The 282,237-nt window shown below is 49.1% G+C and overlaps 5 protein-coding genes, 2 long non-coding RNA genes and 2 pseudogenes across 14 annotated transcripts; 5 read left to right on the top strand and 4 right to left on the bottom strand.

Moving 5' to 3' along the window:
• Positions 1-39,312: 39,312 nt before the first annotated feature.
• On the top strand, positions 39,313-60,709 carry ANP32B (acidic nuclear phosphoprotein 32 family member B). The gene is made up of 7 exons (XM_037797338.1): positions 39,313-39,624; positions 47,747-47,896; positions 51,025-51,147; positions 56,077-56,266; positions 58,013-58,137; positions 59,113-59,179; positions 60,251-60,709. Exons 1-7 carry the CDS (start codon positions 39,571-39,573, stop codon positions 60,316-60,318), a joined length of 777 nt encoding a protein of 258 aa, XP_037653266.1. The 5' UTR covers positions 39,313-39,570; the 3' UTR covers positions 60,319-60,709.
• A 15,644-nt stretch (positions 60,710-76,353) lies between these two features.
• On the top strand, positions 76,354-107,681 carry NANS (N-acetylneuraminate synthase). Its single transcript, XM_037797475.1, has 6 exons — positions 76,354-76,485; positions 92,640-92,855; positions 102,125-102,224; positions 103,365-103,519; positions 105,764-106,030; positions 107,445-107,681. The coding sequence occupies exons 1-6, from the start codon at positions 76,354-76,356 to the stop codon at positions 107,652-107,654; spliced, it is 1,080 nt and encodes a 359-aa protein (XP_037653403.1). The 3' UTR covers positions 107,655-107,681.
• A 3,064-nt stretch (positions 107,682-110,745) lies between these two features.
• On the bottom strand, positions 110,746-113,548 carry LOC119504973. The gene is made up of 2 exons (XR_005210659.1): positions 113,499-113,548; positions 110,746-113,037 (listed from the first exon to the last, which is right to left on the bottom strand). It is a non-coding gene; the product is annotated as an uncharacterized LOC119504973 (long non-coding RNA).
• A 976-nt stretch (positions 113,549-114,524) lies between these two features.
• Positions 114,525-153,998, bottom strand: TRIM14 (tripartite motif containing 14). Its single transcript, XM_037797616.1, has 6 exons — positions 153,537-153,998; positions 151,074-151,169; positions 125,875-126,108; positions 123,026-123,188; positions 120,296-120,388; positions 114,525-115,202 (listed from the first exon to the last, which is right to left on the bottom strand). The coding sequence occupies exons 1-6, from the start codon at positions 153,837-153,839 to the stop codon at positions 114,667-114,669; spliced, it is 1,425 nt and encodes a 474-aa protein (XP_037653544.1). The 5' UTR covers positions 153,840-153,998; the 3' UTR covers positions 114,525-114,666.
• LOC119504971 lies at positions 133,494-134,056 on the top strand (annotated as a pseudogene).
• Positions 141,120-141,972, top strand: LOC119504972 (annotated as a pseudogene).
• Positions 153,999-154,409: 411 nt separating the features above from the next.
• On the bottom strand, positions 154,410-212,512 carry CORO2A (coronin 2A). 4 transcript variants are annotated; one of them, XM_037850896.1, is made up of 12 exons: positions 212,388-212,512; positions 180,186-180,386; positions 168,114-168,230; positions 165,638-165,787; positions 164,326-164,505; positions 163,513-163,629; positions 162,297-162,401; positions 161,353-161,449; positions 160,740-160,852; positions 160,357-160,447; positions 159,290-159,564; positions 154,410-157,252 (listed from the first exon to the last, which is right to left on the bottom strand). In XM_037850896.1, exons 2-12 carry the CDS (start codon positions 180,384-180,386, stop codon positions 157,121-157,123), a joined length of 1,578 nt encoding a protein of 525 aa, XP_037706824.1. In that variant the 5' UTR covers positions 212,388-212,512; the 3' UTR covers positions 154,410-157,120. The 4 variants fall into 4 exon arrangements, with proteins under 4 accessions (XP_037706824.1, XP_037706822.1, XP_037706823.1 ...); XM_037850894.1 differs by lacking the exon at positions 212,388-212,512 and adding an exon at positions 208,842-208,964; XM_037850895.1 differs by lacking the exon at positions 212,388-212,512 and adding an exon at positions 208,478-208,552.
• Positions 212,513-213,223: 711 nt separating this feature from the next.
• TBC1D2 (TBC1 domain family member 2) lies at positions 213,224-272,859 on the bottom strand. Of its 5 annotated transcripts, none has more exons than XM_037850890.1 (13): positions 272,418-272,859; positions 269,542-269,671; positions 263,744-263,891; positions 258,180-258,313; positions 250,421-250,617; positions 237,001-237,396; positions 228,138-228,248; positions 226,684-226,871; positions 225,331-225,807; positions 217,470-217,590; positions 214,805-214,990; positions 214,017-214,138; positions 213,224-213,470 (listed from the first exon to the last, which is right to left on the bottom strand). In XM_037850890.1, the coding sequence occupies exons 1-13, from the start codon at positions 272,784-272,786 to the stop codon at positions 213,260-213,262; spliced, it is 2,790 nt and encodes a 929-aa protein (XP_037706818.1). In that variant the 5' UTR covers positions 272,787-272,859; the 3' UTR covers positions 213,224-213,259. The 5 variants fall into 5 exon arrangements, 4 of the variants coding, with proteins under 4 accessions (XP_037706818.1, XP_037706819.1, XP_037706821.1 ...); XR_005219069.1 differs by having other exon boundaries at positions 213,332-213,470; positions 214,821-214,990; XM_037850891.1 differs by lacking the exon at positions 237,001-237,396.
• A 109-nt stretch (positions 272,860-272,968) lies between these two features.
• Positions 272,969-281,175, top strand: LOC119505614. Its single transcript, XR_005210779.1, has 3 exons — positions 272,969-273,094; positions 273,294-273,414; positions 280,691-281,175. It is a non-coding gene; the product is annotated as an uncharacterized LOC119505614 (long non-coding RNA).
• The last annotated feature ends 1,062 nt before the right edge of the window (positions 281,176-282,237 follow it).

Here is a 282,237-nt window from a genome sequence, read left to right as displayed (position 1 = left end):
CTGTCCCATGCCCCTTGGATCTGGAAGCGGAGTATAGAGGGATCATAACAGGTGGGGCCTCAACAGTGACGAGAGGGCAGTACTGGGCGGAGGGGCTGGTGGAGGGACCTCAGGCAGGCTAGATTGGACGTCAGGCAAGGTGTCTCTGGTGTGATAAGTCGGCCAGAGCGGGAACTTGCCTGGGACAGAATTGGCCACACAGTGAAGTTTACAAACCAGGGTTTACAAGTCCCTTCTCTCTGTAGAAAGAGTTATTGGTTATTATCAGAATGTGAAATGTTAAGCATTTAAAGGGTGGATAATTTTAGCAAAGTCTGCCTTGTTCTGGTATTATTTGCAAATACAAGTGAATCCTCCTCCTTCTAGGCCGTGAACTCTAAGAAGACAGTTACTGCTTCTGATTCATCCTCTGTCCCCATAGAATCTAGTGGGAGGTGGCACTCAGTGGCCCGAGCACCCCCACTGTCTAGGTGCTGCCAGCTTCAATTCAGAGGGTTGAAGCTGCTATGATCTAATAATAACATCATCTGCTCTATTCATGCAGGGCCTGGCCACATCCCAGGTCCCACTTTTAAAAGACAAAAGTCTCCGCTTTTATGGAGCTGACATTCTAACAGGGAGAGAGAAACAATAAGCAAATAAAGGATGTAAGCATCAGATGGCAAGAAGTGCTTTGGAGAAAATTAAGCAAGGAGTGATGGGATGGGGAGGAAGGGAGGGCAAGGCTGACAGTGGTTGATGCTTCAGGGTCATCCAGGAAGGGCGACTGGTAAGGAGACAGTTGAGCAGAACCAAAGGAAGTGAGGGTTCAGCCGTGCAGATCCCTGGGAGGGCCTTGCAGGCTGAGGGGCACCAGCACAGCTCCCGAGGAGAGCGAGAGGCCAGCGGGGTGGTCAAACGAGTGGCTTGTTGACCCTTGTAGGGGTTCCTACTCTGAGCGAGATGGATAATGGTGGGATGGTTTCGAACAGAGGCGTGATATGCTCTGACATTCTTTCTAAAGGATTCCTCTAGCTACAGTCTGGAGAATAGACCACTGGGGACAGGCCAAGAGGTGGAGCAGGAAGACCAGTTAGAAGGAAATAGCAGGAATCCGGCTGAGAGATGATCAGGCTGGGACTGTGATGGTGGTGGGGAATAAGCGGTCAGATTCTGGATTATCTGGCAAATTGGGTTTGGGGTGAGACATAAAGAGAGGAGGCAAAAACAATGACAGATGGAAGGATGGAGTTTCATTATCAGATGAGGAAGACTGGGAGGAGGTGGCTAGGGTCCTGCAGAAGGTCAGGAGTCCAGTCTGGGGCATGTGGATAGACTGGGGAGAAGGAAGGAAACGGGAAAGCAGCCCCCAGCAAGGCAGAGGGAAAGCAGAAGGCGCAGTGTCCTGGAGGCCAGGTGAAAAAAATGTTTCAAAGAGGAGGGAAGGATCAGCTGTGCCAAATTTTTTGCTAATAGGTGAAGCAGAGGAAGGACTGAGGATGCTCTAACAGTTTCTTTCCTTTCACTTCAGTTCACTTCAATGAGTTAGAGACTGTGGAGCCCGGAGAGGCTGAGTCAGTTGGCCAAGGGTGTACGGGCAGAACCAGCCATGCAGTTTGTGAGACCCAGTGCAAAATGAAAAGGCAGGACTCCTCGGGCAGAAATTATTAAGAATTTCAAGACAGCTACAGCAAAGCATGAAACCCAGCCCAGGGCCCTGCTTTCACAGGTATGTCATTGGATCCTAGCAGCAAAGTTTTAGAAGTAGCTATGAGTATTCTCATTTTCAGACCAAGGAACTGGCAAAATGAGTGACTTAACTAAGGTCGAGAGATGGATGGGTAGTTTGAGCCTGGAACCAGGAACCTCAGCCTCTAGATCCGGCCCTTTTCCTACTAGACTAAACTAGGGATCAGGGAAAGAATGGCTTTCCTGCCTCCTGACCGGCTTGGGGCAGGCTGATGCTCCGAAGCCTTTCGTGCCCCTCAGAGGCCTGGTTGAACTAGGCAGACGTGGGAGGGAAGGAGGCCCATTGCTAAGAGCTCTAGTACTGGACCTGATTTAGTAAAAAATGTGGTCCGATAAAAGGGCCCTAAAGCTAACGTGGCTTCCAGCTACCCAGGTAGAATTACAGAGGCCCAAAGCCACAGGGCCCAAGTTCTACTATGTGTTGGTTTGTTGCGCTGTGAAGATAGACCGAGTGAGTGGTGTTTGCAAACAGACACTAGAAAGAGCAAGGAGGATGGATTCAGAGAGCTCTACTGTTTCCTAGCTGTGTAGTTTGGGGCAAATCACTTAATCCTTTCTGATCCTCAGTTTCTTCCCTGGTAAAATGGAGATAAGTAGAACTTCCCAGCAATTCTATGAGGACAAGAGATCGTGAGAGCTTTTTCTAAAAGGAAGAGCTCTGTGCAAATATAAGTGCTGTAAACTTGTTCTAATGATGCACATGGGCATTTTCCTAGCACGCATTGAGTGAGAAGCCAAGGAAGGGAAGGCATTGTACACTTGTCCTGCTTAGCAGTCCTTCCTGGCTGAAATGCTTTTACAAGCCTTTTTAATTCTTTTCAAAGTGTGGATCCAACTTCGTTTTGCTAAGTGGGGAAGGAGAGTTTCTCCTTTCCCTCCCTCACAGCCTGTTGATGCACGATAAATGAGCCCTGTCTGCAAAACCAGATGCTGCTGTTTGTGTGCAGATAACACGTTCTGTAGCTTTGGAATGGCTGTGGTCTGGCTTTCAACCCAGTTTGTTTCGAAGTCCCTCCTCTGGCCCCCTCCAACCAATACTGCCTGCTATTTCTGAAAGTCTAGACAAATAAGCATCTCTGGATAAATGCTAGTGAGCGATTATTTATCTAATTTATCTGGGGAAGAATAATTCTGCCCCCCTCCCCAAGCCACCATCCTGTCTTTGTCCTTCATTCCTGAACTTCCTGAACTGATGTTATGCCTCTGTGTCTCTTCTTCTCCACACCACTTCTTCATTCCTTTGCACCTGCAGTGTAGTTCTTTCTTCCCCTTGCTATTCCCTCATAAGTCATCAATGACTTCCTAGTGGCCAAACCCAGTGGTCCCTTCTCAGTTCTCTCTTTGGCCTCATCCTTCCTCTGACCACTTCTGTCCTCCCTGAAACTCACACCTCTCTTGGTTTTCATCCTCCTCCCCCTCCACAGGCTTCTCTTTTACTCCCCTAGATGTGGGAGACATTCTCCCAGGATAAGTCCCTGATCCTTTCTCTCCCCGTCACATTTCACCCTTCTCTGGTAATTGGTCCAGCTGTCTACCTTTAGCAATTCCCCCTATGCAGATGTCTTCTGAATAATTATTTGTCTCAAGCCTTGATCTCTCTTCTGAGTTCTAAGGTCACATTTTCATGTGGTTGTTGGATATCATTCATCACCTGCATGTCCCAGTGGGCCTCAAACTTCACATAGCTAAAAGCAAATCCATCTTCCCTCTCCAGCCAGTCTTGCCTGCTCTTTATTTCTGTTAGACTAGTGTCACCAAGCTCCTAGTCATCCAGTTCTACCCTCCACATTGCCTCCTCCTTACTTTGCTTCTCACGTCCATTTGGTCACTGAGTTCTCCCAGTTCATTCTTCTCGGTGCCCCACAAGCTCATTGCCTCTTTTCCTTTCCGTACCATCATCCCAGAGGGGGACCTCAGCCCACTGGAGGTATTGGAAAAGCTTCTTAAGTAGTTTATCTGCCTCCATCTCCTCTTACCCTCCTTCCCAGTCCATCCTGCCCAAATAGCCGGAACATTCCTCCTACAGCTGGCTCTGAACCAGTCACCACCATGCTTACAATCCTGCAAAGTCTCAGTATTGCCTACAGAATAAAGACTCAAATTCTCAGCCTGGCAGTTAAGGCCAATTTCCTCATCTTCTCTCCTGTGACTTTCCTGAGAACACCCTGGGTTCCATTCCAACAGTGCCCCCGCCCTCCCTGTTCTGCAGTGAATTATCCAAACACCCACGTGCCTTTATGCACACCCTCTGGCTTTTCAGTGCTCTTCCCTTATGTCATCCCATCCGAACAGTGAGCCCTTTGGTGATGAAGTGATGATGGTGGAGCTACTGCTGATTATGATGATGAGCTGGTGGCCTCTCTGCAAGCACGTGATGTGTACCTGACATTTTATAGACTCTAGCTCATTTGATTTCTCAACTACTGTTGTCCCCACTTCACTGATAAGGAAATTATGGCTTAAGTTGGTTAGGATACATCCCTAGGTCACCTAAGCTCGTGAGTGGTACAGTCGGCCCAAAACCAAGGCTGTCGGACTCAAAGTTCTCAGACTCAACCATTAAGTTCTACTGCCTTTTCCCACGTAGAAGTGGACTCTCCTTTCTCAACTATAATCACACTTTGCTTGAGCCTCTTCAAGGGTAAATAGCACGTAACATTTTTATTTCCTTGTTCATGTGTACACATCTTTTCTACTATATTCATTCAGCAAACATTTATGGAGCATTTATTTCTTGCCAGACCCTTTGCTCCAAAATGGAGACAAGAAGAGGAATCAGATTCTTGTTCTTAGAGAACTCAGTCTAACTGAGGGTGATAGATGACGAGTAAACCTGGAGTTAGAATATAATATAGTGGGGTGATTTTAATGCATTTTTTAAATTGCAAACTTTAACATATATACATAACAGTGATAACTTTCAACGTATGATTTAACGAGTAGTTAGAGAGCAAATCTCAAAGAATGTTGTGGGTCATAGCTCCACGACCTCAGTTATTTCTCTTATTATAAAATATAACATATATACCGAAAGATGTTGACTTTCAAAGTACAGCTCAACAAGCAGTTATATAGGTAATTTAAAAAAATGTTATGGGTTACAGTTCCACAGTTTCAGTACTTTCCTTATTGTGAAATATAGGGTTTATACAGAAAGGTGAAATCTTTCAAAGCACAATTCAACAAATAGCTATGGAGAAGCACCTATATTTTTATTCATAAATAATATATTGCTTACTTTTGCATTTTTGACCTTTAGATAAATGGTATGAATTTTTGGTCATTGATTTTTTTCTCTCAAAATTAGATTTCTACAACAGTGGTTATAGTTCACTCATTTTCACTGTTTTATAAGATTTCATGGTGTTGAAGAGCTCACCATTTATTCCAGTGGGGCATTTGGGATAGTATTCTTCTACCTGTCTACTGGAACACGTATGTATCCATTTCCCCAGGGGTGGAATTGCAGAGTTTTAGGAAATGTACATCTTCAACAATTCGGAGATTTGCAAATGGTTATCCAAAGCAAACACATCAATTTATATGACCACAAGCAAAGTGTCAGAGTTCCTGGTATACCACATCATACCCACACTTGGCATTTTCAAAAATGGTCATAATTTTTTATCAAAAAATACCGATTATCAAAAATACTGATAATTAGCAAAAAATTATCAAAACTTTTTGGTATTAAAATAATTTTAATATCAGTATTTCCATATGTTCTGGGAGTAGAGGTGGAGTGCTTAATTCTGCTAGCATGGGAATGGAGACATAAGGATATTATATTGTGCATCCTATGGCTAGAATTCTCTTTTTTCTTAACTGCTTTGGAACCACTCTGGCATCTGTCAACAAATTGAGTTGGGAAAGATGTAGAGGATCTTTATGTATATAATAGTGTTATGTATTTTTTCACTTTATATTTTTTATTTTATGATAGTGTTCATTTTTTTCACTTTTATTTCACAGAAATAATAGTAAGTAATATTTATTGATCACCCTTGCTATGACATCCGAGGCACTGTACCTGCACTGTACATATAATAGCTGCTTTAGTCTTCACGGCATTCTTGAAGCTAAGAACTGTTGATGCCCTTTTTGATAGAAGAGACCAAAGCCCAAGTGTTAAACCTGTGCCCTAAGTCACACACGTGCTAGGGGCAGAGCTGGTGGCTTGGATCTAGAGGCCATGCGCTCAACCACCGTGCTCTCCTACCTCTCAATTCTTCTTTTCATATGTAATAAAATAGGGTAGCAACCTATTTTTTCCTACCTCCTCTCTCTTCTGTCTTCCTCTCTTCCCTCCCTCTCCCCCTTTCTGCAACCCCTTTTGAATGCCTCTTCTGGGCCCAGAACTATGCAGGTGCTGGGGATATGAAAGCAAATATAAAACATGACTTGCAGAGAAAATTAAGGAAGCACAGAGGAGGGACATTGAAACCAACCAGTGTGATGAGGTCAGAGAAGTTTCCCTGGGAGAGACGATGCTTGAGCTCAGTTTTGAGGGGTGACTAGGAATTAACTCCTAGGACCCCTGCAAGGCCGAAGGGACCAACACGGGCACTGGAGCGAGATCTGGGCTCAGGTCAGGTTCTGTGTGACCTTGGGCAATCACTCCAAGTCTTCCCTCCTCCATTCCCTCGTCTCCAGAACAGGCCCCGTGGCACCTGCCTCCCAAGGCCGGGGTGAGAGCGGACAGAGACTCCTCTGGGGAAGTGTCCGGCACAGCGCCTGGCTCGCCGCGGGCCTCTGCACTGTTAAACGCTTGTTCACAGCCTCGACAGAGTGACATGGCATCGCCAGGCAGTAAAGCGAAGCTGGGCATTCACGCTCCTTCCCAGCTAAGGACACAGACATCCAGAGAGAAGCCAAGGGCACTCGGGCCTAGTGGCAGAGCCAGAACTGGAACGCAGATCCCCAGACAATTCCACCTTTCCCGCCCCGTCGCTGGCATCCCAGACTGTCTACAAGTCGAGACACCTCGCCCCTTGGTTTAATGGAGCATTTCCCACGTTTTCCAATTCATGAATTTTTGCCATAGTCTTGTAATAACATCTCCTGGATTCTCATTTGCTTCATATTTTTCTTCAGATAAACTCATATTTTTGCTTAAAAAAAAGTATTTTAAAGGAAATTGTATACCTCCATTGCAAATGAAAGACAAACAGCTCCACCTGTGAAATCACAGGTTTGTAATATAACAAATTATATTTCTTCTAAGTAACATTAAAATAAATACTGAACTATTAAAAGAAGGGCTGTGTCATCTCACATTATCTGTGCTTCCCGAGTGGTATGCCAACCACACCTTGGGAAAATGGCCTGTGTAATTAATCAACAGGTGAATTCTCTCCATTTCACAGAACTTCTAGGTCACGTCCAAATCTCTCCTAAAACCCAGCTACCTTCCACAGGGGCCGCTTTATAATTCAGAAGGGACAGAGCAAAGGACCTGCCCCTGCCCCTCCGTGGTTCCTATCAGCCGCTCCCTGGGGAGTCTCTGGTTGAACACTGACCTCTCCCATTTTAGTCCCAGTTAATGTCTTCACCCCTTGGCTTTTCTTGCCATAGAACATGTACTAGAACCTAACTATGCTTTACCCCCTTTTGTTTGGAAACGTCACTCCCCGGCTTCCAGCAGACTGTTGTCCCCTGGACCTGGAATTTAGACTTGGAATAACCTAGATCAGTCTCTGCCCAAGAGGGACGAGCAAATTGCAGCCCCCCAAGTGATTCAGCCCTGGCTCTTGCCCCGCGAGGGCCTGTATGCGGTATAGACTCCAGAATATTGACTCATTGCCTGAATCAGTTGCGGTAGAGACGCCTGCAGCTAGAACTGCTGCCACGAGGTGGATGTAAATGGCAACTACACGATTCTGATCCGTCAGCTCGGTCGTGAGCTCTGGCCCCAGCACTTCCCCTTGGGGGCACCTGTCTAGCTCTCCAATCCTCCGACACCCTCTTGGACCCCCATCCCTCCAAGACCTCCTCTGGGTGAGTTAGCACTGGGGACGTTTGCATACCAAACGGTCAGCTAATTGATATTCTGTCCCAATCTGCTCAGCAAATGCTAGGCTTTCCTGTATTTCATTTTTAGTGACACTTTGGTTGTATTTTTTAAGAGCCAGCTTGGGGGCAGGAACAGGAGTTACTTTAGCAGGCAGGGATGCATTGTCAGGTCTTTCTCATCTGGCATTCTCCTAAGTGGCTGCGAGCACTTTAACAGATGGAGCTCAGAATTTGATCTGATTTTCTCAGCATGCATCCCGGGCAAATTCAACGTGAGGCTGAAGACTCCGTCTGTGTTGTTACCCTTTATTGCTAGCACTCTCATTTGGACGAGGCCAGCCTTTCTCAGCCATGAGGGACACCTGTGTGGCTATGCCACTGGGGCCCGGCCACAGGCCTGGCCCAGCACTTAGTAAGGAGACCCCCCCATCAGCAAGAAGCACATCTGATTCTTCTTACATTTAAGTGTCAGAATATTCTAGAAAATCAAGAGAGAAATGAAAACAAATGCAGGCAGACTAGGCATCCTCAAAGACTGCAAGCCACACCCAGACTATCCCATAATTCTTCCATGTGAAGGGCCGTGGATTGCTCGGTGAAAACAGAAACAGAATGTTACACATTGTTGACACAGCATTTATCATTAAAATCGGAGAATGTGTTTCCCTTCTCAGCAAAGAGAATGTGTTTTTCTTCTCTTCCTACTTAAAGACAGGGGCCAGCATCCCCCTGAGAAGGGTGTGTGCAGAGGCTGGAGCCCGCGCTCCTGAGTTAGAGGTTGGGTAGGCACCGTTTCCCCGACCTGCTGTTGGCTTCCACGTTCGTCCAGTTCAGGTGGGTGTACGATACTTGGCCTGCACAGAGGCTGGGGGAGAATTGTCAGGCAGAACTTAAATAACTTGGACCATCCAACTAAGGAAGACTATCCTTGCTAGAAAGTCATGCACCTACAGTGACCCGTGGGAAACTCCACTCCCATACCCCACTCCCCAGTATGGTGCCCAAATGGATTTACACAGCTCTCTGAGATGGAAGGAGTAGAGCGAGCTGTGACTAATCCAGTCACTTACCTGCTGCTCTCCTTTGATGGGAATGAAACTAAAATCTCAATAATACACGACAGTTCTACAGTCTAGTCACATACAGAAATGACTCCTCTAGCTCTGAATCCTGATTGCTGCTGACAGAGGAGGTGAGCCGTTCATCAAGTCAGAGGGTGTCTGTATTCTAGGGACTAGGATGGATGGAGAGAGGGGACTGAGGGCCACTGGAAGAGAAGTAAATAGTGGGCTCGAGAATCTTTGGTCAGTCAGACAGGGATGCTGGGCTGGGCAGGAGAGCTATTTATTTCGGAAATGACTTGCAAGCTGATACTTGTTCTTTCTGGAGTTACATGTACCCAGAACACAATAAACACTAAATTCAGTGGAATATCCTCGTTGGAAGAAACCTTTAATGCCATCTAGTCAGACTTCCCAAGAGATGCCTGAAAGCCTTCTATGGACTCAATTTATTAGATTTTTTTAAATTTTTAAACATATGATTAATAAGAAAACCCAGCAAAAATGTTTTCTTAGTAGTGCCCACGTTACAGTTCTGATTAGTACTTCAAGACCCTGGGAAACTCCACTTTTATGGGACTTTACTCATAACATGCCCTTGCGCAAGTCATTTTCCCTCTCTGGATGTTAGTTTCCTTATCTACAAATAATAACGCCAGCCCCTCAGGGTAGATAATTGGTTAAAGAAGAGCATAGAAATGAAAATGACTTGGTAACTTCAAAGTATGGTGTACATTTTAAAATAGAAAAGCTGTTACTATTGAGAAACGGTTTGGTGGTTACTCAAAAAACTTAAACATAGAGTTACCATATGACTAGTAATTCCACTCTTGTGTATCTACCACAAAGAATTAAAACCAGGGTTGCAAACAGATACTTGCATGCCAGTGCTCACAACAGCCAAAGGTTGAAACGATCCAAGTGTCCGCCCGCAGATGAATGGATAAACAAATGTGGTCTAGCCATACAGGGGAATATTATTCCACCGTAAAAATAAATTAAGTTCTGATACACGCTACAACACGGATGACCCTTGAAAACATTCTGCTTAGTGAAATAAGCCAGACACGGAAGGACAAATAAATTATTCCACTTGTATGAAATATTTAGAATAGGCAGATTCATAGGGAGAGAAAATAGATTAGAGGCTGCCAGGGGCTGGGGAAAGGGGCACAGGGCGTTACTGCTTAATGGGGACACGGTTTCTCTTTGAGGTGATGAAAAAGTTTTGGTCATGGATGTTGGTAATTTTAGCACAACACTGTAAATGTAATCAGTGTCACTGAATTGTACCTTTAAAGATGATTAAATGGCAAATTTTATGTTAAATATGTTTGAACACAATGTTTTTTAAATTGTTGCCTTTAGCTCCTCCCCTTCACGGTATCCCTAGGGAACGGTTGCTATCCTCTAGCCGGACACCCCCTGCCATGGGAGGGTAGCAGAGCTCCGTCTCCCTTTCCAGTCTACTGAAAAGTGCGTCCCCCTCGCCCAGAGCCCTTCCCCAGAGAATGACCCCCAGAGGGGCCCCTGCAGGAGCCTTCTCCAAGGGGTCCTGTGTTTTCTCCTGTCCAAAGGATCGGCCTTGTGCTGGTCCCAGCACCTTCCGGGGGCCCGGCCAGCGGACAGTGAGGCTTTCAGTGGAGCAGCTGCGGGCCTCTTGCTGTTCTCCGCATCCTCACCCCCACCCCAGGGCACTGGTCCTCAGGTCCCCATCGGCTGGTGGACGCTGTGGAGCTTGGCGACAGCAGCCCACACAGAGGGTTCTTATGGTCTTCGCTTTCAGTCACAGCAGAACCTCATAAGGGCACAGATGTGTTCCTTCTAACGGCCACTGAGTGTTTGCGATGAATCAGGGCCTGTGCTGGCCTCTGGGGATCGGGGATGAGTCAGGTGGGCCACCTGCCCTTGAGACCTCACAGCTTAGTGGGAGAATCAGACCCTCAGGACGTGTTATTACGAGGCCTGTGCCGTACTTGGGGCCCAGGAGGTGGGTCACTTACATCTGCCCCAGGGAATGAGATTGAAGCGGGACTTTGCTGGGCGTGTGGAAATTCACCAGGGACAAGGAGGGACTTTGGAGACGGGGGAACTGCAAGTGTGAAGGCTTGGAGGTGGGAGCGGCCCTCTTGGTTCTGGGCAGAGTGAGGGAGAGGCTGGAGCCAGAAGGACCTGGATCAGAGAGATTCAGGCCTCTACCCTAAATGGGGAGCCGCTGAGGACTGCAGGGAGGAGAATGTCAAGATCAGGTATGGTTCTTAGAGAATGTGGTGGCATCTGGCAGCTGGGTGAGAAAGGAGAGAGGTGGGAAATTAGCTGACAGCATAGAAGGAAGGACAAATTCTAGAGAGATTTAGAAGCTAGAATTGATAGACCTTACTACTGGGAATTCTAAGAGCTTCTGGAACAGGAAATTAAAAGGGAAGGGAGGCAGACTGGAAATTTAGTGAGGGCCCACAGGTAAGGTGGCAAGAGACCTTGTATCAAGTAAATCAGAACTTGATTTCAACTTCTTGACCACCAGACTGAGATAGCCTAGGTAAAGTTTGTAGGCACTAGGTCAAAAGCGTTCATAACAAATTTTGGTTCAGCGACAGGTGGATTCAGCAGTGTGGGTGGGCTCTGTTCCTTTCTTCCCCTGCTCCTGCCCCACGTCTGAGCTCCAAAGCTAATTGTTAGGGAAGATGCCTTCTCCAGAGAGAGGAAGCCATGCTTTGGTTAAGGATTGACAAATAGCTGCTCTGGGATCTCCAAATTAAGTCCTATCAGATGCATGTATTGCTGCTAAGAACAACGGAATTCGGCAGGCTGTGGTGCCCCGTAGCGTACAAAAACAGACCAAGCATCAGAGTGAATTCCTGGAAGAGTTGAAATTTGAGCTGTGTCTTCAAGGAAGGCAAAGGAAAAATAAGTACATGAAAACAATCTCCTACCTGGTTTCTCCCTTTTCTAGAAGTGTAGCACTGTCCCACGGAACTTTCTGCAATGAAGGAATTATTCTGTGTCTGCACCATCCAATATGGTAGCCACAAGTCACACTGGGCTACTGAGCACATGAAATGCAGCTAATGAGGTCAAGGAACTGAATTTTTAATTTTATTTAATTTTATTTCCTTTAATTTGAATAGCTATGTGTAGCTGGTAGCTACCTGTGACCCTTATCTGTCTCTTCTCTTTCACGTCATCCCTCTGCTTGATGGACTAATTGGCTAGCTGCCGGCTTCCAACTTTGCCTCTGTTTCCTGGTTCTTGATTTCCTCCCTCTCTTGTCACAGCGGAACTCCAGCGTGCCTTTCATTGACTCAGCCTCAGTACCTCCCCGACATGTGCCAGAGGCTGGGCTGGGAAAGGCGGCTCCACAGAACCCAGTCCTGCCACGTCATGCCTTCACCAGGCCTCTTTCGTTCTCTCCTTCCTTCCCACTCGGTTTCTTCTCCAGGCCTCTTTGACCAGCCGGTTGGTAACCGGGAATAGTCTTGATGTTCTCCTCCCTGGCTACTGGAGTTGGAGGATGGAACAGCTGGGATGGAGTTGAGTGTGGGGGTGAGGGCTGGGTTATGAACCACTAAATGCACACTTTCGTTTGAAGTCTCTGGGGGTAGGTGAAGGGCTCCATTCTGAGGCCTTTTCTGTCAGGCATTTTTAACTTTGATTTCTATAAAGATAGAAATATTAATAAATTAATTACATTTGTGGATGGGAAAGATGGATTCAGGATACAAAAACATTGACAGCCCAAGCACTGGACCAAATTCAACATGAGATACTGTAATAATGACAAATTTCAGATCCTGTATTTGGGCCTAAATGGCTGATTGCCTAAATGGCTGATACCAATATATGGGTTAGAAGACGTAGTGGTTCATAGTGGTTCAAGTTGACTGTGAATAACAAAAAAGTTGACGCAACTTGGAAAGCATGCATGGATTCGACCACACCAGAATCATCGTTTCAGGTTCTGGGTGCATCCTTTGAACGGGAGCATCAGCAAGCTGAGGGCAGTGGCTGGGATGGAAACGGGGCTGGTGACCTGTCATAGAAGAGCAGTGCTTGGGGACATGTCCCTCCGGGCTCCAGAGGCCAGAGCAAAAACAAACGAGTGGCGACCTGGGCAGATTGCAGCCTCCAGCTGTCGTCCCGGCCATCTCACCTGGTGCAGGCAGCATTTAGCAGGAACAACATCCAACATGCCCCCAATTACTTGAGAATCGGTGGTCTCCACGGTGACAATGGCTGATTCAAAATGCGTGCGACCCAGACTTGCCCACCCCGGTTCGCTTCTTACAGGTTCTGTATTAAGTGTTAGACTCTTCTCATTCTCGCCCAGCGTTCTAATTAACTAGCCCTGGCTCCTTCCGCGTGGGAAACAGTTTTCACGCACAGAACCTCCAAGCAGAATGGCAGCATAATTTTAGCTCCTGAGCAAAATGGGTCTCACAATAGAGTCAGTACAGTGTGCACATTAACATTTGAATATGTGTATGTGTAATAAGCACGCTAATTACTCTGAGAAGAGTACTTGAAGAATAAAATAAGCTGTGATCATTAGAGGAGAAAGGGGTCAGCAATTTATGTTTATATTATAAATGCCGCCTGACATTTATATTGCATGGCAACTCTCATCGCAGTTAGAAGGTAATGATTGTGATTAGAAAATGTAGTGACAGTGGCGGGTCATGATCAGAATTGTATTGGAAATAAGCTTGTGATACAGTTGTTAGTTTTTTTTTTTTTTTAACCACATTCAGATTTATGACTAATAGAAAATTGTCCCCATTTGGTTCCTTTGAGCAGTTGAAAATGTGAACCAGCTGTTCTATTACTAATCTCAACATTGTAGCAAAACAAGAGTTGTGCGCGGGAGAGGAGAAGCTGGGATGGAGAGGACCCAGGTAGGACGGAGGGACGGGATGATCGCCGTGGGCTGGAGAGAAGCTGTGAAGGGCAGCTGTGCCATGAGCCTCAGACAATGGTTCTCGAAGTTCTCAAAGTCCCGTCTGCAGACCTCTGGGGATCCCTGACACCTTTTCAGGATTCCATGAGATCCAAATTATTTGCATAATAAACATATGGTATTTGTTGTAATTTTTTTGTAAATACTTTTTATTAAATTAAGAAGTTTCCTTATATGTCTACTTTACTAGTCAGGGTAACCAGAGAAATAGAACCAACAGGTTCCATCAGTCAATCAACAATATATTGGTAGACAATTTATTTTAAGGAACTGCGGGTGCAGCTGTGAGGGCTGGCAAGTCCAAGATCCATCGGGCAGAGCTGTAGGCTAGAAATTTTGGCACGAGTCATGGATGGGAGGCTGGCAGGCTGGAGATTCCAAGGGGAGTGGATGTTGCAGTCTGCAGTGGAATTTCTTCTTCCTGGAGCCCTCAGTTCTTTGCTCCTAAGGCCCACAAACGATTGGATGGGGCCCCCCACATTATCGAGGGTTGTCGCTAAAACTCATGTCTTAATATTTTCTTCCAGATTTTTGCGTCTTTTGGCCAGCAAATTCCTCTTCTCTAGTATCTTTGCAAGAAAGAGTTTGGTATCAGGATTATACTGCCTTCATAAAATGAGTTGAGTAGTGTTTTCTCTTTTTCTATACTATGGAAGTATTTGTGTAAGATTGATGTTATTTCTACCTTAAATGTTTGATAAAATCTATTGGTAGAACCATCTGGGTTTGAAATTTGTTTGTGGGAAGATTTATAACTGTGAATTCAATTTATTTCATTATTAAACAATTCATATTTTTTATTCTTGGGTCAATTTTTAAAATTAATAAATAGATTTTAATTTTAGTACAGTTTTGGATTTACAGATTTAAGTAATCTGTAAATCCAAAATTGTACTATAGTACAGATACAGTACAGATACAGTTAGTACAGATAGTTCCATATACCCCCAGCCCCCAGCCCCCCACCCCAACTCACAATTTCTCCTGTTAATAACTGTCTTGCCTTAGCATGGTCAGTTTGTTATAATTAATGAACCAATATTGATATATTATCATTAACTATAGTGGACCGTAGTTTACATTAGGGTTCACTCACTGTACATTTCCATGGGTTTGGGCAAATGCATGCTGACATGTGTCCACTATTACAGTTTCACAGATGACAGTTTAAGTGCCCTAAACTTCTCCTATTATTCATCTCTTCCCTGTCTGCCCCCCAGTCATTGACAATCACGGATTTTTTGCTGTAGCTTTGATTTTGCCTTTTCCAGAATGTCATATATTTGAAATCATACAGTCTATAGCCTTTTCAGACTGGTTCCTTTCAATTGGCAATAGGCATTTAAGGTTCCTCCGTGTCTTTTTATAGCTTAATAGCTCATTTATTTTTATTGCTGAATAATGTTCCCTTATTTGGATGTACCACAGTTTCTCCATTCACCTGTTGAAGGATATCTTGATTGCCTGCAGTTTGGGGTGATTATGAATAAATCCTCTATGAACATTAAAAATTATTTTCATAAAAATATTAAGATGTTAATTGACTATTCTGTGGTGTCGATATTTGCCCTAATTTGTGCAAAAGCAATAGTGGGTGAATCTGCTAGTTCCTTAGCATGAACCAAGGCAGGGGCACCAAACTATACCAGAAGGCAGTACATTCTTCACACTACACACTGGCAGAAAAAAAGGGAAAAGAAAAAGGCCCATTTCATTTAAGAATGTCTTAAAGAAGCAAAGATATTAGTTTTGTTATAACTCAACTTTTGGATACACGACTTTTCAATATTACATGTGACAAAATGAGGGCTTCTCTCTTGTGACTTTTCAGATAATTGTGGATGCTTCCTGAGGAAATTGAGGTGTATTGAGTTGTGACCTGAGCAAACTGCTTTTTTATGAAACAACATTTTTACTTGAAAGAACAACTGACAAACACTATGGTTTTTGAAGTTGGGCATTTGGCAGACATTTTCTCGAAAGGGAACAAGGCGAGGCTGCACTTCAGAGAAGACAACTGACGGTGTTGTTGGTTATAAAAGTCAAGCTTTCAGGTAAACATTAGAATGTTGGAAAAATAATATCTGTCACTGTGAGTTTGACTGTTTCCCTGTATTTAAAAACCTTTCTAATTTTATCAATAATAGGTAATGAAATGTGTCATTGTTTGGAAGATCTGCATAATTCATTGAACCCATGTCTTCCAAATGACCATTGCATAATGTTACAAAATCAAGAATAGGTAAAACATCAATTCAGAGCATAAAAGAGACAAATGGGTTTTAATAAAACAGAGTATAGAAAGTTTATTAGCTGTGGTTTCAGGATCCACAGTGCAGCTGAGCTTTTATGAAGCTAACACTTGACAAGTTTTGGTGTAAAATCAAAGAAGCATCCACAGTTATTGGAAAAGTCTATTTAAATAGTTGCCCCATTTCCAACTACGTATGTATTTAAGGCTACATTTGCCCCATTTACTTCAACTAAAGTAACACATCTCAACAGATTGAATGCGAAAGCAAATATTAGAATCCAGCTTTATTCCATTAAGCCAAGCACTAAAGAAATTTGCAAAAATATAAAACAATCCCACTCTTTTCACTAAATTTTTTGGAGAATATAATTGTTTTCATAAAAATATTTATGTTGACATGTAATGGGTTCATTATTTTAGATAAACAATAACTATTTTAAAATTTTCTTAGTCTCAATTTACAATATAATAAACATAGACAGGTATGAGAAGCATAAACAAAAGTTTTGGGACCTTCAATTATTTTTATCATATCAACCAGCAATGCTACTCTGAGGTATTTACCCCAAAGAATTGAAAGCAGGACGCAAACAGATAAATGCACTCCAATGTTCATTGCAGCATTATTCACAGTAGTGAAAAGGTGGAAACAACACAAGTGTCCATCAACAGATGAATAAACAATACATATATATATATATATATATATACATACACACACACACACACACACACACACACAATGGAATATTATTCAGTCATAAAAATGAATGACATATTGAAACATGCTGCAAAACGAATAAAACTTGAAAACATTTTGTTGCATGAAATAAGCCAGATGCAAAAAGAGACAAATACTGCATGGTTCCACTTCTATGAGGTATCTAGAACAGTCAAATTCATAGAGACAGAAAGTAGATAAGAGGTTACCAGGACTGGGGGAAGCGGGGAGTGGGGAGCGATTACTTAATGAGTTTCTTTTTGGGAAGATGAAAAGGTTCTGGAAATAGAGAGTGGTGATGATTACACAACATTGTGAATGTGCTTAATGCCACTGAATTATAAACATAAAAAGGTCAGAATGGTAAAGTTTACATCTCAGGCAGACCAAAAGTGGAAAGGAGCTCCTCCGAGAGAGGGAGGGGGGTGCTCAGAAGCAAGCGAGGATGTGTTCTGATTGGCTGACATTACTTTTCCATTTTACATAGGGGGGTCTTAACAAAGTGGGGAGCACATATACAGCATTAGTGTGGTATGCTTGTCCATTGGGAAAAACTAACCCTACTGGACTGAAACTGATTTATCACCAGGTTTTTTTATCTGCTGTCCTGTAGGGTGCGTTCCATTGTTCCATTTTCTTGGAAAGCCCCTGCAAGTCAACTATTTCTGTCTTCTGGGAAATCTTTTCTTGGGAAGGGGTCCCTCCTGGCAATGCCCAATGCAGGTAGCCATTTTATTTTACTTCACATATATTGTGTTACCATAGTCATAACCGTAATCAACAGATTGTTTGCCAGGGCCTGGGAGGAGCAGAGAACAGAGGGTGACTGTTTAATGACCACAGGGTTTCCTTTTGGAGGGATGAAGATGTTCTGGAACCAGGTGATGCTGATGGTGGCCCGACACTAGGAATGCACTAAATGCCACTGAAATGTACACTTCAAAATAGTTAAAATGGTGAATTTTGTTTTATGTGAACTTTACCACAATAAAAAATGAAAGGACAAAGAAAAAAAGTACAGATAGCATCTTGTACTGCACGTGAGGTTTAATCCCAGAATTGAAGCTTCTTGAGGGTTTTCTAAAGCTACTATAAGTTCTTCAAAGCCTATATAAGATGACACACCCTTTGTGATATACCCCCACCCCTCTCCCCCACTCCGGGAAGAATTGGTCCCTTCTTCCTCTGGCTTCCTACAGTACTTGGATCATATTCCTTATATTGCATATGATTTTATATATACATATGGCCTTGCCACATAGTATTACACATAGTTTTACAGTGACATCACTTTTTGTTGATATGTCATCTGTCTCCCCTAAGGGTGACCCTTAAAAGCAGGAGTATTTTCTTATCCCTAAAGCTCAGTACACCAAAAAGATACTCCCCAAATGTTATGCTAATTAATCACACATTTTAAATTAAGAATTAATTAATGTGTTTATTAACCAAATAAATAAAGGCTATAGATCTAAAATTTGTAATTATGCTGTCCAGTTCACATTACATTAAATGTGTCCAAAGCTTTTCTAGTTCTGTTTGATTAGGGTATCTTTTTTTTTTTTTTAATAGTCCATAGTTTACATTAGGTGTATTTTTTTCCCATATACCATCCTATTATTAATACCTTGTGTCATTGTTGTACATTTGTTGTAATTCATGAAGGAACATTCTTACGCTTGTACTATTAACCCCAGTCCATTTTCCACAACAGGGTTCACTGTGTTATGCAGTCCCATGTTTTGTCCTCTAGTGTTCATTCTGGTAACATGCACGACCCAGAACTTTCCCTTTCAACCATATTCACCAACATAATTCAGCGTTGTTTATTACACTTACAATAATGCGCTTCTATCACCACCATCCATTTCCAAACCTTCACAATCAACCTAAATAGCAATTCTGTACAAATTAAGCACCAGCTCCCCATTCTCAACTGCCATTCTACTCCTGGTAACCCATACTCTAGATTCTAGTTTGCTTATTATAATTAGTTCATATCAGTGAGATCACACAATATTTGTCCTTTTGAATCACACAAATTGTAACAAATACTTATGCAGCTCTTCTTACACATTTAAATACTTTTGTTTAAAAAGTCTCTACGATTATTGGCTTATTTAATCCTTATAACCTTATCTGTATTTTACAGATGATTAAACTGAAGAAACAAGCAAAAACTTCCAGAGCACAAAGTGATGTTAAAACCACAAAACCATGTGATAACATCTGGTGGATGCTCAATAGATGCTTGTTTCTTCTAACAAAAGGAAAAAAGAAAGGGCCAATAACATTTAGTGAATGAAAGAGGTCCAATCTACTATTTGCTCGGTGATATTTGGAAAGATGTTTCCACATATTTTCTGGACTTCCGAGGTGCAGAGCTGGAAAGGGCTTGGCCATCTCGTGGGCGAGCAGACGGGGCAGGGGTGCCGTGGTGATCCTGGAGGAGAACCGGGGTCTGGGGCTGAGAACAGAACTCAGAGCAGACTCCTGGCAGCTGAGGGAGAGGACTTGGTGATCATAGAGGAAGGGCAGCATATGGAGATTATAGATCACTCAGCCAGCATTCAGGAGGCACCCCAAAGAAAGGCCAGAGATTGGAGGAGACGGGAGAGTCACAGAAGAGCTGGGGCACCCCAGGACCGGCGTCCTCAAGGATCACAGTCAACACTGCAAGGCTGACAACAAAGGCTGGCGGCAGTCCCCGTCCCCACCCCATTTCCATGTAGACATCATCTGTTGACTTCCTACCTATTAGAGGATCAGGAGTTAGCTCTCTGCCACCCCCACCCACAAAAGCCAGGCGGGGACTAGTGAATAGCGCCCCATCTAAAAGAGGGGCAGCATGCTCGGTGGTCATTTGTCAGGGAATGTCGCTCGCATTGGCAGGTCAATTCAGCTAGAATAAGCCACAGAAACAACAAAACAACTGGTGCAACAATAGGAGCCCGCACTAAAAGTCCAGGGGGATTCAGGCTTCAGGAGGGGTTTGATGCAGCAGCTCAACAATGTCATCAAAGCTGACCATGATGTCGTGAGGTGGCTGCCGACAATGTCTAGGGCCACACAGTCCTTTTCCGTAGCCAGAGAGTCTGAAGGGCACTTCTGGAGGCTTCTTTTCCAGAAGCCTGTAGCCAACCTTTGTTTATCTAAATTGGGGCACGTGCCTGTGGTAGATACTGGGGGGCTCCTCTGGATCTCTTCAGGTTGGAGACGCCCATCTCTTAGCTGCAGGGAATACCCCTGGCTCTCAGCCACTGAAATGACTTCACCCAAGGTTTTGCAGCCCCTCTCAGGGGAGTGGCCACTGACTGCCTGAAGTGAGAACACAGGGGCCTGGCCCCTTACCTCAATTTGGAATAACTCAGAAGGGCCATCCCAGCTCACCTCCATCGCTGGTCAGCCTTTTTTGGTTCCCCAGAGGTATATGTTCTGAGAACATGCCTCAGTAAACTTTCTGCATTGAGAGACTGGATATACAAATGGCCAGTGGCCAGGAAACCCCACCCACTATCAGCAATGATCAGGCTAGAAAACTCTGGCCCACAACCTGCAGCAGTTGGTCCAGGAGCTGCCCCTATCTACAGTAAACATCCCAGAAGGTCAAACCACAATCCCTGTAACCATCGACCCCCAAATAGCCAGGACATATCAATATCTGACAGCTTCCCTAATTCTTGACCCTGCTTCCAGTTTAGGACCCATCATAGAAAGCCAGACATGTTCCCCTACCCAGTCCCCTAGGATATTCCACTTCTGGTCAGCCCACCTCCAGCCTCCCTGGGTGCACAGCCTCCTGGCAGGGCACACCTGACATCTTCTCTCTTTCCCACGGTAAAGCTTTCTCACGCCACGGTCTGCCTTCCAGTATCTGCCAAACATAAGTGATGGTAGCTGAGACCTTGCTTCTGCAAGCGCTGAGTAAGTAGCTTTTTTCTCATCTGAGTGTGCTTCCTTTATTTTAACAGCATGTGACCCTCCATCAAAGATTCCAGGGAACCCGATCTAAGACAGTGCCTGTTTCTGAATCAATGAAAATGCAACAAGAGGTGATTGATGAGTTCAGACTAATCCACATGCCCTGTCCTTGAACTAGGGTGGGTCAGCTTCTCCAAGCCAGGAAGGAGAGCGACTGGAAAAAAATTCTGAATTTTAATAAGGGGAGAGGTCAGGGTGTAGGGGTGGGAAATGGGGAGTGAAAGCTTGAGGGGTGCAGAATTTCTATGTGGGGTGATGTTAGCCTCGGTAGTGGATGGTGGTAACGGGAGCACAACACTGTGAATGTAATTTACACCACTGAACCGTACACTGGAAAGTGGTTAAAACGGGAAAGTTTAGGTTGTATATATGTTACCACAGTACAAATTTAAAAAAATAAAAGAAAATTTAAAAGGGGGGTCATGTTGAGGAAGCAACTACAGTCACTATACAGGTCTTTTGATCTTTCAAGAGAAGCCAGAAACTTGATGTTCTGGTTTGCTAATGCTGCCAAAATGCAAAACATCAGAAATGGGTCGGCTTTTATGAAGGGGGTTTTTTTGAAAGTTACAGTCTTAAGGCCATAAAGTGTCCAAGGTAAGGTATCAGCAACAGGGAACCTTCACCCGAGAAAGGCCATTGGCATCTGAAAAACCTCTGTTAGCTGGGAAGGCACGTGGCTGGAGTCTGCTTGCTTCCAGGTTGCATTAGCTTTCAATGGCCGTCTTCCAAAATGTCTGTCTTAGCTGCAGCTCCTCTTCAGAATGTCATTTTCAGTTGCTCTGAGGTCCCTCTGTTTGTGAGCTCCTTTTATAGGACTCCAGGGAACTAATCAAGACCCACCCTGAATGGGTGGGGCCACATTTCCATGGAAACATTCAATCAAGAGGTCACACCCTATCACAGGTGTCACGGTTGGGTGGGTCACATCTCCATGGAAACAGCCTAATCCAAAGATTCCAACCTAATCAACACTAATACATCTGCCCCCACAAAATTGCTTTAAAGAATATGGCTTTTTCTGGGGGACATAATATATACAAACCAGCACACTTGATTTATATAAAAACTCATGATTTTTCAATGCTGAAAACTAAGATTTTTTTATTACTAATTTTTTTGTTACAGAAATTATAGATTTACAGAAATACCATGCATAAAATATAAAATACAGAGTTCTCAAGCCACCCTATTTTTAACATCTTGCATTAGCATGGTACATTTATTATAATTCATGGAAAATATTTTTATAATTATAATATTAACTATAGTCCATCGTTTACACTAAGATGTGTTGTTCAATCCTATGTTTTTTCTTTTAATTTTAATTCTAGTAACATATACATGACCTAACAGTTCCCCTTTGAACAACTTTCACATATATAATTCATTGCTCTTAATTATATTCACGATGTTGTGCTACCATCACCACCATCCATTACCAAAACTTCACAGTCAACTCCAACAGAAACTGCACGATTCAAGCACCACTCCCCATTCCCTTGCCCACCCCACCCCCCACTGCCCCAACCTAGCATATATTCTAGGTTCTGATTCTATGACTTTGCTTATTCTAATTATTTCATGTCAGTGAGATCATATAATACTTATCCATTTGTGTCTGGCTTATTTCACTTAACACGATGTCTTCAAGGTTCATCCATGTTGTCACATGAATCAGAACTTCATTACTTTTTAATGCTAATTAATAGTCCATTGTATATATATACAACATTTTGCTTATGCATTCATCAGTTGATGGGCACTGGGTTGTTTCCATCTTTTTGGCAATTGTGATAATGCTGCTGTGAACATCGGTGAGCAAATATCTTTTCAAGTCCCTGCTTTCAGTTTTTTCGAGTATATACCTAGTAGTAGGGGGACCATCGGGTCATATGGTAATTCTATACTTGGCTTTCTGAGGAACTGCCAAACGGACTTCCACAGCAGCTGCACTATTTGACATACCCACCAGCAATGAATGAGGGTTCCCATTTCTCCATGTCGTTTCTGACCCTTGTAATTTTCTTTTTTTTTTAAGGGTAGCCATTCTAAGTGGGTGTGAGATGGTATCTCATTGTGGTTTTGATTTGAATTTCCCTGATAACTAATGATATTGAAAATCTTTTCATGTGCTTTTTACCATTTGCATATCCTCTCTGAATAAATATCTATTCCCATTTTTTAATTGGAATTTTTGTCTTTTTATTGTTGAGTTGTAAGATTTCTTTATATAGTCTGGATAGTAAACCCTTATGAGATATGTGGTTTCCAAATATTTTCTCCCACTGAGTAGATTGTCTTTTCACTTTTCTGATAAAGTCCTTTGATGCCCAAAATTTTAAATTTTGATGAGGTCCCAATTATCTATTTTTTATTTTGTTGCTTATGCTTTGGGTATAAAGTCTAGGAAACCTTTGCCTAGAAGAAGATCACGAAGATGCTTCCCTACATTTTATTCTATGAGTTCTATAGTCCTAGTCTTATATTTAGGTATCTGATCCATTTTAAATTAATTTTTGTATATGGTGTGAGATAGGGGTCTGCCTTCATTCTTTTCCTTATGGATATCCAGTTCTCCCAGCACTATTAACTGAGCTACTTTTAAATGCTGTGTGGAGCCAACCAGACATGGTCTAGCCGTTTGCAGCCTTGACCAGAGAGAACAAGTATGTGGCTTGTGGCCCTGGAGAGTGGAGCAAGGACTAATGGTTACATGAAGCCAAGATTTCAGCTCAGCCCAAGGACTGGTTTTGTAATGATTTGAGTGATGTGAAAATGGAATGAACCACCTCAGTAGGAAGTGACTTCCTTGGCACCAAAATTCATGTTTGAGCCTAGGCTAGAAACTGAACATTATAGTAGAGGTTGAACTCTATGCTCTTTGAGGTTGTCTTTGTTGATACCCATATAAGGTGCTATATGCTCATAAAATATCATCAATTCTCTCAGATACTGATAAAAGTAGCAAGCCACCTTGGTATTGCACCAACGATGCTGCTGAAAGGCTGCCCAATTTCCCTTTGCCCGGAAGACATACCCCTTCACTTGACTCATCACCTCCAGATATTTGCTTCACAGCAAAGGAAATAATAGACAGAAATATCATGTTATTTGTTGCCCTACACCTGTCTTAGATATAAAAATGCCACTAGCAAATCCTTTACAAATATCACATCATGGTAGCTGAGAAATTAGCTGAGAAATTAGCATTATATTCTAGAACATCAGGGCAGAGGACATGGAAACGGGGCGGGGTCTACCTTCCTCGGACAGTAAAGCCGGGATTAGGAGCCAGACCCCTTCACTCTCAGGGCTCAGTTCTCCCCTCTGTAACCCAAGCGCCCTGCTTTTTCATCCTTAAGCAGACATAGTTTCCCACCATCCAGCTCTCTTGGAGACACAGACCATCCAGCCAGTGGACTTCTGAACACACACAGCTGGACGGTGTCACCTCCGGGCCTAGGATGCCTGGCTGTTTGTAGAGATATTTTCTTTTCTGTTCAGTCTTTAAAAAAATTTTTTTGAACAGATAATATGTTCACATGGTTCAAAAATGTGTTTAAAGTACTAAAAGGTATGCACTAAAAAGTCTCCCTCCCACCTCTTCCCCCATCCTGCCTATCCCTTCCCACAAGTGTTTTCGTTTGTTAGTTTCCCATGAATCATTACAGAGAAATTTGAAGTCAATTCCATTGATCTACAAAACAATCTGGTTGGGTGCGGGTGTTTATTTATCCTCATTTTACCCATGAGACCGAGAGATCCTCAGTGAGTAAAAGAATGAAACACTTGACCGAGTCCAAATTCAGTGTTGTTTCCCCAGTGTTACCAGGCGTTTATAAACAGGTGAATGTGGTGGGAGCTGAGACACCGGGAGCAGGCGCGGGAGGCAGGCTGAGCCGGGGATCAGGGCTCTGTTCCTCCCCTGGCTGAGGACGGAGCCTGCAGGGGACGGACTGGCCCAAGCTGTCAACTTGAAATAGGACTCGACTCATCCCGCGCTGCCACCCTTCCGTGCTCTCCATCACAGGGCCCTGTGGAGTCTTCCTGGGAAATACTTGCCCTGTCTGTCCCTCCCTGTCTATTCTCACAGCAGAGACTTGGACCCCGTCTTGTGTCACTGCCCACGTGGGAAACTGCCACAGGCTTTTTTAATTGCTTTAGTCTAGATGAGCATGTGTTCCACCCAGTTTATATTTGCAGCATGGGTCAAATTATGCTAGTCTCTAAAACACGTGGCTTTTACAGCCTTCAGTTCCACTTAGTGGAAACAGCCGCGTAAGTGCCTTAGGAAAAGGGCCACACAAAGACGACTTGCCCCCGCTCAGAAACAAGGGAGGTACAAGATAGGACTGACTTTCAGAAAATGGGTGAATGTATTGCACTTGTGCACCGGGATACCACTCAGTGAGCGACTGATGCTCAAGCCCAAAGACATCACATTGAGTGAATGAAGCCAGATAGGAGAGTACAGGCAGTATAATTCCATGCAGATGAAGTTCAAGAGCAGGGAGGGTCATCTGGGGGCTCTAATTTAGAATGACGGCTGCCTCTGGCGGATACTGGAAGGGATATAGGGGAATGTGAGAGCAGCGCGCTCTCTCTCTCTTTCTTTTTTACCGCCTGGGCTTGGGATCGAAACTGATAGTCCCACACTGCTTTTCAGTCAACGTGCACACATCCTTTTACATAGCATAACTCCTTCTTTTAAAAATTTTATTGTGGTAACATATATAAAATAAATTTTGCCTTTTAGCCCTTTTTAAGTGTACAATTCAGTGGCATTCATTACATTTACAATCTTATGACACCATCACCAAAATTTTTTCATCACCCCAAACAGACTCTGCACCCATCAAGCAACAGCTCCCCATTCCCCACCCCCTCCCCAGTCCCTGGTAACCTCTAATCTACTTTCCGTCTCTATGAATTTGCTTATTCCAGATATTTCACATGAGTGGGATCATACATTATTTGTCCTTTTGTGTCTGGCTTATTTCACTCACTATGGTGTCTTCAAGGTTCATCCATGTTGTAATACGTACCAGCATTTCATTCATGTTTATGGCTGAATAATATCCCATTGTATGGCTAGACCACATTTGTTTGTCCTTTCATCTGCTGTTGGGCATGTGGGTTGTTCCCGCCTTGTGGCGAGTGTCACTACTACTGCCGTGAACTTGATGTGCATGTGTCTGTGTCCTTGTTTCAGTTCTTTGGGGTGTCTACCAGGACTGGAATGGCCGGGTCTTATGGGAACATGCTCGCTATTTTGATTGGGGTATTGGTTATAAGGGTATAAACATCTGTCAAAACTCATCAACTGTATGCTTAAGATCTGTGCATTTTATTGAATGCAATTATTCCTCAATTTTATATATATATATAGTGAGAGAGAGAGAGAGAGAGAGAGACTGACTAAGGCTGCTATAGAAAGATCTCGGGATGTCTGGTGAAAACCAGTGGCCGCCTACTAGCCCGTCTGCTGTCCTCTCTCCACCTCTCACTAAAACACAATAGAAGAAATGGGAGAATTAAGAAACCTCCCGACACTGTAAAATACCTGGCAGAAACCTGATGCCAGGCTCTCGGCAGCATCTCTGCTCTTTCAGGGCACGGGTTGCTGCTGGGTGAGGAAAACCAGACTCAGTTTTGAGTTTACATCCTACCTGCTCCCATTTCCTGAGCAGAGCACCTGAGAAACCTGAGAAGGGTGGGAAGGCCCTCGGCGTCTCCCACTCATCTGCTCCCTGCACTCTGGGGACATCCCACCCTCTGGGGACGGACTTCTGAAGCAGGCAGGGCAACTTTTCCCAACGTCCACACCCACTGTCACGACCCTTCTCTGCCAGCTTGCTTGCTTTTAAAGTTAAATTTAATTTCTTTCAGAGCAACACATGTACAGTTTTAAATGTCAAGTAGTACTACTGTAAAACTTGTTACTAAAAACAGGGGTCTTCTGTCTTACCACTTCTTTATGTAAGTAATATGATTATATTACTCTTTATTGGTTCTTTTTTATTTTAGACATTTACCATTATCATAAACTGGTGACTTCTTACCATGAAAAATAAGAATTTAGCTCTCTTATACCCCCACTCCCACATACTTTTCCTATCCTTTTAGTATTGGGTAAATCAATATTCAGAATTTATGTTAATGTGATTTTGTAGATAATGTTTACAGATGAGCCATATAATATACCAGTTATATTTCTTTCCTTGTCCTTTTTTTTTTTTCCTGGAGTAAGATACCTCCTTTTTTTCATGTGTTTAATTTTCTATATCTTTCAGAATTCTAAAATCCCTCACCTTTCAGCATGGTTACATAATGGGTAATCTTTATTTTTATTTTCTGACATCCCTCCTGGAGCCCTCTGTCCTCTTGTTTCGATCTGTACTGAAAGCCTGCTGTTCACCTACCATTTGGGGAGTGTATTCTCTAGTAGCTTCCTGAAAATGGGTGCTTGGGAAGTTCAATTTCTTGAACACTTGCATGTCTGAAAAATACCTTCATTATACACTCACTGTTTTTTTTTTTTATTAAGATTTATTCACATACCATACAATCATCCAAAGTATATAATCCATTGATCACATTACTATCATACAGTTGTTCATTCATCACCCTGATCTATTTTTTTAACATTTTCCTTGTACCAGAAGAAGTGAAAGCAAGAATGAAAAAAAAAAGAGTAAAAACAGAACACCCAAATTGTCAACCCCCATTATTCCTTTAGTTTTTTTTTTGTTGTTGTTTTTTTGTTTTGCCCCCATTTTTCTACTCATCCATCCATACACTGGACAAAGGGGAGTATGATCCACATGGGCTTCCCAATCACATTGTCACCCCTCATAAGCTACACCATTACACAATCATCTCCAAGACCCAAGGGTTTCAGGCTGCAGTTTGATCTACACTCACTCTTGAATGATAGTTTGGCTGGGTATTGAATTCTTAGATAAAGATAATTTTTCTTGGGATTTTAAGGCAACAATTGCTCCACTGCCTTCTAGTTTCCAGTGTTCTACTGGGAAGTTTCGTGTGGTTTTGATTTCTGATCTTTTGAATATGACTTGTTTTTTTTCTCTTAGGAAACCCTGGAAAGATGCCTATTAGTCTTTAAGGCCAGAGTACACAGAGCTTCTGGTCACCTTTTTTTACTTCTCTTTTGAATGTAAATGGGCTTTCAAGGATGATCAGATATTTAGGAAAGATTCTAACACAGAGCCAGGGATCTAAGTTAGTAAAAATGAACTTGGAGAAAATGGAGACAATTCGGGGATCAGAATAGATATTTAAAACACACCGAAACTTACACACACATATATATGATGTCATATTTATATAATTAAATATCCTCAAAGATAAAAGATAAGATGTTTCATTAATGAAATAAAAACAGGAGGCCGCTATGAAAAATGAATTATTAGAAAGAACAAGAAAGAGCCCTTGGAAATTAAAAATATAATAGCTAAAATAAAACAAATATGGTTATCTTAGAGATTTTCTCTTAAGTCAGCCACTTTCCCCAAAAAAGGATCTTCTAACCTCTTGCCTTTGGAGATTAGCTACTAGCATTCTGGAACTAAGGAGGGGAGAAGACTTGGGGGAGGGGCGCCATCTCAATATTTGGGATATAAACTTCCATTTAATCCCATCCTTTTTATCTCTTCCCTCTCTCTTGAACTCTGATTAGTCAGTTGTTGGACCTCCTGGACTGATCCTCTAATTTTAGATATATTTTCCCTTTCACATATTTCTTTGTTCTACTTTCTGGGAAAACTTCCTCAACTTGACCTTTAAATCTCTGAAGGGATTTGGAGGGTGTGAAGATAAGCATATGAATTCAACCCATCACATCTAACCAGAAATCCAAGACTGAAAAGTATGCTCTCCACTGTTTCTTTCACCCCCACCCTCTTTGGGGCCAGTGTCCCTGAGTACAGAGCCCCTCTGGGCCCATTTCTCCGAAGAGAAAACTTCCAGTCTTCCGCCATTTGTCCAGTGGCCTTCCGTTTCCTAAACTCCTCTAGAGAGGTAAGGGTAAGGGAGTGGATGGGAAGATTGTGAATATTGAAGGAAGACCAGAAATGGACTTAAAAATATGTAAGAATTTAGGATGTGATAAAGGGCACATTTCATGTTTACTGGTAAAAAAAAAAAAAATGGTTATTTAATGAATGGCATCAAGATCACCAGCTAAATATTTTTTAAAGGGGAAGGGGGTGATGGATTAGATATTTACCTCACACTATATACCTTAAAATACTATTTCAAGTAGATTAAAGATTCCACATAAAAAATGAAACCAGAATTACCAGAAGAAAATGTAGATAAACATTGACATAATCTTGGGATGGGGAAGGCCTTTCTAATAATGGCGTAAGAGCAATAACCATAAAGATGAAGATTGGATTGACCCTAAATAAAAATTTTAAACTTCTCTTCATCCCCTCCAAATATATGTGTGTGTGTGTGTGTGTGTATACACACATATATATATCCATATGTACATATAGATGTACAAATATATATATTCCATAAACAAAATTAAAAAGCCAAACAACAAACTGGGGGAAATAGTTTAATCTTTATGTCAGACTAAGAGTTAATATTCTTAATATATAAAGATCACTTGTTAAAAAATAATTTATAATACCAACAGGACACAAACAGGCAATTTACAAAAGAAGAAATACATATGATTTATAAATATATGAAAAAAAATCCAGCCCTATTAGTTATATAAAGAAGTACAAATTAAAATAACAATGGGACATCATTGTTAACTTACTTAATTTTAAAAGATTTTTTTACAGCTTCATTGGGACATAAGTCACATATCACAAAGCTCACCCTTTAAAAGGGTACAGTTCGTGGTTTTTAGAATATTCACAGAGTTGTGCATCCATTGCCACTATCAAATTCCAGAACATTTCCATTGCCCCAGAAAGAAATCCCATAGCCATTGGCAGTCACCTCCTATTCCTCCCAGTGCCTGGCAACCACTGATCTACTTTCTGTCTCTATGGATTTGCTATTCTGGTCATTTCATATGCATGGAATCATACCATATGTGGTCTTTTGTGTCTGGCTTCTTTAGCGTAATATTTTCAAGTTTCACCCATGCTGTCGCATGCATCAGTAGTTCATTCTTTTTTATGGCCGAACAGTGTTCCATTGTGTGGATGTATTAGTTTCCGAATTGCGGCTGTAACAAACTGCCACAAACTTAATAGCTTAAAATAACACAAATTTATTATCTCACATTTCTGTGGGTCAGAAATCTCACTCATGTATCACTGGGCTAAAACCAAGGTGTTGGCAGGGCCATGTTCCTTTCTGGAGGTTGCAGGGGAGAATCCATTTCCTTGCTTTTTCCACTCTCTAGAGACCATCTGCATTCCTTGGCTTGTGGCCTTCTCTCTCCATCCTCAGAGCCAGCAGTGGTGGGCCAAGTCTTTCTTGCATTACAGCACTCTGACCTCCTCTCTTGCAGTCAAATCTCCCTCTGTCTCTCTCTTCGACTTTTAAGGGCCCTTGTGATTACATGGGCCCATGCAGATAATCCAGGATAATCTCCCCATCTCAAAGTCCTCAATTTAATCACATCTGCACAGTCTCTTTTGCCATGTGAGGTAACATATCCACAGGTTCTGGGGAGTAAGACACGGGCATCTTTGAGGGGCCGTTCTTTGACCTGCCATATGAATATACCACATATTGTTTATGCTTTCATCCACCGATGGACAGTTGAATTGTTTCCACTTTTTGGCTTTCTGGATAATGCTGCTATGAACGGTACAAGTTTTTGCATGGGCATGGGTTTTCAATTCTCTTGGCTATACAGCTAGCAGTGAAAATGCTAGGTCACATAGTAGCACTGTGTTTAACTTTTCTTTCTAAGCGTACACTTCAGTGGTATTTAGTCTATTTACAAAGTTATGCAACAAAACCATCACCATTATCTAATTCCAGAACACAATAATCACCTTAAAAAAGAAACCTCAGACCCACTGGCTGGGTCATATGATAATTCTACATTTAGATTTTGAGGAGTCACCAAAGTAGCTAGCTGCACCTCTTTACATTCTCGCCAGCAACGTATGTGGGTTCCATGTTCTCCACATCCTCACTCTGCCAGTTTGAATGTATTATGTCCCCCCAAATGCCATTATCTTTGATGCAATTTTGTGTGGGCAGACATATTAGTGTTGATTAGATTGTAATTCTTTGAGTGTTTCCATGGGGATGCGCCCCACCCAACTGTAGGTGATGACTCTGATTAATTTCCATGGAGGTGTGGCCCCGCCCATTCAGCATGGGCCTTGATTAGTTCACTGGGGCACTATATAAGCTCAGACAGAAGGAGTGAGCTTGCTACAGCTAAGAGGGACACTTTGAAGAATGCACAGAAGCTGAGAGACAGACATTTTGAAGATGGCCGTTGGGAGCTGATGCAGACATTTTGGAGAATGCCATTTTGAAATGTAACCTGGGAGCAAGCAGATGCCAGCCACATGCCTTCCCAGCTAACAGAGGTTTTCCGGACACCATTGGCCATCCTCCAGTAAAGGTACCAGATTGTTGATGCATTACTTTGAGCACTTTATGGCCTTAAGACTGTAACTGTGTAACCAAATAAATCCCCTTTTATAAAAGCCAATCCATTTCTGGTGTTTTGCATCCCAGCAGCATTAGCAAACTAGAACACTCACCAACACTCATTGTCCATCTTTTTTTATTCTAGCCATCCTAGTGGGTGTGAAGTGGTATCTCATTGTGGTTTTGATGTGCATTTCTCTAATGATGTGCATCTTTTCACATGCTTATTGGCCATTTGTATATCTTCTTTGGAGATATGTCTATTCAGATCTTTTGCCCATTTTTAAAAAGTGGGTGGTTGTTGTATTATTATTGACTTGTAAGTGCTCTTCATATATTCTGGATACTAGACTTTTATCAGATTGATGATTTGCGAATATTTTCTCCCATTCCATAACTCATTTTTTTTCACTTCCTTGTTGGTGTCCTTTGAAATACAGAAGTTTAACATTTTGATGAAGTCCAGTTTATTTTTTCTCTTGTCACTTGTACCTTTGGTGTCATAGCTAAGAAACTGTTGCCTAATCCATTAAGATTTACTGCCATGTTTTCTTCTAAGGTTCCTAAGGGTTTTGTGGTTTTAGCTCTTACATTTATGTCTGTGATCTATTTTTATTAATTAATTTTTGTATATGGTGTGAGGTAGGGGTCCAAGTTCATTGTTTTGCATGTGGTTGTCCAATTTTCCCGGCACCATTTGTTAAACAGACTATTCTTTACCCATTGAATTGTTTTGGCATCCTTGTTGAAATCTAGTTGACAAAGATTTTCTTTAATTAAATTTAATTTTATTGAGATATATTCACATACTATCAATTATCCATGGTGTACAATCAACTGTTCATAGTACCATCATCATATAGTTATGCATTCATCACCCCAATCTATTTCTGAATATTTTTCTTACACCAGAAAGAATAAGAATAAGAATAAGAATAAGAAATAAAAGTAAAAAAGAACACCCAAATCATCCTCCCATCCCACCCTATTTTTCATTTAGTTTTTGTCCCCATTTTTCTACTCATCCATCCATACACTGAATAAAGGGAGTGCAATCCACAAGGTTTTCACAATCATACTGTAATTGACAAAGATTTTTAAAAGATAATACCTAGTTTAGGCAAGGGTGAGGATAAGTCTTACATACTGCTAATAGGAGTATAAAAGTGGCACAACTTTGGAAAGCAATTTGGTCATGTGTTCTAGTTTGCTAATGCTGCCAGAATGCAAAACACCAGATATGGATTGGCTTTTATAAAAGGGGGTTTATTCGGTTACACAGTTACAGTCTTAAAGCCATAAAGTGTCCAAGGTAACACATCCGCAATCAGGTACCTTCACTGGAAGATGGCCAATGGTGTCCGGAAAACCTCTGCTAGCTGGGAAGACATGTGGCTGGCATCTGCTCCAAAGTTCTGATTTCAAAATGGCTTTCTCCCAGGATGTCCCTCTCTAGGCTGCAGTTCCTCAAAAATGTCACTCTTAGTTGCACTTTGGGTATTTGTCCTCTCTTAGCTTCTTCGGAGCAAGAGTCTGCTTTCAACGCTGTCTTCAAACTGTCTCTCATATGCAGCTCCTGTGCTTTCTTCAAAGTGTCCCTCTTGGCTGTAGCTCCTCTTCAAGATGTCACTTACAGCTGCACTAAGTTCCCTCTGCCCATCAGCTCATTTATATGGCTCCACTGATCAAGGCCCACCCTGAATGCGTGGGGCCACACCTCCATGGAAATTATCTCATCAGAGTTATCACTTACAGTTGGGTGGGGCACATTTCCATGCAAACAACCTAATCCAAACATTCCAACTTAATCCCTACTAATATGTCTGCCCCAAAAGATTGCATCAAAGAATATGGCTTTTTCTGGGGGACATAATACATTCAAACAGCACAGTCATGCATATCTGAATTTGAAATGTGTATACTCTTGAGTTAGGAATTGTACTTTGTTCCAACCCAGCTTAGCCCTAAGACTGAAGAACACACAAGTCATGGAAGCCGGCATGGGTTTAACAGAAACTCACTGACAGGAGATGATGGTCTCAGGGTTGTGGCCGACCATGGAAAGTGAACTGCATGAAAAAAAGAGAGGAGTGCCAGGGGGGAGGCTTATAAAGGTTTGTGACAATGGGGACTTGGTTACAACAGTGATTAGGGGAGGGAAGTTCCAATGCTCCCCCCCTGGGTGGGCGGAGGCTGCTGCCTGGTCATGTAGCAGCTGCAACTATCTCATAATGGACCTGGGCCCTGGGTCCTCACAAACTTCTAGGAGTTTAAACTGTTCCCAGCAGCTCACTGATCAGGTGTGCAAAATGTATAGTAGCAAAAAAACTGGAAGTAATGTAATTTTCTATCAATAGGAGACCAGTTGAATAAATTATACTACATCCAAACAATGAAATATAATGCAGCCTTTAAAAATGATGAAGTCGGTCTATGTTTACTGACTTTGAACAATCTCTATGACATTGCTAAATGGGGGAAAAGGCATATTACAAAACACCATTTATAGCTGGATTCATTTATATAAAATGATATATTATACATATATAACCACATTTCTAGAGGGATAGCTCAGAAAATAGTCACAAAAATGTTAACAGTGGTTGCCTCTAGGTAATTGGATTTGGGCTGACTTGTATTTTCTTCTGTATACTTTTCTGCATTGCATGAATTTGCTACATGAATATGTATTGTCTTTATATTCAGAAAAAGAAAAGCTATTTTCAGTTTGTAGAAGCATGTCCTCAAAGAATATAGATTGCAGAAGAGTATGCACTGACATGGAAATATGTTTATAATGTATCAGTAACAGAAAAAAATCAGGTAAGAATATCATCTTTTGCTTAGATTTTTTTATAATGTAAAAATATACAGTTTTTTCTAGGTACAATTGTTTTTTTCCCTCACTTCTTTATCTTTCTGAAATAAGGATGTCTCTGATAATCAAGGTTAATATTTAATACAGTGAGTCCTACCTCTTTGCCTCTTGGAAAAACTACTATTAATGAGAAGAAACTTCTGGCAGTTGGAGCCTTGGGGAAGTGCCCATCTTGGTGTCCAAGGGCTGCTATGAGGAGACTCCGTGACCCACAGACGTTGGCTGACTTGGAGCCCTGGAGCCCAGGCGCCATCAGGGCTGTGCTCCCTGGTGGGCTCCGGGGAGCACCCTCCTGGCTTCTTCCAGCCGTCCTTGGCGTTCCAGGGCTTTAGCTGCTTCACTTGCCTCTCGGCCTCCTCGCCACCCGGCCTTCCTCCCTCCAGTTGTCCCTATCTCTGCATCCAAACCTCCCTCTCCTTTCTCTTATAAAGACACCAGTCACGGAGCTCAGGCCCCATCCTCATCAAATATGACATCATTATAATTTAATTAATTTGACCTATTATTTCCAGATAAGGCCATCTTCACGGGTAAGAGGCTTCGGACTTGAATATATCCTTTGGGAGAACACAACTCAACCCACTACAGGCACCTGCTTAGCCCTGAATGGAGATTTCTTTTTGGTTTAACTAGTTTTCAAGTTTTCTCTGGCAATTGCAGAAATAAACATGAAAAGACTCAGGCGCCTGCTGGCTGCCCTGTTTTTTCAAGGAAGAAGTAGAGGGTAATGGGGACTCTGGGCCTTTATCAAAATAAGGGACAAGCAAATTAGGGCCACATAAACCTGCTCCATTGCTCAACAGAGGCAGAGCCCAGAGGGAGGAGGGCAGGCTGAGCCGCATGCCCACTGAGGGGCCCTGGCCGGGGAGGGGCAGCTGGGGGGCTGCAGGACAGTTGCAGAACTCGGCCAGCAGCAGTGGGTCTCTTGGATCAGGCTTGGCCCCAGGAGAGCAAGGAAGTCCCTCCTGCGGGGTAGGAGACAGCCAGGTGGCAGGGATGCTGGCTCCTTGTGGAGGAGAGGGACATCCCACACTGACAGGCCACTTGGGTATTTTCCAGTTGAGCCCAGGGGCACGTTCCAAGGGTCTCAAGAGAGACCAAGACTGTGAGAAACAGAAAATGAGCTCACCCCTTTTGAGAGCCAAGGGAGTTATATTGGGTGGGGTGGGCCATCGGGCAGGTGGCTCTGGGAGGCGATGGGCGCCGTGTGGGGATGGGGGGCTGTGGAAGGCTGCAGGACTCCAATCCCCTGCCCGTCTTCCTTAGGGTCTGGGAGGGACGCGGCCCAGGGCACAGAGGAGCTTCAGGTGAGAGCTTCACTCCCTGCTTATGTCTGATCCTCCCCAACATCCTGAGAAGATCAGACTGAGGCCCAGAGAGGTTGTGGGGTTTGTCCAAAAGCACACAGCCACCAAGCAATGGGATGGGATTTTCACCTTACCAGAGTCCTCCTCAAAAAGGGGGAAACCACGGAGTAATGTTATAGTAACACAGATTTATCTCCACAGTGGGTGGAAAAAGCAAGCTTTTTAATCTGATCCCAACGTTGTTTTTCACAAAAAATATGCATTGCTATATATATATATACACACACACATATATACATATATATATGTGTGTATATATGTATATATATGCGTGTGTATATATATATACACATGTATATATATATAAAATCTCTAGGTACACATGTTTACATGCCTCAAAGGTGGTTATGTTTCAGTGGTAGGAATTTACATTTAATTTTTCAATTTTACTTTCTGTGTTTTTCTATTTTCCCCTCACCTGAGCTTGCAAAACTTTTTAAAGCAGAAAAGGGAAAATAAAAGTGTTCTCTTGAAGGAGCTGTGAGGACTAGTAGATCAAGGCGATAAGTGTGAATTACACTGATAACTTAATGGCAGGGTAACCCAGGTTCTTACTAGCAAGAACCTGGATGTGTTTCAGCAAGCCCATGTGGCTTCCCTGAGCCTGTTTCCTAAACAACAAAAGGGAGATTATATTTTCGTCCCAGGGAGCTGTTGCTGGGATTGACTGAGATGCAACAGACACGAAAATCCCAAGCACAGAATTTGGCACAGGGCGGTGCTTAATAAACACGAAGGCCACTTCTTGGAGTCGTACTGTCCCCTGCTGCCCAGGAGGGCCTGGCAGCCACGGATGGCTTCGGAGAGGGGAAGGGAACGTGCTTCCCTTGCCAGGGGCACCTCACTGGCCCGGGGGGTGGGGCGCAGTTGCCCTCCCCTGGCTCTCCCCTCCTCCTCCACCCTAGCCCACCCCCAGGCCTCTGCTTTGACCACCTGGGGACTAATAGATCTCGGTCCCTAATCCATTTTCATGTTAACTGCTTGCTTCACCCTTTGTCTCCATCAGCTGCCTAGATAATATTTCTGAGTCCAGGCGGCAGCATTTTCAAAACAACACACATTTGTAGCACCCTCGCTCTGTCAGAAGGAGGGTCCCAGGCTCCTGCTCCACCTTCATTCCACCCAGAAATATTTGCAGGGGCTCAGGCTAGTAGAGAAGGCCGGTCTTTTAACCACCACTTGCCTAAATGCTGTGACACAGGCACACGCACAAGTTTGAGAATGCTCAGAGGGCAGATCCGTTGGCCTCAGTGTCAGCACAGGTGTTTGGGGGAGGAAAGGAAGTAGTTAGCATTTAAAGATTAACGATTTCCTCACCCTATGGTGTGTCTCGGCTTTACTAAACAGCTCCTTACTGAGGAGAAAATGGGGCCATTGCGCTGAGCTGACTTCAAAGCCGGTCGAAGCAGTGCCCAGGTGGGCTGCTTCCTCTCACCTCCAGACTTATTAAAGCGTAGGCACAGCCCGAGTTTGCGGGGCGGCTGGGATCATCTGATAAATAACAGGCCCGGTGCTGCGGCAGGGGACTGGGAGGCAGGTCCAGGGAGTCTCCAACAGGCTCCCAGGGCTTTCCTCGGTCACTTTAGAGCTTATGGGAACACACACACACTCACACGTTCTGATGGACAGGCAGTTTTAAGATGCAAAGGGGTGCAAAATCTGGCTTTATTTGATATTTTATTACTTACTGGGCAAACACGAATATCAGTGGAAGTCAAAAGGAGATGCACTCATAGTTGCGACTTCTGACAAATGAAACCATTTCACTTTTCCTTATTCCCTTCCAGCCCTTGCTCAAATCCACAGATACATGGACGTGACAATAGCAGAGTAGACGCAATGGTAGGTTCTCCTTTCTTGCACGCAGATGCGTACGCAGAACGTGTTCAGTCCAGCAGTACTCACGCTGGGGCACCGTGGGGACCGATGCCCGGCAGCAGGCGTTGGCAGGGCCATGGCCACACCCTGCTCTGCCTCCGGCAGCCAGGCCCCGACAAAGCCACATGTCACTGGAACACACGCTCTTTGTTCCCAGAGGTGCACGCCGGCGCCGGCTGCGTAAGAAGGGACAGTGCTGCGTGTGTTGTCTGTCCCCTTCTGACTCCGGCATTCTTTTTATTTGCGGCACATGGTGGCTCTGTTTATTGATTATTCTGTAGCTTGATCTTATAAAACTGGCATTTATCCTGCAAGCTCTGTGCCCGGGGAAAAGGTCCTTCAGAGCCTGGAGTTGGTCCTACGAGGGGACAGGGTCTCAGGATGGCCTCAGTCCTAAGTATCAATACTCCGGGTTGCCATTCTGCCCGGCACAGAGTTTCCGCCGTTCAAGTCTCCTTCAGCTTCTCCCCTTTCCCTACTCAGTGTGGTAGGAAAGGTGCTTGCCGACTTCTCCCAGCCGACTCGATCAGAGCAGGCTCCCCCACGCTGTCACTTCACTCCAGCCATGGGTGCGTGTTACAGAAAAGATGACAGGCTTTGGAGCCAGACCCATCTGAGTTTAAATCTAGTTCCACCTCTTGTTGGCCGGCAGCCCAAGGCCTCAGTGCCTAACCTGTCAGTTGGAATCCAGTCTACCTCTCAGGGTTGTCTGAGGATTGAATGAGAAAGAATCTAGGAAACTAGATGCTCAATGATTACTTGTTAACCCAGGGAAGGGACGTGCCAGTTTTTTGTAAAAGTCTTCAGTGCATGGCCCCGCGGGTCTCCCAATTTTATAGCCACAGACCTCTTGAGACATCCTGAGACCACCTCCCTCTCCATTTTCCCTTGTCATAGAGGTGTCTGTGAAGGCCAGTATTCTAAATACAGCAGATGTCAGGAAACAACATACTAGAAAGTTTCTCCCTTTTTCCATATCTTTCTTAAACTATCTTTTGCTTTGAAAATTTAATTCATTTACTATTTCAAAAACTGATATTTAAGTGGCTTAAAACTAAGCTTGCACTGTTTGCCGCTAAATGAGTTTAGATAAAATGGGAGGGGAGGGGTCTTGCTCAATTTTCAGAAAACTCCAGGTAAATGGACAGAATTGTGTTTCTCGCATAAAATTTTCTTATTCTATAGTGCCTCCTGTATGGAATAGAATTTTGAGATGGTATCCGATTCGGCACATTATATATTTGCTGATTTTAAACTGAATATAAACGTTACTACTCCCTGGTGGTCCCCGAAGCCAGCACAGCCCCCACCCTCCAACCTGGTGCTCTAACTCTAACCCCCGAGACCCTCTGAGGCAGCCCATTACAAAGGCTGCCTGCCAAGCTTCCCCCAAACGAAGATCATCAAGCATTTACACACCTCACGGGGTGCCCTAGGAATAAATGAGATAAAAGTCGGCGGGAAAACTCGGTGGAACTCAGGCCCCCATTAGAAATGCTAATGGCTTCCAGCGCTCCTTTATATTTAAATGTTACAGAAACCAGGAAGAGCCGCCCGGACTCCTGTCCCCCGTTCCCAGCCGGCCGGCTCCTCCGGGGCCGCGCGACGGGGGTCCCGGGCCGCGCCCCCGACAGCGGGCTCCCTCCGCGTCTCGCGGCCCGACGGCCCCAGCCCTCCCCGGCCAGTCGCCTCCCCACGTGCCGGCCGTGGGAGGGGGAAGTGGCTGCGTCCCGGGCCGCGCCCCCGCCCCGCCCCGGCCCTGGTACGGCCGCGGCCTCTGAGCCGAGCGGCGGCGCGCGGGCCCGAGAGCAGCAGAGCAGCGCCCGCGCCGCGTCGCCGGTTTAAGCGCAGTGCGGGCTGCGGCCGGGGGCGGCGGTAGTGAGAGCCGCGCCGCGCTCCAGCCCCTTTTCCCTCCATGGTTTCTCGCCGCTCCCGCGAGTAACTTGGCTCCGGGGGCTCCGCTCGCTCGCTCGCCCGCCCGCCCGCAGCTGCCGCCCGTCCCCCGGGCCCGCGCCGCCGCCGCCAGCAGCCCTCTCCGACGGCCTCGCCGCGCCGGCCGGGACGCCTCTCCCCCCTCCGCCCCCGCCGCGGAAAGTTAAGTTTGAAGAGGGGGGAAGAGGAAACCATGGACATGAAGAGGAGGATCCACCTGGAGCTGAGGAACCGGACCCCAGCGGCGGTAAGCGGAGCCCCGCGGGCGCCCTTGCTCCGGATGACTTGCACGTAATGGTGGCCACCTGCGGGCCCGGGGCCGCGGGGTCGGAGCCCGGCGCGGGGAAGGGCGCAGCTCGCGGGCGCGGACGGAGGAGCGGGCGGGCGAGCGCGCGGGGCTTAACTCTTTGGCGCCCGCGGGCCCTCGCGGCCGCCCGGGGGAGGCGGCTGGGTAGGGGCCGCCAACTTCGCGCTCCCCGCCCGCGGCGGACGTCTCCCGGCGGGCGCGCGGGTGCGGGTGGCCGGCGGCGAGGGAGGGAGGCGGGGGTTGTGTAACGCTGGGAGCCATGTTTGCAGCCTCCCGGGATGCGCGGCGGGGCCCTCCGCGAGCTCCGGGCTGGCCGGGAAAGCGGCCGGGGGTTCCCGAAGCCGCGGGTGCCGAGGGCCTCCTCCCTGGGGGGGGTTCGGGGGGCGCCGGGGGTCCCGGCGGGCGCGGCCTGTCGCGCGCCGGACGGGGGAGGGGGGGGAGGGCGGCGGAGGTGGCGCAACCGCCGCCCCTCCCGGGCCGAGTTTGAAAAAAGGACGCGCTTCCCGCCATTTTTCAAGCCTAAAAATAAAACTTTCTCCTCGATTTCGCGTGCGCGCCCCCCCCCCGTCCTCCGCGCCGCCCTCCCTCCCGGCCGCCCCGCTCCGGTCACGGTGGTGGCGGCGGTGGCACGTGGTGGCCCTGGCCTCCCACTCCCCACCCCCCGTGCCGCCGCCGGAGCCCGCGGCCCCTGCCCCGGGGGCCGCCCCTCGGTGTGGGCGCGCCGCGGGCGGGCAGCGCCATGTTGGCGATGCCGCCTCCCTCCGCCGGGGGAGGGGGCCTGCGCACTCGGCCATGGCCGCCGCTCCCGGGCCCGGCCGGCGGCTCGTTTCCTGCCCGGGCTCGGCTCGCACTGGCGGGAGCCGCCGTCGCCGCCTCTTCGCCTCCCGGGCGCTCTGCCGCCTCCCCCCCTTCTTAAAAGGGCAACGCCGCGCGGCCGCGCCGCCCCGGGCCGGGCGCGAGGCGGGGGGCGTCCTCCGGGCCGCGCCGCCGCCAGACCCCCCTGGGGTGCGTGGAGCGCCTTCGTCTGGCCGCGGGGAACCCCGCAGAGTCGCCCTCCGCGTCCCGGCGTCGGGCCCGCTGCCCGCAAATTGGGAACTCGTGGGACTCGGCCGGTCTCCACCTGGCTGCGCCAGCCTTGGTCTTCCCGGCCCTGGCCCCCGAGGTCGCCGCAGGAGCGGAGCGGGGCGGCCCGGCTGGTGAGGTCGAGGTTCGACGGCGTCCGCCCCTCGCGCCCGTGCGTCGGACATTTTGTGTGCGCCACGTGCTGGCGCGCGGAGCGCTCACGCGTCCTCGGCCTTGAAGCGCCGTGGGCTCGTCGAGGGGCTTGGCGGCTTCAGACGTGTGCTTTAGTGCCGTGTGCTCGCGAGTCCGCAGAATGCGGGGTTCTCCATTTTGCCAGAATTCCCTTCGGGAAAGCGTGCCGCTTCCGTGCCTCCGGTGGGGTCAGCTACTCTCCCGCAGCCGCCCCTCAAAGTGCTTTTCCACCTGGAATTTTTGAGAATTCAGTGTGTTTCAACTACGTTACTTTTGAAGTGCTCATTAAGAGTGAGTTAATGAAAGTGGGAAATGGAAAATACAACTGGCCTGGTGTCGCCAGTGTCTGATGCTTTTTCATATATAAAACCACTTAAAGTAGTATTTTTAAAAATAAGCCTATATGGTGTGCAGTTGTTAATTTTTCAGATAACCAATTTGGGCCTTACCCTCTTCCAAAAATGGGCCAGAGCCCATGTGGCTATTTAAATTCATTGAAATAAAACTAAAAACTCGGGTGTCATTTGCACCATCCATTTCAAGTGCTTAAAAACCACATGTGACTAGTGGTTCTGGAAGGGCCCAGCAGACCTGGAGAACCCGCTAGTTTATTTTTAAAACGCCTGAATTACCCCAGTGTGCAGCGCTGGGGGAAGCAGCTCCTTCCTGCTGCAGCCCCTGCCCGTGGGGGGCCCAGCGCTGATGCCTGTCCCACCAGGACAGGTGGGGGGTCCCTGGGAGAGTCGTGGGGCCAGCTGAGATTGTGGGGGCTCCGTGGGGGGGGTGGGGGCTGTGCTGAGTTGGGAGAAGAAAACTTTGACCTAAAAGAGAAGAATTTTCAGGAAAAGGTGTGGATAGGGAAGGAAAATTTTGAAAGAGGAGTTAAAAAGTGTTTTGCACAAAGACGTCATCCTTGGGGTATCTGAACAGTTGCAAGATGGCCCTGCCTCCTTGTGTGGGGAGGTCTCGTGACAACCTGACGTCCAGTTGTCACACTCAGGTCAGAGGGTTTCTAGCTTTTTGGTCTCCCCAGACCAGCTTCCGTTCTTAAAACTTTCTGAGGGCCCCGAAGAGCTTGTTTGTGGGGGTAGTACCTAGTCATAGTTTCTGTATTTGAAATTAAAACAAAAGTATAGAGCACAGGCATATACAGCACATTCCTTTCAGCCCTTAGAGTGATGGTGCCACGTGGCTTCTGGAAAACTCTGCCGTCCACAGAGGAGAGGGAGCGAAAAAGAACCTCCTCTGGTTGTGTGTGAAGAAGTTTCGCTGGGGGAACTTCCTGACAGCGTCTTCCCCAGGCCAAGGTGTAAGAACCCCTGCCTGATGAATTCACTTAAGTTGAAAAGAAGGTGTAAATTTTCTGGGGCCAGGTGTTAAGAGTGTGGGCTTGCGTTTTGGCGAAACCGACAAGGCTTCCCGGGGCCCCTGGGTTGCTGCACCCCGTGCGGGGTGCCTCTGGATGCAGGACAGGGTGCCCCTGGGTTAGCTGTAATGGTTTTAATGTTTCAGGTGGGAGGTGGGTGGGGGTTTCACTGTAACTCTTAAGATCAGATGGGCTTTTTTGTGTGTGTATGCCCCCCCCCACACTTTTATTTTACTTTGAGGGCTGCAGAAAATCCCAGTAGATGCTTTTGACTTGTTCTGGCCAGAGCATCTCCAAGGAACATGAAGCCAAATTAATAGGTTCATTTCACCTAATTGCGATGCCCCTATCTGGGACAAATACAGATATGGTTTATTTTCCCAGACCAGGGCCCCTTTCTGTAAAAAAAAAAAAAAAAATGTGTGTATATATATAATTTTTGTCTAAATCCCAAATAGCTCATAGTGGAGACATTGGCCCAGGGTGGCATTTTAATATAATCTCTATAAAGAACGGCGGTCACCATTTTAAAATATTTTATTGGCAAGGATAGGAAATACTTTACATAAACTATTTGTGTCGTCAGTTACTTTGAGAACATGCTGTTCGGTGCTAGAACATACCATGTACACCATAGAAATTGCTGATAGTGTAGGGTGTGGAGCGACAAGGCAGTAGCGAGATAGAAATGGAATTTAGTTGTATTCCCAAGTTGGAAAAGAAGCCTGGTCTTACGTGATGTTCTCATCCTCCCCTTGCCAGGAACATGGCACCCCGTCACCCCAGGCCCTGGGCCGGGTGAGCTGCTTTGACTCTGGCTTGGGGTTTTTGCTGGTTAGAGAGCCCGGCGGCTCCTTCCTTGGATCACGGTTTGTACCCTGGTGCAGCGTGAGTGTGCTGTATACTAGATGGAAACCTTTCTTCTAAAAATCAGAATACTGTTTCCTAGTCCTAATTTCCTGGAAAAAAAATTAGATTTTCCTCGGCCTAAGTCTTCCTTCTTTGATTTTTTCCCTTCAACTTTTGGCATCTGTTGTTCGTCTCTACTATGATGTGATTTTTAGCTCAATTGGATATCTTAATTGGTTGCATGGCAACTAATTGTTGTTTTTTTTCCCCTGGTGTTAGTAGTACGTCTTCATTGAAGAAAAACTAGTAGATACGGATAAGCCCAAAATAGTAGCTGTAGATAGGCAAAAAGAAGAAAATAAAAATCAAAGCTTACCTCCTCCTACCGTTCTCACATTCTGGTATGTGGTCTACCAGACTGTTTAAATTTCTTTTCAAAACTGGGATCATGTTATTAACGTGTATACTATTTGTTTGCTTATACTATATTATTTTTCCATATTATTTTACAGCCTCATTATTAGTGTCTGCGTAGACCATAATTTAGCCTTCCCTTAGGTTTACAGGTTTTCTTCCTGGTTTATTTAGTGCTGAATTGGGCATCTTTTAACATGGATCTTTATCTTCCATCAGATTGCTTTTCAGAATAGTGTCCATCTTTCGCTGCCCACCCGTGGGACATGGCTGCTTCCTTCATGCCAACAGTTCTGCCACCTAAGCTCGTCATATATATATCTGTTCTGTTGTCACTTTGAACACAGTCTTTTAAAATAATAGTAGGGCCAGCAGTTTGCTATTAGCTAACTCAGAAGGATGGAAATTGTTGAGGGAGGCTGGAGTTACTGCTTTTTCTTTCTACATTTTTGGATTATTCCATTTAGCACAGTAATCATGTGCTACTTTTCTAATTAAAAGAATTGATCAATGAAATGCTCTTTAAATTTCTTCCATACCCGCTCGTGGCAGAAACAACAGCTGTGATGGAGGGAGGTCACCCAGCCAGTTTGGTAAAATGGGTTCCCCATCCCACACCCCCCAGCGTGGCTGGTGTGTGTGTGAGAGAGGAGGTGGAGGGGGAGGTGAGAGAAGAGAGATGGCTTCCTCCCCCACGGCAGCCTCCCTCCATCCCCGGGCCTGTCTGCTTGACCCTTACTTAAGAGGCCTGACAGGCATTTAGGAATTGGCTGCTTTGGACTTGAATGTGTTTTAAAGCGTTTGTCTTAAGTTCCAGTTTGAGACAGAGCAGTTCTCATGGAGGATGAGGGATGAAGAGGCTTGAGCTTGGCCCCAGAGGTGAAAGCAGAAGCCAGCAAAGGTGCCTCCCCACCTGCCCTCCCCAGGGGCAATGGGGACCTGAGAAGCGCCCAGGACCCCTTGTTCTCCATCAGAATCTCCAGCTTACCCTGAATGTAGCTGGGATCTCAGTGATATTCAGTGGGGGGGGGGGGGGGGGGGGGCAATTGGGGTCCCCTAACATTCAGAAACGGGATGGTGGGTGTGGTACAGTTTCCTGGGGCTCTGCTGGAGCAGGAGGCCTTTGCACCATGGGCCTGGTTCACCTCCAGACCTGCCCCCCTGCCCCAGCCCCATGCTTCCCCGGGGCACCTCATCCCGGGTCCCCTCAGCTCTGCATGGGCGCAGCACATCCCCTGTGACATGCTCCACCTTCTCTGCCCGGAAATCCCAGTAAATTCTGCTGCCGCCTGCTCGGGGAAATTCGCACCAGCAGGTGCGCACCCCTGAACCCCTCGCTCCCCACTTCAAGCGCGCCTCTGTCCAGACTGGCCTGGCCGCCCCGAGGAGCTCAGGGGAGATCGGCCTCCATCTGCGGTTCCACTGCTGCTTAGTCGGCATCTTTTTTGTTTACTGGTTGTATCTTTTATGACTTATTCTGTTCTTTGTCCGTGTTTCTTTTGGGGTCTTTGTTTTTCTCACTTAAGGTAGAAACAATAAAAGATATCCTCAAGAAAAAGGTAAATGTGAATGCATAGAATTTCCACATATCAAGGAGGTTCACAAAGTTAAAATCAAATAAATTGGAAGACAATTTTGCCTAAGTAATAAAAGAGGGGTTGACAATTTAAATAAAGACTTAGGTAATTATATTCTTGTTTCTGAGAAAACAAACCTAAGTACAGAAGAAACTTCACCTAAAAAAATATTATGGCATTATTTATAATAGGGAAAACTGAAAACAAACATTTAGAGGGAGGGTTGTAAAGCAATTTCTGGTATACCCGTACACTTTATTTTAGCCATTGGAAATATTCGAAGGTTGCTATTTCAAAATAGGCCAAGTAAGATATCTCATCTATATTTAAAATATACAAAGAAAGACTGAAGAAATATGCCATAATTTTAACAGTGACGTTAACAGGTAACTTACCTATTTTTTCTTTTAAACATTAATGTGTTTCACATAGTGTGATTATGCTTTTAGTCAGCACGTTGGTTCTGTGTCTGTTTCATCACCTCGATCCACCACACTCCACACCCCCCGAGGCACTGCTGCCCGTTTTTCCCTCATCCAAGCTAGGGACTTTGGTAGTGACATGAAGCTTCCACCGGGAAGCTTGCCATTCTGGTGGGTAATGTTCCCGCTGTTGACTCTCTTGGCGGGGGATGGTGGTGTCCCCACGCCCCTCAGTGCCCTCCAGTTCCCGAGAATTTCTGCACACAGGGAAGTGTGCATGTACGCAGGCGCTAACACATCACATTTGTTCTGTGTGTTTCTCACTCCACAGTGTATCCTGGGAACGAGCCCCTTACTGGTGGGCGTGTAAGTTTTCTAGTTTTTTCAATCCTTTTCAACAGCGTCATACACCTTGTCTCATTTAGCCTTTCTGGCTTTGCAGGATCCCCAGGGTTGCGTCCAGGGTTCTCCTGGGAAACCCTGGCTTCTGCTCCATCCTCTGCCCTGTGACCCCTCGGTGCCCAGCTGCAGCCCCCCTTGGGCACTTCCACCCCGACACCCCACCTCAGCTGGGTGTCCCTGGGGGGTCCATCACGGCCTCCAGAGCTGTTCCTTCTTATTTCCGTCCTGCCGAGTGGTTCTTAGTTCTCCACAGAGAGCCTCTCCTCCTCGCCACCTTCTAGGCCCAGCGGCTGAGCCTGCAGAGTGCGGCAGCCTTCCCATCATCTTTCAGATTTTTACTTGAGGTTCCTCTCGCCTCCTCCTTGACTGCTGGGTTCAGCACACATGCTGTAAGTTACCTGTGACGGCGTCGCCTGGGTAGGTGACCTCTCTCCATGAGCCAGGTGCCCTCGGCGTGCGGCTGAGTGTGTCACTTGGCACGGCATGTGTTGAAGCCTGTCACGTAGCCAACCCCTGAACCGGAGGAGAGCAATCTAATTGTGGGGTTGCCGCGGACTGCTCGGGTGGGTGGGTGGTCATGGTTGACCTCTTGGGTTTTTTGTGGTGCCGATTCCTTGTCAGTGGAGGGAAGTGGCAAGAGGTAAGGAAGAAGTAAGAGGAATATGCTGCCTGCATCCTGAAGAGGAAGTGGAGGGGTGTGGGGGGCACCGGTTCTCTCTAAATCTCCCTCCCTCTAGATGGGCACACCAGCACTGGGTCCCATGGAGGGAGGAGACTGCTCCCGGGCCTCTGCCCTTCAGAACCACCAGCCCCTTCCCTCCGTGTAAATGTGGGAGGTGCCCTGCCTGGGTGCCCTGTGGGACAGCTGAACTGGAATCTGCGTCTCTAAGCAGACCCAAGCAGGCTGAGGTCTCAGATCAACCCCTGCAAGGATGGCAGTAAGGGGTGGTTGCAGCTGATACTCACACGACCTGCACACTTGAGTGTTTGTGAAAATTATCAGTGTTCAAAATCCAAGTAGTGGGGGAGCTTGCGGAGAGAGAGGGACACTCAGGCTTTGATGGTGGGAATGGACAACGGGGCAGAATTCTTTTGATTCGGGGGGTGGAAAAAGATAGCCCTGGGGTGAATTTGATTTCTGGATTTCAGGACCTCCAAAGAAGGAGATTTTATGGCCTGGAAAAGGGAACCTAATTTAATATCTCACGGTCTTGACCTAGGAAGATCGTTCTCATGTTTAAAAACCCAAATTGGTCTTTGTTTAGAAGGAAGGCCTCTTGCATCTGGATTCCTTCCAGGTGTCGAGATAATCTTGGTAAACACTAATAAAAGGAAGTGAAGTGTGTCAGGTGAAGTGTGTTGGTGCAGAAACCTGCAGCCAGGATCTCCTGGTGACCCGGGCAGGAAGAGGAAAGCTGCTCTCCTGCGCCTCGAGGTCTCTCCTGGGCTTTGAGGTGGATTCAGGTAAAGGAGCATCTTCACACTCTGTGGCGAGGCTTGGGAGAGAGAACTGGGGTGGGGTGGGGGGGTACTTTCTTCACTTTCATCGGATCGGATGAAGCCTTTGCGCCTGCAGTGACCTTCCACCCTTGCCATATGCCAGGATGTTGCCACTAAAGGCTTGATCATTCTTATTTATAAGTGATATGACTCTCAGGAGAGGCTGCCCCTAGATCTGGGTGTTTTGCTGGGTGCCTAAGATGGGAGTTGGGAGTTTGCGGTTTGGTTTTCCATATTTTTTGAAAGCTTGCCCTTTTTCTTTTCTTTGTCATCCACAGGTTCGAGAACTTGTCCTGGACAATTGCAAATCAAATGATGGGAAAATTGAGGGTTTAACAGCTGAATTTGTGAACTTGGAGTTCCTCAGCTTAATAAATGTAGGCTTGATTTCAGTTTCAAATCTCCCCAAACTACCTAAGTTGAAAAAGGTAAGTGCATTTTCTTTAACGGTAGAAGAGAACCATCCTGAGAAGGGAACACGTGTGGCTTTACCTGTAAGGAAGCACTTAGTGTAGCAGAAAGCACGTGGCCTTTGGAACTGGGAGATCTGGGATTGCCTTCCAGCTCCTTCGTTTCCTTGCTGGGTGGTCCTCTGCAGGTTCCTTACGGATGCGCCAAGGCTCAGTAGCCTCACCCTAGACTGGCAAGACTGCTTCCCCTTGCAGAATCGCTGTGGTCTTTCAAAGTAATGCATGTTGGTGTTCAATAAATAGTAGTTATGAGGCTTAACTATTTTGTGAATAATTTTTCAAAAGTTATCAATTTATTGCTATAATGTTAACTAGGTTTGGTTATTAATGTGTCCTGATTCAGGAACCACAGGTGCCTCTGTTCTTCATGTTTTATGTCTGTTGATTAAGGGTGAGTTTAAGTAAAGATGCTTCAGATTCGTAGTTCATGATAATTTGTACCCATTAGGTAATTCTTAATGACCAGGAAATTTGAAAAGTTTGAAATGGAAATGGACTAGAATTCATTGGAACAAAGCTGTGTGTTTCCCTATCCTAGTTGATGGCTGTTTGCTAATGCTTTACTGGCCTAATTATAACCAATTCTCTACTCTCTTCCAACCCCACCCCCCTCAAAAAAAAAACGTGTTTTCTTGTCCTTGCACACTTAGCTGTCAATGGGTCCCACAATGTTCTGAGTTGGGAGAAACTTAACTGATCTTTCAGCCCATCCCCATTTTATGGGCATAGCCAGACCTAGGAAGTTGAGTAATTTATTTAAAGCCACACACAAAAGTGGTTAGTATTAGAGCCAAACTAGAGCCCATCTCCTGTCTCCTAACCCACTACCTTTTCCATTACATGGGAAAGGCATCTGGTTAGATAACCTTGCAGAATCCACTGCTGTTCCAGTGTTCTCTTTATTAGGGAGCCTGAGTTGAACTGTCTAAACAAAGGCACAAATAATCAAATTTAGGCACAGGGCAGGTGGGCCATTCTGTAGCTTGCTTGAGTCCTGAGAGGGACCTGCTTTTTTGTTAAGTACCACAATTATAAGCTGAAAGTGTTCCCTTTTTTTTTTTTTTTTTTCTTTCCTTGCGTAGGCAGCTGCTGCCCAGCTATCCTCATGAGTTTCAGGTGACCTCCATCCCATCAGGGAGTACCTGTTTCAGACACAGGATGGCTTTTTAACATCTGCATAAACTTGATGCACACAGTTCCCTAAAGTGGGACTGTGTTTTTTGTTTGGTTCTGTTTTCCTGAATAACGGTGGTCTCTGTACCATCAGGCTTACTCTGAAAGTCCACTTGCTAGTGACTGTTTATATATGGGCTTTGAGATCCTGCTCAAGTTTTTAATCTTGAATCACCTTATAGGTCTAATGAGGGAGGAGTGGAGAGATCTATAAATCACATTTAAAGGCATATTGAGTGTTCTCACCAGATGATACGGACTTTTTCTTCCTACCCTAGATCACAGATATTTTTAACAAAAAAACAGGCTACAGAAAAAATGTATAAATTTGTACATATGATACGTGTAAATGTCACTGGTTTCCTAAATTTACAAACTTATTTCATTTCAAAATAAATGTGCTGCTCCCTGCTTTGTTGGATTGCCTGGTTGTGCCTGCTTCTTAGGGTAGTCATGTGGAAAGAATGGGAGTGTCACCTGGGTGTGATGCTCCAGTCACCCCAGGAAGGGCCTCTGTTTCAGAACAAGGCCCTCACTCTTGAGCTGACGCCCTCATGCACCAGAGGCCTTGGCATTTGTGGATGGTTTTTATTTTGCTAACTTGGGTCTTTGTTGATTATAGGCTTGTGTTTTTAAATCTCTAGGCCATGATCAGATATTTCACTGGAATATCCCATTGGAAGGAAAAATGTGCATTTTTCTCTTCTGAAATACATAATGTTAGTAAAACCTAAGCAGCTGCTTTGAGTTTTTTAAAACTCATTCATTAACAAATACTTAAATTTTGTAAAGTCCCTCTTCTCTGCATCATATAGTACATTCCTTGCATGCCAAAGACTTCGTCACATGAAGGTTCCATGCTATTTCGGGAACATAGCATGAGGGGTGTGGGGTCTCCATGTCAAAGCCCCACACCACCCCTGTAGCAGGTGTGTGGCCTTGGACGTGGCCCAGAGCCTCAGGTCACCTGTTCTTGCCTGCGATTGGGAGCGATGTCCACCCCTCAGGTTTGTACAGTCAAGTGAGCCAATGCATTTCTGGTTGTAGAATAGCATCACGCACTGGTGCTGTGTGAGGGCCGCAGACATTTTTAGCTGTTGTAGGACTTAAAACAGAGAATTGAAACCAGCTGTGGCCTCTGTTCTCGTCTGTGAAGCAAAGGGTTTGACATAGATGCCGCCCGCAGTGCTTTCCAGCTGCAGGTGCTTGTACCCTCGGGCCCTTGCTCCTTCCTTGGCACACCACCTGTTCTGCCACTTGACCTGCAGCTGAGAAACTAGAGTATGTTCTTGTGGAGGCTGGTGCCAGGCTTATGCAAGAAGTGGCCTCCAGAGAGCTGCTTTCGTCACCCCTGAGGCTGCTGTCCCTTGCCTGTTCCCGAGGTCACAGAGCCTCTTCCAGGGCTCATTTCTGGGGCCGGGCCCACTCCTGCCACCCTTCCGAGCAGCGTTTCCCAGTGGCGTCCAGAGTGGAGCCCACTACGGGTCAGCTCTGCACAGCCAGCTCAGGTCTGTGAGCTCCGCTTGGTTCACAGAACAAGCTGCTCGTGAGGCACAGACCATTTACCCTCCATGGCAGGTACAGAGCAGTACAACCTCTTAGAGGATTCTAATTTGCTCTGCCCCACTTAGGATTAGAAAGTGTATTCACTGCTGCCAGAGGCCAGTTCTCAAGCCAACTTATTAGTAGCTGGTAAAGACAACAGGATGCTCCTCACCCTGTCTCTGTCCCCTACTCTCCCCCCCAAAAGTAGCTGTAAGCCACTTGTTTGGCTTTAATCAAATAAAATGAACGTACATGCCCTAATAGAAATAGGGATGATTTGATCTTGACAAGTATTTCTGTTTGTAATACCTGTGCCATCTGTTTCTCTGTATGATTTGTATGTGTGCTGTGTGCATTTTCTCTTGCAGCTTGAGCTCAGTGACAATAGAATCTTTGGAGGTCTGGACATGTTAGCAGAAAAACTTCCAAATCTCACACATCTAAATTTAAGTGGAAATAAACTGAAAGATATCAGCACCTTGGAACCTTTGGTAAGTAATTGAGAATTTGGAAACCAAGACTTACTGGTCATTTTCATTTTCATATTTCTGTATAGTGGGGAAAATGATTGGGAATAATAATTGATCAAGAAATGTGTTTTTTTAATTACAATGTTTTTATACAGGAGACCTAGTTTTAATGATCATGGCCAAGGGTTGTATGTGTTTCTGCAGCTTTGTTCTCCCTTCCTGACCTGTTAGTGGCTTGCTTCAAAGGGGAATTCTTTTCTTTTTTTTTTTTTTGGTCCTTTTTTCAATTCATATATTGACGATAGCCTTAAAATTTCCCCAGAGCGACCAAGCCGTTTTGTACAGAAGAAGCTGTTTAAAGAGGGTGGGGTGGGGAGGCATGTCTGCTCTGTCGATGGAACAATCCCAGGGCAGCTCCAGTGAGCTTTAGGTCTCCTGGTTCACCACCTTGTGCCTCATCTGGGTCGTGGTTTCCTAAAGTTTTGCCTGGGGACCCCCACACTCCTCCTCAGTCTTACCTATTAGGATAAGCTGGAGAAAGCTTAGGAGTAAGTCCTGTTTAGGGTGTAGACTTGCTGTGTGACCTTGGACAAGTTGCTGCTTCTCTCTGGGCCTTGGTTTGCTCATTTATGAACAGGGAGAATGATAAGCCCTGCCTTAGGCCCCTCTCATGGGGGTAGTAAGTTGGGAGCTGTGCTCACACGTCCAGTCCACGCGCGCATTGTCGTGGCCAGAAAGGGCTTCCTGAGGCTTCGGAGTCAGGGGCAGCCCCTCAGTGTTCTCTGAAATCAGGATCGTTAAATGACAGCCCACAAATGGCATTTTGACCAATTTGGTATAGAAGTCGAATCCATTTTTATAAAGCTGATGGAAATCAAACTTGTTTTATATCAGACAAAGACGTATGGCTGCTTTGTGCATTCTAGTTTTTTTACTGGTTTACATGAGGTCCGTATTTCAGTTTGACTGAACAGGACTTGCAGACAGTAACTGGGAGAGGGCCATGCAGGTGAGGAGAAGAGGGCAGAGGCCACGGGACAAGGCGTCCTCGTCTGCTGTTTCCTGATGTCATGATATACTAACGTTTGGATTTCAGATCATTTTTACAGAATGCTCTGTTGATAGTCCAAGGTAAGATAAAGTTAAATTGGGGCTTCTTTTAATGAAGAGGATTTCCTGCCAGAATTGTGGGGTCTTTTCCCTCTTAATCACTAATTGAGACTGTTCCAGTGTAGATTTAACTGCCTTTTATGGAGTCCCTTTTTTTTTTTTTTTAAACATTTCAGTAAGTGGACTGTTTTGGGAATTCATGTTTCCCACAAATGTGGAGCACTCCTTTCTTCCTCACCCTCACTCCACAAATTTAGCCCCTCCATCTACCTTTTTTTCTTGTTATGAGTGTGCCTGGAATTTCAAGTCCTTCATCTTTACTAGTTCCATTCCTTTCCTCCAAACCAGTCCCTGTTTCCAATGTTGAAGCAAATATTTATTGACTTTTACTGTGTCTGGTGACATTTAACGCTGGCTCATGATATTCTTCTGTGACCTGGAGAGGTGAGGATGCCTGTCCTCATTTTAGATGAGGAAACTGAGGTAATTACTCACAGGTCACAGGATAAACGGCAGGGACTCACATCTAAGCCCATGGTTCTTTCTGCTGCCCTTGGGTTTATGTCACCCCCGATTGCTCTAAGCTGGGAATTGCAGCTGGAGCACGAATTGAGTGCCGCTGGCTCTCAGTCTGGTGGGCCACGCTAAGCCCTTACTATTTGTCTTTTAAGGCAGGCCTCTAAGCTCTGGGTCTGTGAGACAGGAACCCCCTTTTTCTAGAACAGAGTCATAGGCAAAACCCCTCACACTGGATTGCTGGCTCTTCCCAGTCCCTTGGCAGCGGGGTCCTCTTTGGTATTTCATTCAGAAGCCGCCGTCTGTCCCAGCCCAGAGCAGACTTTTCATAGCTGGGAAACCAGCTGTGAAAGTCTCAGTCCCCAGGGAAGGGAGGGAGAGAAACGGTCATCCTTGTTTTTAGTGATTGGGAGAATCTGCATGTACCAAACCCTGGGTGCTTGGACTATTGTTAGTAATTCAGCGGGGACCTCCCTGTAGGGCTGGGGAGGCTGAGGCCCAGGAGGGGCTGAGCCCCTTGTCTAGAGCTTGTGCTGCACACTGGCTCTGTCAGAATAGGCCTGAGCTCACCGTCCTGCCACGCGTGCTGGTCAGGTCTTAGGGCTCCAGCTTGGAATAAAAACCACAGGAGAAGGTGAGGGAGGGGGATGGTGGGTCCATGCTGGCTTCTGAAAGTACCCTTCAGTGGAGAAAGGCGCCATCCTCATCCTCATCCACACGTACGTTGTGAGCACCATCTGCTGTGAACCCAGTTCTTGGGTCAGTGCACTGACTGTGACTGCTCTGCTTGCTACAGGGCCATTAATCGAGAGACACAGAAGGCGTCAATTCAGACTTCCTCGGACACCTTTTTTAAGAGGCCTGGGCCATCCAAACCAAACCCCAAAGCCCTTCTAAATTCTAAGAAGGCAAGCAAAATTATTGTTAATAAAATGTTTACTGTTTATTATGGCTAGCCTATTAGTTTTGGTTCAAATTTCTGATATGATAGATGTAACTTTTTTAAACAATATTTACAGGTTACATTGGAAGCCTCTGAATAGTCTGTGTGGTGTATTTGTGCCTGTTGGGCCTCAATACACAATTTTACTACTTGAAATGATCTAAAGTGTTACAGGTATTTTTTTTTTTTTTTAATTTGATGTTTATTTGCTGCTTTTGTTTTCTGGCATGTTCTTTGGCATGTCCAAAATATTTGGTAATGGGTCCTTTGTCAGGAGGTAGCCAGAATCTCAGCGATGCATATAATATTCAGAACCAGGCAGTGCTCTGTGCGCTGTAAAGCATTAGACGAGTGTCAGGCTGTGTGCGTTCTTGTGCTTCCATTCCTGCAGGGTGATTTTGAGAAGTAAATAGCTCATTCCTTGAAGTGAAGCCTGTCTGGGCTGAACCTCTTTGGGAAAGCTGCCTGGGTTTGCTTGTGGTTGTGTCTTTGCAGGTACAGGGTCAGCCCTTGGCGGTGGGGGAGGAGTTCCCAGTACACCAGCTGGTGGTCCCGGGCGGGCTCCAGCGTCTTTCCCGCTTGGGCAGGAAGTCACACCTGAGCTTCTGGAGGTCGGGTCCTGGGCAGCAGGACACACAGTACAAAAGCTGCCCTCCCTGTGACCAGAAGGGCCGGGACAGCTTTTGACTGACTTGCGCAAGCCCATTATTTGATCTGTAAATGCTTGGCTCGTCGTACATTTGTGTTTGGGGAGGTACGGCGTTTGCCTGTTGCTGTAACCCGTCTCTTCCCGAGGGCTGCTCTGTGAGGATTAAAGAAATGTGGGAACCTCTTCCTTGAGCAGGAAGACAAAGATACCTTATGAGCCAGGGGTTGGCACCCCTTTTCTCTAACGGGTTGGGTGGCAAATATTTCAGGCTGTGTGGGCCCCCCAGGCTGTCACAGCTATTCAGCTCTGAAGCCATGGGGGGGGGGGGGCGGGTACAAAGGTTAAGTGTGACCCATAAACTCACCTTAGGAGAACAGGGGCAACAGGTGGCAGGCCGGAGTTGGCCAATGGCCTTGGTTTGCCAAAGCCTGCTTCAGAGCAAAGATTCTCAAATCACATTGTTGCTCCTCAGAATTACACAGGTATTTCAAGTCCGGAAGGCAGGGTTTTTCGTTTGCATTTCTCCCCAGGTCTTGGGAAGGTTGAAATAAGTCTAGCAAAATGAGTTACTCTGAATAGCTGAGCATTCCCAAGAAAGCATCAAAATCCATTTCTTAGTACCTGCTTAATCAACCTTTTAAAGTTGATTGTTACACTTTCTTTGTGAATACCAAACCTCTCTTGATTCAGAGCTGCCATTAGAAGTTAAATTTATGAAGGCAGGTGCCATCCACACTAGCAGGCACTATATAGTCCGCCACACTTTGTGTTTGCTTTTTGTGGGCTTGCTTCCTGCTCGCCAGGGTGTGTGGTCACCTCTCCTTGCCTGAACTAGGACCTAGTCCCTCTGCCCTCCTCACCTCCTGATGTGCTCTCAGTCAGAAGTTTGAAGAGGCCTGGGACTGAAGTGTTAGCATGCTGAGGAGCTGAGCAAATGCCCGCGACCTTGAGCTGTTCACTTGGGCCACGTTTTCAGGTCTTAGCTGGTTTAGATAATGAAACTGGTGGTTCCAAACCGGTGAGGCACGGCAACAAAATTTCAAGATCTGGTAAAATCAGAAGAATTTTATGGCTGCAAAGTCTGGTAATAGTGTTGTTCTTTGGCACTTATTCCCAGAAAATTCAAAATAGAAGAGTGTAATGTTTCTTTATACTTTGGAAGTTTAAACTCTGGGTCCTCCTCCTCCTCCCCAGCCTGTATTATCTTCCCAGAAAATGTCTGCATTTGTACTTTATGACACTCTGTCCTCCAGTGTCTGTTTCCTGCCTTATGTTTCCGAGTGGAACTGTAAGCACCTGGAGACAAAGGGCCATGTTAGGAACCCCAGAGCACGGACAACAAGGCCGGCACAGCGGGTCCTGGGATTGCGCAAACAGAGACTGGCTTTTGAACCATATTTATGAAAGTATCTGTTTGATTTGTCTCATACTCTAAAAAGATTGTTTTAATAAAAATTATGGTTTTCAGATTCATATTTCTTTAGGCTGCTGGTGCTGCCACCAGAGGACATAGTAGATGCGGGAAGGTAGTTGCTGGCTGAAATCTAGCAGATTACATCCGACAGGGCCTGATGGGAAGGTCAGAGGGGGCCCGACACGTGTCCCTGTGCACAAGGCTGAGCGGTTAGCAGCTGGCTGGACACCCGGCCTGGAATCACCTCTTGAGGCAAGTGGGGCTAGTTGGTTCTGTTCTTTGGTTTAGGAGGGGTATGTGTGTTCTGATTCTTTCCAGAAAAAGCTGGATTGTCTGAAGAGCCTGGACCTGTTCAACTGTGAGGTCACCAACCTGAACGACTACCGCGAGAGCGTCTTCAGGCTCCTGCCCCAGCTGACCTACCTGGACGGCTATGACCGAGAGGACCGGGAAGCCCCCGACTCCGACGCCGAGGTGGATGGTGTGGACGAAGAAGAGGATGACGAAGGTGGGTGGGCTCCACCTCCAGGTGCCTGGCTGCCGCAGATCTCTTGGGGGTCCTGAGAGAGCAGTGAGAAAACCAGTTTACGTCCGTGTGGGTGGGCATGCCGTTAAACATGTAGCTGGGACCCCTGCTCTGAGAACTATGAAGCCTCCTGATGATTCAAAACAAATGGCTGGCGGCTTCCAAGAGCACTGTGTCCTGGCTCTGCTGCTGCCCCCCTGCGCCCCTTCTCGGCTGCTACCTGCCCAGCCTTGTGAGCTCAGCTCTGTCAGCGCTGCCTCCTGAAAGTGCTTCCTGGTGGCTGGGCTGGGCTCCTGGGCATGCCAGGGAGCCCTCATGTACCCCCATGGCACCCGCTGCTCTGCTGGTGGCAGCCCTTCCCCTGGGTGGGGACTGTCCTCAGCCCAGTGTTCCAGGGCCCTGTGCTTAAGAGGCACTTGGTACATACTGGTTATGTCCAAATAGAAATAACACCGGTCTCTTGCTTTTGGTATATGAGCGGAGCGTAAGAAGGTAATAGTTCTGAAGTACTGTGTGTTAGATTCTGCTTTTCATTAGTTAAGGGAAATACTCCTCTGTCCATAACATGGAACTAAAATTAGTTTTCAGTATTTGGGGCATTCGATCAAAGTTTTTACATTCCAGTCATCTTTGAGGCACTTCTTACATTTTCTACCCAAGAAATCCCTCCTGTGAGCTTGTGCTCTCCCTGTACCCAGCTGCTTTACTCTGAGTCACTCTTAGGATGAAAGGAAGTCGAGTGATTAGTTTTCACATCAGTCAGCATATGGAGAACTTGTTCTCCTAGAATGCCTGGAGCTTGGGGTACTTCTTACTTGAAGCATTATTTTAAACGCTAACTTTAAAAAACAAGACAAATAGTCAAGAAAAGTGGGGTGGGGGGCAGGAAACTACTATCAGGCAGCTGGGGTGGAATTAATGGCATATTAATTAATGGCGGCAGATTGAGACGGGAGCGTGAGGTGGGCTGTGAGGTGCTGGTGGACAGAGGGTGAGCCTCGCCCCTGGTTCCCCGTGTGTATGTAGGCCACCCACTCCCTCCCCCGCGGGTTCTTAGTGTTCCCCCAAACCGTGTGTCCGCCCCACTGTCTCTGCATCCCCCGCGAACAGGCTGAGTGACTGCATGCAGGGGCTATGCTGGTGGGCAGCGGGTGCCAGGCACTGTGCACGTAGTGGCTGGGAAAGAGGGGTGCACTTCCCAGCCTCTTGGGGTTGGCTGCCCACGAGGAAGAGAAATGTTCAATAATCATAAACAAATAACACTTGTTACAAGGGGGCAAAGTGTGCTGTCACGGAGAAGCACCCAGTGCTGGGAGAGCTGGCAGCCCTGGGCTGGGGTCTAGGAAGGCTGCCCGGGGGAGTGGTGTTTAACTGGGACTCAGACCTGAGCTGAGGGGTCCACACAGAAGAAAGGAGGTGCACTCAGAGGCCAGGGGCAGGAGGCACACGGCGGGTCCCAGGCTCAGGAGACGAAGGGACTGCTCTTGTTCTATACGTACATGCCCTACCCAGTTCCCTCTTCCTGGATTATTTTGATGGAAATCCCAGAAATTGTGCGTCTACCAAACCAGGCCTCCTGGCCTCCTGACTTCATGGGACTGTTGGACAGGGCTGAGCTGCAGAGCTGGGGGGGAGAAGGGTGGCCCTTCCCGTGGCGCCCGATTCCTGGGCAGTTGTCCCCACGGAACATTGAGAGTTTTACGTGAGCTCCCTTTTGGGCTCCTTCAGAAGGAGAAGATGAGGAGGACGAGGAGGATGAGGATGGTGAGGATGAAGAATTTGACGATGAAGAGGATGAAGATGAAGACGAAGATGCAGAAGGGGAGGAAGATGAAGACGAAGTCAGCGGGGAGGTCAGTATATGTAGTTAAATGTGAAGGGTGGACTTTAAAAAGAACAGAAGCAGGTTGGCTTCTGAAGAGGTGAATGAACTGCTGAGTGGACAGATAACGTGAGGCTGGGTTTGGCCCCTGCCTCTTGGTGGTGAGTACTGAATGGAACGCCGGCTTGGTACCACTGAGACAGGCACTTGCCTCTGCCAGATGTTTCTTGGCCTCCAGCTCTGGGGAGAAGGCAGTGGGCCGCATACTTAGTAGGAAGAAGAAAGTAGAAATGTTGCAATATGATGGTGTCTGTCCCCTCATTGTCTTGAGAGAAGGATATGTTTACCGAGTCTGAGCTCGTTTTTGCATATTCAGCTTGGCTCATTAACTGCACTCTACCTGCTCTGTGTAAAGATTGTGGGGAGCACAGTTAAATAGGAACACGGCGTGCCCTGAAGGAGCAGGGAGTCCAGCTTGTGGGACGTTACCCCTGAAGAACCAGGGCCCCCCGAGGGCAGGGGAAAGAGGGACCTAACCTTGATCCTCAAGAAGATTGGTGTAACGGGCAGAGAAAATCAGGTGTCACCACAAAGCCTGTTTTTTTAATAGTACAAAAGTAATAAAGCTGAGTGTTAGTTTAATCTTGTGGTAACCATGATGTTAATGCCCCCGAAAGAAGCTTTGGGTAAGAATGGGAACATAGAAGGAAATCTTTGTCCAGCCTGCTTTGCAATTCAAGATTTTAAAGTCATTTCTTGAATCATCCATTATAAGTATGCCAATTAATATCTGGCAAATAAGATGCTTACTTCTGCTAAGTGATTTTTAAGAAATTTTGTAAAAATTAAAGTTAATTAAAATCAGCAGCTCTTGGTACATCAAAGTAAATAAAAACATTAGTATTTTCCTTGATGCCCTGTTAGTTTTGTTTGCAAAGCACATATTCCTTTGCTTCAGACCGGCAGAATCATTCTGGTAACGAGTGTGCCGTTTACTGTGCTGTAGGAGGAAGATTTTGGCCACGACAGAGAAGTCGATGAAGACGAAGACGAGGATGAAGATGAAGATGAAGGTGGGTCTCACAGCGATTCAAAGCCCCGAGGAGGACACCTGGTGCCCTGGGCCCTGGTGGTCTCCCGTGCTCTAGGCTGCCCCCCGCTTCAGACACATTCTCAGACCCCAGCCTCGAGTAGCAGCTAGGCAGGAAGTTTCTCTGTCTGGAATTCTTTTCTAAAGGAGGCTTAGTAATTGGGTCACGATTTCTCAGGTTGTATAAATAGCACCTTCCCAGTTCTATCCATGTCATCCCATCCCATCCTAACCAGGACTGTTGGGACATCTGTTATATATTTAATATCCATTGAAAATCTAGATTCTCATGCTTGTTAGGTTTCAGAGTGCCAGGCCATTGGCTCTGCTTTCCATCCGGCATACACTTTCTGCCAGGCCCCGGGCAGAATTCACACCCATTGTAGCGATGGGACAGGATTTAACATAGGTACAGCTAATTCCATCCCAAAATAGCTGTGAAGTTTTACCAATTGAGAAAAGGACTGTTTTTCACAAAGCAACAACTTTATGTCTCAAATACATTAAGTGTGCTAAAGAAATAACTCTTTAGTTAAAGAAATCTCTTTTTAGCTACAGTCTGAGTCTTACCATTTCCCAGGCTGAGTGCTTTTGTGTGTTGACGTCATTCAATTTCAAGTGCAAAAGTCACTGCTGTTGTCCCCATTTAATGAATGAGGAATGGGCTTCTTCTTGTGAGAGAGCAGGGCTCAAAAATAGAAGAGCCAACTCACATCCTTATTGTACATTTTTATAGCTGCCAATGTTTAATTGTAGGAGCCAATAAACACTGGAGCTAGAACAGCTTAAAATTGAGGAGACCGGGTTAACGTGGCCGTGGGAGTTGAGGGGCTGCTGTGCTTTGGCTGCAGCCCTTCTTGGTTCTGTGTTTGCACCTGTTTTTATTGAAGTCCCCTCCATCAGTCACCGGTTGATCCGGTCGAGCTTACATCTTTTTATCCCCCAACCGCCAAAAACATTATTGGTCCAATTTACATGCCGTAGCCTCTGTTAGCACCTAACTTAGGCGAAACGCCTTGCAGTTGTCTCAGTGTGAATTTTTGTAATTGTGCAGAGGAGGAAGAAAGCGGGAAGGGCGAAAAGAGGAAGAGAGAAACAGATGATGAAGGAGAAGACGATTAAGACCCCAAATAACCTGCAGAAAAAGAACTGTTCAGTATTGATTGGACTGCTCCTTTGGATTTGGTAGCTGTTTAAAAAAAAAAAAAAAGTAGCTGTGATACAAACCCCAGGAGACCCACCCACCCGAAGAGCCAAAGAATAGTTCCTGAGACATTCCGCCTTCCTCCGTTTAGTCCCTCTTGGAAATCTACCACCAAGCTTGGGGACCTCACCCCGACAAAATTGTAAGCGTTGTTAGGTTTTTGTGTAAGACTTGCTGTAGCGTGGCTAGCTGTGACTGGTGATTCCTAACCACCTGTGGCTACCAGTTACACCGAGGTTGTAACAGCATTTTTACTTTCTGTACAACAAAGAAGCTTTGTAAATAAAATCTTAACATTTTGGGTCTGTTTTCCATGCTTTTCTTTGCCTTTTTTTTTTTATGAAAATTTTTTTTTTTTTACATTAGGACATTTTATGTGACAACTGCCAAAAAGTATTTTTAAGAAATAAACCCGTTGCTCTTTGGTAAAGCCTAGTTGTATGCTCACATCTTTAAATTAGCCTCTGACTGTAAGCTCTGTGGCAGCACGCTGGAGCGCTGGACCTTCCGTGCTTCTGTCTGGGGCGATGGGATGCTCACGAGTGTGCAAGACCCTGGGGTGAGGACAGGTCCTCACTCTCGATGATTGTGCGAGTACACAAGGCAGACTTGTTAGAAATAAAGTGTTCTAAAGCTCCTGAAAGCCAATCAATTAACCTTAGGTTCAAATAATAGATAAGCGAAGGAAAAGAGGCCAGCACAGAAGAAATGGCCTTGCCCTGGGTCTCCAGGGACCCCAGTTCTGGTGCAGGCTCTGGCTTCCTGCGTGACCTTGGGTGGACCTTCGATGGCCTCCCAGGCCGCAGAATTGAGGGCATGTGACCAGAGGGCCTCTGAAGTCTTGTGGCAGTAACGGCCTGTAACCCTCGTGGACAGAAGGTTCTGAAGGAAGAATGGGCTTTGCACCAAGGTGGAACAGTGAGGATTTGACTGGCGGGTGGACGGAGTGTGGTTCATTATCTGGACAGGCATGGCAAGGAAAAGGTCGCCGGAGGAGCGGGGAGGCACCTGGAGGTCAGCGCAGCTCTTCTAGGAGGTGGGAATTTTCTCCCAGACCGTAAAGGGATTGGGGGGGTGGGGGTGGGGTACTCTGCAGTCCACGAATTGACTGGCTCAACCATTTAATGAAAATAGAGGTGTCAGTGCATCATCAGTAACTGTTTTTGCTAGTAGATTTGGTGACTGTTGTAGTAGATCTCAGCTGTAGCTACTGGAATGAGTGGGATTTTCATGCATGTAAAAGAAAAGTTTGAAACCTAATTCTGGATTTCTAACTAGGAAACATTACATTGTCTCAATGGAGCCCCCAGATGTGTACTTTAAAATTACATGCTCCCATTCCTTTTATAAACTTTCTATTTTGAAATAATTTCAAGCTTACAGGACAGATACCCAGATTTACCACCTTGTCATATTTTGCTACATTTGTTGCATCATTCTGTTTTCTAAACATGAGAGTAGGTTGTATGTACATCATGCTCCTTGAGCACCTAATGTATGTTTCCCAAGAACAAGGATAGCTGTTGGTTTTCAAGTGGAACAATTTTATTCCTGACCACAAGGCCTTATCTGACATTTGGCAAACTTTCACTATGTTCTAAAACCGGTTTCTTCTGTAGCCTAGGAGTCCTACAGTTTTGCACGTCACATATCAGCATAGTAACTGATTTATTTTTCCTGCTTCTCCAAGATTACGGAGCTATTCCAATGTTACCAAGAACCTAGGATATGCCAGGCTGCTCGGCAGGGCAGGGTGGAGAGGAATGGGATACAGCAGCAAGCCGGCCCTTGGGGCAGAGAGCAGATTAGATATTTACTAGGACCCAGAGGTCCAGGTAACTGTTAGGGTCATTCAGAGGCTGGAGATTCGGGGGGATTGGGGACGTTTCCTAGAAAGGAAAGTGAGCAGCAGATGCAAGTACGAGGAGGGTTTATACAGCAATAATGGAGGAAGGAAAGAGGGTCCTAGTAAGCTGAGGTCAGAGGAAGGGAATTGCCAAGTACATTTAGACACAAATAGGCAAGTTTGACTAGGGAGCAAGAAAGGGAGGAATGGAAGGTGAGACTGCAGAAGTAATTTGGGACCTTATCCTAGAGGGCCCTGGAGGTCAATTCTTTCTCATGAATTCACTTAGTAAAATGTCAGCTTGGCCCCCTACATGCAGCCAAGAGAAGATGTGTAGGGAATTAACAAGTCAGGTTTCCATATCTAACATGGTTTTCTTTTTTAAGATAAGGTTTTCTAGAAACCTCGGACAAGATCCTGCCCTCCGGGAGAGACTTGAGGCTCAGCCACTATTGGCCAAAGAACGCTAACGGTTCTCAGGCTTTTTGGTGACGAGGTCACAGAGCAGACCGTATTCTGGAATTCTCTTCCATCTGAAGATTTCACTGAGGGGGTTTGTTACCAAACTTGTATTGGCCATTGCTTTTGCAGCAAGTCTTCGAGTCATAAAACGTCTGAGCTGGACAGCAGCTGTGGTGAGCTGGGTGGTTGCTCCTGACAAGCTCCTGCAGGTTCGGCGGAGGTGTCTTTCCATGCACACACCTGCCCTGCAGAGCAACTGCTCTGCTGATGGGTGATGTGCCAAAGTACTGTAGTTGTGACTGAAGCTATGGTTCTGCTGCTTGAAAAACAGAAAAGTTGAAACCATTGCTCACTTTGGAGATGGGGAAACCGAGGCATAGGAGAGGTCAAGGACTGGCCCAAGCCTTCTTGGTGGAGCAGTGAAGTAACTTTTCTCTTTAGTTCACTACTTTTGCTACAGGAATCTAGGCCCTTGGAGAGGTGGCTGACAGCTTGAAGTGGAAATGCAGCCCATCTTGGCTAAGGTTCTCCTGGCACCACCACCCTGCCTCCCGGGACACTGCAGAGAGGGCAGGAGAGTGACGATTCCATTTCCCAGCCGGAGCCTGTTCGGGCCCCACTACCTACCCTTCCCCAAGAGAAGGGGGTCGTGCCCCATGCGCTGCCCTCCGGTTCTCCAGCCGGATCACGTGCTGACCACCCTGTCAGCAGAGGCTGTGCTGCCGCTGCGTTGACAGTTTGAAAGGAGGCTAGAGTAACCGACGGACTCCAGCTTCAGCAGACAGTTGCCCTGCAGGAAAACCACTGAGACTGCAGCAAGCATGGAGTCCCGCCCAGGGCCAATTGGGTCAGCTTCACAATCTCTGACAAGTGGGTATGTATGACTTGTCCCAGAGGTGTTGGGGAGGACAGGAGGGTTTACAGCAGCAATAAGGGAGGAAGGAGAGAGGGTCCCAGTAAGCTGAGGTCAGAGGAAGGGAATTGCCAAGTACATTTAGACACAAATAGGCAAGTTTTACTAGGGAATGAGAAAGGGAAGAATGGAAGGTGAGACTGCAGAAGTAATTTGGGACCCTAAAGGGCCCTGGAGGCCAAGTCTTTCTCACGAATTCACTTTGTAAAATGTCAGCTTGGCTTGACATTAACCTTGGAGTTACCCAGTGTCTGACCAAAGGAGCTGGGAGTGTGGGGGTGGATGGGTGGGGACCCCGTGGTAGGGGCCAACGTTGGGGAAACCCCAGCCCTGGAGGAGGAGTAGAGGGGTGGTGAGGGATGCCTCCAAAGACGAATCCGGAGCCTGTGCTCTGGCTCCACGCGTCCCTGCTGCGAGCCCCTAGTTCCCCCACTGAAGACGCGGGCCGAGCTGAGTGAGCTGGCCGGGCCACTCCAGCTCCGACGCTGAGCGCGGCGCGCTCCAGGTGCTTGCCCGCGAGGGGGATGCTACACGTTGATCGGGCTGTTCCGGGCGAAGCCCCAGAGCCCCGCTGAGGGGTGGAAGAGGCCTGGGCTGGCGGGAACACGTCAGCGCTGGGCTTTAGGCCGGCGGAGTGGAACGGGGTGGACCAGAGCAGGAGACCCGCGGGGAGGCTGCTGCGACCCGGGGCCGGGCGGGATGAGCGCTGCCCGCCCGGGGCTGGTGCGGCCGAGGCGTCTTCCGCGCCTGCGCGGTCGGCGGGGCGCCGGCCTTACCGCCCGCGGTGACAGGCGCAGACGCGTGTCCGCCACTAGGGGGCGCCCCCGCTGGGCGCCGCAGGGAGCGGGTGGTCGTTTGCTGAGCGGGACTCTGGGTTAATCTTGACTTAGAGGCACACCGCCTTTCTCGGAGCAGAAGCCCCGGCACCCCCAGCACCCCCAGCTCAGCTCCTCCTCCTCCTCCCCAGCCTGGGAGGAAAGTGGACGCGCACCTGCTAACGAGACGCCAGCTACCCTGTTGGCTCCAAGGCCCAGGATGTGCAGAGCAGAGCCAAGGGGCCCTGCGTTGGCGTCTTAAGCACTGAGGGGCGGGGTGCAGGCAAACAGCGCTCTGGCTGACGACCCCCACTCGACTGGGGGAGGCAGCCCTGCCATCCACCACCTTTGTGAACGTGCAGTCTCCCCTTTGCTTCTCTGAACTCAGTTTTCCCATCTGCAAACTGGGAGTGCTCACTCTGGTGAGCTGGACAACCCGCAGGGGTAACTGCTGAGAAGCCTGGGGGACAACTGACGGCAGGGGCCTGGACTGGCTGGAAATCACCGGAGTTAGCAGTTGGCAAGAGGCCGCCGGCACCCGGGGGCTGCAGCAGTGGGTGGGAGAGAAACGGGGAGCTGAGCAGGGTGCGCGGCCTGGCGCTGGGGGTTTCTGGAAGCGAGAGACAGGACCTGGGGGGACGGGACCCCAGGCAGCCCCTGGGGAAAGGAACTCCCGCCCATTCCGGCGGCAGGGACGGTGCCCGCCTGGACCCTGACCCACACTGAGGTTGCCCCTCCTGGTCCATCCGCCAGGATCTCCTGCTCCCCCGACCCCCAGCTCCCGCCACGGCTGCCTGTCCAGACGCTGCCACACTCAGGCTTGCCCCGGCCCGAGTCCCACTTCTGACCAAAAAACCAATGGCTCCTCCTTCTCTCTCTAGCTAAGCCAACTTGGCAGGTGAAATCACTGCCCTCCCCCCTACGTGGGATCTGACACCCAGGGGTGTAAATCTCCCTGGCAACGTGGAATCTGACTCCCGGAGAGGAATCTAGACCCGGCATTGTGGGATGGAGAACATCTTCTTGACCAAAAGAGGATGCAAAATAAAACGAATAAAGTTTCAGTGGTTGAGAGATTGCAAAAGGAGCTGAGAGGTCACTCTGGTGGGCACTCTTATGTACAATATAGACAACCCTTTTTAGGTTCTAATGAACTGGAATAGCTAGCAGTAAATACCTGAGACTATCAAACTACAACCCAGAATCCATGAATCTTGAAGACGATTGTATAAAAATGTAGCTTATGAGGGGTGACAATGGGATTGGGAAAGCCATGTGGACCACACTCCCCTTTGTCCAGTGTATGGATGGATGCGTAGAAAAATGTGTGTGTGGGGGAGGCACCCAGTGTTCTTTTTTACTTTAATTTTTATTCTTATTATTTGCATGTGTGTGGTAATGAAAATGTTCAAAAATTAATTTTGGTGATGAATGCACAACTATGTAATGGTACTGTGAACAACTGAATGTACAATTTGTATGACTGCATGGTGTGTGAATAAATCTCAGTAAAAATGAATCAAAAAAAAAAAAAAAACAAAACCACGGCCCCTGCTTGCGCACTGCACACCATGGTTTTCCACGTCCGTTACCTTGTTCAATAAAGGCAGTGTGAGGCCCTGTCGTACCCCGTCTTCAGACGAGGGGTCGGCTCAGTTGACCACTGCACCTGCCCGAGGGCAGCGCCAGGTGAGGCTCCTTTCCCGCCTCGTGCCCTTCCTAGGGAGGCTGGAGGAGGGGAACTGACGGGGGCACTGCCAGGACCAGGGGCCCCAGGCCTGGGAGAAGCACATCTCTGCGGGTCCCTCGCGCAGGTGGGAATGGGTGCTACGTGCACAGCAGGTGCTACACGAGGCGGGAGACAGAGGCAAGAAGGAACCGGGCTGAGGAATTCCCAGTTGCCTGTGGCACCTTCCCGGGGTCTGCAGGATGGACCTGAGACCCTGAGGACTCGTGTCCCACCCCTGGCCGGCCTGAGCCCCCCGCAGCCTGGTTCTCCTTGCGAAACTCTGCTCAGCAACCACCAATGACTTCCCAGGACCCGGCGCTCACAGCCTCTTTGGAGCCCCACTTCCGGCCGCTTGCCCCAGGCGCTCTCCTGCCAGCTGCATGATGCGGCGGGCTGTACCCCGACCCTGTTCTGGCTGCCTTCCCTGCCTGAGCACTGCTCCCTCCATCTGCACAAGCCATGTCCACCCCCTCCTCAAAGTCAGTCCAGAGACAGGGAGCCCCGGGCGGCCCAGCAGGTGGGGATGGGGGGCCTCCTTCCACGGCTGCCCCAGGACCTTGCCAGCTCCCCGGAGAAGGTGTTCTGGGCAAAATGGTGTCCTCCCCCAAATACATTCAAGTCCTAACCCCTCGCACCCTGAACGTGCTCTTCTTTGGAAATGGGGCCTCCGAAGGGTTCTCAGGTTCAGCTTACTGGGACAGCACTTTTCTTCAAGCATAAATCCAAAACAGTTCAAGCCACGGAGGACCGACTAAGCCATCCAGGCCTGAACTGATGCAGCACTCCCCAGGGAATTAACCTCATTCATTCACTCAACAAGAAGCATCTACTACCCGCACAGCTCCCTGTCAAGAACCTTATTTAGACCAGCAGAAGGGCTCAAATGTCAGCAGACGACGAGACACATGTGGGCATAAAAAGATGCTACAGGATAGAAACATCCCCTTCTCACACAGATCTTACAGGCCAGTGGGCCAGTTACGTCAGTAAGCAATTACGATGCAGGGTGTATGTTCCAGGAAAGACGTGCTGTCATCCGGGGCGGTGCGGGAACGCAGGGGAGGGGCAGGGCAGGGACAAGGTCACCGAGGAGCTGACATCTGGAGCCGAGACCCAAGGGGTGAGGGGGGGCCAGGCAACCGGAAGAGGAGAGAGTTCCAGGCAGGGGAACAGCATGTGCAAAGGGCTGAGGGCAAGAGAGCAGAGAGAGCTCTGCAGGGGCGGCAAGCAGAGCGAGCGGGAGGTGGCAAGAGGTGAGGCTGGAGAAGGGAGAAGAGTCTGGGTTTTAGTCTAGGGGCACACAGGCATCTTGGGAGGGTCTTGAGCAGGGAAGTGAAGTGACAAAGATTTCTGTTTGCGGAGGCTGCATGGAGAGGGACTGGGGAAGGAGCAAGACAGGGAAGCCAGTTGGAAGCGCAGATGCCAGAGTCAGGTTCTGGGCAGGGCTGGTGAGAGGGGAAGGCGAGGGAGACGCTGAGATCTGGCCCAGGCCCCAGCAGGGGAGGAGGACACCCTGAACCGAAGGTCCCGGGGCATCCAGGGCTTGACTGAAGTTACAGGTCCCATCTACTTGTTTCTTCAGGAGACATTGGTGAAGGGCCCCTCTGTGCCAAGGCTGGCCTGGAACGGGTGTAGCCCAAGCAGGGTGAGGAGAGCATCTGCACATGAGGGGAGAGCCCGGCATTGGGTGTTGGAGCTCTAGAAGGATGAGGAGGGCATCCAGTGAGGAGGGAGGCCCAGGGAGGGATGTCAAGCAAGGGGGTGTCCATGCTGGAGAGTGGCCAAACATAGGGTTTCAGAGCAGGGAGAGGGGGACGCCTCTGTGGGGGAAGGCACTGATTGAATCAGCAACTATATTAAGGATAATGGGAGCTGCGTTTCTCACTGTTGAAGGAAGTTACAACTATGGGAAGAGAGAAAACTAGCATGAATCCCATGGTGCTGGATGGGAGTTGGATGGAAGGGTGTGAGCTATGCTTTCCAATATGTAGAGATAGTTATAGAAATAAATATAGATGTAAAAATCTCTCTCCATCTATCAGCTATCATCTACCTGTATATTTATATATCATCTATCATCTATCTTCTCTATATCTAGAAATCATTGATATCTGTCTATATCTATTAATCTATCAAACATCTACCATATCTACCTATCATCTATTTATCTATCTCTGTATCTATTTATCAGTCTGTCGTATCTATATCTATCTCCATCATCTCTATCTCTGTCTATCTACCCACCTATTTACCCACCCTCTCTCTGTCTGCCTGGGTGTGGATTCCTTAGCACTGTCCACTGAGAGGACCTGGGAAAAACACAACCCCATAGCCCTGAGCATTCCCAGCACCCAGAGCTTGGCTTCTAACTGCCATTTCTCTCCAAAAGGACTCAGGCTCCTCAGAGAAACGGCTGATTGCAGGGCTGGGATAGGGAAGGTACAAGGTGAGCTCGGGACATCTTGTTGTGCCAGGAGGCATCAAAAGGGCTCAAAGAAGGATGGGAGCATGTCAAAAACACAGAAGCCACCGCGGGGCTATTAACGCAGGATGTGTCCTGACCGTAACAGTTACAGAATCACTGCAACCCGGTAATGCAGAAAGGATTCAATGCGAATGCACTCCTGTGTGGGGTGAGTCCTGGGGAGCCCAGGGAGAAGACTGAGAATATAGTATAGAGAAGTAGGACTCCAGAGGAATATCCTGGAGGTTACAAACCCCCACATGCTCGGGGGTGCAGGAAACTTCTTTGATCTCAGAGGCAGGTCTTAGCATCCTGGAAATCGTCAGGGATATTTGAGCTAGATGAGGCTACTTCTTCTGGTCTAGCTGCAACCTTCCTTCTGCAAACTCTCCTTTCTCTAGGATTTTCTTTCACACTGGCCTTTTTGCCTGTGCTCCCCTTGTTTGCTGGGTCTCTTCTTATCCTGCATTTCTGAGTTTTCACCGAATAAGGTTTTATTCAGTTGAGTTCCCTCTCCTAGCTGCTCTTCATAAGTGTGATTTTTCTCTGTACATTTCTCTTACTTTGTGGGGTGCCCTGGTTGTCCGTCTTGCTAGCCCAGAGCTGCCAAACATAAAGGTTCTTGGCCAGCGTCCGTAATTACCGTCCCACTCCCCTCCTGCATGGGTTTCCATTACGTGGCCCAGCCGTGGTTGGACAGGTGCGTAAATCCCCAGACTCCTGTTCAGCAGCTCTTCTCTCCCTCAGACCAGGAGATGCACCATCGTGACCCCTGTTATCTCAGGCGGGTCTCCCCACGAGGCTCTCTGCTTTCAAAGGCAATCGAGACACACGTGCTCCAACGTGGGTGAACCTTGAAGATGTCATGTTGAGTGAAATAAGCCAGACACAGGACAGATAGTGTCTGATTCCACTGATATTTAATATTTAGAATAAGCAAATTCATAGAGACAGAGAGTAGATGAGAGGCTACCAGGGGCCGGGGGAGGGGAAATGGTGACTTGTTGCTTAAAAAGAACAGAGTTTCTGTTTGGGTGCTGAGAAAGTTTTGGTAATGGATGGTGTTTGTGAGTACAACATTGTCAATGTAATGAATGCCACTGAATTGCATGCACAAAATGGATAAAATGGCAACTTTTGTGGCATATACACGTTACCACAATAAAAAAATCGTATATGTATATATATATTTTAATACCACCCCTAACTCCTGAAAGGCATCATGATTTTCCTTCTGACCTTGAGGACAACTTTGTAAGCTGTAGGTTTGATGATCATCATTTAACCCCAAGAAACCTGAGGCCCTGAGAGATTTCCTTGACCAAAGGACACATGACAGAATGTGGTAGACCTGGAACTCAAATGCTGGTGGGTCTGACTCCTGCGCTGGGTGGGAGGTGCTGGAGGGCAGACAAACGGGATGGGAGCAGGTAGGGAGGACCTTTTCTCTCCTTTGCAATAACAGGATCTCCCTCTGGCTATTCTAACCACAAAAGGAATGAGTTTGGGGGAAGTTCCCGGGATGAGGCAAGGAATCCAAGGGAGGGCCTCATGAAAGATGGGAACTGAACAGTTTTGGGGACCCCAGGGGCAGAGGTGCCTGGATTTGCCATTTCTGTGACTGTGTTTCTCTGATTTCCAGGCTCTGGAATAGCCAAGACTAGAGAGGAGCTTGAGAGGAGACAATCTGATTGGTCCAGCTTGGGAGGGATAGCCACATGTAGGAAATCTTTGTGCTTCCATGGAAAACTCTGCTTGTCTACATTCAGATCACCTTTTTGGGCTACCTAATAATAGCTTTTCATTGTCTTCAAATCTGGAGTTGTAGATAACCGATAGCAACACAAAGCAATTCTTGTTTATAGACGCCATGGAGATTCAATAGACTTGGAAAAAAGGTTTGCTCCATTTGCACAATCATTTCAATATTTCTGATCTGTAATCACACTGGTCCTTCGGATTCTCTTTGGAACTGGTTAGATATCTGCCTGGTTCCCTCAGTGATTAATGAGTACAAAATATTAATACATGAGGCAGTCTGAATGTTTTATGTCCCCCAAAACGCCATTATCTTTGATGCAGTCTTGTGTGGGCAGACATATTAGTGTTGATTAGACTGTAATTCTTTGAGTGTTTCCATGGAGATGTGACCCACCCAACTGTAGGTGATCACCCTGATGGGAAGATTTCCATGGAGGTGTGGCCCACCCAACTGTGGGTGATAACCCTGATGGGAAGATTTCCATGGAGGTGTGGCCCCACGCATTCAGCACGGGCCTCGATTAGTTTAGTGGAGCGCTATATAAGCTCACACAGAAGGAGCAAGCTTGCTACAGCCAAGAGGGACAGTTTGAAGAATGCACAGGAGATGAGAGAGGAGCTGAAGCTTACAGAGACAGTTCGTAGATGGTCTTTGAAAGCAGACTTTTGCTCCAGAGACTCTAAGAGAGGACAAATGCCCCAAGAGCAACTAAGAGTGACATTTTTGAGGAGCTGAAGCCTAGAGAGGAACGTTCTAGGAGAAAGCCATTTTGAAACCAGAATTCCATAGCAGACGCCAGCCACATGCCTTCCCAGCTAACACAGGTTTTCCGGACACCGTTGGCCATCTCCCAGTGAAGGTACCCAATTGCTGATACATTATCTTGGACAGTTTATGGCCTTAAGACTGTAACTGTGTAACCAAATAGACTCCCTTTATAAAAGCTAATCCATTGCTGGTGTTTTGCCTCCCAGAGGCATTAGCGAACTAGAACAATACATGTTCAGTTTTTTGAGTGTGGGAAACTTGACTCTGCCTGTTAGAAATCTACAGAACAAGTACCCCAAAAATCAGGTATCATCGAGAATCTGAACATCATGATTAACAAGCTTTCGTGAATCGATTTACATAGGCCGAAATATTGGTCCTTTTCAAACAAACATGATAACTTTACAAAGATCGGCCTTGTTTGAAATTAACAGTCTTCTAATTTCCCCTTCTCCCTTTTCTCCCATTCTCATACTTTTCTCTTCTCCTCCCCTTCCCCCTTTTCTCTCCACCTGTAACATCTTCTCTTCCTCCTCCAGGTAATAGTGTTTATTTTTATATCACTATGAGAATCATGACTTTACCTTCTTCAGAGTATTGCTTTTATAACACCTTTGTTGAGATATAATTCACATACCATACAATTTACCCATTTAAAGTGTGCAGCTCAAGTTCAATGGTTTTTAGTATATTCACAGAGTTGTGCAACTATCACCACAGTCATTTGTAGAACATTTTCATCGCCTGAAAAAGAAACTCATACCCATTAGCTGTCACATCCTATGGCCCCCTAACCTGCCCGTCCTCAGCTCTGGGCAACCAGCAATCTACTTTCTGTCTTTATGGCTTTGCCTTTTCTGGACACTTCGTATAAATGGAATCGTTCAATTTGTGGTCCTTTGTGACTGGCTTCTTTTGGTTAGTGAAATGTTTTCAAGGTTCATCCATATTCATGTGGTAGCATGAATCAGTAGTTCATTCCTTTTTGTTACCAAATGATAGTTTATTACCAAATAATAAAACCATAAAGGTTGTATTACATTGTGTTTACCCATTCATCGGTTGATGACCATTTGGGTTGTTTCTGCTTTTTTGGCTCTTGTCAGGAATGCTGCTGTGAACTTCAAGTACAAGTTTTTCATATGTTTTCATTTCTCTTGGGTATTTACCTAAGGGTGGACTTGCTGGATCACGCGGTAACTCCCTGTTTAACCTTTTGGGGCACTGCCAGGCGCTTTTCTGAAGTAGTTGCTCCATTTTACATGCCCTCAGCAGTGGAGGATGTTCCCCGCTTCTCTGCTCCCTTGTTATTGTCTGTCTTTCTGATTGTTGCTGTCCTAGTGGGTGTGCAGTGGCATCTCACTGCGGTTTTGCTTCGCTTTTCCCCAGTGGCTCGTGATGTTGAGCATCCTGTCATGTGCTATTGGCCCGAATATTACCTTTGAACACATGTCCGCGTCAGACTGGCCTGCCTGTGGTTGGGGGGATCGCATGGCTGCATCCTGTGTCCTGGGGTACAAGGGCTTTTCCCAGAGGTGACTGTGGGCCGAGCAGCCACCAGGAGAGCAGTTGGACCAGCTGCGGAGGAAGGTTTGGGAACCACCTGGGAGGGCTCGGACCCTGAAGCCCTGTGACTGGATGCGATTCCCAGACAGTCTGGGGTCTCTTCAAGGGTAAGGTTGAGAAGGGCAGGTGGAAACAAAAACCAGAGACCCACTGTCCTAACTGGGGCATGTGGAGGGGCAGGACCAGCCACCGAGGGATGGGCCAGGACAGGGGCCCCAGGGTACAGGCCAGGGAGCGGGCGCTCGGGAAGGAGACCCCTGCCCTAAGTGCCTGGGCAGATAGCAAGGGCCTTACCCACCTCTTCTCACACAACCCTCACTACTGTCCCCTGGTGACAGCTGCCTTCCCATCTCACAGACAAGGAAGGTGAGAAGTTCCTCAGCAGAAAACAGCCAGCTGGACCCAGGCCTGACTTATTCCAAAGCTTTTTTTGGGGGGGACACTACACTGTTTCACATTCTGAAACCAGTAGGGAAGAGATTATTATCATTTGGAAGGAATTTGGGGAGGGGCCTCAGCTTAAACCCCATCCCTTCAGAAGGTTCTTCTTGACCACCCGAAGGGCCCTTAATACCCAGCACTCAGTCTGTTTTCTTATTGGACTTGTTATTATAATTTGTAATTGCATTCACACACAGTTTACTTTTTTATTGTGAACTGCGTTTATTGTAAAGCACAGTCTATTTAGTAAGGTGTGACTGTTTGTTCTCCATTCTGTTCCCACTGCCTGGCGTGGTGGCTGCACATGGCAGGCTCTCAGGAGCTATTTGTGAATGTGCAACTGAGGTAGCATTTGGAAAACAGAGGTGCATAAGGGGTGTTTTGCGTCTGCCTTCCACAGGGCCCCAGGGTGTGACACCGGGCTTGTTCTCCCAGGGCCGGTATAAAAACAACGTTCACTGGGATGAGGACTGAGCTTGAGGAAGCAGGAAGTAGGTGTGGTGAGGGTGCGACGGCCAGGGTGGCCTGTAAATGGAAAATCAGACTCTTGGGCCACACACCAGGGCAGGTCCTTAGTGAAGCTCAATGCCTCACTTTTTCCTTGAGAAACTTGCCAGAAGGGATACTTCAGTGGCAACTCAGGGAACAGTCATGTTCACCCAAGAGGCTGAACTCGGCCTGAGTTGGAGAAAAACCTCCAGGGTCCCCGGAGGAGTAAACACGTGGAGTCAGTAACACATCGATCTTGCTGCCACCCTTTCTCTCCCACATTTGCACATACAGAAATGTTTATTCTTGGCGCCTACTAGAAGTCCTCTGTTTGGTGGGCGCCAGCCCAGGCCCTGCCCTCACGGAGCTCCTGGCCCTGGAGGACACAGTTATAACACGAGGCCCCAAACAACACAGGGCAGAGGCCCCATCAGTCTTGTTCACCATTGCATCCCCAGGGCTTTGCCTGGCGTTTGCAGGGAGTAGGTGTTCCAGATGGTTCCAGCTCATAGTCTGGAAGGAACCACAGACAGGAGAAGAGGCCATTATCAGAAAGAATAGTCAGTGGACCAAGAAGAGGAGAGTACAGTGGGGGCCTAGAGAAGGCTGTTGGGAGATCAGAGAAGCTTCTGAAAGGAAGTTTCTTCTCTGATGCAGAGGGGGCCAGGGGGCTCAGAATAGTGGAGGTGGAGGAGTGGGAAGTATAGCAGGCAGGGGAAACAGGGTGTGATCCTTTATGGGAACTTGAAATAGTTCGATTTGTTTGGGACACAGAGTGACAAAGACTTAGGCAGGAGTCCCAGTTGGAGGCTGGTCTGGAAGGAGCCAACTTCAGGAAGGGCTTAGCACAGTGGGCCGGCCACTGGGGCCTCAGAGCCTGGGGTCTCTAGTCTGGGGCCTGGGCCCCCATCTCCTGCCTCCACCCCCATGATCCTGCCCCACTGGGTACCCTAATTTCTTCAAAACAAAGTTCTTCCTTGCCCTCTCATGCCAAGAACAGCAAAGAATCCCTCATTGGGTTTTAATTTGTTTTTAAAGACCCACCTACATGCTCTCATCCATTTTGCAGATTGTTTCATTATCCAAGCAGAAAGGCAACAGACACAAACAAACAAACAACAACAAAAAAACCAAAACACTGGAAACTGGCTTGAAGATCAAGAATAAGTAAAGGACTACTTTACTGAAAGTTTTTATTGAATCACAAGTAAAATCAGCCTAATTACTTTCATAGGATGACTGCATAGATATAGGTAATTTCTCCCTTTCTTCCCTTTAAACTTGATTTCCATTTATTCAAAGATTATGCAACACTATAGTGGTTTTCTTTCGACAAAAGTAACTGAGTTGTTTTTGTGCCGCATTTCCTTTTCTCTGGAATCAGTGGCAGTTGTTCAGCCACACCTGGGAGTGTGAAAGACCCTTTAAACTTGAGAGACAGAAAGAAAAGTCCTCTAGTCTAGTGCACCCGTACCGCACATCCTGCGGAGGAATTAATTCTGCTTCCTCCTGGCCTTCAAGCATGCACTTCAAAATCCCTCAATTCTCCCATGCCCTCTAATTTAGGGTCGTTTTTCCATGTGCTTAAAAAACTGAGCTTTTCCAAGAAAGGTCTATTTGCACCCCTTCTATTTCTTCAACCTTCCTTTGCCACCCAAACTGCTGTCTCCAGAGGCCTCCTGTGTGAGCAGGGCACTGATGTCTTGTGCGTTCTCCCGGCCCCGTCTGGGTGTCTGACCCTGGGGCTCTGTCCTCTCCCACAAGCTGGTTCTCAGTCGTCTGCCCCCCACCTCTTTCCTCTCCTCCTTCTCAGGCGGGCGCGGGGCTCATTCCTTCCCGAGGCTTATCCCCCTGCACCGGCGCCTGCGGCCGTCCAGCCCACCCTCCCTCCGGATGGCTCCCAGATCGCTGCAGCCCAGACCCGGCCTGAGCCTCGAGCCGCCTCTCCTCCTGCCTGGCCGGCAGCGTCCTCTTTATACCCTCGGGTCAAACCAACCCTTCTCACCCCCCAGAGGTGCCGCCTCCCCGCCTTCCCTCTAGTGCTGTTCCTTGGCCCACCCGCTCTGGAAAGCTGGCCATCGGTGCTGTTTTTTTCGTCAAACTGGCTCCTATTTCTCAACTCTGGTGTATCGTCAGGGCCCTGGGCCCGGCTCTGCTCTGACTTTCCAGATGGTTTTGGAGAGTCAGTGGCACTTCTTGCAGCTGTCGCCTCTCCTGTAATGGGAAGGGCCAGGCTCGCTGCGAGCCCAGCGCAGGCGGCTGCGGCGGGTAGGGCTTTAAAAGGGAAGCAACGCTCAGAAAGGTCAGAGGTCCTGAACTAGGGCCCTGTTCTTTCCATTACACTCTAGGGCGCGCTCTGCCCAGCCCGGGGAGCAGCAACGAGCCGGAGCCGCCAGCCTCCTTCGGGAACTTTGGTTCCCGGGCCCCAGGGGGTCGCAGCCCAGCTTCCCGGCCGGAGCCGCGCACCCAGCCCGGAGGCTGCCCCGCCAGGCTGGGCGGCCCCGCCCCCTTCCCCGATTGGCTGTCGGGAGCGAGGCGGGGCCCAGGGATTGGCTGCGCGGCGGCCGCTGGCTGACGTGGCGGGGCCCGCGCACAAGCCGGGCCCGGCTGCAGGGCTAGCGGGCCTGAGACAGCGGCGGCGGCCGGAACGAGCGAGAGAGCGCGCGGGCGGTGTGGGGCCGGAGCGCGGGCCGCCGCGATGCCACTGGAGCTGGAGCTGTGCCCCGGGCGCTGGGTGGGCGGGCAGCACCCGTGCTTCATCATTGCCGAGATCGGCCAGAACCACCAGGGCGACCTGGAGGTGGCCAAGCGCATGATCCGCACCGCCAAGGTGAGGGGGAGCTGCGGCGGAGAGGGGCGCCGGGCGGGGGCGGGGCCTGGGGCGAGGGGCGGGGCCCGGGAGGGCCGGACCCCGGGAGCGGGCACCGCGGTCCGCTCCCTCTGCGTCCCCCTGTCCGGCCAGACGTCCAGCTCGCCAGTTCCGGTTTCAGAGTCTTTCGAATTCCTGTTCTTCACGCCCTCCGCCACCCCCCTGGCCTGTCTGCACTAGTTTAGCAGTTGCCTCTTGACCCGATCTCTCGACCCCGCCTCCCTCCCCGCTCGCCCTGTCTGCATCTGGTGCCAGAGGGATCCTTCTAAAACGCACGTTTCATCAGGTGCACGCCTGCCTGGCACCGTCAGTGGCTCCCCACTGTCCGCAGGGGAAGTCGAAAGCCTTTAACGTAGCCTCCGTGACCTTCATGATCTGGCCCCTTCCAGACACCCTCCAGGAACACGGCGACTTTCACTTCCTGGAAGTGGCTATGGTCTCTCTCACCTGCCGTTTGTTCCCTGTGTTTGCAAAATGACGTGGTTAATAGCTGGACTCGGTTCAAATCCTGACCCCACCGCTTACCAGCTGTGTGAACGTGGCCGGGGTTGATAGTCGTAGGCGTTAGCTTATAGGGTTGTTATGAGGATCAAATGGGATAGCTCATGTAAAGCTCTGGGCCCAATGCTTCGCACATAGTTCTTTAAATGTGTGGCATCCACCTGAATGTAGATAGGGTGTTTATGGGTATTCATACCCCCTCTTGGCAGATTTATACTCGTGTTCAGGTCTACTTAGGAGCCTTCTCCACCCTCCACCCCCACTCCCCAGGCTGGGTTAGGGGCTCCTTCAGTTCTCATCAGATTGCATTGTCCTTGCCTGTTTAAGTGTCTTTATCTCCCTTTTTGGACTGAGTCCCCTGCATGGGCCGACTGTCAACGTTCTTCATTGTGATCCCAGCTTCGACCATAAGGTCTGCTTGCTGTGCTTCAGGTATGGTTTCTTGGGTTAGAGATGGTTCACCCTATCTTTTTCCTTTCCCTTCCCTTCTTCTGTGCTCTTTGCCTGACTTCATATCATTCATGGTTAGGTTTGCTCTGACTCTTCTTTTAGGGCTAACTCTGGTTTTCTTGGAAACTAACCACTGAATCATAAAAATACTTTAAAAATCTAACAGTTATTAACATTCCTTGGGTGCTTATTCTACCAGATACTGGGCTAAGTGCTTTAAATGCACAGTCTCATTTGCAAATAGTGAATGTTTACTTCTTCCTTTCTGTTTTGGATGCCTTTTATTTCTTTTTCTTGCCTAATTGCTCTAGATAGAACTTCTAGTACAATGTTGAATGACAGTGGTGACAGTGGACCTCCTTGTCTTGTTCCCGATCTCAGTAGGAAACTTTTCAGTCTTTCATCATTGAGTACAATGTTAGCTGTGGGTATTTCATATATGCCTTTATCATGTTGAGAGAGTTTTCTGTTTTTATCTTTTGAAGTGTTTTTATCAAGAGAGGATGCTGGATTTTGTCAAATAATTTTTTCTGTGTCAATCGAGATGATCATGTGGTTCTTCTCCTTTGACTTGTTAATGTGGTATTTTCCATTAATTGATTTCTTGTGTTGAACCTCCCTTGCATACCTGGAATAAAACCCACTTGGTCATGGTGTATAATTCTTTTAATTGCAGATGGATGTGACTTTAAAGTCTTTTGTTGAGGATTTTTGCATCTATATTCATTAGAGGGATTAGTCTGCAATTTTCCTTTATTGTAGTATCTTTATCTGGTTTTGGTATTAGGGTGAGTTAGGTAGCATCCCCTCTTCAGTTTTTTGAAAGAGTTTGGGCAGGATTGGTGCTAATTCTTTTTGGAATGATTGGTAGTATTCACTTGTGAAGCCATCTGGTCCTGGGCTTCTCTTTGTTGGGAGGTTTTCGTTAACTGTTTCAATCTCTTGACTTGTGATTGATTTGTTGAGATCTTCTGTTTTGGAGTCAGTGTCATTGTTCATGTGTTTCTAGAAAAATGTCCATTTATCCAAGTTGTCTAGTTTGTTGGCATACAGTTGTTCATAGTATCCTCTTGTGATCTTTTTTATTTCTGTGAGATCAGTAGTAATGTCCCCCCGTTCATTTCAGATTTTATTTGCATCTTCTCTCTTTTTTTCTTTGTCAGTTTAGCTAAGGGGGCTTGTCAATTTTGTTGATCTTCTCAAAGAACCAACTTTTGGTGGTGTTGACTTTTTTTTTTTTTCAACTTCATTTAATTCTTCTCCAATCTTTGCTGTTTTTTTCTTTCTCCTTGCTTTGGGATTAGTTTGCTGTGCTTTTTCTAGTTCCTCCAGGTGTGTAGTTATGTGTTTGATTTTAACTCTTTCTTCCTTTTTATATGTAGGCCTTTAGGACAATAAACTTCCCTCTCAACACTGCCTTCACTGTATCCCATAAGCTTTGATATGTTGTGTTCTCGTTTTCATTTGTCTTGAGTTATTTACTGATTTCTCTTGCAATTTCTTCTTTAACCCACTGATTGTTTAAGAGTGTGTTGTTTAACCTCCATAAACTTGTGCATTTTCCAGTCCTTCTCCTGTTGTTGATTCCATCTTCATTCCATTAAGATCAGAGAAAGTGCTTTGTATAATTTCAATCTTTTTAAATTTATTAAGATCTGTTTTGTGACCCATCATGTGGTTTATCATGGAGAATGATCCATGAGCACTTGAGAAAAATGTATGTCCTGCTATCTTGGGGTGCATTGTTCTGTATATGTCTTTTCAGTCTAGTTCATAAAGACTGTTTCCTTATTGATCCTCTTAAGTGTTTTGTATTGATATGAGTGATGCATTGAAGTTTCCAATTATTGTAGAGATGTTTATTTCTACCTTCAGTGTTACTATTGTTTTCCCCATTTATTTTGGGGCACCCTGGTTAGGTGCATATATACTTATGATTGTTATTTCTTCATGGTGGATTGCCCCTTTTATTAATATATAATGTCCTCCTTTGTCTCTGATAACAGCTTTACATGTAAAGTCTATTTTGTCCTATATTAGTGTAGCTACCCCAGATTTTTTTTTTGGATACTATTTGTGTGGAATTTCTGTTTCCAGCCTTTCACTTTCAACCTATTTGTATCCTTGGGTCTGAAATGAGTCTCTTGTAGACAGCATATAGATGGCTCATTTTTTTTTTTTATCCTTTCTGCCAGTTTGTGTCTTTTCTTTGGCAAGTTTAATTCATTAGCATTCAGTGTTATTACCATAAAGGCAGTATTTACTTCAACTGTCTTATCCTTTGGTTTAAATATTTTTGCCTCTCTTTTTACTCCTTTAGTTACCTTTACTGGTAATCTTCATTTCTACACTCTCTTCCAAGCCTCTCTCTCTCCTGTCCTTTCCTTTCAGCCTGCAGGATTTCCTGCAGTATTTAGTATTTCTTATAGGACAGGTCTGTTTTAATTGAACTCTCTCAGCTTCTGCTTATCTGTGACTATCTTAAACTCTCCCTCATTTTTGAAGGACAGTCTTGCTAGGTAGAAAATCCTTGGCTGACAATTGCTCTCCTTCAGTAGATATCTTGTGCATATTATACCACTGCTTTCTCGCCTCCATGGTTTCTGATGAGAAATCTGCACTTAGTCTTATAGAGTGTCCCTCATATGTGACGGATTGCTTTTCTCCGGCTGCTTTGAGAATTCTCTCTTTATCTTTGGCATTCCACATTCTGCTTCGTATGATTCTTGGAGTAGGTCTGTTCCATTTGGCGTACGTTGCACTTCTTGGACGATCTCGCACTGCAGCGTCTTCGTTTCTCTGTCCTGCACTTTCCTGGGTGTTGTCGAGCACTCCCCCGATCTCCAGAGCCCCAAATCCGTAGTTGCGACCGTTTCTGCCTGACCCCCATTTGTTTTTCCGGGAGAGAAGTGAGACCACCCTCTCCCTATTAAGCCACTTGGGATCTGTTGATTGCATTTTGAAGGCTCAGAGAGGGTAAGTGACTTGCCCAAGGGCACCCAGCTAGTAGGTGGTGGATTTTAAAGCCTTGGCCCCCCAGCCACAGGGCTGCGGCCTTTGTCCTGTAATGGTGAACTGTCAAATCCTAGTCTTCATTTTGGGAACAACCTGTTTTTCCAAGGTATGACCTCTTTGAATTCTGAAGTTGTAAAGATACCTAGAGTTACTGAAGTCTTGGAAATGAAACTATCATGGCACCTGTACCCCTTTTAATTTCGGGGAATAGTTGGGCAGGGGGAGGAGAATGGGGAGGTTGGGCTGTGTTATTGTAGAAAGAGCAATGGACTGGGAGCCAAGAGGTCATGTACTAGCTGAATGATCTTGGGCAGGTGACTTTTCCTCTCTTGGCCTTAGTTTCCCTTGCTTTACAATGTGTGTGCTTTTGTTTTTTAATTTTGAGCAGTAGGATTTTTTGAAACCCTTATATATATATATATATTTTTTTACTTTAATTGTTCCTTTTCACTTTAATTTTTATTATTTTTGTGTGTGGTAATGAAAATATTCAAAAATTAATTTTGGTGATGAACACACAACTATATAATGGTACTGTGAACAACTGAATGTACACTTTGTATGACTGCATGGTATGTGAATATATCTCAATAAAATGAATTTAAAAAAAACAAAATCCAAAAAAAATAAAATAAAAAATAAAATAAAATAAAATATACATTCTGCTAATCTCCCTTTTTATGTTTAAAATAATTACTGATAAGGAAGGATTTACTTCTGCCATTTAGCTATTTGTTTTCTGTATGTCTTATATGTTTGTTTCTTAATTACTCCATAGCTACTTTTTAATATTTAGTTGTTATTTTGCAGTGGGCCATTTTGATTCTCTTCTTTCCTTTTGGGTGTATGTTTGTTAAATTTTTTAATGGTTACCTTACTGGCAGTTTTTTATCACTTTAATATGTCATCCCACTGCCTTCTGGGCTCCATGGTTTCTAATGAGAAATCGGCTATTGGTCTTATTGAGGATCTCTTATGCATGATTAGTCACCTCTTGCTTGATGCTTTCAGGATTCTGTCTTTTGTCTTTCAACAATTTGAGTATAATGTATCTCAGTTTAGTTTGAGTATAATGTAACTCAGTTTTGAGTTCATTGAGCTGCTTGGATGTGTAGATTTATGGAGTTTTCAGCTATTGTTTCTTCAAATATTCTTCTCCAATCTCCCATCCCCCCTGCCTCTTCTCCTTTTGGGACTCCCACAATGTGTATGTTGGCTTGCTTGATGGTGTCCCGTCAGTCCCTTAGGCTCTCTTCACTTTTCATTCTTTTTTTTTTCTATTCCTCTAGACTGGATAATTTCAATTGTCCTATCAAGTTTGCTGATTCTTTCTTCTGTCCACTTGCATCTGCTGTTGAATTCTTCTAATGAACTTTTTGCTTCAGATATTGTATTTTTCAAGTCAAGAATTTCTGTTTGTTTCCTTTTAACAATTTATATCCCTTTATTGATTTTCTCATTTTGTTCAAGCATCATTTCCCTAGTTTCCTTTAGTCCTTTGTCCATGATTTCCTTTAGCTCTTTGAACACATTTAAAACAGTTGATTTACAGTCTTTTCCTAGTAAGTCCAATGTCTGGGCTTCCTCAGGGACAATTTTGATTTTTTCCTTTAATTGGGCCATACTTTCCTAATCCTTTGTATGTTTTGTGAATTTCTGTTGTAATCTCATTGAAATATAACAGGGTGACTCGGAAAATGAGATTCTTCACTTTCCACAGGGTTTGCTGTTTGCTTGATTGTGGAAGGCTTAGCTTGTGTTTGGCCAGGGTTTTGACAAGATTTCCTTGAATATCAGGAGCTGGATGCTGACGGTGAGGGTGGATGGCTCCTGGCACAGCGTTGTGGCAGCAGAGGGAACCAAGGAGTGCAGATCCAGGGTGGGCGGCAGCAGGCACGTCACTCACACAGGCCTGGGATGCAGGGGTTCCAGGGTAGGGCCCCAGTCCTGTCAGCTCCATCTCTGCTTCCTTGGGCTGAGCTCTGAGGCTGGGCATGGCCAGGGCCTTATTATGCGGGATTTTGGGTCCACCTCAGGACACTTTTGTGGTAGGCAGAATGCCTCTCCCCCCACGCCCACATCCACATCTTAGTCCCTGGAACCTGGGGATACGTGGCCCTGGACCGAAACCCTTATATTTTAAGACTTGTTTTTGTGTTGGGCACCATCTGTGTATGGGGTCCCATTACCAAGTGTAGTTACCCCAGTGTGTTGCTACAAGCTGACTTGCTCATACAGCTAATCTGTTTACACTAGTAGAGTTTGTTCCATTTGTCATTAGAGGTTTATTCATTGAATATACCTTTTTTTCCAATGCAATTTTATTGAGATATATTCACACACCGTATAATCCATCCTAAGAATGCAGTCATATAGTATCATCATATAGTTGTGCATTCATTGCCAAAATCAATTTTAGAACATTTTCGTCACTCCAAAATAAGGAAAAAAAAATCAAAAAAAGAACACCTGAAACATCCTTATCCCCCCATTATTTATTTATTTTTTGTCTTTATTTTATTACTCATCTGCCCATACACTGGATAAAGGGAGTTCAGTTTCGCAATTACACAGTTACATCGTAAAAGCAATAGAGCTATTCCATCGTCATCAAGAATCAAGCCTACTGGATTACAATTCAGTAGATTCAGGTATTTCCTTCTAGCTGTTTTAATACACTAGAAACTAAAAAGGAATATGTATATAATCCATAAGAATAACTGTCAACTCTATTTGAAATCTTTTAGTACTGAAACTTTATTTTGTTTCATTTCTCTTCCCCCTTTTGGTCCAGAAGTCTTTCTCAATCCTATGATGCCAGGGCCAGGCTCATCCCTGGGAGTCATGTGCCATGTTGTCAGAGAGACTGACACCCCTGGGAGTCATGTGTCACAGAATGGGGAGGGCAGTGAGTTTATTTGCAGAGCTGGCTTACAGAGAAAGGCCACATCTGAGCAACAGAAAAGGTTCTCTGAGGGTGACTCTTAGGCACAATTTTAAGTAGGCTTAGCCTCTCCTTTGCAGTAACAGACTTCATAAGTATGAGCTCCATGATCGAGGGCTTGACTTATGAAACTGAGATTCCCTAATGCTTGCTGGTATGTCAGGAATTCCCCAGGTGGGGAATTTTAATATTTCCACGTTTTCCCCCAGTCTCTCAAGGAGACTTTGCATTTATTTTTTTATTTTCAGCACAAAATACCCTGGGATGTATTGGGGTATTACATTAACCCGTATAGAATAACAAGGTCTCATTCCCTGTTGTAGGTTCCTTGTAGTTATGTTGTTTAAATAAACTGACCATACAGGTTAAATTAGATAGTGTGCTACAGATGAATATACTTGTAACTTTCAAATTTTGCTGCCAGTGGAGTGACCCCTTGGGTCTTCGTGGAGTTCTGCTGCCTGTGAGGAGGGACGCAGTAAAACTTTGAACAAAGAAACCCTCAGCGTTCAAGTAAAACAAAGGTAGTGATTTTGTTTTCTGCACCTAGAGCTCACCAGGGCATTAAACACATAGGAGATCATTCATTTTAAGAAAAGAAGCTGAGAACAGAAGAGGAGGAAGCTACCCTCTCTCCAGACAACTGCTGTCCTGGGGAATGTACCGGAACTCTGTCTAAGCTCTTGTCAGTAGCAGTTTCCACATTTATCATTTTCCTGTAGCAGGAAGGTTTGCCCAGATGGACACAAGCTTTTTACTTCTCTTGGGTGTCTGCTCCTTGAGAGGGAGATGAGAAGTAAAGAGAGCCAGAAGGGACACTGTGTGGGCCTGTCACTGGTTGGTGTGAGGCCTGGCGTGAAGCAGGAGTCCGGGTTGGAGGCCCAGGCCAGGAGGCTCGTGTTCTGCTGCCCTCAGGATGCCGTCAGCTCTGCCAGTGACTCGCTGGGCAACCTTGATGGGGTCACTCTGGGCCTTGGGATCTTCCTCTAGACAATGAGAACTCTGTTGCCCAGGGTCACTTTCAGTTCTAAAGATCTTTGAATTCCTTTCCAGCATCAAGTCCTGACTGTATCATCTTGTGATTTTTCTAGGAGTGAACAGCTCTTTTGGCAGTAACATTTCTTGAGCCAAGAGGTTTTTAGCAGTGTGAACACATCTGTGTCTACTGAAATGGCAGCAAGCGGACACTTGAGAGGGGTCTACTTAATATTTCCATTGAGTAGTTTTTTGAAACAATTCTGGGAGATTGATTGGAGGCTGACTGGTGTCAGAGAAACACTGAATTATAGCTTTTGTAGTCAGGAGTTCCATTCAGTAGAGAGCACCCAGAGCAGGGCATTTCTAAGTTTTGTTTGTTTGCTCTTTGCCTCAGCACCTGTTGTTGAAACAAAATGTCATGTCATGCAAAAACGCACAAGTGCTAAGTAGCTAAAAGCAGAGTTGGTGTTTTTGAAGTCAGAGTAAGGGTTCCCCAGAAGAATTTACAAGTCCTGGAGCTAGCCCAGACCGCTATTTGTTCAGGTGAAGAAACTGAGTCCGGAGATGGGAAGTGACTTATCCAAGGCAACATGGTTGAGTTAGGGCAGAGTTAAAGCCAAAATCTGACTTTCTTTCCTAAATTCTGATCCAGTGCTGAGTTCACTATTCTCTGCTGTTCCGGTTTGCTAATGCTGCCCATTATGCAAAAATACCAGAAATGGATTGGCTTTTATAAAGGGGGTTTATTTGGTTATGAAGTTACAGTCTTAAGGCCGTAAATATACTTCAGGCATCAAGTATACCTTCGCTGAAGGAAGGCCAGTGGCGTCCGGGAAACCTCTGTTAAACTGGGAAGGCAAGTGGCTGGCATCTGCTGATCCCAGGTTGTGTTCCAGCTTCTCTCTCAGCTCCTGTGCATTCTTCAAAGAGTCCCTTTTGGCTGGCTGTCTGCTCCTTCTGTCTGTGAACACTTTTAGATGGCTCCAGTGATTTAGTTCAGACCCACCCTGAATGGGTGTGGTATGGTAACACCTCCATGGAAATTATCCAGTCAGAGGTCTTGCCCACAGTTGACTGAGTCACATCTCCATGGAAACAGTCAACAGGTTTCAACCTAATCAACACTAAACACATCTAACCCAAGAAGATTGCAACAAAGAGCATGGCATTTTGTGGAACATAATACATCCAAACTGGCACATCTGCTGAGTTATGCAGTTTAAAATCTTTCTTAATTGTTTGATTCATTATGCTTCAATATTACAATACAAAACCAAACAAAGCAGAAAAACTCTAGCTGTTTTGCATTTTAAAAGGGAAAGATAGGGGGAGGCCCCATCCTCGGACAGCTGTTTTTCCCTTCCAGGCTTTCTTGCTGCTTCTGTTGGGAGTCCTTATCTCGGTCAATCACATATTGTTGTTTTGAGAAATTCAATTCTGCAGTCACAATAGCCACACTTCATGTGCTCCATAGCCCCGAGGGGCTAGCATACATATTGCTTTCTGGTTATTTATATTCTTTTTGTATTTTGTTTGCTTTTATTCGCTCAACAGTATTTCTTGGGAGATTTTCCATATTCCTAATATGTATCTACACCATTCATTTTAACAGTTACACAACTTTCCATGTGTACTTTAAAAACACCTCCCTATGTGCATCGAGTCTATTTTTGATATGTTGCTATTGCAAGCAAAGAAGCAATGAGCATCATTTTGCATACATCTCTCCGCCCCCCATTTGTGTCAGTATTTCTTTTGGACAGATTTCTAAAGTTGTGTATCCACTTCATCAAAGTATATGTGTTTTTTTTTTTTTTTTTTTTTTTTTTTATTATATGTGTTTTTAAAATTGTGATAGATATTGCCAATCTGCCTTTTAAATTTCTCCCTCCTCTTTGAAATTCCACCTTTATCTCAAACTAAATTTCCATATACAGAGGATCTGTTTCTTGACTTTTTCCCCCAATGATCAATTTTCTATCCCAGCATAAATATTTCTTAGTTAATACCCACTAGGACAAGCCTGACTTTTTATTTTAATTTTGTCTTTGCTATCCCTGCATGCTTCTCTTTCATATGAACTTTGTAATCAATAACTTCTTCAATCTGAGCTCTAAGGCCATGTCCACTCAAATATAAAAACATTTTCAGGAGCATTTGGATATATTTCCCTTGACTTAATTCAAAGTATACTCTGTATTGGAATTTGCAAGGGTTTACTGGATAACCAACCCATTTCACTTGGAAATGGGAAGGCCTTACCTAGAAACATACGTGGCATACACCATTTTATTTATTTTTTTATTTTTGCAGACAAAAAACTCCTGTTTCCTCCCTTTTCCATCTCCTCCTTCTCTGGTAACCTCTAATGCGCTGTCTCTGCAGATTTGCTATTTCTAGTCATCTCTTAACAAGTGATAGCATACAGTTTTTGTCCTTCTGTGTCTTACTTGTTTTCAAGGTTCTTCCATACTGTAGCGTGTCTCATAACTTCATTTGTTCTTATGACTGAATAATATTCCACTGCATGTGTGTACCACATTTTGTTTATCCATTCATTTGTTGATGGACATTTGGGTTGTTTCCAGCTTTTGGCTATTGTGAATAATGCTTCTGTAAACACTGGTGTACAAGTATCCATTTGCAACCATATTTTGACTCTCTTTGGGTATATACCTAGACGTGAGATTGCTCAGTCAAATGGTAATTCTATATTTTAACTTTCCAAGCAACTACCATATTGCTTTCCACAGTGGCTGCGCCATTTTACATTCTCACCAACAATGCACTCATGTTCCGATTTCTCTGCATCTTCTCCGACACTTGTTATTTTCTGCTTTTAAAATGGTAACCATCTTGGTGTGTGTGGGGGAAGTGGTAGTTCATATGTTTTTTTTTTTTTTTCTTTTTTCAAATTGTTTTTTGTTCTTTATTACATACACATATGAATCCATAATCAATACATAGTATTGGTCTGTCTTAATGGTTATTTAAACTTACAAAAATGTAGCATAATAGTTGCATCATTCTGAGTCTTTATTTTTCACTCATATGCTTCTGATAATTTCTTGCATATATATGTATTTGTTTTGTCTTACTTAACTGTTCTACAGTTTTCTGTTGTACAAATACAACATTCTACTCTTTCCCTTCCTGGTGGCTGCTACGTTCATTCTCACGTCTTAATACAAATTGCCATGTCAATTATTGTACAGTATATTCTCCAAAGTGGAATTTTAAGAAATGCTTTCTTACCCCTTACATAATAAAGGCATTCTCCTATATTTCCTTTTAATAGTTTTAGAGTTTTGTTTTTTACATTTTAGTTTTTGATCTCCTTGGGGTCTATTTTTAAGTATAATGGATGGCAGGGATCTAACTGGAGAGCCATTTACCCTGAACTTATTTTTTTGAATAGGTCAGTCACTTCCTTCCTGACTTGTGATGTCACTTCTGTCATATACCAAGTTCCCACAAATTCATGGGCATGTTTCTTGACATTTTCTATTCCACATAACTACTAATGCATTCATACCAAAGAATTTTAATAATTAGAGCTTTATGTAGGGTATCATATTACTTAAACTTGGTAATCTTGTCCCTTCCTTTCTAATTCTTACACCAATTTTCTTCGTGTTCCTGCACTAGTTAGAACTTCCATTCAGGACCATGTTTGGCAGCAGAAGTGTAGCAGGATCTACACTTACTCCTGCCTTTGAATGAGAAGGCTTCTGAAAGTCCAGCAATAATAATGTATGCTATGAGTTTGTGTAGGACATGCTTCCATTTAATTAATCCTCTTTCTCCTCATGAAAATTCTTGGATATAAGTGCTGGGCTTCTTTTTAAGGCTTTCTCACTTTCCGGGTATTTTGTTTTAGAAGGAATTTTCTAACATGCTATGAATCTGCTGAAGGCCTTCTTTATTCTAGGAATTCATAGCATTTTTAATGAGTTAAATTTATTGAATTCAATTTAATGAATTCTCTGATGTCTAATGTGGTGTGACTTCTGGCAAAAAGCCTTTCCACATCCACTACACTGATAAGGCTGTTCACCTTTTGGATTCTTGCATTTAAAGCAAGAAGTGAGATCTGCGAAAAGGCTTTTCCACAATCATCACAACCATGAAGGTTTCTCTCCTGTAAGACTTCTGAGATGCACAGTAAGAGGTGAACTTGGAGGGGATGCTTTCCCGCAGACCTTACATTCAGTGGGTTTATCATCGGTGTGACTTCTCACACATATAAGTGATGTGACTTGAGAAAAGGCTGTTCCACATTCATTACATTCAAATGATTTCTTTCCGATATGAATTTTTTCATGTTCAGTAAGATTTGATTTGCCGTTGAAGGCTTTCCACATTCCTTGCATGTAAAGGGTTTTTCTCCAGTATATCCTCTCTGGTGTGTAATGAGGCTTGATTTCTGAGTGAAGGGTTCCCACGCTCATCACATTCATAAGGTTTCTCTCCAGTATGGCTTCTCTGATGAGTAATGAGGTTTTCCTTCTGGTCGAAGGCTTTTCTATATTCACTGCATATATAGGGTTTTTCTCCAGTATGAATGCTCTGATGTTTAGTGATGTATTGCTTTTGGCCTGAAGGCTTTTGCGCGTTCTTTACACTCATATTTTCTGTCCCCTGTGAGTTTGCTCACGTCCTGTGAGATGTGATATGTGACTAAAGACTTTTTCACATTCCTTACATGCACAGGTTTCTTCCCAGTATGAAATCTCTTGTGTCTGAGACTTGGCATTTGAGTCAAAGCATTCCCACATTTGTATGATTTTTCTCCAGTATGAGTTTTCTGATGAATACAAAGGTTTTCTTTCTGGTTGAAAGCTTTCCCACAATTATTACATTTATATGCTTATTCCCCTCTATGACTTTTTAAATGTGGAGTAAAAAATGACTGTAAAGTACAGACTGACTACATTGAGGACGCTCATCTGGTTTCTCTCGAGTATGACTCTTCTCATACTCCATGAGGTTTTGTTTCAAGATAAAAGCATCCCCATATTCATTACAACACCAATTTATGTATGAATAGTCTCATGCTCAAGGAGATTTAATGTCTGGCTAAAGGATTTCCAATATTCCTTACATACACAGGGCTTTACTCCTGCATGATTTTTTAATGTGAATTTGACTTGCCCACAGTCATTACATCCAAATTGTTTCTCTTGAGTATTAATTCTCAGATATCTCATGAGGTTGAATTTCCAGCAGAAGACTTTCACACTCATTCCACTTAGAGGGGATGACTACCATGTGGGACAAACTGTGGCAAAACTCATTGTATTCATTCTTTCTTCCTTACACAGATTCCCTCGTGCTTAGGTGAGCATGACGCAGATTCTTTCAAAGCAAAGGCACATTCATAGAGGCTGTATTTTTATGAAACCAGGTCTGCGGTCAGAGAAAATATTTTCCCAACTTTCTTACATTCTCTGCCTTATCTTAAGTCTGTGCTGTTGTGGAAGGAGATGTGACTTCACTCACAGGCCTCTCTTTATGCCGTTCTCTCTGCTTCTTGACAATGGCTCCTTCATATTTGTCCCATCTTCCACGGCTTCAGCTGACGATCACATCCGGTTTCTGGCTTGGCAGCCAGTAAATGGGGAAATGATACAGCACCTGAATGTTATCCCGGGGACAAAACAACACCCCATAAATCAACTCTGGAACCTTCTGGCTTCTGAAGGATAAAAAAGGTGCAGCTTCCAGAGATGCATGAGTATGGTGACCCAGCAAGTCTCATTGTGGTTTTCTTTTTTTCCTCATTGTGTTTTTTTGTTTGTTTTTTAAATTTTTTATTAGAAAAGTTGTGGATTTACAGAATAATCCTGCATTAAATACAGGATTCCCATACACCACCCCACCATCAGCACTTAACATTGGTGTGGAAAGTTTGTTGCAATTGATGATAATACTTTTTGGTAATTCTACTATTTTTTAAAACAATGGTTACGTTTGTTACAAGTGATGAAAGATTATTAAAGCAATAGTATAGCTATTGTCCATAGTTTATGTAGGGGTATTCTCCCCCCATATTCCTGACCTACTGTTTTTCTTTTCATGCATGTCTTTATTTTATTATTCATCTACCCGTACACTGGATGAAGGGAGTGTCAGTCACACAGTTTTTACAATCACAGAGTAACATGATAAAAGCTATATACTTATATAAATATTATCAAAGATCAAGGCTGCTAGATTACAGTTCAGCAACTTCAGGTGTTTCCTCCTGGCTATTCTGATACACTAGCAACTAAAAAGAAATATCCATATGAGTCAGTAGCCATAATCATTTGTTAAATCCTAATTTCTCAGTTACACCTCTTCCCTCTCATTTGAGCATTCTCTCAGTCTTCAGGGATATCTGGGCAATGACCATTTTAGCTCCTTTGTGCTGTAAAGGGGTGTCGACTCTATGGGGTAGAGGAATGAAACTGGTTGATGTTCTGGGAGAGACTGGTATCTCTGGGTTTCAGGGCTTATCTGGCATAGGAACAACCTGGAGGCCTTAAGTTTCTGAAAAAATAAACTTCCTAAGTAAAAGATTTATAGAGTCTTAGAGCCCAGGGGATTCTTTAGAGTTTTCAGGAATACTGTTGGTTGGGGCTGGCATACTGTGGCAAATTGCAACATCTGGCTGAAGTTTGCATAAGAGTGAACTCCAGAATGACCTCTTGACTCTATTTGAAATCTCTTAGCCGCTGAAACTTTGTTCATTGTGGTTTTAATTTGCATTTCTCTAATGGCTAATGATGTTGAGCATATTTTCATGTGTTGGCCATTTGTATGTCTTCTTTGGGGAAATGTCTATTCAAGTCCTTTTCCCATTTTTTAATTGGGTTGGTCTCTTGGTGTTGAATTGTAGGAGTGCTTTATGTATTCTGGATAGTAAATCCTTATCCAATATATGGTTTGAAACTATTTTCTCCCATTCTGTAGGTTATCTTTTCACTTTCTTGATAATTTCTTTCCATGCACAAAAGTTTTAAATTTTAATGAAATAAACTTTATCTATTGTTTCTTTTATTGCTCCATGCTTTTGGTATCGTATCTAAGAATCCATTGCTGAATCCCAGGTCATGAAGATTTGCTCCTATTATCTTCTAAGTGTTTTATAGTTTTGGCTCTTATACGTAGGCCCTTGATACATTTGAGTTGATTTTTGTAGATGGTGTGAGGTAGGATCTGACTTCATTTTCCTGCATGTGGATATCCAGTGCTCCCAACACCATATGTTGGGAGCACTACATGTTCTTAGCACTCTGGTCAAAAATCAATTGACCATAGATGTGTGGGTCTATTTCTGGACTTTAAATTCTGATCCACACTGACGTTTGTCTGTCTTTGTGCCAGTTACACACTGTTTTGATTACTGTTGCCTCCAACACCATTTGAAATCTGTATGAATCCTCCAACTCTGTTCTTCTTTTTCAAGATTATTTTGGCTATTTGGGGCCCCTTTCAGTTCCACATGAATTTGAGGATCAGTCTTTCCATTTTTGCAAAAAGGCTGCTGGAATTTTAATAGGGGTTGTATTGAATTTGTGTATGACTTCTGGGTAATGTTAACAATGTTAGCTCTTTCAATTCTTGAACATGGATGTGTTGCCATTTATTTAGGTCTTTAATTTCTTTTTCTTTTCTTTTTTTTTTTAGTTTTTATGCTGTTAGTCTTTTGTATCTTAGTTAAATTTATTCCCTTAGGTGCTAATGTAAATGGAATTGTTTTCTTAATTTCCTCTTAGGATCGTTCATTGGTAGTGTATGGGAACACAATTGTTTCCTCTATGTTGATCTTGTACCCCACTACCTAGCTGAATTCGTTTATTAACTCTATTAGTTTTCTTGTGGATTCCTTTGGATTTTCTATATATGAGATTACACATAGAGATAGTTTTACTTCTTCCTTAATTTGACTACCTTTTATTTCTTTTTCTTGTCTAATTGCTCTGGCAAGAACTTCTAGTACAATAGTGAATGGCAGTGGTGAAAGTGGGCATCTTTGGCTCATTCCTGATCTTAGGGGGAAAGCTTTAAGTCTTTCACCATTGAGTGTGATATTAACTGTGGGTTTTTCACAAGTGCCCTTAATCATGTTGAAAATTGCATGTTGTTTTTAAAGATAATGGTGCGTAGCAGCTGCCCCAGCCTTCCTGTTTTCTCTGAGAATCTATACCAGATCACTGAAAGGAGTCCTAATGTGTTTCAGGAATGCGGGGCTGATTGTGCCAAGTTCCAGAAGAGTGAGCTGGAATATAAGTTTAATCGGAAAGCTTTGGAACGGCCATATCCTTCGAAACATTCCTGGGGGAGAACCTATGGGGAGCACAAACGGCACCTGGAGTTCAGCCACGCGCAGTACAGGGAGCTGCAGAGCTATGCGGCGGAGGTGGGGATCTTCTTCACTGCCTCTGGCATGGATGAGGTGAGCCCTTTCCCCGTTTAGTCGATGGAGCCTAAGAACACCCTTATGGCTCTTGAAACACATGAGATTCTTCTAGTCAGCCAGATAGTTTGAAGCAGACTCCAGTTCTTTCTCTAGCATTGTGACTCTGGGGACAAGGGAACAGGTTTGTTTGTTTGTTTGTTTAGGAAATCCTATCTGAAGAGGATAGCTTAGAGGGACCTGCTCTTCACCTACTTGCTGCCCTGCAGGTTGAGGCAGGACCGCCCTCTGGGTCTAGTTCCAGGTCTGAAAATTAGGTTTGCCCAAAGTCAGTATGAGCTGCTGGCAGGTCAGCGCTCCATTTCAGGTGGGAACAGGTAAGCCATTTGTGTATCAACCATAGAACCGAACAGCCCCCATAAGCCATTTCAGGCTTCTGAACATACTCACAGCCTGGGAGAGCTGTTGAGGTGTGTAGTGTCCTCTAAAAAAATAGGATTGTTTTGTTAACGGACAAATCAGAACATTTGCCTCTGGTTAAATATTGTTCTTTCGAAGTGCTGATCCCTGGAGGGCAGGAAGGTGGACATCCAGCTCCTTGGCCTCAGAGCCAAGACCCTGGTACCTGGTGGTTTTCTGATTCCAGCTTAAAGATATGTCCTCAGGGAACTTGGGGAGACCACGCCCACCTCCCACCACAGGCTCCTGGCCCTCTTTGCTTCTGTGATCCTATGCGAAATACCTCTCTTCCCTTCTCAACTGTTAGCCCCACAGCTTCCCCAGGGAAATATCTGTTGAATGAATAAACAAATGCATGAGCTAAATAAAAGGGAGGGATAGTGTCACACACCAGACTAATAAGTCTATGCAGTGGTTCTCAAAGTGTGGTCCAGGAACCCCAAGATTCCCAAGACTTTTCTGGAGATCCATGATGTCAAACTATTGTTACGGTGATCTTCGGATGTTGTTTGCCCCTTTTACCCTCATTTCCTCACAGCATACAGTAGAGTTTCCCCAAGGACGTGTGATGATGTCATCATTCTGGCAGCCACTCATGGGAGCTGTGTTTGTATGGTTATTATTATTATTATTGCTTTATTGACATACCATACAATTCACCCAGTTAAAGGGTGTAATTCGCTGGTTTTGAATGTACTCACAGAGTTGTACAACCATCGCCACTATCTAATTTTAGAACACTCACATCACGACCAGAAGTAACCCAGTTCCCATCAGCTGTCACTCCCCGGTCCTCCCATACCCCTGGACAACCACTGATCTACTTTCTTTCTCTATAGATTTGCCTATTCTGGATATTTCATATCAATGGAATTGTAATATGTGGCTCTTTGTATCTGACTTCTTTCAAGCAGCATAATGTTTTCAAGGTTCATCCATGTTGTAGCATGTATCAGTACTTTATTCCTTTTCTTGGCCTAATAATATTGCATTGTGTGATGGTTGGGTTCATGTGTCAACTTGGCTAGGTGGCCTAGCTGTCTGGTCAAGCGGGCACTGGCCTGACGATTGCTGTGAGGATATTTGAGGCTGGTTAATAAACCAACGGGCTGGTTTGTCGGATCATCAGTCAATTGACTGCAGCCGACTGATGACTCATCAAGGGGCATGCTTCCACAGTGAGAGAATGCAATTGGCTGGATTTTGTCCGGGTGATCAGTTGGAGGCTTATAAGCCGGACGGTTAGAGAACCTTCACTTCTTCTACAGCTGCTCAGTGAAGCATTTCCTGGGGAGCTTGTCGAAGTTGCCAGTTCGTTTCCTGAGGAGTTCGTCAAAGTTGTCGGTTCGTTTCCTGAGGAGTTCGTCAAAGTTGTCGGTTCGTTTCCTGAGGAGTTCGTCAAAGTTGCCGGTTTGTTTCCTGAGGAGTTCTTCAAAGTTGTCGGTTCGTTTCCCGAGGAGTTCGTCGGACGTCTTCCTTGGAGTTGACAGCTTGTTGACGGCTCTGCAGAATTTGGACTCGTGCGCTCCCGCAGTTGCATGAGTCACTTTTACAATTTGATAATTAGAGACATCTCTCATTGATTCTGTTTCCAAGGAGAACCCTAACTAATACACATTGTATAGGTATACCAGGCCTTATTTATTCATCAGTTGATGGACATTTGGATTGTCTCCACCTCTTGCCTATTACGAATAATGTTGCCTTGAACTTCATGTACAAGTTTTTGTGTAGACTTGTTTTCATTTCTCTTGGGTGTGTACCTAGGAGTGGAACTGCAGGATCATATGGTAACTTTATCTTTAACCTTTTGAGGAACCACCAAACTGTTTCCCAAAGTTGCTGCACCATGTTACATTCCCACCAGCAATGTATGAGGGTTCTGATATCTGCACATCTTGCCAACATTTGTTATTGTCTGTCTTTTTGATTCGAGCTATCCTGGTGAGTGTGAAGTGGAACCTCATTGTGCTTTTGACTTGATGGCTAATGATGTGGAGCATCTTTTTATATTCTTGGCCATTTATGTATCTTCTTTGGAGAAGTGTCCATTCAGATCCTTGCCCATGTTCTATTTGGGCTATTTTTCTGTTTATTATTGAGTTTATATATAATCTAGATTCAAATTCCTTATCACATGTATGATTTGCAAAACTCTTCTCCTAATCTCACTTCCTTGGTGGTGTCCATCGAAGCACAAAAGTTTCTAATTTTGATGATGTCTGCTTTATCTCTTTTTCGTGCTTGTGCATTCTTGAATTTTAACAGTGCCTCAGTTTTAAACCGCAATGTGCTATCACTACTTAGCTATCAGTATGGCCAAAATGAAGAGTGGTGACAAAACCAAATGCTGGTGAGGGGTGGAGAAAACAGATCACCTGTGCCCTGCTGGCAGGAGTGTAGAGTGGTGCCCCACTCAGGGAAATAATATGGCAGCGTTTCTTTCAAACACCTTTATTGAGGTGTAATTCACAGATATTCCCCCACTGAGAGTACACTGGCAGGTTCTCATAAAACTAGACGTGTGCTCACCACACAGCTCAGCAGGTGTGCTCTTGGATGTTCATCCCGGGGGAATGAAAACTTCTGTTCACACAAAACCTGTGCATGAGTGGGACAGTTTTATTTGTGGTTCCTCTCTCAGTTTGCCACAGCTGCTGTCACAAATACCACACAGAGTTGCTTTAAACCACAAGCATTTATTGGCTCATGGTTTGAGGCTAGGAGAAGTACAAAATCAAGGTAGTCACAGCCTGCTTTCTCCTGGAGTCTGGAGATTCTGGCGCTGGCTGCCGGCAGTCCTTGGGGTTTCTTGCTTGTGTCTCTGCCTCCCGTCATGTGGCACTATCTGCTCCTCTGGTTTTCCGCTGAGTTCTGGCTCCTGTCCTATTTCTCTGACTTCTGGCTTCTGGCTTCTTCTCTTTACAAGGTCTCCAGTAGTGTAAGACCCACTCTCATTCAATTGGACCACACGTTAACTAAAAAATATATGTTCAAGCACTCCTGTTTACAATGGGTTCACACCCACAGGAATGCAGATTAAGACTAAGAATATCATGTCTATCATTTTTGGGGGTACATAATTCAATCTACAGCAGTAGCCCTAAAACTGGAAGCAACATTCATGTTCTTCAGTGGTGACTGGTTAAACTGGTGGAATACTACTCAGCAAGGAAAAAGAAGGAACTACTGCTACACACAACAGCTGGAGTGGATCCCACAGGAATTATGCTGAGTAAAAAAAGCCAATCTCAGGAGGTTGCACACAGTGTGCTCCTGTTTATATAACAGTCTTGAAATGACAGAATGACAGAGCTGGAGGATGCATTGGTGGCTGTCAGGGATTGGGGAGGAGGCTGCAGGAGGTGGATGTGGCTGTAAAGGGTGGCACGGGGGATTCTTTTGGGGATGGCACTGTCCTGAACCATGACCGTGGCAGTTGCCGCACAAGTCTGCGGCTGTGGTAAGACGGCATGGCGCTGACACACACACACACACACAAACACACACAAAAACACACACTCCCAAGTGAGCACAAAACTGGTGAGATCTCACTAAGCTTGTGGACTGCATCAGTGCCGGCTCCCAGGTTGTGATGCTGTGCTGTAGTTTTACGAGATGTCCCCACTGGAGGAAACTAGGTGAAGGCGACCTGGGGTCTCTGCGTTACTTCTTACAACATCATGTGAATCTATAATTATCCCAAAATGAAAAGTTTAAAAATGTTAAGAAAACAAAATTCCTCAGTTTTCATTTCTAACTCGGTAAGTAGCAGTAGATGTAACCCCCCTGGATAGCGGCTCTGTGGAGTCCTCCTTCAGAGTGTAAAGGGGCCCTGAGATCAGCACATTGGGGAGCCCCTGCTGTCTGCCCAGTGATTGCACGGCCTCTGGAGCCAGATTTTGGGTTTGACTATGGCCCTGCCCGCCATCTTGGTGTGACCGTGTAGAACTATTTAACCTCTTTGTGCCTCAATTTCTTCTTTTGTAAAGTGGGGATCATACCAGAACCCCTCTCTCGGGGTTGTTATGAGGTTACATGCACTCATTGGCTCATTCGTATAAAGTGTGGCAGGCACCAGTTCCTGTTAAGGAAGGGCTTTGGGTGCTGGCCCTGGCTCTGTGGTCAGCGCGCAATGGCACTTTGCCCAGGCCTTCCCTGCCCAAATTGTATGGTATGTGGATTGTGTCTCAATAAAGATGTTTAAAAAGAAACAAGACTGTATTCTCCGGAGCTGCCCTCTCTGAGTTTAGACCCTGGTGCTCTGTGTGGCCTTGGGCTCGCCACATGACCCTCTGTATTAGTTATGGTTCTCGACGGAAACAGAACCAACAGGGGATATCTGTAAGTGTGAGATTTTATAAAAGTGTCTCATGTGACTGTGGGGGTGCACGAGTCCAAATTCTGTAGGTCAGGCCACAAGCTAGCAAGTCCGATGAAGGTCTTCGATGAACTCCCCAGGAGAGGCTGGCTGAAGAAGAAGAGACAGTTCTCTCTTTTCCTTTAAAAGTCTCCAACTGATTGGATTCAATCTAGCTGATTGGATTCTCTCATTGTGGAAGACACGCCCTTGTTGATGTAATCAGCCACAGATGCAGTCAATTGACTGATGATTTAATAAATTAGCCTTCTGGTTTATTAACCAGCTGCCAATGTCCTTGCAGTAACGGTTAGGCCAGTGCTTGCTTGACCAGACACCTGGGTACCATCCCCTGGCCAAGTTGACACATGAACCCAACCATCATTTGTTCCATCTGTGAAAACAGGATAACTGAGGTGCCTCCCCACAGGCCCCTGAGGGTTGGGTGAGGTGGGCCCTGGGGTGTGAGGGTGGGGCAGGGTCACAGTCCACTGGCTGAGAACCCCTTGCTATTTCTTAGAACCTTCTGGAGTTTTCCTGCTTGAAGCCCCCCAGGCAGGGAGGCTCCTCAGTCCTGGGACACCAGGACCTGGTCTCCTGCTGACCTGGGGCCAAGGTAGGAAGAGGAACCCGTGGGAAGGGCCTTTGCAAACAGGGACTTTCCCCTCCGAGCCAGCGTGTCCTGCCCGGGGGCTGGGAGCCCGGTGGCCCCTGCTCCGCGTTTGCCTACGGGCGGCTCCCGAGGCTTGACCGACTCTGACTTCCTTATAGACAGTGGCGTGTATCCGGGGCCTCTTTCCTCCGCTCTGTGCTGTTTGTTCTAGGGTGTTCTCCGTGTGCTGGGGAAAGGTTAAGGTGTGGCGGAATTTTATTACAGCCGAGCCGACTCCCGGGCACCTGGTGGAAAGGTGCGTGTGGGGGTCAGCTCACCTGGGCACCTGCCTCTGCTCCAGATGGAGAGTTCTGAGAAGGCAAAAGAGGCCGCGGCTGACGGTCGAGGTGCCCCAGGGACGCGCTCCCCTCTGCGCGGCCTTCTCTCCCCTTCCTCTCCCCGCCGCCCTGTGGGCAGTGTTCCCGCCTCTGCCTCAGGCCCCTCCTGGCCCCCCAGTCCTCGCCCGGGGTGCTCTCCAGCCTCCTGCTCCCCCACTCCGCCAGGGGCTTCTCTGTCCTCTCCTCCAGGAGCCTAAAGCTGGGGGGGTGTGGAGCTTTGCACAGAGCCCGGTGCCAGCCCCTCACACCCCCCTTCTCTGTCAGCCCTGAGGTCGGCGGCTCCCCGATTTCCTCACAGGACACGGCATGGGAAGGGGGCTCTGTGGGCACGGGTTGTCGATCCTTATTAATTAATCGATTTAGAAGCAATAAAGTTCCCCCTCCCCAAATAAGTAAGGGTTCTGCATTAAATAAGTGTGGGAACACCTGCTTTAAAAAGTTCAATAACAACCAAAAGATGGAAACAACCCAAGTGCCCATGGACAGATGGGGGATGACAAAATGAGGTTAATCCACGCGAGGGAAGATGATTCCACCGTAAACAGGGAGGAAGCTCCAACCCAAGCCACAGCGTGGACGAGCCTTGAAGACATGTTGCCATCGGAAAGAAGCCAGACACAAAAGGATGGATATCGTATGATTCCACTTTTATGAAATATGTAGAACAGGCAAATTCAGAGACAGAAGGTGGACGGAGGCTACCTCGGGGCTGGGCGTGGGGGTGATGCTGGATGGGTGCAGGGTTTCTGCTTGGGCAGATGAAGAGTTTTGGTAACGGATGGTCGCCAAGGTAGCACAACCTCTGACTATAATGCCACTGAACTGTACGCTTAAAAATGGTTAAAATGGCAAAATGTGCGTTCTATACATGTTACCACCCAAAAGAAGTGAAGTTTACTCATTGGGACCCTCCAAAGGGAGCTTTGCCCAAATGCATTTGTCAACGAGACTCTACTATGCATTTCACCCCGTTTGGTGCCTGAGGGGGCCGGGCCGGCCGAGCTCCTTCCTGATGAACTCTGAAAGGCTCTGCTGCAGGGCGGAAGGGGGGCAGGTCGTGGGGCCGCCCCTCGGCATCTCACCCCCAGGGTGGGCAGCGCTAGGGGAGCCGAGGGGTGCGCCGAGGGAAGGGGGCACCCTGGAAGGAAAGTGGTCCCCTTCGCAGAAGTCGTCCGAAGTGGCAGTTTTCTAAATGGCCACTAGGTGGGGCTGCTTCCCCGGGAGACTGCAGGGCAGCGGCCGGTCCCCTTGGGCCTCACCTGGAAGTGACTTAGTCCTCCCAGCTTGTCCCACCTGTGTGGGTGGGCGCCTGCGGCCCGCCCTGCACCTGGCCCCTCCCTGCCCGCGGCCCCTGCGCTGTCCTGGGGGAGCTCACCCGGCCGGGCCCCGGGGCGCTTGGGCTTTCTCATCACGAACCACTTTCCTACAGGTTGAACATTATCTATAAAAAAACTTAGTGTAGGATTACTTTTTCCTCTTTAAGTAGAAAGCACTCCTTTCATCTTCCGGGTAGAGTGAGAAGGCTGGGAAAATTAGACTTTGTTCAAGAAAATTAGAGTTCAAGAAATATATTAAAATATATTAATATATTAATATATTAAAAATATATTAAAGATGCATGTTTTCAGTTCCGCCTTAGGGCTGGTTAGCTGTAAGAGAGACATACAAGCAGAATAGGGTGAGATAGTAAGAAAAGCAGAAAAATATGGAAGGGAAAAGAGAGAAGAGGAATGTATTAGGGTTCTCCAAGGAAACAAAACTGTCAGGATTGTGTGTGTGTGTGTGTGTGTGTGTGTGTGTGTGTGTAAATATGAGATTTTAAATAAGGATTTACATACACAACTGTGCAGATGGGCGAGTCTGAATTCTGTAGGGCAGCTGCAAGCTACAACCGCGATGAAGGCTCTTGAGAAGCTGGCAGAAGTAGAGATGGGAATTCTCCCTTCTGCCTGCTGAACCCCACAGTTCTCCCTTTCAGGCCTTTGAGTGACTGGATGAGGTCCCTCTCGTTGCTGTTGGTGATCTCCTTTGCTGATTGTAGGTGTCTTCAGCCATAGATGCAATCAACTGACTAAAGATTTAGATCCAAGAAATATCCTCACAGGAACAATCAGGCCAGTGCATGCTTAACCAAATGACTGGACACCGTCACCGAGCCAAGTTGTCACTTGGACTTCACCATCATATGGAAGAACTAAGGCTGGGAGGAGGCGGTGGCTCTCAGGCCACACTGGACAGTGGCTCCTGGACCAAACTGGTGACCCAACCCCTCTACATGGCTCTCCAGCAGCTCTGACTGCAGCTTCTTAGAGGATTTACATCCACGGAAAGTTCTCTGTGTGCAGCTGCGTGGATGGGAACAGCCTACCACCCGGCGGGAAGGCGGAGAGCAGCAGGGGCGGCCGTGGTCGATTCAAGTGCCCATGGGCCGAAGGACCCTCTCCTGCCGCTCCTCACCACCCCCTTGGCCCTGGGCTTCCAGGGAGCTCCTGCCACTCTCTCTGGTCCCCTGACACTCTCTCTGGTCCCCTGACAGCACACCTGCTTTACCTGGGAGTTTCTTGGAGAGGCCGACTCTCAGCCCCAGCCTAGACTGACCGCACGGGAATGTGCATTTCAGTCCCACAAGGGCCCTGGGAGTGCACTTAGTAAAGTGTCAGAAGTTCTAGCCCAGAACAAGTCTTGTAAATTTACTTCTGAAACCCAGGCAGCATTTTGATAGAAATGAGATATTTGGGAACACAGAGATGTTGACTCTCCCCACTTCTGATTTTCATCTTTAGTTTGAAAAATAGTAATAAAAACTAGTCTTTTGGGGTTTTTTGTAACTGGACGGCAAGCTGAGATTTTACTCATACTTTGTGGTCCTCTGACTCCTCTGATTGCTGACATTTACTAACTTCCTGGATCTTACTGATGAATCCCAACAAGGAAGTTTAAGGGAGCTAGATAGGAAACCTCACACAGCGATGTGTGTGTGAAAAAAAGGCGCCTGAGGTTTGCTTTTCCGTGGGCAGTGTGGCCCTGCCGGCTGTGGGTCAGGCCGTGTCAGGGCTGGGCCATGAGATGCTCCGTGTTTCCCGCTTGGGGCACGGATTGAAGGGGCCTCTTTCCCTGGGCCTGTGGCCCTGAGTTAGGGGGAGACCCTCAGAGGGATCTTCACTTTCTCACTGCCTGGGTTTCTGGACCAAGATGAGGTCACCACCCGCTGCTTCCCGTCCCTGGGCTCTGGGCTCTGGGGAAGGAAGGGTCTGGCCAGGGCTCCAATTCTTTCCCAAATCTAGTAGCCAGTGCTTAGGGTTTGTGGTACATCTGAGGGGTGGGCATGAGCGAAGGGATGTTGGAAAATAAATGGAAATGACTGGTGGCGAATCTCTGCCTTTTGAGATGGCGTCTCTGGGCTGGCTTACAGGAGGCTTTGGCTTGCCTGTTCTCGCCTGCCAGGAGGACAGGGTTTGGGGACAGTGGTGTGAAGGAGCTCCCTCTTTGATTCTTCTAGATGGCAGTTGAGTTTCTGCATGAGCTGGATGTTCCGTTTTTCAAAGTTGGATCTGGGGACACTAACAATTTCCCTTATCTGGAAAAGACAGCCAAGAAAGGTGAGTGAGTGTTTACTTTTTGTAATAAAATGTGAGGGAGCCCAAACCTTCAGGTTTTTACTTCTCTAGCAACAGCCCACTTTGAGCTAGAGCTCCTGAAGCCACGCTTTCGAGACTTCTTTTAAATCAGCAGGATACTTTCACTTTTTAATGTGCTAACTTGAAAGGAAAGAAATTAAGGATAGGACAATATTTTTAAAAACTTCTTAGAGGAAGCTTTGACTTGGAGAAATAGTCTTTAGATGTATTGTAACACCCAGTGTCTAGACAGCACCTTATAGTTTGGGAAATGGTTTTATAACGTGACCGACCACACTGGATCCTGGTTGCCACCCTGGGGTTGAGGCAGGTCAGGGCCTACTGTAATTATGCTTCATACTTATTTCCCAGACGAGGCATCGGAGCCCCGGGGAGCAGGCTCTGCCCCAGGCCTGGTGAGGAAGTGACCGCTCTGGGCCTCACAACCACACGCTGGGCCTGGCCCTGGGCTCAGCCTGTCTGTGCAGCCCCTTCATGGGACGGGGTCCCCCTGCCCCCCTCAGTTCACCTTGCTAAACAGCAGTACGAGGGGAAGTCTGCATCCCGGGGTGAGGGAGGGGCCTGCCAAAACCATCTCGGGTCCCCCATGGTGGCTGGTACTGTGCTCAAGAGATGCCCGTGGAGTTCAGCTGCGTTGGCATGAGTCAGAAGCCCCAGAAAGAAAGCGAGGGTCTGTCTGTACATTGCAATGTAACTTAGCCTTAAGGAGGAATGAAGTCCTGGTACCTGCGATGACATGGCTGGAAGACGTCGTGCTGGGTGAAAGAAGCCAGACTCAAAACGACAAATGTATGATTCCACTGACATGAATCTCTAGAATAGGCAAATTTATAGAGACTGGAAGTACGTTAGAGGTCACCAGGGGCTGGGTGGGGAGCGGGAATGGGGCGTGCCTAACGGGGACAGAGGTTGTGTCTGGGAAGATGAAGACATCTTGGCAGTGGATGGAGGCGATGGTTGCGCAGCATGCTGAGTGTAATTGACATCGCTGAACTGTAGGCTTAAAGGGGTTAGAATGGCCGGCCTTATGTTACGTGTATCTCATCGCTGTGACGTCTTGAAAGAGCCGCAGAGGGTAATGGTGTTGGTGTGGCCCCGCAGGCCGCCCCATGGTGATCTCCAGTGGGATGCAGTCCATGGACACCATGAAGCAGGTGTACGGGATCGTGAAACCCCTCAACCCCAACTTCTGCTTCCTCCAGTGCACCAGCGCGTACCCGCTCCAGCCCGAGGACGTCAACCTGCGGGTCATCTCGGTGAGGGCCGAGGCGGGGCTGGGGGCCTGGGGGGTGGTCATCTCATTGGACCCCAGCAAACTGGCTTTCCTGGGGCCACTTACTGTGGGGAAGATGGAGCTGTTTTCCTAAGCAAACGTCTAGCCACCCAAGACTTACTTCCTAATTGTACCATCCTTTGGCCGTCTTGGTGTTCTAGAATCACGAGGCCCACGGGGCAGCCAAGGAGGAAGATGCATCCTAAAGCCCGGGGTTGTAAATTGAATTTTTTAAAGCCAATCTTATGTTCACCTATTATAAAATTTAAGGTGGACCAAGTCAAAACAACCATTTATTCTTGTTCAACTAAGATTAAGCAGCAATCTCCAGAATAGGATATTTATAGCCCATAGTATAAACAGGATAATAGTTTGGGATACACAAAGAAAAGCTGATGAACACTATTTAAATTGTTCATTATATTATGAATATAAAATGTGTATATATCTGTGTGTATTCCTAAGGTATATAACATATTAGTATCGTAAAAAAAAAAATTTAAGGTGGAGCCTCACAGCTGTCTTTGTGTATGTTTCCTTTACTCGGGTGTCCCTCTGCGGGAACTGCAGGCTCTTGGCCTTTCTTAGTGCGTCTGTCTGTATTCACACTGAGCTGTAGGAGACCCTCCTGAAGTGTCTGGCTTTCCCTGCTCCGTGTGATTTGCGGGCCCTGCTATTTTCTGCCTGTAATTATGAGCATCCCCCAGGCTCTAACTGGTTGCAGGGGCAGCCTTGAGGGAGCTGTCTGTCTCCCAGGAGTTGCCGTCTCCTCTATCACTTTACAGATGGTGAAGTCCAGTCCCAAAGGGGAAGGGACATATTTGCTGAGATCCCCCAGCCGCCTCATGGCAGCACTGGGATGAGAATCTCGGTGGTGTCCTTCTGGTCCTTTGTCTCTTAGTGCGAATCCCATCTTGACGTAGCCTCACAGCCACCAGCAGGTCAATGCTTGGCCAAACAGTTGGACTCCATAGCCTACCCAAGCTGACACATGAAACGGACCGTCACACATGTATACCCATGTGTGCATACGTTTGCACATACGTGTGTAACTGTACAGAAACATTGTAGTGACTTTAGAGGGCTTCTAATTAAAAATATATAGAGACATGTATAACCCTGATACCGATATAAAGTTTTGCTTTTATACTTTCCTTTTAGTACAGTATATGAGCCTTCTGGTGTTTTCCATGACAGCGTAAGCATTTTACATTTGCCACACAGCCTTCATACTTAAGTTAAAAAAAAAAAAGTTAACCTTTTTGAAAATGGGAACTGTTATGTTTTTACCCAAACACTCTCCCAGTCCTGATAGTCTTTTCTTCACCTCTAGCTCATCTCTAAATCAAGGGTGGGTTTTTTAAAGTTTAAATATGAATGTGTGTCATAAGAGTTCAAACAACTCTGAAATACACAAGGTAGAAAGTGAGCGTGCCCCGCGACCCTGCCCCTCAGTGATTACCATGGAGTCCAGGCGAGTCCAGATTTTGCCCCTGAGTTTCTTTCACCAAAAGAAAGAAAAAGCACCCCAGGAAAAGGGGCCCTTTTCCTTCTGTCCCACCCGAGGAGTGGTCAGGTCCTCAGGTCCATTCCGGGCCAGCCACCGAGTCACAGCAGCCCGCACCTCTCCCAGCTTGCTCTCCCGTTTCTTCCGTGCACCTGTAGCCTGGCTTTCAGGGCCTTTTCTGCCCACCTGTCCCGGCTTCTGTCACAGCCCCTCGCGTCTGCCTGCTGGACGCACGCTTCCTGGACGCCCTTGCTGACAAGGCTCTCCTGACTTACAAGGTCTCCTGTGGACTTCGGTGGATTCTAGACAACCATTGACTTAATTATTTAGCATTTGCATCAAGCAGTTGTTTTGAGGTTGGGCTCTATCTATTTTTGATGGTTTTTGTGCGTACAGCACGCTTACTTCCAGCAGCTCGGGCTAGTTAGATGGGGCCGATGCTTCGGAAGGGGTTCCAGCATTCGGTTGCAGTTCTGTTGTTACTCCTAATGGTGCGTGCGGTGGGAAGCGTTCTTCAAATGCGTCCCTGAGGATCGCGGGCGCTGTGGTGTTTTGAGCATCTGCTGCGTGCTGAGTGCTTTTCGGGCATTTACAATGACGCTGGACAAGCCAAATGGGAATTCAGACCCAGGTCTGCCCGGCCCTGCAGTCTACGCATAAAGCACCAGGAGCTTAGCCCTCTCTTGTTTTTTGTTTCCCTCGGCTTTTTCTATTTTAAAGGAGTATCAGAAGCTCTTCCCTGACATTCCCATTGGCTATTCCGGGCACGAGACGGGCATAGCGATATCCGTGGCCGCGGTGGCCCTGGGGGCCAAGGTGCTGGAGCGCCACATCACCCTGGACAAGACCTGGAAGGGCAGCGACCACGCAGCCTCTCTGGAGCCTGGGGAGCTGGCGGAGCTGGTGCGGTCGGTGCGCCTCGTGGAGCGGGCCCTGGGCTCCCCTGCCAAGCAGCTGCTGCCCTGCGAGATGGCCTGCAACACAAAGGTGGGTTCCCCCCGGCCCACCAGCCCGGCCCACCCCTGCCTGCGGCCAGGCGGATGAGAGCGTGAAGGGACGTGGCTTTGACCATTTCTTCAGGAGAAACTTAGCAGCAGGAGAAACGTGTTGCTTCAGGGAAACTAGCAGTTTCCCTGGGCCCTGGGATGGTGGTGGAGGCTTCCAAGAAGGGCCCCGGGGCCCCAGGAAATGTGAGGGGGCTTGGGAGGTGGTGTCAGCCCACTTGCGAGGCACTAGGGTAGGCCTAGTCTGGGTCCTGGAGTAGGTAAGCCCATAGGAAGGGACATTCGGACGGGGGTGCCTGGAGGCACCGAGAGGAGGGCCTGAGAGGCGTCAGGCACCCCCTGGGAAGGACGGGGCAGCAGGGCGCCGCCATGGGCTGGTGGGTGAGGGGCAGCTGGGGCTGCGCAGCCACTGACCTTCAGACAGAAGTGGCGAGGTGGACCCATGACCATTTGGGCTTCTCAGGAGCAATGCCCTAGACCTGTCTTGGCCTCTGAGTCACAGGCCAGGCGTCCTGGAGCTGCCAGCATATGGCCACCGCTCCTGTGCTGCGGGCCATCTGGGTCGGGTGGGGACCAAACGGCAGGCGTGCGTGGGGGCTTTCGCCATGTATTCCTGATGGGTGCCCTACCTGCTTCCCCTCGAGTTAAAGATTCTGGGAAATTAAAACAGTCAAAAGATGCCACTGAGAGGAAAAGGGAGAGAAACATACCAGAAATCAGAAAGGAGAGTTAGACTCTGCTGCCCTCCCCGTCCCTGGGTGCCCCTTTCCTGTCCTCCGGGTGACGGAGTCACACTCCCTGGGTGAGACCTCCATGGGCCTGTGTGCCGAGCAGCATGGGGGCAGCTCTGTGTCCCCGCAGAGTGTGGCTGGGGCCTGAGGAATCCCAGGCTGTCCTCTTGGCTCGTGCGGCCTCGGCCAAGCCATGCACCCTTGCCCTCTGTGGGCCTCTCTTTCCCTTGTTTAAAACGAGAAGCTGAACTCGGAGCTGACAGAAGTTATTGCGGTTTTTGTGTATCGAGAGTATTCCATGCTTCAGGCACATTATATTCAAAATTGTTGCGAATCCTTAGTCTGACAAGATAGAGGCCCTGGGACGTCCTATTTTACCAAGAGCCCAGGCCTGGGCCAAGCTGGGATTTGAGCCTGGCTCTGTTTGGCAGCGTAGCCTGAGCCCTTTCCTTTGCACTTGGTGGTCGCAGCCCTTCCTCCGAGCCTCCGAATTCACCCACATGGGCAGCGTCACTGCCGGGCATCAGAGACCCTCACGGCAGCATGGGGGACAAGGGCCCCTGCTCTCCAGGTGCCTTCTGAAGACCGACCAGGGACCTTGGGTCTAGAGCAGGTGGGTGCGGTGACGTCTCTGGGGCTGTTACTGAGTCTTAACTTTGTCTGCAGCTGGGCAAGTCTGTGGTGGCCAAGGTGAAGATTCCGGAAGGCACCGTTCTAACACTGGATATGCTCACTGTGAAGGTGGGTGAGCCCAAAGGCTGTCCCCCTGAAGACATCTTCAGTCTGGTGGGCAAGAAGGTCCTGGTCACTGTAGAGGAAGACGACACCATCATGGAAGAATCGGTAGATAATCATGGGAAAAAAATCAAGTCCTAAAATAAAATGCTCTTCTTTGAACTCTGAGTTGCCTTGCTGGCACCATGGGGCACAGCTGGGTGAGGTGGGGCGGGCTCAGCTGTCACCCACTGCCCCCCTCCTTCCCAGACAGTAGCTGTTTCTGGGCCAGGCCCTGGGCCGCGCCTGTGGGAGGGATATGAAGAGCAAAGGCGGCCATGTCTTCCTCAGGCCGGCCAGCCCAGGGGTAGCCCTGCTCGAAAGCAAACACCCATCAGGCTCGTCCAGTTGCGCAGCTACATGGAGGGGCGAGAGCTGGCTCTGCGGGTCCTTGCCTTGAAGCCTTCATTCTCACCTCAAATCCCAGAGCCCCTGAATCTCCCTTCCGTGCAGACCAGCAGCTGTCTCTTCTTTGCCCCCCACCGCCCTCACCCCCTTGGGTTGTGGCAGCCCTGCACTCAGTGGTCACTCAGTGGTAAAGCAGGGATTGGTTAGAGGGTCTTACAGGCAGAAAAATGCCAGAAACACTCGTGGCTCTGTGAGCACAGAGAGGATATGGACTCTGCCCTTCCTTCAGGAGCTCCGGGGGCCGCCATGTTTGGGGCAGTGCTTTGACCTGGAGGATACTGCAGGTGGTGGACAAATCCCTGTCCCCATGGGGTGTCTGTTCATGGGGGGTGGACACACAATCAGCCATAAGCCCAAGTCCATCGCTCAGCGCGTCAGCAGGAGGTGTGTGCAGTGAGGGGAAGGTGGCGCAGTGGAAGGGGTGGGCCGTGTGGACTTGGGGTTCGCACTTTCCAATAGGGCGGTCAGGCTGAAGTCAGCCCCTCCGTAATCGCGTGTGATGAAGGTTCCCAGCCAACACTCTTCTTCCGTGCACGGAGAGTCAATGTCCTGCTGCCCTTTGTTCTTTTGAACCAGTACTGAGGTGAATTCCTCTTTTCAAGTTCATGTCTGAATCCCTGTGCATGTTTATCTGACCTCATTCTCTCTACCTCCTCGTTTCAAAGTATGTATTTGTGGCTCTTTTCAAATGTATAGAATTAGCCTTTAGAAGTTTGTTTACCTGTGAGTACAGGATCTCCCTCTTCTGTGGATCCCCAAACAATTTCTGGAGCGGGGTGAGTGTGCGTGGAGGTGGGGTGGGAATCTGGGGTGCCTCGTGTGAGAGAACCTGGCCCTGCCCTAGGCTCAGCCCTGCCTGCCTCGTCTCCAGCCCCCCTCATTTCTCCCTGTAAGTAGATCTTGAGTAAGAATCCAGATTTCTGATTCCATGGCCCTTTTGCCTACAGCAGTGGAGAAGTTGACATCTGAGCAAAGACTTGAGGCTTCCGAACTAGAAGAGACAGTGCCAGTAGAGGGTTGTGTCCCAGGGCCCGCAGACAGGACAGGGGTCCTGGAGGCAGGCAGGGCCTGAGCTGGGCTCTGGGTGAGAAAGTGCTGGGTGGTTTCCAGCAGGAAGAGCTGATCCAGGGATGGGGTGGACTGGACGTCTGCAGGGCCCGGCTGCTCCCTGACCCCCCCCCCCCACCCAGGGGAAGAAGCCCTGAGGCTCAGAGTTGGAGGAGCCCTGAGGTCACAGGGCCTCACCCTGTGCCTTTTGTAGGGAAGGCTGCATCTGTGAGGGAGGAGCATGTCTAGAACACACTTTCCACCAGCACAGGAGCAGATGGCTGCTGCCCAAGGAGGCTGCTTGCAGCCTGCAGCAACCGGCATGCCCAGGCCCCACCAGGCCTCCCGAGGGCTGCGGGACTGATGTCTGGGTGATCCTGAAGCACCTGCGGGGCGAGAGTGCAGACAGGGCCTATTGGGGTGCAGGTGCCCCCACAAGCCACCGCCTAGATGTCTCCTAGGAGTTGTGGAAGCCAAGACAGGAGGGGGCGTTGACCAGGGAAGGCCTCCTGGAGGTGGAGAAGTGACCGATTGTGTGACGTGGGGCACTGGCCTGGCCAGGTGGGGGGAAGGAAGGGGCCTGGAGGTGGCGGGGAGACTGTGGGGGGTGCTGGAAGCCGGCCTCAAGGCAATGGGGAGCGCTGGGAGGCGTCTGAGCAGGGCCTGGGCCGGGCCCTCCACTCTCCCGCTGCCTCCCCCGCACGCAGCGTTGCCTCTTGGGCAGGCTGTCCCTTGTCGCGGGAGGACGCCTGCCCACAGGCCCGGGCTGGGTGGGCCACTGCCACGTCCCTTTGATGGCCGGGCCGCCACCAGGCTGATGTAGCTCTTTCCTGCTCCCTGACAGTAGAAATGAAGAAACGGAAGAGATGATCTGATAGGGAAGAGGGGGGAGTGCTGAAATCCCTAAAAATTACTAAATGACCGTTACTGGCTGCAGCATTGCTCAAGGTTGAGCACAAAGGTGCCAAAAGCTACATAATGCTATTTTTTTTTCCCACAAAACATTATTTATAATAGCAAAAAAAGGGAAACAATTTCAAAATCCATCAAGAGCATATATATGAATTACCGGATATTTGTTACATTCAGACGATGGTACATTATTTTCAATGCAAGTGTGAACTCCAGCTCGGGAAGCAACATGGATCATCTTGGAAACATAATATTGAGTGGAAAAAAATGTGCTAGAAAACAACATACAACACCGTTTTTTTATAAGGCTCAAAAGTAAGCAAGATCACACAGCATATTGTTTAAGCTTATGTTCATTTGTGAGTAAACTCTAAAAACCAGGGGCGTGAGGGTGCGTGGTGCTATTTGAAGGGGACGGGAACTGCTGGGAGGAGGTTTGGGTTCCACATACGCCAGGACTTCATGAGTTGTCCTCAGAGATAGTTAGCGCCCCATCACTGGAGATCACTAACCAGGGACCTGCTGACTACTTGGCAAGAACTCTGGAGGGGCTGGGGGCCGAGCGAGGCATCCCCTGGCCCCGGGGCTGTGTACGTGAAGCAATGGTTAAAAGGGTCAGTGTCTGATTTATTAAAACAGGTCACTTGGTACAAAATTGCTGTCATTTAAAAATGCCTGTGAGCAACTTGCCATACCAATAAAGAAATTTCTACAGATTCAGATCTGGAAGAGAATGAAGAAGTGGTTGGTGGTGGTCCTTAGAGTCATGGACCCCCAAGAAGCCATAGGCCTGTGCTGAGAATATTCCTGGCCTGGTACACCACTGTTGTTGTTTTAAATGCAATTTTATTGAGATGTATTCACACACCATACAAACAATACAATGTATATAACACATCATTGCTTTTTAAGGCGAGTTTATAACCTCTAGCTCATTTTGAGCCTCACAGCGTCAGAGCTAGGGCCATTTTACAGGTGACACTCTGAGAAGGAACAAATGGCTAGCCCAAGGTCACACAATTACTTGTGGACCCAGATTGGCTGGCACAGAGTGGGCACTGGATAAAAACTCATTTTTTATAACGTCCTTTATAGTCTGGCTCTGTCTCTGCTACGTGAATCCCAAACTGTCAAGACCAGTCCCTTTCCGGGAATAAGGCCTCATCCCTGAGTCCAGTGAAGGCCAGTTGAAGACAGAACCAAGTCCCCCAGAGTGACCGGGCCAGCCAGAGCCCCCAGGTGCCGCCTGGCCACCACCTACGTTTACCCTGAACATTATGGCCAGAGGACCGTGGGCTCGGGCCCCACGGGCACCACCAGCGCGGTGGCCTTGGGCATGTTAGTCTCTCAGTTTTGCTGGGTGTAGAGCTCTGCTTCCTAGGATGCTGCGAGGGGATCACGAGGCAGCAGTTGTAACAACTGGGCCTGGCCCAACAGGAGATGCTGCTGTCCCTCTGCCCCGTGGCTGTGGGTCGGGAGCAGGTCTGGGTCTCGGGTGGGCAGAGCTGTGGGGCCAAGTGGACCCACCTCGCACCCTGCCGGGAGTCAGCTCTGGGCCAACCCGGTAGAATTAACGTCCCTTCTCTCGGGATTTCCGCAGCACAGTGCTGAGCCCAGCCAGAGCTGTAGGTTATTTGCTTTGAACTAAAGGCACTTTTGAGGTTTCCTCTGGGTTGTATTCTAACTTGTATTAGGTTGGCCCCTTTTGAAAATGCCATTTTTAGATCAGAAACTCAGAAATTGGCAGCTTTATATGTTTTGACCTAATCAAGGTGCCAATAGTCTGTTCAGACCCTGAAGGGGCTTTGGCTTGGCGTCTTCCTCAGCCCACCATGGTCTCCCCCCACACCAGGTGCCCAAGAAGATGCTTCCACACCGAATGGCTTCAAAACACATCTGGGGAATTGGGGGACGTCAGAGTGCTGAACCAGCAAAACAGGGACAGAGTCCCCAGTGAGTTCCTGCTGGTTTGGCCTTCTCTATTTCTGTCTCTTCTAGCAGGAAAACTGGGCCGTCTGGAAAACCCCTGGCACATCTGGATCTGAGGGCTCTGAAGTGCATGGGGTGCCTGGGGCTGCCAAACCCCACTCATAGCTCTTCTCTTTGTCCTAAGCAGTTGGGAAAACTGCCCGTTTCCTAGTAACGGTCTCTTGCTGATTTCTTCCCAACATCCCCTGAGAAATGAATAAGCAGTGGAACCTCCCAGGCTGACAGCTGGGCCCCAAGGGCTGGGCGAAGAGGCAGGTCAGATGTTTGCTTGGGGTGTGGGGAGAGTGGGGCCCAGGCCTGGCCCTGAAGCACCATGGACGGCTTTGGGCAATTCTTTGAGGACCTTTGACTGCACAGATGCACAGAGTCAGGCTGGTGATCCGAGGCCTCCCGGCTCAGCCGTTCTGTGCTTCCATGGCAGCCATTCACCCGCTGCTGGGGAGGGAAGGGACTTTCTGAACGTCCCAGCTGGGAGGATATAGGACCTCGCTGTCCTCAGAAAGCTTACAATCCAGTTGGAAAGCTAGGTCCCAGATCTGGGGCTCTGACAGCCAGAGGTTCCTGGGGGTATTTGAGCCTGGGGAAGACTGGGACAGGAAGAGAGAACAGGTAGGGGTTTTCACGTATGAATGTGCATATATGGGGCATGAAAGGAGGGTGACCGAAAAGGCAAAGGTGCAGAGTGGCCTGCATGGCGCGGAGCTCTGAAGGAGGGGCTCCAGGGAGCAGTAGGCGCTAGACGAGGATACACACTGTGGGGGCACACTAGACAAGCCTTGAATGCCAAGGTAAAGGGCTTGTTTTTCCCCTGGAGGCTGAGGAGCCCCTTGATGACTCTGGGAGGTTGAGTGAGACTTCAGGCAGATCACTGGCTGTGTAAGGGGAGGAAGAGGATGGAAGAGAGCTCAAACCAGAGGGTGTTAAGAGGCTCTGGAGTCGTCTGAAGGGAGGTGACATCGACAGGCAGAGCAGAGGAGGGGGCAGACGCAAGGGACGCTGAGAGATGGAAGAGTTGGGGCTCGGTGAATCTGGTGCTGTGATGTTCACTCATTCACACAAGTCCGGTGTGCAGCTGCCATGTGCCAGGTGTGGTGTAGATGCCACAGGAGGGAGAAAGAAGGTTCAAAGGCTGAAGAAGATGTAGGGAAGCATCTTCAGGATCTTGTGGTAGGCAATGGCTTTTTAGACTTGACACCCAAAGTACAAACAACAGCAACAACAAAATAGATAAATGGGACCTCATCAAAATGAAAAACTTCTGCTTTATCAAAGGGCTTGATCATGAAAGTGAAAAGACAACCCACTCAATGGGAGAAAATATTTGGAAATCCCATATCCAATAAGGATTTAATATCCACGATATACAAAGAACTCTTACAACTCAACAATAAAGAGACTAACAATCCAATTAAAAAAAGGACAAAAGACTTGAATAGACATTTCTCCAAAGAGGATGTACAAATGGCTAAAAAGCACATGGAAGATGTTCAACATCATTGGCTATTAGGGAAATGTAAATTAAAACCGCAGTGAGATGCCTTTTCACACCCACTAGAATGGCTGCTATTAGAAAAACAAACAGAAAATTACCAGTGTTGGAGAGGTTGTGAAGAAACAGGAACATTCATTCATTGCTGGTGGAAATGTAGAGTGGTGCAGCTGCTGTGGAAGTTTGGCAGTTCCTCAGGAAGCTAAGTATAGAATTACCATATGATATGGCAATCCCACTATTAGGTATATATCCACAACTGAAAACAGGGACTCGATCAGATACTTGCACACCAATGTTCTTAGCAGCAGCATTCACAATTTCCAAAAAATGGAAACAACCCAAGTGTCCATCAACCAATGAATGGATAAACAAAATGTGGTATATACGTACAATGGAATATTATTCAGCATTAAAAAGGAATGAAGTTGATTCATGTGACATTGAAGTCTGAAGACATCAGGTTGAGTGAAATAAACCAGACACAAAAGACAAGTATTGTATGATGTCACTGATGTGAAATAGAATAAGCAAACTCATAAGAGTCAGAGCCTAGAATGCAGGTTAGCAGGGGCTGGATTAGGGGTAGGGAGCAGGGAGTTAAATGGTACACAGCTTCTGTTTGGGGTGATGGAAAAATTCTGGTAAAGGATGGTGCTGATGGTAGCATAACACTGTGAATGTAATTGACAGCACAAATTATATATGTGAATGTGGCTAAAGGGGGAAAGTTTAGGTCATATATGTTACTAGACTAAGAATTAAAAGAAAAAAACAGGTGTGTACAACACAGTGAACTGTACTGTGGACAATGGACTACAGTTAATAGTACAATCCAGTGGTGTGCAGCAACTCTATTTTATGTTCAATAGGTCTGTAAACCTACAACTTCTCTAACAAAAAATCATTAATAAAAAAATACCAGATTTAATAACATGAAATAATGCTCATGTTATATGAAAACACAGGAAATAAATTGTGTCTTCAGTGGACTGCAACTACCTACATAAAAGCGTCTGTGAAAGGGAAAATAAAGGCTGAGGACAATGTATTGTGGCGAGTGGGGGCCCTCAAGTGCCCCGCGGGTGTGTCAGCTTCTGGAGCCTGGACTCAAGTAGCGAGCATACGCGTGCTCCACGGGCAGCAGCAGGTGTGCAGTCCGGGCACGTCTGAAGCCACCTGGGAGAGGGGTCGGGGGCGCGGGGGCGCAGGCGTGGGGAGCGGGCGGTGGAGCGCGCGCCGCGGCCGGGCCCGGGGTCGGCAGGGCCCCTAGGGCAGCCGCGCGATGCTGATGGCCCCTTCCCAGAGGCGCAGGGCCGGGAAGAGCGGCTCCTGGAAGGCCGCGCGGAAGGTGTGCAGGTGCCGCATGCCGCCCGCCACGTCGTAGAAGGCCAGGACGCCGGCCTCGTAATCCAGGAAGACGCCGAGCCGGCCGGGGTCGTCGCGGGGCCACAGGCGGCTGCGCTGGCCGTCGTGGAAGGCCCAGTACTCGAGGTCGTAGCGCTTGAGGCACCAGGACTGGCGGTTGCAGCCCAGGCGGGCGGCGGCCGAGGACCCGCGGCGCCGCAGGGACGCGTAGGCCGCGCCCACCCACCAGCCGGCGCCCGCCTCCTGCACGTCCACCTCCCAGTAGTGGCGGCCCGCGGCGAAGCCGTCGCGGCCCAGCACCTGCCACAGCTCGTCGAAGCGCAGCGCGGGCGCCGGGCCCAGGCGGCCCAGGAGGCCGCAGCGCACCGTCAGGCGGTCGGCGGAGAGGCGCAGGCGCGCGTGCATCGTGTCCGGTTCCAGCGTGGGCGTGCGCGCGTCTGCGGAGGGGCGGGGACACGCCTGGTGGGCGGGGACAGCTCTGCGCCCCGCCCCGGGACCCGCCCGCCCGCGCATGCTCACAGTAAAAAACGGAAGAACTAGAAAACGGGAACTCTGAACCCGGATTGCCTAGGGGGAGGTGGTGCGGGAAAAAGAGGGAGGGGTTTCGGGGGAAGGAGAGAAAGTTCTACTGGACATCCTTTATACTATTTGAATATTTCATAAGAATTAATTACCAATTCCTAAAAACTTAATTTTTAAAATAATCCTGTCACGATTCAAACGTGGGTGTATGTCCCGCCCATCTTTTTTTTCTCTACTTGCCGCTTCAGAGTTTTTCTTAAGATTGATGTCATTACCATGCATGCTCTTGAGTAATCCGCCTTCTCAATTTACTGTTGCGTTATGAACATTTACCACATCAGATCATTCTTTTGCCAGAATGGCCACCATAAGATTTTAATGTATGGATACATTATAATTTTACATATTTCCCTATTTGTTGAATATTTAGGGATTATTGTTTTTTAAAAGCTTTTGAAAACACTAATATGATTACTTATGAATCACTCCGATTGTTTCTTTAGGATATTTTCCTAAAAGAGGAATTACTGGGAATTACAGATATGTTGCTTTAAGGCCTTTGAGAAGTGTCGCCAAACCGTCCTCCAGAGAGGACAGTGATTTAAACCCCCACCCACAGTGCTCTTTGCATTTTAGCGTGTATGTAAACCGGCAGTTTAAATTGAAGTCTGGATCACAGAGTACTTGGACATTCAGCTTTACTAGACACTGCCAAGCAGTTTGCAATCTGCTTACACTCTCACCAGCAATGTAAGGGACATTCCTGTTATCCACGAACCTGTCCACCCTTGGAGTTATCTGTTTTTGAAATTTTAACCCTTCTGGTGGATGTACAGTGCTGTTTCATGGAGAGCTTTTTTTTTTTTTTTTACATTGGCTTTTTCAGACTGAGTAGTTTTAAGTTTATAGAAAATTGAGCATATAGTATAGAGAGTTTGTACATCTCCTCACAGTTTCCCCTGTCTTTAACATCTTGCATTAATGTGGAACATTTGTTACAATCAGTGAACCAATATTGATGCATTATTACTAAGTCCGCAGGTTACATTGGGGTTCACTCCTTGGGTTGTACAGTTCTAGGACTTTTGGATCTAACATTGAGGTTTTAATTTGTATTTCCCTGTTGACTAATGTTGCCGAACATCCATTCAGATCTTTATTGGCCATTTAGATATCTTTCTTTGCGAAGTGCCTGTTCAAGTCTTTTGCTGATTTTTAAAAATTAAGTGCCTGCTTTTACTGAGGGATTTATAGAAATTCTGTATAAATTTTGGATGTGCATCATTTGTCAAATGTCTGTTTCTGCAAGCAGGTATCCTCTGCCACTCTGAGATTTTGCTTTTTCACTCTTTTCATTTTGTCTTTGAATGAGCAATTCTTAATTTTATTGAAGTCTAATTTATCAATTTTTAATGGTTAATGTTTTTTGTCTCCTGTTTAAAAAACTCCTGTCTACCCCAAGATCATGATGATTTCTCCTATACTGTGTTCTAGAAGTTCTGTTTCACCTTTCATATCATGATCTCAGTCCACCTGAAACTGATTTCTGTGTATGGAGTGATGTAGGCATCAAGATTCAGTTTTTCCATACGGCTAGATAGTTGGCCTAGTATAATTTATTGAAAAGATTATCCTCCCCACGACACTGTCATGCACTGTTGCTGTAAATCAGGTGACCACCTGTGTGAATATATTTCTAAAGTTTCTACTTTGTTCTTCTTCTAGATAGTCTTTGTTATTTTCATCCCTTTTATTTCAATATACATTTTAGAATCAGCTCATCACCTTAAAAAAATAAAAAAAAACCCTTCTAAGATTCTGAAGAGGGTCACAACGGACTCTGCAGATGATTGAGGAGAACTGATCTTTTTAAGTAGTGAATGTGGTTGGCACAATACTGGCCTGGAAATGTCCATGTCCAATTCCTGGAACCTGTGAATGTGTGGGGTTCCGTGGCAAAGGGGAATTAAGGTTGCTAATCAGCTGACCTTAGGATAGGGAGATGATTTCAGATTAACCAGGTGGACCCAGGTAATCAGAGTCCTTAAAAGCCGAAGAAGGAGGCAACAGAGAGTCTAGAGAGACATGAGGCCAGAAGAATGGGCGGCGAGGTGAACATCCGAACATCCCTGGCTTTGAGATGAAGGAAGGGGGCACCAGCCAAGGAAGGTGGGTGCCCCTGGAAGCTAGAGAAGGACATGGAACTAGATTCTCCTTCAAAGGCTCCAGAAAGAAACGCAGCTGCCGACACCTTAATTTTAGCTCCTGGAAACCATGTTGGACTTCTGTCCTACAGAAGTCTAAGATAATAACTGTTTGTTGTTTTGAGCCTCCAAGTTTGTGCTAATTTGTTACAGTAGCATAAAAGACTGATACAGGGAGTGGTTCATTCCAGGAGCATCACTAGATCTGTCCATTTATTTAGGCCGTCTTTAATTTCACTCAATAATTAACATTTTGGAGTTTTCTGTGACTAGGCTTTGCGCATCTTTCGTTAAAATTATTCCTAGTGGGTTTTTTTTAAATGTTCCTGAAGATAATATATTATTACAATTTTATTTTCTATTTGTTTATTGAGATATGTAGAAGTACGATTGATTTTTGTATATTGGCATTATATCCAGCAACTGTCCTGAATTGACAAAATAATTCTAGTTTCCCTGTAGATTATTTTGCGTGTTCTGTAAATAAGCATGTCATCTATGAATGATAATCACATTCTTTTTTCCTTTCCAAGCCTTACAGCGTTCATTTCTTCCTCTCACCCTGAGGCGGTGTCTAGGACACTAGAGCCAGGTTAAATAGAAGAGACAGTGGACAGCCTTTCCCCTCCTTTTGGTCAAGCCAACAGAAGGGCTTCCATATGTGCATCAAAAGACATGCACGAAAAGGAGAGGCTAAACTTGCATATAATTGTGCCTAAGAGTCTCCCCCTGAGTGCCTCTTTGTTGCTCAGATGTGGCCCTCTCTCTCTCTCTAACTGAGCCACCTCAGCAGGTGAACTCACTGCCCTCCCACCTACGTGGGACCCGACTCCCAGGGGTGTAAATCTCCCTGGCAACGCAGGATATGACTCCTGGGGATGAATCTGGACCTGGGATCGTGGGATTGAGAATATCTTCTTGACCAAAAGGGGGATGCAAAATGAGACGAAATAGTTTCAGTGGCTGAGAGATTTCAAATGGAGTCGAGAGGTCATTCTGGTGGACATTCTCATGCACTATATAGATAACAACTCTTAGGTTTTCATGTATTGGAATAGCTAGAAGTAAATACCTGAAACTACCAAACTCCAACCCAGCAGTCTGGACTCCTGAAGACGATTATATAATAATGTAGATTACAAGAGGTGACAGTGTGATTGTGAAAACCTTGTAGATCACACTCCCTTTATCTAGTGTATGGATGGATGAGTAGAAAAATGGGCATAAAAACTAAATGACAAATAGGGTGGGATGGGGAAGATGGTTTGGGTATTCTTTATTCACTTTTATTTTTTTACTCTTATTCTGATTCTTTCTGATGTAAGGAAAATGTTCAGAAATAGATTGTGCTGATGAATGCATAACTATATGATCGTACTGTGAACAACTGATTGTATACCATGGATGGCTGTATGGTATGTGAATATATTTCAATAAAACTGAATTAAGAAAAAAAAAAAAGACATGCACGAGGCTGGTCACAGAAACATTTTTCACAACAGTGCCAAACCGAAACAGTCTCACTGTCCATCCATAGCACAAATGAAGCGCACTCTATCCATACGATGGAATACCATCTCGCAGGGAAAATGAACAAACTATACGGGTAAGTCTCGCAAATATTGTGTTGAATGAGGCAAGACACAAAAGAGTACTGTCAGAATGATCTAGTTACATAGAGGTCAGAAACAGGCAAAATCTAGGGCTAGAAGTCAGGGGAGTGGGGATCCTGGGGGACAGTGAATGGGAGGGAGCTTGGCGGAGGTCTGAGGGGGTTGTGTGATAATCTCCCTCTCTTGTTCTGGGGGAGATTACAGAAATGTTCACTTTTTAAAAATCATTGCAATACACACCTTTGCCTTGTATACTCTTCTTTCTGTATTTTACATTTCGGTTAAAGCTACTTTAAAACGTGCATGCCCAGTAATTCCACTTTGAGGAATTACTCCTAAAAAAATCATCAGAAAGTGCTCTAAGATGTATTCATTCACTCATTCATTAATTCAGCAAATATGTACAAGAATCTATGTTTATAGCGGCATTGTCCATAGGTAGGAAAATGTAAACCAGCCTAAACGTCCACCTTTATCATACTGCTTACCTAGGACACACCCATTCAACAGAATATTTGTGAATACTTCAAGAATAATAGTAATATTTGTATTTATTGAAAAAGGGAGCTGTGCAAGCTATGCTTTTAAATTAAAAAATTACAGAAGAGTGGCTATAACATGATCCTATTTAAAAAAAAATCTGTATACATATATGCTTTGAAGTGTCTGAAAGAATAGATGCTGAAATATTAACAGCCTTTATGTCTGAGAGGAGCAATTGCTTCCTTTCTGTGTATCTGAAGTTTGGAATTTTCCTACGAGAAGCATGCATTACCCGTATAATTTTTTAAGGGACCAAAGATGTTCACAATTTATCATTAAATGTAACAGAGATTACAAAACAGTATGGAGAGTAGGACACCGTGTTTGTGTGAAAAAAAAAAGTATTTTAAATATATCCTTGTATGTATATATCAATGTGCCAAAGAATGCTAGGAGAACAAAGGATAACAGCAGTTTTCAACAGGGAGAGGATTATGAGTGATTTTCTTTTTGCTTTTCTTTGTTTTCTAATTTTTCCACAGTGAGCATGTACTATTTGTATAATTAAAAAAACCAATAATAAAACTTTAAGAAAAACTGGATCTCTTAACAGATAAAAAAAAGGATCTCCATTTACACACACATGCACACAGGCACACCCCCCCACCCCCACCACCCTGCCCCTCTCACCCCCGAGGTCCTGCTTACATTTTAAGAAGAGGGGCCGCTCGGGAAAGAGGCTCGTTTTCAACAGGGCGCCCTGGCCGGTGCTGGAGGAGCCCGTGAGCTGGCAGGTCACGCCTGCAAAGAATCGTGAGAGATGAGTGCATGGCGTGTCTGCAAGTGGCACAAATGATAAGACAGACTAAAACGATGGCACAACTGGAGATCTGCATTGTCTCTCCCCAGAATCACAGGCAAATCGAAGTAGGACATGCTGACTTACAGCGGACAGAACAACTCCAGGAGGAGGCCCAGACCCAAGGAGAAAAGGACTGGGGGGGAATTCAGCAGGCAGGGCAGGGTGGGCCCGGGGAGGAGACGCCCGTCAGGAAGAGCCTGAGAGCAGGGGTTAGCTCAGCTCTCAGGGATGCGGGCAGCCTAAGGCACAAATGCAAAGTCCAGGAGAAAGACAGAAAGAAGAAATGAGAGCTGAGTCCTCAGAAGGATCTTTTTTTTTTTTTAACATGTATCACAAAATTTCACATTCTAGCCATTTTAAATGTACAATTCAGGGCTGTTAATTACATTCACAATGTGTGCTACCACCACCACCATCCATAACCAAAATTTTTCCATCACCCTAAACAAATACTCAGTACCCATTAAGCAATAGCTCCCCATTCCCCTACCTTCCCAGCCCCTGGCAACCTCGGATCTACTTTCTGTCCCTAAGAATTTGCCTATTCTAGATATCTCACCATCTACAGATTGAAAAGCTGCTTTAACGAGGCAGCTCAGGAGAGCCGCCCCCCGCCCCCATTCAGCCCCCTGCACTCATCAGTGTCCCTCCCTATTCTCTCATCTCAGCTTCAAGTGCCTCTTCCTGTTCTCTTCCACTGTTGAAGGCTCACTGATTTTTCAAGGCCTAGCTCAAGCGCTGCCTCTCTCAGGAAGTCTTCCCTGATTTTCTGTCTGCACTGGCCACCCTTTCCTTTGAGGTCCCTTGCTGTGTCACCTCGAGAAGTCTGCTCCCCTGCAAGGCCAGGAGGGCTCTGCAGCCAGGGCCTGGCCTCGTCTCCCTTCATCTCCTGGTGGGTGCCTGTGACACTCCTCCTCTGGCCTCTTTCCCTCTCCTTCGCTTTCCTTTGCTCCTGATCTTAAGGGCTGGCCCTGCCCTGCCTGTTTGACAAGAGGGCTCCCAACGTCTTCTACCTCCCTAGCTGGGCTCCAGTCCCTCTAACCTCTTCTCTGTGCTGCAAACTCTCTTCCCCCATTTTGGGCCTTTGGCCCCTGCTGTCCCCCTGGCCTGGAGTGCTCCCCTCTGCCCATGCTGCCTCCTTCCCTGCTGTCTGGGCTGGAATTCAGTGCCCCCTCCACAGACACCTTCCCTTGCCCCCTGGTCCTCCTCAAGTCATCCCAGCCTGCTGGGTGCTCTGTGGGACATCCTGCTGGAGGCAAACACCTCTCGAGCCGGGGATCTCCAGCCCTCCTCTCCCCAGGACTCTAGAACAGACCCAGCTGCCTATTTCACCTCATATTCCACATCAAACTTGGCTCCAGACACTTCATGCCCTTCAAGCCTAAAGCCTCACTCCCATCTCAGAAACTGGCAGCTCCCTTCTTCCAGTTCTCAGGCCCAAATCCTCGCAGCCTTCTCAATGCATTTCCCTCTCCCCCTCCCTTTCTCCTCCTCCCTCTCGCCCTCGCCCCACTCTCCCTGCTCTCCCACCTCCATTCCGGTTGACCGCTTTGTGGTTCCTCCAAGGCCGAGCTCGCTCCTGCCCTGCCTCAGGACCTTTGCACCTGCTGAGCCCTCCGGCTAGTGTACGTTTCCCCAGATGCAGCAACAGCGACAGCCGACACTCAGCAGGCCTGAGCTCAGCTCTAGCACTCTACCTGTGCACGGAGCCACTAAACCTAATGAGAGGGGACTGCATGGTCTTCTCCACCTGATGGATGTGCAAACAGAGGCATAGGAAAGTTGCGGCCCTTGCCCAAGCTGGCAGGACCGCGGACAGCCTGGCCACAGGGTCCACGCAGGAGGCCACCAGGCCCTCCGCCCCGGGAGCCCAGGCTGCTCCCCGTCCTCTTCTCAAGGAGGCTCAACGGCCTCCCATGTAAAACAGCTCCTCCTCCTCACTGCTCTGCTCCCCTGACCCTGCTTTCTTTTTTTCCAAAGCTGTTATCACTCAGCCTTTATTTGTTTGTCTGTCTGTCTTGGCTCAAGACAAGGGGCTCATCGAATATTCGGAATGAATCACAACGGCAGAGATGAATGAATGAATGAATGAACAAACGGACACATGTTTCTGAGCACCTGCTTGGTGCCAGGCCATGCAGGGATGTCAGAGCTGGCCTGAACTTGGCTTTCACCCTCCAGGCCTTTCCATGGCGCAGGAGGAAGCTGGGTGCCCAGCTCAGGGACACCCCAGGCAGGTGGTGGGAAGGCCCTGGGGGGGCCTGCCAGGGCAGGGCGTGCTGGGGAGAGGGGCTGCAGGAAGCTTCCCAGTGAGCTCAGCTCAACTGGCCCCGAGGAGCAGCGGGCCCTGGGCAGGCAGCAGCTGGACACGGGGAGGTGACGGCCACTGCAGCCAGGGGACCAGAGTGGGCCGAGGCCCAGAGGCAGAGCAGGTGGCTGGGGGGAGGCAGATGGTCCCAGGAGGGGTAGGAGTGAGGGAGATGGGATGGAGGGGACCATCTCTGCAGCCGTCTCCAGCCTAAAGGGCAGGGGTGTGGGGGGCATTAAGGACACAAGGTGATCACATGGACACTTACTTTCCTTCAGGCGAACATCCAGTGGCGTCTGCAGCGTGCCCTGCACGGCCTCCACGAAGCCTTTAAATAAGCTCTTGACGGGCTCGAAGGACAGAGGCACCGGGTGGCACAGCTCCCCCAGGCTCAGCTGCTGCAGCAGGTGCTTCTCCGTGGCCAAGAACTCCTGGGGAGCACGCGGGGTCAGGTTGGTTCTGGGGCCTCCGCTGCAACCAGGACTGAACCCCCACCCTGCCCGGGCACCTGTGCTCTGACCCCAGGGCGCCCTGGAGCAGAGTCCTGGAGAGCCCCAGGGAAGGGCCCGAAGGCAAGGACATGTGCAGGCCCAAGGTCACTTCTGCTGCTGACCCCTCCCTCCCCTCATTCTCTGTTACTTCCTTCCCCCCTTTCTCCTTCCCTTCCTCCCTCCTCCCTCCCTTCCTCCTTCCCTCCCTGGTCCCTCATCTCTTTCCTGGACACTGTGCTCTCCTCTCGCCTTCCCTTCCAGCCTCCACTCCATGCTCCACACTGTCACCAAGGTGACCCTCTGAAATAGGAACCAGCCCACATCACTCACCTGTTCAAAACACACCCCCGGCTACCATCTCTTTACAGGCCCTTTGCCTCCCGATCCAGCTGCATCTCTAACGTCCCCTCCCTTACTCCCCGACCCCTCCTCCCGCCAGGCTGGACACCAGGGATTCCTGAGTCTGCTGAGCACTCACGCGTCCATGGTTCCTTTCTGTCTGGGATGTCCTCTCTGCTTCCTCCCTTTTATGTACCTGGCAAGCTCCTACTCACCCTCCCACAGCCAGCCCCACTGTCACCTCCTCCAAGAAGTCTTCCCTGACCCCCGGCATGGAGTCAGACATTCTTTGGGACATACTTCTGTTGGCTTCCTTGGGCCAGCTCTTTCCCCACCCAACTGGGAGCTCCTAAGGGCCAGCAGGGCACGTGGCTCAGAACGGGCTGCTCAGTATGGAAGGAAGGACGGATGAATGATAAAAATCAGTAGCTGTCACGCTAGAGAGTTTAAAAAAGGAATGGCAGAGCCCTGAAACTGCGCCAGTGATGTGATGCACGCCTTTGCTTCAGATTGTCTTGGAAGCCAATGGTATTGAAATCCGCCCCTCTGTGCCTCTTGCCCCTCTTAAAGTGCACTCACTACCCACCGTGCCTGGGGGAGCACCTCGCCCAGGGCTCGGCTGGCGTATCCGACACTGAGACCCAGGCTGAACTGACCGAGGCCACAGAAAGGCAGCGAGGTGAAAACATCAGCCAGAACACTGGTCTGACTGGTTTTGTACCGACTCATTTATTTGTCTGATTTTCTGGCCATCACTCATGCTAATCTGTGCTAATAAAATAAAGTGCAGATTTTATTTTGTCCCACAAGCCTTTAATGCTCTTATAAAGGTCATCTGATACCGCAAGATCTTCCTTTACAGTGAGAAAAAAGAAGCAAAAGGACACCCAGGAAAAGAATGGAAGCTGGAAGCTGGAATGAGATGAGATGCAAAATGTATGCCACAGAGTCTTAGCCTAGCTATTTGAAGCATATTTGTCTCTGAGCTTCCTAGAGGCCAAGGGAAAGAAGGAAACAGGAAGTTACATTGGTGGGAAAGCAATCCAAGTGCACAGTTGATTGCACAGGGGAACTGACACCAGAAAGGAGTTTCTCCCAGAGTTCCTTGAAGATAAGGACATCATCCTCAATGATATGCTTTCAGTAAAGGTAGCAGTGAGTGTCACAGGGGCTATTTCTCAGACTCTCCCTCACTACAAGGCAACAGCCTCCAAAAAGCCCAGTGGCCAACGAGTACCTCTTCCTCAGCCCCTTGAACAAACTGTGACTCAGCTCTTGAACTGTGCTCAGCAGCTGGAAGGTCACCTGCCTTTCCAGGAGGGGCATCTCAAGTAACAGTACACTGGCAGAGGGACAGACAATGACGCTTCTGGGTTGCGAGTCAGACAGGCCTGGCTTCTGATCTCACCTCTGCCACTCCCAGCTGCATGGTCTCGAGGGAGCCACTCCATCTCCCTAAGCCTTTCTCTCTCATTCACAGAAGGGGTGACAATATCCACACTGCAATATTCCTGTAAATATTAGTGCTAAGATACATAAAGACCTTGGGACATGGAGGTCCTCAAACATGGTGGCTATTGTTATTATTATTAATTACACTAATTAATATTATTTAATTAGTCCAAGATGTATGTTGCTTTCTGCCGTGGGCTGAATTGTTTCCCCCCAAAAGCCATGTTCGAGTCCTAAACCCCATTCCTGCAAACGTGACTTATTTGGAAATAGGGCTTTTGAAGATATCATTAGTTTGCACGAGGCTAAACTGGGACAGGGTGGGTCATGATCCAATACCACTAGGGCCCTTGTAGGAAGGGGAGAAGGGACAAACAAGGCACAAGAGAGCACACAGCCACATGAAGAGGCAGGCAGAGAACGGAGTGATGTTGTCCCAAACCCAGAAGCGCCGGTGACGACGACAGCCGGCCACCAGCAGAAGCCAGGAGGAGGGCCGAGGACGGCTTCCCCCCACAGACTCCGGAAGGAGTGTGGCCCAGCTGGCACATCGCTGTCAGACCTCAGGCCACCAGATGATGAGACCAGACATTTCTGCTGTTTTCAGCTGCCCAGTTTGGGGTACTTTGTTCCAGCGGCCCCCGGAAGCTAAGACAGCGTCCTAACAGTGTGTGTTATCTGTCTGTCTTCTGACACTTGTGTGGAGCCAGGACGCCCACCTGCTGCCAAGGCCTGTGTGTGTGGACCCAGTGTGTGAATTCCGTGTTTGGTGCCACGGTTAGGGGCCTGGGCTGCGGCGGTGGGCGTCGCGGGGAGGGCAGACAGCCTGCGTTACCTGCAGCAGCTGTACCGGGTCCGACCACTGCCTGATGCTCCACACCCTCGTGGACAGCTCGCTTATGACGTCGATTTGCTCCTTACAGGACTCAGTTTGCTCCCTGAACTCCTGGAGGGTGAGCTGCGTGTTTTTATCAATGAACTTCTTGGCCAGTGCCTCCTCCTCATCCAGGAGTAACCTGAGTTCACTGAATTTCCTGGTCAGCCAGGTTTTGCTCGACTCTGCATGTGCCTGCAAAAATGAGTTGCAGAAGATATGACTGTCAACGTAGAAAATCCAGAAGAATTGACACAAGAAAAAAAAAAGGTAACATCTAAAAATTGAGTTCAGCAAGGTAGTGGGCCAGATACAAGACTGATTTTAGAAAAATCAAGGCTTTCCTAAGTACCAGCTATAACCAACTGGAAAACATTCAGAGAAATAAGGACCCTTTCTAAAATAGTAAAAAAAAACAAAACAGCAAAATATTAAAAAATAAACTGAACAAAACCCACAAAGACCTAGATGAAGAAAAATATAAAATTGAACTGAAAGAAATAAAAAAATTTTTGAATGCATAGATGACCAAGCTGTATCTCTTGGCTGGGCAGATTCATTACTATAAAGATGCTATTTGTCTCCAAATTAGTCAATAAATTCAATGCAATCCCAATCAGAAACTTAACATGCAGATCTAAAAATTATTAAATTATTATGGGGGGGAATAAGCACAAGATAAGCCAATAAAATCCTTTTAAAAGGAGCTCAATGAACAAAGAAATGCCTTATTACATATCATAACAGACTGCAAAGCTACAGGATTAAATCTGTATGGCTCAGGCATAAAAGATTAATAGCACAGAATAAAGAATTCAAAGAAGAACTATATATATATGTATAGAGAAATATGAATTTTGAATATGATAATGGTGGCATTTCAAATTATTGAGAGGCAAGAATAAGCTATTCAATAAATGGTATTGGTGCAACATACAATTAACCATGTATTTGGAAAAATTTAAGGCAGATCCTTGCCTTACATCACATAACAAAACATAAAATAAAATAAAATTCAGACTTCACCGCACCTATGAAGTAGTCTTGCCAAAAAGTGCAAACCTGAATCTGATCAAGCCTCTGGGTTTAACTAATGGATCCAATTCAGAGGAAATACAGAGGACAGAGGGACGGGTGAGCTATCAGCTTAAGATATATGTCAACCAATTACATTTTGAAGACTTGACTTTGCTCCTAATTCAAGCAAATAAAATGTGACATTTATAAGATAATTGGAAATGTAATCACTGATCGGATATTTGACTATAGTACAGCACTATTGTTAAATCTCTTAGTTGTGATAATGATGCTATGGTTATGTATTTGGTTGTGTTTTTTTTTTTCTCCCCAAGAACAATTTTCATTAAAACCTCTAGTGGATATTTTTTAAACATCCAGAATCTACTTTGAGATACAAATGCAAGGTGATAAACACTGAACATAACAGCATATAGGGCTCTGGGGTGTATAATGTTAAACAATCTTTCATTTGTCTTATTAAATCTATCTTTTATACAATTTAGGCCAAGATTATAGCAAAATATGACATTTGTCATTAGAGTGGTTCATAAAATGGGAGTGGCTGTGCTTCTGAATCTTGTTCATGTCACCTTCTAGGCAGATTCCGTAATGCACAGATAACCTGGTTTGCTCCTGAGGAGCAGCTTGTGCTCCCAAGCTTGCAAGAGAAACGGACATGGAAACCTTGTCTCTGTAATTAGTCCTGTCATTAATAGAAGCATGATATTCATAAGCTAAACAGGTTAAGAAGAAATAGTATATTATGTGCAATTAAAATAGAGGAAAGAATAAAGTCAGATCCTTTCCAGCAGAAATGTGTAAGTATTTAAAAGTTCCATAGTAAACAAATATCTAAGTGTGGATTTTTCCGTATTTCCAAATAAGATAGCGTTGAACACATCTTTTAATAAACTTTTATATTTGACCTCCTTTTTTGTAAATACAGTTGCAAAACCTGAGTAGCAGACCATTGCTTTTAAAAAATTTCCGCTTTCCCACATACCTCTTTCCGGGGTGGGTGGAGACAATTTGGCATCACCCAGGAAGACACCCCGGAGGGAAGGCACGCCCTCCCCATGACTCCCCACTTTTTTTTTTTTCTTTTTTTTAGTTTGAGGTTTTCATGTCAAAATAGAAAGTCTTGGAAGATCTTAAAATAATTTTTTCACTAAAGAAGGCAGCTTTATGCTGTAAAAATACCAGTTCTTTGTCAAAGTCTATGTTCTTCTGCCTTCATTTGTGGTTACCTGCAGTCAGCATCCTCTCTGGAGGTCAACTTTTTCTCCATGGCGACGCTGGTATGCGGGTCTTTGGCCATCCAGGTGTGGCCGCCCAGGTGTGGTCGTCCAGGTGTGTCCATCCAGGTGTGGCTGCCCAGGTGTGGTCATCCAGGTGTGGTCGTCCAGGTGTGGTCATCCAGGTGTGGTCGTCCAGGTGTGGCCGCCCAGGTGTGGCTTATAGCCTAAATGTACATCGCGGTCAAACAAGAGCTCCACTGTTGGTTCGGCTGCCTGAACTTCCTGCTTGTCTGGGCGGATGGCGGCGAGGCGATCCTGAGCTCATCTCGATCCTTCTCGCCGGGGCCGCGGTCTCAGAGCACCTGTCAGGGGCGGCAGTGCCTTGTCCGGGAAGGGATGCTAGCGCTGAGCTGCGCTCCAACCCTGCGCGGGGCAGTCAAATACCCAATCAGGGCCGGGTCCGCCTGCGGACGCCGCGCCGGGCGGGGGTGACGGGCCCGGGGCAGCTGCACCTGAGCGCGCGGCCGGGAGGGCGGGGCGGAGGAGGCGGGCGGCGGGGACCCCCATCCCGGGGACCCCCACCCCAGGGCCCCCAGGCCCACCCACACCGCCCTCCCGGAGACGCGCGGGGGGTGTTTCCGAAGATGAACCCTGACCTCTTGGAGATGACCCTGCTGAAACTGTTACGAACGAAATATGTCTGGGATTTGCTTTAACACAACATGTGTGTGGGGCGTAGATGGACGCACATTGTGAGGGTAATTCATGCCCCTCAATGTGTCTGCTTGAATGCGGTGGAAATGGGACATTTTTTGTTGCATATTTTTTTCCCAATTTTTTTTTTTTTAAATAAATAACCTGTGTGCTTGCTTGAGGTTTTCCATAATAAAAAGGTAAACGGAACAAAAAAGAAGTTCCCCTATAGATTCAAACATAAGGAAGACTCCCCAAATAATCATTCTAGTAGCATGACACACAAAACAAGCTTTTTATGAACCTGGATGGGGAAGGCATTCCTTAATGGGAGGCAAAACGCAGAAAGCAAAAGAGGAGACAGGTTCAACCACGTTAAAAAAAAGTAACATTTCCCCCAAGAGGGGAGGCAGCGGATGGAAGCCACATGGCAACTACTACACAGGCCGACTAGCCACAATACATAGCACATAACAGGAAATAATTCAACCAAAAATTGGCCAAAGATATGCAAGTGCCATCAAACACATGAAGTGCTCGTGAGCAATCAAGGAAGTGACCACTATCATCAGAAAAAAAATTTTTTTGACCATCAGGTCAAAAAATTTTAACAGATCAATAACACCAGAGTTCATTGGGATGCATGGGTGGGAGAGCCTATGGGTGCTGCATTTATGGAGGGCAGGACAACGTCTTTCAATTTGTAATTTGATTTGTAAATGCACAGCCTCAGGAGCTGCCATCCCCCTTATAGGAACTGATCCTAGAAAATGCTTTCACGCCTGTGTGAACACATTTCACAGCACTGCACAGCACAGCACAGATTAAGGCTGGACGCGATTTTCAACATGGGGAGTGTCTGTGTGTTTATTATATAAGTTAGGTCCCTTCATGCAGTGAAATAATATACAGGGATTCAAGGAATACGGGGGATTTCCATGTCCTGGAGGAAAGCACCCTATGGTACCATGGGAAAAAGAGCAAGTTGCAGGATAATATGTAGGAAGTGATCCAATTTATGTGAATCATAACAACACAGAAACAAAATACGGATATATGATCTGTATGTTTGCAAATGCATTAAAAATATCTTAGTGGTGGTTGTGTTTGCAAAGAGGTGTGGGACTGGGGGGACAGGGAAGAGGGACTCACTGAGTACTTACTGTAGTTCTATTCTATACCATTGCTCAAAATTTAAAAAAATGAAAGTGTGTGTTCTTGTATTATTTAATTAAAAATTAAACAGGAAATTGACTGGAAAAACAGGCCTCGGCCCAAACATCACAGAATGACCCCTGGGACTCGGTGAGGCAAGGGGCTGGCAGGCTCCCCTAAGTCTGTACTTCCTCTGCTGTGGTCTAGACAGTGGTTAGGTTCTAAGGCTAGATCATACCACAGGTCTTGTGGACTCAATGGGCATTGGGCTAGCCTGGGAATTAGCCTGCATTTATAACATGGTTTCTATGTGCCTGGACACAAATACATCTTTGTTGAATGACCAAATGATGTTCCAAATCCTTGATTTATAAATATCTTGTGGAAGTAAAATATATAAATGGAGGACCTTTTTATAGAAGCCAAACTTCAAAAAAATACATATATGTGTTTATGTGTGTACATATATATATGTATATAATTTTCATTTATTAAACCATTGAAAGCTCACTGTAGAAAATTTGGAAGATTTAGAAAGAAGAATACAATGATGCTTTATTGTCATCTAATCCCAGTTTGAGTAAAAAGTTAGGTAACAGTACAAGTCTCTGTCCCTGGATGTGTTTCCTTCCCATGGGGAGCGGTGGGAGAAGGAAACAACCTATTAGCAACGATCTAAGAGAACTCACGCAATGGCTGTTGGCAAGGATGTTTCCTAGAGACGATTTATGACCAAATCCTTTAGGGTTCTCTGGAAAGGAGTGGTTGGTTGGGCCTGGTTATTGGCTTCCCAACCACAGACTTTGGACCATGTATGAATTCTACTGATTTTAATTTATCTACAGAGAGCTGTTTTATGAACTAATTTTCAGCTGGGCATGTGGCATTAGGACCCTTACACATGTCTGAGCCTAAGGGAATAAGTCAAAGTGTCAAAAAACTTCATGCAGGGTTAGTTCACATTTGGTGAAAAACTGCTAATGGCCTAAATGTTCAACCTGCAGAAAATGGCTTAGTGAATCACGGATGAATCATAAAATGGAAAAATGTTTCTAATACTGATTGACAAGGAGTTTGTTTGTTTACTTAAAAAAAAAACTTTTCATTTTGAAATAATCTCAAACTTACAGGACCATTGCAAAAATAATACAAAACCAATACAGAGAACTCCAGATCCCCAGATTACCAACTTTTAACATGTCGTGACACTTGTTATGCTATTCTAGCTAGTAGCTATCTATCATGTGACTTTAAACCAGTTTTCTTAAAACTCTATGTTTATCCAAAAAAAGTTTGCTGAATCGAAGACTCATAGACGTTGTTCAAAAGAACTGAAAATACTTTAGGAGGAAAAGAATCTGCTTATGTTGTAAGGTGTCTTCATTCGGAAGTGATCATTATTTTAATTTTTTTAAATTGCATAAAAATCTGACATTAACCCACTATTAGTCTAGTCATGCTTACAGAAATTTTTTTTCAACTATTTTTTAAAAAATTTTTAGTTAAATTTTTAAAATCAGAGTAGTTGTAGGCTTACAGAAAAATTGTGTAAAAATACAGCTTTCCCATATACCCCTTATTGTTGACACTTTGCATTAGTGTGGCACCTTTGTTACAATTGATGAAAGAATATTAAAATTGAACTATTAACTATAGTCCATAGTTTACATTAGGTTATATGTTTTCCCATATATCACCCTATTAATAGCACCTTGTATTGATATGGTACATTTGCTATAATTCATGAAAGAACACTGTCATACATGTACTATTAACTATAGCCCATCATCTACAATAGGGCTCACAATAAAAATTTATCTTTTAATTTTTATTCTAGTAACATATATATGACCTAAAATTTCCCCTTTTAGCCACATTCACATATATAATTCAGAGCTGTTAATTATACTCATAATAATGTGCTACCATTACCACCATCCATTTCCAAAATTTTACCATCAACCAAAATAGAAATTCCGTACAAATTAAGCATTACCCCTCTAGTCTCTACCTCCAACCCAGCCCCTGGTAACCTATATTCTAGATTCTGACTCTATGAGTTTCCTTTTTCTAATTGTTTCAAAACAGTGAGATCGGATGATATTTGTCCTTTCCTGTCTGGCTTATTTCATTCAACATGATGTCTTCCAAGGTTCATCCATGTTGTCACAGATATCTGGACTTCAATCCAAATATTTTCTCCCATTCCTTCAAAATAATACTACATTGTATGTATATACATTTTGTGTATCCATTCATCAGCTGATGGACGCTTGGGCTGCTTCCATCTTCTGGCAACTTTCAGTAATGCTGCTATGAACATCAGCGTGCAGAGACCTGTTCCAGTCCCTGCTTTCAATTCTTTTGGGTATGTAAAGGGGTAGCCGGGTCAAATGGTAGTTCTATGCTTAGCTTTCTGAGAAACCGCCAAACTGTCTTCCACAGCAACTGCACCATTTTACACTCCCACCAGCAATGAATGACTGTTATTTTTCTGCATCCTCTCTGACATTTGTAATTTTTGTTTTTTTAAGAGTAGCCATTCTCGCGGGTGTGAAATAAGATCTCATTGTGGTTTTGATTTTCATTTCCTTAATAGCTAATGATGTTGAACCTTTTTTCATGTGCTTTTTAGCCATAGATCTTTCCTCTTTGGAGAACCATCTATTCAAATGGAAGTCTTTGGCCCATTTTTAAAATGGGTTGTCTTTTTTTTAAGTTGTAATATTTCTTTATATATTCTGGATATTAAACCCTTATTGGATATGTGGTTTCCAAATATTTTCTCCCATTGAGTACAGTGTCTTTTCAGTTTCGTGATAAAGTCCTTTGATGCACAAAAGTTTTTAATTTCGATGAAGTCCCATATATGTATTTTTTCTTTTGTTGCTTGTGCTTTGGGTGTAAAGTCTTAGAAACCATTGCCTACCACAAGATCATGAAGATGCTTCCCTATAGTTTCTTCTAAGAGTTTTATAGTCCTGGTTCTTATATTTAGGTCTTTGATCCATTTTAAGTTAATATTTGTATATGGTGTGAGATAGGGGTCCTCCTTCCTTTTTTTGCATATGGATATCCAGGTCTCCCAGCACCATTTGTTTAAGAGACTATTCTTTTCCAATTGAGCAGACTTGACAGCCTCATCAAAAATCAACTGGCCATAGATGTAAGGGTTTATTTCTGAACTCTCAATTTTATGTCATTAGTCAATATATCTATCCTTGTGCCAGTACCATGCTATTTTTTTGATCACTGTAGCTTTGTAATATTTTTTAAAATATATTTTTATTGTGAATTTTAACATATATACATACCAGTGATAACTTTCAAAGTATGATTTAACAAGTGGTTAGCAAATTTCAAAGAATGTCACGGGCAGAGGTTGCAGGGGTCTTCTGAGGAGTCTTAAGGAGCCTGTGGGTTAAGTTTCTGTGTGGAGATGCTGGTGGCAGGACTTATCTGAGCAGTGGAAAGATGGATCATTCCCACCACACAGGGATGAGCTCTATGGACCACAACAGAACCACGTCACCCTCTCTCCATCACCCACCCTCTTCAGCTTCACACTCAGCAACATCATGATGATGATGCCTATGACCTTCTACTTTGGCTTTGAGAAAGTGGAAATACTGTTTTCCGGTTTGGTGATCAGTACAGCTGGAGGAATGGCTGGAACTTTGGTGGCAGTGTTTTTATAAAAAGCAGTGTTCTACAAAGGACTCAAGATAGCCCAAGAGAGGTTGTTGTGCAAGTCACAAGTCAGCATCCGTTACAATTCCATGCCTGTCCCAGGGCCTAACGGAACCACCCTTATGGAGACACACAAAACTGTTGGGCAGCAGATGCTGAGCTTTCCTCACCTCCTGCAAACAGTGCTGCATATTATCCAGATTTTCATCAGTTACTTCCTCATGCTCATCTTCGTTACCTACAACAGGTATCTCTGCATTGCTGTGGCAGCAAGAGCCGGCACAGGCTACTTTCTCTTCAGCTGGAAGAAGGCAGTGGTGGTGGACATCACTGAGCGCTGCCATTAACGTCAGACTCTATGGTGTGGCCTTACTGACAGCAGGTTAAGCCTGGAAAACGTGATTTCTACTCCAGTCACCCCTTCTTGCTCCTTGTCTGCGCGCACACACACACACACACACACACACACACCCCTACTCAACAGAAGTTTAGTGTACAGTCTCTGAGATAAAACGTACCTCCCCAGGGTGCTTTTTGTTTTGTTTTGTTTTTTTCTCATTAGCTGGGATTCCCATTTCTCTTGAGGAGAAGCCACCCATGAGATGTCCTCTCTTCCCCCATCATCTTAGAGCCAATTTATATTGTCTTGTCTAACCCAGGTAGCTTTATTTTCAATGACTCGATCACCTGCTTCCTTTTTTTAAATCATTTGTTTCTTTTAACAGACAATATGTGGATTGTTTCTGGGTCAGTGGTGGAAAGCGGTTATTAACTTCATCCAGGATTAATGGTAACTGAGGGAAATTTTTGCTCAACTAAATCCAGGACCCAAACTTAATGTTAGAAAATAAGCTCCAGTTTTTGGACTGAACGAGTGGGAAATACATGGTGCCTCTCCTCAGGTGTGATGTGTTGCACTGAAATCTTTGGTGTGTGCAGAGGAGTGGTTTGAGACAAAATACAAGCCTGGAACTTGCAGAAATGTGCATTCTTGGGTGGCTGACTCATCAGCTTGCCTTCCCACTTAACATTTTGATTAGAAGGAACTTGCCAGTCAAAAGGAAAAAAAAGACAATCAACTTGAGAAAATAGAAATAGATATTTTAAAATACAACCATTGGCATATTACTTTGACTTGGTTTGTCACAGCTGAATGAAGCAGAAGAGTTTGAATCAATTTTTTCCCATTGATTGTTTTCATGTCTGCCTCTAAACTAGCAGTTTTCAAATGGGCATGCATTAGAATCATCTGGAGGGGTTGTTAAGACATTGATTATTGGGCCTCAATCCCAGAGCCCAAAAATGAGCATTTCTTACAAGTTCCCAGGTGATCTGCTGCTGGCCAGGGGACCACACTTTGAGAATCTCTGTTTTTCACTACAAGAGTGTACCTGGTGGGGTGAGATCCCTGATATTGGGCCCAGGAGTTTGAATTTTCTGATTGGTAGGTGGTATCTCTGGGTTTAACTCAAGTACTATATCCTTCTGGTCAATTATTTAATCATTCCACAAACATTTATTCTGCTCCAACTGTGTGTGTGTGTGTGTCTGAGCACGTGTTCAAAGGGCTGTATAGCTAAAGTAGCTTTTATCAGTAGGCATGAAATCACAGGTCCTTCTCATTTAAAGATCTGTGGTTTCCTGGAAGTAGAGAGAGACCTGTGACCTGCAGTATAAATCATTTGGTCATCGGCCCAAAGGGCAAAAGCTCAGCCTTTCTCCTTGGAGAGGCTGAGGGTGTGGTCTGCTGATGGTCACACTTTCCACATTCCCCAACATCCATGCCCACACTGGGCAGACCCTCATCCTCCATGTGACCATCTTTGTTGTTCTTGGGGATTTAATTAGATCACAGTGGCCAAAACCTCCCTTCTTAATAAGCAATCACATTAGATTTTTATTCTGTTTGGTTGTCAGTGTACACTGCAGTCTTGTTCCCAGTCTAAACTACCTCTGTAGAGTGATCCTGTGCTGATCTATTAAATCCTGCCCTCCTGGGTGCTAGGCTCCAATTGTGCCTCAGGGCAGAGAAAACAAAGCACAGCGATCCTGTTGGCTTCTATTGTCATTGTGAAGTTTGTACTTTCTCTGTGGGTGCCAGTTAAATATTGGAGAGTAATGAATGTGTACTTCTATGGCTTTGAACCAAGAAAGCGTTATGAGCCTATTGGATAGAGGTTCAAATTCAGATTTGCTTTTCTCTCATTCTACCCCTTGCAGTGCTAATACTTAGCTAAGCATGAGCAGAATGAGTGACAGGCACCAGAAGTCCAACATGAAGGTGTAAAGAGGCTATTACTGTCTCAGGAGCCAAGGAGTAATAAAACCATGAGAAGCAAAATAAGAGTCAATATCTAATAGTGACCCTGGTACTCTTTAGAAAACTTGGCCTGAACTGCTATAAGATACCCTTCCAGAAACAGGACTTATTAGTAAGGTTAAAAAAAAACTCAAGGCTTGTTAAGATAAAGTGCTATGAATTTGAAAGTCACAGAGAAACACTGGTTTGGAATAGCTCTTCAGGTCTTCAGGATAGAGAAAATCATGAAAAACTTGAATTTCAGGGATTTTTAGACTAAGTTGCCAAAGCATTAAGCCAGTGAAGGAGAAAAATTTAAAGATTAAATTCCATTCTTTCTGAGCTCTTGGTGTGTGGTAATAGAATGATCTCATCAACATTCACTTCTGAATCCCTGTTCATTTGGAACTTAGTGCCTAGCTTCTTTGTTCCTGTTGGACCCAAATTTCTCTTCTTGTCCCTCCCTGTTCACATCTATTGGGATACTCCATCCCCATTTCTTTGGCCCCTTATTTTGTTCTCCTTTCCCTTTCTGTCTTTCAGTGGTTTCCTTATCTCATCAGTCTAGTTTATTAAATCTGCCTGGCCGTCCTGGTACAGTGGGCATTGCTACACAGTGAAAGCAGATACCACCCCAAAAGTCCTAAAGCCTGCTTGAGCATGTTTCAAGGGGCAACTGCCCCACTGGAATGTCTATAAAGCTGGGTAAAGGGCTTGCCTGGTACCATCCCCACAGTTACAGAACCTTAGGTGCTGTCTGCAGTCAGTGATGGAGAAACACAGCCCACCCCACCCCACTCCCAGCTGCCCGTAAAAGGGAATCCTCACTGAGCCCACCAGTGGATTTGATGTTACGGTTTCTTCACTACTGCTATGGTAGGGTTGTTTGGAATTCCTTTTTAGGGTGTGGGGCGCTGGTCTTGCGTTCTAGCCACAAGGGCCTCCTTATAAGGCACTGGGGGGCAGGGGGTACATTTTCATGTCATTTAATTTTGATCCTGTCCTCTCCAGCTGCTGCTTTCAGAAGACAGATCTAAAGATACAAAGTTTGCATTCTACACAATGCCTTAATCACTGGGTCTACAATTAATGTTGACTGTTTCAGATTGTAAGCTCCTGGAGAGCAGCATTGCTGTAGTAGGGATATTTTAACACTGTCATGTGTAAAAGAACAAAATAAATATTTTAATTTTGTGATTCTAAAAAAAAAAAAAAAAGAATGTCATGGGTCACAGTTCCACAACTTCAGCTATTTCCATAATTGTAAAATATAACATATATACAGAAAAGTGTTAACTTTTGATGTACAGCTCAATAAGCAGTCATATAGGTAATTTCAAAAATTGTTACGGGTTATAGTTCCATGGTTTCAGTTCTTTCCTTGTTATGAATTTATCTCCTTCCAGCTATTTCGACACCCCAATATCTAAAAAATATGTATATATATTTATTTATATAAAATCTCAGTATTCATAGACCTTTGTTAAATCTTATCTTGCTTGTTGCTACCCCTTCCTCTCACTTAATCCCTTTCTGCATCTTCAGGGGTGTCTAAGTAGTGAGCACCCTAACTTGTTCATATTGAAAGGGGGTGTCAAAGGATGGGGAAGGGGGCTGCATATGATTGTTCTTCTTAAAGAGGCTGTTGCCTGTGGGTTTTAGGACTTGTCTGGCATAGGAACACTCTGGTGGATTTAAGTTTCTAAGAGATAAAACTTAGTGAGTGAATCTTAAGTCTCAGGTAGGGACCTAGGTATTTGGGGACTACGTTTGGTAAGTGCCTGGCTTACTGTGGCCATTTGGGATGTCTAGCTGGAGCTTGCATAAGAGAAACCTCAAGGACAGTCTATCGACTCTATTTGGGATCTCTCGGCCACTGTGACCTCAGCTTTTTTGCTTTCCTTTTTTCCCTCTTTCGGTTAAGTAGGCATTTTCAATCCTTTGCTGCCAGGGCGAGGCTCATTCCTGGAAGTCATGTCCCACATTGCCAAAACGATTCATTCCCCTGGGAATCATGTCCCTCATGGTGGGGGAGGTTAATGATGTAATCTGTTTTATAGTCAGGAAGTGAGTCTTCCAACTTCATTTTTCTTCTTCAGGGTTTTTTTTTTCTCTATTTGGGGCCCCCTTACTCTTCCAAATAAATTTGGTAAATGGCTTTTCCATTTCTGCAAAGTAGGCTATTGGAATTTTGATTGGTATTGCCTTGAATTTGTAAATCATTTGGTAGAATTGACATCTTAACAATATTTAGTTTCCAATCCATGAAAATGGAATGTCCTCCTATTTATTTAGGTCTTCTTTGATTTCTTTTGGCAATGTTTTGTAGTTTTCTGTGTATAAGTCCTTTACATTCTTGATTAAATTTATTCACAGATATTTGATTCTTTTAGTTGCTATAAAATATGGAATTTTTTTTCTTGATTTCCTGCCCAGATGGCCCATTAACTAATGTATAGAAAAACAACTGTTTTTTTTGTGTTGATCTTGAACCCCACCACTTTGCTGAATTTGTTTATTAGCTCTAGTAGCTTTGTTGTAGACTTTTCAGACTTTCTGTATATGGAACCATGCTGTCTGAAAATAGTGAAAGCTTACTTCTTCCTTTCCCATTTGGATGCCCTTGTTTCTTTTCCTTGCCTAACTGCTCTGACTAGAACATCCAGGACAATCCTGAATGACAGTGGTGACAGTGGCATCCTGTCTTGGTCCAGATCTGGCAGGTGTGTGATAAGCAGTGGCTGCCGTCATCCTCCTCCCCTCGGCTGCCTCCAACCCGCTGCGGCGGGCTGGGCTCCGGGATCTCCTGTCACATCTGGACCCCAACCTCTGGAATGCAGGTGTGGGCAGACAGGGGCCACAGCGGCAGCACCGAGCCCCGACTGGACAGCCTTGGACCGACAACTCCAGTGCCTGCGAGGCGATTCTGGTTCCAAAGCAGAATGCCTGGCTCCCGCCTCAATGGGCTTTGTCCCAAAGATGTAATTTCTATTTTGATTCTGTGCTACATCTCATGAAATGACTTTCAGACACCACGCAATGCATCTGGGTTATGACACCACAGCTTCTGGGTTATAAATAAGACTGATAATAACAGGGTTCTCTTGCTGCTTCCCTTGGGGGGATGTGCTGAGCCCGCGGGTTCCAGGCGCCTTCACTCCAGAGCTGGGGGCTGCCGGAGGGGGGCTGCTCGGGGCCCAATGCCCGGTGCCGTGGCCACTCCCTGGCTGGACCGTGCCCACTCCTGCCTCCAGCCGAACATGGAAGAACCCCAAGGAAGCTCTCGGGCTGCTGGCTGCCGTCTCTTTCCTCTCGGAGTCCTCAGAATTGGACACAGCACCGCGCTCAGGATGTGGGGACACTTGTGGAAGGAAGAACGATGTCCCTTGAGGATTTAGCCTTCAGTTCAATTTTCTGGCCCCAAAGTCCTGAAACTCTAGCATTGGGGGTGGTCTGCCAGGTGACGGGATAGTCTCAGGAAGGCCCCTCGGAATGGAATGCCCTCTGCCCAGGTGCTCAGACCCGACCCTGGGAGTCACGGTGACACCTGTCTCTCAACCCGGCGTCCTCTGGCTCCGTCTTCACAACACCCAGAGAACGTGGCCCCTGCTTGTCCCCTCCACTTCCCTGCGGGAGGTGCCATCGACAGAGTTTTTAATGACAAGGAAGTGCTGTGATATTAAACAAACACACAAACAAAAAATCCCCTCTATAAAATGTCATGCAGTGTTGATCAATATCGGAGAACGAGGTGACATGGAAAAGCCCCCTTCCTACTTCAAACATGCAGAAATGCTGATAAAAATGAGCAAAATTTCAATGAACATAACCAAGCTCAAAATAAAACAAACAACAAGGAAATTCTCAGTTGCCAAAAACAAGAGGGAACTTGGGGTCAGAGCCCTGGTAGGACCCGAAGCCGAGCAGCCCCAGGAAGGGGCAGGAAGGGGACCACGGGCCTCGAGCCACCTTCACAAAGAGCGGCTCCACCCACCACCTGGTTTCCAGAAAATCTATCCCCACCCCTGACCCACGGAAGGGGCAAGGAACCCTGCCACCCACCCAGTGTCATGGGTGGAAAGAGATTCTCCAGAAAACAAACAAAACAACTGGCTTGTGCTGAGCAGGTTTGGGGTTTGAATTCAGGCCTCAGCAGCACAGGGCCTCAAAACTGGAAAATTAATACAAAAACGGATCTGTGCCCTTGCAACTCAGAGACTCTCCTGCACAAGCGCATGCCACAGTGCTTAGAAAGCGGCAGGCTCACAACGCAGGGCACACGGAGCATCCACGGAAAACTCCTACGGAAAACCCAGCATGAATCACGCAAGGAAATGAATCAGCAGACTCGGGACAGGATATTAGAACTGTCTATACCATATGTCTCCAACTCTATAAAAGAACACACACTCACAGAAAAAAATATCCCACAACGTGAAGAGTGGTTGGCCTGAAGCAGCAGGATTATGGCTGAATTAAAAAAAAAATCTGCTTCTTGTTCGGGAATGAAATGGAAATGGCCACAGAAGGGGGACACAGTTGGGGAGTGGGCAGCGTGGGGCTGGGATGTCTGTCTCATGTCCGTCTCACAGGAGGGTCCACTGCTTAGCTCCAGTGGTAGCCCTGTGACAATGCAGGCCTAGGACCCCAAACCCTGAAATCAAAAATGTTATACAAATACCTCTCAGCTTTAAAATGCTGACCACTAATACCATCTTTCTTATTACATCATGAGGGTCAACTGGTCAACTTGCAACCTCCATTTCAGATCATTTTCTGGAATTTCTCTTATGAGCATGACTAATTTTAATAATCAGGAAAACGGGTGTATAGAGTATTTTTCCATGTGGATATGCAAAAGAGACATGCATGTGACATGCCCACCTGTGTTTGTCTAGATAGACTGTTTCCGGAAGGATCTGTGATTTACTTACAATGCCTGGCTCTGCTTTCATGAAGCACAATTCTTACTGCCCAGTTTTTTTTCTTAAGTAATTTAAATAGCAGCAGGATATTAAACTGCAAGTCTGGAGACAGAGCTCCATGGTACAAATTTGCAAAAGCAAAAGTGTCCAGGCAGGTCCGTGGTGAGCCGCAGACACGGATCTCTATTTCCCGGAATGGGGTTTGCTAACGTTGTCAAGAATAAGGCCCACTTCAAGAAATACCCAGTAAAATTCAGAAGATGATGAGAGGGTAAAACTGATCGCTATGCTCAGAAACGCTTGGTAATCCAGGATAAAAATAATAACTACACACCCAAATACAGGATGAAAGTACGTGGAACTCACAGGGATAGCAATTGTCAGATTGCCCATCCCCGTAGAGAAGGGGCTACGACACGGACCCCCATAGTGTGATGTGAAGGCTGGCCCGACAGACTATAAATCTGCAGCCAAGAGTAGCGGCCCACAGGTTTCTCAGCAGGTTTGGCAGGGACAAGAGCTACGAAGGCCAAGTGGAGGTAACCGGGGAGGAATACAAGGTGGAAAGTTATCGGTGGTCCACCCAGAGCCTCACCTGCTGTTTGGGTGCAGGCCTTGCCAGAACTACCACCGGAAATAAAGGTTTGGTGGCTCAGAAGGAAGCTGTGGCCGGAGGCTCGTCTGTCCCTCACGTACCAGACGATTCCTGAGTTATGATTCAGAAAGCGAGGAATGCAGTGCAGAACAACACTGGAAGCACGTCACGGGTGAGAACACTGATGCAAGAAGATGAAGATGCTAACAAGAAGCAGTTCTCTCCATACAGAAAGAACAGCGTAACTCCAGGCATGACGGAGGAGACGTACAAGAAAGCCCATGCTGCTACCCGACAGAACCCAGTCTAGCAGAAAAAGCCTAAGAAAGAAGTTAAAAAGAAGAGATGGAACCATCCCAAAATGTCTTTGGCCCTAAAGAAAGACCAGTAGCTCAGAAGAAGGCAAGTTTCCTCAGAGCTCAGGAGCGGGCTGCTGGGAGCTAAACCAAACCACAGTTCTCTATGAAGATTTTTTCAGATAAAGACAATAAACTTATCAACCTGCTATTTCTGTCTTAAGCTCTTGTCATGAAACTGTAGGAAATACCTTGAAATATAAAAGAGTTTGGCAGTTATTTTCTCCAAGAAACAAGCGTAACTTTTCCAGAAAAAGTTTACCTGCATATTTACATCCACTTCTTGGGCCTCTCTTCTCCCTGACAGGAGTTATGCGCAAATCTTCCTAAAAAACCTAGCAAGCAACAGACCAACCATCACTAGTAAATAATGCTCCATTCATTTATTGTAACAAGATAATTAACAGGAAGTACCTTCAAAGTATATAATTTTATTTTGGATGGATTATATGATGTGTGAAGATATCTCAATAAAATTGCATTTAAAAAAAGAACTTGGAAAAAAAAAGTAGACAATGTTAAACAAAACAGGTGCTAATCCAAGGCTTTAATTTTTCTTGAGAGAAAACGGTCACGTGAAGGACACACAACTGTAACACACTCACTTTAGCCAGGTAAACACTTCCAGTAGAAAATAATGGGTCTTTTCTCCAAATGGAGGTGTTTAATTTTATGGAGATATTGAAAGATACATGTCAGATCTGAATATACATTTATTTGAAAATAACACAAAAGGGAACAAATATTAACATTATGTACCAAGTTTACACGGGAAAAAATGTTAAATAAATAAATTACATGCATCTTAAAAAATAGCCCTTAGGCCAACAGGAAATACTGTTTGGAGATGGAAAATTATTACTAAAAAGTCTTCTCAAAAGAAGACAACAACAACAACAAAAAACAAACAAACTAAAAAGTCTTCTGTGCTTTATTTCAGGGTCTTGCCTTCCCACATAGCTTAAGTTCAGGATCTTGGGTTTGGATTGGGTCTTAAGATGGCACTTTTGAAGGGCTCACTGGGCTGGCTGACACTAAAATGAGCCTTCGAATTTATTTAGGATGAATACATGAAAACTCACCCAGTTTGGGCTGTGTGCTGGTTTGTATATACATATTATGTCCCCCAAAAAAAGCCATATTTTTAATGCAATCTTGTGGGGGCAGATGTATTAGTGTGGATTAGATTGGAACCTATTGGTACAGTATTTCCATGGAGGTGTGGCCCCGCCCATTCAGCGTGGGCCTTGATTAGTTTACTAGAGCCTTATATAGGCTCAGACATGAGGAGCTCACTGCTATAGCTGAGACAGACATTTTGAAGACGGCCATCGGAAGCTGATGCAGACATTTTGGATAACGGCATTTTGAAATGCAACCTGGGAGCAAGCAGACGCCAGCCACATGCCTTCCCAGCTAACAGAGGTTTTCCAGACGCCATTGGCCATCCTCCAGTGAAGGTAACCAACTGTCAATGCATTAATTTGGACAGTTTATAGCCTTAAGACTGTAACTGTGTAACCAAATAAACCCCCTTTTATAAAAGCCAATCCATCTTTGGTATTTTGCATTCTGGCAGCATTAGCAAACCGGAATAGATTTTGGTACCGAGAGTGGGGTGCTGCTGAGTTTTCAAATACCAAACATGTTGGAATGGCTTTTTAAATGGATAAGGGGAAGATTCTGGAAGAATTGTGAGGAGCTTGAGAGAAAAGGCCTAGATTGCTCTGAAGAGACTGTTTGTAGAAATATGGACTCTAAAGATATTTCTCATGAGGCCTTGAGGAGAAATGATGAATGTGTCATTGCCAACTGGAAGAAAGGTGATCTTTGCTTTAAAGTGGCAGAGAATTTGGCAAAATTGAGACCTGGTGTCAGATGGAAGGAAGAATTTGAGAGTGATGATCTGGGATACTTAGCTGATGAGATTTTGAAACTAAAAGTTGTGAACATAGCATGGCTTCTCCTTGCAGCTTATAGTAAAATGCGAGCGGGGAGAGAGAAACTTAGAACTGAACTCTTGGGTTCAAAGAAACCAGAAACTGATGGTTTGGAAAATTCCGGGCTTCCAGGGGGTGGAGCCCCAGAAGTTACATCCCCATGTGAGGAATTTACCAAACATGGAAACCGACCGCCATTTCAGTACAAGCCAAAATTGGAGATGGAGTTATCCAGAAAGGATTTGTGGGAAGTCCTATTGTCTGACAGCTTTGACCCCATGTGCTTCATGTGAAGCCAACAGAATTTTTGCGAGATCTTTATAGACAGAGCCACTGCCAGTCTGGACTGGAGAAGACAGACAAGGAACAAATTGAAGGAAAAATTTCTTCAAAGACAGAGCCAAGGAGGTTGAGGTCTAGAGTCAAGAGGTCTCGGGCTGGGAGAGCAGAGTGGCCCACACACATGAAAAGGGTGAGTTTGCCCCAGAGGTCGAGGGTGGGCCTTCCGCCTCCATGCTCAGGAAGAGTTCTGTCACCACAGGCCCCAGAGAGGGTGGAGCACATTCCCAGGGGATTGGGGAGAGCCTGGCTGCCACCACACTGTTCTGAAGGGGTTGAGCATGTGCCCCGGAGACGGAAGGGAATCCGGGAGCTGCCCCAATGTTTGAGGAGGGTGGGGCCGAGAAGGTGATCTCCCCAATGTGTGGATATGTTGGAGCACTCAACCCAGCATTTGGAGAGAAAAGGGCTGCCACTAAAGCCTTCAGAAAGGGTTGGACTCCTGCTCTCTCAAGCCCCAAGGATACAATGTTGTTCTGTGAATGACTCTCAGACTTTGAAATCCAATGGAGTTTGTCCTGCAGGTTTTAGGAACTGTTTTTATCCCTTAAACCCTGTTTTCCTTTCAGTTTCTCCTTTTGGCAATGGGAATGTTTATCCTAGGACTGTCTCTCCTTTGTATATTGGAAGCACATAACTTGTTTTAAGTTTCACAGGTACAGAGCCAGAGGGTAATTTTGCTTTTGGACAGACCATGCTTATAATTGATTTTGATGGAATCTTGTACTTAACTATTGTTACTGAAATGATTTCAGTTTTTGTGATACTGTGATGCGATGAATGCATTTTGTATTTGGAAAGAATATGTTTTTCTGGTGTCCAGAGGGTGGAATGTGCCGGTTTGTATATAGTATGTCCCACCGAAAAAGCCATGTTCTTTGATGTAATCTTGTAGGGGCAGACGTATTAGTGTTGATTAAGTTGGAATCTTTGGATTAGGTTGTGTCCATGGAGATGCGCCCCACCCAACTGTGGGTGATAACTCTGATTGGATAATTTCCATGGAGGTGGGGACCCGCCCATTCAGCGTGGGCCTTGATCAGTTCACTGGAGCACTATATAAGCTCAGACAGGAGCTCACAGCTAGCTGTAGCTGAGACAGACACTTTGAAGACGGTCATTGGAAGATGACACTGACATTTTGGAGAACGCCATGTTGAAACGCAACCTGGGAGCAAGCAGACGCCAGCCACGTGCCTTCCCAGCTGACAGAGGTTTTCTGGACGCCAATGGCCTTTCTCCAGTGAAGGTCCCCTTTGTTGATGGACACTTTACGGCCTTAAGACTGTAACTGTGTAACCAAATAAACTCCCTTTTATAAAAGCCAATCCATTTCTGGTGTTTTGCATTCCGGCAGCATTAGCAAACCGGAAGAATCAGGAAGAAAGAACAATGAAAAGAGCAAAAATATGTGATAAATACAATAGACTTCCTGTCTCCTCTCGAACTTTCTAAATCATGCTTGGCAGTTGAAGCAAAAATTATAATACTGTCTGATGTGGTTCTCAATGTTTGTTAAGGAAATATTTAAAATAATTATGTTATAAATGGGCAAGGGGGAAGTAAAGGTTTCTATACTTCAGTTGAACAGGTAAAATATCAACAGCAGTAGACTGATATTCCATATAATGGAGTACCTAGAAAAACGACTAAAAGTAGTATACAAATAATACACTCAAAAACACTATACACAAGTCAAAACAGAACTCTAAGAAACTCTGCAGATATCAGAGGGGGGATGAAAGTGTTTTAAAATTAGATTATGGTGATGGTTGCATAACCTTGTGAATATACAGAAAAAAAATTGAATTATATACTTAAAAAAAGGATAATAAGGGAAGATTACAAAAAATATAAATTGGACAACTGAGAGGAAATGGACCAGTTCCTCAAAAAGTACAAACTACGTCAACTCATCAAATATTAAAGAGATAATTTGGGAGCCCTATAACTCTTAAGGAACTTGAATTCAGAATTTAAAAACTCCTAAAAAACAAATCTCCAGATCTAGATGATGTCACTGTGGAATTCTACCAAATGTTTAAAGAAGAATGAATGCCAATTCTACACCGTCTCTTCCAGAAAACAAAGGAAGGAACACTTCACAATTTATACAATGAAACCATATTACTCTGATACCCAACCCAGACATGGACAGTACAAAAAAGAAAACTACAGACCAATATCCCTCAGCAATACAGATGCAAAGATTATTAACAAAATATTAGCAAATAGAATCCCATAATATTTTAAAACAATCATATGCCATGACCAAGACCAAGTAGGGTTTATCCCAAGGACGCAAGCTTCATTCAATATTTGAAAATCCGTTATTATGAGCCACCACACCAACAGGTTAAAGAAGAAAAATCACATAATCATATGAATTGATGCAGAAGAGGCATCTGGCAAAATTCAACACCTATTCATGGTTAAAAACATCTCAGAAAACTATTAGTAGAGTAGAATTTCCTCAACTTGATAATGAGCAACTGCAAAAAATCTCAAGCTAGGAACCAAACTTAATGGTGAAAGACTGAAGGCTTTCCCCTAAGATCAGGAACAAAGCAAGAATATCTACTCTCACCACTGCTATTTACATAGTACTGGGAGTTCCAGCTACCATAATTGTGGTGGTTTGAAGCTGGATGGACCCCAGAAACTTGTGTTCTTAAGCTACTCCACTCCTGTGGGTGTGGACCCACAGTAAGTAGGATCTTTTGGTGAACAGAATCTTAACTTAAGATGTGACCCATCTCATTCAGGGTGGGTCTTAATCCTCTTACTAAGTGCTTTATAAGAGAATGAAACTCAGACACACACAGAAGCTGAGAGAGAAAGTCACAGCAACAGAGAGGAAGCCAGTGAAGCCAGAAGCTGGAAGCAACAAAAACTGGAAGAGAAGGGAGGGACCAGCAGACACCACCACGTGTCTTGCAATGTGTTCTGGTTTGCTAAAGCTGCCTTTTCGCAAAATATCAGAAATGGGTCTGCTTTTATAAAGGGGGTTTATTTGGTTACACAGTTACAGTCTTAAGGCCATAAAGTGTCCAAGGTAACACATCAACAATCGGGTGCCTTCACTGGAGGATGGCCAATGGTGTCCGGAAAACCTCTGTTAGCTGGGAAGGCACATGGCTGGCGTCTGCTCCAAAGTTCTGTTTTCAAAATGGCTTTCTCCCAGGGCGTTCCTCTCTAGGCTGCAGTTCCTCAAAAATGTCACTCTTAGTTGCTCTTGGGGCGTCTGTCCTCTCTTAGCTTCTCTGGAGCAAAAGTCTGCTTTCAAAGGCCGTCTCCAAAATGTCTCCGTAAGCTACAGCTCCTCTCTCAGCTCCTGTGTGTTCTTCAAAGTGTCCCTCTTGGCTGTAGCAAGCTCGCTCCTTCTGTCTGAGCTTGTATAGTGCTCCAGTAAACTAATCAAGGCCCACGCTGAATGGGCGGGGCCACACCTCCATGGAAATACTGGAAATTAGGTTCCAACCTAATCCACACTAATACGTCTGCCCCCACAAGACTGCATTAAAGATTATGGCTTTTTCTGGGGGACATAATATATACAAACTTGCACACCATGTGACAGAGGTGTCCAGGATCACCAACAGCTGGTCTCCGGGGAGAAAGAATCTCCTGATGATGCCTTGGTTTGGACATTTTCACAGCCTCAGAATGTAAGTTTATAAACCAGTAAATCCCCATTGTTAAAAGCCAGCCCATTTCTGGTATATTGCATTTTGGCAGCCTAGCACTCTAAAACAATAAGGCAAGGATAAGAAATAAAAGGCTACAGATTAGAAAGGAAGAAATAAAAGTCCCTATTTGCAGTAGAAATCTCAAGGAATCTACAAAAAAACTCCTAGAATTAACAAATGAGTTCCACAAGCTTACATGACGTAAGATAACATACAAAAGTTAACTTGTCTAAATACTACAATGAACATGTACAAACAAATTTAAAATGCAATACCATTAACAATCAATTTTTTTAAAAAAGAAATACATAAATGTAAATCTAACAAAATGTAGAGTATTTATATACTGAAAACTACAAAATGCTGATGAAAGAAAGCAATGATCTAGATAAATGAAGAGACATACAGTGTTCATGCATTGGAAGACTAAACAGTAAAAATGCCAATTCTCCTCAAATTGAGCCAGTAAGATATAGACAAGATCATCTAAAATTTATATGGAAAGCAAAGGAACTAGAATAGTTAAAATAATTCTGAAAAGGAAGAATAAAGTGGGAGGAGTTGTTTGGAGACTTATTACAAGCTATAAGGAATCAAGACTCTTGTATTGGTAGAATAGACACAAACCAATCGACCACGGCAGAGACCCCAAAGAAATAATGCCACACAAGAATGGTCAAGTGATTTTTCACAAAAGCAGTTCAACAGAAAAAGGACAATCTTTTCAACAATACTGCTATAGCAATTGGCCAGCCATAAAGCAAACCAGAGCAAAACAACGGAAAAAAACCAACCTTGACCTAAATTTCACTCCTTATAAAAAAATTAACTCAAAATGGACCATGGATTTAAACGTAAATAAAACTTTTAGGAAAAAGCATAGAAGAAACTCTTTTAGACCCTGGGCTAGGCAAAGAGTTCTTGGACATGACACCAAAACCCATCCATAAAAGAAAAGGTCAATAAATTGGACTCCATCAAATTTTAAAATGTTCATTCTGCTGAAGGCCCTGCTGAGAAGCTACAAAGGCAAGCTACAGACAGGGAGAGAGAAAATATTTGCAAACCACATATGTTGCAAAGGCCTCATATCTACGCTATGCAGACAACTCTCAAAACTCTACGCATGTGATAAACGGACAGAGAACTATATGCACCATCATCAGCTTCCTGGTTTTGATATTCTACTGAGCTTACATCAGAGGCGACCGTTGGAGCAAGCTGGGGAAAGAGCACATCCAACTTTTCAGTAGTATCTTTGTAATTTCCTATGAATCTATAATTACTTCAAAATAAAAAGTTTAATAAAAAGTTGGGGGGATCAAAAGAAAGAAAACCATTCCTTAGATTAAGCTGCGCTTGTCTCCAGATACCCCCTTAGACCCTCCGCAGTGCTCCTAACTCTTTCCTTGGGGACCCGAAACCGTATCTGCCCGGAGACGTGCTGACAGTGGTCCCATGGCCTGTCCCCGCTCTTTCTTCAGGAGGAAAAGCCCACAGCATGTCCCACCAACTGTCACTTCCCAAATCCTTTTGAACAGATGTATCTTCCTGAGGCCGGAGTCCTGCTCCGCAAAGCTTGAGGGACACTATTACTAAGGAGCTGAGAACACATGTAAACCAGAACCGGCCCCACCCAGCAAATGGGGTGTGGGGACACCCTATGACAGTCGGCATGCTGGGCAGACGGCAGAGGGCAATTTCATGGGACCCTGCCTCGGGACGACCCGGGGGCCAGCTACTCCCATGTCAGAGCCAGGCTCCTCCAGCAGCCCGGGGTTCCCAGAGCTCTGGGTGGGCAGCCAGGGGCGTCCAGCCCTAGCCCTCACTGCATGGAGGGAGCAGCTGAGGCAGAGAGGGGCAGGCCTGCCCCAGGTCTGCAGAAGCCCCTCAAGAGTCCGCAAGGGTTCACGGGCAAGGTGAGGGCTCAACAAGATGTCAGCCCCCATTTGCATTCAAAACCCACAAACAAATCCATTTAAATGAACATCATTAAGAAAGAGGAACCTGGAGAAAATAAATATTCATGGAATCTACCCACACTTTGACTTTCTTCCAAACATAGCAGTGAATACCTGAAGAGATATTTGCATGTTCCTTATGCTGTATGTCGCTTTAAGAGGATGTGGGGTGTGGGGGACGGAGGGCTGGTCCCCCTAAAAGAATGGCGGCCGATGTGAAGGAAGGGGGTGCATGGGGGCAGAAAAGGCTCTAACTCCGTTTTGCGAGGCCCAGTGGGCAGCGGCAGAACTCCTCAAAGTCAACGAAACCCGAGCTTCCCGACTTCTGTGTTCTTTTTCTCAAAGAGAGTCCCGTAAATTATCGAAGCCCCCGGCTTCACCAAAGCTCTTGAGACTGGCTTTTACTTTTCCCCAGATCCATGGTGGAGAGAACCCCACATCCCAGGGAAAATGTGGACCACTTCATCATGCTAGTGGACCAAGACGGTGGGTTCTCTGCCTGATGCGCTCAAATGACCAATTCCTGAGACCCCAGGGTTTCCAAGAGAGGAAGGGTTTAGTGCTTGGGTGTGCAGCAGGAGAACAGATGGCCTGTCCGTCCAGAATCTGTCTCCCTGAACAGCAGAAATTCTGGTCATTTTATAGCAACAAAAGATGGGCAGGTTTTGGGATGATGAGCACAATGGCCCCAGATGATGTAATTAGAGGTGATTTAATTATTGAGCATGCGCAGATTGATCACATGCTTAGTCAAAGAATGTACATAAGAAAATGGCAGCCTTACTATGATGACAGGTGTGATTCTTTGCGTTATAATGAGGTATAGGTGACTTGCAGGTTAAAGTCTAAACTACTGTACATGTCAGGAAGGCCCATTTTGGTTAAATCCACTTTCGGTTATCAAGATAACTTTGCACTTGGGGTGGGTTAGTTCTGGGATGACTCAAGTCCCTTCGTTAATAAACATTAGGGGCTGTTTTTAGCCGTCACAAGACTTTGAAGTTGAAAAACTGGATAAATGGGTACAAGTGAAGGTTAGTCACAAGGTTTTACAATCACAGGGCACAAGATAAAGGCTCTACAATCATTAGCAGAGATCAAGGCAGCTGGATTAGAGTTCAGGTTTCAGATATTTCCTCTGTCTACTCTAATACACCAGAAAGTAAAAAGGAATATCTATATAATGATTCAGTAATCATCATCAGCCCTTAAATCCTAACTTCCCAGTTACAACCACACAAGGAGGGAACTTCCACTCGCCTTCAGCTTCTCGGTGGCCTCTTCGATCTGGGTTATGTTGTCAATTTCCTGCTGCTTCTTGGTTGCCAACTGCTTTACACAGTCCTGGATGAATTTCTGTACAGGATGGAATTAGGGGGAGAAGTCTTAATATTGAGAAAACAAAGTACCTGAGTGGTCAGCTCCTTGCACCCCTCTATTTTTTTTTTCAGCTGAAGTACCTGAGACTCAGAAGGGGGGGCGACTTGCCAAAGTCACATGGCAAGTTGGGGGCTGGGCCAGGCCTAGGGCCCCTCTAACCCTCAGAGGGCCACAGATGAAATTCCCCCACTTTGATGACTCCCCTTTATTTTCCCCCTGCTTTTCCAGCCCCTGAAAAGGTCCTTAGAGTAAGCAGCTTGGGGTCAGGGGAAGAGCATTCACTCCCCGGGTGAATAATAACTGAGCACCTACTATGAGCCCGCCCTGTTCCCGGCACCGCCCTCGTGGAAACTACATTCCAGGGGCCCTGGACTGGGGTTCAGAAGGCCTGTGTGTGAGAAGGCTGTGCAGTTCCTGACCCTCTCCTCACCTGAAACGCCCCCCTTGCCCTTCTCTGCTTTGAGAAAGCCACTTTCCCGGAGGCCTGCTCTGCTCCTTCCTTAAGGCTGGCCACACACAGCCCTGGGCCCGGGCAGCTGTCCCCTGCTGACCAGGAGCTTCCCGAGGCAGGCCCTGAGCCTGTGCTATTCCTGGCTCCCCCATCCAGGGGACCTGGAAGTGTTTGCTGAATTGACCAGAATCACCAGGGACTGCCAACCTCAAGAGGAGAGCTGGGAAGCCACATGGTAAGCTGTTATGGAGGGGCACAAGCCCTGGAGTCGGATGATTCTTAGGTCTAAGTCCCAGCTCTCCTTTCAGGCCTCCTGAGAAGTGACTGCAGCTCTCCAAAGCTCAGTTTCCCCAACTGTCAACATGGGATGACCCCATCAGGGTGCCATGGAGACTAAATGAGATGTTCACAAAATGCCTGGTGCAGCAGCTGGATACACGCAGTTCTTATGTTACTTTAGCATTTGCTTGGGGGGCCTGTTGGGTGCATGGGGGTGGGGGTGATCATAACCCAAGCATAAGCCATGGCCTCAACTCCCCCTCATCCCACCCCCCAAGATTTCTAGGCATCCTGGTACCCTCCAGCCACAGGCAGCTTCTCCCGTCTTGGTGCCTGGTGAAACCCTGTTTTTCCTTCTAGGGCATTTCCAAAGGCAACTCCTCCTGGAGCTCCCCAGGCTTCCTGGCCCTGGCTCCCAGTACGTCCCACACTGTATCGTCGGGGCCTGTTCCCCACCCCCTAGTCCCCCAGCCCGGGAGCTCCTCCAGGTCAGGGAGGGATTTGATCTATTCCTTGATTCCGGAAGAGACAGGGTTTGGGCCCAAGGAATATGCTCAGTGGATGTTTTATGAATAAATGATTGGCTAAGTGAATGGGTAGCTGTGCGGATGTAAAAATGGGCATGCACAGATAGGACAGGCAAGCGGACAGACAGACAGCTAAGTGGAGACCAAAGCCAGATCTCTGGAAAGTAGCCTTGTGGGAGCTACTTTTTACAGCCCTTGTAAAGATTATTTTTACAGCCCTTGTATAGATAAGAAAACGAAGGCTTGGGAGGCAGAGGCCAGCCTTGAACCCAGAACTCTGCATGCTGGGCTGCCCCCCATGGGGCCCTTTCTCACCTTGGAACCCCAAGGCTGTCACGGTGGTGGTAACTCCTGCAGACAGGGAAGAGGGCATCCCGGGATGGGTTAATCCCAGAAGACTTCTTGGAGGAGGAAGCAGTGGACTCTGTTACAGATGGGAGGGCCCTGCCTAGCCTAGCCTGAAGCTCAGAGAGGAGGGATCTGACCAGAGATTTCTGGGTCAAATCCACAGAACAAGTGGGAGGCAAGGCTGGGACAGGGGCCCAGAGACCCTGACCACTGCTAGGATTACTCAGGGCTGAGGGCTCCACCGTGGAGAGCTGAGTTCAAGGTCTGCCTCTGCCTCCTGAGCCTACATTTTCTTATCTATAAAATGGCTGTAAGAATAATAATAGTTCCCACAGGGCCATTAGGAAGGTGGGATGAGGGCATGGGGGGCTGCAGGTAAAGAGGTGATGTGCAGGCTGCTGCGATTTGCCCTGGGAGTAATAAACAGTTCACAGATCCTTTCCCGAACTACAGAAAACCACATGGTTTTCTTTGCTGAAAGGCAGATTTTCTCCCAGCCCAAGGTCAGCGTGGTGGAGCGGCCCTGGTGGAGGAGGTCATGGACGTCTGGGTACTAGTCCAGGCTTCCAAAGTCCGACTCCCAAATTCTACCCTTCCAGGCCAGGCTGACCGCCTGGAGGACCCCCGGGGACACCCTGGGGGTCCGGGATCCGCCGGGAACGGGCAGTGGGAGCCCGGGCGCGCCCCTCCCCGCCCGTGGCGCCTGGGCTCGCCCCCCGCGCGCCGCCGGGTGCCCACCTGCACGTGCGCCGCCGCCTCCTGCACCGGGTGCACCGGGTGGCCGCGGTGCGCGCCCAGCACCGGGCACAGCGCGCACACGCAGCGGCGGCAGCGGCGACAGAAGAGCTCGGCCGCGCGGTCGCTGTGCTCCGGGCAGCGCCAGACGCGCGCCTCCTCGCCCGGGCCCCCGGGGGTCGCGCCGGCTGCCGCGGGGCCCGACATTCGTCCCACCAACTCCGGCGCCCGCGCGCGGGGCGGGGCTCCCGCCGGGAATCGAAACCCCGGGCGCTGGGCGGGGCGGCTCCGGGGTTCCGGCCGCATCTGCAGCGGAAACCGGGGCTCGCTCCCCGGGGGCTCACTGGACGGGTGGGTGGGGGTCCCGCGCTGATCCAGCGGCTTTAACCCTGCTTGGCGAGGCGTCGGGCAGTGCCATGCTCACTGCGGGCCTGCGGGAGGGCCACCGTTTTCACTTCCCCTTGTAAGGAACACCCGTGAAACCCCAGTCGCCCGCAGGCTCAAGCGCCGGCTCCCACGTACAAGGCCCGGGGCGGGGAGGGACGGTGTTTCTTGACCCCTAGGCTCCACCCTTTGCTCGTTTCCAGTGTTTTCCACTGCCTGTAACATTCGTTTGCTACACAAATACCTGTTGCCCTGCTTTCTCCCATTTATTCTTCGGGACTCAAAAGTCACCTCCTCCAGGAAGGCTTCCTGGATAGGCTGCTTCTTCTAGAGTAGTCAGCACTTCCCCCATCCTGGCCTCTCCCTACCCCCTAACCACAACTGTGGATGGGGTACATGGGACCAAGTCTGTCTTACCCATTTCCCTGCCTGGTGGTCCAAACAGGAGGTGCTTAATTGGTATTTCTGAAACAAACCAAGGACAGCGTCATGTATTAAAATGTCTAGCCATTTGTTTATTTTGCTACATTCTTTCCATTGCACGATTCCACAACATCTATTTATTTTCACTTTTATTTGTTTTTTTTTACAAAGGTACAAGGAATTTCGGAAATAACAATAAAGCAATCATTCAAATGGTTTCAGGCACGGTTTCATAGTAAAAGCATAGATCGATTTCTGACTCCCTGTTTCCCTCTGATACAATCTCAAGCTTTGTTCCAGGAAGAACAATTATTTTAGAGCGCAGGTGGATGAAACCATACACCCAAAAGCTCATCTCCAGGTGCTGCTGTCTCAGAAGGTTCCTGAGCCGACAGACAGGGGCCTCTCAGGGCTCAGGTAGAGATGTGCGCACGCTCTGCTGACGGGGCAACTGCTGCGTCATCAGCTCAAGAACATAAACACGATTAAAAAAAAAAAAGATGGCTTAAAAAAATATCTGGTAGAAATTACCTATCCCTCTCCCTGGCTATGAAATAATTTAAATAATTTACTCTAGACGTAAAAAAAAAAAAAAAAAAAGAAAGAAAATAGAGAAACAAGTTTGTTCCGATGCCTGCGTGCTGTTTTAAGCATAAGTCTGGGTCTTTTAGGGGTGGGGCAGTGCTTGAAGGGGGCTGCCGGAAGCTCTCTGGACACAACCCTCACCTCTACCACTTGGCCGAGGCTAGCTCTTCCCTTTGCCAAGGCTAGCTCTTCCCTTCAATAATGTCTATGGACTGGCATGAGACTCGGATGCTCCGTGCCTGGAGGTGGGCGGGCTTTGTAAACTGTGTAGTGCTGGCCACAGACGAGGTGGGAGAGGTAGCCCCAAACAGCAGAGCTCTGCTTCCCTGACGGTCCCTGGGATTTGGCCTTTTTCTCCGGAGCACAATAAGGCAAGCTTGGCCGCACCCTCCATGGGAGCGAGCCCCAGCCACACAGTCAACGGAGGACAAGGTCACGGACATGGGCATTGGGCGTGTGCAGGCAGACGAGGGGAGTCAGCCATGGCTAGGGGAGGGGGAAACGGGAGCCCAGAGCCCCCGCCGTGCTGCGGCTGGGGGTCCCAGAGAGACCTGGAGAGCGGGGCTGGGGGGCAACACTTCATGACCTTTTAGGAGCCTCCAGCCAAGACTCACAGGACACGGGTTAGAGTGGCAGCTCCTGTTTGGGGCTCGCTGTCCTCATCGTTACTGCAAGGGGTACAGATGGATCAGTTCAGGGGGTCTCCACCCTCAGTGTCCTGTAGAATCACGCGGGAGCTTATAAAAACATACAGTCCTCCCGGCCTCCTCCGGAGATGCAGTCTCTACTGGTCCGGGGTAGGGCCTGGGCATCTGTACTTCCTGAATGCTCCCAAGGTGACCCTAAGGTACAGCCCGGGTTGAAACCGACCACGCTGGGTGATCTCCTGCAGCCCCCATCCTAGCTCCAGACTCACCCCGCACAGTGGGGAAAACTCATCGGTCATGTCCACTATCTTGCTGGGCTCTCGTATGTTTTCAGAAAGAAAAGCCCGAGAGCAGGGCTCAGAACACACATTCATGAAACCAAAAAACTCTCAGGCCAGAAGGGAACTTTGGGGCTGTCGGGTCCCACTTCCTCGCCCAGTGCAGCCGTCCCTCTCCCGCAGCCCTCAGAGCTCTGCCGGCGCCTCCTGTCTGGGCTGAGCTCTGTTATCAAGCCGGAGGTGGCCTGGAGGAGGTGGGCTCCGTGACCCTGCCAGCTCTGGTGCAGGTGGTCAGCGGTCATGGGCACCCCTCTGACGCCCCTGTCCCCACGTGTGGGATCCTGTCTACCCACATCCAGCTGAGTCTGGTTGAAGAGGATGGTTTTAACCCCTCTGTCTGTGTTCTAGAACTCCTATCCCTAAAGTTAAACTCTCTCCGCCCCTTTGCAATGTCTTGTGAGTTTCTGACCATCACCCCACGTGTAGCATTCCGTGGGTCGAGGTCAGGGTTTCCTGTCTCAGGTGCTGGATTCTGGTGAGGGCCGCAACTTCCAGGGTCCCATTTGTTAAGATGGGGAAACTAAGGCCACAGAGGGCAGGACTTGCCACAGCGGGCAAGCCCAGGAGAGTGGATCTCAGCTCCCCTCCACCATGAACTCTCTGATGACCTTGAGTCATTTGCCCCTCTCTAGACCTCGGTTTCCCTGCCTGTAAAATGAGGGTGTTGGACCCGATGACTGGTTTTCAAACTATTTTTTTTAGTAGCAGAATTTTGTGTTCCATAGAAGCCTAATATATCAAAACAGACAGAGGGGCAAAAGGGTAGCTGCCTGGCTGGAACAGGGTGTGTGTGTGTGTGTGTGTGTGTGTGTGTGGTTGCACAGCCCTCCTGCCTAGCCGCCTTCTTATTCTACGGACCATGGTTTGAAAACCATAAGTAGGTTCACCGCGTAGGGCCTTCTGGCTCTAACTCTCTAGAATGTTCTTTCCGCTCGAGAAGTTATAGCTCATCATGGACCCATAAAAACAGAATTAAACAGAAGGCAAGTTATCACCTAAAAACAGTCAATTCAGAAATTGCTGTTGCGAGAAGGCAAATAGAAAAACAGCAGTGCGCCCCACTGGAATCTCTTTCAGCGACTTGAGAATTTTGGTTTCCAGTAAAAAATATAGAAATGGTGGTTGTTCTCGGGGGCCTTGTGGGTTGGTTCTAAACCTCTGCCCGGAGCCCAGTGGTGTCCCTGAGGGTGAGGAGGGCCGGGGTCCCGGCTCAGAACCTTTCTAAGCCCATCTGCAAGTTTTTGATCTCCAGTTCCAGCTGCTTGGCCTCGACCTCGCGCTGGGTCAGCAGCTCCCGGAGCCTTCGGATCTCCTCCTGCTGCCGGTAGAACATCTGCAGCAGCTGGGAAAGCGAAGGACAGAGAGCAGGTCACCAGCAGAAAGGCTACCACGTCATCCCTTTTTGACTCGGGAAGATGGAGGTGATTAGGAGGTGGGAGGGGCAGTCCGTGCAAAGTTCTTTTACAACAACCTGGTCCTCTTCACCCAGTGAACGAAATGCAAAAAGACTTACAGGTTGCAGACATATTTTACCTCTTTGGACCCCTCAAGGGATGTAGGAAAGGACACTTGGTCCCGAAGTTGGAGACGGGGGCTCCCACTACCATGAAGCGGTGTGGCCTTCGGCAAGTTACTTACCCTCTCTGAGCTTCGGTTTCCTCCTCTGCGTACTAGGGGTCAGAAAACTAACTAACCTCATCATTATCAGAATCGTTGCTGCTGTACAGAACAGCTACTAGGTGTTGGGTGCTCCACTGAGGATCTATCAGGGGGGTCAGTTAGCACCCCCACTTTCCACTGTGGAAATGAAAACTGTGCCAGTTTGGATATGTTGTGTCCCCCAGGAAAAAGCCATGATCTTTTGATCCAGTCTTGTGGGATAGTGGTGTGAGAATTAGATTAAGTGGGGGCAGCTCAGGGGAATGGCAGAGGGTCAAGAAGCCAAGCTATAATCGGCGGCCGGTCCTCCTGTTTATCTGCCCACTGTCTTTGCAAGGTGGAGACTGGGGGAGGGGGTAAATGTTCCTTAAACAGCTACATAAGTTGTTACCAAACTAGCTCAGACTGGCTCTGCAGCTCAAGAACAAAGGAAAGAGGGGTGGAGACTTGTTTCAAATGTTCCAACTTTGCACAGGAGACTTATTTTTTCAAATGTTTCCAATTTGGCGGGCTAGTTAGGCTTGTCGAATAGAATGTAACCTCTGAAGTATCCAGCCAATGGAGAAACAGGGGAGGGACTTGCAGTTAGGAGTAGGGAATAAATACTGCTGGGTCTATTGTTCTGTGACCAACCCCTCCACCTTTTGGTTGGGCGCCCGTTCTTGCAAGATTGTGAATAAATTCTTTTCTTCTCCACAATCGGGTGAGTGTTTATTCCTTTTAGGAATAGTGCTTGTTTCTCACAGTGGGATTAGGTTGTTTCCATGGAGATGTGACCCACCCAACTGTGAGTGACACCTTTGGTTAGGGTGTGAACTCTGATTGAATGTTTCCATGGAGGTGTGGCCCCGCCCATTCAGGGTGGGCCTTGATTTAATTGCTGAAGCCCTATAAAAAGCTCACAAACAGAAGGAGCTCAGAGCCGCAGCTGACAGACACATTTTGAAGGTGGCTATTGGAAGCTGACACTGACATTTTGGAGAACACCATTTTGAGACACAACCTGGGAGCAAGCAGAGGCCAGCCACGTGCCTTCCCAGCTGACAGAGGTTTTCTGGACACCACTGGCCATCCTCCAGTGAAGGTACCCTATTGTTGATGCCTTACCTTGGACACTTCATGGGCTTAAGACTCTAACTTTGTAACCAAATAAACCCCCTTTATAAAAGCCAGTCCATTTCTGGTGTTTTGCAAATGGCAGCTTTGGCAAACCGGAACAGCAGCTTAGAGATACGCAGCCCCGGAGTCAAGGTCAGTTGCTCAGTGCCCCGCAGGGCCGGGATACGACCCCCTGGGAGAGGCCAGCGGCGGTGTGGGGCCTCCCTGCCGACCCCCAGGCTGCAGACAGAATGAAATCAACGGTGTATCCAAAGTGCCTCACCCAGGAGCAGCGGACACTTAATGTTGACTCCCAGAAGCCCAGAACATGCTAGAAGTCAGAACTGGGAGGGACTTACACTGCTCAGGCCAAGCCCTCTTCATTTTACCAAAGGGGAAATGAACCCACCATCTTGGCATACAGACGGTGCTCGGTCCTCATTCATCAAATGAATCTACAAAGTGAGCTGAGTGACTGGGCCGAGGACGCAGCTGGTTTTCCTTGTCGTCCCTCGTTTCCTCCCTCCCATGGACACAGGAGGACACCCCCACCCAGCTGCTCCCAGCTGCCCCCTGGGCAGGCCCTTTGGGGCTCAGCTCCCCCTACCCGCCTTGCTCTCACCTCGTTCTCCGTCTTTGGTGGGGGGCATTCAAAGATGTCAAAGCCATTTGCCATCCAGGTTTTCTTCTCCTCCAGCTTGTGCTCTGCGGCCCACCTCGGTGTCACCTCCTCCGGCAGGGAGAAGGGTCTCCGGCCGTCCCTGGGACTCAGCCTTTCTGTCCGGGCCAGGGGCCGGGCTAAGGCCAGAGCCGTGGAGTTGGAGACGGGCCTCTCTGGGGGTGGTGGCCGGGGGTTCAGCAGCTCGGAGCCGGGCCTGAGGGACACCAGGACTGGCCCTGGGCGGGGAGCAAAGGGCTCATGAAGTGGGTTGGGCAGAGGGGCTGACACACGGGGACACACGGAGCCACATGGCAGGCTTGGTGTGTAGGAACATTCCGGCGCAGGCACAGGGGCTGCCCCCAAAAGTGGGGACCTCCTTGTCCTGCTCTGTGAAGGCAGCTCCACCCGTGCACGTGGCGTCTCCCAAGTTCCTTAATGCTCACCCAACCCCCGAGATGCAGGGGAGGCCACACTGCACACACAGATGAGGAAACTGAGGCCCAGAGAGGAGCAAGACCTGCCTAAGGGTCAAGGGGTGATGGCAGCAAGGGGAGCAGGGGGAGGGGAGGGTCCCACCAGGAGCTGCCAGGAGCAGGGGAGCACACACGGCCCCCTCCCCACACTGGCCCTCGGGTGGGCCAGAGAAGGCAGGCAGGGTGGGCAGAGGGGCCTGGGTGGGCTGGTGCCTAAAGGGTGTCTCGGGTCAAAGGATACTGGTGACCCTGGAGGGTGGGCAAGCAGGGCCGGCTGAGACCACCGAGCCACCCAGCCCAGCCCCCGAGTTTGAAGGTTTCCCATGGGGCAATGTCGCTGGAGCTGGAGATTTCTGAGGCTCCTGGGATGAGCCCACTCCAGGGTTCCCCAGGCCGCCCTGGACCCACAGGTACCATCCCAACCATTGGGGACTGACTCCGGGGTCACAGGAGAATAAAAACAGAGGCCAAGCCACCCCCCACCCCCCACCCCACTGGCTGCTGGGTGCTCCTTTTCCCACCACATTTCCCGGTGGCCTTTTCAGCCTTCCTCACCTCTGTTCAGCCCACTCAGCCACTCCTGGGCCGTCAGGGAGGGCTGGGCCCCAGCCGTGGGGGGGTAGATGTCCTCTTGGTAGGATTCCGACTGCAGGGGAAGGCAGGACAGTGAGAGCCAGGGTGGCGGGAGAGGCGGCCCACGTCGGGGGGGCCCTTGGGGAGCTGGGGGTCCCATACATCCCCACCCCATGTCGAGTTGGGGAAACTGAGGCCCGGAGAGCAAAGGGACTTGCCCAAGTTCTCACAGCAGAGGTGGGCGAGACCCGGGACTCCCAGCTCCCCGTGGCGGCCCCAGGGGCAGGGGTTCTGGGCCTGGCCTCCCAGGTCTGTCTCCTCCAGGAGGGGCTCCCACCCCCCTCCCCACCGGCCCTCCCCCTCACCCGCCGGGGCACGATCATGGACAGGGGTTCGATGAGGCTTTTGGTTGTGATCAGCCTGTAGAAGCGGAAGATCTCGCAGGATGACACGTCGAGGCCTCTCTTTGGCATGACGCCTACGAGCAGAAGGCCCAAGAGGGACAAGAGGTTTCCGGGAGCCAGTGTGAGTGGCAAACCCAGGAGCAGAAACCTCCTCCCACCTTCCTTCCCTCCACAAGCAGTTACGAACACAGAGCCCCATTGGGGAAACCCTGAGCTGCCTCCCCACCTTCAAGGGTTTACCTGAGTTTAACTACACCTTGATTAGGTTTGGTCTGTTGAGCCCCCCACTGTCCCCACAGCTCTTCAGGCCCAAACACACTCCACAGAGTGAGCAGTGCTCCCTGGAGGTGCTCCCACCTCCCCGCTCTGGATCCCCTTCCTTCTCCCCCAGGCTGTCCTCTGCTGCCTCTGGGCTCCTCATCTGTCACCTCCTCCGGGAAGCCTTCCCTGACTTCCTCCGCGGTGCTCCCCGAGAACCTCAGACACACCTCCCCCGGCCCCGTCAAGTTGGGGTGTTGCCAGGCCACCTCCCTCCCGGATGTGGGTCCCCGCGGGGAAGGCCCCTCCGCCTCACCGATCCCCTTCTGTGGGTTATAGGAGCGGTATTCGGTCAGGTAGTTCAGGTGCGGCTTCTCGGGGCTGACCTCGTAGTAGCGGATGTTCCCGTCTCCCTGAGGAGAGGAGGAGGGCGGGACTCAGCAGGCGCCCACCAGCTCCCAGCTGGCCCACCGCCCTGTGGCAGGAGCCTGGCTTTCATGGTGGACAAACCCCTCACATGGGGACCCACCGGCCCAGGACCCCGCCACCGGGTGTGTGTGCGCCTGTGTGTGTGTGTCTTTTTAATACTCCAGTCCCCCAACCACCACCAAAGGCCCACCCCCATCCCTCGGAGGCAGAAGCCCGGGGAGGACAGCCCCAAAGCCCACTCCTGTCCACACACCAAGGCCAGGCCTGCCAAGGCCAGAGGCCACCCGTGGGTCTCGCCCTCGGGGGCAGTTTCTGGTCACAATGTCTGGGGCGTGGGTTCTGGCTCAGGTGCACCAGGGCCAGGGGTGCCAAATACAGCACAGCCCCACCCAGCGGAGACCTGCCTGCCCCTGCTGGGGACCCCCACCGGTCCCTCCTTGTCTGGCTGAGGTGGCGAGGGACGAGCTCAGGGGCCGGCCACAGCCCTGGCCAGGTGTTTCCAGGGAGCTGGGGAGGTGGGAGGAGGTGCTGGGCCACCACCTGGCCAGGGGATGGGGGCCGGGGGCTTTGTGCGCGGTGCCCCCGTGTTCCGACACCAGCCATTTAAACTAGTGTCTGAGAGAGACTGCAGCTGCCCTGCAGGAAGGCTTTGTGAGCAGGTCAGGAGAACGGGGTCCCTGCTCTGGCACCCCGCATGGACCCCTCACCCTGGCAGGGCCTGATGGGGGTCCCTGGCCTGCCCTGGCCCACACCCCTGAGGGCCCGGCTGCCGTCCGGCCACCACTGGGACCGGGCTGGGGTGTCTCTGCCCCCGCCCCGCGCCGGGCTGACCTTCCCCACCACGTAGAGCATGCTGGTGTCCGCGTCATAGAAGGGGAAGAGTACGCCCGAGGAGCCGTCCAAGTCCTCCTCCGTGAGGGGCACCGACAGGTCGTCCTGCAGGGCAGAGGCCGGTCACTCAGGTCACTCCCACCAGGGGGCCGGGAGGGTGTGCCCGGGGAGGGGGTATGAGTGTGTGTGTGCGAGAGGGACTGAGTGTGAGAGAGTGTGAGACTTAGTGTGTGTGTGACAGCCAGAGCTTGTGCTTACGTGGGGGGAGGAGCAAGGCCCCCAGTCCCTGAGGCCCGCTCTGTGGGCTGCTCTCTGGCAGAGCTGATGTTTTAAAGGCCCTCGAACACCACCACCACCTTCTATTTTGCCATCGTTTTGCCGTTAACAAATCATTTTTCACACAAATCTCATGGTGCTCCTCCCCATCAATCTATATCTATCTAACCCATCCATCTGTCCATCCATCCATCTGTGCATCTTTCATCCACCCATCCATCCATCTATCCATCCATATATCATCCATCCACCCACCCATCCATCCGTCCATCATCCATCCATCATCCATCCATCCATCCATCATCCATCTATCCATCTATCATCCATCCATCATCCATCCATCCATCATCCATCCATCATCCATCATCCATCCATCTATCCATCATCCATCCATCATCTATCCATCCATTCATCCATCATCCATCCATCATCCATCCATCATCCATCCATCCATCTGAACAGCTAGCTGGAGGAGACTCGGAGTGGAAGCAGTCTGCACTGCCCGTGAAATTCCCGTTGAGGGCTCCTCTTCAAGCAGCACTACCTGGCCTTGACCTCGCCCAGATGTCCTATCCCAGCCACTTCTCCCCCCATAGCCTGCCCCACAGGCTCTCCGACCTGCACCCTTGGGATCTCTTCTCCAGCCTCTGCTCCAGCTCCTTCCCCATCTCCTCAGTCCTGGTCCCAAGTTCCACTAGGCCCCCTGCCCTCCACACCACACACAGCTGGGCTCTCCTGGGTCCTGACCATCTGCCCCTCAACGACAAGGTGCACTCAGGTGTGGGCCCGCCCAGTGTGGTCTTGGCACCTCCCTGTTAATGATCCCTGGATCCCCAGCACCTGGCAGGCTAGGCTAAGTCAGTGTCTGAGAAATGATGAATGAATGAAGTGCTCGGCTGAGGGGAGAAGGAGTGGGGGAAGGGCTATGTGGGAGACTCACCTGATCCCACAGGGCCACCTGCCGGTTGTTCCACCGGGATGTGCCCGTCGACACCAGCTTCTCCAGGTTCCCCAGAAACAGCACCTTGTTGGCCCGGTGTCCCTTGTAGCTGGCTTCCTAGAAGGACACGTGTCAGTGGCAGACAGACCCAGGGAGGGGACTCCTGGGAGGCAACTGGGGCTTCCAGCCTCCCTGACTTTGCGGATGTGGCTGCTTCACCAAGAACACCTTCCTTTCTCATCCCAACTCTGCCTGGAGACTCTTTCCAGGGCACCGCCTCCAGGAAGTCTTCGTGGGTCCCTCCCAGCACACTGGAGATATGGAGTCTCCCTCCCTTTCTGGTTGAGAGTCATTTTTCTGAGCTTGGACAGAGCCCAACTTCTGCCCGGCCCCATGCTCTTGCTGGCTGGGTGGACACCGTCACATGGGCAGACACGGATGAGGAAACGGAGGCTCAGAAAGCAGGAAGTGCCTGTCTCAGGTCACACGGCAGAGAAACACGTGCCCTCAGGTTTCGCAACCCCATGGCCAGTGACAGAGCTTCAGAGTTAGACCAGGTTCAAACCCCAGCTCTCAGTGTGGGCAAGCCACTTCACCCCTTTTCGGCCTCAGTTTCCTCATCTGAAAAACGGGAACCACATCTCCTACCCCCCAGGGCTGCCAAGAGGCTAGAAGGGGCCAACCCAGGCACAGGCTGGGCCCCAGGAGCAGACCAGTACCCCTGTCCTGGTCTCAAAGCCTCCTCCACCCTGACCTGTTCCTTGTTCCTCTGACCCCTGACCCCTGACCCCAGGTGAGGGCAGCAGCACTGACCTGGAGGATGGTCCCCGTGCGGGAGTCAAGAACCCTAATCTTGCGGTCCTTGCAGGCGGTGGCCAGCAGGCTGCCATTGGTGTTGAAGGACATGGACAGGATGACGTCCTGGTGGCAGTCGACGGTCCTCACGGGGCCCATGATGACGGACGCCTCCGTGTCCAGGTTCCAGACCATCACCTGCAGGTCAGAGAGCGGCCCTGAGCACAGAGCCCCCGGCCCCCTCAGCCACATGCCGGTTGGGCCCCCGGTGCGGCACGGTACCCCCAGGAGGGAAGCCACGGGTGGCAGCCTGGCCAGGCAGCCCGGGTGGGAGGATGGAGCCGACACGTGCAGGGAGAGGAAGCCGGGAGTCGGGGTGTCTGGCAGTGAAAGGAAAACACCATCTGCCTTTGAGCAACAGAACATCCACGCTGGGAGGATCTGGGGGCCGCTAATCGGGGGGTTTCCACCGTGCTGTCGCAGCAGGTCCCGGCACCACAGACAAGCAGGGCTGCCACGTTTCACCGCCCGGGCTGTGCACGGCACAGCTCCAGGGCAGTCACACCCAGAGCCCCTGCTGTGAACGGCGCCCCATGGAGTTGTGCGCCCATACACAGCAGCTCCGCAGACAGACGCTACGCAAGCAGATAAAAGAGTGAGCCCCTCACTCCCGAACGTCCCCCACCCCACCCTTCCATCCACCCATCAAAGAGGCCCCTGAGCTGCCTCTGTAAACCCCAGGAGAGTTGCAAAGGGAAGAGTTTAAAAGCCACAGCACAGCTGCGGTCCCAAGAAATCCACTTCTGCTCAGACTGGGAAACTGAGGCCACAGAAGGCAGGGGACTCACGGGGCCTATGGCTAGTGGAGACTAAGTTGAGATAGAAGCCTATACCGTGAATTTTCCCACTCCGCAGGGCCCAGGCCTGCTTGCTTGGCAGGCCCGGAGCAGGGGGAGGCCCGGCCCAGCTCCCCCAGGTGGACTCCAGTGGGTTGAAGAGTGTCCCCCCAAATTCACGTCCACCCAGAACCTGAGAATGTGCCCTTATTTGGAAACAGGGTCTCAGCAAATGTCATTTGTGAAGCTGAGGTCAGGTCAAACTGCATCAGGGCGAGCCCTAAATCCAACAACCGGTCCTTGAAGAGGACACCCGGAGACAGAGGGCAGAAGGCCAGGTGAGGGCCGAGGCAGAGACCAGAGTGAGGCAGAGGCAAGTCAGGGCACGCCAGGGAGGGCCGCAGACACCAGAAGCCGCCCACACCTTGATTCCGGAGCCCCTCAGTTGTGGGGCTTTGTCACGGCGGCCCCCAGAAACGCATCCACAGGCCCACCTTGTAATCGTAGCCGGAGCTGAAGAGGATGTTGGCGGCCGTGGGGTGCCACTCCAGCAGGCCCACTCGGCGGGCGTGGCCCACGAGTTCCTTCCTGCAGGCCGTGAGGTTCCTGGTCAGCAGCTGCTTCGGGATGTCCCAGATCTTAATCTGGCAGGGGAGACGCAGGGGTGGGTGTGGGGAGGGGTGGCATGTTAGCCAAGCCACAGAGCTGGCCGGGCCCAGCTGGAGGCCAGGGGAGCGCTCTCTGTATCCATCTCTCACTCAGTGGAGGGGAGCCTGGGGCCCTCAGAGGGGCAGGGGCTTTGCCAAAGTCCCCCAGCCTGAGCAGGGGCAGGTGTTGAGCTGAGCTGAGCCCAGGCCTCCAAATATGCCCCCTGGCAATCTCTGCCATCCCAGTGACCCCAAGGGCTGGCTGGGTGGGTGGGCAGCAGGCCTGTGTCTCAGGCTGGATGTCAGAGCCCATCTGTCTCCCAAAGGCACATGTGGAGCCTTGAATGCCAGAATGAAGGGTTTGTGCTTACAGCCTCTGGGCACTGGTGAGCCAGTGCAGGCTCTGGAGCTCTGTGTTTTGAAGGCAACTTGGATGGCTGGAGGAGAAAAGACTAGAGGCCAGAGGACCAGCGGGATGAGGTCATAGACCAGTACTCAACAGTGAGGGCCTGGGAGGAGGAGGGGTAGCCACAGGGAAATCCAGGAAGGGGACCTCACCTGGACCTAAAGAAGAAACGTCTAATAAGCAGTGTTGCCCAAGGAGGGAAGGGGGTTGCCATGGCAGAAAGTAAGCTCCCAGTCACTGGAGGTATGCAAATGCAGCTACAGGGGGAGGGGTGCTGCAGAGGAAAGTGGAGCCTGGGATGGTGCTGATCCAGTGTTCCTTCTTGTCTGCCAGGCTCTCAGGCTCCTCTACCTCATAGTACATGCCCCTTCCCTTAGCAAGACACAGGTTTTTTGGGTAGACTGTGCTTCAATTCAATTCAGCAAATATTTATTTCCTGGTTGTCTTGGATTTAAAATCAGGAAGCCAACTTCACAAGGACAGTGCCAAGTTCTAGACAGGTCAATCTGGCAAGGGCTGATTGTCAGTCTGTCCGGGGAGGGGGCAGGGAGACACCACCCCCAAGGATGCTGCAGCCAAGACTGTCCACTCCCCAGGGCCGGAGGGTCACCTGGACACCATGGTCCCAGGATGGGAGGGGGCCACAGGACAGGCCCCAGCCCTGAGCTCCATGAATTCACCCTGGGCACTGCTGGAGGGAGGGGGCACTGCCACCCCAAGGTCATGTCCACTCCCCTGCCCCTGGGGCCATGAGGCTGGCTAAGGACTGAACAAAGGAGCTTCCAAAGCAGGCCTAGAAGGGCAGGTATTACAGTGGGGACGATCAGATGTTTGATAGCCCATCAGAACCCTACATTTATTGGAGATGTTATTGGCCTGACTGCCCCTTTGGTGAAACCAGCTCACACACACCGTCCTTTATGATTCTCAGCATCCCCTATTTGGAAACTGACACAAGTCCTCTTAGAATTGTCTGCTTGTCTCTCCTGATGAATCAATCTGCTTCCTTTTATCAGACTGTGAGGATTCTGTAATGCATGCTTTCCTTTTTTGCCTTGGCTGCCAGGTAGCTCTGCGCAAAACCTGGAGCTCAGCTGCTGCAACCCCCCCTTAGGGTTCACTGAAATCATTTCTTCACCCTCCTTCTGACACTTGCTTTTTAGGGAAGAGGCATGGCTCAGTGGAAAGGGAATAAGCTCAGTCTGAAGCCTATAAACTGTGTGACCACAGGCAAATTGCAAACCCTCTCTGATCCTTGGTTTCTCCATCAGAAAAAATACCCTACCTTGTGGGTTCCTGGGAAGAGTGAACAAAATGATACGTGTAATGAGAGGTGGGGTACAAGTGGGCTCACACTAAGTGGGAAACAGGATTTTTACACTTATTTTAATCAACTGATCACAGCTGTTTTAAGCCACACCCAGTGTGTTTCAGAAGTGGGCACAGAATAAATCATAAATACGTAACATTGAGCATTATGGGGTCTGGGGCCATGTCCTTGGTACGTAACAGGAGCTCAGAAAAGCTGGAGGGACTGAAGTTTTGGGCTGGGTCTAGGAGCCGCATCCTGCTTCCCTGCTTTGTGAGATGAAGTGGCACAATATTTTCTGGCCATAATGAATATGCCCCTCTTGGCTTTTGATAACTCCCTGGGAAGGCTTTTCCATTGGAATAGGAACCTCAGTGGATCTTCCTAAGACAGGCAGGAGCTATGATACATTTTATGGGGGGTGGGGGTGGCTCCCCACGTCCCACAAAGCCCAGAACTTTCTCCCCCTCCATCTAACCTCCCCTCTCTCCCGCTCCCTGACGGTGACCTCATCTTGCTGACGCAGGGGTCAGGGGCAGCCAGAGCCCAGCCCGGACGCCGTTCCCACCTCCCCCAGCCCTTTTCCAGAACAGGGAGCCGCCACTCACCGTGGCATCTTCAGAACAGGAGGCGATCTCGAAGTCATTGAAAGGGTTCCATTTGATGTCTAGAACGTTCCCTCTGTGTCCGCAGACCTTCGGGTAGTGGGGATCCAACTTTCCCGTCTGCAGAACAGCACCCGGGAGGGTTAAGGAGAGGAGGGATGGATTCGACTTTACCATCTGACAGTTGGTCGATCAGCAACCACAGAGCAGACAGGAAAAGGTGAGGGACAGGACTGGGCATGATCTTGGCCCCACCACTTATTCCTGTGTGACCCAGGGTGAGTTACTTCACTTCTCTGAGCCTCTGTGCCCCCGATGATGACAGGTATTCCACAGAGCTGACGTTGGGATTGCAGCAGCGAGGTATGGAAGCCGGGCACACAGTAGGTGCTCAATAAAAGGGCCCTTCCCCTCATTCATTCCCGGGGAGGGATGTGCAACGGTGCAGCCGCTGTGGAAAATAGCTTGGCATTTCCACAAAAAGTTAAGCAAGGAATTACCATGTGACCCAGAGATTCCACTCCTAGGTATATCCCCAAGAGAAATGAAAACCTACGTTCACTCAAAAACGTGTACACGAGTGGCCACAGCTGGGTTATTCATACAGCCCCCAAAGTCTGTGAACTGATGAACAGTTAAATAAAATGCGCCATATCCGTACAACAGAAAATCCTTCGGCCACGCTTCAGGGATGAACCTTGAAAGCATTACGCTGAGTGAAATAAGCCAAACGCTCTACAAATATTGTACAGTCCCACTTACATGAAGTACTTAGAATAAGCAAATTCATAAAGGCAGAAGGTGGGGCACAGGTTACCCGGGGCTGGGGGTGGGGAGGGAGAGTAGTCTGGCCTGTGGCTGGTTGGTGCCGGCTTCTTTCCCACAGCAGAATGTTTTCAAGGTTCGCCCATGTTGTCCCACATCAGAACTTCATTCCTTTCTACGGCCGAATAACACTCCATCGTGTGGAGAGACCTCATGTTGCTCGCTTCCACCTTCTGGCTGCTGTTAATATGCTGCTGTGAACAAGTATCTGTTTGAGCCCCTTTTGCAATTCTTTGGGTCTTGACCTCAGAATGGAACTTCTGGGTCCTGTGGTAATTCTGTGTTTAACTTCTTGATGAGTCACCGGACTGCTTCTATATTTGTGCATCGTAAGAGCTCTGCAAACAGAAGAGGTGGTCCTGCCCCCCACTCCACCCAATTCAGCTCTCTCCCCTTGGGAACAGGGTATTAGATGCCTGTACTGGATGCTCTATAGGACATTATTTGACAAAGTGGAATGCAAATGGTAGATTAGATGAATATTACTTTATATCCATGTTAAACCTACTGAAGTTGATGATGTGCTATGGGCATTGGAAGAAAATATTCCTATTCTTGAGAAACGCTGATGTACCTAAGGCAAAAAGGCTAAGCTTACCTTCAAAAACCTCAGAAAAAAATTGTCCACACATGCACGCATCCAGAGAGAAGAGAAAGAACTTGGACATGTGCCATTTGTCAGTGATGTGCGAGGAAGTGGGCAAAAATCCCATTTCTTTCTAAGAGTTCTGCCTTGTCCACAGCTGAGGGCAGAAGCCCCTGCACGGGGCAGAGGCCCCCGTCCCTGTCTGCTCTGGGGGGACAGTGCCCAAGCTGGAGCCTTTGAGTGAGGACGCTGCCCCCACGAGCCAGCTCAGGTCCCCACGCAGTTGTCAGGGGGGGGCCTCTGAATACTAAAATCCCAGCACGTCGTGGCTCTGCTCAAATTCCACAAGCCTCGTTTTCCTCCTCCACAAGACCTGAATAACCACCTCTTCCCTGCAGGGTCTCTGCAAAGGTTAAATGAGATGTGGTGCCTGAAGAGCCTAACAGAAGCAGACAAGTGTCCCATGCCTTGTAGCTATTATTACACCTGCATATATATATGCTTTTCTGTATACGCTTAATAGCTACTATGTATCGGGCATATCGACACTGGGAAAAAAAGACTGGAAGGAAATGCATCAAAATACTAATCCATGGTGTTTTGGTTTGCTAAAGCTGCCACAATGCAATATACTAGAAACGTGTTGGCTTTTACCATGGGGATTTTTTAGCTTACAATTTACAGTTCTAAGGCCGTGAAAATGTCCCAACTCAAGGCATCAACAGGACGACACCTGTACTCGGAAGACAAGGTGTGGCATCGGGACACGCCTGTCACATGGGAAGGCACATGGCAACGTCTGCTGGGCCTTCTCTCCTGGGTTTCCCTGCTTCCAGCTTCTGGCTGAGCGTTTCTCTCTTTTAGCTTCTGTCTCTCTTACCTTCTCCTTGTCTCTCAGCTTCTCTGGAGCTTTTTCCAGGAGTTCCTCTTAATTTCATCCTTTAGCTTCTGTATGTGCTTTATCCTCTTATAAAGGAGTCCAGTAAGTGAACTAAGACCCAGCTTGAATGGGCTGAGTCACACCGCAATTGAAATAACCTGATCAAAAGGCCCCACCCACAGGAATGGATTAAAAGAACATGGCCTTTTCTGGGGTACACATAACTTCCAACAACCGCACATGGTTGTATCTAGATGGTGAATAATGGTGAATTTTATCATCTTTATCTTTTTAAAATTTATTTCTTAAACTTCCCATTTAAAATATGTGCGCATTTTGCAATTTAAAAAAAAAAGGGTATTTAAAGGCAAAACTACAGATTCTCTGAAAAGAGAGTTCCTTAAGGAAGCACCAGAAGGCACCCAGACCCAGGTGTGTTACGGGCCCAGCCTCCTCTAGGGCCCGCCGACACCCTCATTTTAGACTTCCAGGCTTTTGGGGGGACATAATACATCCAAACCGGCACAGGGCCTTCTGGCCTCTATCTGTCCTCTGGACCAGGGCCAGGCCCCGGTTTCTGCCATACTGGAATCGCTACTGGGCTGGCCTTGGGCCCACAGGGGTGCAGGAGCCCCAGCCAGAGCTCAGGGCGATGGCCTTGGGGCTTTGGGGCAGCTCCCTCCCCCAGGCAGGCCTCTAAGAGGCAGCTTTCCTTTCTCCCCGAGGCCGGCAGATTGCTTCGTATCCAAAAAGCCCACCATTAGCAGACATCAGTCAGCCTGCTGAGCTACTGACCCAGCCTCTAAAAGCCCAGTCCAGGCGGGTCACCAACAGGCCACTTCCGACCCTTGGCCCCCATGCCTCTGATTTATGGGGCTTGCAAGCACTAAAGCAGGGCAGACCCAGCTGCTCCCCTGCAGACTTGCCCCAAGGACCCTGGCTTGGGGGCTGGGCCTGGGCTGCTCCGCCTGGAGGGTGGAGGGCACTCTGGGGGCAGAGCAGGCCTCAGCTGCAGGGAGGGGAGGGGTGGCGAGGCCGTTGTGGGGACCCCCAGTGCACAGAGGGGCACGACCGCTCTTACAGCGTCACAGTCGTGCCCTCCAGTGACCCTCCCTCCATCCTGGGAGGCAGGGTGGTATGGACAGGGACGGGGGTCACCGGGTGTGCCAGATGGTAGGGGCGCAGGTTCCGGCCTCTGGGTCTTGCTGGGGTGGAGACCCTGCTACTCCACGCCGGGTGACCACGGCAAGTGACCTCAGCTCTCCATGCCTTAGTTTCCTCGCCTCCTAAAAGGCCACAATCAAAGGACCACAGAGGATGGCGTGAGGATTCAGTGAGCTGCTACGTGTCATGCAACCATGGCTGCCTCACGTTTGCTCTCAGGAAATTAGCCAGGATGCGCCAATGCTCCCATTTTTATCGCTGCTGGGGTGTTTCAGGGACCCGGGGTTGTAATCAGCAGAAGTGACCCACAGCGGGATTCCCATCACTTCTTAGCTGCTGAGGGCCACCACGCACCAGGGGCGCCCTCGCTGAGATGTTCGCATCCTGACCGCATACTGTCCTGAGGGCAGGCAACCGGATTGGCCGTGTTCCTTGTCTATGAGGAACAGTTTTGTCTTGGTTCGATTTCTTTAGGAGGTATAATTTTGGGAGTTGTTCCTGTGCCCGGCCCTGGGCTAGGTTTTCTGCTCATATTACTTGATTTAGCTCCCAGCCAACCACCCTGGGAAGGAGTACAAGAACCCCCGTTTTATACTTGGAGAGGCTGGGATCACAGAGGGTGACCATCATGTCCTAAGGGCGACAGGCCAGTCCTGGGAGAGCCTCTCGCCCTGCTGGTCTGCCCCTCGCTGTCCTCAGGCCGTGGTTACCACCAGCGTCTACACTGGACCCCGAAACTGTGAGGGTCACCTTACTTGGAAATAGGGTCTTTGGAGATGTCATCTGATTAGGATGAGGTCATCCCGGGTGAGGGTGGATCTGGATGCAGGGACATGGACACACAGGAAGATGGAGCCAGAGACAGGAGGGACGCAGCCCCCAGCCCCCGGAACCTGGAAGAGGCCAGGAAGGGGCCTCCCCTAGGGCCTGCCCACACCCTCATTTTAGACTTCCAGCCTCCAGGGCTGTGAGACAGGACACTTCTGCCCTTTGCCTGGTTTGGGTCATTTGTTGGGGCAGCCCGATAAAATGGGGTCCATGCCCAGCACTGTTCCAGGGCCCACCCCAAGGGCTCATCCTCCCCCCACTCCACACCTCATGGAACAGTCCACCCTCCGTGCCCCCCACGGTGCCAGGAGCCCAGTCCCGACCCGTCCCAGAGGCCCAGGGGGGCCTTTCCCGAAACCCGCTGCCTTTGTTCCCTGGGCACTCAGTCCTGAGCTGCCAAGGCTGCAGGAGGTGAAACTCTTTGGGCTGCCCTCCCTGCGTCCCCGATGTAAAATGCAAGGGAGGGGCCCTGCCTGCAGCCAGGACCCCTGGCCCTGCCCCGCCTGGGCAGCCTGGCCCCTCTGATGATCACTTAGGGGGCCGTGGGCTCCAGGCCCGGCATCTTCCATCCCTGTGGCTCCTGGGTACACCTCGTGACCATCCACTGGTTTCTTTCCTTGGCTGCTGCCCCTCTGCCCGGCAGGGGCTGGAAGGTCTGGCAAACCCCAGGAGCCGCTAGGAATCAGGGCGGACCTCGGGGGCCGCGGGCCAGGCCTGGGTGCCCGTTCAGGCTCTGCCCTTCCGCTCGGGGTCTTTCGGGCCGTCACCCCACCGAGCCTCAGAGCCACTGCTGTGGGTTGAATTGTGCATCCCCAAAAGACAGGTGTCCCCGATACCTGTGAATGGGACCTTATTTGGAAATAGGGTCCTTGTAGCAGTAATTAGTTAAGACGAGTGATACTGGATTAGGGTTGGTCCTAAATCCAACAGGAAGAGGGAACTTTGGGCAGAGACGTGGCAATACACCCTGAGAAGACAATCAGAAGACGATGGGGGCAGACTGGAGAGATGCTGCCACAAGCCAAGGGATGCCAAGGTCCGTCGGCAAACACGGGCAGCCAGGAGGGGCCTGGCACAGACCCTCCCGAGCGCCTCCAGAGGCGGCCCAGTTCTGCCGGCACCTGGTTCCAGCCTCCTGGTCTCCAGACCTGCAGAGAACACGGCTCCGTGGATCTCAGCCGCCCGCTCTGCGACCCTCATCTGTCCAGTGGGGCATTCTCCCTATGAGACGGACTAACGGACGTGAGGCAGGAGCGCCAGCCTCCCCCACTGCCACCACCCAGAAAAGGACACCGCAGGCCGGTGGTACAGGACAACGCAGGGTGATCAGCCAGAGTGGGGTCCTCCCACCCCGTCTCAGCCTCATGGCGCCCCCCGCCCAGGTTACTTAGGAGAGCTCAGGGGGCTGAATCATGTCCCCCAAAAAGATGTTCCATTTCGAAAGCCCCATCCTGAGGGGTGAGCCCACTTGTCAACAGGACCCTAGAAGATGCTATTACTGGTTGAGGTGTGGATTCAACTGTGAATAGGATCCTTGAATCAGGGTGGGCTTCTGTCCACAGAACTGGAGTTCTTATAAGCAAAGAAAATGGGGCGTGGGCGTGGAGTCTACAGAGAACAGAATCTGCAGAAGCCAGAGGAGCAGATCCAAGGAGAGAGAGAGAGAACGGCCAGTGGCGGAGGACGGCTGGACACTACAGCCTCTGGAGAAAGCGAGCTTGGCCGATACCCTGACACTGGACTTCTAGCCCCCAAAACTGTGAGACGGTAAATTCCGGTGCTATTTGTCACAGCACCCCTTGCAAACTAAGACAGAGAGACACCCATCAAATGCAAAGTGCGGCTCTTATCTGGGCGCTATTTAAACAAACCAACCACAAATAGGCATTTGTGAGATAATCAGGGACATTTCAACATGAGCTGGGAGTGTGATGCTCCCAGGAGTTACTGTCAATGGTGATGTGGCTGCTGTTGTGTATACATCAGAAAACGTCCCTATTTTACAGGGCTGCCCACTGAAGTTTGTGTGTGTGTGTGGGGGGGGACTGACAACAGGTCCAGGATTAGCTTTCAAATATTTCAGAAAGAAAAGGGATGGATGAAGCAAGAGTGGAAAACTCTAGATAATTCTAATTCTTGGGTATGGAAAAGTTCATTGCATTGTTTTAGCTATTTTTGCATTTGATTTTTTTTTCATAATTGAAAAAATGGGCTAGAGTTGAGCCTTGCTACCTAAAGTCTGGTTTGCAACCAGCAGCACTGGGAGAAGGGTTGACAGATTTATCAAATAAGTATACAGGATGCCCAGTTAACGTTGAATTTCAAGTACACAATAAATCATTTTTTAGTATAGGTATGTCCCATGCAATGGCTTACATGTACTAAATCACTATTTATGAAAGTAGCTCGGATATTTCTTAAAAAACTAAATGTGCACCTACCCTACAACCCAGCACCTGAACCCCTGGGATTTTCTCCCGGAGAAATCAATACATCTGTTCACACAAAAACTTGTACAAAAAGGATGATAGCAGCTTTCTTCATAACAGCCCCACACCGGAAACAACCCTGATTCTTTCAACGAGTGAACGAATAAATAAGCTGTAGTCCATCCAAACCATGGATGCTACAAACCACAACCACGGAATGCAGTACTGGGACATGCAGCCACCTGGATGAACCTCCAGAGAACTATCTTGATTGAAAAAGGCCAATCTCTAAAGGTTACAGGCTGAATGACTCCACAGATATAACATTCTTAAAATGGCAAAAGAATAAGAGTGGAGAACAGATGAGGTTGCCAGGTGTGATGGTTAGGTTCATGTGTCAACTTGGCCAGGTGATGGTACCCAGCTGTCTGGTCAAGCAAGCACTGGCCTAACCATTGCTGCAAGGACGTTTGTGGCTGGTTAATAAACCAACGGGCTGGTTTATTAAATCATCAGTCAACTGACTGCAACTGTGACTGATGACTCACCAAAGGGCGTGTCTTCCACAATGAGAGAATGCAATTGGCTAGATTTAATCCAATTAATCAGTTGAAGACTTTTAAGCGAGACAGATAGAGGACCTTCACTTCTTCGGCTGCCCAGCGAAGCATTTCCTGAGGAGTTCGTCGATGTTGCCAGTTCGTTTCCTGAGGAGTCCATTGACCATCTTATCTTCATTGGAGTTGACAGTTTGCTGCCTGCCCTATGGAATTTGGACTTGTGCATTCCCACAGTTGCGTGAGACACTTTTATAAATTTCACATTCACAGATATCTCTCATTGATTCTGTTTCCCTAGAGAACCCTGACTAATACATCAGGGGTGGGGGGAAGTGGGTGTGGCTATCGAGGACCACACCAGGGCTCTGTATTTGGAACTGTTCTTGCACTTTGGCTGTGCTCAGGTCAGCAACTGTTCTACAGTTCTGCAAGATGTCACCATTGGGAAAACTGGGTGAAGGGGACACAAATGCTCTGTGTTATTTCTTACATGTGCACACAAATCTACAATTATCTCAAAACAAAAAGTTTAATTAAAAGGGGAAAAAATAAGTGCAAATGTTCTTTACCTGAAATTTGAATTTAACTGGCATCATGCTTTGGATATGGCAACCCTGGGAGCTTGTTGGCAACGCCTTCCTTCAGCCCCCCTGAATCAGAACGTGTGCTAAAGAGCGAGAAGCTCTGATGGTGGCTTTCAACTCCTGGAGGTGCCTGGATTCCCAGGGGTCTGCGATGGCAGCAATTAACTTACGTCCTCAAGTTATTTGTGATATTTCACAAAGCCCAAGTGGAATCTCACATTTTACAGAGGCTCAGGCTGCAGAGGACATGGAGTTTCAACCCTCTAGGAGCTTCCCACCGGACTCAGAAGAGAACCCAGACGCCTGACGTTTATGCCTCCAAAACGCTGACATCATGAAATAAAGATGACTAAGAGAGAGGGCAATTATGCACGATGCATAACCCTGAATTGGACTCTGGGTCAGAAAAAAAATTCTATAAAGGACATTATGGGGACAATTGGTGTCATTTAAATACAGACAGTATATTATAATTAGCATCATAATCAATATTAAATTTCCAGAACGTGGTTATACTGTTATGTAAAACAGTATTCTTGTTCTTAGAAGATATAGACTCAAGTGTAATATGTAAGGGTTAAGGTTGAGGATATCTGTCACTGCTCTCAGTGGTTCCAAAAAAGAGAGAAATACACACACACACACACACACACAGAGAAAGAGGTAAAAAAAATAAATGTGGCAAATGTCAACAACTGGTGACCCTAGGTACAGGATAATCAACAGTTCATTCAACCACTTTCACAAATTTTCTATGGGGTTGAAATGGTTTCAAAATAAAAAGCTTGAGAAAAATGCTGTTTGCTACAGGTTAAAGAAATTCCCTTCTATTCCTACTTTGCTAAGAATTTTTATCATGAATGGGTGTTGAGCTTTATCAAATGCTTTTTCCGCATCTACGATGAACCCATGATGGGTTTTTTCCTTTCATGTGTTAAGATGGTGATTTACAGTTATAGATTTACTCATATTAAACCACCCTTAGTTTCTGGAATAAATGCACCTTGGTTCTTCATTCACTGCGAGATTTGGTTTTTTAGTCATTTTGCGTTCACCTTTTTGAGTGTGATGGGCCTGTAATTTTTCGTTCTTGTTCTGTCCGTTTCTGGTTTCAGAATCAAGGTGAGACTAACCTCGTAGAACGAGGAGGGGAGGAGGAGTCCTTTTCCTTTTCTCCGGAAGAGGGTGTGCGTTTTCGAATAATAGTTTCCTAGAAAGCTGCATAGAACTTGCTGTAAAACCATTGGAGGCTCATGTCTTCCTTACATGTGTGTGAGAGATAAATATAACAAACATGCATAAAATGTAGATGTTCAGCTTAATGAATTGTTGGAAAGCAAATGACCCAAATATCCGCTGCCTTTCCAGGTCAAGAAATGAAAGTTTAACAGCACAAGAGTCTCCCCACTTTCAGATACAACCCCCTTCTCTCCCTCTTCCCTTCCTTCCTTCCTCCTTTCCATCCTTCCTTTCTTCAGGGGGTAATTATTAATCTGATTTTCATGGTGTTCCCTTCCTTGCTTTTCTTTAAAATTTTACTACTTAATTATGCATCCTTTAAAATATAATTTAATTCAGCTTTTTTTTTTTTTTAACTTTAGGTAATTGGAATGACAGAGTTTGGCCTCTTTCCCTCAATGTTGCCTTTAAGATTCATCCATGTGTTTGTATGTACATATACTTTGTTCCTTTTCATGGTTGTGTATATCCAATGGTATACTTATATTGTAATTTAGCCAATTCTTAGACATTTGAGTTTTCCTGTTTTTCAATAATTTAAAAAATGCTCCTATGCACATTCTTGTACTTGTGTTCTGGTACACATCAGCTCATGTGTCTGCCTGGTATACACCTAGGAGGGGAATTTCTGGCATGTGTATTTTCCTCTTTACTGGAAACTGTCCCACCTTTTTTTAAAACACGTGTGTCAGTTTATTCTTCCACCACAAGTGTCTGACAGATTCCATTGCTCCATTTCCTTGTCAACACTTACTATTGTCAGGTTGTTACATTTCTGGTTTATTGTGGCTTACGAATGAGATTTGATACTTTGTCAAATGTTGGTTAGCCATTTGGATTTTCTCTGCTATTTTAGTGCCTCTTCAACTTTTTTGTCCATTTTCCACATTCAGGAAATGAGACTTTCTTCAAGTGTATTATTGCAAAAATTCTTTCCCACTGTCTGGCTTGCATTTTTCTTCTGCTGTTTTCTTTAAGGGAGATTTGTATTGTTTTAATTTTTAAAAAAGTTTGTAGTACTATTCAGGCTTTCTATTTCTACTTGAGTCAGTATTGACAAGTTTTTTTTTTTTTTTTTTTTTTTTAGGAATTTTCCCACATTGTCTTTGTTTTAAAATCTGTTGGCATATTAATTGCTCATATTAGTGTCTTATATTTTAAAGTTCTGCTGTTACGTTGCCCTTTTTGCTCCTGATATTATTTGAACCTTCTCTCTCTTTTATTCTCAATCAGTCTTTTCTAGGGACCAACTTTGGGCTTTTTTGATTCTCTCTAATGTATCTTTGTATTCCCTTTCATTGATTTCTGCTTGTTATTACCTCTTTCCTCAAACTTTCCTTGGATATATTCTATTGTTATTTTCCTAACTTCTTCTTCTTTTTTTTTTTTTTTTTGCTAAAGCTGTCAGAATGCAATATACCAGAAATGGGTTGGCTTTTACAATGGAAATTTATTATCTCACAATTTACAGTTCTTAGGTCGCGAATAATGTCCCAATTCAAGGCATCAACAGGACGATACCTTCTCTGAAGGCCAGTTACGGGTGAGCTTGGGTCCTCTGTCACACGGGAAGGCACACGGTGACGTCTGCTGGTCCTTCTCTCCTGGGTTTCGTTGCCTCCAGCTTCTGGGTTCAGTGGCTGCCTCTCTGTTTCTCTGGGGGTCCCCTCTTAGCTTCTCCAAGGCTTTTCTCTAAACTTCTCTGGGGCTTTTTCTGTGAGCTTCATTTAATTTCATCTCTCTTAGCTTCTGTATGTGTTTTATCCTCTTATAAATGACTCCAGTAAAAGGATTAAGACCCACCTTGAACGGGCTGGGTCACATCTCAACTGAAATAACCTAATCAAAAGGCCCCACCCACAATAGGTTCTGCACCCACAGGAATGGATTAAAAGAACATGATCTTTCCTGGGGGTACATAACAGCTTCAAACTACCACATTTCTTGAGTTGAATGTTAAGTCATTAATTTTCAGCCTTTCCTCTTTTCTAATATAAGCATTTAGTGCTAAACCTTTCCCTGAGCACTACTTTCTCCATCCCATAAGGTTTGCAATGTGTTTCATTATTGTTCAGTTCCAAGTATTTTTAAATTTTCATTTAAATTTTTTCTTTGACCTTTAAATTCCTTACAAGTGTGTTTTCACATTTCCAAATGAATGGAATTCAAAATTGATATTTTTTTATTGATTCCAAACTCATTTGCACTGTGATAAAAGAACCGGGTTTATGAGATTCCAGTTTGTGTTTATGATGGTAATTTCCGACATCTTCGGGGGCCTCAGTCTGTTCGTGTTTCGGCTGACTTTACTCACGGTGGCTCCCAGGCAGGGTGATCTCCGATTATGAATTCTTACTTCCCCGACCTGAGTCTCTGGGGATCCTGTGCACTTTGGGGAAGCTTTCCTCTGCAGAGCTTTGTATCTGCTTCTGCTGTGAACCAGAGGCATGACCAACCCGGGGTCTCTCTAGCCCGTTTAGGGTTCTGGCTTAAGGCAGAGAGGCTCTGGTTCTGCAATCTGAGGCTAGGTTTCCCGAAAAGATCTGCTGTTTGGTTGATTTATATCAAATTGCCATTTTGGATCAAATATCAACAATCGCATATGGTTCAACCTACACTGTCAACATTTGCCCTTAAGACAAGTCTGTGCTTCCTATTTGCCTACTACTTAGTCTCTGCTTTGCAGATTTCCTCAATTTCCTGTGTGCCCAGAAATGCATTAAAAATTGGATTTACTTGGGTGAATTATTTTGCAGTGGGATGGAGGGAAGTTCCTTGGGGTGCTAGGCAATTGCTGGAAGCCAAAATCCCAGGGCAGATGTAGTTTTCTTACTGAGGAAACCAAGGCTCAAAGAGGTGAAATGACTTACGCAGGGTCACAGAGCTGGCTACGGGCAGGGCTACGACTTAACATGCCTCTGGCACTAGAAACCCAGCCTCTTTCCACTCCCCCCCATCCTGTGCTCCCTCCCGTCCTTACCTGGGGCAGGGGGATGACAAGGAAGGCACCCCCACCGGCACACTCTGTCACGATGGCAATGAAGTGAGGGTTCACGGCACAGAAGTGATTGTCGTGGACGCTGCGGGTGATGGGCACTGAGTCGTAGCAGTTCTCCTTGCTGGCTGGTTTGCCAAAGACGTGGCGGAACTTGGAGCTCCGGTAATGGGGGTGCCATGACATCTGGGGGTGACAAGATGAGACAAAGGGACGTGAGGCTCACCATCCCAATAGTGTGACACCTGGGAACCCACACCTGGAGAATTGGTAAGATGGCGCGACCAGGTGCCATAGCTCTGAAGGTGGCAGGTCCAAAGGTGGAGGTGGTGGCCGTTTCCATGGACCGCCCGAGACAGGGTTGGGATGGGGTATAATTATTGCTGACCTGTTTGTTGATGCCTTTCAAGTGTGAACCCAAAGAGATAGAAACCACCGAGGGCATGCCCCACATTCTCTGCCTCCCCGCCATCTCACCAGACACCCCAACCTTCCCCTACCCCCAGCCAGGGTGGGTCACAATGTATTCTGTGGAGCCAGCCTGCCTGCTGGGCTCAGATTCCAGCTCTGCCTCTTAACAGCTAGTGGGCAGGCAACTTAACTCCTGCAGCCTCAGTTTTCTCATCTGTAAAATGGGGATATCAAAGAATCTGTCTCACAGACTTGCCATGAGGATTAAGTTCAATGATACACGTATGGCTGATATTTGATACAAATTAGGACTGTTATTGTAGAGCCATCTCAAGCTTACCTCGCTCCTCTTCCAGCCTTGAACTTGTTCACTCAACATTTACTGAGCATCACTGTGTGGTGAGGCCTGTGCCAGGTACTGGGGGCTGGAGAGGGTAAGCCAGAGTCCAGCCCTTACAGGAGCAAAGAGCCCCATAGGTGAGGCCACTTGGGTTATCTGGGGCTCTGGGACCCAGTGTCCTATGGGTAATGATGGAGGTCTGTACACAGCAGTCAGGGAGGGCTTCCTGGAGGAAGTGACACTTGAGCTGTGATTTGAAGGGTGAGTAGGAGTTGGCCACACAGACAGGACAGGTGGGAGATGGGGGGAAGGTAGAACAGCCTGAGCAAAGACCCTGAGATAGAAGCAAGCATGGAATGTTTGGGAAACTTTATATGTGGTTGAGTAAGATTAGCAACAAGAGAGTAAAAAAAAAATGTATATATATACACACACACACAGTTTTAGATATATATATTTATATACACATATATAAACATGTATATATACATACATATGTATACATTTATATATATAGTCGATTTTCATTATTCATGGCAGTCATGTTCTCTGAAGTTGCCGTGAACACTGAATCAGCAAATACTGAACCATCACTCCTAGAGGAAACACTGGGTTAGGTTCTTGTGAGCCTCTGATCACAACATTGTCATCAAACCTGTTTTCTGTGTGTTTCTGTTCAAAAACTCCTTATTTAATACATATCATTGTATAATATCTATTAACACTGGCTCCCGGCCAACAGCACCATGGCTCAAGCCGGGGGGAAGCTGAGCTGACACTCATAGTTTCTCCAAAAGGCACACTGCAGCCTTGTGCTTAGGAACTCTAGGCAGTGCCTCAGCACTACGCTCCAGGGCCATTTTAAACAGCAAAATCACCAAGAAAAAGCATAAAACTGCAACATACATGGCAGTAACTATACCACAGAAAGGACAGTGGTTTACAGTCTGAGAACTGAAACAAGAAGGCAGTGCGTGGCCTCGCTCCCCTCTGCTGAGACCACACATGCTGGCAACTCACCGCTCTGAGCGTGTCTGCGAATGGCCGCAAAAGCCTCCGCAGGTCAGGACTTTGGGGTTACAAATAAACTTACGTGAGTAGGCAAACTCGTAAAAACAGAATCCATGAATAACAAGGACTGGCTGTGGATACACACACGCACACGCTCATGCACTCATAAGCACACACACTGGGTGAGCACAAGCTGGAGGGGGAGCGGATCCACGTTGAGAAAGGACTGGTCAGCGGCCCGGCCCAGCCAGCCCCCCAGGCTCCTCTCTGTGCAGCCACAAGTGGGGGGCTGCACGTGGGGGACCATGACGGCTATGTGGAAAAAACTGACAATAACAGAAACAGCACCACTTGCTCATGCTTGGCAGGAATGTAAAATGGTGCACCCACTGTGGACAGTGTGGTGACTCCTCAAAAAGTTAAGTATAGAACTACCATATGACCCAGCAATCCCTCTACTTGGTATATATCCAAAAGATTGGCAAGCGGGACTCAGATAGTCGCACACCGACGTTCATAGCAGGATCATTCACAATCGCCAAAAGATGGACGCACCCCAAGTGTCCATGAACCGATGAATGGATGAAGAAAATGTGTAGACACACAGTGGAATATTATACAGCAATAAAAAGGAATGGAGTTCTGACATATGTGACAACATGAACAAACCCTGAAAATACCATGTTCAGTGAAACAAGCCAGACAAAATAGGACAAATACTGTATGATCTCACTGATATGTAATAATATATAATAATATAATTAGAATATGTAAATTCATCGAATCAGAAACTAAAATCAGGTTACCAGGGGCTGGGGTGGAGGTGGAGAATGGGGAGCCAATGCTTAATTGCTATCGAGTTTCTATTCAGAAGGATGGAAAAGTTTTGGTAATGGATGGTGGTGACCGTAGCACAACATTGTGAACGTAATTCACACCACTGAATTGTCCCTGAAAGTGGTTAAAATGGGAAACTTTAGGATGTATATATGTTACAAGAATAAAAATTTTAAAAACCAATGGACTACACAACACAAACAGCAACCTCTAATTTGAACTATGGACTACAGTCACTAGTGTAATCATAGTAGAATTGTTTCATCAATTGTAACAAAGTTACCACACTAATGCAAAGAATTAATAATAGGGAAAATTGTGTGTGTGAGGGGGTATATGGGAACCCTGTACTTTCTGCACTATTTTTTTCTGTACGCCTACAACTGCTTCAGTTAATAAAAGAAAGGAAAGATCAGACCGTGCAGACACAAGTGGAGGGGCCCAGCGACCCTTTCCCTGCCCTAGGTGATCCACCAGCCTCGTGGGGGCTGGTCTGCCCTGCAGAGCTCAAAAAGCTCAACCCTCCTTTTTGGAGCTTGGTGCGAGACCCTGGCTGCACCAGCCAGAGCTCCAGGAGGCAGCACAGAACGCAGGGACTGACCAACTAATTATGGCCGTCATCCCGGAAAGGGTTTCAGGGCCTGTGGAGAGAGCACAGGACAGAAGGAAACAGAAATGCTGTGGCCGAGGACACGGGACGAGGGAAAATGCAGGGAAAGGGGAGCAGGCTGAGCCTTGGGCTCCCACTCCTGCCTCCCCCTGGACAGCTGGGGGTGAGGGTGGGGGGTGCACCTGACCGTGGCAGATGGTGACGGTCACCGACATCCCCTGCAGCCCTCATGTCCAGCCCCCTTGCAGTCGGATGGCCAGGGGGTTCGTTCTGGCCAACGGGCCATGGACAGAACCACTGAGTGTCACTTCCAGGCCCGAGTGTGTGACCCCTAGCTGGGACCCTCCAGCACTGTCAACTATTTTTATTGCGGTGACACACACACAACAAACATTTCCCGTTTAAGTTTTCAGTTCAGTGGTGTGAATTACAGTCCCAGTGTTGTGCTACCATCTGCACCATCCGTCACCAAGCTCTTCCATCGCCCGGCACTTTTGTTCTTGGCTGACGGGATGTGGAGGGCACATATTCTAGCTGGCGCAGCTACAAGATGGCAGCGTGCCATCGCGTTGGGTCTCCGAGGGACTCTGTGGAGCAGAGTACCTCCTCCTGACTGACCCACACAGGGCATATAACGAGACAGAAAAATGCATGTGTAGAGTGAACTGTGGGACAGGGGGTTATTTGTTACAGAGCACAGCCTACCTTCCCTGACTGCTACACTGCCCCACGAAGGTCCCTGCTGGGTCCAACCAATGGCTGTCTGGCAAATGGCTGCCTGTGCTTGGTGTGGCCGGAGCACAAGAGGCCTGGAGGGAAGGGGTGGGGTGGGTGGGAGATGGAGTCAGTCTCAGGAGCCACGTGGAGTGAATTGGGCTCCAAGGGTACTGGGGAGCTACTGAGGGGTTTAAAGCAGGAGAGAGGATCAGATCTAGCTTCTAGATGGAATCCTCTGGCTCCCGGGTGAGGCTCCTAGGTGGGTGCCTGGGTTGGAGCAGGCAGTGAGGATGGGGAGGAGGGGAGGGTTAGTGTGTGAGTGTTGGTGGGGGGACCATCCGGGCTTGGCGTGGGGGGCTATGGGGCGAGGGGACAGCCAGGGTTGTTTGTCAACATTCCGGGCCCCTCTGGCCACAGTGTGGCCACACCCCAGCACTCAGTTCCCAGTCCCGGGGCTTGGCCTGATGCCTGATGGTCAGTTACTGGCCTGCTCAGGACACCCCCACTCCCCCCAAGCTCACCGCCATCTCCATGGCAATAAAAAAAACCTCACTTTTGTAAGTGTTTACTATGTGCCAGGCACCACCCCAAACTTTCCATCCATGAGCTTAAAGGGGGGTGCTTTCTGGCTCCCCATTTTCAGATGCCGGGAAGGAGGCAGAGCAGCGAGTCACCTGCCCCCGGGTCACGGAGCTCGGAAAGGGTGGTGCTGGGAGCAGAGCCCAGCTCTGTCTCCGGAGCCCCGGCTCCAGCTTCCTGCAGGTCACAGGGACGGCGCTGCCAACTGCTGCTTCATATCCACCTCTCCCTGGGCCCCACGTCTGCCCTGGAGGCGTCACGATCGGCATCACCCCACTTCTCAGAAATTGGGCCCCCGGAAGCTAAGCTCTGGCAAGATGCCCTCTGGAAAAGAGGCTTGAAGCCAGAGGCGCTGTCACCCCGCACCCCGCGCTCCTCCCCGCCCCACCCAGCCCCAGGGTCCCTGGGAAGGAAAATCACGGAAGCAGGGGGTGAGGCGACCCCAGCAAGGCCGTCCCTCCCTTTGCACGAGGGTGCGCCATAGCCGGCACCTGTGTGCGCGCGCACTACCTGCACCCGTGGGTTCCCACGTGCCGGGCACTCCCGGGGTGTGCATGCGTGTGCACGCGGCTTCCAGCGTCTGAGTGCGTCTGTGGACGAACACGTGCGCCCGCGCGGGAGTGCACGGGGAGTGTGGTGGCTCAGCAGCCGGGACCGGGAGTTCCCTTTCCCCACAAGCAGGCGCTTGCCCGCGAGAGCGCGCCGCGGCGGGGCGGGCTCCGCGCCTTTCGCCCGGTCCTGCCCGGGGCCGGCAGCTGCGCCCACATCACCCGGCCGGGATTCTGGGCGCGGCTCCCGGGCCCGCGGGGCGGATCGCAGCGGGGCTGGGCGCCCCCTCCAAAGGGGGCCGAGTCACCTCTGGGCTCTACGTCCCACTGAGTGTCCTCCTTAATCCCGGACCGTGGAAGGGCTCGCGGCTGCTCCTGACCTTTCCCGCCCAGCTCCCCTCAGGGCAGGCGGGGATTACTGCCCCCATTTGATGGACGGAAAAACTGAGGGGCAGAGACCCTCCTCCTGCTGGGCCCGGTGCTGTCCCTCTGACACGGGGTGGGGTGGGGGCTGGGAGAGAAAAGGAGAGGGGGTAGACTGCTGCTGCCTGACACCCCCCCCTCCCCCCAGGCTGCTCTCCCTCACCCAGCCCTGAATCATTTCACTGCAGAGCAAGGGTTAGCAGCAGGCTGGTTGAAACCAAACCCAAACTGGGTGTGGTAGAAACCCGCAGAATAGATTATTCATTAATTGCACCGTTGGTGGCCTCAGGAAGGAATGAAATTACCTGGGCTGGCCTGTGAACGGGGGGCTGGGTGGGTGCCTGGCCTTGGGGGCTGCCTCTTCCCTCTGGGAGTAAGCACCTCCCCCCACCCTCACCCCATGACTGCATCGGGGGGCGTCTGCATCAACCCCCCCTTCACGATCCAGAGGAAGATAAGAACCATGAATTGCCCAGTTGTTTTAAAAAATGAAGAGACCACCCATAAAACATTCAGAGAAAAAGAACACCTTATTTGAAGGTGACATACACACACCAAGGATTATCACAACATCTGATGATGGGTGAGCCCCCATCTCCAAGTTTATCCTGGTCCTGCCTCAAACCTGGCAAAGCCCCCTTCTCTGACGCATCCCGGGGGATGCTGGGCCCAGGAAGCTGAGGTCCTTCTGGGGTCCATGGCCTCCTGCTGCCAGACCTCTGCTCGGTCCGCGCCTCCCCAAGGTGGAAAGAAACCACAAGTTGGGGTGCTTCTCCCCAGCCAGTGTTTGATCCACTGCCAGTCTCTGCGGACCTGGGGCCAGGCCCTGGTTTGCAGCCACCACCTCTCAGCATGGGCTATCCTCGGTTTTGTTCTCCACGGGAGAGTAAAGGGGGCTAAAGCCATGCGGTGAACCCAGGGGGCTGCAACCTTGGGGTCCCACCCACAGGCCGGGCGTGCTCCCTCCTGGAAAGCATCAAGAGGCCTTCAGAGAAGCAGGGTGGCCACCACCTCGGTTTGCCCATGATTTGGGGGTTCCTGGGATGCGAGACCTTCCAGGCTAAAATCCAGAAAGTCCCGGGCAACGTGGGACAAGCTGCTCAACCCCCACCTACCACGGAACTCCAGAATGTGGGGTTTTAATGTGATTTTCATGCCACGGTTCTACTGTAGGTCATCAGTAATCCAGACTCTGAAAACCTGCCTGTGCAAGAGGAGGCTCTAGAAGTGACTTCTTAAAGAGCCCCATATCTTCACCCAGAGCCAGAACACTTCCAAGAGGAATGCTGAAGAGGGCTTGTGAAGAGAGGTGAATAGGATTTCATTCAGTCCCTGATCTCCATTCAACATTTACTTTCCCATCCCTGTGGGAATTTTGGGGTGTGGTGGGGTGTGATCAGAGACAATTCAGTCCCCGCTTTCCACGCATCATTTTCCCAGGAAAATGGCCAGTCAGCAATAAAGATGAGATGGTGTCACAAGCAAGAAAGAGGCAGGAGCCGTGATCGCTGTGGGGCGGGGGCGTGCACCTTTGCAGGTGAGAATCATTTATCTCAGGATTACTGGGTGTGGGGCTCAGGCACCAGCGCTTTTGAAACTCCCTGGGGTGACTCCAATGTGCATTTGGCGAAAGCTAACGGGGAACTTAGCGGATGGAAGCCGGGGTTCTCAGAGTGCGGCACACCGCCCGCGCCCTCAGCACCCCCCGGGAACTTGTCAGAAATGCCAATTCTCCAGCCAGCCCGGAACTACTGAGCAGACCCTCGGGGATGGGGCACAGCCATCGGGGTTCTAACAAGATCAATCTCAGCATCACCGAGAGATGACCAGACAGTCCTTGCAGCTAACAGGATGCAATGGGAAGGACGCAGAGCTGCTTGGGAAACCGTCCTGCCCAGACACTGACCGCGCGCCATGGGGTCTCCGGACGTCACCACCCACACTGGCTGTAAAGAAACACATCCAACGACACCCCAGGGATGCAACCGGAAAGCTCAAGAAAAGGGGAAATCCTGCGTGTTACATTATCTGGTTTCTTCAACAAATAGATGGCAAGGAAAAAAGAATCGCTATAGATCAAGAGATTCAAACAAACCAACTGCCAAGAGACATCTACCACGTAGCCTGGGGAAATTGGAACCTTGGTGGGTACCATAAAGGAGGGTTGTCAGCTGTTTTAGGTCTGATAACGGTACTGAGGTTATGTTAAATAAGAGTCTTCATTTGCCGGAGTCAACATGCTTGGTATTCGCACATGAAAGGGTAGGATGTCGGGGACATATTTTAAAATACTCCAGCAGAGGTGCGGGTGGTAGAGAAGGGAGCCAGGGGGTGGATAGGAAACGAGATGGCACTGTCTACTGACACTGGGCTCACTATGGTATTCGCTCTAATTCTGTGTACGTTTAAACATTTCCAGAATAAAAGAGACCAGGCTTCTATCTGCCACGTGGCTTTTCAATTTCAGTTAATTAAAATTAAGCAAAATTACAAACTCAATTCCTCGGTCGCACTAGTAACATCTGAGTGCTCGCTAACCACTGGGTAACTCACTACTGGGCGGAATTAAGGAATTTCCATCACTGCACAAATTCTCCTGGACAGCCCTGCTCTACCTCTTCCTGGGCTCCTATCTGTGCAACTTGGGTCAGTTACGTGGTGAATCTGCTTGCTCGCCGGTAAAATTTGGCATAACGGCCAACGGCGAATTGCAGCTAACACGTATGCAGCTCACCACACTAAGTGTGCTCCCTTTGCAACAGCAGTCCTCGGAGCCCAGGCGGGTAAGGGGAGCCTGCTGCCCGGGTACCCTCTGATCGGCCAGGAATGGGGGGCTGGGTGGGGCCGGGGGGGCAGAGGCACCCCCCTGCCAGTAAATAAAAACAGTCCTGTGCAGCCCGGGCTCCCCGGGTTCTCCTGCCAGCCTCGGCCCCCTCTCGCCTCCTCCGTCTCCCCCACGTTTCTGGCCACGCAGCGCCTCCCCGCAGGCCCTCAGGAAGCACAGGACAGCTGCTCGAGTCAGAGATGGCGCCAGAACGTCCCCTTCCTCCTTCTCTCTCCGGTTCTGCCCCCGGCAGCCTTCCCGCTCCCCTCTGCTGGGCTGGGGTCCTGAGGTCCCCGCCTTCCCCTGACCTTCTCTCACCCCCACAGACCTGCCCTCCAAGCCAAAGTGGTGTATTTGCTCGCCCCCCGCGGCAGCTTGCTTTCCAGGCAACCTCCCCCACCTCCCACTGCCCAGAAGCCCCTCTCTCTGCCCAGCACCCAGTCAGCTCAGGGAACCCCACGGCTGGCAGTCGGCTCGGCTCCTCCATTGTCCCTTCCTCGCGCACAGAGAGCCACCTCCAGGAAGCCCCCGGCTCCCTGGCCTGAGCAGTCTCTCTTTCCTACAAGGCCCCCCACTCTGATATTCAGGGAGGGAGCCCAGTGCAGGGGAAAGTGGAAGCCCCGGTTCAAATCCCGGACCCCCATTGCTAACTGTCTCTGAGCTTCAGCATCCTCATCTACCTCATGCGGTCCTGAGAAGGGTTAAAAGAAAATGTACATAAAATACCTACACGTGTGGGTACAAAGGAGGAGCTTGCTGTGGATGTCCCCCTCCCTTCCTCTTCTCTGTGCATCTTCCTTCTTTCATCCATCCATCCATTCGTCCATCTGTCTGTCTGTCCATTCATCCACCCATCCACCCACCCACCCAAGCACTGTCAGCTGCAAACCATCCTTCCTTCTGCTCTGTCCACCCACAGGCCAGATGCCCCAGGCAGGTGCCCAGGGGAGGGGCAGCCTGGCACCTGGCTTGACCTTTCACTCCGCCTCCAGCCCCTCCCGAGCCCGACCTGGGCACTCGGAGTCAAGGGGCTGGGCCTGCCACCTTTGTAGCACCTGTGCTGGCCAGGCTCGGGTCCTAACTCGGACGCTGATCTGCTGTGTGACCTTGGGCACATCATGCCCTTCTCTGGTTTTGTTTACCCACCCATAAAATGCTAACCCCCCTGCCCTGCCCACCTGTTCAGAAGATGTGCTGAGGGCTCTGCAGCCGCACGCGCCAGGCACACGGACTTGTGACAGTGCCGCAGAGCCTGCCTGGCAGCTGCCCCCGGCTTGGAGGTCTGTCCCCACTCCTGCCTCAGTCCCTGGAGGCACACGGCCAAGTGTCTTTCTGTTTTCTACCCAGATTCAAGCCCTGACCAAAACTCCATGTGGATTTATTGCCCCACAATCTCCTTATCTAGCTGCAAGTTTCAAGAGACAAGGGTCACCGGGGACTTTCCAAAGACACCTCCGTGAGGCCAAAAATCCACGAGGTTCACTTCCTACTGCCCATCCACTCCTGGACACTGAGCCACCAGGTCTGACTCTGGACAGAGAAGGACACTGGGCCTGAAGTAGCCTTTCAAATATAACCTTAAGACTGCAAGCAGGCTGTTAAGTGGAGCTCTTAGTCTCACAGAGGAGCAAAAGGTAAATGTAAAGTCTGCCCCAGATATGACCATGTTTTCATCTATGGCCTCAGGCTTGGAGACATGTGCCCCAGGCTGTCAAGGGGATGCAAATACTAAAGGAAGTAGGAAATAACTGAGAAAAGACCACTGACATCCTCCAGATCTCTGTTACCTGTTACCCAAGATGTTTATCTTTCTTTGTCTCTTAACGTGCATAAAAGCCAATAGAAAAATCACTAAGGATAGGCAGATTTGGGAAGTTCTCCCTTGCCCTCCCGCTGGTGCAAATAAACCTTTATTTCCCCCTCAGCCCATTCTGTGTTTCACATTGGCTATGCAGAGTGACCAACCCAGATTTGGGGGGCCCCATCTACAAGCCCAGAGAGGGAGGGTGCCTCACTTGGGGCTGTCTTGAGGAGGAGTCTGGGCCAAAGCCCCTGCAGCCCCAGTCCTGGACTTGGGTGTCCGGCCAGGGGTCCCTGCATTCTGGGTTGTCAGGGGTCCCCTGGCACGGACCACAAACCGCCTCTCACCTGCCTGGCAGCAGGGACCCAGGGCCCATCACCAGCATCACCGGAGCCCTCCATGCGCCTGGAACTGGGCCGGGCGCTGTGGGAGGAGGTGAGGACAATCCTGACAGGGGCTTCTAGCCCCAGGAGCTCAGGCCTACATGTATGCAGCAAGCTCCGTGCAGGATGAACAGAGCTGAACAGCTTCAAGCTGCAGCTTGGAGTCCCAAGCTGGAAATCCTGGAAGGTTGGGGGGACCTGGGGGGTACGGCTGGGCTAAGCCTTGAAGACCGAGTCCAGCAACCCCCACCCCAGCGAGGAGGGGAGGCTGTCCAGGTGGGAGGCCCTGCGCTAAGTGACACCTGGGGGGCATAGGTGGACCAAAGCGCGTGGGCTATGGGGCTGGGAGCCCAGGATGCAGATCCAGGGAACTGAGAGGGTCTGGCTTGGCCTCTGGCTGGCAAATGCATGGGAGCCCCGAGCTCCGGGGAGCTCAGGGGCTGGCCCTTGGGACAACGGGGAGCCCTCAAAGCCATAACCAGGGGCGTGGCACAGACTCGCTCCTGCAATCAGCTCGTTAGAAACTAGGCTTGGGAGAGTGTTTTCGTTCCTCAACTTTGGGCTTGAGTCCAGGAAGAAATAAGCAGTGGGTTTCGTTCCAGGCCCAGCTGCCCTGGAGTCAGGGCCTGAGGCCCCACCACAAATCTCAGTGCTCTGAGGAGCGACTGCCCTGCTCCTGGTGGGACCCGGAGCTGAAGCCTGGCCCATGGGCTCAGTCCCCACCACAACTCGGCAGCTGGGATTTTTTTTTTTAATTAGAAAATAGTTTCCTTCCATCGTGTGATAAGGTCCCCAAGGCATGCCTGAGCTCTGCCTGGTCCCACAGAGGCCCGGCCAGCCAGCACCCCCTTTCCCAGACTCAGCCGCACACGTGGGACGGCGACGAGCGATTCCAGGCTGCCTCTCCCTCCCCCATTTATGATGACGAGTGTAAGGGCCGCTGCTCCATCCTAACGGGTCCCCAGGTAGGGTCTGGAGCAGCTGCAGTGGAGGATGGAGACACCCCCAGCCTCCACCCAAACCCTTTGTTCAAGCAGGGGCTGCAATCCGGGAGGACGGGAAGCATGAGGAGAGGGGGACGGGGCGGGGGGCCCAGTGGGACCCCTTTGCAAATCCCAAGTTCCTGAAGCTTTTTTTATTTTTTGAGGCTGAAAAGGAGCATGGAAGAAACCCTAAGGCCCCATCTGGAAGGGCTCCTGCAGATAATGGTGCCTCATTTTCATGATGTGCCACAGCAGGGGGTCTCAGAGGTGACAGCCACTGCATCAGAATCCCACACTCTAGAGGGTCTGGTTCAGCAGGAGGAGTGGGATGGAGCCTGAGAATCTGCATTTCTAACAAGTTCCCAGGAGACCTGAGCCCGCTGGTCCGAGGACTGAGCTTTGAGAACTGGGTTTACAGAGCCCTTCCCGCTCACCAGCCCATCTGCCCCTCGCAACCGCCTTGGGGGTGGGGGGCGCAGAAGGAGCCCCCCCCTCCCGGACACCCACAGAACGCCCCGGCTCAGGGCGGGCAGGGCTCAGCCCCCCACGGCTGAGGGACTTGGGGAAAAAGACACCCGACTGGTTTGAAGAGGGTCCCTCGGAATCCATGTCACCCCAGAGCCTCAGAACATGTTTCTTTGGAAACAGGGTCTCTGCAGTTCTAAGCGAAGCCGAGACAAGGCCCCGCTGGAGCAGGAGGGAACAGTGACACGACAGTCACCGAGTCAACACCTGTGACAACGACGCAGAGACTGCAGCGATGCATCCACGAGCTGAAGCATCTCAAGGACTGTCAGCAGCCGCCAAGACACAGCAGGAGCCAGGAGGGACCCTCCCGGGCCTCTGGGGGGACTGGCCTGGCCGACCCCCTTGCTGGCCAACGTGTGACCTCTGGGACCTGGGAAGGCTGCATTTCTGTCGCTTCCTGCCCTCCCAGTCTGTGGGATTTGGTTACGGCGGCCCCAGGAGACTGAAGACACTGGGGCCAATAAAGAACCTCCTTTGTAGGGACTGTAAGGGTCCAGTGAGTTTGCTCATTTTCAGGGCCCTGGAGCAGGGCCTGGCAGGGGCAGAGCTGTGCCTTCATTCCCCAGGCAGGGTCCTTTCGTCAGGTCTGATATTTTAGCACTGATTGTAGGCTCCTTGTTAATATGTGTTGGCAAAAGCCTTATGAATTTGAAATTTAGAAACAGCGGCACACAGCACCACCGCACAGCTTTCCCGTACACGTTCCGTGGCTTCCGAGGCGGGTGCCCTGGGAGCCCTTGTCTTTTTGCTCCCGGCGACTCGGGGCCCCGTGGGTGGGGACGGCCGAACGCTCCCAGGGGCCTCGAGCCCGGCTCCCCCTTCAGTGCAGGCGGAGGGTGCCCACGGGCTGGACGACCCTCTCCCTGGCGGAGGGGTGGCTCCTCCCGGTGAAGGAAAGGCCCCGAGTGAAGGACCCTCCAGCGGCCAGTGCGAATCCCCCCTTGGGCTCCAGACATGAGCCCTGCTCTGTGGAGAGAGGCCACGCAGACAGTCTGAGGCCTGGGCCCGCTCTGTCCCACTCTGTCCCCAGCATCTGGGTGGCCCTGCACAGGCCGCACCCTCTCTGGACCTGAGTCTGCTCATTTGCAAACGGAATCTTCAAAGATCTGAGTTAAGGTTGGCCGAACTGAGTCAGGGTGGCCTGATCCAGCATGACCGGGACACAGCGGGAGGGGACAGCCAGGGAGAGCACCAGCACGTGACGCAGCAGAGATGGGACAGGGTTTGCGATCGCTGCAAGCCAGCCCCAGCACGCCCCAGGCTCCGAGGGGGTCCGGCCCCGCCGACAGCCTGATTCTGGCTTCTGGTCTCCAGAACAGCGAGAGCATGAATCCCTTTTGTTTGAGCCACAAGTCTGGTTTTGCTATGACAGCCCCGGCAGACCAAGTCAGCATCCCTGACCTGTCACCCCCGAGGTCTTAGGGAGGCTCAGGACGGTTATTTCAGGACATGACCACGTCCGGGGCCGCACAGCAGGGCGTAGGGCAGGGTTGGCTTCAAACACCGGCTCCATCCTCTCCAGACCTCAGTTTCCTCATCCGTGAAACAGGAGGGCTGTGAAATGAGTAACACCTGCCAAGCCTGGAGAACACCGCCTGGCACTAGCCAACACAAGTGTTAAAGTACAGTGTATCCTTGTTATCGGTGGATTACATGTGTGCAAATTTGCCTACTTGCTAAAACTAATTTGTAACCCCCAAATCAATACTCCTGGAGCCTTCGTAGCCATTTGTGGACATGCCCAGGGCAGTAAAAAAAAAAAAATGAGCCACCGATGGGCACATTCCCAGCTGAGGTAGCACAAGGCGACTCTCTACCTTCATTTCTGCTCTCACGCTGTACAAAAGTGTCCTTTTGGTGGTATATTTAGTGTCACATTTTTTTCATTTTTTGCTTTTTCTTGGTGATTTGGCTGTTTTAAATGGTCCCCAAGAGTAGTGCTGAAGGGCTGTCTAGAGTTCCCAAGGGTGAGAAGGCTGCGATGTGCCTTACAGAGAAAACACGTGTGTCAGAGAAGCTTGGTCCAGGCAGGAGGCAAAGTGCTGCTGGCTGTGAGATCAACGTTAGCGAATCAGCGCATCTATTAAATAAGGAATCTTCAAACAGAAACACGCGTAAGACAAGGTAAGATATTGATTAGCTGATAAAATGCTGTGACCAGAGGCTGGCAGGCACTGCACCCCATATTCCCCAGGAGTTGTGGTTCATCTTCACTAATTCAGAACAGAACTACCGCAAAAAATGAGAACTGACTCTAATTAAAATTCAAAATAGGTAAATCATGTGTTCTGGTTTGCTAATGCTGCCGGGATACAAAATACCAGAGATGGATTGGCTTTTATAAAGGGGGTTTATTTGGATACACAGTTACAGTCTTAAGGCCATGAAATGTCCAAGTAGCGCATCAACAATCGGGTACCTTCACTGGAGGACAGCCAATGGCATCTAGAAAATCTCTGTTAGCTGGGAAGGCATGTGGCTCGCATCTGCTCCAATTTTGGTTTCAAACTGGCTTTCTCCCAGGATGTTCCTCTCTAGGCTGCAGCTCTTCTTCAAAATGTCACTCTCCGTTGCTCTTGGGGCGTTTGTCCTCTCTTAGCTTCTCTGAGCCAAGAGTCTGCTTTCAACGGCTGTCTTCAAACTGTCTCTCATCTGCAGCTCCTCTCTCAGCTACTGTGCATTCTTCAGTGTCCCTCTTGGCTGTAACAAGCTTGCTCCTTCTGCCTGAGCTTATATAGTGCTCCAGTGAACTAATCAAGGCCCGTGCTGAATGGGTGGGGCCACATCTCCATGGAAACCATCCAATGAAAGATCTCACCCACAGCTGAGTGGTCACATCTCCACGGAAACATCCAATCAGAAGTTTGCAACCCAATCAACACCAATACATTTCCTGCCCACACAAGACTGCATCAAAGATAATGGCATTTTGGGGGACATAATATATCCAAATCAGCACCGGGTACCTTCACTGGAGGATGGCCATTGGCATCTGGAAAACCTGTTAGCTGGGAAGGCACGTGGCTGGCATCTGCTTGCTCCCAGGTTGCATTTCAAAATGGCATTCTCCAAAATGTTGCTCTTGGGGCGTTTTGTCCTCTCTTAGCTGCAGCTGCTCTTCAAAATGTCACTCTTAGTTGCTCTCTGGTCCTTCTGTCTGTGAATTCCTTTATAGGACTCCACTGATCCAATTAACAACCACCCTGAATGGGTGAGGTGACACCTCCATGGAAATTACCCAATCAAATGTTTCACTCGCAGTTGATTAAGTCACATCTCCTTGGAAACACTCAATCAAAGAATTCCAATCTAATCAACACTAATATGTCTGCCCCCATAAGACTGCATCAAAGAACATGACATTTTCTGGGGTACATAATACATACAAACCGGTACAATCATGGTAACTCTTAATAGTAGTGACTGTGAGCCAGGCACCATTAAGATATTTTCCCTGTATCTGTGGTTTCAAATGAACGCTCAGCAAAAAAGAATAAGGGCTTTGAAAAGGGGCTTCTGGATTTCCCCAGAAGCACAAAGTGCTCATGTTCTTTTATTTCTCGTCAAAGTGGCAATACTTAAAGATTGGGCTGGGGGTGGAGATGGGATGTCAGTCATCTGTGCTGGGAAGCACCAAAACCTCCTTAACTTGATGAGAACAGAAAAAGCCTTGCGCACCTCCCCCAGCCCTAGTACCAATTTAGAATCGATAGTGGGGCTAATTCTTTCAAATTGTCTGTTGCATCTATTTGGGCAAGAAACAGACACGATATCCCAGAATGACCCAGGATCAGGGACCCAGGTGGGTATTGAGCCCAGCTCTCTGCCCTTTTTCTACCCCATTCCACTGGAATAGTCCGAGGATCTCAGCTTGCACCATTCTAGTGACAGGGAACTCACTCCCTTATGGGGGCAGTTGAGCTCAACTCCTAGACCTCCTCCCTGCTGCACAGTGGACATCTACAATAACCCCCACTGGTGCGTCTCTGCCCTGGGAGCCCCAGGAACCATGTCCACTGCCTCAGCCCGCAATAGCCCTTCAGACACCACACGGTCCTCGGACAGCTCTGCTTCAGTTTGGGGAATTTCTTGTGTGACTTGGTTTCCCCTTCCCTCTTCATTTGGCTGCTTCCTCATAATGCTCCAAGCTGTCCCTTTCGCTCACCAAGTATGAGTCAAACCCCACATATTCAAACCCCTAGAGGGGGGCCATCCACTCAGGGCAGAGCCCGGAACGGGATCCCAGGTCTCTGGCCTCCTCCCAGCCCAGGACTGTCCCCCAAGTCACGGAACAAAGCTTCCTTTCTCCCCTCGCCTGGAAACGGCACCCAATATTTTGCTTCTTATCTGAGTTGCTGAAAGTAACAGTGGAAGCTCGAACGTGAAGGGGCAAATTCCACGGACGGCTGGGGAGGCAAGGCCTCAGAAGGGTGAGGTTGGGGGCCGTTCCCCATATCTGGGCCCTCCTGGGGTGCAGACCTTCACCAGGTGAGCTGTGCTGCTCCATGGTGAGAGGTTGAGGCTGAGAAAAAGGGGCTCCTTATTGTCAGGGGGAGGAGAGCCTGGGGTGGGAAGGCCAGGGCAGCAGATCCTGTGACGGGAAGGGGGGGCTGCAGCACAGCCACTCGGCTATGTTCTCCAAGTCCCCCGTCAGAGACCCAGGGGGCCCAGGGAGCCACAAGGCTCTGCCCCAGGAATGGGCAGAGAAATGGGGAAACTGCACCTGCTTGGACAAAGCCAGAAAAACCCGGTGGCACGGCAGAGGTGGCAGCAGCATGGAAAACACCAGAAGATTAGAGCAGCAGGCTGCAAATTATTTTGATCATTCACTCCTTAAAAAAAAAACAAACAAACTAGAGCTCGCTGTACAACATTTCATATTATATACATGTAACCATCCCTGGTAGCCTCAAGACAGAACACATAAGCAAAGCAACCATAAATGTCTATTTCCAAGAATGTTCCCCAATTTAGAAAAATCTCGGGCTAACTTCTCATCAGACTTGATCAGCTTGTCAGGTGTGTTTTTCATTTTGAGGCTGAAAACGCGATCACACTGGGAACCAAAGGGTTTACGGCCCCACTTTCCTGTCCGCATGTCCCAGCGTTATTAGAATTATGAAGGACCATAGCTGTTCTGTAAGAATCTTTTACACCATTTGTGCCTTCTGTGAGGGTGGATTCAGTTAAAACTGATTAATGTCATCTGTAAATCCAACCTGGATTAATGAATCTGGATTAACCCGGTTAAATAATCTGTGATCTGCCAAAAGCGGACCACGGAGGATGGCTGTCTCAGAGCACTCCTGCCTCCTCTCGGGAGACTCTGGGACCCCACAGGAGACGAGGCCTCGGACACTCCACCTGGGGGGGCGTCTGTGTGTTTACACTGGCGAATGTGAGCGCAGCTGAATTCCCTTTCTTCTTTGTTTAGATACTATTTTCCCGCACCCCAGTGAGCACCTGGCATTGGCCACCCTGGAATAGAAGTTGGGGAGACTCTCATTAAGGATTTTCGGGCTGCAAGGAGCCGTGAGGATCATGCAGTCTCTGCCCTTCCCTAGAAGGGCCCTGGCGGAGGTCCCGGGGCTGGCCCCAGTTTCCTCACCCGTAACGGGGGGGGGGGGGGCCCTGCCTCGGGGGGCTGGGCAGGGACCCCCGGGGGACGCTACTGGGGGGGCACCAGCTGCTGTCCCAATGTCCCGGGAGGGCCTCCCTCAGGGCTGAGATGCTGCTTTTAAGGGCATTTTGTACATGGGATTAGCATCTCCTGGGTCGAGCTCATCCTATCAGCTGAAGGTCTTAGGAACAAAAAACAGGAGTTTCCCAGAGAAGAAGATATTCTACCTGAAGGTGACAGCACCTTATTAGGAAGTTGCTGTCTGGGGAGATGGAAAAGCTTTGGCAATGCCTGCTGGTGATGGGAGCACAACACTGAACGTAGTTCACACCCCAGAATTGTACGAAGGTGGTTAAAATGGGAAATTCTATGTTGAGTACATTACCACAATGAAAAAAAAAATTTATACCAGACAACTATATAACAAAGAGGGAACCCTAATTTAAACTATGGACTTCAGTTAATAATATAATGACAAATAACATTGGCTCATCAATTGCAACAAATGTATCACACTAATGCAAAAGTTAATATGGCATAGGTTATGGGAACTCTACCTTCTGATGATTTTTCTGCAAACCTACAACTGCTAAAAATAATAACAAAAAAATAAAATAATAAAAGACTACAGAATCAACTCCTGAGTTTGTAGCCTGCTCCCCTACAGAATTCAGACTTGCCAGCTCCCACAATCCCATGAGCCAACTGCTTAAAATAACTCTCTTTATATATATATATATATAATTCTGTCTTTCTGGAGAACCTGACTGTCACAGTGGGGAGAACTGGGGTGCCCCTGCTGCTAAGGACTTGGCCCCTGACCTCTAACCGCAGCCCCTGCAGCCCAGCAGCACTGGGGTGCACCAGCTGGGCCGGGCCTGGGGGTGGCATCTGTGCATGCCTTCTGGGGCAGTGGCTCTGAAGCCCTGCTCTTGACCCCAGCACCCCGTTTCCCCTGCTCTCATGCACCCCAATCCCAGGTCCTTCCTGCCTCCTCCAGCTGTCCTAATCTCAGCGCCATCCGTCTAAACTGAGCCCCAACTTGGGTCACCATTAGGTGGTAGCATCCCCTGTTCCAAAACCTTCAATGGCTCCCCAGTTCCTGCGGGATCAAATTACACCCGTTGGACCCTCATTCAAAGCCAAGGTCTTGCCAGGGACACACCAAGAATGAGAGTTGGGGTGGAGGGAAAAGGGGACTAAGTGGGAAAGAAGGGCTGTGAGCCCTTGGCCTGGGCTCACAGTAAGGGGGTGCATTTTCTACAGAGAATTCACAAAAAAGTGAACCCACCAGAAGTCTGACTTGGGGGCTGTCTTGTCAGACCCTGTCAGTGACAAAACCCTCCTCCTTCCGGCAGAGCGGGCACCCCCACCTCCCGCCCCTGCTCTCAGGCCCCTCCACCGGAGCCAAACCTCACTGAAGGTTCATGGCAAACCCAATGGGCTTGGAGTGTTGCCCCATCTCCACCCAGCCCTTTGCCTGTAACCCCCATTTGATGTCCCCCCCCACTCTGTACTTCCCACAGAGCTCGGCTTACATAAAAGCTCCCCCTTCTGGGAAGTCTTCCTGCACGCCCCAGCTGACTTCCACCCCCAGAGCCCCCAGCTGGCCATGACCCCCTTCCCCTCCCAGCTCCAGCTGTAGACTTGGTGACAACACGTTCTCATTCCCAAAGCAAGATCCAGGGAAGGCTCTGCCTTCGGAAATCTGGACTCACAGCCCAGAAAACCACACAAGGAGAGCCACTCTGAACCTCGGTTTCCCCTTTACATAAGGACCAGCTCATCTTCAGTGACCTCCTTTCCTTGCCTTCGGTCACACCCGGATGTGTCCTCAGGTGCAAATGCTCCAGACGCCTTCAGAGGTTGTTCCTCAGGCCGCCCCCAGCTGACCACACCCTCAGCCCTCAGCTGCTGTCACCTGCCGGATGTGACCTTCTGTCTTCACCCTCTTTCCTCCTACTAGCTCCATGGTACACCCCTTCCCACAGACCAACACCCGAAAATCCCTCACTCCCTTTTCCCACATCTTCCGGCAAAACCCTAACAGTGGATGAACCCAGATATCTAAACACTGCTGGGGGAAAAAAGGGGACAAATCCCAGACCAGGGCAGAAGGGACCAATGAGGCGAAGGCTGGCCCTGTGCCCGCCACCGTTCCTCTCTCTGAAGTCAGATCTCACCGAGGCCACTGTCGGGCCAGCCAGGACCCAGGGTCATCCGTGGCCTCCCTTTCCTTGTCCCCAGTGCTAATCCCTCCGTAACCCCCACCCGCCAATCTCCTAAACATCTCGTAACCCCTCTGCCTATCTCCATTTCCACTGCTACTGCCCGCCTCATCTCCCAGCTAAGCATCTTGCCCCCGGCTCCTTCCAAGCTGAAATCTGAGCAGCCCACTTTCTGGCCGTGGCTCCAGGCCCACGGGGTCCAGCCCAGGCCCGCTCCCTCCAGCCTCAGGGCCTGTGCACAGCTGGTTTCTGCAGCAGGGGCTCCCCTACCCGCCTCTGCCCACCTGGTTTCCCTACTCATCCTTCAGATCCCAGCTCAAAAGCCCTTTCCCTGGAAGAGCCAGGAGGCACTTCTCTCCACTCTCCTTCAGGCCCTGCCCCCGGTTTAAGGGCCACAGATTACTGGCCATCTTTGCCCGTCAGTTGGCGAGCCCACAGGGTAGGGCCTGGGTGTTCGTCCCTAGTGCTAAAGCCTGTGCTTCACGTTCAGAAAGTGATCAATACACGAACCAGAGATCTATTAAAAAAAAAGCTAAATTAAAGACTGTGTTTTTAGGGAATGAATGGATGGGCTGGTCTGGCAAAGCTCCAGGATTATCTGTGTAGGGTGGGTCTGTGGCCTCTCTCCAGGGTGGGCCGCAGCCAGGCACTCCTTGTAATGGTCGGGGCCCCGATAAGGCTAACGACCAGGCCAGTGGGCCCTCGAAGCTCCTTCCGGCCTATTATCTCCCCAGTCCCCCACCCACCGCAGGCCGCAGTGGTCAGCACACAGCACAGGCATTTAACGACCAGCCCATGAGGCTCACATCTGCTCTGCGGGGTCGACAATCCCTTCTCCCTAAGGGCCAGGCCTCGGGAAACTTTCCTTTGTGGGGTCAGAATGGGGAAAAGGGGTGGAATCTGACTGTTAGAGCACAGGCCAAACCCCAGCTCTGCCTCTTGGCCTCCTGCAGGCTGTGGGACCTTGAGGAAGTTACTTAACCTCTCTGGACCCTCATTTCTTCATATGTAAAAAGAAGACAAGAAATCTACCCAGAGGTTGCTGTGAAGATTGAACCAGTGAATGTAAAACCCACCAAGAGTCTAGTCTGCGTCTGCCACTTGTCTCATTTCACTGAATCTAAGATGCACAGTTTTTTTTTTGAACATCTCTGAAAGTGGGCTGTAACTTATAATCATAGCTTAATTGTCTGCCGCTTTTCCTTTTTCAATGGATTATGAAATAACGGTGTGTTTCCCAATAGATGGTGCCTTGTGCTCAATGAAACGCAGCAGCAGCTCAGTCTGTTAAAGAGGCTGGAAGGTCTGCGAGAGCCCAGGAGACCTAAAGACGAGTCGCCCCGGTGCATCTCTGTGGGCAACGGGCTGCGGGAAGCCCGGGGCAGCTCAGCCCCTGAGGCTCAGCCCTTCCCGGCTCCAGCAGGACCCTCTCCTCCTTGGCTCCGCTGCAGGCTCCTATTGATGCAGCCTGGTCACAAGGCCACCTCCGTGTGCAGCCACCCAAGACCCCCAGTCTCCATCCTAGTAAGAGTCCTGGGGCCCACCCTGGAGACCCCCAGGGACCTCCCCATCTCCAGGCTCTGCTCCCACTCACTTCTCTGACTGTTCCGGAAGGCCAGCACGGGGCCTGTCACCCCAGCTCACCAGGATCCCCCGCGGTGGGCGCCTCCTTCCCTCCCACCGGCCTGGTGACGGCCCACTCGCCCGGACCGAAGACCACCGATGTCGTAATTATACTAGAACATACCATAGGCATATCCCCAAAATCCCTGTGGAAATAAAACGTCTACCACATTCAAAATTTTAATTATAGAAAAGACCAAAGAAAACAAAACTAAATTCTACCAGCAAGTGACAACCAGTGTTAACAGCCCAGACATTTTTCTATATTTACACACGAGTGGATATATATATTCTTTCTGCATATTCAAACCCAAACAGGCTTGTTCCGTCCCTCTGCTCTGTCACCTGCTTGTCTACCTAACCGGCTCTCACAGGGCCCTCTCCACCCATCCTGACCCCGCGGCCCGACCCCACCCTTGCCCGCGGTGAGCCCAGGGTGCCCAGGCCACCGGATTCCACCGCCAGCCACACCCTGGCACAGAAATACGCTGGAGCCCTAAATCAAGGGGCATGGGGTTGAGGCTGCCTGGCTCTGTCAGATTTGCCTGTGGGCTTTTCAGAGCAAACCGGAAGTTCTCCCAAACCCAGACCTGGTCAGGTGGTTCCCCAAACCCCAGGAGGCTCAAGAAAGCACCAGGGCAGCGAACATATGCTAGCATTTTCAGCTCATAAAGTGCTTCTACACTATCCCAGTCCGAGCCTCCTAACAACCCTATAAATTAGGCAGAACAGGTGTTTATTATCCCCATTTTATAGATGCAGAAATGGTGGAGGCTTGGAGAGTTGGGGTGACTTGCCTTTATGTGCTCCCTTTGTTTACCTCCCCTTTGGAGTCTGGCTGCCTCCAAACCCGGCCGATGACCCAGCTCAGGCATCACCTCCTCCAGGGAGCCTTCCCTGACCTCCACCCCTCCCAGGCTGGGTTAGATGGCCCTCCTCCAAACGCCTACAGCTTTCTGTCTGTCTTAGCTACCTCCACAGCCCCCGGCCAGAGGGGTGAAGATAACTGTGATCCCCATTTTACAGAGGAGGCCACTGAGGCATAGAGAAGGGGAGGACTTGCCTACGGAGCACCTCAGCTGCCGGCTCGGGCTTCAGACCAGCGTCTTCCATCTCGGAGGCAGGACATCTCTCATTCCCCTGCGGCCCCTGTGCTCTGCAATCCTCAGCTCCAAAGCACTGCTGGAGGCTCATCTCCGGCTCCTCCAGCACTGGCCAGGCCCCGCGCAGCCCAGCGAGGGGCGAGAAGGGGGTCACCGGCTGGGGTGGGCTCGGTACCCCCCAGCCTGAGCTGACACCCTGTTGGGGGAGGCCTCAGGACTAACAAGTCACTGGCCATTTATGGAGCGCCTCCAGGGCCCCGCCCCGTGCCTGGGCACCTCACTGCACCTGCAGCCGGCATCATTGTGATGCTGCATTGCAGGTGGGGAGGGCAAGACCCTGGCCCTGGGCCACAGGGGCTGGCTGGGGCCGAAAGCCAGGCCTCCAGGAGCTTGCTGGCACCCAACGCAGAAATAAATGCACAAGCAGAGTTCAGGGGACAGCTCCCAGGAGGGCTGGGGCCTCAACAAAGCCCGAGCTCTCCCTCCCCCATCACTTGGCCGCCTCCCACCAGGGCCGGCCGGCTGTGGGGGGCTGAAACCTCTGGCCCAGGGAACACGGCCGGGCCCCAGACCTCCCCAGCACCCCCTGTGCACAGGGTCACAGCACCTGCCGCCCCCCGCGAGCCCCAGGCACAAGGCCAGGCTGGAAGCAGCTGTCACATCTCCCCGGTCCAAGTCCCCAGCTCCCTATTCTTATCTGTACGAGACCCCACCTGTCTGCTCCCGGCTGGCAGAGAGATGCTGGGCAAGGCCTCGCCTTGCCTAGCTGTGAAATGATGGTGGGGTGGGGGTGGAGGGGGGTGTCTCAAATGACCCACTGACTCTGACATTCCGGGGTTTGCGAGCAGGCAGCAGAGCTCAGCAAAGCCGTGGACACTGCAGCCGGGGGCACAGGTGCACGTGGGGCCCTGGCCAACTGCCCAGCCTCTCAGGCCTCAGCATCCTCATCTGGAAAATGGGCACAGCAGTAGGAAAAAGCCGAAATCCAAATATTTATACTGACTGACTGGGATGAGCAGAGGAGAAGATATGGGTGATTAATTTTCTGTTTTTCTTTTTCTAAATTCTCTATTATCTTCAGCATTTATAATGGGGAAAAAAAAAACAAAAACAAAAGCAACCAAATATGCTTCCTGATCTGGACTGAATTGCATCCACCAAAAAGACACGTTCAAATCCTAACCCCTGGGCTCAGGTATGTGATCTATTTGCAAATAGGATCTTTGCAGATGTGATCAGTTAAGATGAGGCCAAAGTGGATAAGGGGGTTGCTTAATCCATTGTGATGGTGTCTGTGTAAGAAGGGGGAAATCTTGACTCGGAGAAGGTAGCGGACACAGAGATGGACGTTACCTCACAAGTCTGAGTACAGCACGGACACGGACCACCGCAGACCTCAGAGGAGCCTGGCCTGCCCACACCCTGATTTGGGGCCTCTGGCCTCCAGAACTGAATGATGACACCTGTCTATTGTTTCAAGCCATCAGTTTGTGGCACTTTACTCCAGCAGCCCTAGGAAACTGAGACTTTCTTTGTCAATTAACTTCATTGAGATACAACTTACATACAATAAAATACACCCCCTCTTTTTAAAAGAAGATAATAAATAGTATCTACCTTCTTGGTTGTAGAGGATTGATGGGTTAACGGAGGTAAAATCTTAGATGCGCTGGCACCTAAGAAGGGAGCCCAGGGCCACCCACTCCCTCTTCCTGCTCGCCTGGCTGGGACCCTCACCCCACCGCTGGCAACAAGCTCTTCCGATCTTTTGTCTCTATGGTCACTGCCTGGATCTGACCTCATCTCCACAGGCCTGGACAACTTCCGCAGCCCTCTCCCCGTCTCCAATGCGTCTCCAATGAATCCCGGAGCCACACACTAACACACGCCTCAGCCCTGCTCAAAAGCCTGCCATGGCTCCCCATTGCCCCCGGCTAAGATCCTCAGCTCCTCCGGGTAGCATTGCTTGGGCAAGTTACTTAACTTCTCTGTACTTTCACTTTCTTAACTAAGAAAGAGGGATAAAAATAGTACTTCCCTCACCAACAGGTAGGAGTCCTCTCCGGCTTGTTTCTCCCCCTTCTCTCTTGTCATCCTGTCCTAGCTCCTCTCTGAGCACGCAGACAAGCTCCCCACTCAGGGCCTTGGCAGTGGCCGTTCCCTCTGGCTGGAAGAGTCTACCTCCCCATCTGCCCAGCTCACTCCCTCGCCTCCTTCAGCCTTTGCCCAGATGTCACTCTCTCCGCGAGGCCTCCCCTGACCACCCTATTTAAGACGGCCACCCCCTCCTCCTACCCCCCATGCCCTATCCCCCACCCCTCCTGTTATATTTGCTCCACATTATTTATCAGCATCTATTTCATTTGTTTATTGTCTGTAAGCAATTTGGGGGCAGATTTTTTTGTGTCTATTTTACTGTCAGACCACACCCTCCCCCCAGTACCTAGAGAATCCCTGGCACAAAGCAGATGCTTGATAAATATGGGTCAAATAACTAAATGAATGAAGGAATGAAAGGAAAGCACTTAGGATGTATCAGGTGGGTGGTAAGTACACAGTATCTATTATTACTGTGATTTATTATTCAAGGTGAGGCTCACATGTCCCTCCTCCTCGCCCTCCCAGCTTATAATCACACCTTCCTAGGACCCACCGTCCCCTGCCTGTCTCTCAATTATAGCAAGGAGCACCCTGCTCTTTAATTATATCTTTTTCCATTAAGCCTGAACCAAACGAAATTGCTTTTTTTTTTTTTTTTTTGGAAGTTACAAAGTGTCAGATATTGGTCATTTCACATTTTAACCTAATACATTTTCCCAGCAACGTGTGGGCCCTCCAGATGCACCTCAGAGTACACAGTAGGTGCCCAATAAATGTTTATCCCAGAAGTGAAGTCTCCTGGCTGCCTAGTCCTGAAGACTGGGACTATGATTGCCAAAGATCTCAAACCTGATCTGAAGGAGGCAAGGCCCAGACTACAGACTTAAAATAATAAAGGGCCCCACTGTCTTATTTCCTGGTCCTCCTGAAAAATCTGTGCCCCCGGGAGATTTGGTAGAGAAGGTAAAACAAAAACACACCAAGCTCTCAAACAGTCCTGCTTCTGGCCATTTGGAAATAGCAAAAGCATAAGGCAGGAGCCCCTTCCCAGGAAGAAAAGCTAGCTGCTGGCCAGTTAAGGACTCATTTAACGATGGGGAAGGGGAAGGGAGCCTGGAACATTCTTAAGTTTCCACTGTGTTCACCGCTCCTTCCAATAAAAGGCTTCCACTACAAAGAGTTGCTAAGTCTAGAACATGGGTGTTAAGGGCTGAGAGAAAGTCAGCAACCACTGAGTCTACCCCCGTTTCACAGATGGGGAAAGCGGGGTCCAGAGAGGAGCAGGGGTTGGCCCGTGTCACACAGTGGGGCAGAGGCAGAGCTCGTCCCTGAGCCCGCATCTGCTGACTTTCATCTTGTGGTCTTCTCCCCGGACCGTGCTGCTTTCCAAGCTGGCCAAACCCTGGCTGTGTAAGCTTTAGTGTCACTATTATGTAAGCTGTGCTTTTCCAATGAAATGTGTATTAAGCCTCAGATAAAACACTGGAAGCTTCTTCACTATAAGGCAACTTCTTGTAAATAGCAGTAGTACACACAACTCGGTCTATAGTTAGTTCTTTGGGGTAAATCCCTAAAATTGAGGGTTAGGGGCAAGGGTCATTTTCATGGGCTTTTGTAACAAGCTGTGAGATTGCTCGGCAAAATGAAAAGCCACTGGTGAATCCCTACAGCTTTTTTCCTGCACAGACTTTTACCCCTTTCTATTTATTTTTGCTGATTTTATAGGGCTAAATACAGACTGTTCTCATTTGCTGAACAGCATGTGTTTGTAAACAGTTCTCGTCCTGGAATCAGGATCCTTGGGCTGGGATGCTGGTTTTCGGAGCAAACTTTGGCAAGTCAGTCTGGGAGTAGGGGATGCCAATCTGCACAATGATGGTTTCTTAAAAATCCCTTTCGGTTTGGACATTCCCTAATTCCATGGTGCATTTTAAAATTATTAGCATAGCATGACTCTTTAAATAACTAACATCTGCTCTGCCCCTAAATTGGGCCCAAATGGTTTGGACTAGCCGAGCAGGAAAATGGGGCCCAGATTATACATGTGTAGAGATGACAAGGATTTAGGTAGCACTTAACTGCTGATGTTGGCATGCCACTCAAGCAACAGCAGTTTACTCAGTCTGCTATCATGAGGGGTTAATAACACTCTTTTGCACATGTCCTGTGCAGCCTCCTCTCTAGGTCTCTATTTCAGCCCTAGGATCTCAGCGATTTGCAGTCAAAGGTCACTTTGCCCCCACAAGTGCTCATCCAGTCTCTGCTTGCATACCTCTGATGACAGGGAGCTCACCGCCTGCCTAGGTGGACCCTCCCTTTCTTTAGCTATAGGAAGGGCAGGTTTCAAAGGGGACAAGAGAGACCCGAAAGTCCAGAACTGATTCCCAGGAATTGCTCCCTTGGTCAGGGCAGGAGACGGGAGAAGGTGGGGATGAGGGTGCAAGGGCACAAAGGCTCCGGAGAGGGCTCCCTCCGTCTCCTCTCTCTCCAGACCTCTGAGGCAGCTGTCAACCCCAGGGTGCAGAAAGCCTGGTGAATGAGTGCCAGGCTTTCTGCACAGGTGGATTCTGAATAAGCCCAAGGCTGAGTAGAGGCCCACAGACCCCTCAGCTCCCTCTCTCCACCTCTGCTCCCATTGGCTCTGGCAGGAGGCACAGCACTGGCTGACCTGGAGCTGCGCAGGTATACCTGATGACTGGCCCCGGGGTGGGGTGTCTGTGTGCCCAGAGCTGGTCCAAAGGGAAGGGCACAGACTGAGAACCAGATTCGAGTCTGAAGCTGCCGTTGGAGCTAGTGAGCTCCCCACTGGAGGGGGTGAGCAACCCAGATCCCCCATCCTCTGTGCTAGGAAAGCCTGGAGCCACACTATCCCAGACACGGCTCGGCCCCCGCCCCACCCCCAGGCAGACAAGGCCCTCCTGGCTCGGTTGTCCGTCTGTGGTCCACTGCGCAGCCCAGTCACACAGGGCGGGGCACCAGCACCTGGCCAGGGCGCAGAAGGGGACGGGACCGTCCTATGCCAAACATTCCCTGAGATGGCAGCGACAGCTCCCGTGGGCCTCGCCCACGCAGGTCTGCGTCTGAGGGCCGGCCCCCTCCAGCCCAAGCCCCCCGGACCCAGACGGCGAGGCGATCTACGCGGGCAGATCCTGCCGGCCCCCACCCCGCATGCCCAGGCTGGCAGGGACCTGGGGGCGGCTCTGCCTCCATCGCTTCCCGGACCGGGGAGCTGAGGCCATTAGGTCACCCGGCCAGGAGAGGGAGGGGCCCGACGCGGGCTCCAGAGCCACCACCGGGCCGCGTCGGGGCCGGCTCGCCGCGCCCTGGGCGAGCGGCCCTCACTGTGGGCGGGAGGCCGGACCTCGGGGCAGCGCCTCCCCACGGCCCCGAGAGGAGGGGTCCCCGGGCACCTGCTTTCCCGATGGGGAAACCGAGGCCCGGAGAGAAGCAGCGCTTTGTGCAAGGTCACGCGGAGGGGCCGGGAGCCAGGTACCGCGCGTCCCGCCGGGTCCGCCCCGCGGCGCGCCGAGTCCCAGCACCGCCGCCCGGGCGCTCGTCCCGCCCGCCGTGCCCAGCGCGCAGCCCGCGAAGGCGCGGGGCCGCCCTACCTTGGTGACGGCCGCGCAGGTGGCGGCGGCGGCGGCAGCGTCCGGCTCCGGCTCCGCGCTCCGCGCCGCCTGCGAGTCCCCGCGTCCAGCACCGCCTCCTCCCCGCGCGGCCCGGGGGCGCGGTGGGGACCCGCCCCGGCCCCGCCTCCCTGCCCCCCCCACCCCTCGCCGCGCTCCTGGCCCCCCGGGGCTGGTCTCGGGGCGCGCTCACGGCGCAGCCCAGGCTCGCACCCGCCGCAGGGACTGGGGCGAGCCGCCCGGCCACCGAGCGGAGCCTGGGGACAGGCAGGCCCGCCCGGCTCCCCGCACCGCCGGTCCCTGGCCGCGCTGCCTGGAGCTCGGGCCTCGCCCTCTCGAGCCTCACCTGCCCCCGTGGAGAAATGGAGACGGCTCTGCCCCCGAGGGGTGGCTGAGAACTGGATGAGACGATCCGGCCCAGTCAAGTGCGCGCGCAGTGCCCGGCACCGGAGGGGCGCCCCGAAATCGGGGGTCTGGGGGAGGCGACTGCGGCTGCAGGGGGGCGGGCGAGGGTCCCGGAGCACCCTCTTCCTTCCCTCGGCGGCCAGGGGGCGCTGCTGCCCGGCCTCGCCAGCTTCCGCGTCCTGAGGACGCCCGGCCCTGGGGAGGGGATGGCGGCTGGCCTTTGCCCAACGCCTGCGGCGTGTAAGGCACAGTCCCAGGCCCCTTGTGTGCATAACCTCGCTCTACGGCACACCAGCCAATGAGGTTGAGGCTACCACGCCCCTATTTTACCCAGAAGGAAGCTGAGGCACAGAGAGGTTAAGGAACTCGCTCTAGGTCACACAGCTAGTAAATCCTCGACAACAAGCTCCTAGTCGCTCCAACACACCGTCTCTCTTGGAAGCGGCCTTCGAGTGGTGCAGCCTTGGGGCCTGGAACAGTCCCCGGCGCATAGCCGGCCTTCTATAGAATTTGTTGAGTGAATAACTGTACTGTGTACCCCTCCACATACATTTCATTTAATCCTATTAACCCTTTTCTTCAGCCACTATTACTATCCCCATTTTACAGATGAGAAAATTGAGGCTTAGAGTGGCTAAGTACTAGGGGCTCTTGGTTCTCTCCTGAGAAAGGCATCCACGGGGCCACTCCCTGCCCAGAGCTGAGTGGGCACCGCCTGCTGCAAAGCCCAGCGCCCCTCACGGCCCTCTAGGCTTCCACCCTCGGCCCTGACCCCAGCCTGTGTTGCCCGATAGGCAGCTCCTTCGCCTGCTCCCGGCACCAGCAGGAGAGCTGGCTCTTTGAGGTTTCAATAAAGCACACGGACAAATTCAGAGGGTGGTGGGAAATCCTTGCCCTTTTGGTCTTCTCTCCGTGTCCTGGTAGCGGGCACTGTGTCCTTTCCAAAGCCAAGGCTCCATCGTGCTGCAAGTCACCTCAGCTCAGCCCCAGCCTCCCACGTCCCACTCACCTCGCGTTCTCACACCTCCGTGGCTTTGCTCGTGCTGTGCCCTCGGCCAGGAATTCTCTTCCCCTTTCTAACGCTTCCAGGCTCTGCACCAATCCCCCTCCCCTAGGGAGCCCTCCCGGATGCCCCCACATCGGACCCTTGCAGCCTTGAACCTGCCTCTCCCCACCCTGTGCCAGTGGGGTGGGGTGGGGTTGGTGCCTGGGCCTGAGCTTGGGGAAAGGCTGGTCTGACAGGGACATCTCTGGGGGCTGGGAGCATACGGACCGAGGGGCAGGGGGCAGGGGGGCATGGCCAATGGGCGCCCCTGCAACAGACACACCTGGGCCCTTCTGTGATGGGGAAGGGGCAGCTGTCACCAGCCAGTGTCCACTGACAACCCCTCACCAGGCTTCCTTTGAGAACACATTTCTCCTGTCCTTCCCTCCCACCCCCCTATTCCCGACCCCCCATCCCAGAGGAGGAAGGCTCTCTCCCACCCCCCACCATGCATTGCATTGCACCCCTGGGGAAACTGAGACAGCAGCGGGGATGGCCTGCCCAGGGCCCACTGCCAAAAAGCTGCACAGCAGGCTTGGCCCCAGAGCTGGGCCCGCCTGCTGGAACCTTCTCCCGGGCCTCCTCACCGACTGCCACGGGCCTGGAGACAGTATCAACCTGATTGCTCTGTTGAATCTGTCACGTGTGAGTGACCACCTCCTGGGCGTCCACAACATAGGGTGTGTGTGCGCGTGTGAGGGGAGGAGCCAGCCTTCAGGGGCCCCCCAATACCCCTGCCCCCACCACGCTCAAGTTCCGCGTGCCAGAGAGGGGTCTCGCCACTGTGCTAATGGCTCCAGCTGCCTCCGGACACTCCCAGAACAGCCTCTGGAGCTGCCCAGCCTGTCTTGGGGTCCCCAGCCTAGTCCTTCCTCCAAGACTATGATCTCAGCCCCCCCCCCCCCCCAGGGTGGGCCTCCTGTGGGCTCTCCTGAGGGCCACTGGGAGACTGTGCTTTTGTTCCATGGTTGGGATTTATATCCCTGAACACAAAGAATCCAATGGAAGCCAGTGTGCCCCTCCACTCCGGGGGTGGGGGTGGTGTCTCCAAGTGCCCTCTCGGCCCTGCCTCTGCCTGGGACACCACTGCTTTATTCCTGGGATGCAACCCCTTCCTCCTGCCCCGTGCTCCCCCAGTCTCTGGGAGCCATGCTTCTGGGGGGATGTTTGGAGCATGAGGTCCCACCCCCCAGGGAAGGGAGGTGGGGCTGCAAGGGATCGGATCCCCCAGCCCTGGAAGGCGGCAGCCCCTGGGGATGTGGGCGACAGCTGCCATGCGGCCAGGAACCCGACACCGGGGGTGGGCTCCGATCGCCCTCCAGGAGAGGCAGGGGGAGGGTGGGTTCCCAAGGTGCAGGCTGCAGCAGCCGCAGCCGCAGCCTCACACACTCTTGGGGCATGCCCCCCCGCCCCCAGGTGCTGCTGCAGCCTCGCTCTCCTGTGCACCTCTGGCAACAGAGCTGTCCAGCTCAGGGCAGCATCCTTCCTTTCTCCCACTTCCCCCTGCCTGCAGCTTCCCCGAGGCAGCTGCAGAGCGGGGCAGCCCCCCCAGGGCTGTGTGGCGAACCTCTCTGAGCCCTGGTCTTATTTGTGCACTGAGCTGGCCTGGAGTGAGCTTTGCTACAGGACAGGCAGCTCCCCTCACAGCCTTTGGGGTTTCAGAGCCCCGGCCCCCAGGCTCTGGGCACGGCATTTCCAAAAGCGACTCAGGTGATTCCAAGGTGACTCCAGGGGGCAGCCAGGGTGGGAGCCAGAGGTTTCAAGGTGCTGGTCAACTGCAAGGCACCCTGCCTCCCGGTGGGAGAAGGGAGGGCACTGTCGCCCACCCTGGGCAGTGCGGCCCCCCTGCTGGGGGTGGAGGAGAGGGGCCGGGAGCGGGCAGAAAGGGGCGGTTATCTGCCGCGTGGTTTATTTGGTTTTGCTGAGGAGGGAATTTGAACCTCAAGGCCGGAGCCCCACGAGGGCGGCTGGCCCTGTCTCCCAGGAGTCTCCCGCCCTTTCTGGGCCCCAGAGCGTCCCGTGACGCGTCCCTTGTCACAGGCCACGCGCTCTGTAGGCTGAGCCACCCCTGTGCCCGGCACCCGCCCCTTCAACCCTCCTGGGAGCCTTGTGAGGCTCAGGCCCTCATCACACGCGGGCCTCGGGTTACATTGCCCTGGCTGTTGGGGTGCATGCAGGGACCCCTCCCCGGGACACTCTAGACGAGAGGGGCTTCCAACCCGGAGCCCTCGCTGGGAGCGCAGGAGTGTGGGAGGCGGCGAGCCCCCAAGCACCCCTCCCCAGGGCCGCGTAGGGACACAGCTGGGGGCTGAGGCGCCTGCCCTGGCCCTGGGGTGGGTGTGGCCTTAGATCAGTCCCCAGAGGTTCCAGGCCCTCTTCCCCTAACCTCAGCAGTTTTCCAGAGCCCCCCCCCCCCCCCCCGCCCACCCCATTCCTTCGTACCAGACAGAGCCAAGCTCAAGCCCCACTGGTCCTCCAGCAGGCCCAGGGGTTATTGAGAAAAGAGTTGCCAAAATGGCTGTGCAGCCTTGAGCCCCCGCCTTGCCTGGGGTGGAGTGAGCCTCTGTCTGCTGAGGAAGGACCTGGAAGGGCCGAGAAGAATCAAAACCGGACTGGGACCACGGAAGGCCCAAGTTCCCACACATAGCAGGTTCTCTAAAGCTCCAGCCCTGAAACAGGTGGGCCCGCAGCCGTCTGCTCACCTCCCCATTACCCATTTCTCAGAGGAGGAAGAGGGGCCCCTCCTTGCCCAGCCTGTGAAGCTGGCGGTGGGAGGACAGAAGTGGGGCGCACCGGCCCAGCCAGGGCTGGAGAGGCAGCTGCTCAGAAAGGCAGACACCCTAAAAGTGCAGGCCCCCGGGGGAGTGGAGGCAGCTGGCCCTGTAGGGACACCCGCGGAAGCAGCAGCCACAGATGCCCCTCGTGGTGGGACACCTGGGACAGTCACCGACAGAGAAGCCTGTGCGCCCCAAAGCTTATGAACTATTTTCAATATTTACAGTTTTAAAAGTAGATATGGCTTAGGGCATTTGCAAGGTTGCCCCATGCAGCCAGCCCTCCTCGGCTCGTCTGTGTGGGGGCGTGCTCTCTAGGGAGGTGAGGAAGGGGGGGCTTCCCCGGCATGTGTCCAGAGGAGGAAACCTAACCCAGCCAGTGGCCTCAGGGCAGCCCTGTGGCAGTGGGGACAAGAGGCCGGGGATGGGGCCTGCCCAGGGTCTCCAGTGAAGAGGCTCATTGGGGCAGAGCCTCCAGCCCCATGGCTGTTGTCTGCACTGCCTGGCAGCCAAGGGGGAGAAGGACACTGGGGGGCCGGCTCAGGCCTCCCCGTCCCCCTCGTCTTCGCTGGCGCAGGCCTCAGGCGGGGTCCTCCGGCCCTGGCCCGCCTGGGTCTCCAAGTACTCGGCCTTGAGCCGCTCCAGCTCCCGCAGCTCTGCCTCCAGCCGCTCCCGGTGGGCCACGCGCAGCTGCCGCAGCTGCCTCATGGGAAAGGGGTTCATGTCGTTGAAGGCGATGTTCATCAGCTTCCTGGGGGCGGGCGGGGGGCACGGTCAGCCAAGGGCACGGTCCCGGGGCCTTCCCACACATCCCGCAGTCCAGGGGGGAAGCAATGAGCAAAGAGGCAGTTTCCACCCAGGGGGACAGGGACCAAGGCAGGAGGAAGTTTGGGCTGTGAGGACTTGGGAGAGGGGAAGGGCTGTCAGGGAGGGCTTCCTGGAGGAGGTGACCCTTGAGCAGAGTTTTGAAGAATGGCTAGAAGTTGGCCAGGCAAACAAGATGGCGGTGGTGGGGAAGTGGTGAGGAGCATTCTAGGAAGAACCCACCAAGACCAAAGCCCAGACATGGGGGCTGCTCTCGGAACTCTCATCGTTCTCTTCAGCAGGATCATGGGGTGTGGGTGTCAGGGGCAGGGGGAGACCTGGCATGTGTGTTAAGGGGGTGCTGGGTCACGAAGGCGGCGCGGCTCTCCTAAAGGTTTCCCTGAGGAAGCCCCACTGGGCAAGCGCCAGGCTTCCCTCCGCTGAGGGTCCTGGGGGTCCTGGGGGTCCTGGGGGGGCCAGGGTGGGCTCTCACCGGCTGTTGCAAATGGTCTTGGTGAAGAAGCGCAGGTACTGGTAGATTTCCAGGCTGTCCTGCAGCCTCAGGATCTCCTTCTCGTTGTACTTGAAGATGGCCAGGGCGTAGCGGAACACCACCTGGGGGCAATGTGGGGCTCAGGTGGGGCACAGGGCCAGAGGACACAGTGTGAGGAGAACCCGGGGAGTGGGGGACAACAACACAGCACTGAGCTTGGAATCTGGACACTGGGATGGGAGTCCCAGCTCTTCCCCGACTGCCTCGTGACCCTGGACGAGGAGCTGGCCCTGTTGGCCTTAACAGGGATAAAACACAACGACGTGGGACTTGGATGGGAATTAAATGTAGTGACAGGTCTGGGGGCCTTTGTAGACTGTGAGATGCACTGCATCATTCAGGTACAGCAGAGAAGGCACTAAGGTGGGCAGGAGTAGTGTGCCCAGGGTCTCCCGGCAAGGCCAGTGCAGAGCTGGCCCCCGAGCCAGGCTGCAGCCTCCTGGCTCTGGCCCAAAGGTGGGGCCACACGCCCTGAGGCCACAGGGGCGGGAGGGGGCAGGGACGTGCCTCCCTCATCACCTGTGTCTCTGCCCCCCCCCCCCCCCTTGAGGGTGCAGCCTTCAGAGGCAGGGCCTCCCCTCAGGTGTGCACAGCACTTCACAGTTTACACAGCCCCGCTGGGGGAGCAGTGAGTGTGGTCTCCCCCCCGCCGGCAGAGGGAGCAGGGTCCAGGCCCAGAGGGGTGAAAGGGCTGGACCGGCCCCCCACCAAGCCCGCAGCACCCCGACCTTGATGCCCTCGTACAGGAAGGCGTCCCAGACGCGGAGCAGGATGTCGCTGATGAGGCTGTCTGTGAAGACCACGAGGAACCAGTTGAAGGTGATGAGGGACAGGTCCACGTGGTGCTGCCACAGGTGGGCCATCAGCCTGGGCAGCTTCTCCGCGAGCAGGTCCTGGAGCACCCGCTGGTCCACCTGGGGGCCGGGAGAGGGGTCACCACTGCCCCGGGAAAGGGGCTCCCCGACCCGTCAGCCCCGTGCAGCCCTGGGAGCCTGCTGGGAAGCGACACCCCTCGGCACACAGCCCGCCAGCTGCTCCCGGGGAGGTGGCAGGCCTGGGGCTCTGAACCCAGGTCTCGGGGGCAGCCAATCTTTAGCCAAGGGAGTTTTGGCCTCTTTGGCCACCTGGACCTCCAGCCAAGCAGCAGCTCAGGGCCAGCCTGATCTCCGCGGCAGTGCAGGGAACCTGGGCCTAAAGGCCCTGGGGGAATGGGGGCGTCCTCTCTGGGTGTGTACCACTGAGCCCACGGCCACCTCTATGACCATTTTGGGCCTGGCGCACAAGATGCCCTGTGGCAGTTTGGGGTGAGTTCTGGGAGCAGGGGATGGGGACCGTGCTGCCCTGCCACACCGGACACTGCTGCACAGTGGAGCCCAGCAGCCCCTCCACGCAGCCACTGCCGGCTCTGTCCTTGGCCCTCTTGACCTGTGGGTGACTCCCCCCACCAGCTCCTTCTGTGGCGCCAAGACATGGCCTTTGGGGTTTGTCCTCCTGCCCCTCTGATAGTCCATTCAACCTCCTCTTGCCCCCTTCCCAGGGCTGCTGGCTTCTCGGCCCCTCCCTCCACCTGAACCCTGGCCAGGCTCTCGCCGTCAGCTGTGGGCACCCAGGAGCTCCCCTCCCTCCCTCCCTCCCCCAGGGCCCCGGGTCAGCTGTGCAGGCCCAGTACCCAGGTCAAAATCGACCTAGGTAGCCATTGACTCTAAGGTGCCCCTGGGCCTGCTGAAGGGTTTATGGATGAACTCACTGGTGCCTGAGATTTACTGTAAGAGTCGGAGGAGGAGGAGCAGGTGGGACCATGGAGGAGACAAGATGGCCTTGGGTTGATAATTACTGAGACCAGGTGATGGACACACAGAGGCTCGTTATACTAGTCTATTTTTTCATATGTTGGAAATTTTCCATAATAAAATATAACTGAAAAAGCCACTGGGGTGATGGGACGGTTTTGGTAATGGACGGCAGTGATGGCAGACAACACTGTCAATGTAATTAACAGCACTGAATCCATACTTGAAAGTGGCTAAAATGGGAAATGTCAGGTTATATTTATGTTATCACAACACCTTTTTAAAAATTGGTTGCTCAAGTTGATTGCACACTGTAGATGATAACATGGTATGTGAATATTTCTCAATAAAACTGAATTAAAAGAAAAATCGGTTGTCAGAGATGTTCGAGAAAGAGAGGAAAAAAAAGACCACAACACATTTCCCAGCCTGCCTTGTGACTAGTGAGGTCAGGTGACATAGTTCTGCCCAAAAAGGTACACAGGGAAATTGCAGGGTGGGGGAGCAGTTTGCCGAGTCAGATTGGCGGCACGTGCCTCCCGCTCCTTCCGGCTTGACTGTGGCAATGGTGCCGGAGGTTATGCAGCCATCTTGTGACCACAAGGTGATGAGCCTGAGGGCGAAAGCCCCATGCCAGGATGGCAGAGCAGAGGCTGGAGGGAGCCTGGCTCCTGGTGGCATAGAGGAGTGGGTGCCGCTCCGGACTGCCCACCTTCAGCCTTGCCATTATCCGAGAAAAATCATCCCCATCTGAGCTGCTGCCAGCCTGGGGTTTTCCGTCCATGCAGCCCACTGCACTCCATGACTGACCTCCTGCCTACTCGCCACCAGTGCCCTGCCCCGATCTCTCTGCTCAGCTCCACACCTGGGCCTCCTCTGCCTCCTGAGCGCCCCACCTGGGGAGGGGGTGCCCCAGAAGGAGGAACTGGACACAGGCGGGCAGGTCCCTGCCTCCACTGCAGGGCAAAGGAGCAGAAAGAGGTGCCTCAGGAGGCCTGGGGTGGGAAGTGAGACAGCCCCTCGGGTGGCTCTCCTCCGTAAAGCCACACGGAGCAAGCGCAGGACAGGAGCGGTGGTAGGAGCATGGAGTGGGCAGGTTTGCAAGGTTTTTGCATTTATACTTCTCAACAGGCCCCGAGGCAGCTCTACTCCCAGCTGAAAGCAGCCAAGCCCGGGGGCCGAGAGGGGCTGCTGCCTGCCAGGGCCACACAGGCGCGAGCAGAAGCAGAGGGCTGGGATTGGGGCAGCAGGAGGCAGGGAGATGACAGGAGTGGCCGCGCCTCTCAGCAGAGTGGCCAGGTGTGTCAGGAATCGTCACTGTCACCTGCATCCTCCCAGCTACATGGACTCTGTTTTGAAAGTCTTGACTGGCAAATGGTTAAGGGACACTAGCTTTTCTCCCTGCCTCCCCAGGCAACCAACTCTCTAATGACATGGCGTCACCACTGGAATAACAAGTGTCCAATTTGGGGGTGGGGGTGGGGTAGGAAGGTCACAGAGGTCCCAGGGGCCGACGGCTCGCTGGGACCGTCCAGCAGTCCTCGAGGTCAGTGGCCCCTTGTGCTCACAGCTCCCAGTCCGCGATGGCCCTCCTGCCACTCACCTGGGAAGCCACCAGTGTCTTGCTGTAGTAATCAGCTGGCATGATGGTTTCCACGATGGCCACCAGGCACCAGAAGGCACTCTCCTCCTCATTCAGGATCAGCAGGGCAATGGCCGCCAGCCTGGGGGGGCGAGAGGAGGCCGCAGTGACCCACAGAGGGCTCAGCCTGCCGGGCCGCCTGGGGACACACCAGATCAGCCCTACTCCCTGTCCAGGCTGGGGCTCCTGGCACTGAGGGGGGTGGAAGGAGACACACTTTTGGGGAGGACTTTCAGGTTTCTAGAACCTCCGAGTTCTCATCTGTAAAGGGGGCTCATTCCAGAGCAGGGGCTCTGGAGTCACAATGCTGGACGTTAATCGGGCCCTGCCGCCTCCTTGCTGGGTGACCTGTGGCATGTTACTTACCCTCTCTGAGCCTCAGCCCCCTTGTGGTAACATTATCTAAGAGGAGTGTTGTGAGGACGGCCCGAGCCAGTATGTCAAATGCACCACAAAGGGCCTGCCCTCTGAGCCTGTTTCAACTGTCAAGTGGGAGTGACGCCACCCAGGTCTGGGAAGCATTCCAGCACTTTCCTCACAGGCACATTTCGGGCACCCAGTCCGCATCCTTCTTCTCCTCCTGTGCTTCCCGCACCAGGTTATCCTGAGTCTCTGATGAGACCAAGGGACAGGGCATGACTTGCAAACCCGGCGCTGAGCAAGAAGTCTCTCTTCTTCTCCATCCTCTTTCTGCCAGGCCATATCCACAGAGGTCCAAGAATACATTTCCCCATATGTCTTCCATAGACTACAGGCCTCCAGAGAGGCTGGGGGATCACCAGGTCCCTCATTCAAAGCTGCCTACTCCTGACCCCCTGAGAGGCTTGTGACACTAGTAAGGCCTCCGAGGAGTCCTGCAGTAAAGAAACCCTGGTGACTCTCCAACCCAAGCTGGCCCAGTAAGGCCACAGAGGCCCCTGTGTCCTGAAGCCCATGAGGTCTGACGGATGGAAAGCGCACCCCCAGGGGGATGTGCTCACAGACTTTCAAGCCTCGGACTGTCATTCAAAGGGCACGTGTCACCGTCCAGTGGCTTATGGTTCTTTGGGCTCTTACTAGATTGGAGTCAGGGCCTCCAGCTTCCTCTGAGGGACGGGCCTTTTTCAAACCCAGGGACAGGTCTCCCAAGAAGAAAGGTGTCCTCTTCAGCTGTTCCCGTGGTTGGGAAGGAATTTCCCCTCACTCTGGCTCAACTATTTGCAGAAGCCCTCCCGAGTTGGAGTTGGGTTCCTGGAGAGGAGGCCCAGGCCCAGGTCTCTTGGGAAACAGGAGGCTCTGACCTCCTGGAGCTGGGGGAAGGGGCTTCCAGAGGCCACGGAGTTGGGAGAGCTAATAGGTGACACACCGGCCACTGCTCCCTTTGTGCCCAGGGCAGACACAACTGATCATGGAACTCTCTTCTGGAAGCTGCTGTGATCCTCTCAGACAGGGCCCCAGGCAGCTGCTTCCTCCCGGCCGTCTCTAGTCCAGACAACATCCTCAGAGTGCAGGGAAACTGAGGCCCAGAAGGGCCTTGCTGGAGGCCACACAGCCAGTTGGCAGAGTGGACAGGAGCTGGGACCCCCGAGTCCAGCCTGGAGCTCTCTGCACCCCCCACCCCCACCCCCAGGAGCCTCAGGATGTAGAAGGCTGGGGCTCAGCTGCCAGCATCGTTCAGACCTCTGAGGCCGCGGGCCCCACAGGGCTTGCCGGGGGCTAGGGCTCAGCTGGACTCCCACTTAAGGCACTCAGGGCCCAGAAGGCCGCAAAGGAGCCATCGGGGAGAGCACGGACACGGGTGGGTGGGGGAAAGAACAAACGACTTTCAAAGCGCTCCCCTTCTATTAGGGAGTCAGGAAATCTTTTTCAGAAGGGACTGGCTTTAAACCGTTTGCTCTAAATCAGCACTGTGCTGTCACCCTCTAGGCGGGCTGGAGTTGTGGCCCTAGAAGCAGGCTCTGTCCTGTTGAGGGCCCACTGCAGTTCCCAGGGCTGCCTCCAGGTGGCGCGAGCAGCAGTGCAAATGCCGCCTACACACCAACTACCTGCTCTCCAACAACAGTGGAATCAGCATTCAGAGAAACACCTTCTGCGGGAGGTAAGGCTTAATGGGCACAGAGTTTCTGTTTGGGGTGATGGAAAGTTCTAGAAAAGGATGGTGGTGATGACAGCACAACACTGTGAATGTGGTTGACACACTGACTCATATACTTGAAAGGGGTTAAAATGGGAAATGTTGTCTGTATGTCACCACAATAAAAATTTGAGGGAAATAAAGAAAAAGGAAGGGCCTCGGGGTGTCCCTCCCCGTCTCTGGGGTACCCTTGCCTCTCCCGGTCTCAGCTGCTCCTGTGCACCCCTCTGCAGCCTGTGCTGCCTCTTTCCACCTGGGAAGAAGCTGCTTTCCTTTAGGGGGCTCACCTCCAGGCCCCTCCTGCCTTGGGGGTTCCCGCTTGCCCCTTCAGCACAGACTGGACCCCCAGGGCCTCAGCCTGAGGTGGCTGACTCCATAAGTGACTCAGCGGTCACGGCGACAGGAGAAAGTGCTTCTGGAGCCCTCCGGGTGGGGTGGTGGGAGGGACGCAGCTCTGGGGCCCTCTGGCCCTGCCTGTGCAGTGGGGGCGTCAGGCCCACCCCCGGGGATTTCCAGAGGGTCAAATGCCTGGTTCCAGGGATGGGAAGCGCCCAGCACCCAGGAGCTCTTGCTAAGTGTTGGTTCCCACCTGACTACTGACATGAAACATAAAAATGAATATTCTGGATCTAAGATGGTGGCATAGAGAGGAGTGGAAGCTAAGTAGTCCCCCTGGAACAACTAAAAAAACCAGAAACAACTAGTAAATAATCCGGAATAACTGTAGGGGGACAGACGTGACCATCCACTCATACACTAACCTGAATTGGGAGGAATGCCCAAGAACACAGCATAAAATCTGTAAGTAAAACCTGCAGATCCAAATCGGGAGACCCCTCCCCCACAGCCTGAGCTACAAAGCCTCGTGGTGCCAGAGAGAAGCTCTCTCCCAGCAAGCGAATATAGCTCAGCTGAGCTCCAACTGGGGTTTTAATTAGTGAGTGTGAACTGCTCACTATGAGAGACGAATCCCCAACAAGCAGACAGAGGCTTTAGGTGACGACTGACCTTGGAGAGCCAGAAGGTCGCCTTGGACTAGCTCTGTTCCTTTTTTCGACTCAGTGGAGAAAGCCTTGGCCATTTTCAGATCCCAGTTCTGTGACCCAGACAGGGGTGTGGCACAGGCAGAGAGAGACCATTGAAATGCTAATGACCTACCCCTAGGGCATCTATCTTCTCTAAGAGGAAAGGGGTGGGGCCCAGCTCTACTACCTGCCTTTCATTCAGAACTTACACCAGTCAAGAATTATAGGCTAATCTTTGCATCAGGCAGAGAGCACCCCTGCATGGCCCGGCGGCCCGGGGCTTCCCTTGAGGCATGACGCACACTAGTGATGTAGCACAGCCTTCCCTCAGCAGAGGTCCTGGAAGATCACAGCTGAGAAGGGAGGCCCGCTCAGAAAACCCAGGGACGCTACGTCAATGCCGGTGGTTTGTGGGTCAGCAACAGAGAAAATCTGGGGCAAAACTGAAATGAAGGCTTAGACTCTTGCAACAGCCTTGAATCTCCGGGAACACCTGGGAGATTTGAACATTAAAGCGGCCCCTGCCTCCCTGACCACCCAGACACACGCACCACATTCAGGGCAGACAGCTCCAACAACAAACCCAAACTGAGTTCACCAACTGAACCCCACAAAAATCATTTCCCCACACACCACAGAGACAGAGTTGGAGAGAACTGACTTGAGGGGTATAGGTGACTTGCAGAGGCCATCTGCTGGTTAGTTGGAGAAAGTATACGCCACCAGCTTGTATTTCTGAAAAATTAGATTGGTATTTTTTTTTTTTTTATGACTTGAAAGAAACTTATCAAGCAAAGCAAATGCCAAGAGCCCAAAAACAACAGAAAATCTTAATGCATATGATAAAACCAGACGATATGGAGAACCCGATCCCAAACACCCAAATCAAAATATCAGGAGACACAGTACTTGGCACAATTAATCAAACAATCACAATCGAGGAACAAAAACATGGCAAAGGATATAAAAGACATAAAGAAGACCATGGAACAGGATATAAGGGACATAAAGAAGACCCTAGAAGAGCATAAAGAAGAAATTGCAAGATTAAATAAAAAAATAGAAGATCTTATGGAAATAAAAGAAATTGTTGGCCAAATTAAAAAGACTCCGGATACTCATAATACAAGATTAGAGGAAGCTGAACAACGACTCAGTGTCCTAGAGGTCCACAGAACAGAAAACGAAAGAACAAAAGAAACAATGGAGAAAAAAATCAAAAAAATCGAAAAGGATCTCAGGGATACGACAGATAAAATAAAATGTCCAAATTTAAGACTCACTGGAGTCCCAGAGGGGAAGAGAAGGGTAAAGGTCTAGAAAGAGTATTCAAAGAAACTGTTGGAGAAAACTTCCCAAACCTTCTACACAATATAAATACACAAAGCATAAATGCCCAGCAAACTCCAAATAGAATAAATCCAAATAAACCAACTCCAAGACATATTCTGATCAAACTCTCAAATACTGAAGAGAAGGAGCAAGTTCTGAAAGCAGCAAGAGAAAAGCAATTCACCACACACAAAGGAAACAACATAAGACTAAGTTGTGACTACTCAGCGGCCACCATGGAGACGAAAAGGCAGTGTGGCATGACATATTTAGAACTCTGAGAGAGAAAAATTTCCAACCAAGAATACTTTATCCAGCAAAACTCTCCTTCAAATTTGAGGGAGAGCTTAAATTTTTCACAGACAAACAAATGCTGAGAGAGTTTGCCAATAAAAGACCTGTCCTACTTCAGATACTAAAGGGAGCCCTACTGACAGAGAAACAAAGAAAGGAGAAAGAGATATAGAGAATTTTAACAGACATATATAGAACCTTACATCCCAAATCACCAGGACACTAATTTTTCTCTAGTGATCACGGATCTTTCTCCAGAATGGACCATATGCTGGGACATAAAACAAGCCTCAATAAATTAAAAAACAGAAAAACAAAAAAACAATTGAAAATATTCAAAGCACAATCTCTGACCACAAAGGAATACAAATAGAAGTCAATAATTTTTGAATTGTAACTCCACTATTTACTTCCTACATGATATAAAACACACGAACTCTAATGACAAACCAGTGGTTTTGAACTCAATGTAAAATATGTAATTTTTGAAAGAACTATCTAAAGGTGGGAGAATGGAGGAGTATAGGTACATAGTTTATGTGTCCTATTGAAATTAAGTTGGTATCAAAGAAAAACAAGATTGTTACGGATTTAAGAGTTTAATTTTAAGCCCCACAGTAAACACAAAGAAATTATCAGAGAATATGACCATAGAGATGAAAAGTAGAGTTTGGGTTAAGAGAAATGGGGGAAGGGGCAATGGGGAGTTAAGAAATGAATGTAGGGTTGCTGTTTGAGGTGAAGGAAAATTTCTAGTAATGGATGGTGGGAAGCTGATAGCATGACAACATTCTGAATTTGATTAATCCCACTAATGGAAGGCTAGGGAGGGGGTGGAAGGGGAAGTTTTAGGCTGTATATATGTTTCCACAATTGAGAGAAAAAAAAAAAAGACAGTCTAAATAGATGCCAATTGAATGCCAAGGAGGACCCTGGATGGGATCTGAGGATGGAGGACAGGAGGCTCAAAGGGACACAGTAGAGACATAAGGAAAAGGAAATAAATATAGAATGTAAGCTTTGTATCATTGTTGAAATCTTTTGTACTTCTTAGCTGCGCTTAATGGGATTGCATAAAAGAATGTTCTTGTTCATGGGAATTGTATATGTGAATTATAGTGTTTGTTCAAGGATGTGTGCAGCTAGCTCTCATGTTCAGAAGACAGAGCAATAGATGATGGATGATAGATAGGGAGAGAGGGAGGGAGGGAAAGAAATAGTGGTCTGACAACATGTTAAAGTTAGTGGATCGGGGTATGGGGAGGGTCAGGGAATGCTGGAGTTCTGTGTATGGGGTTTGTATTGTTTTTGCAACCGTTCCTATAACTTTGAATATATTTCAAAATAAAATGGAAAAAAAAAAAAAAAAAAAAAAGCTATGGTAAATGACCCGTAGAAAATGATCTGAAGAGGGGAGAAGGTAGGCAGAGTCTCTTGAAGAAGCTGTGGTGGTAATTTAGGAGAAAGAGCAATGTGTGCTCACGTTTGGGGGATTAGATCCCTGGTCTGGGCCTCAATGTTCCCCCCATAATCTGGGGCTCACATTTCCAGCTGTTTGCTAGACCTGTTTGCTACTCCTTGCTAGATCTGACAAGTGGCTAAAGCACCAAACCAAGCAACCAATTGAGCAAACAAAACCTGAGAATCTTAAGAGGATGGGCTAAAAACAACCATTAAATTACTCATGACTTTGATTAAAAATCTTTTGAGTTCCATAATTCAAATAACAATAAACAATGCTCTTCTTCCAAATATGGAAAAACATGATAGAAATTAAAGTATAGGTATATATCACTAGAAGACAAATGTGCTCAGGAAAAAGGAAAATGGAAACATTTTGCATGAAGCTTGTAAATATACAACTTACAGAAATTTCAGTAAACCCTTCTGTAAAATGAAAAAGCAAAAAAAAAAAAAAAAAAGAATATTCTTACTAATTTCCTTAGCTTCCAGCTCCCTTTGAAGCTCTTCATAAAGGGGTTTTGCAAGTTTTGCCCTTGTGGATTCTAAAATGTTCAAACAGAGAGGAGTTGTGCACAGCTTTTGCTCAGCTGCTGAATGAATGAATGAATGCATGCCTACAGGTATCACCCATGGCAAACACTCAGAGCAGCAGGACATCTGAATGTATTTTTCAAGAAGGATTAGAGACGTTATTGTTGGGAGTTAACTCTGAATTCCCAGTAACTGTATACAAATTTTATAGAAATATCTGCTCTTGGGAACCATTCAAATATGAGTAGGGACGGTCCTTATGTGTTACATAAATGCCACATGCGGCCTATTCTGAACGAAGGCATGGGAGCCCCTGTCCGTGGTCCTGGAGGGGTAGCCCTAGGATCCGGGTGACCCAGGCCAGCCCCACTCCCCTGGCCCAGCAGACTGGACTGGAAGTGGAAACCCGCCCCCAGCTGGGCCCATCAGATCCTCTGGGAACTCGGGGCTGGCGCAGGCTGGCTGAGGTCTCCAGCTGACAGCCTGGAGGGCCCCAAGTGTCTGAGGACTGGGTGGGGAGAGAGGCTGGTCTGCCGAGCAGGAAGCAGACATGCAGATGAGTGAGAGGCCAGAGACCACGGCTCAGGGGACGCGGCTGCACTGCAGCGTGAAGGACCCCCTGGTCTTGTGCGGGCCGCAACCCTGCTGGAAACAGCAGTGGCCCCGAGCCCAGGACCACCTGGTCGCGGCTGTTTCCTTTTCCCAGTTTCTGAGAGCTCCCAGTGACAGTGACAAATTCCTCTCTCCTGGGCTCCTCTGAGTGGGTTTCTGTTCCTTTAAAGTGATGACCCCTGCTGCAGACGGTCGGGTATATGTGAGCACGGGCGCAGCGCATGCGGTGCGTGGGGGAGCGCTCAGGAACACAGAAGGAGACACTCGGCCCCGGGATTCCCCGTGCTCTGGGCCCTGGCCTTCCGCCCACCTGCTCCCACAGGCCCGGTGAGGAGCGAGCCTCCTGTGTGCCCCCCCCCCCCCCCCGCCTCCCCAGCGTTCTCTGAGGCCCCAGGCCGAGGTGTGGATGTGGCCTGCAGGGGAAAGGTGGCCCTGGCCGGTCTCGGCTCACCTGTTCAGGCCCTGGCAGTAGCCGATGGTGGGGTTCTGCCAGGAGAAAGCCAGCAGCACCCGGCGGAGCTTGTCAGGGAAGTCAGAGGTGGGGCAGGTGAAGTGCTTGTTGTTGGGGAAGGTCCGGTTCAGGTCCAGCTCGATCTGGCGGGCGGCGGGGTGCTGGCCGGCCTGGCCGCGGCTGAGCAGCTCCTGGTAGCGGCCGGGGGCCTGCAGGGTCTGGATGCGGCGGTGGACCAGCCAGGCCCAGACGCGTGGCCGGTGCTCGCGGGGCACACCGCCCCGCAGCAGCTGCTTGAGCTCGGCCGAGGGCGCCAGCTCGCCCAGGGCCGCCCAGCGCTCCCGCAGCGGCCGCTCCACCGCCTCGTGGGCCAGCAGGTGGTGGGAGCGCACCTCCAGCGCCTGGATCTTGGCCAGCAGCTTCAGGTCCTCCACTTCGTAGTCGGGCACCGTCAGGAAGCCGTACTCGTCGTACTCACTGCCGGGGAAGCCCGGGTTAGTGACAAGGGGCAGGGAGGGGGGCTGACCCTGGGCGGGGCTCACAAGGTCTGCCCCGGCCCTGGCCCCACTGCAGGCTCGCCACTCAGCACAGGGCAGTTCACCTCAGGCCTCCGCACCCCAGTGTGCTCATCTGTAAAATGGGCCCAGGTACTCCCGCTCTGCCTTGGGAAGACTCAGTGGGACCTTCTGCTGTAAACTGCTGGGGGCTCAGATGGAGCCTGGTACACAGCAGGTGTTTGATAGGCATTTATTTATTCATCCATCCAGTGCAAACATAAAGGATCCTTTTATTACTCCCTGCAGCCTAAGGCCCAAGGAGCCCTGCACAGCTAATATGGAATCCTACTTACCCAGCCAGCGAGCCCAGGGCTGGACGGGGGGCAGATGGCACCAATGACCAGCAGAGACAGGAGAGCTGGGGCCCATTCCCAATGGCTGTTCATTTATTTGATGTTTGTCTGCCTCTAGTACAGGCCAGGCTTGTGCTTTTGCATTTAATGCTAATGATCCTGCAAAGCAGGGTGCAGCCCCAGCTGATGGAGGCAGCCTTTGGGGCTCAGAGAGGTGGGTGACTTGTCCAGGGTCACACAGTGAGAAGCTGGGTCTGGCTCTAAAACCTGGGTCCTGCTGCTGGCCCACCGGCCCTTGGGGGCTGTTGTCCCAGCCCCTTCTGCTGCATTGAACATCCCGGTCCACTGGGGCCTTATAACACCCCTCCCACACCCACAGGGCTCTGGAGACACAGCTGTGTCCTGGGCTGTGTGGCCCCGGACAAGGGGCTGCCTCCCCTGAGCCTGCACCTCCCCGGCTGAGCAGTGTGGCGCTCGCCAGCGGGACCCGGTGCTGGGCTCACCTGATGGGGCTCAGCCCGACGCTGGTGGCCGCGGCCTCGCCGGCCTCCCACTGCAGCGCCTCCTGGGTGAGCTGCCTCAGCAGCTCCGAGCACTCGCCGGCCTCGCTGCCCACGGCCTCCTGCAGCTGCCGCAGCCCGGCCAGGTACTTGCTCTCCACCTGGCAGTTCTTGGCTTGGAGGTAGGCGCACTGTGGGCGGGGAGGCCAGAGCCTGTCACCGGGGATGGTGAGGGGGTGGGGGACAGGGCCGCCCCGAAAGCCCGAGGCCTGAGCAGCTTCTGGGCAGCATAGCCCTTCCCCCCAGCCCCAGCCCTTCAGACAGGAGCCAGGAGACAGGCCCTGAGCCCAAGAATCTCCAGCAAGGCAGAAAGGACTCCCGGCAAGAGAGGGCAGGCCAGGGCCGGGGTCAGAAGGAGGGTGGGGGGCAGGGCATCCCCCCAACCTGCAGCCGCGTGGCCTGAGGCAAGTCATCTGACTTCTCTGCACCCTGGCTGCTTCTGTGCAGGGGCTCACAGGGTCTACCCCCAGATCCTGGTGAGGACCAGATGTGCTAACGTGCGCTGGGCACACAATGGTTTCCCCGAGTAGAGCCATGGAAGGACTTGCAGCTTGTGTCCCCTATGCCGCCCCCGCCCCTTGTCCTGGACTTCTGCCTCTATTCACACAGGCCGCGTGGAACCGGGCATGTCCAGGAACCTCTGGTCCTTGCTCTCTTCCTCCCTAAGGGCCTGTTGCAATCTGCCTGGCAGCGCTGCTGTGGCCTCTGGGCCGCCCGGCTGCCAGCTTCCCCCGGGATGGCAGGCAGGGACCCCCGCACTGGGCCACTGTCTCCAAACATTTACCAGGCACAGGCTCCGAGGCAGCCCTGAGTCCACTCCCCAGCTGTTCACTACGTCCCCCTCTGCCTCCTCTATCGCCAGGGCCACTTCCTGGGTCCCCTCACCCCCTTTATCAGGGATTTTGGCTACAAGCCCTGGACCGTCTGCCTGCTCCAGTCCCACCTCACATCCGTGCTATGGGGCAGCCACAGCAGCGCTTCCAGAACCTAAGTCTGACTGGGTGCCTCCCCTCAAAACCTTGCATTAACTCCCCAGGGCCCTGTGAATACAGGCCACGCTCCTCCCTGCTGGCCCCCCACTCCCCAGGCCCTCTGTGAGTGCTCCACTCTGCCTGGATGACACCAGCTCTTCTTTAGCACCTCCACCAGGAAGCCTTCCTTGACCTCCCTCCCTCTCTCTGGGCCCCCAAAGCATCCTGTGTGTCCAACTCCCTGCAGGAACCAGGCTTGTTTCTCTTGCTCCATACCTGCCAGCGAACACTCCTGGACAGAGGACAGTCAGCCTGGGCAGGGCTCGGCCCAGCGGAGTGCGGACAGGTGAGGAGAGCGTGGGGTAGGGCGGGTGGCTCAGGGACTCAGGTGGGTGGGCCTGGGGGCGGCTGGGACTGGCATCTCACCTTCATCAGAAGGGCCCGCTCCTTCTCAGCCGCCTTCCTCCAGATCTTAGTGACCTGGTGGATCTCGGAGTTGAGGAAGCGGTTCTGGGTCCGGTATGCTTCCATGTCATCCTGCAGAGAAGGAGACAGGGGGAATTCATGGGTGGCGCCAAAAACATCGCCCTGGTCCTGGGGAGCCACACCCTCCAACATCCGTCAACAATTCCTTTCTTTAGAAATTTCCAAAAATGGCAACAGAAAAGGAAGTCTGAAAAGAGAAAAAAAATGTTCCCCCATAACCCTGTTCTCTAAAGGTGTGGCAGGGAGAGCACCAGGCCTGGGATTCAACCCTGGCTCTGTTGTCCTGGCTAGGAGGCCTCAGGCTGGTCACTGCCCCACTCTGACCCTCAGTTTCCTCATCTGTAAAAAAGGGCAAACACCAATGACTCCACTGGGCAGTGGGGAGACCGAATGAAGTAACACGTGATAAGACCAAGTGCAGGGAACAAAACATATAAGTGCTTAAGTAGTGCTTGTTTTTCAAACAAACATATTTTATTATATTCTTGCAATCATATTGAACAACTTTGGGTGGCAATTTTTTACTTAGTATCACTTTGTAAATACCTTTCTATGTTGCAACCTAAACTGTCAGTAATCATTTTAAGTGTCTGATGATGATTCTAGTGGGCAAATGTACCACAACTTACTTATAATTCTTCTCCTGTTGTTTTTTTGATTTGAGCCCTGGGTGTTTGGCTGGTTTTTGTTTTTTTTTTTTCAAAAATTTTTTAACTGAAATAAATTCACATACCATGCAATCATCCAAAGTGTAAAACAATTGTTCACAGTATCATCATATAGTTGTGCATTCACTACCACAATTAATTTTTGAACATTTTCATTAATCCAAAAAATAAAAATGAGAATAAAAATAAAAGTAAAAGGAACACTTAAAATGTCCCATATCCCCCTCCTCTGCATTTTTCATTTACCTTTTGTCCCCATTTTTCTACTCATTTGTCCATACACTGGGTAAAGGGAGTGTGAGCCATAAGGTTTTCACAATCACACAGTCACACCATAGAATCTACGTAGTTATAAGATCGCCTTCAAAAATCAAGGATACTGGATTGCACTTCAACAGTTTCAGATATTTCCTTCTAGCTATTCTAATACACTAAAAACTAAAAAGAGATATCTATATAATGCATAAGAGTTACCTCCAGAGTGACCTCTCAACTCCATTTGAAATCTCTCAGCCATTGAAACTTAATTTTGTTTCAATTCTCTTCCCCCTTTTGGTCCAGAAGGCTTTCTCAATCCCACAATGCAGGGTCCAGGCTAATCCCTGGGAGTCACATTCCACATTGCCAGGGAGATTTATACCCCTGGAAGTCATGTCCCATGTTGGGGGTAGGGCGGTGAGTTGACCTGCCAAGTTGGTTTAGACAGAGGCCACATCTAAGCAACAAAAGAGGTTCTCTGGGGATGACTCTTAGGTACAGTTATGAGTAGGCTTAGCCTCTCCTTTGCAGCAACAGGCTTCATAAGGGCAAGCCCTAAGATCGAGGGCTCAACCTCCTGAGCTGGTGGTCCCCAATGCTGGCAAGAGTATCAGGAATTCCCCAGCTGGGGAAGTTTAATATTTCCACATTTGTCCACAGTCCCTCAAGGGAGCTTTGCAAATATTTTTTATTCTCTGCCCAAATTACTCTGGGTTGTTTCAGGGGCTTCATGCTAACCTGTACAAACCAACAAGATCTCACACCCTAGTCAAGGCTCCATGCAATTATGGCATTTGAGTAAACTGACCATACAAGTTATATAGTGTGCTACAGAAAATAAAGATTTTGTAGCATATAACCATCTCTTCCTTTGGTCCCACACAGAAGCCAAAGTTTTAAAACACAGTTAATATCATTCTCTATTCTTTAGTCTGCAATACCCCAATCTTGACCAAGTCTGATTCGTTCATATCTCCAATCGAAGTCTGATCTCCTTTTCGGCCTCTTTCACAGTTGATTCATGGGGCTGTGCCGACACTCACAGCCGCCGAACTCTGCTGAGTCCCAGGTGCCACACCGACACCCAAAGCTCCCGGGTCTGACCACATCACACACAAACAGCTCAAAATCTCAAAATTTAGGAATAACTGTTACAACTCATGAATAAATGTGACTGCTGTAAGGGCTTACAATCTAACTGTTACACCAGCCTTCCCCTTATAACCCATGGGCCCAGATTCAATTCTCAGTTTACACCTTATTATTAGTCCACATTAGTGAGGCAATATAATGTTTGCCTTTTCATTTCTGGCTTATTTCACTCAACCTACTGTCCTCACAGTCCATTCACCTGGTTGCATACCTCACAACTTCTTTCCTTCTTGCTGCTCCCCCTTCCAAAAACATTCTTATATTTGTACATTTAATCGCACTCATTGACCATTCTTGGTTTCTCTAAGCTATACAGTCTCAGTCTTTATCTTTATCTTCTATCTTTTCTTCTGGTGTCATACAAACCTCTAACATTTCTCTTTCAACCATATTCAAAGTCATCTTTTTTCAGTGTACTTACAATATTGTGCTACTGTTCCAGTTTGCTAATGCTGCCAAATGCAAAACACCAGAAATGGGTCAGCTTTTATAAAGGGGTTTTATTTAGTTACAAAGTTACAGGCTTAAGGCCATAAAGCGTCCATCAACAAAGGGTACCTTCACTGGAGAAAGGCCATTGGCATCCGGAAAATCTCTGTTAGCTGGGAAGACACATGGCTGGTGTCTGCTTGCTCCTAGGCTGCATTTCAAAATGGCATTCTCCAAAATGTCTGCATCAGCTTCCAAAGGCCATCTTCAAAATGTCTGTCTCAGCTCCAGCTAGCTATGAGCTCCTTCTATCTGAGCTTATATATTGCTCCAGTAAACTAAACTAGGCCCATGCTAAATGGGCAGGGCCACATCTCCATGGAAATTATCCAATCAGAGTTATCATCCACAGTTGGGTGGGTCACATCTCCACGGACACTGAACCAATAGGTTCCAACCCAATCCACACTAATATGTCTGCCCTCACAAGAATGCATTAAAGAATATGGCTTTTTCTGGGAGACATAAATATATAAACCAGCACAGCTACCAACACAATATTTGTGCTATCCATTTCTAGAGCTACACAATCAGTCCTCTAGAACATTTTATACTCCTTCGACATCAAATGCCCAATCTCTATGCTCTTTCTAGCTCCTGCTATCTTCATTTCTACAATCTTCTCCAAACCTCTCTTCTGTCTTTTCCTATCTGTCTGTAGCATTCTCTTTAGTATTTTCTGTAGAGGAGGTCTCCTGTTCACAAACTCTCTCAGTGTCTGTATATCTGTAAATACTTTAAACTCTTCCTCATTTTTGAAGGACAGTTTTGCTGGATATGGAATTCTTGGTTAACAGTTTTTCTTTCAATATCTTGAATATGTCATACCGCTGCCTTCTTGCCTCCATGGTTTTTCCTGAGAGATCCGCACTTAGTCTTACAGAGCTTCCCTTGTATGTGATGGATTGCTTTTCTCTCGCTTTCAGAATTCTCTCTTTGACATTGGAAAATCTGATTAGTAAGTGTCCTGGAGTAGGTCTATTTGGATCAATTCTGTTTGGGGTACACTGTCCTTCTTGGACTGTAATTTTATGTCTTTCTTAAGAATTGGGAATCTTTCATTGATTATTTCCTCTTTTATTCCTTCTGCCACTTTCCCCTCTCTATTCCTTCTGGGACACGTGTAACAGGTATATTCGTGTGCTTCATGTTGTCATTCAGTTCCCTGAGACCCTGCTTATATTTTTCCATTCTTTGCCCTATCTGTTCCTTTGTATGCAGGATTTCAGATGTTCTGTCTTCTAGTTCACTGATCCTTTCTTCTCCCTCTCCAAGTCTGCTGTTGTATGTCTCTATTGTGTTTTTCATCTCTTCTATTATGCCTTTCATTCCCAAAAGTTCTGCCATTTGTTTGTTCAAGCTCATGAATTCTTCCTTACAATCCCCAGAGTTTTCTTTAGATCCTTCATCTCTTCTGTCACATTCTCTCTCACCTTGTTGATTTGATTTAAAAGATTTGTTTGAACATCTATAATTAGTTGTTTCAACTCCTGAATCTCAGTTGAAATGTTAGTTTCTTCCTTTGACTGGGCCATATCTTCCTGTTTCCTGATGTGGCTCATGATTTTTTGCTGTCTAGACATCTGATTTTCTTGATTGGTTTATTCTGGAGGTTGTTTTCTCTCTTTTGCCTAAGGTTTTCTTGTTGGTTGACTTTGATCTCTATCTTCTCTTTGTTTTTCTCCCTGGCCAGTTGTCAGATTGGCTCTGCACCCCAGATTCCCCCTCAAAATCAGGCACCACCGTGGCCTGCCACAGGGATGGGAAGTAGGCACTGGGCACCCAGCAAGTTCACTCTGTGTGGTAACACAAATCTGCTGGCTTCCAGTGGCGCTCTATTTTCCACCAGCTAGCAAGACCTGGGTTTGTTTTGGGGCCCTGCCTTAACAGTTGGGTCTTCCCTATTTCTCAGCCAAAACAAGGCTGGGTTTCTGTACAGGGTGGGTAGACTGTCCAGCAGATGGCCTGTTTGGTAACTTAATTGTCCTCCGAGGCTGCTTTGCCTCCGAGCACAGGGCTGGAAACGTGATTCTATTCACATTTTCTCAGTCTCTTTGTCCCTTACTGACCTGGGCCTTGAAATGTCCTCCCCTGTTCACTAGGTATTTTTCACTGCTGTGAGATTTTAAAATCTTATGTCCCTGGTGGGAGGGTTCCTGTCTGCTGATTCAGTGCCTTTCCCATACTGAGTCCAAGTGAGGGGAAGGGGAGATGACTGGCTGGTCCAGGATGAAAGATTCCTACCAGATGTTTCTCCTCTTTCTTCAATTCAGCATTTGCAGGGTCTTTCTGTAGTCTATATCCTTCTCCAGAGTTTCAAACAATTCAGAATTGCCCTTTTTTTTTGTTGACTCTCTGGAGAGAAGTTTTCAGAAGCTGTTTGTCACCATGTTGATGACATCACCCATTGGCTTGTTTTTGATGATAAATAATGCTGGGATGAACATCTCTGAGCCTGAATTTTCCCTTTGCAAGCTGTCCAGTGAAGGGAGTGAGAGCCCTGCTGCTGGGCCTTCAGGGAGAAGCTGGACAAGTGCTGGGGAAGTTTACAGAGGGAACCGAGCCTTAAACAGTTTCAGGTTCAGCAACGCTCTAAGCCATTACTGCACTGGGATGGACAAGAGAGCATGGTTCAAACATCCAACGCGGGCTCCCAGTGCCGCCTGGCAATTCCAGGGCCTTTACTAGCTAAGACTCGAGCCCTCTCTCTCCCACTCAAGAAAATGGTCAGAAAGAGCCGTGAGTGAGTGTGAGCTGTGCTACAGCAGAACCTCGGACAGGCCACAGCTCATCTGCAAACTAAAAATGTCACAGGTAGCCTGGGACACACAGCTCCTGGTACCAACCCTCCCTGGAGGAAAAGGGCCCTCCCAGCCCAGAAGCTCCCATTGCAGCAGGGCCGGCACACGGGAGGGCTCTACAGCTAGAAATACACCCCTGGGCCCCCCACTGGGGCTCTCTGTGGTCCCCCCACCATGGCCACCCCTGCTTTTGTCTCCCCCACCATGCCCTGGTGGGAAGGCTATCCTCAAGCTGAGCTGCTTCTCCATAGTCCCCAGCTCCTGGCTGGGACCCAGGCATTTCCGACTCCCCAGTCGTGCCTCCTCCCCCTGCTCCCCAGGCCCGCCCCTGCCCCAGACCCAAATCCAGGCTCCCCACCTCTTGGAGTGAGGCTGGCCAACGCCAGCATTCTTGTTCTTCTGGGGAGGTTCCAGCCTGCTTCTCCCCAACTACCCCATCTCCTTAAGGGAGGAGCAGAGGGACGAGAATTGCACATCTGTAGTGGGAGGACCAACTTCCATGGTCATCAAATTTTCCATGCCAGCCTTGCCCTTTAGAACCTGGAGATTTAGGAAACGTATGGGCACCGCGCCTCTGGGGACGCCTGCCTCGCCCCCCCACCAGGGCTGGGGAAGGACCACCCTCTCCTGCTCCCTGGGGCTTGCCGAGGTCTCGGAGGCAGGGAGGGGCAAGAGACCTGCTGAGATTGTGCAGCCAGGACAGCGCAGAACTGTGGCGGGAGGCCGGGTCCATCTGGCCTCAAAGAGGAGCCCCTCACACCACACTTATCACCTTGAGGCCCCCTCTGACGCCCTCCCAGCTGGAACCCACACAGACATCCAAACTAGCTCCCACCTTCCAGGGTGGTCTTGGTGGTCTTCTGAGCTCTCCTGCCTCGCTGTACGAGAACACGGGTCGGGCTCAGCCGGGCCACCTGGGTGCAGCCATCACCTCCTCCCCGAGGCCCCAGGTGAGGTACCTGACCTCGCTGAGCCCCGGCGCCTCACCTGGAAAATGGGGGCGATGGGGACACCACCCCCTGAGGTTGCTGGGAGGACAGGCTGAACGAATACGTGCGAAAGGCAAGGACGGTGGCAAGTGCAAGTGTCATCTCCCTCCTGGCACTCTCCCAGCATCTCGGGGGCTGCCCTGACCTGCCGCGCTCCCCAAGTACGCGAGAACACGGCCTCCCCGCTGCCTGGGTTCCCGGGTCACACGTGCTGTTTTGTTTAACTGTCGCCACAGCACTGTGGGGTAGGATTAAAGTTCCATGATTCCCATTTTACAGATGAGGACGTGGATGCAGAGGGGCAGGTGGCTTCCCCTCAGCCCCGCAGTGGGTACAGGCGGACTGAGGGGCAGTGAGCCCACCCAGTGCTGGAGGCCCCCATGGCACTGCTCAGTTCTACCTCCTTGGTGCTGTCCCTGCTCACTGGCCTGTCCTTGGCTCTGCGCATGCCCTATAGACCCCCCCTGCACCCCCCTGCCTGAGGGAAGGGCAGGAGAGCGACCGGAGCGACTTCGCCGCCCCTCCCCACCCAGCTCACTTCCCTACCTGGAGGTTCTCCTTGGCTCAGAACTACAGGGAGGAAAGAGAGACTCAGGGGAGAGGAAAGCCACAGGACACTCCCCACTGGGGGGGTGGGGATGGAGGGTGGGGGTGGGAGGGAGGGGGACAGGGAAGAGGAAGGTGGCAGGGATGGGGCAGGGCGGGGGAGTGAGGAGGAGGGGGCGGAGCGGGCATGGGGAGGCCCACTCCAGCCAGTCCGGCAGCCCCTCTCTGGGGTGCTGCTGTTCCCATCTGGTGACAGACAAGATGGCACATTCTACTCTCAAACTGACAGCTTCAGTAACCAGAGGGCGTTTCCCCAAAGCGGGGTGTCCTCCGTCACAGGGCAAGCAGGAGATGTGAACAAGCTTTGTCCCAACATTTAGAGACGACGGACTTTTGATGGGTCTTATACTTTTTTCTAGACCAGACACCTAAAGACTAAAAATAAGGACCTCCTAGCACATGCACCTATTTCTAGCACAAAACATGGGCCCCTGGTGGTCTTCTGTAAATGCAAACTCGGCTAATCCCTGAACAGGACCCCACTCTGGGCTCCCTGATGGGTCTAGGACTACACTCAACTCGGGGGCAGTCTGGGGCCCCTAAACAGCTTTACCGGGTCTTGAACAAGGGACTCCAGGAGGGGCAGAGAGAAGAGGAAGGCACTTAGCTGGGGTGCAAGGCAGGTCCGGAAAGCAAGCTGATGAAGCAATTTTTACTGCAGTGTGAAGGGCTGATAACTTGCTAACACTCTGGATGCTACTGCATTTGAAAGGTGTTTTGTGTGTGTATTTAACATTCCCCCAAAGAATCTCTGATTTCGGATTTTAGGGAGTGGTTCTGTGGTTTTTCAGTCTTTGCTGAAAGGAAAGGGAAGGGAACCTGGGTTTTACCCACCTCTGTCCCTCTAACAATAAGCCCAGGTTAGGAAGAGCTGAGATAACTGCCCAGGGTCACTGGGCTGGCAAGAGGCGGAGCCAGGATTCAAACAGGGGGTGCCGGACTGCAAAGCTTGGGCAGGGCCTTCCCACCCACCGGGCCCGCCGGGTCGCACAGAAGCTTCCTGTTTTCTTGTTCTCTTTTCTGTTTCCAGAGCAGTTCCTTGACAGCTGCACGTACGGAACAGGCATCTACTCATGGGGCTGTCAGTGGCGGGGGTAGGAGGTGGGGCGGGGCTGACCCAGGTTACGGGGCCGCCTGTGGAGAAAGTGGGACCCCAGCATCCACCCCCCGCCTCGGGTCTCAGGTGGTCTGGCAGCCCCACGGGGAGACTTGAGCTCCTGCCCCTGTGCCTAGATCTGTTTCTGTGGGATGAGGGCTGCGAGCCTGGGGACGGAGACGGGGACAGAGAAGAGGAAGAAAGGGCGCAGGAGCTGGAGGTGGCAGGGTGGGCTGACAGTGGGCAAGGGTGAGCTCCGCCCAGCTCTGGCTCCTGACCCTGGGCGCCGTGTCCTAACCTTGCTCAGCCTCAGTGTCCTCATCTGTAAAGCGGGGAGATAAGAGCGAGGCCCTCCAGGAGACTTCCCACAAGCAGGAGCAGCCCTTATGGCCAACATCACAGGCAGGCCACGTGTCCGGGGCAGGGGCCTGGAGCCAAGAAAGGCAGCTGACCAGCTGGGCCCTGGACTCAGCCACTCTAGAACTCGGGTGTTCTGACCCTGTCTTCGGCTCTTTCATCTCTGATTTGATCATCTAGAGACACCTTTGCTTTTCAGCCCATGTTGTCATGAAAAGGTGGGGTCACAATGGGTGAAAAAGTGAGAAAGTGGGGTGCGACATTTCCAACACCACCTATTTCAAATAAGAATAAGCCAGTATCGAGAGTTATCCCCACTCCATCTGGAAAAATCTGTCTGTCAAGAGCAGCAGCCTCCCCACAGGCCCAGGGAGGGAGGGCCCTTACCTTCAGGTGCTCCAGCTTCTCCTGCTGGCTCAGGAAGTCCCTGTCGGTGGCCTCTGGGGGTGCAGCAGGCTCGCTGGGGGGATGCGTGAAGTCCCAGGTGACCTTCTCGGACAGCTGGCAAATGACCTGCTGCTTGGCCTGGTTCTTGTCCATGAGCAGCTGGACGTGCTGCTGCAGCTCCTGCACCTGCTGCTCCCGCAGGCTCGCTGTCTGCGCCAGGCTGTCCCGCTCACGCTCCAGTGCCTCCACCCGCCTGCCCAGCTCCGCGATCTGCCGCACCTGGTGCCGCACCAGCTCGAGCCGGTCCTGGTCCCCGGCCGCCACCAGGTATGCGTTGGACACCCTCTTCTCCTGCTGGGCGGCCTCCAGCGCCTTGTGCAGAATCTTCACCAGCTCCTGGGCAAGGAGAGGGAAGAGGCTTGTGAACTGGAGGGAGGCCCGCGTCACCCCCTGGGGATCCCCTCCCAGCATCCTTTTCTTCTTCTCTTTGGGGGAGCGTCTGCTGAACACATGGTTTCCCAGGCAACTCTGCACAGGGTGTGGCCAGGTGACTATCTGCCTAATGGCATGTGGAAGAGATGTGGGCAGCTTCTCGGTCTCACCTTTAAAACCAGCAGACAGGTGCTCCCCTGACTGGGCCATGGAAAGAACCAGAGCAGCCTCCTGGGACCCACAAGCAGAAGTTACCCCCACCCCCACCCCCACCCCAGCTCAGAATGCTCATCTACCTCTGGACTCCTGAATGTGAGAGAGAAACTGCCACCTTGGTTTAGGCCATAGGACTTCGAGGCTTCTTTGTTACAGCAGCTAAGCCTGTACGTGACTAATACACTTTCATTTCAGAAATAAACCAACCGAGGTCCTGGAGAGCAGAGTGGAATTCAATCTCAAATCCAGGCTCCACAGCCTGTGCTCGCTCAGTAAAGGTGCAAGGGGCGCACGTGCCTGCTCTTCCCACTCGCTCCTCTCTGGTCAGCCTCGTCGAAGCCTCAGGATCCTTCTCCATCCACCAACCACCCAGTCACGACCCATTGGATGGAGACAGCAAAGGGGAAGAAAGCCACTGGCAACCTCCACGTGAAGCCATAAGGAGCCTCATTCTGCTGTAAATCTGCTTCCCAGGCTCCAATGGGGATGCTTAACATTCCTATCTGTACTGGGCCCACTCACCAAACAGTGCCTGCAAGGCAGCTGCAAGAAGTGCTTCGGGGTCAGAAGCCACAGACCTTGATTTATTCCTTCTTGGGGGCATGTTTCACATGGAAACTCAAGGTCTGTCATCTCTGCAGCCTCCCAGGACCCAGGGACCTGTGCTGCCCCAAAGCAGGGGTGTGAATTCATTCAGGGCCGGGATCAGAATGCTAGAAGCCAGGCGGCCCCACAGCCAGTCTCGCGTGGACCTCAGACCTGGATACTGGCCACACTGCTGTGCTCTGTGCCTGTTAAGTCTCCTTTGGACAAGCATGGTTTGCTCGAGAATATTTCAACTGTACCCACCCCAAATACAGGAATCAGTTGAATAGAGTTATTTGATGGGAACCATCCCACTTTGGAGGAGAAAAATCTTGACTTTGAGAAGCTAATGACAAGACCACATTAGTATGCATCTTCTGATACTTCAGTCCTAGTGACCAGATCCCTTCTCTGGTTCTTTCTGTCCCTTTTCCTTCTTTCCATCCATCCATCCATCCATCCATCATGAACCACCCTCTCAGTGCCAGGCTCCGTGCTGGGGCTGGAGCCTGGACAGGGTACCAGTCACAGTTTCTGCCTTCAAGGATGGAAAGCCTGGTGGGAGTGGAGGTGAACCATATGCTGCAGGAACTTCCCAAGGATGTGTGTGGGAGCACAGAGCAGGAAGCAATGTCTTCTGCCTGGGGTGGAGGCGGGGAAAGACTAGTGCATTCTAGGGAAAGGAAGAGCAGTTCAAACGTAGTCATGACGAATTAGGATGCCAGAGTTGATGAAGCACCAGGTAGGAAACAAGGGGACGGGAAGGCTTCATGGGCACTGCCGAGCCAACAGTGCGGCAAAGTCCCGGAGGAACGGGAGAGCATGTGGGGAGCTGCAGAGACCTTGGTTGCAGCTGGAAGCTGGGTGGGGAGGGTGGTTGCAGACCACATTGGAATGTTTGGAATGAAGTCTGCTCCCCAGGGCTCCACTGAGAGAGCTTAACATTCCTGCAGCTCCAGGACAATCAAGATAACCAGACCTTTTTCTGGTTCAACTGAGATTTGGAGATTGCCTCAGGTAACTCCCTTCTAGCCAGTCTGACCTCTGTCCCAGGGGGAATAACCAATAGAAAGACGTTCAGACTTGCATGGTGTTCAGATTTGGGTGGTTACCCCCACTCCCCCACCCCCAGACTTTGGGAGAGTCCACTCTAAAACCCATTTCATTATATGCTGCTATCTTCCCCTCCCACATCTGGCTCTCAAATCCAAGACCAACACACCAGCCCAGGAGGCTCGGCCCCCACCTCCAAGATCCCTGCACCAGAATGAGATGGGGGTGGGAGAAAGGAACCAGAGGGAGGGATGCAGATACGGAGCAGAGGGGTGAGGGTGGGACGGGGTCATGGATTCAGAAAAGCTGGAGGACCTGGGAGACCACCTGGGCTGATGGCCCTGATACTGGACAAAAGCCCTGGGTTCTCTGCCCAATGCACAAAACAGCCAATCCATGACTCTGGGGTTTCAAAGAGAGAGTTTAATACTACCCACGCTTGGAGCAGGAGAGCAGATGGCCTATCAGCCCCCAAATCTGTCTCCCCAAGTCTAAGGAGTTCAGGGTTTTTATGAATTCAAGCAAGGGGGAATGGAGTTGTAACCTTTACAATATCAAGTATAAACAGGGCTGAGACCAGGTAGAGTGACAGTACAATAGAAAACATAAGCAAGGGTGACACTGAGGAAGGACAGAACAGGGTATCGAGGTTGGGGTCCCTGGTCTTCTGTCCAGTATCAAAAGAGTTAATGCAGACCCCAGAACTTCTCACAGGATAAGAAGTTCCCCTAAAGTTCAGAAACCTCCCCAAACCATAAACTCTTGTAAAATCATGGGCCCAAGGCAAATTCTTAGTGACAGAAAGCATGGGGTCTTAAATGTTGTTAAACATCCGCCCAAAGACAAATTTTAGAAACGCAAGCACAGGTCAGAAGTTCCCATAACCGTGATAACTATCTCCGCCTAGGACAAAGAAGACACCTGGTGTCCAAAGGTCAAGATAAGAAAATTACTTTCCTATATAACAAGCCACCCACTCCCACTCAGCTCATGCTTCTCCTTTGGACAGGCCCACGTTATTTCTTTAACGTGTATCTTTCTCTTTTTCTTTAATAAATTTTACTATTTATTCCTACTGGCCCCTCTTGTCTCTGAATTCTTTCCGTGGCGACAGTTCAGAACCTGGAACGGGGTTCTGCCAGGCACTGCTGCCAGTGGGCACTGGTTACAAGGCTAGCTGCATTTCAGTTATTTCAGGCATGATGCCAGGGCCAGGCTCATCCCTGGGAGTCATGTCCCACGTTGCCTGGGAGACTTGTACCCTTGGAAGTCATGTCCCATGTGGGGGGAGGGCAGTGAGTTTATCTGCAGAGTTGGCTTAGAGAGAGAGGCCACATCTGAGCAACAAAAGAAACTCTCTGGGGGTGACTCTTAGGCATTAATTTTAAGTAGGCCTAGCTTTGCCATTGCATTTCAAAATAAGTCTCCTAAGGGCAAGCCTCAAGACTGAGGGCTTGGCTTATTAAACTGGGAGCCCCTATGGATTAAGGGGATAGCAGAAATTCCCCAGGTGGGAAAGTTTAACAGTTCCACTTTCTTTCCCCAGTCCCTCAAGGGACCTTGCAAATACTTTTTCATTTTATGCCCCAAACACTCTTAAATGCAGCAGGGTATTACGTCAACTTGTACAGAACACTAACATCTCATTCCCTGTTCTAGGTTCCATGCCACACAAGGCTGAAGTATGTTGTTTAATTCAACTGACCAGACAGGACACATCAGATAGTGTGCCATAGAAAATTTAAATTTTGAACAAAGTAAGTCTCTTCTCCTTTGGTCTTACGCAGAAATTAGTCTTAAGCTACAGATGACATCATCTTTTACCCTGTATTCTGAGTTACTTTAGTCCTAACCAGATCAGCCTCATTTACATTCCTAATTGAAGTCTAATCTTTTTCAGCTTCTTTAACAGTTGCTGTCTGGGATTATGTCGCTTCTTTAGTACTTTCAGAGCTGGAGAACTCTGAGTCTGAGTCTCCGGTCATACAGATACTCAAAGCTTCAGAGAGCTACAGGTTATAAATAATAAGCAAAGCATCTCAGAATTTAGAAATAACAGTTAGAGCTCAGGAATAAGTGTGACTGCTATAAGAGCTTACAGTCTAGGCCCTAATTTTCTTACAAGCATTTTCTAAATGAAGCTATTTCTAGAAATAAAAACAATTGGCAATTGACTTATATTGGAGTCATCAACCACAAACCATAGCAGAACTTTTGTCCTGTCTCACTTTTACACGTTACCAGGGTTATGTTAATTAACAGGTCGAATATAACTTCCATACTTCCCTTGCATCTCTTAAGGTCCCTTTTTTGGGACCATATGTACATGTAGAGAAGCATTAGAGCAAGATGGTACAACTGACAGGTAAATTTGGTTATTTCCATGATCTGTATCAGTAGCAGGATATAACAGGACAGTGAGAAGTTGCCAAGTCTTCATACAACCTCTAAATATATGAATAGCATTTCACCCATACAAATTTTGCTAGCAGAAGGATAGAAATGGCTTTTAATTATGGTAATACCTCCCAAACAATTCCTATATAATATGTTAAACTATTTTAGTACTTCACATTTACAAGGTGAAAGAATAAATCCTTTGAAACAGTTTGAAATAGAAAATACCCTTTAGGGTCCAATTTTGGAAAATGTCAAAAGTTGTCAGGTTTGAACACTATGCCAAACAGGAAAATGGGTATTCCAGTTTGCTAAAGCTGCCATTATGCAAAATACCAGAAATGGATTGGCTACTACAAACGGGATTTATTAGGTTACAAATTTACAGTTCTAAGGCCATAAAAGTGTACACACTAAGGCATCAACATGAGGATACCACCACTGAAGAAAGGCCGATGGCGTCTGGAACTCCTCTGTCAGCTGGGAAGACACGTGGCTGGCGTCTGCTGGGTCCTTTGCTCCTGGGTTCTGGTTTCAAAATGGCTTTCTCCAAAATGTCTCTGGGATTCTGTGTCTCTTAGCTTCTCTCAGAGGAATGCTTGGTTCTCCTGGGGTGCTTCTCTCTAGGCATCTGAGAATTCTCTCTTAGCTTCTCCGGGGCAAACTCTGGGTTTCATCTCTTAGCTTAGCGTCTACAAACGTCTTTCTGTCTGCATCTTCAAGCGTCTGGGTCTGTATAATCTCTTAGCTTCTCCAGGGGCAAACTCTGAATTACATATCTTAGCTTCTCTCCAAAATGTCTCTCTCAGCTTCTCTGTGCTCCTTCTCTCCGTGAGCTCTCTTAAAGGACTCCAGTAAACTCATCAAGAGCCACCCTGAACAGGCGGGTTCACACCTCCATGGATATAATCTCATCAGAGCTCCCACCCACAGCTGGGTGGGGCACATCTCCAAGGAAACAACCTAATCAAAAGGTCCCACCCAACAAGACTGGATTAAAAAATTATGGCTCTTCTGGGGTCCAAAACAGCATCAAACTGGCACAACAGGTTACTGTGAAAATATGTGGTTCCTTATTTAACCAAAGTGGCAAGAAAAAGTCTTCTAAAAATAAAGGATGATAAGGTCAACAAAAACATCAATAAGGATATTCTTCTGACATGACATAGAATCTTTGTCTTCTCGACAGACTACTCAGATGGTTAAGAAATGTTTTTTATAATTTTCATTCAGAGCAGACCAACAATCTGCATTATTTTAACAGAGAGAAAACTAAACTCCAGTTTTGTATGAATACAGTTTGACACAGAGCTCATACAAAATATTATAAACAAGTCTATCAAATTTTTGATCAGCATTGACTATGACAAGCAGAATTCACGTTCACATCCCTTCTAGAACCTTCCATATCCATTCAGATCTTGTCCTACACATTAAAACTAGCCATTTACAAAACTATACTCCTTTAGACAAACTTATCAAATTTTAGTCAGCATTGACTATGACAAAATTCGCTTCCATAAACTTTCACAAAACCCAGGCTTTGTCCTACACATTCTTGAGAACACACCTTTCTTTAACAAAGCACATCCTGTGTACTTTACATACCCACATACCTTAAATTACCAAAAAGATCTTCGATACTGTCTTTAAACATCCTATAAAACATAATTATTTTTAAAATAGTCTGTCACACTAATAATTTAATTTCATTAAACACAAACTTACATTTTTCACTATCTTAAAGATCTAATAGATACAATGCTCCTTTTTCTATTGGAAGTTAAAAAAATTCTGCTTTTATAATATTCTAAAATTATGAAGAATCTCAAAAGCAACAATCATTTAATTGTCCCAAGCATAAATCCAGGAAAACTTTTCCATAGCTCCCAAGGACATTTTTTCTTTTACTTACTGAAATTTGGCAATTAGATCTTATTCAATTACCCCTATCCCAAGGCTATTTATATTTTAATAACGATTTGTTTATTGCAGTAACTGTTGCTAAGAGATTATTGGGAAAAAAAATATTTAATTGGGGAATTCTCTCAAAACATGGCCTATTCCACAATATTTCCTCTGTGCCCACCATTTCTCATCTCCAGACCCATTAGAGAGAATTCTAAACCAAATACACCCCCACCATCCTTCCCCACCCAACCCTTCCCCCATGGCTGCCTCAGCTGGTTAGGCCCTGTGAGCAGGGACAGGTGAGACAGAGAGAATGAGGCCTGGTTCTAAAAGTTTCAAATGAGGGTGGTAGGATTTGAGACCCCTAAGGTGGCCTTAGTGTTGCTGTGAGTGCCTATGCCCTTCTTTTAATTGATTCCAATTATAGATCTAGTTCACCTAAAGCTGTGACCCTGACAACTGGAAAAGCCTTTGCTTTCCCCCCAAGGCAGCCCTCTGCTGCTGTAGGGAAGTTCCAGGGGAGGTTTCTCTCTAATGTCCGGGTTTGTTTACAGTGATTACAGGTACTGAGACTTTGAACCCTGGTGCCTAGAGGGTTTTTCTTTTTTTTCTTTTTGGGACTCCAGGAGTATGTGTGTGTGTATGTGTGTATGCGTGTTTGTGTGTATGTATATGTATACATATATATATACACACACACACAAACACACACTTATTTATCCTTAAGCAATTTGAATAGAACTCTCATAAGAATTTTTGTTTGCCAATTTGGTCCTACCAGCTGGAGGTAGGAAAACCTGCTTTGCAGAAACAGACACACAGAGAAAATTAAGACAAACAGAAATTAGAGACAGAAAAAAACAGACACAGAAATGTAAAACTCCCTCATCTGAACCCTCCTTTTTCATCCTTTCCTGGTCTGCCTGATCACGGATCCTCGCGGGCCTCCCTGTCGTCTGGTCCCGCAGGCACGAGCCGGCGTGGGAGGCGTCTTGCTGGTGGCTCTGCTGCTGCTTTGAGAGAGCAGCCCTGGCCAGACCGAGAACCCTGGCGGGGAGGGGAGGGGGACACCGTTTCCACCTCAGGGCTTTCACCTCTGATAAAGAGGGGCTCAGAGGAGGAGGAGGTGCAGGCGCGTCTAACTCTCCTGACCCACTGGCCCCTCGGCTACAGGGCGCAAGTGGAGCAGATGAACCAGTTAAAACAATTCTATGGGATCCTCCAAGTGTGAATCGGGGAGGACATTTTTCTTTTCTCCACTAACCTTTACAGGTAAAATTTAACATTTTCTCCTGAACTCTGATTTTTGGGAGAGACAAAGGAGTGAACACACATCATCTCATCCCATTTCTGCTCTCTAACCCTAAAAGTGTTTTTTTCAACAGAGCCATTCTCAGGGCACTTCTCTCCTAATTCTAAATCACACCGAGGACAGGCTGTGTAAAAAAGAAGTCAACTACTCCTTGTTTTTTCATAGGCTCATAACTAAAATCTTTCCAACTTCAAAATACAGCCCAAAGGGCTAATGTAGGAATGCTACCAGCATTAGAACTTCCCATTCTAAAGAATTTCAGTAATCTTAGCCAACCAGCAACACTTGAGCAATACAAATGCAGTAACAAACCAATTCAGACACTTGACACTAACTTATATACGTAAGTAACACACCAATTAATAACTAAACCAACACACCAGTTAACAATTGAACAGGCCTTAAACCCTTACCATATCTAAGTAATACAGCAATTAACAGTTAAACAGGCATCAAACACTTACATATTTCACTAAATACCAATTAATTATTGGATTACTTCCTTCCCAGGAGTATGCTCAACATACAAATTCTGGTCAGGGCCTCAAATCCTGTAGAGAATGATACTCAGAAAACAGAAAGGTGTAGCAGTCAGAGCAAAGGGGGATCATTTGGAAGTGGGACCCAGGGTCTTAAAACCCAGGTCCAGGGGATTTGAACCTTCATACTGACTTCCCGACCACTTTTACCTTGGTGACCCACTCACCCAGTCAGTAAATCCCAATTAATTGCTGGATTACTTATTTTCCAACAAACAAACTCAGGGCAGGGCCTCGAACCCCATACAGACAGAGGTCAGAGCCTCGAACCCTGAACAGACAAACTCAGGGCAGAGCCTCGAACCCTGAACAGACACAGGTCAGGGCCTCGACCCCTGTATAGACACACACGGGTCAGGGTCTCGAACCACGTGCAGAGGTACCCAGAAAACAGAAAGGTGCAGAGGTCAGAGCAAGGGGGATCATTCTGGAAGCAGGACACAGGGCCTCAAGCGCAGGTCTAGGGGCCTCGAACCACCACAGTGGCATCCTGATCCACTTTTACCTTGGTGACCCAATCACCCAGTCAGATGTCTGGACTTAGAGCTGGAAACTGTTTCTCTCTTTGAAGCATTTTAAGGCGCCAAGGGTCTGGAGTGCTAGCAGAGTCCAGAAAAACCCAGTCGCCTCTAGACTACAAGTCCAGCAGTCACAAAAGGCTCAATTACCGTGTTCCCTTGGCCTGCTGGGCTCCAGAACTTGGGGCCGTTGACGTATGCTTCTTCAGAATCTCTGTCCCTTCTCGGGGCAGCAAACTGGTACCAGAAAAAAGTGGTGGGTTCTCTGCCTGATGCACGTAACAGCTAATGCATGACACAGGGTTTCACAGAGAGGAAGAGTTTAATACACCCATGAAGCAGGACTATGGAGTTCAGGATTTTTATGGATTCACGCAAGGGGGGGTGGACTTGTAACCACTACAATATCAAATGTAAACAGGGCTGAGACTAGACTAGAATAACCATAACAATAGGAAATAAACACAAGGGTGAGGCTAGTTGCATTTCAGTAATTCTAGGTATTAATTTTTGCCTGTTCTCCAATATAGAAAGAAAAACATCCATATAATGATTCAGCAATCAAAATCATCTGTTAATTCCTAATTTCCTGGTGACTGTGCTGTGACCTGGGGAGGCTGAGAGCCAAGAAGGAGAAGGGAGAGGAGGAAGGGTCCCCGGAGTGTCCCCGTGACGGGACGCTGCAGTTAGAAGGGAGGGGGCCTGCTGTCTAACTCGGCAACCTTTCCTTTCTCCGTGCCATGCAGTTAAGGGATTTTCCTTTTCCAATTCCCTTAAAAAGTGGAAATAGCTGTATTGCGTGTTGTTTTGGATCATAAAAAATTTACGTTTCTTTTAAACCTTTTTGACTACATGAAGCAATACAAGCCCACCACCTAGGAGGAACATTAACCCTTGGTAAACATTCTCAGAGACTTCCTCATGCACATAAAACACACAACTGACGCAGGAGCACTTTCTTGGGAACGTCTCGCCTTTTTAAAGGATGCATCGACAGGTTTGTTCGGAGTCTGGTGGATGGATGGCAGTAGCACAGGAAAGCAAGATCAGAGGCCGGCGGAGAAGGCAGCTGGGGCAGCGTGACTTCTTTCAATGTGATTACCGAGGGTGCGAGCCCCGTGCCAGGTACCCCACACCGTTAGGAGTCGGCGGCATTTCTGCACACCCGCCATGCAGAAGTGTTAAAAACCACAAAGGCAACTCTGCAGTATGCTGCAATCCTGAAGCTGCTCCTGTCTCAGCATGTGTGGCGGCACCTCCCCAGGCCGGTCGATACCAAACATGATTTCCAGCAGCTGAAAAGTGTTCCACACACAGATGCCCCACCCCTCGCCTTAACCCCAGCTCCCTAATGGACAGTTAGCAAGTTTCCAATTTCCACCATTATAAGCAATGCCTTAGGATCAATACTTAGAAATGGAAGAGCTGATCAAACAACAGTTTCAGAATTTTTAAATCAAATCATTGTTGGGCCCATCTCAGACTTTAAAATTTAAAAAGCCAATAAACCATCCTCTGAGAAATAATCTTTTATTTTATTAAAGAGTCCAAACTTTCTTCACTAACTAAAAACCCGGGCGGAGGCCCCAGCAGGGGCGGGGAAGGAGCGCTGGCTCGGGAGGCCTGGTTCCCTTCCGGAGCCACCCGACAAGGTGCCCCATGCACGTCCCTTCCGGGGCCTCTGCTCCCTCATGTGCGAGAGGAGGCAACGATCCGACAGCATGGGGCTGCCCAGGGCCCCTCCTCCCAGGACATCCGGGCCCAGGGCCAGGGACACCCCCATCCCCCACGTCTCCCCCAGTGTCCTGGGAGGCAAGAGGCTGCAAACCACCTCTGCCGTGTTGCCTAAACACAATTCAGCCTTTATCAGTAATCCCTAATGAGCCAAGCGGCTGGGAGGGCCATGAGGGGTGCGGCTCTCCCACAGCCAGCAGATGAGCAGCCTCACATGGACAGCATCCCATCTGCTGTAGCAGATGGCCTGCAGACTGGGTGCCACCGGGTCACCTCTGAGGGCCCAGTGCTGGCCAATCCACCACCTGGCACTGTCTCCCAGCTTCGAACCTCCCAGGGGCCAGTCCTGTAGGGGCCTGGGAAAGATGATGGCTTAATGGGGACCAGAGTGGCCCATGGCTTACTATGACAGCAGGAGGCCTGGGAATGTGCTCATTTTCTCCAAAGAGCAGTTGCAGTGCTTGGGTCTGATACCAGGCCATGCTGGGGAGAGCACAGAGGGGGTGGCTGGAGCTGCAGGAGGGGACCTGGACCCCAGGGCTGGCTCTCCCAGCTGGGTGACCTCGCGCAAGTCAGACATGTGTGACACGTGTGGCACAGTAAGGAGCAGAGGCTCTGGAGGCAGCAGACCAGACTCCGAACCCAGCTCAGCCCCTGGGAGACCCTGAGCTTGCAGCACCTCTTAGGAGAAGCGTTTCCTCGTCAGGAAAAGGGGGTAAAACCGTGGTCAGCGTTCCAGGAGGCCCAGCGCAGGGAGGGGACACACTTCCCATCAGCAGTTAGCTGTGCTCATGTCTTCTCTTCCCCACTGGATGGTGAGGTCCCTGAGGGCAGGGATTTGGCCCCAGTATAACTGTGTACCTGTGGTGGTTTAGCACTTTTCGTACCCTAGAAAATCACGTACCCCAGAAAATCATGTTCTTAAAGCTAATCCATGCCTGCGGGTATAAACCTATTGTAAATAAGATCTTATGATGAAGTTACTTCAGTTGAACTGAAACTGTGGCCCAGGGTGGGTTTAATCCTCTTAGTGGAATCCTTTATAAATGGGATGAATACAAAGAGAGAGAGCCAGAAAGCCAAGGAAGCAAGAAGCTGAAATCAAGAGAACCTGGAAGAGAAGGGAGAGCCCAGCGGACACCGCCGAGTGCCGGCCACGTGGCCGAGGAGCCCAGGATCACCAGCAGCCGGTCTTCTGGAAGAAAGCATCGCCTTGATGATGCCCTGATTTGGGCATTTTCTCAGCCTCAAACTATAAGCTAATGAATTTTCATTGTTTAAAGCCAACCCAATTCATGGTATCTGCTTTGGGCAGCACAGGAAACTAAAACAGTGCCCTCCATGGCACCGAACGGAATTTGAGAGGCAAATTCTAAAAACGTCCCTAAAGCTACTGTGTGGGCCACCAGGCTGCCTGCACCAGGCCAAGTCCCCTAATTCCCATGTCTCCCCAAAGCCTGAGGAGAGACAGAGCCTTCCCACTGATGAGATGCAGGCAGGTGTTAGCAGATGTGGCCTCTGGGTAGTCCAGGGGCTCCTTCCCCAGCTGCTAAGGAAGGCTGGGAGGGTCTCGAGGGGAGCTGCTCTCTGGCCAGCATTTCTGAATGTCGAGGGCACAGTGGGGGGACCAGAGGTCAGGCCTGACCCAGCGTCACCTCTCCTCCTGCCCCTTTGGTTTTGATATCCAGGCCGGAGGGGAAACCCCAGGGAAGAGCAGGTGCTCATTTCCTCCTTTGGAATAAAGCCCTGACCCCGCACCCTCTCAGTGCTAAGGCCCCAGGGCCAACCCACAAGCACAATTACTGGGGCCTTACTTCCTTGTCTCGCTGAGCCCCTGTGGTAGGTGCAGCAGGAAGGACCCAGCAGGCTGCGCAGGAAAAGCTGTGGAATGAAGCACGTGGGGGCAGCTGTGGGTGCCGGGCACTGGGCCTCATTGGGTAACATGATTATCTTATAATTCCCCTTACAGACGACGACACTATGGCTCAGAAGGGTAAGTATCTGGCTCCAGGCCAGCGCGTGGGCCTGCCTGTGTCACGCGGAGGCCTGTGCTCCGAATCACCTGCTGGACTAAAGTGTGTCCAGAGCCTGCACACCTGCTCGGACACAGGCCAAAGGCAAAACCACAAGGTCTGCCCTCCCCCACCATCTGACCCAGGACACAGAGTGGAGGTTTACCGGAAAGTTAACTAGCTAAAAAAACAAATCCAGATTAAGTTTTGAACAATTTCCTCCTGACATTTTCACTCTGAACGTATGGGAGTTGTCAACAGTCTGGACAACCCTTATTAATCTCAAAAAGTCCTGCCTTCAGTTACTGAAACGTGGTGCGGCCCACAGGCTACGCGGTGATCGGGGCAAACCCCCGTGAAATCCACGTCTCCTGGGGTCTCTCTGCCTCATCTGACAACGGGTAATGCCTGAGAAAGGAAGGCTGAGCCAAGCGAGGCTGCCCACAGTCTGGAAGGAAGGGGAGGAGCGATGGAAGGGGAGGCAGTGTTTACCTTCAAGATTGTTTTTCCTTCCAGGTTCAGGTTTGGCTCAAGGGAGCAGGCAGCTGCTAGGACTGCGTGGTGCCCCCCATTAGCAGGCCCCTGAGCGGTCAGCAGCACGGCACTGCAGACCTCCTGCAGAGTGGCCTGGGCCCAGCCGGCTAGGGTGGCACCTCCAGCTTGTCTGGCCTGGAGCACCAGGAGCTGGGCCTCCCTGGGGCCGGGGCTCACCTTCTGAGACCGTAGCTCCTTGGTGAGCACCAGCACCTGCTGCTCCAAGGCCGCCGTCTTCTCCTGGGAGACGCGGCTCCGCGCAAGCCCTTCGGGGAAGAGTGGGAAGGTGGCGTTCTGGCGCTTGGCTTTCTGAATGAAATTTGCTGTCCGAGAGCACTTGGGTGTAGACTTTGGAGAATCTTCTGGCTCTTTTCCTGCACAAGAGGAGAAACACAGAGGTTACGCAACTGACAAGAGCCGCTCTCAAAGTTGAGCCTGTTTCAGAAACGCCTGGAGGGCCGGTGAAAGCACAGGTTAGTGGTTCCTGAGAAAGTGAAGCTGGAATTACGACGCAGCACATCCACTCCTCGGCGTAGGACCCAGGAACTGAAAGCAGGGACTCAGCTGCACCGCGATGTTCATGGCGGCATCATTCACAATTCCCAAAGGTGACGCCACCCAAGGGTCCACAAACAGATGACCGCATCCAAAAAACGTGGCCCAGCCACAAAACGGAATTCAACCATAAAAAGAAATGTGGCTCTGATACATGCTACAACAAGGATGAAACGTAAAGTCATCATGCTGAGTGAAACGAGCCAGACACAGAAGGCAAATATTGTAAGATTCCACTTATTTCAAATATCTAGATGAAGCAGATCCATGAAGACAGGAAGTAGAGGTCCCCAGGGGCTAGGGGCAGGGGGGATGGGGAGAGTTTGCTTAATGGGAGCCGCGTTTCTGTTTGGAGTGATGGAAAATTTTGGAAATAGACAGTGGTGATTGCTATATGACACTGTGAATGTAATTAATGCCCCTGAATTGTACACTTCAGATGGCTAAAATGACAAATTTTAAGTTATATATATTTTATCACATTAAAAATGTTGCAAAAATAAAACAAAAAACTCTCAGGCCGTTGGGCCTACTCTGGGAGCTTTGGGTTCAGTGGGTCTGGGTGGGGAGGGGCTGAGGATTTGCTTTGGTAGGGAGCTCCCAGGGGATGCTGACCCTGCGGGCCCAGGGGCCCCACCTTGAGAACCACAGGGCCACCCACCCACCATCTACACGGTGCTGGTCACCGGGCTTGTCCCCAGAAAGACAGGGGAGAACCGCACAGCCTCTTCCACCCCCAGTGTGGCCTCCTCAGGCACAAGTCATATTGGGACAGCACTGTTTCTTACTTCTGAGCCCCACCTCCACCCTCTGGGTGATTTTCAAAGCACAGAGATCTATACCCCACATTCTTGCCCCAGAGGGTAGCTCAAGCACTTATTCTTACCACATGCTAAGTTAGGAGACATTTTTCAAACCACAGAAGACTGCCTCAAGGCTGCAGGATCCTTTCATTTCCTCTGGATCAAGGGTCAGCAAACTATGGCCCACTGGGCAGCCTGCAGCCTACTTTTGTAAATAAAGTTTTATTAGAATGCAGCTACGCCCATTTGGTTATGTACTGTCGTGGCAGCTTTCAGTCTACAAAGGCAGAGTTGAGTGACTGCCACGGAGACCCTGGGGCCCACAAAGCCTGCAGTGTTTACCAGTGGGCCCTTTGTAGGAAATGCCAGCCGACTCCCGCTTTTGAGTTACTACATTTTATTCTTAGAGCAGACCCAGCATTAGAGAATCATTCGCTGGGCCTCCCTGTCCTGCCCCACTGTGGCCTGTTCTTTAGGGCTCTGCCATCAGGCCACACCAAGAGACATGAACGGCCTGGCTCTGTGGACTGAAGGAGGTCAAGAACCTTATTCTCGTGGCACCTACAGGTGACACCCAGTAAGGTCCCAGTAGGAGAAATTCCCCTCACTCCTGAGTGCCAGGAAAAGCTTTGCTTTTTCCAAGAAACTTTGTTAGTCTTAGGGCACTGGAAAAAAAATCTAGCCACTTGCATTTCCCTCTTTGCCTAAGCTGCTGGGAAGCTCAGAGCCACACGTGCTGCCCAACCTTAGGCACTCTGTAGGATCTTATCTAAAACGCCTAATCGAAATTACTCTGTTATTTTTCCCTCTCGTGTATTTTAGGAAGCTATTATGATCCTTTGGGGATTGAGATGTTAAAGGTGCTAGAACTAAGGATGTGGTGGGGGATCTGGGGAGGATGTTGGGGACTGAATCACGTCTCCCACAAAGCCATGCTGAGGTGCCAATCCCCGTCCTGTGGGTGTGAACCCATTTGTAAACAGAGCCTCAAAGATGCTATTAGTTAAGCTGAAGCCAAACTGAATGCAGTGGCGTTTGTCCAACATGGCCAAAGTCCTTGGAAGCAAAGGAGACGACACAGAAGCAGAAGCCAGAGTGGAGGCCAGAGAAGGAGGCAAGACATCGCCATGAGATGGAAGTAGAGACCAAGTTGGCACCAGGGCGCTACAGACTCTGGGGGAGGGCACGGTCTGGTGACATGACTTGGGACTTCTGGCTTCCAAAACCGCGAGCTAGTACTTCCCTGCTATTGAAGCTGACCGGTGCATGGCGTTTGTCAGAGCGGCTCTGGGAAACCAGGAGCACAGGGGAAAGACGGGGCACAGAGGACAAGCTGAACGGCTCAGCACCTTTCTTCCGGAGCCCAGGCCACGCAGCCTGGAGCTTGTCGTGTCACTCCAGTAGGCGACAGGGACCAGAAACTGCTGGGTCTTCCCGAGTGTGAGAACAGAGACCGGTCCTGTCCCAGAGAATCCAGCTGTGCGGGCACAGAGGAGAGTGACGCCCTCAGTGGCGTGACGCTCTGCTTCCCCTTTCAAGTCCCGGGCCCAGGAGAGGACGAGGGTGGGGACCAGCCAGAGGAGACGAGGCCCAAGATGGGGTTCCGATCGGAACCCCAGGATCCTGAGAGGGGGGCAATCGTGGGGCGGGGCGCAGAGGAGCCTTGAGCCATGCTGGATGTTGATTTGGTTTGGGGGACGAGGTTATGTGGTAATGAAGACGAAGTTTGCAAAATCATGGATCTAGAAAATGAGGCTTCAGGAAGTGGTGTGGGGTCAGGCTTCCCGGCCCGAATCCTGGTTCTGCCACCCGCTGTGTGGCCAGGAGCAAGGCCCTGCATGTTTCCACGCCTCAGTTTTCTCGTTTGTTAAATGAGGATAACTAACCAACCATTGCTCAGATTGCCATAAGTTTTTGTTTGTTTGTTTGTTTTTTATTTTAAAATAAATTCAAAGTTATAGGAACAGTTGCAAAAACAATACAAACCCCATACACAGAATTCCAGCATTCCCTGACCCCCTTCCCCCGATACCCCAATCCACTAACTTTAACACGCTGTCACATCGTTATTTCTTTCCCTCCCTCCCTCCCTCCCTCATTCCCTATCTATCATCCATCATCTATTGCTCTGTCTTCTGAACATATGAGAGCTAGCTGCACACATCCTTGAATAAACACTATAATTCACATATACACTTCCCATGAACAAGAACATTCTTTTATGCAATCCCATTAAGCACAGCCGAGAAGTACAAGAGATTCAACAATGATACAAAGCTTACATTCTATATTTCCTTTTCCTTATGTCTCAGCTGTCCCTTTGAGCCTCCTGTATTCCATCCTCCAATCCCATCCAGGGTCATTCTTGGCATTCAATTGTCATCTATTTAGACTTTTTTTTCCCCTCAATTGTGGAAACATATATACAGCCTAAATCTTTCCATTCCACCCCCCTCCCTAGCCTTCCATTAGTGGGATTAATCACATTTAGAATGTTGTAATGCTCTTTCCCACCATCCATTACTAGAAATTTCCCTTCACCTCAAACAGCAACGCTACACTCATTTCTTAACTCCCCATTGCCCCTTCCCCCATTTCTCTTAATCCATACTCTACTTTTCATCTCTATGGTCATATTCTCTGATAATTTCTTTGTGTTTACTGTGGGGCTTAAAATAAAACTTTTAAATCCATAACAATCTTGTTTTTCTTTGATACCAACTTAATTTCAATAGGCCACATAAACTATATACCTATACTCCTCCATTCCCCCACCTTTATATAGTCCTTGTCAAAAGTTACATATTTTACATTGAGTTCAAAACCATTGATTTGTCATTAGAGTTTGTGTATTTTGTATAACGTAGGAAGTAAATAGTGGAGTTACAATTCAAAAATTATTGACTTCTATTTATATTCCATTGTGGTCAGAGATTGTGCTTTGAATATGTTCAATTGTTTTTTTTGTTTTTGTTTTTGTTTTTTAATTTATTGAGGCTTGTTTTATGTCCTAGCATATGGCCCATTCTGGAGAAAGATCCGTGATCACTAGAGAAAAATGAGTGTCCTGGTGATTTGGGATGTAAGGTTCTATATATGTCTGTTAAAATTTTCTATATCCCTTTCTCCTTTGTTTCTCTGTTGGTAGGGCTCCCTTTAGTATCTGAAGTAGGGCAAGTCTTTTATTGGCAAACTCTCTCAGCATTTGTTTGTCTGTGAAAAATTTAAGCTCTCCCTCAAATTTGAAGGAGAGTTTTGCTGGATAAAGTATTCTTGGTTGGAAATTTTTCTCTCTCAGAATTTTAAATATGTCATGCCACTGCCTTCTCGCCTCCATGGTGGCTGCTGAGTAGTCACAACTTAGTCTTATGTTGTTTCCTTTGTATGTGGTGAATTGCTTTTCTCTTGCTGCTTTCAGAACTTGCTCCTTCTCTTCAGTATTTGAGAGTCTGATCAGAATATGTCTTGGAGTGGGTTTATTTGGATTTATTCTATTTGGAGTTTGCTGGGCATTTATGCTTTGTGTATTTATATTGTGTAGAAGGTTTGGGAAGTTTTCCCCAACAATTTCTTTGAATACTCTTTCTAGACCTTTACCCTTCTCTTCCCCTTCTGGGACACCAATGAGTCTTAAATTTGGACGTTTTATTTTATCTATCGTATTCCTGAGATCCTTTTTGATTTTTTTCTCCATTCTTTCTTTTGTTCTTTCATTTTCTGTTCTGTGGACCTCTAGGACACTAAGTCGTTGTTCAACTTCCTCTAATCTTGTATTATGAGTATCCAGAGTATTTTTAATTTGGTCAACAATTTATTTTACTTCCATAAGATCTTCTATTTTTATTTACTCTTGCAATTTCTTCTTTATGCTCTTCTAGGGTCTTCTTTATGCCACTTTTATCCTGTTCCATAGTCTTCTTGATGTCCTTTATATCCTTTGCCATGTTTTCATTCCTCGATTGTGATTGTTTGATTAATTGTGCCAAGTAGTGTGTCTCTTCTGATATTTTGATTTAGGTGTTTGGGATCGGGTTCTCCATATCATCTGGTTTCATCATATGCATTAAGATTTTCTGTTGTTTTTGGCCTCTTGGCATTTGCTTTGCTTTGCTTGATAGGGTTCTTTCAAGTGTATACAAGTTGGTGGCATACACTTTCTCCAACTAACCAGAAGACGGTGTCTGCGAGTCACCTATACTGCTCAAGTCAATTCTCCCCAACTCTGTCTCTGTGGTGTGTGGGGAAATGATTTTTGTGGGGTTCAGTTGGTGAACTCAGTTTGGGTGTGTTGCTAAAGCCGTCTGCCCTGAACGTGGTGCGTGTGTCTGGGTAGTCAGGGAGGCAGGGCTGCTTTAATATTCAAACCTCTCAGGTGTTCCCGGAGATTCAAGGCTGTTGCAAGAGTTTAAGCCTTCATTTCAGTTTTGCTTCAGATTTTCTCTGTTGCTCACCCACAAACCACCAGCATTGACGTAGCGTCCCTGGGTTTTCTGAGCGGGCCCCCCTTCTCAGCTGTGATCTTCCAGGACCTCTGCTGGGGGAAGGCTGTGCTAAGTTGCTAGTGCACATCATCCCTCAAGGGAAGCCCCAGGCCGCCGGGCTGTGCAGGGGCGCTCTCTGCCTGATGCAAAGATTAGTTTATAATTCTTGACTGGTGTAAGTTCTGAATGGAAGGCAGGTAGTAGAGCTGGGCCCCACCCCTTTCCTGTTAGAGAAGATAGATGCCCTAGGGGTAGGTCATTAGCATTTCAATGGTCTCTCTCTGCCTGTGCCACACCCCTGTCTGGGTCACAGAACTGGGATCTGAAAATGGCCAAGGCTTTCTCCACTGAGTCGAAAAAGGAACAGAGCTAGTCTAAGGCAACCCTCTGGCTTTCCAAGGTTAGTCGTCACCCAAAGCCTCTGTCTACTTGTTGGGGATTCGTACCTCGTAGTGAGCAGTTCACACTCGCTAATTAAAACCCCAGTTGGAGCTCAGCTGAGCTATATTCACTTGCTGGGAGAAAGCTTCTCTCTGGCACCACGAGGCTTGTAGCTCGGGCTGTGGGGGAGGGGTCTCCCGATTTGGATGCGCAGTTTTTACTTACAGATTTTATGATGTGATCTCCGGCATTCCTCCTGATTCAGGTTGGTGTATGATGAGTGGACGGTCACGTCTGTCCCCCTGCAGTTATTCCGGATTATTTACTAGTTGTCTCTGTTTTTTTTTAATTGTTCCAGGGGGACTACTTAGCTTCCACTCCTCTCTATGCCGCCATCTTAGATCCTCCCTCCTGCCATAAGTTTTAAATAGGTGAACGTGGGTAAGTGAAGAAGTGAGTTGCAAAGGAACACACATCTGTAGGAAGCATCCAGAGTAGGTCATTCCAGGGGGATGAAAAGTAAGTGGTGGTTGTTCAGGCAGGGGGTATTGAGGAGTGATGGCTAAGGGCCACGGGGTTCCTTTTTGGGGTAACAAAAATGTTCTAAAATTGTGGTGATAGACGCACAAGTCTGTGAATACACTGAAAGCCACTGAACTGCACACAGCAAAGGGGTGAGTTGTATGGAATGTGGGCTGTGTCTCAACAAAGATGTTCCCCCCAAAAAAGACTTAATGCAGCCCTGGCATGTAGGGCCCTGCTGTATAAGTGCAGTCACATCATCATCATCATCATCAATTTGAGATAGTGGGGTCTTCTCACAGATAGTTCTCTGTGCCCTCCAGGGCCTTATCAGGTGCTGCTCCCAGGGTCTGTCAGGTGCTGCCCCCGGGGGTCCATCAGGCGCTGCTTCTGGGGGGTCTGTCAGGTTCTGTTCCCAGGGGTCCATCAGGATCTGTTCCCGGGGGTCCATTAGGCGCTGCTCCTAGGGGTCTGTCAGGTTCTGTTCCCAGGGGTCCGTCAGGCACAGCCCCCGGGGTCTGTCAGGCTCTGTTCCCGGGGGTCCATCAGGAGCTGGCCCCGGGGTCTGTCAGGCTCTGTTCCGGGGGGTCTGTCAGGCTCTGTTCCTGGGGGTCCATCAGGCACTGCCCCTGGGGGTCCATCAGGCACTGCTCCTGGGGGTCCTTTTCCCAGAGTGACTTCTACCCAGCTGGGGGCCTCTCTTATCCTAAGATGCCCCCACAGGACTGCCTTAGCCAGTTTTCTTCCAACTGTTTTCTAAGTTAAAATGTATTCTAAGGGCACCAATGGCAATTTCAGAGAAGCCAAGCCCCTGCTGGTATGGGTCACTCACATTATGTGAGTGAAATAAAAGGCCATGTCATAGCCGGAATACATGCCTAAGGGTCACCTGCTCCACTTCTTCAGGAAGATCTGACTTTAATCAGCTCAGAATGGTGTTCTTACACCCTTTTCTCATAAGTCCTTTAAAAAAGAAAAAGAAAAATAGAAAGAGGGAGGGAGGAGGAAAATGCATGAGAGATTTTCCCTTATGACTTCTAGAGTCAGTGCTCCTGGACCCTGGTGGCTCAGGAAGAAACCACAGGAGTTTTATCCGTGACACAAACACTGGAACGCGGGTTTGCAGGAGAGTGGGTGCTGGCTCGGCCTGAGGGCTGGTCTCGGAAGGCAGCTCGGAGCTGGGCACAGGCTCACCTGGGGTACTGGGGTCAGGGGGCACGGGCTGCTCCTCTCTCTGGGGCTCCCCGCTCCATGGAGAATCTTCCTCTTGGGGCCCGGGGCCTGCGCCTTGGGCCTGCTTGTTGCCGCGGATGTTACACATCGTGTTTCTGGAAGAACGGATGGAGGATTGTGAGGCAGGCTGCAGGCCTGACTGGGCTGCTGGCTCAATAGCCAGCAGTTCCCTCGGCTGTCCCACTGCGCTGGAGCTCAGGCCTCCAGCCATGCACCCTGTTATCCTGACTAGTCTCTCAAACTCCAGGTGCCCTGCGGATGCATCCTGCCCACGACACCCCCATCCCCTCACCTTGCTTTTTCATTTTTCCACTGCACTTATCCCCTTCTGCACATGACATCACTTATAAGCAGCAGAAGCTGGACTTTCCCACCCCCACCCCACTGCTGCAGTATAAGCTACATGAGGGAAGGATGTTTGTTTTGTTCACTCATGTGTCTGGAGTGCTTAAAACAGGCCTGGCAAACAGAGATACAAGTGTTTAATGTACTAAGTGTTGAAGGAACGTTGAATGGACTTGCCGAACTGACCTTCCTGAAGCCTGTATCTGGTCTGGTAACTACCTCACTCAAAGACCATCACTGGCTCCCAACTTCCGCTGAGGCAAGTTCCAAACATCTCTTCCTTGCCTTCTACCTCCCCCTTGCTCTTTCCACACTCAGATTTGTTTCCTCTGAAGCTTTCACTGACCTCTCTCGGCCCCTGTGCAGCTGACTGCACTTCATGCCGGGGCCACCCCTCAGCCAAATACTAGTCTATGCTGAAGCCTCCAGGCACCGTTTCTCTAAGAACCAGGCACTCACCGACCCGCAGGCTGCCAGCACTTGCACGGGGTGGCGAGGGCCCAGAGTGTAGGCTCAGTAAATGTTTGGTTTGTGGGAAGGAACCAGGCAGCACCCAAGGCCTCCGACCACAGCTACCAGAGAAATTCATCTTTAGCCAGATGAAAAGACAGCGCCAGTGAAATGTTGTTTATCTGCCCTTGCAAAGGGAGAGAAGTGGCCAGAGCCCAAAATTACTAACAGGGAAGAGAAAATGACTCAGTGTTCACCAGGTTGGTGCTCTACAAACTGCAGGCTGTGGCCCGTGGTGGAAGATAAAGTCAGTTTAGAATCACGACTGGCATTTAAAAAATGAAACAGAAAAGGCAGAGTGCACCCCATGAGGGGAAGGTTAGTATCGTTTTATAAATTATATGTATGTGTGTATACTGATCTGTGATATAAAAATTATGAGCCACGGTCAAAACTGTCTGGAAAGCTCTGCACGCAGAGGGCATTTCCTTAAAGGGTGGTGACAGCGCGGTCAGGAAGAGGACGGGGTCCCGGCTGTGACATCACCCCTGGGTGCAACAGCAGCCCCGAGCAAGCTGAGCCACATGGTGGACAGTGACTCTGAAAACCCTCGTTCCACAAACACCCAGACGCTGGATAAGTACAAAGCACAGTTTTTAAACACCTCGCTGAATTCCTAGGAGAGGAAGGAAATCTCAAGGGACTGCCAACAAGACAGGAGGTGAAACTCAAGTGGGGAGAACGGAGGAGGATGAACGTGTGGCTCAGATTCCTGTTCAGCAACTCCTGCCACCTCTGTGGGAGGGGGCACTCCAACCCCCTGCCCACCCACCCCACCTGCCCTGGGTGTGATCGTGCGACTTGGTCTGGGCCACGGGGTGTTGGTGGCTGTGATATAAACACAGGCTTAGAACGGTACTTCTATGGAGGGCTTGCTCTTTTGGACCCCTGCTTTCCACCTTCTGCTCCCTGGAAGGGGATGGACACATGGGGTTCACCCAGATCCTACAAGGGCTTGGAGCCAAGCCCAGGCAAGCCTCACACAGATCGGCTGCAGCCAGGGTGTGAGTGACAAACAAGGGCTTATTATTTTATGGCACTGAAGTTTGAAGGGGTCTGCATCTTTATGTCTGTGAAAACAAGCTTGCCCAGAGGTCAACTGCTAGAAACCTGCAGTCTTGGCCACAAGGGAGCAAAGAAAATGAGGTCTTGGCCCACACGAAGCAAGAAGTTGGAACTGAAATCCCCAGGTAAAGCTGGGACTTTTGGAGGTCCATGCTCTCCATGAACAGGTGGGTTAAAACTAACAAACAAACAAACAAAAAACACATGACAAAAACCCATGCCTGCTGATAAAAATAGCAGAAGAAAGTTCTAGGTGAAAGCTCTGGATATTAAAAAAAAAAAGTCTCCCCTTGAGAATCTGAAGCCATAGATCTTCCCTCACGGGCATTTGGGGTTTGAATTTACATTTCCAGGAAATCTTAAGTCCAGGTTGGTCAGGGTTGGCCACAGCCCCCAGGGTGATGAATTCTCCATATCGGGACGCCTCCTCAACCCAGGCCCCTTAGGATGCCCAGAAAAAAGCTCAACCAAAATGAATGCACAGTAAAAATAAATAAATAAATAAATAAAATCACTGAACAGACAAAGAAACAAGCCACCATGAAGGAAAGGCAGGAAAACAAGTGGCATAATTAGTCCTCCAAGGACTTCAAGTGTTGGAATGATCAGATACTGGTACAAAGTAGCTATATTAAATTGAGAAAATAAAACATAGAGTCAAGGTTCAAGGACTATAAAAATTAACTAGACAGCTTTGAAAAAGAATCATAGAATTCTTAGAAATGTAAAATACAATAGAAATAGAAAACTAATGAATGGTTAGATGGCAGATTAGACACAGATAATGGGAAAAAAATGTGCACTGAAAGATCCGAATGAATTACCCAGCAGTCGGCAAAAAAACAAAGATAAAAAATATGACAGAGACTGAGAGCCATGGAGAGTAGAATGAGAACGTCTGTGCAATGCTTTCCAAACTTCAGTGTGTACAAGAATCACCAGGGGACCATGTGAAAAAGACAGCCCTAGCAATAAGAGTTACACCAATGTTTTCTTCTAAGAGTTTTATAATTACAAAATCTAATTTATCAGCTTATAAATGCTGCTAGTGTTCCCTTGTCATCTGTCTTATGTAGGTAAAGGACTATAGCAACATCCCACTTAATTCCCAATTTTAGTGATTTGAGTCTTCTTTTCTCTTGGTTAGTCTAGCTGAAGGTTTGTCAATTTTGTTGACCCTTGCAAAGAGCAAAATTGAATCCAAAAATTATTTTTAAAATAAATCCAGCCTTTTGGTTCAGCTGGGACCAGAAAAGGAATATAATGAGCTGTACTTTCATGGACAGTACAGCTGACCAAGGGAGGGAAAAATTAACGAGTTAAATTAGGGGAAGAGAAGAGAACAGAACTCAGCTGTCCTGGCACCTGGCCTTGACTCTGCCCCCTGCTCCTTTCACTCTGTTATCACCACGGTCTGACTGGAAGGGCCCCTGACTCCCCCTTCCTGGTTCCTTCTGTCCCTACCTCACACTGAAGGGGCAGTGGCCATATTGAAAGAAGAACGAACCCGATTCTACCATTTCCTGAGCATTGCTTCGTGCTGAGTCCTGCCTGGGCTGAGCCCCGCTGCAGGATTAAAGCCAAGGCACTGGCTGGTGGAGCTACCATCTGGCCGCCATGCTTGCCCTTGCCCAGAACTGCAGTCTCTCCAACGTGTCCCCGGGTGGCCACCAAGCAGCAGCATCACCGTGAGTAGAAAAGGAATTTACTGCATTACCTGGAGCAATTCCTAGACCATTTTCCATGTGGGTTTAGCTCCAGGTCTGAAAGGCTTGTGCCCTGGACAGGAGGGAGGGGTCATAAAGACTTTTCTGGAAGGAAAGTCTTAGGCAAGCCACTCTCCTCTCAGAGCCTCTGTGGAGTGGGTATGATGACGAGCATAACCACAGCACATATCAATGGGCCCTTCCACGGGCCAGGCTCTCAGCTGGATATCCCACGTGCATTTGACTAGTTTAAGCCTCCCACAACCCAATGGCGTAAGGACCACTGTCACCCCACTTAACCGAGTGGAGAACTGGGCTTCCAAGCAGGTAAACAAACTTGCCCAGAGCCACAGAGCTAGTAAGTGGTGCAGCTCAGCGCCCAGTCTGGATGCCTGACTCCAGCCAGGGCCGAGAAACTAACCGCAGAGCAAACCACCTCATGGGTTTGTCCAGCTGTGTTGGGAGCTGCAGCATCTGACGCAGCACTCAGGAAGCTCCCCCCCACCTACCTGAGCCTGATCTGAGCTGGCCACAGACCTAGGAGCAAGCCCTCCGGACCAGCCACGGCAAGGGGGTGCAGGAGACGGAGGCAGCTCTGACCTCCCAAGCTGTCTGGGGTCTCGGCAGGCAGCCTGGGTCCCTTCTCTTGTATCATCACCCCACATGCATTCTCTGTGGGTTGTGAGGAGTAACAGGAGGGAAGTGACTAAATGACCCTTCCTGCTCTCTCCATTTTCTCTGTTTCATTGCTCCCCACCAGCCACGAGGTAGGCTGAATCCTGGTGAGGCGCCCTGGGACCACTGGCCCAAGGGCTGGGTGGCTCAGGCCTCCTCCCTGCACTGGGCTCCGAGTAGGCCCCGCAGACCACCTAGCTCTTCCCAGCTCCCCAAGGGACATCCCCTGCAGGGTGCCCTCCTTGCCCCCTCCCCCAGGGGGCCAACCCTACCCCCACCCCCCATGCTGCTCCCTCCAGCCTGGCTCTCCATCTGGCCTCCAGGTCCCTCTGTCCCACAGCTGGGGTAGGGAGTGATAACTCTGTCTCAGCCTGCAGGCTCCAAATGCCAGCACGGCTTTCTAGTTTGACCAAAGCCCACATAGAAAATAAGCACCTGACCAGGGTCAGGGTCCAGTGTGGTCTGAATTCCCTACAGCTCCAAACTCTTCAACCACAGCAGCAACTGCAGGAAAAGCAGCTCATGTCCTTACAAGCCTACGGATGCGGGGCACAGATGGGGGCTTACATCGGCCTGTTTAACCCCCATGCCAACCTTATAAATAAGACAATTTCCTATTTCTATCTACTAATGAGGGGACTGCAGCCCAGAGACATCAAGCAACTTGCTGATAGCAGCTCAGCTGGGCACTGCTAGGCCCAGGATCCAAACCCAGGCAATATGGTGTCAAAACCCAGGCTCATAACTGTCAGCCCACACAGCCTTCTTACAAGCTCCTTACAACCAAGACTGGCAAAGGGAAGCAGTAAAGACAACACATTATTAAAGGACAAAAGCAGCCGGGTTCAAAGGGAACAATTTGCTGCACTTGACACCTGTGGTCCCCATGAGAGACCACCACTGAGTGATGTCCAGGAAGCTCTCAGTTTGCCCATGTGTAACAGAAAATACCGAGCCCAGAGACAGGCCAAAGGCTGAGCGTACCGGGCCAAAGGACTGTGGGTACTTTAAAAGTCATTCTTTTATCTCTAGAGATGTTTCTAATTTCCTACAAATAACATGGGCTACTTTTATAATCAGAACAACAAATACCATATCCTAAAATGATGATGGTGACACACTGAAGATAAGGACCCCACCCCTCTCCCTGCACCACCTCCCTGCAGGGGGCGCCGCAGAAGGGGCTGCCGCAGCCTGGCCAGCCCCCGGGCCCCCGGCACTTACTGTATTTCAGTCCCCAGGTGCTTGAGGGAAATATTCTGCAGAGCCAAGGGCATGGTGGGGACAGGCTCCCAGGCGGCTGCCACACCCACGAGCCCCGTGGGCGTCTTCACTGGGCACAGAAATTCCTCCAGCTCCGCCTCCTCAGGCTCTAAGGAACAAGGAAAGGGAATCAATCCACCTGGGTTACTGCGCTCGGGAAATGGGCAGGGGTCCCGAGCTTGCCGGGAGCAGGGGGCCAGGGAGCTGGGGAGTGAGCCTCCCCTGCACCTTAGCATCATGAGGCACGCTTGCTACCCCATGTCCGATGGCCCATAAAATGTGGCATCCCAGGCAGCCTTCCTGGAATCCCCTGAAAACCAGGCAGACCCCTACCTGATCCTACACCTGAGAACCCACCCTAAGAGTGGTCCAAAACGCTGACAAGGCTTTCTGTGCCAACAGGCACTGTTTACAATAGCCTCAAACCGGAAATGACTTCAGACCTAAAACTCTGGGAATTGGTGAAATAAATTCTGCTGCCTTCATGCAATGCCGTATGTTTAAGAACAGGGGGAATGTGCCTGGAATATAACATTAAGTGGAAAAAGCCCAATAAAAAACTGGAGCTAGAGCATGATCTTAATTGTATAGAAAGTCTCAAAGAAATACATTCTACAATCTTCAGATTGGTTAAACAGCTTACAGGCAAGCAGGCTACTTCTATTAAACTTTTTTTTTTTCCCCAAATTTCCCACAGCAAACATGGGTAACTTTTAGAAATAAAAAAGGATATAAGTTCATAAAAAATAGATGGTTAGAAAAGAGATTTTGTCACCCAGAAATGTTAGGGTTACAAAGTGAGTATCAGAAAGGAGGACATTTTGCCTTACATGTATTTTAAAAAGGGGTGTTAACAGTGCCTGTCTAGGGTGACAGGATCACAGGTCATTTTCCTTCTCCACTTCCCTACATTTTCCACATGCCCCAGCTGGACGTGATCCTCACACCCAAGGGATCCCAAAGCTGCTAATGCTTGAAGGTACCATGGCTCAGGTAAAGGGTGGGCGTTGAGAAGTTAGCTGCGAGTATTAGGAAAAGCAGAAAAGAACCAAGATCTCTTCTGGGATGGTGCAATCTTGATTACGCAGTGCCTGAGCTTAGAGAGGGTGAAGAATTCTGGGGAGTTTTGCTTTTGCACCATCTCTGCCAAAGGTTGAGGATGCAAAGCTTTAAATAGACTGGTGGGGGGTGGAGAGCTGCTCAATCTACTCAAGAAAATTATCCCCTTACACAACCGAGGGCAACAAAGCATTTGCTAATTCCTAATGAGCATGTCTGTCAGCTGGCCGTGCTCCGCCACACCAAAAGCCATACTTTTTGAGTTCTTCCCTCAGCAAACACAAACAGAGCGTCTACCCTGGGGCTTCCAGGTGGGGCTGTGCAGGAAGCTCACAGCACACCTGGGAACACCAGGGCAGCACAAAGCACTCGGGGGTTCTGGGAGGGAGACAGACTCCTTCCAGCTCTGAATCCCTGGAAGACTGCCCACAGGAGGGGGCCTTTAGAAGGGCATGTGTGTAAGTACAAGAGGCAGCAAGGGGCTCCAGCCCCAGAGCTGAGGATGCAGAAAGGACCAGGGAAGACGGGGCTGGAAGGTCGAATGGGGGAATGGGGGTGGTGGGTGCTAAGAGGCCGGATCTCATCCGGCTGCCAAGGCAGAGCCCCCAGGGTTTGCACAGGGCCATGAAGTGTGAGCCTGGCAGACTAGAAAGGGGCCCCTTCTGCTGGGACCTCTGCCTCAGGGTCCCAATTTTTAAAACAGGAAGACTCCTCTCTGCCCCATCTCCTGCAGGGTTGGGGCAAGGATGAAAGGAGAAAGGTTCCAAAAATGTGCAGAAAGCCACAAAGCTCCACTTTTCAAAGGAGTCTCCAATTCAGACTGATTCAGCAGGCTGCCAACACACTTGTCCAAATAAGTAAGAGTTTCTTGTTTATCAAAACTTTCACCATCTTGATTTTCTCTCATCCAGAAAAACAAGAACCTACGGTTTGTCTAAGATGTTAATGTCTTAGGGAGCCCCTCGCTAACTGCCACCATCTACTTCCCCCTGAGCCCTAGATGTGCTCCAAGGCCATGCTGAGATAAGCCTCCGTGGTAAGTGTGGGGTTTGGCAATGAAGAAACAGCAGCTCAGAGAAGGTGTTTTCATGGCCAAGGTCACACAGCTGGAAGGCAGCAGAACCATGGCACAAACGCAGCCCCTCACTCCTGCCTTTCCCACGAAACCACGTGGCTCATCAGAGTGGCCTTTGTAACCTGATGGCCCCAGGAAGGCGCAGGCTCCCGGTGTGGGGCCAGGGGTGTCCAGGGGGTGGCTGTCAGGGGACACACGGTGGAGAGGCTGCACTTCTGAAAGAGAACTGATGAGCCGAGGCTCTGGCCCCTCCGGCCTGGCAGGTGCCCTCCCTGAGGTGGCAATTGGAGGGCTCTCAGCAGCACTTGTCTTTGAGTCCCCTTCTGTCTGAGCCCCCAGGGGGGATGCCCCACTGCTGGAAGGAAAACATCATCGCCTGGACCAAAAGGGGCCAGGGCCAGGAGGCCACCGCTTCCCCGAGGGCTCTGGACAAACGCCAGCTGCCTTCTCAGCTGAGGAAGGGAAGGGGCGAGTCTGCAGCTGGAGCTCGAATTTCAGCTGGTATTTTCTTGCCTTGGTCGCTGTGAGCCTCAGTTTCTTCTTCTGTAAAATGGGACTAATGCTACCTCCCAGGACCACCGTGAGGATTAAATAAGATAACGCAAGTAAACTGAGACAACAGCCAGCAAATGGGATGTGGAGTTTTGTGTTGCTGCACACCCATAAAAGCCCCTTGTGAATGGTTCTACTTTGCAAACATGTTATTATTACCACTAGCCTCCTCAATCTTTCTTGGCTCCTGTGGAAACCAATGTTTGGGTGAAGAACAAAATAAAAGTACTGATGCTTAAAAGCTGTAGAGAAAATACCCTGCAGATTGCCCAAGGGCCATGACAAGACACTTCTCCCAAGATGGAGCTTCTGACTCAAAGTCAGAAGTGGGTCAGGAGGTTTCCACAGCTCCCTCCCAGGAAGGGTGGAGGCCAGTGAGCTGGGGCGGCCTGCTCCAGACCTGCCTCCCCTCGCAGGCCCCCGGCAGCTCTGGGCTGGGGCCTGGGAAAGGCTGGGCGCGGAGCAGCCCACTCCCACACTCCCTGCTCTCTTGCCAGTCTCCTCCAGGGGAGAACCGCGCCCTGGCCACCTGCCGCCATGCCCCCTCGCCCACGCCCAGAGAGGGGCTGGCCCGGGAGAGGCTGGGGTGTGTGTGTGTGCTGACCCGAAGCCACAGAGTTAAAGGAACTGGGGAGTGGTTACCACAGCAGAAGAGGCCTGTGGGAGCCCAAAGCCAGTGTCCTGATAACCTGGCTCTTCAGATCTCAGTTCAGGGCACGCGGGAGTGCTGGGACTGTGCGGGTTTCCCGTGGCTTCTGGCTGGAGGTGACCTGGGCAGTTGTACTCACTCAGGCTGCAATTTTCTGCGTGGCCAGGGTTGTTGGGATCCCGGCTGATGAGGAGTGGGGTGGCACAGAGGAGCAGAAGCAAAGAAACCCCGTGTAAGCATAAAACACCCAAAAGGTTCCCTGAAGAAATTCATGACGATGCTTATCAACGATAAAAAGGAGCAGTTACCATAAAAGTAACTGTGTATATATATGAGTGTGTGTGCACGTGAAAATACCCATTAACACACACATGCGTATTGTCAGCTGCCATGTCTCGGTCCCTTCCCGACACGTGTGTGCCTGGCCCTAGGCTAAGGGTTCACACGCCCGTCCTCATTTATTATCAAGTTCCATGCATTCACTCACATGTCCATTCAACAGATACCCGATGTGCCAGGCAGGGCACCGGGTCCTGGGGACAAAGGCACAGTCCCACTGTGAGGAGCTGGTGGGTGGAGACTGGTGAAGACACTGATAATTAGAACACAATGAGCTGGGCTTTTGAGAGGCGTCTGGAGAAAGCACTGGGGTCCATGGGGAGTCCAGCTCAGCTGGCAGAGTCCTGGAAGGCTTCCCAGAGGAGGGGATGCTGGGGCTTGGCCAAAGAGATTAAGCAGGAATTTGCCCAGCAAAGGAAAGAAAGAGCAGAGAACTGTCTGGTGCCACCATGGTGCCAAGTGCAAGGTGGGGGGCCGAGGGCGGGTCAGGAAGGGCGAGCCCTGAGTGCCGGCCAAGCAGCCAGGACCTCACCACCTGGGTGGAGGGGTGGCAGGTCAATTTCACCTTGGAAAGCTCAATAGGGAGAACAGGTTTGAGGGGCAATCCTGGAAGCAGCAGGGACACTGCAGAGGAGGCCGCTGTGATTTTTCCGGCTGAAAGAGGGGGTGTTATGGGTTGAATTGTGTCTTCCCCCAAAAAGACACTGAAGTCCTAACCCTCCCACCCTGCCCCCCAGTACTTTCACAATGTGACCCTATTTGTTTAAGTTAAGATCAGGTCACCCTGGACTCCTAGTCCAATGTCACTGGTGTCCTTACGAGAAGAGGAGGCAGGGAGAGACCCCCGGGGGAGAAGGCCGTGTGAGGATAGAGGCAGAGCCTGGAGTGGGGTGGCCACCGCCAAGCCAAGGATGGCCAAGAGCCGCCAGGAGCTGGGAAGGCGAGGAAGGCCCCCCTGCAGCTCTCAGGGGGAGCACGGCCCCACCCACACCTCGATTTTGGACTCCTGGTCTCCAGAATGTGGGAGAATAAAGTCTGTTGTCACAGCAGCCCCAAGGCACCAGGACAGGAGGCCGAGCCGTGGTGACGGCTGCATGGAGGGGCCTGCACCTGACAAGCAGGTCAGAGGACAACATGGGCCAGAAGCTGGTGCCTGATGGGGCCGGCCAAGGGGGACCCCCAGCTGCTCCAGCAATGGAGGGGAAGGGATGGTGGGGAAGGGACACTGGGGAAGGAGAAGGGTCAGGGCAGATGAGCTCAGTTTGGGGCATGAAAAACATGCAGGCACAGAGGTCAGGGGTGCTGGCGAGAGGCCCTCCCAGCCCCCTCGGCCCCCGTCAGCCATGGAGGCACTGCCACACCTGCTGGGACCTCGTTTCCAGGCTCTGAGGGAGGCGGCTGTGAGGCTGGTCTGGCCTGATTCTAGAACCTGCCAATCGCACCTGGGCTGCAGTGGGGGTGGGGGGTGGTGGGGAATGTGTGGTCTCCCAGGCTCCTCCCTGCTGGAATGTTCTAGGACTTGGGATCAAGCCACTGCATTTGTGGGGGGTCCAGGGGGTAAAGGATTCTGCCTTATGGGACCACCAGGGATAAAACCACTGATGTACCCAAAGCCCAGCGCGGAGGCATCTGTCCAAGCGGCGCATTTTCTCACTGACCTCCCTCACTGCAACCCCGCGGGGGATGCCGGTGGTCAGACTTTCCCACAGTGGTCGCCACAGCTGCTATGTTCACTGAGGCCCGACACCCTGCAGGCCTTGTTCCTGCCAATGTGGGGCTATGGGTTCACTGAAGCCTCATGAGAACCCCAGGGAACAGGTATAATTACTATCCCCCTTTTGCAGGGAAGGAAACAGGAGCTCAGGGAGGTTAACATCGTGCCCGCGGTCACACAGGATGAGGACCCTGCCCGACTGCCTGGCCACCAAGCCCCTCTCCTCACCCTCCGTGCGATCCTGCTGCCCCCGAATCCTGAGGTACATTCCCGACTTCTTGCCTCCTTGGCTCCTTCCACCTACTCCCCACAGGAGGCTAAGGGCTTGGTCACCACGGGCACCGGGCGCACGGGCAGGGCCCACTGAGTACCTAGCTGGAGGTGCACGGCGGGCTGGTTCCCAGCCGGGGTGGCGGGGGGCACGGGCGGGCCGTTGTGGAACTCCCAGCGCTTCATCTGCAGCTGCTGCAGCCAGTAGAGCATCACTTGCTTGGAGGTGGCCTGGGGAGCACAAGGGTTAGCGGGCAGGGCCCCGGGCGGGGAAGCAGAGTGGCTCTGGGGCTGGGGGCCTCTGTGGGGTGTGGGAGCCAGGGAAGGCCATGGGAGGCACCCACCCCCGAAACACTGCCTGCTTCCTGGCTACCGAAGACCCTGCACAGTGGCTGGCCCACAGTGGGGGCTGAGAGAGGGGATGGTGGTCACCCTGGGACTCCTCTGAGCCCATCTGCTGCTGTGTGGAATGGGGGTCATCCCTCCTGCCATGGGGATCTGCTGAATGGGGACTGGAAAGCCACGTGACAAGGAGGCCCCTCCGGCCGCTACAGCACTCCGGCCATGGCTGGTGCAGGTTGTGAACTCTGGGCCTGGACATCACAACACAAACGCTCACCCCGTTGCCTCGCTGGGCCCTCCAGCAAGCAGGCAGGGCAGGAGCCATTAGCCCCTTCTGCGGATGGCAGGCAGAGGCAGGGCCGGCCCTGCAACCTGGGGCTCCTGCTTTAGACCAGAGCTTTGTTGTAATTTAGGGTGCTCCTGAGCGTCATTGGGGCGGGCTGAGGAAGAGGGGTGGCTAGCTGGAGGTGGATGGCAAGATGCCCACAGATGGAGGCCACATGAGGACAGCGGCAGGGTCCAGAGCAATGGGGGCAGGTACCCCCTCTCTCAAGAGGCCTGTGAGGCCGGGGGACCCCACAGACCCAGCCTGTCAGGGATGCCTGGCTTCCCTTTCTATGCAGCCCCTCCCGTGGTTTCTCCAAGGCCTTCATGCTGAGAGCTCAGCCCAAACCCAACACCCCACAGGATTCATTCGGTTGAGAGGGTATATCGAGTGCCCACTGTGCGTCAGGACTATGCCAGGCCCTGGGGACATTGGGGTGAGCCAACTGACATGATCCCTGTCCACCTGGAAGAGCCTCCTGGGAGAGATGCCCATGGATGTCCCATGGGCTCCCCAGGCCAGTCCCCTTCCTCAGGGACTGAGTTCACCTGCCAGCTGGCCAGGCGCTCGGGCCACCTCGAGTCCCCCGTGTCTCTCCCTTCCCACTCTCGCTGCCCTGGCTCAGCCATCGCCTCTCCCCTGCACAGCCTGGCGAACTCCCCGTTCTCTGCCCAGGAGCCAGCCTCAGCTTTCCAATAACTCCAGTCTCACAACACTCCCCTGCTTACAGCCTGTGACAACTTCCTATGGCCAAAGGACCCAGCCCAAGCTCCTGGGCCTCACTCACAGATTGCTCTGCCCTTGGCCTCTGCCCCGCCTAGCTCCCGGGACACGCCTGAGCCTTCCAGGCTGCATCCCACAGCCCTGTCTCTGCTCGTGGGGCTCTCTGGACCCGGAATGCCCTTCTCCTTCTTGTCTGCGTCCCTCTTCCAGGACTGAGGTGTTGCCCTCTTCCGGGAGGTCCTCTCTGGATAGCCCTCCCACCTGGGACAACAGACCCTCCTCTGTGGCCACCCTCTTCTCCTAGGGACTTCTGGTATCTCTAGCATTTTGCTGTGTGTTCCATGTTGTCTCCCCACCAGACTTGAAGTGGACACTGGCTGGGGGGGTGGGGTGGTCTGCTGTGTCTCCCGAGTCCTCTAGCTCAGGGCCAGGAGTACACGTGGATCCAGGGAATAGTTCAACACATGTGCTGGGGATCCTGGATCCATCCCTCAACCGCGGGGAGGAGGGGGTTGCCAGACTTGTGACCTCTAAAATGCCTTCCGGGGCCCGGAATTCCTGGTTGCCATTGTTTCCACCGAGGCCCCTGCCTGGGTCACCAGCCAGTCCCAGCCAGCAAAGGGGAACTGAAACTGTGGCTGCATCCAGGGGCTCTACAGATATCCGGATGGCTGGAGGAGGGGGTGGGGGGGTCTCCTGCCACACTCCTCTCTGCTGCCCACACAACTCTCAGCAGAGACGTCTTTCCAGCTAAGCAATGGGGAACCTCCACTGGGCTTGAACACCCTGACCGTGGGCCCATCACTCTATGTGCACATGTGTGTTTACCCCACACACATTTATGGAGCACCCACCAGGTGCCGGGCTCTATTCAAGGGGCTGGGATTAATTCAACAACACTGAGTACCTGTGATGAGTCAGATGCGTAGGGACCTTGTTTCAATCTCACAAACTACCTACATTTTGACATATTAAGTAACTTGCCCAGGGTCACAGGGCTACTACCCAGCACAAGGGGTGAATTTCAAAGCCTTTCCACTGCTTCAGTCTTTCTCATTTAAATGTGATGATAAAATAAAACTTCTGCTTCCTGCTGATGGGAGGACAGGTTTAGACAGGCCAGGATGAACTGAAACCCAAGCTCTGCCAGCGTTTTCTCAGCATTCCCTCCTCTTGGCCAGACGCCAAGAAAAATGAATCGCAATACTGACTTCAAGAGAGGCCACAGGGAGGCAAAACCCCTACATCACCTATGCTTCAGTCCCCAGTAAGAAAGTTAAAACCAACTGCATCATTAGGCACGCTCAAAAGTAGTTTCAGCATTGGGAGGTGGAAAAACTTCGGGGTTCCACGTGTGGGCTCCCCGCCTCTCTAGATGTGTGGCCTGGCGCCAGTGCCTTGGTCTCTCTCGGACTCAGTTTCTCGGCCTGTAAAATGGGTGCATCGCCCCCGTCTGGCCTACTGCGCGGTGCGAGCGCCGGGCGCCGCCGGGGATCCCGGTTCGAGTCCACTCACCGCGACCCACGCGCGCCCGACGGCGCCCTGGGAGCCAGCCCCCGCCGAACCGCAGAAAACCGCTCCGTTTACCTTCAGGGTGATAACCCGGCTGGGAGTCTTGATTTCAAAGGTCCCTTCCTCGGCGTCCGCCTTGCAGTCAAAGACCGCCCCGGAGAGGTCGATGCTGTCCAAGGGGTTGGCATCGTGCGCCGTCCGCGAGTAATACAGGTGACATTTCCTGTCGTCGTAGAAGAACCAGCGGGACTTCCAGCCCCGGATGGGCCCTTTGCCGCCGAACTTACTCAGATACCCGCAGAGTTTCTTGGGGGCCGTCTCCGGGGGCCGGGCGCAGCCCCCCGACTCCTCGTGAGGCCACACCTCGGCGCCGGGGAACCGGGGCTCTTCGGGCCGGGGAACGGCGGAGCTGGACTCGGGGGGCTTCTCCCCGGCGCCCTCCATCCCAGCTTGCCGGCCACTGACGAGCCGCGCCCGGGCCGACCGTCCGCGCTGGGCGGGCACCTCCAGGAGGGAGACCCGGCGCCGGGGGCGGGGCCGGTTGCGCCCCGCCCCGCTCACCCCGCCCCTCCCCGCCCACTTCCGGATTTTCCGCCGCTCCCGTCGGCCATATTTACTGAGGGCAGCCTTGGTGCGTGAGACGGGTATGGAGGTCGGAGGCGTGGCGGCACTGAGCTAGGTTAACCAGCGGCAGAGATGTGAGAAACGATGCCTGTCCCTGATGACACTGCCTTGGTGACTCGCAGAATAACGTAAGAGGATGGTCCCTTCTCGCGCCTCACGGGACTCCCGCCTTTACTCCCCCTCCCCCGCAGGGCCCGCGTGGGCCACCGTCGGAGGGCGCACCGCCCGGCCATTGGTTGAGAGGGCCGCAGGCCCCGGGGCTGCACTTCCGGCCTCACTTCCGGAGTCTGGGCTCGCGGGCGTTGCCTTCCCTTCGGTTTCTCGCAGATATTACGGCAGCAGCGTACCGTGACCCTGCACGGATGGTTCCTCCGTCCCTCGGCTGACCCCGCGGCGTCCTCCGCGTCCGTCTCAGTCCCCCATGGGCCTCCTTCCTGTCCCGGGTGCGGTACGTGGGCGTCACCAGGGCTGCCGGGCGGGAGCTCAGCGGGCGAGAGCGCTCAACTGCGCTCGGAACCCAGCGCCACGCCCAGGGGGGTGGGGTTGGTCTCAGGTTTCGTAAATAAGTTTGTAAAAAGGTATCGTAAAAAGAAATAAGACAAAATAGAATTACATGGCTAAGAGATATAAAAGGAATCAGGAGGTTATTCTTAGGCAGGTGTCAGCCAGAGGTCACAGACTGCCCCAGTGTGCAAAGCCTCAAGTAACAGTTTCCGCAAAACCCCAAGGACATCCGGACACCATAGACCTAGATCTAACCTGAAGGACAATTGGAGTAAGGCAAATAGCCGCCAACCACAAACAAATTTATAATCTTTTTCTTTTCTTTTCTCTTTAAAATCCCTTACCTGGAAGTGTCAAGACAGGATACTATTTTGAGTTGCTTTATGAATCTGTGATCCCCAAATTGCAAGTCTAAGACCCCCAAATAAATGCCTTTGTTGTCTTGCAGCTTAGTTTGTTTCTCAGTTGACAGTACTTAAGCTGTAACTCACTCACCTTCCTGCTTGGTGCCATCTAAATTCCTGCTCCCTTCTGGCTAAGGGGCATCCCTCCACTTGGGTCCTAGAGCCTGTTTCCATTCCCCACTTTAGGCTGTGATCCGTTTTTCTCGTGCCCTTTCTTCAGCCTCCCCTCTAACTTACTCTTCTCTCCCCTCTTCCACCCACAAAATCCTCGAGTGCCCTCCGCATTGTGAATGAGAGGCGGTGAGGGATAAAGACGAGGGCCCTGGCATCCACTTGTATAGTTTTCAGACTCCACCTCTATCTTGAGCGATGCCTCAACCTAAGTCAGTTTTCTCACTGTAAAAATGAAGCTGTCGATAGCACCAACCTCCTGAGTGGATTTACATTGAAGTTAATAAAACTGAAGCTCACTTGCAGTGGCCTCTGGATTTGTAGCCCAGGTGGGGAGGTTACAATCAGGAAGCATTTCTCCTAAATGCCAGAAGAGACCTCTTACTTTGTTGTCGTTTATTTTCTCATTCTACGTAAACATTCATCTTCATACCTGATTTTGCATTTATAACTTGGTGGTTTTTTTTTTTTTTAACTAAAATATGGTGCTGTATAATTCCCAAGCCCCATAAAACCTGGATCTACTTCTGTCTACTGCTAGAGTTGTTATGATAATTAAAGTAATGCTTGTGAAATTGTTAGCACAGAGCGTGGGACTTGTAAATGCTCAATAATTAAAGCTCAGTAGAGTAGGCCTCAAGACAAAAAACATTAAGCCATGAAGAGGGTGACTGAGCAGAGTTCAAACACCATTGAAAACTCAGAAATACTACAGTTGCAATAGATTTTAATTCACCATTTTAAGACTTTCTTGTCAGTTTTGTCACTAATGTCCTTTTTCTGTTGCGGGATCTAATCCAGGATTCTCCATTGCATTTAGTCATCATGTCTCCTTAGTGTTCTCCAAACTGGGGCAGTATTTCAGTGTTTCCTTGTTTTTTCATGACCCTAGAGTTTTGAAGAGTACTGGTCAAGTGTTTTGTAGCATGCCCCTTAATTTGGGTTTGTCTGGTGTTTTCTCATGATTAGACAGGGTAATGGGATTTTACTGTCCTTCCTCAGCACATAACATCACCACATGGTGATGTTAACTTGGATCACTTGGTTAAGGTGGTGTCTGCTAGGTTTCTCCTTGTTACTGTTTTCCTCTATCAGTACCCTATTCTTTGGAACTGGGTCACTAAGTTCCAGCCACACTACAAGGGAGGTGGTAGCTCCACTTCCTGAAGGGGTTGATAGGATTTTTTTTTTTTTTTTGCAGCCCATGAAAATGATTTTAACATTCTTTTTTAAGAATAAATGGAGAATAGTCAAAAGAAAAAGAAGAGCAACTGGAAGGGATTTAGCCTACCAGATATTTAAATGTATTGATTCAATCAACAAGTATTTATTTAGTGAGTGCATTCTACCAGGTACTAATTAGAAGGTTAAGGATACAGTGGAGAACAGGATGAAGTCCTGGCTCCCATTGAGCTTTCATTCTGATTAAAGAGAAAACTGCCTGGGTGAGGGGGGCACGATTTTTCTGTAAATCTACAATGACTCTAAAAAATAAAAGAAAAGAGAGACAGGCAATAGATAGGTAAACAAGTATATGCACACAGCAATTTCAAGTTCTCGTAAGTGCTAGGAAGGAAGTAAACAGAATTACAGGCACGATTCAGGCACCTCTGGCACAGAACAGAGCACAGCAACGGAGTAGAATATAGAGTTCAGAAAATCATGCAAATATATACAAATCAGTTATTACAGAGCAGTGTTTCTCAACCTTTTTTTCATTATCACCGCCTAAGTGTGCCATTTTAGACTTTTTTTTCCTAAGCACTCCCTCTAAAGAAATTTCAATACCACAGATATATATCTGTTTATTTAATATATGCATATCTGTGCTTTATACATAACAAGAGTAAGATATTTTTGGTACCCAAGAACCAATTTTTGCCCCCTTGGGGGCAATGCTGTCCCCATTGAGAATGCATTACAGCTGTGTGGTGGGGTAGCATAATAGTATAGTGTTTCTCCCAATCAGTGGGCTATATAGTAAGGTGGTTTGGATATTTATCTCATACCATTACCAAGAGAGTTCAGGAAATTTAAAGAATTGCATATAAAAAGTGAAACCATAAGAATATCCAAAGAAAATAAAGCCAAATATTTATGTCATCTTGGATAGAGAAAAGGAAGATCTTTATAAGCACGACATCAAATGCTGCAAACAAAACTAAAGATTGCTAGACTGGCCACAGAAACATTTCAAATGTGTATATAAGAAAAATGTCAGGAAGCACAATGAAAAGGCAAATACAAAGCAAGAAAAGCATTTGGAACACGTTATGAAAGATAAGAAACAGTTAATAGTTACGGTCAATGAGAAAAACAAACAATGGAAATAATGGACAAATGAACAATCCACAAAAATGACACACACGGCTAATAAATGCATAAAACAAAACAAAACACCTTTTACCCTCTCTAGTAATTTTCAATAGTCATATTGGTAAGTTTTTTGTTTGTTTGTTTTTGACAATAATGTGTCCCTTGGATATCGGAAAACAGCCACCCTCAGTCTTTGCTGGGAGGGGGTATGGGAAGGATGGTATAAATTGGTTCAAGGGTTATGAAGGGTAATTTGGTAACAGGAATGAAAAGCTAAGGGATTTTACATGTCCCATGGTTTAGAAGTTCCATTTTTAAGAATTTGTTATAAGGAAAAATTACAGTTGCTTACAAATATGTTCATTACAGTATTATTTATAACATTGAAAAACTGGAAAAAAATATCAATGTCCAGAAATCAGGGGTTGGTTACATAAATGATTAAACATTTTTGTTTTGGTAGAAGGATATGGAAAGTACTAGATTCTAGATGTAGGTCACAAAACTCTTCACAAAAAGATTACTAAGTGATAAAAATATATATGAATGTATATATGTATCTAAAAGGCAAAAAAGATAATGCATAATGTTGATAGAGTTTTCTCTGAGTGATGACATTGACTAATTTTCATGTTCTTCTTTGTACTTTTCTGTTTTTTCCACAGTTAAAAAATTTTAATAGCTTTTGCCTTTTAAAAACTGCTTGTAAGTAGCTGTCTGTACCTGTATTTAAGTTGCTTCAAAGCTGAATATAATTTCTTATCTCAAGAATGGAGATCAGAAACCTCTTCCTCAAGCTCCATTCCCCCAAAAACTAATTAAGAGGGTCATATATAAAAAGCAGATAATTCGGGAGTTTTCTTAGAGAAAAAAATACATTCAGTTTTCTAGAGTTGTAAATTAACGACATGGATCAGAAGACTATCGTTCTGGTGGCAAAGGATTGGAGTTGTTAAGCAGGCTTCTGGACTTTTCCACCCAGAAGAGCAGAGAAAGTGAACTTCTTTGGAAACCCATCTACAAAATTTCCTAGAAGCTTTATCTTTTATAAAAATAAATAAAAATCCATATCATACAGTATAAAATATTTTTAATTCATTTCCCCCCAACAAAACAGTTAACCCCTTCCCTGACCCCATCCACCCCAGCCAGCTACCTCCATTCTGGAAGGTGGGATGGGGTACAAGTCCCAGCTGGCAGGTAGGGTGTCAGGAAAGCTGGGCACTGCACTTTTTGTTTGCAGATTCCAACCTTTCTGGGTGGGGGTTTTCTCATCCATAAAACAGGGATAATGAACTACCCAGGATATCCCACTGTGAGTTCGAGACTGGGAGATAACGATGGAAAATTTTGCAGTTGGTGTTCCTACATTTGCACTAATACCAGCAAGCTCAGAGGCACACTCCAGGGGAAAAAGAAAATGAAGGGAGAAAAGAGAGTTAAGTTTTAAGTGTAGGGACATTAGAAGGGAATCCCTGTTGATTTAAATGCATCAACTGTTGTATATTCTAATGGGTACATTTCTCCTTGACGTCTAAACTTGGTTACTAGCTGAGAAGAAAGAGGCTGGCAGACACTGCCACCTGGTGGTCGTTGCGGTGCACTGCCCTCCGGTATGCTTGCTATTCTCCAGCTCTTTGCAAGGCTGAGAATCCTTTGGCCAGGGCCTAAAGGAAGCACCAAAGGTTCCTGCCTCTCCCCAACATATCCCAAACAGGCAGGTGAATTTAACATCCTTAAAACCAATGTATTTTAAGTATTCCGTCAACCCATTTATTTAGGAAAAGCATGGGCAATGGATTTTCAATCAACAAATCACAGATTTCTTTGTGTACAACATAAGGGTTTATTCCATGCACTAGTGAAACTTTATGCTTTAAGTTATTTGGAGTGGCCTTTCATATAAAATTTTTTTCTGCCCTCAGTATTGGATAAAGTCACTTATTAAGGGAGGGATAACTTAGATAAATGAGGTTACACAGTTTTATTAAAATTATGTTTTTTTAAATTTTAGGCTTTCTAGTCAGCAAACCATCATATGCTTTCTAATGTATCCATTTTTGTGAGCAATGTCGTTTTCAATTGATAATAATCCCCCAAAATTCATGTTTATGTGACACACAGGATTTTCAGATACATATATTTTAAAAGAATTAGGTTCATTTAAACCCACAAGTCATTTGTGAAGGAGATTCCTCACTGGCAGTTTTTCTGTAAAATACTGAGTTAGGAAAACAGTGATTATTGGAGACTGGCGGACAGAGAATCAATGTTTAGTTTTGCATGTATGCCTCATAACATGACATGATCTCGGAGCCAAACAGGTTCCCAAAGCTGCTTGGCAGGGTCGTGGTAATGAATATCTGTGCCATCAGTCAAATCTTGCTTGACTGAACATAAGGGAAAATCCATTTCCACCCAGCAAGCACACAGTTCATAGCCCCAGCCGTCATTTTCTTATAAGAATCTTGAAAGAAATGACCTGACACTGCAGACATTGAGCCCTGTTTTGTTTTACCTTCATTTCAAATTCTGAATGTGAACGAGATTCTGCAAAAAGAACTTTGGTTCCAGGGAAACTTGCTTTTTAAATTATTTGATATTTAAAGAATTAAATAATGGAGGCATTTTGTTTAGTTTAATTTTTACACATTTGTTAGCCAGAGATATAAAAAATTTAGACTTCTGTGTTTTACGTTCTTGGCAAGCTTGGCATGAAATGTGGCCACATCATTTAATGTGTGGGGAAGTTGTCCCCAAGGTCCAGCCTCCACTGTCCTCAAAGCAACAGGTCCTCCAAGGCCCGCTGTCTCCCAGGACTGGAAGGCCCTCGAAGCCCACGGGGTTCTGGAGTGTGTCTGACATGCATTTCTCCTGAGCTGCGGCTCTCCTGGGTTTCAGCTCTGTGTGGGCTCCCCATGCCCACCCGTGCTCAGAGGCCCTCAAACTGGGGCCCTGAACCTCAGGCAATGCCACAGATAAATTCTTGGGGGCCCACCAATCACCTATAAAATTTAAAAAACATTGTGGATGATCCTTGAAGACATTATGTTGAGTGAAATAAGCCAGACACAAAAGGACAGATAACTGTGTGATCTCACCAATATGAAATAATTAGAAGAAGCAAATTTATAGAGTCAGTAACTAGAATACAGGTTACCAGGGGCTGGGGTAGGTGTGTGGCATGAGGAGTTAAATGCTTAAATTGTTACAAATTTTCTGTTTGGGGTGATGGAAAAGTTTTGGTAATGTATGGTGGTGATGGTAGCGCAACATTGTGAATGCAGTTCACACCACTGAATTGTATACTCGAAAGTGGTTAAAATGGGAGATTTTATGTTGTATATATATTTTTTCACAATAAGAAAACCCCACAGAACTGTCCAGCACAAAGAGTGAACCCTAATGTATACGATGGACTTTAATTAATAATATAATAATATTGGTTCATCAATTGTAACAAATGTACCGCTAATGCAAAATGTTAATAACAGAAAGAATTGTATACGTGTGTGTGTGTATGCATGTGGGGGATATATGGGAACTCTGTACTTCCATGATTTTTCTGTAAACCTACAACTGTTGTAAAAACTAAAGAAAAAAAAAGATGGTGTTTTCATGTCAAGATAATCTAAAAAAAAAAAAAAAAATTGAACGAGCATATTCTGGGTTATCAGGATCCAGCTACTTCTGATGAGGCCTTTTGAGGGTGGGGAAAGGGGGTGCTCTGGCATCAACTGGCCGTGTCCACATTCCGACGCCCCCACTTCCCGGCGGGTGATCTCTGAGTCTGAGTGCTGGGGAGCTGTAGATGGACAAGAATAATAGTTCTCTCTCTGGGGTCCCTGAGGGGTCGGAGTGAGGTTATCCCTGCCAGCATGCAGCCCCCAAAAAGGACTGTCTGCGGGCGCCATCTGGGGGACCCCGCCCTGGTCAGTGGGTCACGAGAAAAAGATCAAAGGCGGACCTTAAGAGGGAAATGCTATGATACAGCCGAGAGAAGGCCAAGCGGTAGCACCGTGTGCTGAACAGAGGAGCTTTTCAGCATGGTTTAAATAAAGAAAAGCAGTGGGTGCCGGTGCGGCTCCTGGAGAGCTGCGCTTATTTTCAAGGAAACCTCAACTATCCCATGAAGTCAGTGTTGCTTATATGGTTTTTATTGGTTTGGGTCATTTTGTTTGGATTTCATTTATGCATTTGTTTGGCTTTTATGTGAGAACAATGAGCATGGGTTCATGCCTAGTTTGGACATATTAAGGTAAATTTCTGTATAAAAATAATAAAGGGTGGCTATATATATATATATATATGTATTTTTTTTCCCCCAAGTTTGAGCAGCACTGCCCTGGGCCTTTTCCGTTGGAATCCAGATGGAGGGAAATGGACCAACTCTTCTCTCTGCCCAGAAGTCCCAGGCCGCCATCAGTGCTGGCCTGCTCTGCTCCAGAAGTGGTGGCCAGAGCGGCCTCGACTGTCTCCGAGAGCAGCTGAGATCTCGGAGGACAAAGAGCCGGCTGAGCTGACAGCTGTTTCCCGCCACCAAAGCCCCCAGGCTGGCAGCTTCTCCCATTTCACCCCTTCTAAAGCACTGAGGGTGGGGTTTGTTGGGGGACCCCGTTGACCAGGTGTTCCTCCTCTCGTCTCTCAGCATTCCCGCATTGGCGTTCAAGATCTTCGAGATTTGTGGGATAAGATGCGCCTGTGACTTACGCCAGCTAAATGCCAGCGAGGGTGACAGGCTTGGGAGATCGAGATGTGATTAATTCAAACTTCCCGTTCCTCTCATATTTCACTCTGTAAAAGTCTGGAGCCTCGCTCACGTTTCTGCGAATTTCTGGGGGTTTTCTGTTATGCCAGATTCCTGCTTGTCGCAGAGAACATATGTTCCCTTCTTACTTTTATCCCCTCTGGCCTCTGCCCCTTTCCTTCATTTCCCCCCAAACCCACAAGGCCTTTGCTTGACAGTAGATTTCACGGAAGGTTTAGGGACATTTTCAGGGAAGGGGTGAAGTGAAGGGACAGGAGAGGGTTTACTTCATAGCAGCACAAATGACTTAAAGTTAGAACCTCTCTAGTCTTTACAATCCTTCAACCACCCTGCTGTGTTACTTGACTCTAGCCCCCTCCTCTCTCCCCTTCCTCCCTCCTTTCACAACCAAATTTCTAATCCTTTCTAGCAGAGCCGTTCCGTCATCTCTTTTCAAGTCTTGTCTTCAGAATCTCTGCCCCCCCCCCCCGCCCCCGCCACAATATGTGTGGTGTGTCAAGATGTTTTCCCCAATGGCTTCCTCTCTGGTGCACCCCATCTCCAGGACCCCAGGTGGCATTGTGCGTGGCCTGACTGCACTTACCCAAGCCATTCACTTTAGGATAAATCTTAGCTCAGTGCTGACAAAGCACTTTTCACCTATGAAAGCTGCTGTGGCCCCCAGAGCAGCCCCAGGTGAGGCATCACATCCGTCTTGCAAGAGACCAGAAGCCCAGAGAGGTTAGTGAGCCATTCAAAGCCACACAGCCAGGCAAATAGGAAAAAGGAATCTGCACATGGGCCTGAAGATTTTGAGATGTGACCCGTGGCATGGCACAGACAGGCTGCGTGCTGTCTGCCTGTTCAGAACTGTGGCCCTGCTGGGATCCAGGACTGGATGGTGAATGGCCTCGGGCATGGCCGTGGCAGCTCCAGCAGGGTTGCCCATTCTGCAGGAGTTGGACCTCCTGTTCCCTTCTGTACCTTCCCCTTGCTGCCGCCTTTTGCTGGCGAGCTCTCACTCATCTTCAGGTCAAGGTATAGGACCAGCCATGTTATTTGCAGGGCTCATCACCTAATGAAAATGCAGGGCCTCTTGTTAAAAAATTAAGAATTTCTAGATGCAACA

The sequence above is a fragment of the Choloepus didactylus genome, chromosome 10, assembly GCF_015220235.1.
Source record: "Choloepus didactylus isolate mChoDid1 chromosome 10, mChoDid1.pri, whole genome shotgun sequence".
Taxonomy (NCBI): Eukaryota; Metazoa; Chordata; class Mammalia; order Pilosa; family Megalonychidae; genus Choloepus; species Choloepus didactylus.
The sequence above is the reverse complement of the archived record's forward strand: the minus strand, read 5'-3'. Positions and strand labels throughout refer to the sequence as shown.

Coding starts and splice junctions, on each gene's coding strand:
- CORO2A (XM_037850896.1), bottom strand. CDS start 180,386: ATGTCATGGCACCCCCATTACCGGAGCTCCAAGTTCCGCCACGTCTTT. Junction 164,506..165,637: donor GCTCCGGCTACGATTACAAG/GTGGGCCTGTGG, acceptor TCTGACCTGCAG/GTGATGGTCTGGAACCTGGA. Junction 162,402..163,512: donor AGGTGGCCCTGTGGGATCAG/GTGAGTCTCCCA, acceptor TCTGCCCTGCAG/GACGACCTGTCGGTGCCCCT.
- TBC1D2 (XM_037850890.1), bottom strand. CDS start 272,786: ATGGAGGGCGCCGGGGAGAAGCCCCCCGAGTCCAGCTCCGCCGTTCCC. Junction 263,892..269,541: donor CGCCGTGCACCTCCAGCTAG/GTACTCAGTGGG, acceptor CTTGTTCCTTAG/AGCCTGAGGAGGCGGAGCTG. Junction 213,471..214,016: donor AAGACCATTTGCAACAGCCG/GTGAGAGCCCAC, acceptor GCCCGCCCCCAG/GAAGCTGATGAACATCGCCT.
- NANS (XM_037797475.1), top strand. CDS start 76,354: ATGCCACTGGAGCTGGAGCTGTGCCCCGGGCGCTGGGTGGGCGGGCAG. Junction 102,225..103,364: donor GGAAAAGACAGCCAAGAAAG/GTGAGTGAGTGT, acceptor GTGGCCCCGCAG/GCCGCCCCATGGTGATCTCC. Junction 106,031..107,444: donor AGATGGCCTGCAACACAAAG/GTGGGTTCCCCC, acceptor CTTTGTCTGCAG/CTGGGCAAGTCTGTGGTGGC.
- TRIM14 (XM_037797616.1), bottom strand. CDS start 153,839: ATGCGGCCGGAACCCCGGAGCCGCCCCGCCCAGCGCCCGGGGTTTCGA. Junction 123,189..125,874: donor ACCCGGTACAGCTGCTGCAG/GTAACGCAGGCT, acceptor CGTGCTCCCCAG/GAGTTCTTGGCCACGGAGAA. Junction 120,389..123,025: donor GGATGTTCGCCTGAAGGAAA/GTAAGTGTCCAT, acceptor GATTCTTTGCAG/GCGTGACCTGCCAGCTCACG.
- ANP32B (XM_037797338.1), top strand. CDS start 39,571: ATGGACATGAAGAGGAGGATCCACCTGGAGCTGAGGAACCGGACCCCA. Junction 47,897..51,024: donor AACTACCTAAGTTGAAAAAG/GTAAGTGCATTT, acceptor TTTCTCTTGCAG/CTTGAGCTCAGTGACAATAG. Junction 58,138..59,112: donor AAGACGAAGTCAGCGGGGAG/GTCAGTATATGT, acceptor ACTGTGCTGTAG/GAGGAAGATTTTGGCCACGA.